This window comes from Microtus oregoni, unplaced genomic scaffold, assembly GCF_018167655.1.
Source record: "Microtus oregoni isolate MIOR12 unplaced genomic scaffold, Mior012 000016F_ref0000370, whole genome shotgun sequence".
Taxonomy (NCBI): Eukaryota; Metazoa; Chordata; class Mammalia; order Rodentia; family Cricetidae; genus Microtus; species Microtus oregoni.
This window is the reverse complement of record NW_024543075.1, coordinates 23,862,837-24,084,665: the sequence shown is the minus strand read 5'-3', so window position 1 is coordinate 24,084,665 and position 221,829 is coordinate 23,862,837. Positions and strand designations below refer to the sequence as shown.

Here is a 221,829-nt window from a genome sequence, read left to right as displayed (position 1 = left end):
CCACACACCACAACTGTCACTCTCAGGAGCAACTGGAAGGCTCCTGCTGCTGGAATGGGGCTCAGCGAAAGGAAATGTAAATTTTCACCGCTTTGAAAATTTGACAGTTTCTATTAAAGCAGAGCACATCTGTTGTTTGGCCCAACAATCTTTCTCTAGGGGAAATGAGTGTGTGGAGGCAAGAATGTGTACAATAGCTCGGTTTGTAAAAGCCCCAAATTGGAAACCACCCAGTGTCCAACCATGGTACAGTATACAAACAAATCATGACATATCTGTATATTGCCAAACTATGAATCAATGGAAAGAGCATGACATATAGTCACTACGTTCAATAAGATGTACCAAACTCATAAAGAGTGGGTAGGTAAAAGCTTAACACAAGCTGGAGGTGCGGCTCAGCTGGTAGCGAGCTTGCCAGGCATGCATGAAGTCTTGGGTTCTTGATATCCTGACCTGCATAAAAAGGAGGTAAGGAGGCAGAAGGATCAGGAATTCAATGTCATCCTTGACTACAGCAAGTTCAAGGCCAGTCTGGGCTACTGGGGAGAAGAAAAAAGAAGAAGGAGGAGGAGGAGGAGGAGGAGGAGGAGGAGGAGGAGGAGGAGAAGAAGAAGAAGAAGAAGAAGAAGAAGAAGAAGAAGAAGAAGAAGAAGAAGAAATTAAACCTAAGAGTATGTGCTTACTACTCTATGAAATTCAAGAACAGGTGTACTTGTCACTGAGACAGCAATCACAGTAATAGCTGCTGTGGGGAGTACAGAGTGAACGTCCAGGGCTCTGGGAGCTTCCAAAGCTCTGTCTTTGCCTGAGAAGTATTTCACTAGGATGCTGTTGTGGTCTAAATAAGATGTGAACATGCCCTTCAAACATTCACACGTTAAATATGCTATGGTATTCAGAGATGGAGCGTTGGGGAGGTGACTGGGGTTAGACAAGGTGATGAGGCTGTATTCTCCAAGACTGAATCCTGGTGACTTTATATAGGAAGGGTAAGAGAAGTCGAAAGAGACACACATACACGTGCCCTGTGCCCTGTGCCACTCAGAACTCTGCCAGCAAGAAGGCATCTTAACCGTGCACCCTGAGAACTTTGAGCTGGGGCTGGAGAGAAATCTCTGTGGTGAGGCGCACTTTGCTGCTCTTGCAGAGAACCTGGGTGCAGTTTCCAGCACCCACTTGGCAGCTCATCATGCCTAACTCCAGTCCCAGGGGGTCTGGTGTCCTCTTTTGGCCTCTGGAGCACCAAGCACCCACTGCACATGTAGATACATACAAGCAAAACACTCACACACATGCAATTAACATAAATAAAAGTTTTCAAAAGTTTAAGCCCAAACAAATGTCTTATTTATAAAATTACCCAGTTTCAGGAGACAGGAGAATTGCTGTCAACTAGAGCCAACCTGGCCTACGTTGAGAGTTCGAGACCAGCCTGAAACCCAAACAGACCAAAACTCTGTCTTGGAAAAAAAATAATCATTAAGTTATTTAAGGTTTTTTAAAAAGATTTTATTTTATGGTTTGAGTGTTTTGTGGGCGTGTGTATATGTATATGCACCATATGTGTGTTTAATGCCCCAGGAGGCTGTCAAATCCCCTGGAACTGGAGTTATGGATGGTCATAAGCCACGGAGTATGCTGGGAACCAACCTTGGTGTGCAAGTGTCCTTCACCACTGAGCAATCTCCCCAGCCCCCACTCCGTATAAATTTATTATCTCACAGTTTTGGAGCCTGGCGATCCAGAATCCAGGTCTTGGCAAAGCTGGCTCCCTGGAGGCCCTGAGAAGGATCTTCTCAGGCTCCTAACTTCCCACAGCTGCTATGCTTACACAGTACAGCTCCATTCTCCGCTTGATGTCTTCCGGTGGGCGTGTCTGCGCCCCGATTATGCCCTCATCAGTGGACATCGGTTGTACCGGAATGAGAGCCTTCACTACTGAACCCCGTTGGAAGTAATCTTATGTTTAATGACTCGGTCTGAAGTCCTAGGGGTTGGGGTTTCAACGTATGGTGTGGGACACAATTTGTGGCAGTTGTGAGTGGCGATGCTCCTTGAGAGTCAGCTGACACCGGCAGCTGCCTGAGGAACGTGAGCTCTGTGGTCCAGCTGGACTTGTGAATGGAGGGTTGGGGAAGACACAGGCTTGCGAAGTGGTGATGGAGAACAAATGGGCTTGCATCCAACCTTCTCAGATAGGGATAGCAGCTACTGTTGACAGCCAGCTGAGTAGCTCCGTGTTCTGGGATTTGCACATGCTCTATCACATCGGCCATAGGCTTAGAATAAACTACATATCATTCCCAGTCTGTGAATGAGTAAACGAAGCCTTGTGACTGCCCAAAAAATACAGCAAGAAAGTAGCAAAAGACCAGTAAGAGAACTCAGCAGGTAAAGGTGCCTACCACCAAGGCTGATGGCCTAAATTCAATCCCAGGAACCCACACGATGGAAGGAGAGAGCCACCTCCTGCAAGTTGTCTTCTGACTTCCACAGTGTGCACTATGGGGAAGAGAGGGGATAAAAGAATGTAAGAATATTCTTAGGGAGGTAGATGGATGGATGGAAGGAAAACGGGCGTATAAATGGATGGAAATTGGCTTTGGTAGATGGAAGGTTGGATGGACAAGTGTACCATAAGAGTGGGTTGAAGAAAAGAGGGACTAAAAGGACAGATACAGAGAAATGAAACTGACAGGAAACTAGATGGATGGACAAAGGGGTATATATCTAATCATGCTCAGGCGCGCGCGCGCGCACACACACACACACACACACACACACACACACACACACACACGATGGCTGATGAGCTGGAAGGGGGAACCGGTGGAATATGATAGAGAAAGTGGAATAAAGAACGGCGTGAAAGAACGGTGACTGGAAAGACAGGACAGGGCAGGCTCGCAGTTCCTTCGCCTCTTTTCTCTATCAGAAACGCAGCCCTGGCACCGTTTGCTCACCCTCAGGTGATGGGACTGCGGAACTCTAGGCAGGAGAGCGCAGAGCCACAGGGCAGGACAGCTGGGGCGGAGGCAGAGGGCGGGGCGGTCCCAGGACCAGCCCAACTCGAGCTGCCGTCCCGCGGGCGGTGCTGGCTTTGGCGCCGAGAACCAAGAGGCTCAAGAAGAACGCAGCGCTGCGGGAGCCCGCGCCAGGTGAGTGCGGAGTGGAGTGTGGTGGCTGGGGAAAGGGCAAAGACGCCCGGGATGAGGATCCGCCCCATGCTTTAGCTGTGTGGGACGTGCTCAGTCCGCCAGCAGGAGGCTCGGATCCCTGCCACTCCCGAGCCCTTTCATCAAACCCAGCGTTGGTGTCTCCATGGACCTGGATTAAGGACTGAGTCCTTTAACTATCTTCATTTTTGTTAGTTTTTAATATTCCTACTACTATGACAATGACAACTGCTACTACTATTACTATTACTGTGTGGTGTGTGTGTGTGTGGTGGTGTGTGTGTGCGTGTGTGGTGTGAAGGGGTGTGCGTGTGTGTGGTGTGACGTGTGTGCGTGTGTGGTGTATGTGTGGTGGGGGGGTGTGCATGTGGGGGGGTTAGGGAGAGGGAGTGTGTGTGCGTGTGGTGTGGAGGGGTGGGAGGGTGTGCATCTGTGTGAGGTGTGATGTGTGCATGCGTGTGCGCGTGCGTGGTGTGTGTATGTGATGTGTACGTGTGTAATGTGTGTGTATGTGTGTTGTGTGGGGGTGGGGGGGTGCATTGTGTGATGTGATGTATATTTACGTGTGTGTGTGTGTGATGGGGACACACTTGCCATGAGGCATGTGTGGAGGTCAGAGAACAACTGGTCAATTCTTTCTACTCTCCTCGTGGATCCGACTCACATAGTCAGGCTTACAGAGATGAGCCATCTGGTAGACCATTTTACTTTTTTTTTTTTTTTTTTTTTGAGACACAACTCACGCTGGCCTCAAACTCATAGTAATCATCCTGTGTAGGCCTTTAGATGCTATTCTGTGCATCGCCACAGCCAACCTTTAATTATAATTCGTTCACAATCCTCTGATATTTTTCTGGGCCTCGGTTTCCACTTCTGAGTAATGGGAACGGTAGTTTGTGCTTCCTGAGATTGCCAGGAGAGTTTAGCACTGCCATATCCAGCTTCAGTCCTGGCTTAGCCATAATGGTCTCCTGAGGAACAGGCCCCTGTTTATTCTCCAAGCAGTTAGCAAGGCAGTGTTCCAGGCACAGGAAATGCCAGTCTGCAGTGAGGTGATCTGCAAAGGCTTTGGTATCTGCTCTCTCAGGACCCCTGTGTAAGGACTTTGAGGCAGCCACGATGATTTGGGCCCATTTCACAGCTGTGGATACTGAGGTACTGTGAAGTTCTCAGCATTTCACTCAAGGGCACAGCCAGCCTTTGCCACCATAAAGACCCAGATACCTTTCCCAGAAGAGTCATTTCCCCCTCTGAAGCTACACCCTGCTTTCTGACTGAAGGGTGGCGGGGGGGGGAGGCAGGAGGGGGGAGTAGATATCCTCCATAACAACTCTAGTTTGGATGGCCCTCACCACCACTTATGTGGGACATGACTGCATTCCTGTCCCAAAATGAACAGGATAATGACAGAGGAGACATAGGCCTAGTTCTTATAACTGCCAGGGTCCCTGTCCTATGATCACCAGGGGCAACAGCTCAGTGGCCAAAACGCCCGCTCTTTTGTGCAGCTGTTATGCACCATGCTGGGCATAGCCTGGGACACAGAAGGCTGGCAGTACAGTCGCTGCATCTACACCGTGGTCCAGCCTGATGCTCAGGTAGACGAGGGCAAGAAAGACCATGACTGTTGACTGAGCCTGAGCAAGCGATAGGTCTAGAATGGTCCCTGGGGCCCATCCACCTGACCCAGAAGGCTGCAGGGGACGGGCAGATCATGTGGTGTCAGCCAACTGCTTCTGGGGCACCTGGTGTCAGGAGTGGCTTTAGACTTGGAGATCACAGCCAAGTTTCCAGGTGCTGAGCCCTATAAGTCCCACGTGGTTCCTTCTCTCTCTCCTCTTCCTCTTCACCCCTCTCCTTGTCCTCTCCTTCCTCATCCTTCTGCTCCTTCTCCCTTCTTCCCTTCCCCTCTATCCTCTTCCTCTTCTTTTCACCTTTCTCCTCTCCCTTTCTTTCCTCCTCTCCTTCTTCCTCCTTTCCCTCTTCCTCTCTCTTCTCTTCTCCCTCCTCCTCTCCCCCTTCCTCTCATCCTCCTCTCCTTCCTCTTACTCTTCTCTCCCTCCTATTTCTTTCTCCGCTCTCCCCCTCTTCTTCCTCCAACTTTTCTTCTCCTCCTTCTCCTTGCCCTCCTGATTCCTAGTCAGATAACACCACACCCAGTATGTGAGGCCCCCTAGGCATAACTGACTCTGCCTTCCTCTGGTATTTCATGGGGCCTGTGGGGAAATCAGGGGTGCTTAGTGTACATCTGAGTCATACAACATGCTTTTGAGCCTCAGTTTCCCCAGCTATGACGTCAAAGGACAGGCTGCCTTCTCCAACTCTCTAAGAAGCCAGCAGTCACATGGAGGTTCTTGGGGCTCTGAAAGAGTCTGGGGCTCAGAGAGAGCTATGAGGCTCCAGTTTTCCTGAAGTTTCACTTTGCTTTGGGATGACCTAGAATACTCTTCTGGTTTTTCCACAGGTGGACAGTCTCTAGGCTGCATGGCTTCATAGAGGATGAAGACCAACCCTGCCAGCTCCTCACTAGAAACCTGTCGAGTTGCAGGACAGGGAGAGAAGGGCTGCCCTGTCTGTCAGGCCTGTGGAGGGGCCTCTGGCCTGGGGTCTACTTCAGGGTCAGGATCAGGGTCAGGTTTTAGACCAGGACCTGGGGCTGTTCTGGGGCCTGGGCTGGGACCTGGAGCTGTTCCAGGACCTGGACCTGATCCTGGGACTGTTCCAGGGTCTAGGTCAGGATCTAAAGCTGTTTCTGTGACTGGTGCTACTTCAGGGCCTACTCTGGGACCCGCACTAGGAACAGAATCATTACCTGGACCAGGACCTAGGTCTGGACCCAGGCAAGGAGCTGAGACAGTACCTGGATCAGTACCTCAGTCAGGACCTGGGTCACTACCTCAGCCAGGAGCTAGGTCAGTATCTCAGCCAGTAACTGGGCCATTACCTCAGCCAGGAACCGGATCAGTACCTCAGTCAGGAGCTGCATCCGTACCTCAGCCAGGACCTGGGTCACTACCTCAGCCAGGAGCTGGGTCAGTACCTGAGCTAGTAAGTGCGTCAGTACCTAGTCAAGGAGCTGCACCATTACCTGGACTGGGGATAGGGCCTGGGACCAGACGAGGCTCTGGGACGAGTTCTAACCCCAGTGAATCAGTGGCAACCCCAGAACCAGCGCTGCAGCAGAAGACTGGGACCAAACCCACACAAGCCCCCAGACAGAAGGTTTTGGTGACTGGAGGAGGAGGCTACTTGGGGTTCAGCCTGGGCTCCAGCCTGGCCAAGAGAGGCACTTCTGTCGTCTTGCTTGATCTTCGCAGACCCCAGTGGCCGCTACCCCCAGGAACCGAGTTTGTCCAGGTACAGAGATGGGAATCACGGAGGGGCTGCTGCTGAAGGTGACAGTGCTGGCGGTGGTGGTGACGGTGGCAGAGCTCAGATGGACAAATACGGTGTGGACAGGCAGTGGGGTTTGAGATCTCGGGCTCTGGAGCCAGATTTAGCCCTCATTGTTTATTATTTTTAGAAAAACAAGTGTCCTAAAACTCACTCTATAGACCAGGCAGGCCTCGAACTCACAAAGATCCACCTGCCTCTGCCTCCCGAGTCCTGGGATTAGAGGTGTGCACCACCACCGCCTGGGTTTATTTTTAGATTTTGTTATCAGTGTGCGTGCGTGTGTGCATGCGTGTGTGTGTATTTGTGTGATGTGAGTGTGTAGGGAATAAGTGTGTGATGTGTGTGATGTGTGTGTGATTCATGTGTGATGTGCATGCGTGTGTTATGTACATGTGTGATATGTTTGTTTATATGAATGATGTGTGCGATGTATGTGTGAGCATATGTGTGATGCGTGCGGGGTGTGTGTGTGTGTGTGTGCACGTGATGTGTGTGAGAGTGCAGTAGTCATACATTTGCCAGAGGAAACCTTTCTGGAGTCCTTTCCCTCCCTCCACCATGGTGAGGCAGGCCTCTTCTGTCTCTGCTTCCATTGCCCACACTCCGGCCGGGCTAGCCTAGAGCTTCCATTGCGCACACTCCGGCCGGGCCAGCCTAGAGCTTCCAGGCACTTTTCTTGCCTCCAGCTCCCATTTCACCATAGGAGGGCTGGGATTGCAGATGCACCTCATCCAGCTTCCTGTGAATCTCGGGAGTCAAACTCGGGTCTTCTGGGTCCTCCGGGTCCTCCGGGTCCTCCGGATCTTCCGGCTTGCTGGAAAGCGCTCGCTGTCTCCTAGCCTCTTTGCTGCCCTCAGCTCCAGCTCTTGTAGATCAAGGCTGTAGTCACACCCCCTTGAGCTCCAGTCTTTACCCGCAGTAGAGACAGCGATCACATGTATTTTACAAGGGAGTCAGTAAGATAGTGCATATGGCACCCAGGCCAGCCCTGGACCCAAAAACAGAGGAATAGGGGCCGCAATTGCCGATGCTCTGTGGGGTTGATAAAGGCTGGTCCTCCGGGTGCTTGGCCTGGGTCACTGCCTTGGACCTGAGCCTCTTGCTTCTGTTTCAGGCCGATGTCCGAGATGAAGAAGCCCTGTACCAAGCCTTCCAGGGGGTGGACTGTGTTTTTCATGTGGCCTCCTACGGCATGTCTGGAGCTGAGAAGGTGAGACTCCCACACACGCCCAGAGCCGGGACAGAGTAGTGTTCAAGTCCTGCCCCACCCACCACACTCTGATGCCCAAGTATTTATTCCTCATTGTTCTTCGCCTCTTCAAAGACGCACTAGGAATCCATGACCTCAAACACCAGTTCTGGTACCTCCCACCTGGGTGACCCAGGGCAGGTCACCTCTCAGAGCTGTTCCTTCCTCGTCTGGAAAGGAAGAACGTCACTGCAATTTAGGTCACAAACTCTTTAGGGAACACTGTAGCAGTGTCTACAAAAATGCATTCCGCTTGACTCAAATTATACTTATTTATATTCTCATCGCATCGTTTTTAATAATAAAGCACCAACAATAATAATGCAGTGGTTCATTAGTTATGGAAATAGGCTAAAGCAGGTATATCATGAAACTGTGCAGCCGTACAAAAGACAGAAAAAACTCAGAAGTGTTGATAACCTGGCAGTCTCCAAAGCTCAAAATAGTGCTTGGGATCCCCTATTTACCTTTAAAAAAGTAGAGAAAAGAAAAGTTAAGATAACTCAACCAACTGCCTTTAATCCCAGCACTCAGGATGCAGAAGCAGGAATATCTCTGTGAGTTTGAGGCCAGCCTGGTCTAAATAACAAATTCTAGGACAGCCAGGGCTACAGAGAGAGATCCCCATCTCAAAAAAAGAAAAAGAAAGAAAGAAAGAAAGAAAGAAAGAAAGAAAGAAAGAAACAAACAAACAAAGACAAAGAAAGAAACAAAGAAAGAAAAAGAAAAAAGTGCCTTCTGCCAAGCTTGGTGACCTCAGTTTGACCCCCTGGACCCACACAGTGGAAGGAAAGAATTGACTCCCACAAGCTGTCCCCTGACCTCCACCTGTGTACCATGGCCCCCACACACATGGGCACACACATGCCCGTGCATAACAAACAAATAAAAACGTGATAAAAATTTTAAAGCTAGGCCAATGTTTATTAAATGCACATGGGCATATGATGATGTTAAATACAGGTTCTCTGTACAAACGTCCAGAGCCATTAACAGCAGCTCCCTCTGGAGAGGGCAGAGGAAGCCTTGGAATCAGGAATGAGAAGGAACTTTCATCTTCATTAGATAGATTTTTTTTAAGTTTTATGTGTATGAGCATTTTGCCTACTACATGCATGTGTGTGCATCACATGTGTACCTGGTGACTGAGGGAGTAAGAAGAGGACATCAGATCCCTTGGATCTGGACTTACAGACTCTTGTGAGCTGCCATGTGGGTGCTTGGAACAGAATCCAGGACTCTGGGAGAGCAGCCAGTGCTCTTGACCACTGGGCCATCTCCGCAGCCCCTGGACATACTTCTTACTTGGAATCATTTCTAACCTCATAGCTGTTTCCCCACTAAACAAAAAACTCCACAATAAGAATAAACATAGTTTCAACTGGGGATGTGGCTCAGTGGGTAGAATGCTTGCTCAAAAAGCACCCTGTCTTGGATTCCTCAGTACCCCCAAACCAGGCATGGTGACCCAGACTTATAATCCCTGCACTTGGGAGCTGGAAGCAGGAGGATCAGAAAGTTCAAGGTCATCCTTGTCTATATAGCATGTTTGGGGCCAGCCTGGATGACGTGAGATACATTGTCTCAAAGGAAAATAAATTAACGCAGTTTGAAAATACAGCCCTTCACATTTCCCAGTGGTATTGAGTGATGTCTGGATCAGTACTATTTGCTGGGTGCATGGCACGCAAGAACCTACGATTGCATACCCGTTCTTTGTTGACATTCCACTGCCCTTTCCGGGGCATGGCTGTGTCACTGCAGCTGTCTCGGCTAACAGACTTGGGGAGGCAGAAAATGAGCCAACGTGTTTGAGATCACTTATCTGTGCCAAACTCTATACCAGCCCCTGCCGCTTACACCCTTGCCACCTTCAGCAAGAACCCTGCTGACCCTGAGCCCACCCAGCCTGAGGCCTCAGCCACAGGGCAGACGGCAGCATGTGACTTCCCATTTCCCTCTTGTCTCTTAGCTACAGAAACGGCAGATAGAGTCTATAAATGTCGGAGGCACCAGACTAGTGATTAATGGTAGGCCCTCAGAGTGGAGTGTGACTGCAGTGTGATTCCTTCTCTTCTTTCTCCTGTCACTGGCCTGGCTCCGGGGTGGGAGCTGGAGGTGGGAGCAACAGAGGCAGGACCCCTCTGCCCTACCTAGACTGTACCAACCGAGGCCAGTGGGAGGCAGAGCCTCTTCTCAGGACCCTGTAGGGGCATCAGCTGTCTCAGCATGTCTGGGGACTCGGAACTAGGGGTTGAGGAAGGTCACTGAGACATCAGATAGAAAGTTCTGTTGGGCCATCCTTGACCTGCACCTTCTCCAGTTCTAGACCACCTTTTCTCCTTGTTCCAACAACTGAGCCTTCTCTTCTTGCCTGCCCCTGACGGTGTGGCTAGGGGGTCAAAGCCACACCAGAAGGAGGAATAAGAAGCCTTGGCCCCCACATCCCAAGTTGAGGATGGAGGCTTTCCCCATTCCAGGCAGCTCTGGATTCTGGGAGATCCCCAAAGCTATGGGGGGCATTAAGGCTGAGTAGAAATGGGTGGATTTGCCCACAGAGGCCTTGTCTGAGCCTGTCCTTAGCCAGCCCCTTGCTCACAGTCTGACTGTGGTGTATGTGTGTCTCCTGCAGTCTGTGTCCGCCGGCGGGTTCCAAGGCTCGTGTACACCAGCACAGTCAACGTGACATTTGGTGGGAAGCCCATAGAGCAGGGCAATGAGGACTCTGTTCCATACTTCCCCCTGGACAAGGTACCAATTTCTGGGAGGGGAGAGATGGGGCAGGGTGGCAGGCTTGGGAGTGACTGCCCAAAAAGCAAGTATGGATGGAGCCAGGTCCATCTTATAACTCAGGGTGGATCCCAGTAGGATGGACTCCCAAGCTGAGTGATACAAACTGTCTCCTATCCCAGCTTGTCTTGCCCTCGGAGGCTTTAAAATCAGATAGACCTGGCCTTGAGCCCCACCCAGCCTGACCCCTTTCACCTCTGTGATGGTGCGAGCTGTCATACACTCTGAGCCTGGTAACACCGTGGAGGGGGTTTGTAGAGAGCAGGAAATGAGATTGTGTGCAAAGATGTCACAGGAACACTGAAGGATGACCTATGACTAGATCATCCAACCTATATCTGATATCGGTGTCACGGGGCAGATGTCACAGACTGCCCCCCTGAGTCAGGACTATGCAGCCGTGGGGTAGACCAAGCCCACATGGACCAGCACTGCCATCAACATGACTGAGCTCATCTGGTGACTGTGTTCTCCTTGTCCCTTGGCAGCACATGGACCACTACTCTCGAACCAAAGCCATTGCTGACCAGCTGACTCTCATGGCCAATGGGACACCTCTCCTAGGTGAGTACCGTGGGGCCTGCTTATAACAAGAATGCCTGGCCACTGCCGCCCCTCTGCATTGTGTGTGAGTCATCCCCACACGGCCTGGGCCTTTGTTCTTTGATGTGTTCTGAGCACCAGCGTACGTCTCCCCCACCCAGGACACAGCCTGGACAGTCAGATTCCTGCCTGCAGTCTGGAGAGGAAAAGATCTGGACAGCCTGACACTTGCTCTCTTTGCTGTCTTATGGGAATGGATTTATTTTGGCAGTCTTCTTTAGCATTAGGAATATGTAAGGAGCTTTGGAAGGGACCATGCAAGTGAGAGACTTCTGTACTTAGTCTTCAATAGCTTCCCAGAAAAACCTACCTCAGCTGCCTCCCTACATCCTCTCCTCTAGCTTATAGAGAACAATAGTAAAATAGGAACTGTCCACACATATGTGGCCTTATTTTGCATGCCAACTTCATATGCAAAGGTTCATTCGGTCCATATCATTCCTGAATGGAGTGTGGGTTTTAGGTGTCCCTGGTCTTCCACACAGGAGCCAAACCCATTCAGACAATTTGCTTGCCAGAAATCATGGTTTCTCCTTATTGTCAAAATTATCTATCTAAGCCAGGTGTGGCGACACACACATCCTAGCATTGGGGAGGCAGAGGCAGGCAGATCTTGAGTACAAGGCCAGCTTTGTCTACATAGTGAGTTCCAGGCCAGCCAGGACCACATAGATAGACTCTGTCTCAAGAAAGAAAGAAAGAAAGAAAGAAAGAAAGAAAGAAAGAAAGAGAAAGAAAGAAGAAAGAGAGAAAGTGAGAAAGAGAGAAAGTGAAGAGAGAGAGAGAGAGAGACCAGCCAGGTCTACATCAAGAGACCTGTCTTCAAAAAGGAAGGAAGGAAGGAAGGAAGGAAGGAAGGAAGGAAGGAAAAATAAAAAAAGAAAGGAAGAGAAGGAGAAATTTATCTGCCTGGGTCTGGGTCTGGTAGCAAAGTCCTCACATACTAGCTACTCAGGAGGTTGAGGCAGGAAGATTACAAATTTAAGGCTTGCCTGGGCTACAGAGTGAGTTCAAAGCCAACCTGGGCTATATAGCAAGACCCTGCCTTAAAAAAAAAAAGTAAAAATAAATAAATAAATGAGTGGGTGAGTAAAGAAATAAAATTAAATTAAATTAAAAGGCCAGGATGTAGCTCAGAGGTATGGAGCCTGCTTAGCATGAAGCCCCGTGTTCAGCCCTTCTAGTAGCACTGAAGAAGACAAGCAAACGTGGGAACCAATGGGATTTGGGGAATGAGAGAGGCTTGAAATTGCAGTCTCCAGTTTACACATAAGGAAACAGAGACGGGTAGCTGGCTTTGCCCAAAGTCACACAGCACTGAGCAGTAGAGTTAGAATCAAAGCCCAGGGGAGTCTTAGCCCCGAAATCTAGGCCTTCCCCACTGTGCTACTCCAGAGGCAGCCAACCAGGTCCCTGTCTGAGGACTCCTTTCCCTACAGTACCCCTGCTCTCACTGCTTAGTCTCTCAGCCCTTGACCCCTGGCCCTGGTGGGCACAGCCGCTGTGTTCCCCCAGAGTTTGATCTGATGCAGGTGAATTCCCTTCTCTGCCAGGGCACAGCCCTCTTCACCTACTGCCAGGCCAGACACCTAATCCCCTGGCTGGGGGTTATTTAGAAGCACATCCCCACCTTTCAATGCTCCGAAGAGTCATGGATACCCTAGGCCTGCCCATCTCTGACGTGGCTACTCAGTGTCCCATTGGCCACCATTGACTGCAACTTGACCTCCCTCCACCGTGCCCCTAGGGACCTAGAGTTTAAACTTAGCTATAGGCCACAGAAAAACTCAGCTGACACCCGCCTTCCAGGAGGCTGACCATGGTGACCAGCGATGATTGCAGTAGCCTGAGATCCAGGCTAGTCTGAGACAGCCCTCACTTGAGCCGGGTGCCAGAGTCCTAATATGTAGGTCACGGTGCCTTGTCAGGTGCTGTGTCCTCTCACACCAGCAACTTCCGCAGTGGTTTAGAACAGTCTCTTACGATCTAAAAGCCAGAGCCTGGGAGCCTGGTGTTAACTGGTATTAGCAGACAGAACTCTCTCTGAAGGCTCTGGAGAAGGGGCCCTCTGTCTCCTCCAGCTTCAGGTGGCCCCAGGTGGCCCTTGGCTCATGACTGTAAAACTCCAACCCTTGCTTCTACCTCCATGTGGCTTCTTTCTCCGTTGTTGGTCTCTCTCAGACACTTGTAATTGGATTAGACCCAGCTGAAAATCTCCGGTGCCATCAGCTCACCAATATCCGTAATTACGAGCTTGAAGGCCCTTTTCCAAGCAGCCACATTGGCAGGTTCTAGAATGCAAACGTGACGTTTGGAGACCACCCTATCATCTGTGACTCTGGACTTCATTGTAACGGGAGGGGTGTTTCGTAGAGATGGAAGTCTCTGGGCTTGGCTTGTTCATGGGGAAAGGGAACATACTGCAGAGGTACCTGGAAGACAGATTTGCAGAAAAACAGCCACCTGGTTTAGGAAACACAGGCCATGAATAGTTCAAGGGCCCTGGCTGGCAGGAGCTTGTGGTCAGTGCCCTCAGTGTTTGTGGTCCTAATTCTGATGATGCTGAGAGTCACTTCCAGGTGAGAACATCTAAGGACACCATGTATAACCACCTCTATGGTGGGAGGGGGATCCCCAAAGAAATTGGGGTGCTAGCAGCACAGAGTACTATACGGGACTTTCCATGCCAGATGAGGAGCAGGAGTGTGGTGGACCTTGAGCTCCCATCCCCGCGTGCTGTGGACTCCCGAGCTTCCATGTGCCACTCTTCTGCAGGCCCCCGACCACCCTGCCACTCTTCTGCAGGCCCCCGACCACCCTGCCACTCTTCTGCAGGCCCCCGACCACCCTGCCACTCTTCTGCAGGCCCCCGACCACCCTGCCACTCTTCTGCAGGCCCCCGACCACCCTGCCACTCTTCTGCAGGCCCCCGACCACCCTGCCACTCTTCTGCAGGCCCCCGACCACCCTGCCACTCTTCTGCAGGCCCCCGACCACCCTTTCTTGTGTCCTAGGAGGAGGCACCCTGCGCACCTGTGTGCTCCGCCCCCCAGGGATCTATGGCCCTGAAGAACAGAGACACCTACCCCGGGTGGCGGTACGTCCTCCCAGCCTTCCAAGGACCAGAGGCAGAAGGAGTCAGGTTGATGTGTTGTGCATGCTGATTGGACCATGGTCCCTGTCTAGGGGCAGTGTCCCAGCCAGAGACTCTCTATGCTGGGAGGCCACCCCGACACCTCCCAGTTCATCGTCCTCAGACCTACGAGGGTCAAAGCTCTCAGTGTGCCATCCAGGCCTCTGTTCAAGACAGGGAGAAAGAGAGCTATGACCCCAGAGAGACCCCAAGGTACCCCAAGGCAGCAGTTTATACCAGGCTGCCAGTGAAGGTTCTTCATGCCAGAAAACTCTAGAAAAATCCGGGTACTGAGAAATCCAGCTGCCAGGGGCTCTAGGCCCCAGTGTCCTCACAGCCTGGTCAGGGGGACAGATCACTAAGTAGAGAGAAAGATGCAAGAAAAAATGGGCCCGACAGGGAAGACCCCGGGAGGACTTCCTGAAGGGAGGGATGCCTGGAGTGTCTGGAAGGAGAAAAAGGGGTTTCCTGATGAGCTGTGGTGATTAGAGAAAGCAGATGCCAAGTGAATGAGCCACTTGAGGTGGACCAAATGTGAGCAGGTCACAGTGCAGCAGATCTAAGCTGGAGCTATTGAGAGTACAAGGCCATGGGGCACCGCGGGAGGTCATCTGGGGAGAGCCGCTTCAAATAGCCCTTTGTCGCCTTCGTAAATGATACTGCTAAACCACAGTGGCTCTTCCCCCACTTCAACACTTAATTGAACTACTACTGTGCTTAGTACTGTTCAGAGCAGCAAACAAAGCAGACAGTCCCTGCCTCTGTGTGGCCTCTGTTCTCACACCAGGAAAGAGATTAAAATAGACTCACGTGCTGAATTATAAAAAGTGTTGGAAGGTGCCAGGCACAAAAGGAGAAAAGAAAAGGTGGGTGGGGTAAGGGGCTTGGGCTCCCAGGGAAGTTGGGTAAATCTCTTGGAGAAGGCCAGGTTTTTAAGCCTCCAGAGGGGGAAGGAGCCAAGCATGTCAAGCAGGCTTTTGGAGGAAGAGCCGCCAGACAGGGGGCAACTCTCCAAAAGCCCCAAGATTGTCCAGGAGTGCCCAGACAACCTTGGGGTCACAGCGGCACAAGCCGGAGAGGAGGGGAAGCTGTGGAGTAGCTGGGCCAGGTCTAGAAGGGCTGTGGGGCAGGTGGTGTCAACATTTCTGTGTTCATCATCACAGCCCATGTGACTCTGTAGGCACCGGAACAGGGCCAGGTATGGCTGGGTAGGTGGACCTGCTGTGGTTCCCAAGGTGAGAGAGGGGCGTGGCCCTGGGGGAGGAAAGCAGTCGAATTCTGAAGAGATGTGATAGTCGGGGCAACTGGGTTTGCAAATGTTTTGAGGGTGAGGCGTGAGAGAAGTTAGGAAGATCAAAGGTGGCCCAAGGTCATCTGTGAGACAAGCAAGCAGAGATGTCCAGAGGACTTGGGACATGGAGCTGGAGTCTAGCCCGTTGCTGATTGGAAGCTGGGAGCGTGTAGATAGAGTGTAAAGCACCCCGGTGAGCCTGCATTGTCCTCTCCCCTGCACCAGAGCCACATCAAGAAGAGACTTTTTATGTTCCGGTTTGGGGATCGCAGGACACGCATGAACTGGGTTCACGTGCAGAATCTGGTGCAGGCGCACATGCTGGCCGCTGAGGCCCTCACCATGGCTAAGGGCTACGTGGCTGTGAGTATCCTCCGACATCCCGGCCCCCACCCCTACTCCCCCCACCCCCACAGGCTGCAAGCAAGGAGAATCAGACCTCAGGAGTCCCAGGGTCACTGGGTTGGGCAGAAGCTTCAGAGAGGGTAATTAGCTCTTCACAGTGACCCGGTGACATCACAGCTTCAGATGAAAGTGTGTCACGATAATTCTCATCTTGCTGAAGAAACTGAAGTACAATGACATTGAGTTCATCAGAGTCACACAGCTTGTCAGTGTGGTGGACCTGTTACCAAACTTGAGTCCTCCACAATCTGTACCCTAAGAAGCTAAGTTCAATCACTCCGTTAGAAGCCAATTACGAGAGTCAAATTAGGCTGGGCAGTGGTGGTGCATGCCTTTAATCCCAGCTCTCAGGAGGCAAAGGCAGGTGGATCTCTGTGAGTTTGAAGCCAGCCTGCCTCCAGGACCAGGCCATGTAGAGAAACCCTGTCTTGAAAACATACAAAAGTCAAGTTAATAGTAAAAATGAAAAGAGGGACAAAAGGCCTCAGTCCATCTTGGAATCCTAAAGTGAAATTAAACTTTAATAGGGTTCCAAGAATGCGCACATCTTGGCAGTCCCGGTCAAGGAAGGTATGGTCCTGTCCACCACCGATTCATCCCCAAGCGGTCTTGGCTCTCATCCTGTAAGCTGTGGAGATAAGCACCCCTATGGCTGCAGCCCTTTGGTTTTTCCAGAGTGAGATTCCTGTAGAAATCCCCGTTTTTCCGGGGGTCTGTTGTTTCAATAGTCTGATGGTCAGATTGACAGACAACTGGCCCAGTGTCCGCATCTCTCTAGAGGTTCGTCATTTCTGCCAGGCCAGTCACAGCCCTTACTAAGGTGTACCTAGGTGTCTCCAGAACTGCTCAAGAGAACAAGAGGGCTGCGGCAACAGCTGAGAGTCAGGAGTCAGGCTGTGGGCAGGCATCTGACTGCACCCTTCTCTCCTGTCACCCTCAGAGCGGGCAGGCATACTACATCAACGACGGGGAGAGCGTCAACCTCTTTGAGTGGATGGCCCCACTGGTGAGTGTTCTAGTCCCCTAGCTCAGAGCGAGTCTCTAAAATCCCATCTTCTGTCCTTGCTTCCTTTCCTACCACCAAACCCATCTCTGAAAATCGTGTCCTCTCTCAACAACCTACAGTCTCCTTAGGACCAGGCCTATGTGGTAAGGGAGCACAGAACCCGGGTCTAATGGTGGAGGGGCTATCTTGTACGGCTGTGCCAATGGCAGTTCCGGTTTGTTCCACTCAAAGAGCACTTCCAGGGGCTGGAAAGACAGCTCAAGTGACTGTGAGCACTGGCTGCCCTTCCAGAGGACCTGGGTTCAAGTCCCAGCACCCACATGGCAGCTTACAACTGTCTGTAACTCCAGTTCCAGAGGATCTGATGCCCTCTTCCGGCATACAGAAGCACCAGTTGTACACACAAGCAAAACACTCATACGTGTTAAAAAAAAATTTAATTTTCTAAATTAAAAGGCACTTTTAAAGCCGGGCGATGGTGGGGAGCACTCGGGAGGCAGAGGCAGGTGGAGCTCTGTGAGTTCGAGACCAGTCTGGTCTACAGAGCTAGTTACAGGACAGGCTCCGACGCCACAGAGAAACCCTGTCTCGAAAAACAACAACAACAAAAAAAAAAAGGCACTTTTATTGAGATGTAACTTACAAGCTATGCAGTTGACCCTATGGAAAGGATACAATTCAGTATGGTTTTCCTTTTTACACCATATTCAGAGTTATACAACCGTCACTCTAATGAACTTTAAAGCAGGTCTTCGTCTTCAAATAAGCCAAACAAGCCTGTACCTGTTAGTAACTTGACCTCGTGTACCCCACCCCACCTCTACCCCGCCCACCCCACCCCAGACAACCAGGAGTCTTCCTCTGCTGTCATTTGCCCCTCGTGACGATTTTATATGAATGGACTCATAGGATAAGTGGCCTTTTGTATTGGCTTCTTCCCTCTTAGTTCTCAAGGTTGATCTGTGTTGTGGCATCTATCAGGTCAAAGCTTCGTTCCTTTTCTTTAATGTATGTGTGTATGTGCACACCTGTGTACACGAGTGCACACGTATGTGAGGACACAGGCTTGTGGAAGTCAGAGGACAACCCTGGATGCTGTTCCTCCAGCACTGTTTACCTGGTTTTTGAGACAGGGTCTCCCACTACCTAGAACTCACCAAGTAGGCTAGGCTGACTGGCCAGTGAGCCCCGCTGCAGGGATTATGTGATTGTGTGCTTGCATGAAGTCTCTGGGCTAACCGGTTACTCCAGGTTTAACTTTCAATTGAAGAACTGCCGGACTCTTTTCCAGAGATGTGGGATTCCTGTCTTCCCAGCAGTGGGGGAGTGCTCCAGCCTGCCAGCCTTTGTTGGTGTGGCTTTGACCTGAAGAGGTTTTACGCAGGTGGGCAGGTCCACTCATCCCCTGCCAGCCTGTTTCTTCCTGAGTCTCCCTCTGCCTTCCACCCACTCGCTGGGTTTTATCTATTTTTCTTTAATAATGCAGTCAATTCTGGAAGAAAAAAAAGCAAATTCGGGGCTGGAGAGATGGCTCAGCAGTTAAGAGCACTGGCTGTCCTTCCAAAGGACCTAGGTTCACTTCCCAGCATCCACATAGTAGCTCACAACTGTCTGTAACTCCAGTTTCAGGGGACCCAACACACTCACACAGATATACATGCAGGCAAACACCAATGCACATAAAAGTAAATAAATTATTTTAAAATATCAGATTCTACTTAAGGGCTTGGGACCATGTTCAGGTAGGGGTGGATATAGTAAAAATTAAATGATGTGAAATATTCTAAGTTTTAAAAAAACAACCTGCCCTAGAGGCTGGCAAGAGATGGTTTCGCAGGTAAGCCCACAGCCTGAGTTCAATCCCCAGAACCCACATGGTGAAAGAAGAGAACCGATTGTAGCAAGCTGTCCTCTGACCTCCAAAACACACACACCACACGCACGCACACACACGCTCGCACGCATGCATGAACACATGCACACACGCGCACAACACGCTCACATGCATGCACACACTCACGCATACGCACACACACACGTGCGCACATGCATGGAAAGAAAAAGATTTGCCTTATGTTCTCAACTAGAGTTATCCTGACCAAGGAGTGGATCTCACTTCGAGACTGGTATGCAAAATGATTATCACCATCATGTCAGGCACTGTGTGAATACCTTTGATTCCAGCACCCAGGAGATAGAGGCAGGCAGATCTCTGTGATTTGAGGCCAGCCTGGTCTATAGAGAGACCCTGTCTCAAAAAATAAGACTGGTGTGTACTTGGGGGTCCGTCTGTGCTGGTGGGGTCCCTGCACAACCCGTTCTCACCTCAGACCATGTTCCCTTGCAGTTTGAGAAGCTGGGGTACAGTCAGCCCTGGATCCAGGTACCAACTTCCTGCGTTTATCTGACAGGTAAGGGACAGCATGGTGTGCCAGGTATACACACAATATGTGTGTCTTACATTATCGGAAACCCAGGGCCTGGACTATCATGAGGCCAGGAAACACACAGGGGGTGAAGGTAATGGAATTTAATAGGTTGTACAGGTGTGCCCAGCCTGGCCCAGCACTCACAGAAGCAGGTTGTGCCCATCTGCTCACCATTGGCCCGCCTGCAAGGCTGGGAGGATTGTGACTACTGGAAAAGAAGAGGCTGGGGTTCTGAGACCTGTCTGAAGTGGTGTGGAGAGGGGAGGGGCAGCTTTGACCCCGAGACCTGTGCTGGAAGGCGTGATGCCTGGCAAGGCAGAAGAGGCTCCCCCTCTTCCAAGGTCACGCTGATGCCAGGGCTTCTTGGGGTGTGTGGAGACTTGGACTTGGATTCTCCCCCTCTCCGTGCAGGTCAGTATCTGCTCCCACTCCCTGGTCCCATCACACCAAGACAGTGTGTCCTGCTGCTGCCCTCTGCTGGCCTCCTTCCAGCAAGAATGCAAGTAGGCCTGAGGCTTGGGGCGAGCCGCCCAAGGGAACAGGTGGCCCTCAAGTCACAGAGGGCTGTGCTCCTGCCACTTCAGAGCTGGACCTGTTCTTTTAAATGCATTTGGGAGTGTTTGTTATTGAAATCATAGACTTGCAAACTCATGACCCAGGTGGGTGACTCCTGCACAGCACTGCCATGATTGACAGGCCTTACCTGTGGCCCAGGGGATGGCAGTTTGGGAGGATTGTATACAAATACGCAGTTCTCTGTAAACTGGCTGCAGCTTGGTGCGTCTTCACACCGCTGTACACTAGAACCACCCAGACATGTCAAACTCGCCAATGCTCAGCCACACCTCAAAGAAATGATGTCAGAAGGGGTAGCAGGGATGCAGCAGTGTTTTTTAGGGTGAGAAGCAACTCCTCCCCCCCCCCCCCCCAAGTCAGTATATCAAAATAGGAGAGAGAGCCAGGTGATGGTGGCACATGCCTTTAATCCCAGCACTCGGGAGGCAGAGGCAGGCAGATCCCTGTGAGTTTGGGGCCAGCCTGGTCTACAAGAGCTAGTTCCAGGACAGGCTCCAAAGCTACAGAGAAACCTGGTCTCGAAAAAAAAAAATCAAAATAGGAGAGAGATGCCAGGCGGTGGTGACATGCACCCTTTTTCTCAGCACTTGGGAGGCAGAGGCAGGCGGATCTCTGTGAGTTAGAGACTAGCCCGGTCTACTGGGCTAGTTCCAGGACACCCATGACTGCAAAAAGAAAAAGAAAAAAACCTGTTTGGAAAAAAAAAATAGGAGAAAGAGTCAGGTGTGGTGGCACACCTATGATTCCAGCATGTGGGATGCTGAGACAGGAGGATCATGAGTTCAAGACGAGCTTGAGCTTCGTAGAGGGTCCTATGCCAGTCTGGTCTACATATAAGATCCTGCCTCAAAAGAGAGGCTTGAAGACCAGCAAGATGGTTCGGTGGGTAAAGGTGCTACCACCAAGCCTGACACCTCGCCCACCCCTCCCCAAGTCCAATCCTTGAGACCCACATGGTAGAAGGGAAGACTCAGCCCCAAGTTGTCCTGCATCTTCCACACATGCACCGTGGCATATATGCACCTACCCGTATAAACACATATACAGAGTAAGTAAATGAAACGTAATTTGAAAGAGGTTGCGAGAGTAAAAACACCTTCGCATCTTCTCAGATTCGTTTGTACTCTTCGGTCCTTCAGTATTACTCGGTGCCAACTTATTGTGACAGGCCCTCAAGGAAGGGCTGCTGACCTAAAGGAATCTGGTGGCCTTTGTAAAGGGACCCCCTAGCAAAGCAAACAGTGTCCCCAACGGGTGTGTCCTGAGAGTCCCTCTCTCCTGACCTCTCCACAGCTGCAGTGATGGAGTACCTGCACCTGGCCCTGAGGCCCATCTGCACCATCCCCCCACTGCTTACCCGCAGTGAGGTAAGTGTCGGGGAGCCCCAACCCTGAACCTTCCCCTCCCTTCTACATAGCCACTGCTGCAGGACACCTGTGGACAGGATACTTCTCTGAGGTCTCAGAACCTTCCACGTGGGCCAGAGCTACAGCCTGTCCCTTTACAATGCTCCCTACCAAGTGAGGTTTTGTGTTGTAGATTAAAAACTGGACCACTCCAAGCAAGCTTCATAGCTGTTATTCCAATCATAGGTGGTTTGTTTTCTATCCAGATCTGAGGCTCCCAAAGGCAGGCTCCATAGCGGGCAATTTTTGGAGCCCCCCACTCTGAATAGACACATGTGCACACTCACAAAATCCCCAGCGGCTCTAGGTGCGTCATTCACGCTTACTTAACAGTAAGTATGTATCAAGTGTCTTCTACGTACAGAACATTAATACTGTTCCCGAAGTTATGATGCATAGTTGATTGGGGGGTTGCTGTTTGAGACAGGATCTCACTATGTAGTTTTGACTGTCCTGGAACTCACTCTGTAGACCAGGCTGGCCTCGAACCCCCAGAGCTCCGCCTGCCTCTGCCTCCCCAGCACTGGGATGGCATGTGTGCACCATCACACCCAGCCAATGCACAATTTCACATTTGCTTAGCACATATCATTCAAAAAGAGGCTGGAGAGATGGCTCATCAGTTTGGAGCGCTCACTGCTCTTCAGAGGAGCCAAGTTAGATTCCCACCCCCCACACGCTGGCTCACAACCACCATAGCTCCAGCCCGAGGGATCTGACACCCTCTTTTGGCATGTGTGTGGTGCACAAACATGCATGCAAACAAGGCATTTAATACATATTAAAAAAACAAATATTAAAAACTCTTTTCCAAAGAGGATGTCTTAAGTAGACTGTAACCAGACAGCAGGGGGTGTTTAGGAGCTCTCTCATCTGACTGCGCCTAGTGCTATATTAGGAAGGGCACAGAGCTGAGGTTCTCCGCTTTGTTTTGGGAAACTGGGCACTAGAGAACCCAGTGGCCTATCCAAGATCACACCACATTGGAACTGACGCCGGGATTTCAAGTTCAGTGCTCTTCAGGCTGAAGGGAAGTGGGAGGGTGGGGAATGTTCCAGAGAAGCCGCTGCCTACCATTGTTCCTTCGAGCACCCAGATTGATGGACGATAATGACAGTCCTCTAGGAGCATTTGATAGTCCCTGCTGCTGAAAATTATTGCCCTGCCCACGAACAGAGGAGAAAATTAGATCCATAGCGAAGTTGCCTACCCAGGATCGCTCACTCACAAGGCACTGATGGGATGCGAACCCAGACCTAAGGCTCCACCGCCAACTTGGAGAACACATTGGGAACAAAGGGCACAGCAGCTGCCAGGAGTGCTGCAGGCAAGTGAGCCACCTTTCCTCTGGTTGGCGGCTCCAGGGCTTAGCATTGCCCTCTGCTGGTCAGTCTGGGAGACAACAATTAGCGCTCTAGCTTGTTTTGTTTTGTTTTGTTTTGTTTTTTGAGACAGTGTAGCTCTGAAGCCTGTCCTGGAACTAGCTCTTGTAGACCAGGCTGGCCTAGAACTCACAAAGATCCGCCTGTCTCTGCCTCCCGAGTGCTGGGATTAAAGGCGTGCGCCGCCGCCACCACCCGGCAGTTCTCTAGCTTTTAAGGAAGATGTTTCAGAAACCGGGCAGCTCAACAAGGTGGTGAGAGCGGAGGAATTTCCCAGCATGCAGGAGAGGCACCATCACCCTGAGGTCACTGTTAAGCCTGACCTCTGAGAACACTGTGCCAGGACCTGCTAGCGTAGCTCAGCGGCTAGGTCTCCATGCAAGCGGTTAGTTTACGATATTTACTAACCTGCATTCCTCCCAGCCCTGCAGGTTCTATCTGGGGCAAGAAGTGGTCTCTCTGCTTCCCTCATTGGGGTCCCTGAGCTAGCGCTTGACTCCAAGGGCCTGTCTGTGCCACAGGAGAACCACGTAGCCAATGTCCGCTAGAGAAGAATAAAGCCAGGTGGGAGGGCATCTCCAGGCCCCAGTGTAACAAAGAATATGGCCTAGGAAGTGACTCTTCTATGTGGCCCTATGCAAGTCACTTTACCTCTGGTCTTCAATTTCCAATTATGCAAAGAGGAAATAGTGTCGTCTCAGAGGACAAAAGTATATAAAGGGCCTACACCAAGCACAGTGGGAGTTCCATAATCGATAGCTGTCATTTATTACCCTAGAAGCAGGCCAGCTGGAAGCGGGGGAAATGCAGCCTCAGATGTAGAGAGGAATCACTGTGCGTAACTGAATTCCTCTATTAGGGACACTTAGTTAAGCAGCTAGGAGGGCTAGAAGGATGCTCTGGAGGCCCTACCGGCAACAATTGGTATTGGGCTGGCAACAGGAAGCCAGCATCCTTTCTTGGAGGTGTTCTGGAGAACCGCACCCTACTGCAGGCAGGAGGCCTTAGGCCTCTCCTGGTTCAAGAATGCATCTAGGGCTGGATGGCTCATGGGCTGGAGAGATGGCTCAGAGGTTAAGAGCATTGCCTGCTCTTCCAAAGGTCCTGAGTTCAATTCCCAGCAACCACATGGTGGCTCACAACCATCTGTAATGGGGTCTGGTGCCCTCTTCTGGCCTTTGAGCATAGACACAGACAGAATATTGTATACATAATAAATAAATAAATATTAAAAAAAAAAAGAATGCAGGTCCAGAACGGCGCAGAAACAGGTATTAAACAGGATGAGAATTTAGATGAGATGCAGAAAGGGCATCCAGGAGGCGGCACCCTCCAGGAAAAATGATCTTAAAAAGGATGGTGTCCCCACCACACTCCGCCCCGGGAAGGCATCTCAGGAACGAGATGCAGCGACCAGTCTTTTTAAATCCCAGTGTTGACCAAGAAACAAGCTGCTCTCCCTCATACATTTGGTCCACAAGGCACAGGATGTTCTCCTCCCCCCGCCCCACCCCACTAGCCCGGCCTCCTCGGCTCCGCCTTTCCCACAGGTGCTCAGTGTGGCCGTGACGCACACCTTCCAGATTGCCAAGGCCCGCGCTCAGCTTGGCTACGCGCCAGACAAGTTCAGCTTCGCCGACGCAGTGGAGCGATATGTGCAGGCCACGACCCCGCAGCGCCGTGGCTTCACCGTGCTGACGCTCCTGCGGCTGCTGCTCCTGCTGCTGCTGCTGCTCAGCCTGCTGGGCCTTGCCCTGTACTTCCTAGGGCTGCAGCCTTTGCAAGGTGCAGTGCAGCTCCTCTGACCCCGCCCCCTAATCCCCGGTCACGCCCACGCAGGGCTCTCTGAGTTTGTACCTGGCTTTGACCTCCTGATTCATTCACGCCCCTGATTCTTGACCCCGCCTCTATACCTGGTCACGCCCCTGCTCCTCCCTCTATAGGCTTGTATTCGTCCTCCACTCACTTTCTCTACCCCGCTCCCTGAATCTCAGCCACGTTTCCTCGCCCTCGGCTTCCTGACAGCGTTTTACACTTCTCCGAGGCCAGGTGAGGCCGTTAATGAGGTCCCAGCCTCCCAGCCAGCGTCTTCTTCCCAGTCATTTCCAGACTCCTAACAAATCCAGCCTTCTCCTCCCTATTCCTCCTGGTTCTTTCTGCTCTGGTTTCGCCCTTCCTGCCTCCACCTGTCCGCTGAAGCTCCAACAAGCTTGCTTATTTAGGGACAGGTCCTCTTGCTCGGTCCCCTTCCAGCCCCCCCCCCCCCCCCCCCGTTGTCTAAGTGGATGAGTTCTGGTTGGTGGAGTCGGGAACTGGACCAGGCTTCTGCTGTTTCTGGGGACGGTGGGGCCTCCTCCCTGCTATGGCTTCTTTGAGTTTGTCCGATCTTGACAAAGATCTGTGTTGATTAGCTGGGGAAGTATACCCAGCCCAACTTGGTATCTTTGGGTTCTCAGTTAACTCAGCACAGTAAAAAGGTTTTTGTACCAGAAGGGGCAAGAAAAAAAAAACTTTGCAAAAGAAAATTGAATGTCTCATAAAAGTACCCATAAAATAGACAAGAGTTTGACTGATTGTATTTTATGATTTAGTTTGTGTGTACTTGTGTGTGGAATCAGAGGATGCCGTCCCTGAAGCTGTCTACCTTATTTTTGCAGAAAGCATCTCTCTCACTGATTTGGAGCTTGGAGTGGCGAGGCTGGCCAAGAAGCCCTAGGGATCCACCCTGTCTCTTCTTTCCCAGCCCTGGGATTGCAAGCATATGCCACCACACCCAGCCTTTTATGTGGGTGCAGGAAGTCAAAACACCCCCACTCCCCACCCCCCTCTGCCCTTCCTCCCCCATCACTCCTCTGTCCCTGTTCAAAACAGGGCAGGCCTCCAAGGGGCTCCAACAAAGCGTGGCACTCCAAGTTGAGGCGAGACCAAGCTCCTCCCCATGCAGGTTGAGGCAAGCCAGCATGAGGAATAGGTTCTCAATCATTTGTATTTTTTTAATATTTATTTATTATTTATTATGTATACAATAGTCTATCTGTGTGTATACCGAAGACCAGAAGAGGGCACCATACTTTATTACAGATGGTTGTGAGCCACCATGTGGTTGCTGGGAATTGAACTCAGGACCTTTGGAAGAGCAGGCAACACTCTTAACCGCTGAGCCATCTCTCCAGCCCCTCATTTGTATTTCTTGATGGGTAGTGATGCTCGTCTTTATGAGTTTAAGGCCACAGTCCTGCTCTCCACAGAAACTGCACCTCCCTGCCATCGTGTTGTGGATCCCAGAATAACATGGGTAAACAGACCCACATGTATCTGTCATCTGGTGCACACGTGGCGTTAGCTGAGCACATACTATGGACCGTAGCAGAGAGCAAAGTAACTGTAGTGGATGGAGGAGGAGGTACTAGTCAACCTTCACAGGTGGTGTCCCTCACAGCGTGTGTCCCTGTCTGGTAAATAAGGAAGACAATGTAAGAGTTCTAAAATATACAAGGCAGAATTTTATGTGTGTACAAGGTTTTTTTTAATCACTATTAGTCAGGCCATGGTAGCCCACATCTTTAGTCCCAGCCCTGTGAGTTCGAGGTCAGCCTGGTCTACAGAGCTAGGCCCAGGACAGCTAGGACTGTTACACAGAGACCCCCCTGTCTCAACCACTACCTCCCCCCCCCAAAAAAAAATTCACCAGTAATCATCTCTGTTGAGTGCCTGGCACCTGCAGGAACTTGCATTGTACGGCCTTGCTTCATTAATAGAGCCACCCCTACAGTAGGATTTGTCACTGTCAACTTAAAGATGAGGCCGTGACTAGCTTCATATCAGAGGGTAAGGGTTCCTGCCCTGTAGTGGAGTTTCCCAAGGCCCAGTGGGAAAGGTAACACATGATTATGTCCGTAGCAGTCTGACTATTCCAGGGTTTGGGATTGAACTCTGGGGTCCACCTTCCTACAAATCTCAGGCCGTTTGAGGTGGCCATCATACTTGCTCTTCCTGTTGCTATGGTAAAATACCCTGGCAACAACTTAAGGAAAGATTTATTCTGGCTCACAGTTCGAGGATCCTTGCATTGTGTCGGGAAAGTCAGTGTCAGGAACTTGAAGTGGCCAGTCACACTGTGTCTGCAGTCAGGAAAAAGAGAGACAATCGTACCTGCCCAAGCCCAGGGGTGGTGCTGCTCACTACTAGAGTGTGCCTTCCCACCTCAACCCCATTGAGAGACTCGTCACATAATCCATCATGGCATGCTCAGAGGCTAACCTAACCTAATCCCGACAGCTGTGCCTGCCGGTTGGTCTCCTAAGTGGTTCTAGACTCTGTCAAGCTGACAGCCAACGCTAACCATTGCGACTGGCAATGGTACTCCTTCCTTCTTTGTATTTATCTGTATCATCTAAATGCACAGTCTTTTCTCTACCTTCCCTTCCTGAGAAATATGCTGTTAAGTCCGGAGAAGCAGACTTTCATGTTCACATTATTGTCTAGCCAAGAATTAGTTTACTTATTTTCTGGGTTTCTCCATATTCTTCCCACCCACCCAAGACTCTAAACATAGCAAGACCAAGGCCTGAGCATGGGGGTGGGGGGCAACACAGATCTCTGTCCCAAGAATTCGTCCTTCCTCTCTTTACCATGTGGAAAGGGATGTGGCACCCCACCCAAGACACAAATTAAACCCTTGGAGGATTTAGATGCTGCCCTAATTAACCAGCCCCTGTGAGGCTATCACAGGAAGGGCTGGCTCGTTTAAAGACACTAAAGGAGGAAGCATGGGTGCAGAAGAATAACCACTGTAGACCAAGGTGGTACAGCCAGTCAGAATGGTGCAGCCAGGGAGACATGTTTATAAGCTTCCCATTACAAGCCATTCCCAACTACGGACCAATGCCAGCCATCCACGAGGCCTCCAGGCTCACCTTTATGTCTTCCCAAGGTGATGAGATGGCTCAGTGGGCAAAGGTGCTTGCCTGGTGTTCTGAGTTCAATTCCTGGGGCCCACATTGTAGGAGAGAACAGACTCCTGCAAATTGTTTTCTGAACTCCACACATACACACATTGCAGGTGGGGTGTGTGTATCTTTTCTAGGGAGAATGGTGTGGCTCAGCAGTGGAGTGTTTTCCTAAGATGTGTAGGGCCCTGGGTCCCACCTTCAGCACCGGCAATAGAAAGAGAGAGCCAGACCTGTATCTATTTTCCACTATCATTCCTAAGGCTTGCCCCTCTTCAGAATAAAAATGTGTAGTGAGTTGTCTACTCTCCTTTTCAGCTTCTTCTTCTTCTTCTTCTTCTTCTTCTTCTTCTTCTTCTTCCTCTTCCTCCTCCTCCTCCTCCTCCTCCTCCTTCCTTTTTCTTTTCCTTCCTTTTCCTTTTTCTCTTCCTTCTTCCTCTTCCTTTTTCTCTTCCTTCTTCTTCCTCTTTTTCTCCTCCTCCTTCTTCAAGACAGGATTTCCCTGTGTAGCTCTAATCCCTGGAACTCATTCTGTGGACCAGGCTGCCCTCAAACTCAGAAATCCACCTGCCTCTGCCTCCCCAAAGTACTAGGACAAAAGGCATGTGCCACCATGACCAGCTCCAGTGTGACTTTCCTTAAAGTCATCAATGACCTTGTTATTGAGTCAAATGCCCAATGGATATTTTATTTATTCTATGTTATGTATGCATGTGTGCACATGTGCACTCAGGCGTTCTCACCTGCCGCTTTGTGGGATCCTAAACTCAGACTCACGTTATCAGGCCTAGACACAAAGGCCTCTACCAGCTGAGCTGTCCTGCTGACACCGGGTGGATGTTTTCAGTCTTGATCTTGCCAAGTCTCCTAGCAGTATGCATGGCTCCCTGCCCTCGTTCTCAAATCCCCTTTGATCTCGGTGACACCACTCTGTGTTTCTTGTCTGGTCCTCCGCCCACACGTGCTTCCCTCTGCCCCCCCCCCCCCCCATCCCCATTTTAAGACTACATCCCTCAGGATACTGTCCCAGCCCCTCTCCTCCCTCTGTGCTCTTCCTAGGTGAGTTCATCCCTTCCCACCACCTCATTCTCCAAGGCTCCGTATCTGTGTCATCTGCTCCGAGTGTGTCCTTGACCTGCAGATTTCTGTGTCCACCTGCCCATTGTTTCTCTTCTTTAAAGCATTTTTATCCCTGAGTTTTGTGTTATCTACTTCCAAAACATCTCTTTCCTATGCCTTTGATTCTAACAGCCACCACCATGCTACAAACCACTGAACGCCCCTGCTGGATTTTATGAATCCCAAACTAGAATGTGCCACTCACCAGCCTGAAACCCGCTTATGGTTTCCCATTGCCCTCTGAGTTCAAAGCCTCATGGGCCCGGTGTGCCCACCTCTTCGGCCTCATCTCCTGCCCTCAATCCGCTCTTCAGCGACCCCTGATTGTCCCACATCACTTCAAGCTCTCCAGGGTCTCGTCACCTCTGGGGTTTCCATTTTTCTGGAAATCTTTCTCCCACCTTCAGTGTCCAATTTCAGGTTCAGCTGAATGCCACCTCTTTGTCCCCAGAGTCGGGTAAGGACATTGCAGTGCAGAGCACGAGATGGATGTAATTAAATGAACACACACGACTCGCGCTCTGAATCCAACGGGTTCAGCATACCTGTCTTGTTCACCCCTGAAACCTCACTGTGAGCTGGCTTTCTAGCCCAGAGTAGGACCTTCATAAATAATTGTTGAATAATAAAGCTTTGAGGGACCACTAAACCAAGCCTACAAACCACGTAGGAGAATGAATAAAGCTGAGACCTCAAAATGGGCACTTCTACGAGAATCCACCCCAGCAACCCAGCCCTCCGTAGTCACCTGACATCTTTCCACCAATAGAGGTTGATGGGTGTCAGCCAGCCCCGGGAAGGGACTTTCTCTAACTCAGGTCGTAATCGCAATCACCCACAACTGTCTTTACCCTTGGCGGAGACCCATGAAGTGTGAACAAAGACCCGGACCTCCTGTTGGCAATTCGCAAAGTGCCCCAGAACCACTGCCCTGAATGGGGGGAGGTGTTTTGTTTTGTGTCTTGTTTTTTAGGGAAGAAAATTGGTCAAGAAAGAGGTTTGTGTACAAGGCTAGAGAGAGAGATAAACTTCTTTGTACCGTTTTTCTTTTCTTCATCTTTTGCTTTTAAAAACGAGCTTCATAGGGGGTCGAAACAGAGGACAGAACCAAGACCATACTAGCAGAGAAAATAAAAAATTAGGAATGTGGCAGCGGTGGGATTCGAACCCACGCCATCGAAATGACTGGAGCCTAAATCCAGCGCCTTAGACCACTCGGCCACGCTACCTCCCGTCTGCAGCAGTCTCCATTCAGAGTATATCAGTGTGATGACGTGGTGTATTTCACTTGCAAGCCCCGCCTCTGGGTGTTTCTGAGCCTAATGTGAGTTCAATCTTTCTGCACGTAGTGACATCCGCCACTGGTTTGCCGATGCTCTGGTTTCCGGCACAGGCAGCAAACAGAAACGTACCACTAAAAAGGAAAGAACAGTCACTGCGTGCCAACCAGGAACACTTGATCGTAGCGTGGGAGAATATGAGTTTTGCATTTTCCATGGACGTGATGCTGCCTGCGGCCACCTGGGGGCAGTGCTGCGCTGCCGCGCGCCCGCTCGAGTGGGCGGGGCAGTCGCCTAGGAACCCGGTTTGAACCAAACTGATCCTGCGGCCTCCAGGCACTCCTACAGCCGCGCGGCGTTCCCGCTCAGCGTTGTCACGGATCTTTTGTTGCTGTGGGCTTCTTCGTTCTTATCACAGTTTCACAGAGTGGGGAAAAGACCTGGTCATTTGTGCCAGGCTAGCGTTCCCCCCCCCCCCTCAAGCCCCACTCGGATGCAGACTATTTTCAGTTTTTAGGAAAACGAAGTAACCAGAGAGTATCTTCTTGCAAACCTTCGTTTTCTGCAGTTCAAATTTTGAAGATCAGCTTGAAATCTTTAAAACAAAATGTAGTTTAAATTTTTCTTCTCTTCTGATATCCCCAAGTTTGATATCTCTTTTTCAGCAGTCTTAAATCCTCCAAGTTTACTTTGCAGATTTTATTTAAACAGCCATTTCTTTGCAGTGTTTATGGACGATGACAAACTTTTAAAACCACCGTAAAGACAGGTGGGTGGATATGCTAACTAAAGCCTCCCATACCACACAGCACCAACCCAGAGCGGTGTTCACACCCAAATCCCCACCGTTGTTCGTTGCTGTATGGGGCAAAAGGATTTTTTTTTTTTCCAGCTATGATTGAATTACAGAACGTCATGAGTGGAGAGTAGATTCAGCTGTGTAGATTCACAGACCTGCCATTCCCCTTCGCGGGTGGGGGCAGTTAGGATCAGGGGCTCAAGGTCATCCTTGGCTGGATCCTTAATTGAGGATACGTGACCTCTTGGAAATCCTGTTTCAAAAACATAAGGATAGGGAGACTAGCCTAGATTATCCAAGTGACCCTGAAAAGAGAGGCAAGAAACCACAGGAGATAAGGGAATGAAGACACGAGGGGACAGAGAGGCAAAGAATCAGGTAACCTTTCCTAAGCTTTGTTTATTTATTTGCTGGGGGAGGGGACACACCAGTAGACAGTAAAGGACAACTTGGAGGATTTGCTGTTTCCTTCCCTGGGTTCTAGGGACTGACCTCGGCTTGCCAGGCCTAGCAGCAGCAGCAAACTCCTTTATCTACTTGGCCATCTCCCCAGCCCCTGAGACCCTTCAAAGAGAAACAGGTGCCTGACTCCTTGGTTTTAAGAAGTCTGTTCTCCAGAATGATTTGAGCTGCTCAGTGTGAAGTGGTTTGTTAAACTAATGCAGCGTACTAACCGGATGGCTGGGAAACCACAGATTAACGAGCTATGTGACCTTGGGAGACTGACCATAACGGGGTAGCAACTATAGCAGCCACCTGAGAATTCTGCTTTTTTGATTTCACTCACCCACAGTGTGTCAGACACCCATCTGGTCCTCTCAGAATGAACCCGTGCATGTGTGGGCATCTGTGTGTGCGCTAACCAGAAGTCGGTATTGTGTGTCTTCCTCTGGCATTCTCCTGTTGAAACAAGGCCTCCCCCTGAACCTGGACAAGACTAGCCAGTGAGCGCCAGGGATCCTCCCTGCCTCCACCACTAGGCTTACACTCACCTGCCAGGGGTCAGGCTTTCTACAAGAGCCTTGTAAAACAAGCACTGGACTGATTGCCCCTGACCCTGAATCTAACCAGACCCTGAAGAAGTTTTTGTTCGTCTTGTCTTTGTTCTTGTTGTTCTTGTTGTTTGGTTGTTTGTTCTTTTGTTTGTTTAAGACCCCAGCTTTCCTGGAACTTGGTCTGTAGAGCGAGCTGGCCTTAAACTCAGAGATCCGCCTGCTAAGTGCTGGGAGTAAGGGGTGTGCCACTACTGCCCTTTAATTGCTTTTAATTATGTGTGTTTGGGTGTCTCTGTGTCGGTTTATGCGTGTGGATGAAGGTGTCTGCAGACTCCAGAAGTAGGCACCGGATTCCCCTAGAGCTGGCTGATGTGGGTCCTGGGAACCGAACTCTGGTTCTCTGCAAGACCAGTATGTGCTCCTAACCACGGCGTCATGTCTTCAGCCTCCCTGAGGATGTTTTTAAAAGCTCAAATGTGGCAACACAGGCCAAGCACTGAGGGGAATCCCCATCCCAGGAATCTGAGTCATCCTTTACCAACTGCACCTCAGATCCTTACCACAGTTCTGGGAGATTCTATGAATACCTTCTCTACTCGCTGCTCTATAAGGTATTCATAGGCCTCTCCTCCCAGGAAGAAACTGGACCCTAGTATGTCAACTTGTATGATTCTAGGATACCCATTCTAGGAAAACAAACGATAGCTTTTAGTAGCCCAATACCATATGTTCAGGACCGAGGACAGTGTTGACCAAGAGAATGTTGAGAAAAAAAAATGGTTTTGCTTTATTTTTATTTTTTTATTTTTTATTTTTTTGAGACAGTGTTTCTGTGTAGCCCTGGCTGTCCTAGAACTTGCTTTGTAGACCAGGCTGGCCTCGAACTCACAGAGATCCACCTGCCTCTGCTTCACAAGTGTTGGGATTAAAGGCATGCGCCATGCCAGGAGTTTTTTGTTTGTTTGTTTTGTTCATTTGTTTTTGGGGGGATTGCTTTTTTAAATGTGTGTGTGTGTGTGCTGGAGATCAAACCCAGGGTCTCTTATAGGTTAAACACACAATTTATCACTAAGCTACAACATCCCTACCCTGGTTTTTATTCTTGGGGAAGGCCAATCCATCTGAATCCATTGGCCTTTGAGCTCAAAGACAGAAGCAAACATTTCTACCCAGTGCTGTCTATCCTAAGCACTAACACAATCACTGCCTGGGCATGGCCAGGCCCTGGCCTTCTGGAAGATCACCCTCTTCTCAGTCACAGGAAGGCACAGAGCTTTCTTTATGTAGGCTCTCTCCCCAGAGTACATTTACTTACACACACACACACACACACACACACACACACACACACACGGAGAGTCATAATTTCGATCCAGTCAGAGTTTATTCTATACCCCTTAGACCTGATCTTAGGGAGGGGCACAGCTGTTCCTCCAGGTGTTCAGGACCTGCCTGCCTCCAACTCCAACCCCAGAGAGCCCAAGACTTCCACCTGCTCCCCGAGCCTCTCTCCAGCATCCTTGTCTTCCAGCTGGCCTCCCCCATGCCTGCTGACCATGCTTCTCTGGTGATTGGTGCCTTGGGTTTCACAGCAGCGAGGGCAGACCAAATGCAAAGCCAGCCACAGCCAAGGAAGGGTGGGGAGGCTACAGAAGTCAGAGCAACCAGGCTGTTTAGTTTTGTGGGAGTTTCTGTCTTTAAGTGACATTTAAAAATAACTGTTGGAAAGCCGGGCGGTGGTGGCGCACGCCTTTAATCCCAGCACTCAGGAGGCAGAGGCAGGCGGATCTCTGTGAGTTCGAGACCAGCCTGGTCTACAGAGCTAGTTCCAGGACAGGCTCCAAAACCACAGAGAAACCCTGTCTCGAAAACCCCCCCAAAAAAATAATAATAAATAAAAAAAATAACTGTTGGAAAAGCAATAAGTGTTCTTTAGTGAAACTGGAGCAAAGAAAGAAAAGCACAAATAAGATAAAGTTATTGTTCATTCCCCTACCTCATTTGCCTCCTCTTCCATATAAAGGAAGTTGGTTTCTTAGTTTGAACTGTACTGCAGGCGTGATCCTAAGTTTTAAAAATGTCCAATCCTTCGTGTACAGTGAAAAGAGTAAAAGAGAAAGTCTTCCTTTACTGGCGAGCCCCCCCCCCCCGGCCAAAAACAATAAACAAAACAAACACACAAAAAACTTGGTTTGGACTGGAGGTAGAGTTGTCGTCAGTCACCATGTAGTTGCTGGGAAACTGAACCTGGATCCTGTGGAGGAGCAGCCAGTGTCCTTAATGGCTGAACCATCTCTTCAGCCCCCTGCCTCAGCTTCTTGAGTTCTGGAATTACAGACAGGTGCAGTCACACCCAGCTCCATACATAGTTGGGGTTTGTTTTGATTTTTCAGACGAGCATCTATTCTAATTCCTTTTAATTACAGTAATTTGCTGTGTGTGTGTGTGTGTGTGCACGTATGTGTAGGTGCATACATGTTCCAGTGTGTCTGTTGAGGCCAGAGGATATCCGGCAGAAGCTAGTTCTCTCCTACCATGTGAGTCCCAGGATCGACCCAGGCTTATTTGTCAGGCTTGGCAAATGCCTTTGCCTCCTAAGCAGTCTGCCAACCCCCTGGTTCCTTTGGTGTGGTGCACATTCCCTTTACCCTTAGGCCTAGAATGGAGAGGGACTGCTAGGCTCTATAGTGACATTCAAATATCATCTAAGGAGCACCTGAAAACATGCTCGATTTCATCTGTTTGGAAAGTTGCAATCAAAAGTGTGAATCCAGCTCCCTGTGGCTGCAGAGACTGATCTTTGAGAAGGGGAGGCCAGACTGGGGTGGAAGTGCTGTGGCCTGTCATGCTGGGCAGCTCCAGGTAGAAGCATTTGCCTCTCTGAGTTCATGTGGCAACATGAGGTCTTAATCAAGAAAGTCAAACTCGCCCGACGTTGTGGATGGAGCATGCCTTTAGTCCCAGCATTCAGGAGGCAGAGGCCAGTCTGGTCAACACAGTGAATTCCAGAACAGTCAGAGTTATATAGAGAGACTCTGTCTCAAAAGAAGAAACAAAGAAAGAAAAGAAAAAGGTTCAACTTTTTGCAAGGAATATTCATACTGACAAAGGTGTTCATGCCTGAAGGGCTGACTTCCCCTGGAAAAAAAGGATTTACTGCTCTCCCAGACACCAAAGAGTCAAGGCTTACAGGACAAAGGGGGTCTGAAAATACCCAGCTCTTGGCCAGATCTTGCCTGACACTTACTAGCTGTGTAAGCCTGGAAAAGTCCCATTGGTAGCCTCAGTGTTCTATGTACAAAGTGGAGTCCGATAAGGTTGTGATGAGAATTCTAAGGGAGTACTTCTGCCTGTGTTTCAGGTCCCTTTCCGTTACCAGTACCGCAATACCTTAGGCTGCCCTAGGTGGGTTTCTACGGCTGTAATAAAATACTATGATCAAAAGCAACCTGGGGAGGAAAGGGTTTATTTCAGTTTACAGCAAACAGTCCATCATGAAGGGAAGTCAGGGCAGGAACCTGGAGGCAGGAACTGAAGCTGAAGCCACAGAGGAATGCAGCCCAGGGCTCTCTCTGCCAGGCTTGCTCAGCCTGCTTTCTTATTTTTTTTTTTTTTTTTTTTTTTTTTTTTTTTGGTTTTTCGAGACAGGGTTTCTCTGTGGCTTTGGAGCCTGTCCTGGAACTAGCTCTGTAGACCAGGCTGGCCTCGAACTCACAGAGATCCGCCTGCCTCTGCCTCCCGAGTGCTGGGATTAAGGACCACCTGCCTAGGGGTAACACTGCCCAAAAGGAACCGGGCCCTTCCAAATCAATCATTTAATTAAGAAAATGATCTACAGGCCATCCGGTGCAGGTATTTTCTCCGTTGCGGGCTCCTCTTTCAGAAGAAGCATGTTTGTGTTGAATAGACAAATCTAAACAGCACACACTAGGTGATTAACAAAGACATTAAGTTTATCCAGACGGCAGCTCGGCACACAGAGGCAGGAAGTTTACTGGGAGATAGAGGCCAGGGTGTCTCAAATAACAACAAAATAAGTGTACGTGGGGTGGGTGGAGAGGTGGCTCAGCAGTTAAGAGTGCTGGCTGAGCTTCCAGAGGACCTGGGTTTGATTCCCAGCATCCACACTGCAGCTCACAGCTGTCTTGTAACTCCAGTTTAGGAGGATCAGAAATTCTTAGGCACACACAGAGACAAAACAACCGCTGTCCACGGTCGTAAGAATCCCGAGTTACCTACCACACATTTGGATTCATCGTGGCATTTTTCAACAAAATTTTTGTTTCTCCCCCTTCTTCACCCCCCTCCCCCAGCCTTGTGAAGTGTCTGAAGTTTCTTCAAAGCAGAAGTAAGAAAACCTATAGATTATCTGATAAAAGTATTTTAGGTTATGCTCGGCACGCTCTGCCACAGAGCCCCGTCCTGGGCCTGAAAGACAAAAGAGACTCACACAGCTGAGTAACCGGCTTTAGACCCAGACTCTCGGGAAGCGTTTAACAGGCGGGGACACAGGAGAATAGCGGCAGCTAAAGGGAGGTGGTGGCCACCCCGAGGCGGTCACGTGAGCCCTGGCGTGCGGCCCGTGCGTCAGCCCCGCCCCTACTCGGGTCCTCGCTCCGGCTCCAGTCCCACTTCCAGCTGCAGCCCCATCCCTAGCTCCAGCTCGCGCTCCGCTCCTGAGCTTGGACGTCTCCACGCGTCCCACGGCGACTCCCGGAGCGTGGCTCTCAGTTGCCTGCGCTCGTGCCCCGGGATCATCCACAGCCCTGCACTCTGGAGCGCCCGGCCGCGAGCCTCTACTCGGGATCCTTGCGACCGTGGGCAGCGGCTGCCGCGCCTGTCCCCCTGTGGGAGGTAGGTGACGCTGTGGTGCGGGGCTGGATGGGGAGCCGGGCCTGGGCGCCCCTCTGTAGCGGCGCCCCGAAAGGCGATTGGGGAGCTTCTCTGGTTGCCAAGCTCCTTTGGGGCGCAGTGTTTGCGCCTGTAAAGTAAGGGGTGAAAGACTGGCAAGTGACGGGCGCCGTTCTGGCTGCACCAGGCAGTGCATGTGGGCCTCAACCCTGGTCTCCTCTATGTCCCGGGGAGCCTACCTGTCCCCGGCAGCACCCAAGCGGCATTCCGCTCACCCGTTTCCCTACACTGGAGGCCTGTGCAGTTCTCAATTCCCAGAACGTCCAGGTTTGTGCAGTGTATGTCCTTGCTGGTTGGAGGAGTTGGGGTGTTGGCAGGCGTTGGAGACGTGTGCCAAGGGGCTGAACGTTAATATGCAGTTGGTGGCGCGGGGGCGGGGACCTCCCGGGTAAGCCCCGCCAAGATTAGCTAGTGTTAGCCAGGGAGGTTGGGGAAAACCTGCCTAGTTGCGCCCAGAGTGTGACCGATCGCGTGTGTTGCGGAGGAGTGAGATCTGACTTGGGGATGCTGTTCCCTGGGGACGTATTTATGGTTCCTCCGTGATGGGGCACTCCCTGTCTCGGGGCCACAGAACTAAGAAAGCTTATTTTTCGGAGGAGAAAACCGAGGTCCGGAGAGGTCTCTAGACCTCCAAAGGCTAGGTGGGGAAAGTAGAGTGGGTAGACAAGGACTGTGCATGTAGGGGATTAAAAATGAAGTTTTGGGAAGACTTTCCCGAGGAGGTGGCGTTTGAGCTATGTGGAGAAAGGAGAGGGCCCAGGCTGTCTTCAAAGCTCAACTTTAAACACTGCTCTTCTTTTTCTGCAGGGCCAAGAGATCCTCAGAGAGGAAGGCAAGCGGTAGTTGTTGAGGGGGGGGGGGGGGGACGACGACGACGCTCCCATTTATCCTGGGGGTCTTTGTTCCAAAGAATGAGGCCCCACTCAGTTCTTAGAGTCTGAGCGCCTTGCCTGTGCCTTTCCTCAATGGCCCTGCCACGCCGTCCACACACAGGATTATTTTTCAACCTCTTATCTTGCCCTGGTCAGACTAAGAACCAGAAGGTCTTGACTTCACCGGGCTGGCGGCTGTTAATTTCCCACTTGGGAACTGCATGGAGGAACTTGGGGGTGTGCAGTAGGATCGAGGCTCAGGCTCCATTTCTGCTCTAATTCCTGTTGTGAAGGAGTAAAACTTCAGGATCTGGGCAGAGAAACCAAGTAGTAACAGCTGGACAGACTGACAAAGAAGGAAGGCTTCAGGTGCAGATGAGGCCTCCTGAAGAGGCAGCTGCAGGAATCAGTTGAACCCAGGAGGATCCCAGGTTACCATAGGGTCTACACCTGGGATGACCTTGGGTTTGAGCCCTAAAGCTTGTTGGAGTTGGAGAGGACCTGTGTGGGGGAGGGGAGCACGGCTGGCTCAGGTTGAGAGCACTTGCCCCTGAAATGAAGGGGGGGAGGAGCTGCTGGACCATGAGGACTAGGTCGCCTTCACCACACATCTGGTGGCTCACCCATGCCTGTGGCACCATCTCCAAGGGATCCAGTGCTCTCCTCTGGCTTCCACAGTCACCTGCACACACAACACAACACATACATACATTCATGAATTAAAGAGTATTTGATTAAACTCTTGCAGCCAGGACCTATAGGTCCAGACTACGAGGCTCCAGAGGAAGGGAAGGGTGAGTCACTAACACAGTACAGTAGTAAAACGCAGAGAAGCATTTCACAGGCTGGAGAGTCGGAGGTGAGTGTAGGCTGTGAATCTAACTGCTGGGCACATCATTGGCCCTCTGCAGGGCTCGCCTGCCTCTGATTGCAGGACCACACTGGAGTTTCATTTAGTAGGTCTGGAGTGAGGGTCCCAGTTTGCATTTTTTTTCCCAGGGGTGGCTGCTAGCCGCTGCTGGGTTTGCTAGTTGAGGAAATGAAGAGTACATCAAAAGTCCCTGAATCTGGCCAGCATTGGTTTTAAACCCAACTTCCCGGCTTTCTGGCTGTGTGATTATAGCTAAATCTCTCTATCTCTCAGCTTTCTCACCTGCCACCTGGGAGTCGGAGGCAGCGCTGAGGAGGGGCTATATTCTTAGATCTGATAGAATAGTGTATCGCTTGGCCAGGAGTCAAGTTGGTGATGGATTGCATAAGGAGAAGAGCTTGGGACAGTTGCCTGATGGAAATCAAGTGTGCTGTGCAATTGTGCAATTCTAGTGTGCTAGAATTCTGTGTGGGGAGGGAATCGGTGTCCTCCCTGAAGCTCAGAGAAGGTATACAGCAGTCGCTCTGTAATGGCACAGAAGTGAGTGAGCAGCTGAGTGGGCCTGGACGTGGTGCAAAGTTATTTAGGCTACCTTTCGTTGGCTCGAATGCTATCACATGGTCTCACCAAGGTGCAGCAGATGCTGGGAGACACGGTCACTGGCCGGGCCAATCGAGGCTGCGCTAGGCAGCACCCAGCTTGTCCATGATGTCTTGAGCACTGGGCTCATTTCTCAGTTTCTTTGGAACAGAAAAAAAAACAAACAAAATACAGGCCTAGGGAGGTAGCCCAATTGGTAGAGTGCTTGCCAAACAGGCACAAAGCCCTTAAGCCCTGATAAAACCAAGTATGGTGGTGCATGCCCATTAATCCCAGAATTCAGGAGACAGAGGCAGAAGAATCAGAAGTTCAAAGTCAGTCTCCTTCATAGGGACTGTAGGCCAGTCTCACTACGAAGGACCCTGTCTCAAAAGAAAAACAAACCACAGGCAGAGCCATAATTGGAAGCTCAAGATAGACTGCGCTGTGTATGTCTTGGCCAGGGCTTGGCAGCGGAGTTCTGCTTTTAGGAGTGGACCTTGTCCTGAACAAGGATGTAACTGGAGGAAGCTATGATGGCCTGTGCCTGGACCCACTATCCCTGTGGCACCTTTACTCTGTAGTACCTGCTGTGACTCAGACACTTTTCTGCTTTGTTCTGTGAGTGGGGGAAGGGGGTAGGATCAGGAACCAGAAGTGAAGCATCAAATGAGGGTCTCGTTAATATCCAGAGCCTTGGCATGCACTAAGGACTCAAAGACGAACTGTTAACTATTAAGAGCAACAGTGCTTTATGTCAGAGTAAAAGGACCAGGACGTCCACACTGGCTTCCTCCATTGGATTGCCAAGATGTCCACACTGGCTTCCTCCATCAGATTGCTTGTCTCCCACTTTCCAGGCCCAGATCAGTTAGCTTCCACATGAGTTTGCCTTCTCCCTGACCTCATACCTCCACAGGTTCGGCTGCTTGGAGTGCCTTGCCCACGGGGCCCAGAGCTGTCTGTCCCCTTCAGGATCGGGCTCACCACTCTCATCTCCCCCAGAGGGCCTCCTTTCCTGAAAATCAGCAGGTAACAAACAGTAGGGGTGACCAGCCCCCAGCCCCACCATGCATAGCATAGGATTGGTGCTGGGAAGTACCAGCAGCTGTTCCATCCTGACCACCCCCACTCTCCTCGTCACCCCCACCCTGCACTTCTTCCCAGGTCCCAGTACACCCAGGAGCCCAACAATAACAACCCTCTAAAAGTGTCCATACCCTCACCCTGGGAATCTGAGTATGTGTGGCCTTATACAGCAAGAGGGCCTCCTGAGAGATGAGTAGTGGGGACATTGTCCTGAGTCTTCTTTATGATACTGCAGGGTCCTTATAAAGAAGAGGTAGAAGCCAGGCATGGTCACACACACCTTTAGTCTCAGCACTTTGGAGGCAGAGGCAGGCGGACCCCTGAGTTTGAGGCCAGCCTGGTCTACAGAGCAAGTTCCAGGAAAACCAGAACTACACAGAGAAACCCTGTCTCAAAAACAACAGCAACAACAAAAATGATAGATAGATAGATAGATAAAGGGAGAAAGAAAGAAAGAAAGAAAGGGAGGGAGAGAGAGAGAGAGGAAGGAAGGAGACATGATCAAGGAAGCAGAAACATTTAGGGTTAGGTGTTAGCTCAGGGTTAGAACTCCATTCTCACCACTGGGAAGGAAGGAGGGAGGAAGAAGGATAGAAGGATGAGGAGGAGAAGGGAGGAGAGGAAAGAACTCTGGGAAGACAAGAAAGAAAGGAAGCAGGCATAGACCCTTGACGCCAGGCTGTTGGTTGTGGAGCCCTTAGGACCCTGCCCCCCAGCTATGAGACAGGAGCTTGGGTCATTTGCAGCAGCAGCTGCCAGTTGCCACGTGACTGGAACAGGCTCCAGCCTGGGCCTGTTCCAGTCCATCCTGGCTCTTGGCAACACCTGGAGTTTCAGTTGTTCTGATTCAAATGCAATTGACATTTAGTAGGTGGAGGCCACTGATGCTGCTAAACGTTTGACTTCCCACCTGACGTGTTGCCCCTGTGAGTAAGAATTGTACTAGCTCATTGTCAATAGCACAGGGGCGGAGAAGCCCGTACTTCCTGGGGAAGAGAGCGTGCTGTGTAAGCGTGAGGACTGAGTTCAGGTCCCAGCACCTACCCTGGGATGTAGCCAGGCATGACAGGAGTATTCCTGGGACTTGCTGGCAGCTGGCCCTGTTCCAGCCTCATTGAGAGACCCCATCTCAAAGGAATAAGGTGGTGTATGATAGAGCAGGAGACTCAATATATATATGTAAAAAACACAGGGGCACAGGCATCAGCTTCCTGGCAGGCAGGCACAGCAGCCTGTTTGGAAAGCCAAGGGCTAAGTTAACATTCGTTCTGCTGAAATACAAGTGCTGCAGCCTGGACCCTGCTCACACAGATTTGTCGTTGTGCAAGAGTTCTTTGTTTAAAAATCAGCAAATGACATTTTAGAGTACAAAGCAGAGAAAGATTGTCCTTATAGCTTCAATGAACAACATGCACAAGGGGGCTTTGGGTTTGGGTTTTAGTGTTTAATCATCTTCTTTGCACTGGCTTGGTGTCCCCAGGACTTGGTGTACTCCTGGCTGGTCACACCAGGGCTACAGTGAGCCTCACTTCTCAGGACATGCTCTGTGTTTACACAGGCCAGACTGTGTGAATGTTCACACAACAGGAATGGTGTCTCACTCTTCCAACTACCGCCCAGAGAGAGTGCCAAGCCTGGCACAAACCATCTGTCCAGGTCGCAGGAATGAACTACAGAAAAAGGCAGCCATCTCCGGCTGGCATATGGGACACTGAGGTGTTACCACCCGGGAAGTCAGTGGCCTGGTGACATGGGTGAAACCCCAAGAAGGAAAACCAAGTCACGAAAAAATCAAAAAAGACTATAAGGTGGCCTGACGAGACCTTTGAGACAAACAGATCTAAGTTCAAGTCCTAATTTTGCCATGGCCAGCTGAACAACCTTGGGCTAGTTACTAAATTCTTCTGATCCTCATATTCTCTGTGAAATTTATTCACTTCCTAGAGGGAAGCAGAGCAGGGTGGGGAAGGGGTGACAGTGGCTCCTGTCATCGTCACACACATGCAAACATGCTGAGTGGAGCACCTGGCATGCAGCCAGCCCTTCAAATGTCTGGTTTGTCTTGTTTCTAGAAAAATCCTCTCAGGATTTTTTTCTTTGCATCTTATCCATCTGCAACAGCAAAGTCCCATTATCCCGCTGTCTCTTGGTGTCAGGAACTCACGCTAGACTCTGAGGAAGGTGCTGACAATTCTGCTGGGCAGAAAGTTCCTGCCTGGTACCTGATGGATCAGGCAGAGCCACCAGTGGGGGTGGAGCGGGGCTAAGCCCTGATGATCATACCAAGAAACCCACGCTGAAAGATCTTAGGATGTAGAAGTCGGGTGTGATAGTACAGCCCCAAGCCCAGCACTGAGAACCCGGTAAGGCAGGGTGATACAGAGTTCGAGAAGTAGATTTAATAGGAAACAACAAGGACCGGAAAGTATGTGATTTTAACTTAGGTGGTACCCAGCAAGAGGGCCCCTGGGATAGTGGGAAACATTGTAGCAACATCTGAGTGTGGAAAGCTTCGCTCTACGCACAGTTGCAAAGGTTGTTCACAAGAGTTGAGAAATACATGATGACCTGTGGCATTACAAGTGGCCCTGACAGGAAAGGGGGTGTATTTTTTAACCATGTGCTTTCCTTTTTCCTAGTGCTGGGATGGAGCCCAGGCCTTGCATATACTAACTAGGCGAGGGTTCTGTCACTGAGCTACAGCCCCAGCACTCCCCTTTGCCACTGGTGTCAGGCCCACATTATACACAGTAGGTGGATACTATATCCCCAGCTCTGCCTTGTATGTTTAGGGATTTGTTGTTGTTTATTAGTACTTTGTTCATGCATACATATATGTATGTGTGCCATGTGAGTGTCTAGTGCCCTTGGAGGTCAGAAGAGGGTGTCAGATCCCCTGGAACTGGAGTTATAGACAGTTAACGAGTCACATGACCTCTGAAACAATCACTGTGATTGAGCCATAATGATGCTAACCAATGACGATCAATCATAGAATCCAGAAGCAAGCGCAGGTGTGCTGGAACAGCTTGGATCCCAGCTCCTCTAACCACGTGTTCCTGGGTAGAAGCGAGTACATCTTGAGAGCAGGTGTTTATAGTTGTCTGCGTACCTGGGCTGTGGGCAAAGGTTCCTGGGCATATCCTACATGGGCAGTAGTCAGACCAGGACAGTAGTAGCAGTGGCTCTGGGGTGCTGCCCCAGAACGGCAACCCCAAGCACTGAGGGTGAGCCCCAAGGAGATCCAGCCGCCACTGTGGTTTGCCCCTTGACCTGTAGGCCTTGCTTTGGGCATTCCAAGCATAGTCTCTTACGTCCACAGCTGTTTGCTGTAGACCCCTGAGGAAGCCTGGTTTTGCTGCTTCCCAGACATCCAGGTCCCCATCTGGCTGGGACCTAAGGCTCAGCCTCCCAATTTACACAGATGAAGATGATTGTTGTCCCTGCGTCTTGGCCTGTACTAGTGTGCTGACCGACGGTTACGATTCTGCACCCCAGGTTGATGGCAGTGAGAGAGGCAGGAACAAAATCTGAGCCAGCTACTTCTCTGCAGACACTTCTCCCCAGGTGTGTCAGGCTGGGAGGGGATGTTGTGAGTACCTAAGTGAGCAGCTTCTAGAAAATTCTCATGTCTTGTGAACTAGGGTCTTTCTCCTTCCTTGGATTTGGGAGCCCATAGTAGATTGAGTTTGCTACGGGACTGGGGGCCAGAACTGGAGCTGGAAGCTGAGGTCAGGCCTGCTGGAGTTTCTTAGTATCTGGAGAAATCTGACTTGCCCCAGGTGCCTGTCTTAATGTGCCGAGGGGAGATGAAGCCACCAAGTTCCAACTTTGCACTGTGGCTAGTTTTCCTCAAGTGTCCCCAGCCAGGCATCTAGGCATATGGAAGTGTGGTTGGAACCAATACAATTAGCAGCTTGTAGTAAGGGAAAAAGGAACAGCGAGTGCAATAGATTATGATCTTACAGGTTCTGATATCAAAGTATGGTGTGCATGAGCCCATGACTAGGATGCTGTCCCACGATATGAGACCTGTGTGTTGTGTCTGTCAACCTTGGGGTGTGGTTTGTACCTCATGGCCTAACAGAGCTGCCTAAACTCAAGCAACCACACCTGCATTCTAGCCAGAATTCTAGCCTTTAAACATCTTTCCCTAAGGGGCCAAGGAGAAGGCTCATAATGTAGAGGGCCTGCAGCCAAGCCTAATGGCCTATGTTTGGTCCCTGGAACCTGTGTGGTAAAGGAGACTCCCGCTAGTCTCTGACTTCCCCATGAACTTTGTAGCGTGCCCCCAACCCCAGCTAAGCAAATCAAATAAATGTTAAAAACAGCAACCAACCCTTCCCTAAAGTTGTATACGGCCTTCTGCTTCTGAGTCAGTAAGCTCAGCCTGGGTGTATGGTGTTGTGAAAACATTTCCACAGAACGGAAACTTCCCCTCTGGAGGGAGAAGCTCAGAAAGACTAATCGGGCTCCTCCTGCAGATGTATAGACAGCGAGCAGTTGCTGGGGAGCAGACACTCTGCAGCCAGGAGAGCTGCCCACAAGGTAGGCACGGAGCTCCAGGTTGTAGCTTTCTGAGTTCTCACCGTGCTGGGGCAGGCTGTAGACGATGACCTGCCTCTGAGTCACCCCTGTTCCTGGTAGTGAGTAACCCCTTTGGTCCGCTTGGAGGGACATTTCTTTTGTCTGTCATCACCGCCCTGTTAGGAGAGAAAGGACAGTTGTTCGTGTCTCCCCAGGAGAAGTCTCACAGCTCATGGTCTTGCCTGGCTGTAAAGTAGTCTGGAAAATGCAGCCCTTATCTGAGAGACTACGTGCTTAGCTCTGTAGGAGCAAACAGCTTTGACAGTTGACAGGTGCTGTCTCAGCTTCCTTAAGAGCAGATTCGTAACACATTGAAACTCAGCAACACCAGGTTCTCTCGGTTCTGGATGCGTACCAAGCGCCTGCTGGGTATAAGGCATAGTGCCAGGCAGTCACAGCTGCTGTCAGCCGCGGTTCCTGGTCCCTGGGGTCAGGAGGGTGTTTATCTGTGGTTCTGTCTCAAGGCTTCTGTGAGCTAGCTGTGGAGGCCGACAGACCACTTCCCCTCACAGCGGCTGCCGCTGTCAAGCAGTGGGGGAGGGGTGGGCAGGTAGGGGCTGGGAGCTGAGTATGACCACAGAGCCCTGATCTGTGCCAGTGGCCACGTTCTGCATCTCAGCTCCAAGCCACACTTCTTGGTGTCACAGCTGACGCTGTGGGTGTGGCACCATCCTAGCTCCCAGGGCCATTGACCTGGTTGAGTCTGTTGGCTTTATGGGCACCACACTGTCCCAGTCTGTAAGGCTGACTGGGACACAGCAGGCTCTGGGTTTAGGAGCTTCAAGCCCCAAAGAGGATCAGGTGGCTCTGGCATCTGTCCCAGGCTGGTGACTCTCCTGCTCTGAGGGTAAGAAACAAACTTGGCAGCTGACATGAAGTTTCAAACTGGGAGCAGAGAAATCAGTGTGTGGCCAGCATGCTAAGGAATCGAATAAAAAGATAAATAGAAGATCACTGAATGCATTTTATCAAGGAAGGCTAAGTACAGGGTTTTAAGATTCTAATTTCCATTTTAGGAGTTTGTACTGAGTTGTTAGAATATAAATATGTCCTGTTTCAGTAGCTGCCAAGAAAGTGCCAAGGCCTCGGAAGAAAGAGATGGCTGAAACAAAATTAAACACTACGCCGGATGTAGGGACACTAGGAACATTTGTGTAAGGTTTTAAACATTTGCTTAATTGTGCACGTACATACATAGTGTGTATGCGAGGACACACGTGCCATGGTGTGCTTGTGGCGGTCAGAGGACTCTTTGAGGAATCAGTTCTCTTTCCGTCATATGGGTTCTGATGAATTCTCATTGCCAGGCTTGTGCAGCAAGCACCTTTACCCACTAAGCCCCTTGGCAACCCCTCTCCCCTTCTGTGTGCGTGTGACAGGGTCTTCCTGTGTAACCTAGGTGGGTCTGTCTGGAACTCACTATGTAGTCCAGGCTGGACTTGAACTTGCAATCCTCTCACCTCAGCCTTCAGAATGCTGGGATTACAGACGTGAGCCACAAGCCCAGCTTGTTTGCAAGTGGCTGTAAGGACATATTTTCATTTCTTTTGAGCTGCATCCTGAGAGCAGAATTGCTGGACCATAAGGAATTGTCCGGCTTTTCTGTAGCAGGTGCACCATTTTGCAGTTTCACTAGCAACTGTGGGTTCCAGTTCCTGGACGTCCTTGCTGACTTTTATTATGGCCCAGCTTTAAAATTATATCCTAGTGGGGTGTGACTTTCACTTGCATTTTTCCCTAATGACACCTTTTCATGTGTACACCAGCTATTTGTGTGTGCGTTTAAAATTCTTTTTGCTTTCTCTCTCTCTCTCTCTCTGCATATGTGTAGGTGTATATACGTATATGTGCATGTATATACATGTGACTGTGGAGGCCAGATGAGGTCAGATCACTGAATCTGGAGTTACAGACAACTGTGAGCCACCCAAGATGGTTACTGGCTGGAAACTGAACTCAAGTCCTCCAAGAGAGATTGTTGCTTTTTTTTTTTTTTTTTTTTTTTTTTTGACGCTATCTCACTCTCTGGCCCAGCTAATCTTAAGCCTATGATCTCATTGCCTCAGTTTCTAGAGATATTTCCAGAGGCATGCCCTAGCACACCCAGCTCCAGACAAATGGGTGTCCAAATCCTTTGGCTGTTTTTATTGTGTTTATTGATTGTAAGAGTTCTTTGTTGAGTCCCTTATCATATGAGTTCATGATTTTGAAAACCTTTTTTTTTTCATTTTGTAGGTTGTTTCTTTATTTTTGTTATTTATTTATTTGTATGTGTTTGTCTCTGCCATGACAACCCAACATAGGCCAAAGAACAACGTCGGCCTTTGTGTTTCTCTCTCTCTCTCAGATTTCATTTATTTATTTATTTATTTATTTATTCAGTTTTAAGATCAGGCTTATCTAGCTCTCAGAGTCTGTCCTAGAACTCAGTGTGTAGACCAGGCTGGCCTCGAACTCACAGAGATCCGCCTGCCTCTGCCGCCCAAGTGCTGGAACTAAAGACATGTGCCCCACTGCCTGGCTACTTTTTATGAGTATTTTGCCTGCCTGTGAGTATGCATACCCCATGTGTGTCTGGCCAGAAGAGAGTGTCAGGTCCCCTGGAATTGGAATGATGAATGCTTGTGAGCTACTGTATGGGTGCTGAGAGCTGAACCCTGGTGCTCTGCAGAAGCAAGAAATGCTCTTACCCACTGAGCTGTCTCTCCAACTCCCCTCTTATATGACAGTGTCCTTCATCACACACAAGCTTTTTATTTTAACTATTTATTCTTTTGTTACTGGTACTTTGGCTGCCATGTTGAAGAAATCCTGTTGATTATGGTCACAAATTACCTATAGTCTAGGCACCTGAGAGATGGTGACAGCAGGGACATTGTGAGTTAAAGGCCAGCTCGGGTACACAGAAAGTTAAAGGACACTATATAAAATAAAACTTATGTCAAAGAAAACCGAAATACTCGAGGGCTAGGCTGGAGCGCGTGCCTAGCATTTGCAAGTCCCTGGGCGCCGTCTCCAGTACCACCCCTACTGCCTGCACCCAAGTCTCTGTTTATTATGAAGGTTCTGAAGATGTCCTGTATTTCCTGAGTTTGGCTCTTATGCCTTAGTCTGTTTCCATGGAACATTTGCATGCACTGTAAGGAAGGGATCCAAGGTCTCTCCAGCCCCATGTGTTGAAGATCATTCTTGATGAATTCAGTCATTTTAGTATCTGGCTGGAAGTCATTAGCCCTGCAAGTATAAGACTTCCTTCTTTACATTCTTGCCTCACTGTTCCCTGGCCGTGTTGGTGTGTCCCTGGGTGCTGGACCTCCCCACTTCTAGCCATCACATAGTACCTTATTTTGTAGAAAGAAATACTATAATTTATATAACAGGCCTTTGCTGATGGATATTTGGGGACACTAGCAATTTCTTCCTGTTATTGAGTTATTGGAGTTCCAGGGGACAATTGCAGGGGTGTTCATTTACTGAGGGGAAACACATCAAATGCCTTGTCTATGCCAGGCACTTATAGGCCAATCAGTGGGCATGTGGCTAACAGAAGGAAAAGGGCCTGCAAGATGGCTCAGCAGGTAAAGTCATCCACTGCAAAGGCTGATGGGAGTCTGTCAGCCTTTGCGCCTGCTCTGTGACGGGCACATAGCTGTACATGTACACATATGCACACACACAAAATAAGTAAAAGACTTATTCCATGAGGTGGAACCCCTACCCTTCACTGCTTGGGTGACCAAGAACCTGAGACTAGGTAGCCCAGGGACCTAGAGCAAAGCCAAATACTACTGTTCTTTAAAAAAAAAGACGATTCCTAATGACATTCTGCTGTACTCATGGGTCAGTGCCCTGCTCAGCCATCATCAGAGAAGCTTCCTCCAGCAGCAGATGGGAACAAATACAGAGACCCACAGCCAGACATGCAGAGAGTGAGAGACCTTGGGACACTCAGCCCTAAATGGGATGTCTCCATTGTATCCCTCCCCTCAGGGCTTGGGGAACCCCACCAGTAGCAGTAAGAGCCAGAGGATAGAGGACACCAAGAAAACAAGGCCCTCTGGATCAGCGTGAGCTCACAGAGTGAGGCAGCGTGCCCAGGGCCTGCAATGGTCTGCAAGGGCCTGCACCAGGTACTCAGTGTATAGATTATGTAATGCGCGAAACAATCCCCCATCAGTTTGGATTTAAAGAGGTATTTATTTTAGGGGTAAAATTTATAAAACACCAACCATCAGGAAAGGAGTCTAGTCACTGGAGCAAGAGCTGGAACCAAGAGAGCTAGCCAAGGCTTGCCACTCTTTTTTAAAGAACCCCCCAGTGGGCTGGTATTTCAGCCGCTATTGGCTGAAGGAGCAGAAGGCGCTCCCACAGCAATTATGGCTTCCATATTAGTGATTCTATGGGATTACTGGGTGTGCGAGTGAGTGTCTCTGATTCTTATGCCTTCTTTTGGGCCCTTTTCCTTCTGTTTGTCTTGTCCAACTTTTATGTAATAGTTTTGTTATATTGTATTTTATCTTGTTATATTTTATTATTATCCCTTAGAAACATTTTCTTTCCTAATGAGAGACAGAAAGGAAGTGAATCCACGTAGGAGGGGAGGTGGGAAGGAACTGGGCGGAGTAGAGGGAGGGGAAGCCTGTAATCAGGATATATTATGTAAAAAAAAAAAATCTATTTTCAATAGGAAAAAAAGTGTAAGAAAAGAAAGTACAGAGGACAGTTTAAACTCAGGATGATCACTGAGAAGACAACAGGGAATCTGGAGTTTTCTCTGAAGTGTCATCCTTTGGACTACAGCCCCCATAACGAGAAATGACGGGGCTGTTCCAGGCTCAGGGAAAGAGTCCAAAGGCCTTGGGGTGGGGACGCCCTTGATGTGCTCACTGAGTGGAAAGAAACCAGTGTCCCAGGAAGAGCGGCTAAGGCCTGAGGATGATGGGCTGGGTTCCAGGGGCCCAGCTGGTGTAGCTTAGAAGGATTTGAGTTCTAGTCCTTCTGTGAGGGGAGTTGCTGGAGGGTGGGTAAGAGGAGGAGAGATTCGATATGGTTTATGTCCTTAAAGGAAGATAGCTGTGACTCTTTGCGAGGCACTTCTGGTTCCCAAGCGTTCAGAGTTCTCTGAAGTGAAGGGACTGGGCCAGCAGGTGTGGACATTTGAAATGTTCCCACCTTATTGCCAGCTTGTTGCTAACAGCCTCTCCACATGATTGCTCTGGGTTTCTGCTGGCGTGGCCATCTTCAGCATCATGCAGGTACCCCGACCACCCTCATGCCCTCCACTCTGCTTTCCCCGCAGGACTGTCCTTGCTGCTCCTGCGCAGTAACTCTGGCTGCACAGCAGACCCCTCGAGTAACACAGGCTCCCCTGAAACATGGCAGACGAAGACCTCATCTTCCGCCTGGAAGGTGTTGACCGTGGCGGGTCCTACCAAGCCGTCCACAATGGGGAGTCTGACACAGACAGTGACGATGATGAGGACTACTTCATCTGCCCCATCACTGATGACCGCATGTCCAACCAGAATGTCAGCTCCAAGGCCCAGAACTACAGCAACCGAGTGAAACCAGAGTGTAGCTCCATAGGGTCACCGGCCAGTTCCTTCCACTTCAAGGTGAGTGGCCACCTGTTCTGTGCCTGTGTCCTGCTCACCTATTATGAGGGATGGGGAGCTGGGGTCTCTAACTGATGTCATAATAGTCTTCAAACCCTGGCAGTGTACCTGTGTGCATGAATCTGGTGAGCTTATTAATAGCTTAGGGACAGCATCTCAGCATTCAAGAAAGAATGGAGCAGGGTACAGTGAAAAACATGGAAGAGCGTTAGGAAGTATAAGGATCTTATATTATAGTTCATGGTTTGCTGTTGTTGCTGAGACAGGGTCTCACTAAGTAGTCAAGCTGATAATGAACTCATCATGATCTTCTTGCCTCAGCTTTAGGAGTGCTGGGATTACAGTCTGTGCTTGGCTCAAGATTATTTCTCTTCTTCCTTCCTTCCTTCCTTCCTTCCTTCCTTTCTTTTTCCTTCCTTCCTTTCTTCCTTTCTTCCTCTCTTTCTTCATTATGATTTATGGAGACAGAATCTCATGAAAATCAGCCTCATTATGTTGCCAAGGATGACTCTGAACTCCTTTTGTTGTTGTTGTTGTTGTTTTGTTTTGTTTTGTCTTTTGAGGCAGGGTTTCTTTCCTCTGTGAAACAGTCCTGACTGTCTTGGAACTCACTTTGTAGATCAGGCTGGCCGTGAACTCACAGAAATCCTGCTGGCCTCTCCCAACACTTGGGAGGGATGTACTTAAAGGCATGTACCACCACTGCCTCACGACTCTGAAGTCTTTATCCTCCCACTTCCATCTCCCAAATGCTGAGCTCACAGAGCCACCAGGCTTGGCTAAGATCTCCCTTAGAACATATGTACAGGAATCCATTCTTATCCGTGAGCGGTGTGTTCTAAGACTGCCCAGGATGTGGGAGACATGACTAGTGTCTAATCCTCTGTGTGTTATTTCCCCCTGTACACACGTGCCTATGATAAAGTTTTAACTCTTAAATTGGACACATTAAAGACTAACAGTCACGAATACTGTAACAATATAGTTTAATAAAAGCTGTGTGCTGGGAGGTGTGGCTCAGTGGTAAGTTCTTGCTACCCATGCACAAGGCCCTGGGCACCCTCTCCAGCACTGCAAAGATCCAAACCGGAACAAACAAACTGTAAAGTTGTAGAAGTGGGATCCCGCTCCTTCTCAAGATAACATACTGTGTACATGTAGATACGTCCGTGCTCTCTCTCATTGGCCACACGTAACTGAAACCACAGAATGGGAAGCCACAGATAAGGGGACCACTGGCCCCACCCTTCACAGATACAACAATACAGTGGCTTGGTTTTGGTCTGGGCTTCCAGTAAAGCACTCGTTATTTTTTTCAAGTCTGGAGAGACAGCTCTGTTGGTAGAATGCTTGCTGGCACACATCAGGCCCCGGGGGCCGTCCCTGGCATCAGGAAACATCCCAGCACCTGTGAGGTGGTGGCGGTGGGCAGCAGGATGGCCAGAAGTTCAAGGTTACCAACCTGGGATAAGAGACTCTGTCTTTAAAAAAGACAAGCAGGCTGGAAAGTAGCTCACCCGGTGAGAGCGCATACAGCTCTTGCAAACAACTCAGGTTTGAGTCCTGGCACTCTCTTCAGCTGGCTCATTACCATTACCGCCTGTAACTCCAGCTCTAAGGGATGTCGTGCTGTCTTCTGACTTCCCTGGTCACCCTTATCCACACGTGGCATACACACACATGCACACGTGCGCGTGCGCACACACACACACATACACATGTGTGTATATATATGAAATTTTTGAAAATCTTAAAAGATACATTTTTTAAGACAGAACAGAAAAACTTGTATCGAACCTCATGCTTTTATTGAGGTATTATTTAAACAGGTATGAACTTAGATACTGAATTACGTGTTTTAATTCAGTTGCACTTGTATATGGCCTACTAGCATTTCTGATAATAAGTAACCACGGAGGACAGCGAGGCAAACTGTTGTGTGCCATTCTCTTTGTGACTTCACCTGTGAGGGGCAGGCTGAGTTCTTGTTAACCATTGTTTTTGGAACAGCACCAGAGATTGTGTGCACACTGGAGGTGTTTAGTAAGTACCACTCGGCTTTGGGATGTGACAGCCACATCCCAGCATATGGCCTTAGCTGTTTACTACTGATGGAAAAATAAAGGCTTTTGTAAAAGAACTATTACATGCTGGAGGTAGAGCGCATGCTGGGCACGTCCAGGGTCCATTCCCAGCACCACCACCTACTCAGAAAAAAAATCCTTTGCAGTAATTAACGCCCCTCCCCTACGTTTGTTCTCTGCCTTGGATATTGTCGGTGTTTGAGGGTCCAGGGAGCTACACTTCCACTGTCACTCTCGGTCTCAGGGATCCCCTGATCCTTAAGGACCTTAGCTCATGAGTCATGGCTTCAACACAGAGCGGAATGTCAGGGCTAACCAGTTCATGAAGCACGGTGGTTTGTTTCCTTGTCTTTAGAGAGGGTCTCACCATATAGCTCTGGCTGGTCTAGAATTTACTGTGGAGACCAGGCTGGCCTCAAAATCACAGATCTCAGACCGCCTGTGCCTTTCCCATGTTGGGTTTAAAGGTGTGTGCCCACCATGCCAGCAAAGTTGGGGTTTAATAAAGGGTTTTTTGTGTTGTTTTGCATATATATGTGCTGTTTACATGTTCTCATGTGTGATATTTATTTATTTATTTATTTTGGGGGAGGGGTTGAGAGAGCGTAACAGCCCTGGATGTCCTGGAACTCACTCAGTAAACCAGGCTGGCTTTGAACTCGCAGAGATCTGCCTGTCTCTGCCTCCGGTGTGCTGGAATTAAAGGCACGTGTTACCACTGCCCAGCACATACGTGTGATTGTATGTGTGTGTAGTGTGTGGAAACCAGAAGTTGATGTCTTCCTCCATCACTGGCCACTTTATCTATTGAGGCAGGGTCTCTTTATGCAGTCTGCTGATTTCTGGCCAGCCTAGTGGCCCTGAGGATCCTGAGTTCTGAGATTACAGGTGGTGGCCATGCCTGCATGATCTTTGACGTGGGTGCCGGGTCCAGCTCTAGTCTCCTGCACTTAGTCTCTGAGCTGTATCCCCAGACCCAGTCAAGAGAATTGAACGTAGGCTTCAGCAGAAGGGTTGAGAGAGAGAGAGGTGCTCAGAAGGAGAGACAAGACACCACTGAGAGCATGTATGTGGGCGTGCTTCTTAGAACAGATCAGATAGACAGATGGGGGGGTGCACACCCTGCTGCAGGCATCAGCTGCTCGGCTCCCAGTTTTGGTTTTTTGTTTGTTTTGTGTATTTTTCACAACAGTCATCATATGTTGGATTTTGGTGAGGTTTGAAGGGTTGCTGAGAATTGGAGGTTCCTGGGTGTTCCCTCAGGGGTACCTGCAGGATTACAAGTGATAATGTAGAAGTGTCTCACAGGGGTACAGAAGACGGGCATCATTGTAATCAAAGTTTTCTTGGGGATCTTTAGGTGATGGTTGGGGGAGGAATGGAGGCACTAGCCAAGATTCTCTGCATTCAGGCCTAAGCTTGGGACATTGTTACTTACCATAAAATATCTATGGAGGCCGGCGATGGTGGCACACGCCTTTAATCCCAGCCAGCACTTGGGAGGCAGAGGCAGGCGGATCTCTGTGAGTTCGAGGCCAGCCTGGTCTAAAAGAGCTAGTTCCAGGACAGACACCAAAGCCTGACTCGAAAAACAAACAACAAAAATCTACGGAAGGAAAATTAACCCTGTGAGCAACTTGTATAGGAAATGTTTATTGTTGGGGTGGGCGTTCATGGCTCTCCGTTGATGAGTGGCTTTATTTTTTTGTTTTGGTTTGTGTTTTGTTTCTCTGAGACAGGGTTTCTCTGTATAACAGCCCTCATTGCCCTGGAACTCCCTCTATAGACCAGGCTGGTCTCACACTCAAAGAGATCTGCTTTCCTCTGCCTCCCAAGTGCTGGGATTAAAGGTGTGAGCCATTACCAACCGATCTGAGCGGCTTTATTTTAACCTAACTCCTGAGTGAGGGCTCCTTTCCCTTCCCATGTCCCATAGTTTCCCTGTCTTTCTAGACTGCCTCAAAATCTGTATTTGTCTAGTTTTTAAAAAGTATTTTAATAACATGTTACATGTGCGTATTTAGGTGAGGGGATTTGTTTTTTATTTTATTTTATTTTTTGAGACAGGTTTCTCTCCGTAGCCCTGGCTGTCCTTGAACTCACTCTGAACACCGGGCTGGCCTCTAACTCAGAGATCCACCTGATTCTGCCTCCTGATGCTGGCATTAAAGGCGTGTGCTACCACCCTCGGCTGGGTTAGCAGATTTGTGGTGTCAAATGTAGTTCTTTATTTGTTTTGCTCAGAAAGTCATTACCTTAGGGTTTGGCTGAGGAAGAGAGAGCGTTTGTCTTAGGGGCTCTGCACACCCTGGTGGTGCAGTTGCAAAGGAGAGGGAGGAAGGTGAGTGTTACTGGGCTTTGTCTAATAACATGGAGGGAAAGTTAAAAACACTGTTATCCTTGTTTAATTTGGTCTTTACAGACAGTGACTTAGCATTATAAACAAAATACCTGTAACTGTATCAAGATTTAATATTAAAGCCATCCTCCATGCCTTCAGAATTTGTCTTAGAAAATTAATAATTTTAGTTATTACAGACACTGGGTTAGGTTGGTTTTTTTTTTTTTTTTCCTTCCCAGGCTAGAGTTCTAGCTTATCTTGTTCTCCATCACCTAACTCCAGAAATAACTCAGTCTCCTCTGGGTCTGTGGGGACCCTGAAGGGTAGGTTCCAGTTTATCCTGCTTGCCGTGGAGAGGCAGCTTTGGAGCATACTCCCAGGACCCCGAGCTCCCTCTTTTCCCAGCTTCCATCTGCAGAGACAGCTAGGACTCAGTATGCAAACAGCTCCAAAGCCCATGCAGAGATCTCTTTAAATGGCACGTTGTGATTCTAACAAAGACATTTGTACACTAAATGAGTGATGTTGCTAGGTAATTGTACTTAAAAAATAAAAAAATAAAAAAAAAGTCAATAACTATTCCAGGGCCTGGGAATATGGCTCGAAGGAAGACTGCTTTCCTAGTACTACTCCGCCCTGGGTTTCATCTCCAGCACCACACACTGTCTCATGAGCTCGACAGGTTAGGCTAAGCCACAATCCATTCTTAATACACCAGTTAGAGAGAAAAGTAATAACAAAAAGCCAAGGAAAGATAGTCATTCTGTGTGGCCACACAGTACAGAGGAACAAATTAGAGGTCCAGCGCCCGCCAAGTCTACCTCTGAGGCACTGACACATGAGGCTGGGTTTAAACAGAAGGCTAGAGGTAGGCATAACAGCAGTCCTGGTCAGGTCAAGGGTCACCCCTCCCATCACTGGCCCACTGTGTCTCTTCAAGCTGATCTGATGTCAGAGCTGTTGGAACTCTCTTCCTGGGAAGCAGCCCCTCCCCCGGCCGGCACCTGGAATTTAACCTTTCCCTTTTCCCAGCATGGGATTCTTGGGAAATTTTAATTCTTTGGAGTTCATTGTTTAGATAATCTGAAAGCCCAGCGTCTCCCCATGAATTATCTTCCCTCCCCCAGGACAGAGCCTCAAGCTTGGCTTAGGAAGCACTCTGCAGCTGAGTTCTGGCCTCAGTCCCCAAATGCAGTGTCACCAGGTCACATACAAATCTCCAAACAGCCTAAAGCTCCTCACTTCTTCAAGGCTGAGCTCAGAGCCCTGGTAGAGGAGCTGGGAGCAGCTCCTGGCATAGGCAGCCTCCCTTCGCATGCCTCTGCCTAAAGCTTCTTCCCGTTGAAGCCTTGCTCAAGGAAACCTCCAGTCTAAACTCTGCGGGGGCTCCCTCTGTATTCCTTTGGGCTCTGAGCAGATTCCTCAGGTACCTGTCACTTGTTCAGTGTCACTCCGTGAGCCAGCTCCTCGCTGCAGGCTGGGGGCTGTCGATGACCCCACAATTCCTTAAATTACATATAAGTAAGAAGCAGTTGGTAAAATATTGAACCAGGCATGAGGTGGTTCAAGTCTTCATTGCTCACCGTCAGACCTCATTGAAAGCAGGCTCTGATATTTTTTTTTTTTAATTTACTGTTGACATGGTAACCTGGGTTGTTGAACCAAAATGGCCATCTCGCCTTCCCCCCAGCAGGTTCTGGGTATGCATTGTGAAATGTCAGCATCCAAGTCCCCAAGGAATTGGGCAGAATCACTGAGAAGGGTCTCAGTAGCTACCAGCCTTCCCCTCAGGGGAAGTTTGCCCTATGTGAGGAAAGGCCTCAGTAAAGTGTTGAAACCATGACAGGGAGAGAGATTTTGAGATGGATTGACTAAGGAAGAGTGTCACCATCAGGGATCGATTTAGGACAGGATCAGATGGGGTGACTGTTCTTTTCTTACACCTTGGACAGTTCTACAGTTTTTGGTTTGTTTGGTTGATTTGGTTTTGAACTTTTCATTCTTTGAGAATTTCATGCATATCAATAATTTTGGTCATAATTATGCCCACTCCCCCTACCATCTCCTTCCAGATAAATCTCTTCTGCCATACCTCCCCATAGTAGTTTGAGCTTTTATTTTTGTTGCTTTTTTTGAGACAGGGTTTCTCTGTGTGGCCCTAGCTGTCCTGGGTCTCACTCTGTGATCAGGCTGGCCTTGAACTCAGAGATCTGCCTGTCTCTGCCTCCTGAGTGCTGGGATTCAAGGTATGCACCGCCATCACCCAGGCTTGATTTGGGCTTATAGCTCAGGCTGGCCTCAAACTAACTCTGCAGTGAATGACCTCAAACTCCTGATCTTTCGATCTCCCTAGTGCTAGGACCGCAAGCGTGTGCCACCACACTGGGCCCTTCTACATTTTCTTCTCCCTTCCCCCATTATAAATTGTATTTATTCTTAGTTTTACATTTATTCATGTATTGTGTGTGTTGATATGTGTGTGACCTGGCACTTGCATGGAGATCAGAAGACAACTTTTTCGCAGTGGGTTCTCCTTCCACCTCTGAGATACAGGAATTATTTTTGCTTGCATGAAAAGCACAACCTTGCCCACTTGGCCGTCTCATCAGCCCTGCTCAGCCCTTTTGGAAGGACTGGTTTTTCTTGCAGTGCTCAGGATTGGAACCCAGAGACATATAGATTCCAGGGCAGTTGAGCAACAACCCCAGCCCTTTGAGAAAATTGTTGATGAATTTCTTCCCCTTTACTGCAAATAGCATACACAATGCAGTCTTTAAATATAAGTGCAAATATATTCACAAACTATATAAATATATGCAAATGTATTTTATGTATGGCAGATTCACATATGTAAATTTATTTTTTTTAATTTCATATGTGTGAGTGTCTTACCTGCACGTATTTCTGTATGTCACTTCTGTGCCTGGTGCACCCAGAGGATAGAAGAGGGTGTCGGATCCCCTAGAACTCAAGCTAGTTTTGGTTTTGTTTTGTTTTTCAAGACAGGGTTTACTCTGTAGTTCTGGAACCTGTCCTGGAACTAGCCCTTGTAGATCAGGCTGGCTTCGAACTCACAGAGATCCGCCTGCCTCTGACTCCCAAGTGCTGGGATTAAAGGCGTGCGCCACCACCGCCTGGCTTCAAGATAGGTTTTCTCTATAGCTTTGGAGCCTGTCTTGGTACTAGTTCTTACAGACCAGGCTGGCCTCAAACTCACAGAGATCCACCTGCCTCAGCCTCCGGAGTGCTGAGATTAAAGGTGTGCACCACCACTGCTGGGCTTCCAGCTAGTTTTGAGCTACCATGCGCATGCTGGGAATCGAACATGGGTCCATTGCAAGTGCAGCCAGCGATCTTAACCACTGAGCTTGTCTCTGCAGCTCCTACTATATAAACTTAAAAAGTCAATCTTTATAATATATATAATCTGTGCTTACTGTACATACAGATAAAACAAATCTGAACTGTAGACAAATGAAAATGTGTCCCCCCCCCCCCCATCTCAGCACAGAGCATGCCCTCCAGAAAGGTCTGTTGCTTAGGCCAGGCTATGTTCACACGCCCTGATTTTCTTCCCTTAGTTTTTGTGGAGACGTTACAAGCTGGTTTCCACCCTTATCCATCATCCCTTATCCCCTTAGGAGCTGACATGAACTCTAGCTTCCGTAGCTTGGCTGTGGCTGGGCAGGCTCTGCCGTACGTGGCTCATTCAGAACGGTGTACACAATGATCCCGATAGCCCCAGACAGTGGGCAGTTTGCCAGATGGTAAATTGAAGTTGTGTTCCTGCGAAGCGACAGGACTGTGTTCCCTCCCTGGAGATCCTGTCTCAGAGTGGTGGTGTTAATGCCTGCAGTTTGGATCTCACTATATTTTGTGGGTTGTTTTTTTTTTTTTTTTTCCATTGTTTGGGATCAAGCCCAGGACCTGAAGTAATAAGGGCAGCAGGGCTGCGTCCCCCACACCCGGCCGCCCACATGGCTAGCTTATGCCCCGAAATAATTACATGGACACTGTATTCTTTTAATCACTGCTTGGCCCATTCTCTTCTAGGCTAATTCTCACATATTAATTTAGCCCATTTCCAATCATCTGTGTGTAGCACCCCAAGGTGCGCTTACCGGGGAGATTCTAGCCTAGTCCATCCTGGGTCCGAGCTTCATCACGTGTGTCTGCCAGGGAGCAGGGCATGGCGTCTCTGCTGAGGCATCTGCTCCCGAGAGAGCTGTGGAGTCTCTGACCTCACTTCCTCTTCCTCCCAGCGTTCTGTCCTGTTTTCTCCTCCCACCTATCCTCTAACCAATAAAATGGGCCAGGGCAGTTCCTTTATTAGCCAATGACCTTCCTCCATCATTTCCCCTTTTTCGGTTTAAACAAAAAAAAAAAAAAGGCTTTAACTTTAACATAGCAAAATTACATATAACAAAACAGTTATCAAATAAAAGTTACAATAATCTTTATCATAACTAAGGAAAACTATAACTATAACTAACTATTCTTAACTCCATCAAAGACTCCAGAAAGATATAATATTACCTAAGTAAACAAGAACTAAGAAACTTTTAAAACTCTAGAAATGACAGAGACATCTCGCTGCCTGGACAGTCACCCAAAGTTCCTCTGTACCGTTGGGGCATCCATCTTCAGCCTTCAGGCCCATGGTATCCAGCAGACATTTCCATAAAGCAGGAAAATTCAAAGTCAGTTCAGTCACTATCTGTTGTGTCCTGCAGAATGTCTCGCAGACTCTTTCATGAATCAGGAACCCCGAAAGATCATCTCACCTTAGGCAAGTTCAGTAGTCCTCTCTCTGCGGGTTCTCTGTTTCCAGTTTATGCAATAGTCCAGGCAAGAGCAGTTTCTTGCCCAAATGGCTATCAAACCCCATAAGGTGCCTCTTCGATGCCCATCTTCCTCTTGAAGTAGATTGGTGCTGCCAGGAGCAGAGTGTCTCATTGTCATGAAAAGTCCTCAGTTATTAAAACATTAAATGTCCTATTCTGTAATCTTTGAAAGACACGAAGAATGTCTATCTAAAATATATCTCTATATATCTAGAAAATCTAACTAACATGACTACAAGCTTTACTATTATTGATGATTATCCATTAACAACCTATATTTCTCAATTATACAGTACATATTTAAATGAACTACACAATCACAATACCTTAATCAAAATCAGAAACACTTATACATATAACAAAATTGACCTTAAATTTCTATCAATAAAGCAAAATCTATACTAATGCAAATTATTCATACCTATATCATATCCCCCTTTAAATGTAAAAGAACGTTTATAAACCATATTTGGGAACATGGGCGCAGTTTTTTCTCTCCAAACTGCTTCCTGCTGAATGGGGGCGTCGTTAATTAGGTCTTTCATGGTATAACCTGTGTGCTAGTCTCATCTCAGTTGGCAGTTGAGCGAAGCAATTTTTTGAAGGCGTGCACAGGAACCATTCAGGAGGACGTGGTCCATCATACCACATCGGAATAGAAGAAATGAACAGCGTCTCATCCTCTGTGAAAACAAAAGAAGAATCTCTTTTCCAAAGTATCATATCCTTAGATCCAAATTCAAAATAACTATGTCGGATTAGTTCAGCAGCATTTATAAACAAATATCTTTTAGCAGCTGTTGCTCCTTCCTCAGCATTCAAATAATTCAAAGAGAGCATAATAGCATACAGTATCAAAATTCTCTGTGTATTTTCCATCTTTGTGCAGCTTTGTTTTAACCTCTATTTTGTTTATTTTTACTTTTAAACTTTTTGCTTTTTGAGACAGGTTCTCTGTATCTTTGACCTGAAGTAACTCTGTAAACCAGGCTGTCTTTGAACTCTCAGAGATCCACCTGTCTCTGCCTCCCAGGCATTGGGATTAAAGGTGTACACTACTACACCTTGAACTCACAGAGATCTGTTTGTCTCTGCCTTCTAGGCACTGGGATTAAAGGTGTGTGCTACCACACACAACAACTCTCTTCCTTTTTTTGTTTTTTACTTCAAGAACTTCAACTTTTAGTCTGCATATATTTTTAACACACTTTAAACCATTCAGAAATTTTCTGTCTTTGAATCTCTCTTTACTGTATATCTCTCTTTTTCTGACCACATGAGTCTTTAATTTACCAAGCGATCTCAGTAGGACTAAAGGCGTGGCTTTGCCAGCTAGATCCAGTCCATTCCTTAGCTTTCCAGCCTCATGGCTGAGGTACTGGCTGTAGCCAGCAAGCGAGCTTCAGCAGCCTGTGTTTGCAAACCGCAGGGACCGCCTGCGTAAAAGAGTCAGAGTTTGTCCTGGCAGGACAGCCCAGAAAGCCGGCATTTTTAAATGGCGCAGCTTTTTTCCTGCTACGGCTGAAAATCGAAAAGCATGCGTTCAGCTTTTCGTCAACACCATTTACGTGTTTCGTGGCAGGACCTCTTAATGAGCTGCAGGCTTTGCAGCTAAAGCTGAGTCAGGAAGCCTCTCTTAGATGAGGCGCTTGCTTGCCTCTAGCAAGCAGAGTAGAACCGAGAAATTGCTGCTACCAAGAAACCAGGCACAATGCTTTCATTTTGTTCTAGAATTACTTCCCAAGCTGTCTCAGGCTTTATGTGGAAGCAGTTGTCCATGTGGGCGCCATATGAAGTAATAAGAGTGGCGGCAGGGCTGCGTCCCCCACACCCGGCCGCCCACATGGCTAGCTTATGCCCCGAAATAATTACATGGACACTGTATTCTTTTAATCACTGCTTGGCCCATTCTCTTCTAGGCTAATTCTCACATATTAATTTAGCCCATTTCCAATCATCTGTGTGTAGCACCCCAAGGTGCGCTTACCGGGGAGATTCTAGCCTAGTCCATCCTGGGTCCGAGCTTCATCACGTGTGTCTGCCAGGGAGCAGGGCATGGCGTCTCTGCTGAGGCATCTGCTCCCGAGAGAGCTGTGGAGTCTCTGACCTCACTTCCTCTTCCTCCCAGCGTTCTGTCCTGTTTTCTCCTCCCACCTATCCTCTAACCAATAAAATGGGCCAGGGCAGTTCCTTTATTAGCCAATGACCTTCCTCCATCACAGGACCTTGTGCTTACGATCTTTCATTTGTTTGTTTGTTGTCTTTAAAAGCTGAATTTCTCTCATTGGAGGACAGTTTCCTTGTACATACGGCTTTGCCTGTGCGGGGAAACACTTGCCCAAGAATGTCCTAACTAGCAATGGAGTGGCTTGGGTAGAACCTGGAATTTAAAATCTTGTTGTATGGCTGATTGCACCAACAAACTGCCCTGCTGTATGGGGTACCTGCTGTATGGGGTACCTGCTGTATGGGGTACCTGGCTTCCCACGTCCCATATTCAGTTGCGTAAGTGCCGTTCATGCTGTTAATGTTCTAACAGCTTGGTTTAAAAACACAAAAAACTAGTCACTCCAGAATGAGACTGGAAAGCCAAGGTGTGATGACTCACTGAACAGAGACGTGTCCCTGCCTCCTGAGCCTATGAGGCTCCACCCTGGCACCTCAGGCTTCAGACCCATGACCATAGGAAGTAAGCCAGAGGCAGTTAACTGTGTTTTGTGCTTTGAGAATGCAGTCAGAAAGCAAAATTTGCAGGCTTGATCTGGCTTGATCGGTGGCTCAGTGGCTAGAGTTTTCCTAGCAAGCCTGAGGACCTAGGTTCAGTCTCTAGCATCTTAAAATAATAAAAAGAAGGATACCCTAAGACTCTTTGATCTCCTGAAAAATGAAAGCCTGTTGGCCAGTTGAAAAAGAGTCCTGCTGGCATAGGAAGGGAAGCTGTCTGGTGACGTAGGGTGCCCCACAGGAGGAGTGTAAGAAGGTTGTAACCCTGTTGCAGGGGCTCACACTACCAAGGAATGTGCTGCAATGGTGTGGTGCAGTGTGCAAGGGTGTTGATTGACAAGGGCTTCCCCCTCCCCTGCTTTCTCTTAGTCTCATTTTTTTCCTAGCAATTTTACGAAAATATAACCCACATACCGTATAGCTTACCCATTTAAATGTACCATCCAGTGTCTTCCAGTATATTCATAAAATTATACAGCCATCTCAATAGCTGGCTTTGTCGAAAGCTGTACCTCACAGGCACCGCTTCCATCTCTGCCTTTGGGACCACTAATCTACTCTCTGTCTCCGTGAATTTGCCTTTTCTAGACTGAAGAAGTTTTTGTTTGTATATCACACTATGCATACAGAAGTTGGAGGGCAGCTTGCGGAAATTGGTAGAAGGAGGGATCCTAAGATCAAACTCAGGTCGCAAATGCCTTTAGCCCCCCCCCCCCCCCCCCAGCCATCTCGTTGTCCCATAGACACTTTGTGTGCATAGACCCATTCTGAGGGGTGGCCTAAGAAGGTCTCATAGTGGCCGTGTTTAACTCCTTTTGCCAGCCAGGGCAAAGCTTCCTTTCCACTTATCCAAAGTTTTTCTGTTCTCTGAACCTGGACCTCTCCTACTTATCTCTCTGTCCTCCCAAATTGCCATGAGATGCCAGTAGAATGCAGTGTGGGCCTTGATTTTTATTATTCCCATCTTTACCTTTCTTCCTAACCAGGGCTTTGAACCCCCTAAGGTTACAGTTGTAGCTACTTCTGCAAACAGAATTTTCTTATGGATTTTTGGTTTGATTGCTTTATCCTGAGACAGGACTTCTCTATGTAGCATTGACTGGCCATGAGCTTGCTATGTAAACCAAGCTATCCTTGAACTCCCAGCCTTTTGAGTGATGGAATTAAAGGCATCTGCTACCACATTCAATTATTTTACTTTTTAAACATTGTTTATATATAAACATGCATATTTGTTTATATATATTTTTGTGTGTATATATATATATATATATATATATTTGTATGTATATATTGTGGGGGAGGGCACACACTCTGTGGCACGGGTATGAGGTCAGAGAATAACTTGACTCATTTCTTCCCTTCTACCACATGGGTCCTGGGAATGACACTCCTATTGGCAGGCTTGAGCAAGCACACAGAGAGAAGGCTAGGGAGATAGTTCAGTGGCAGGATGCTTCCCTAGCACACAGGAAGCCCCAGGTTCAATCCCCAGTACTGGAAGAAGAAAAAGTCACCTTTCTGCTCTGTGGTGGCCTGTCACATGGATGTGCTTTAATATTGTTTCTTCGGTTTCTTGGGATTTGTGTGTTGCTTTGATGGTCTCCAGTATTTCATGGAGGGCTGGAGTCCCCGGATGCACATAGAAAGCTGCTGAGTGTGTGTGTGGCAGGGTGTGAGGCGGCCACACAACACTGTGGGTCTCCTCCCAACCGTGCTTGGCTGTGATCCTTCACCTCTTCCCTGCTTTTCACGTTTTCTCACAGAGTCTGGTATGAACCCTCCGTTTCCTACAGGAAGGAAAGCCTGGGCTGACTCAAAATTGTATTTCTTGGACTCTCCAGAACAACAGAGAGACAAAACATTTATAATGGAACAGTTGGTCATGGAAGGATGGCTTGTTTGGTCCCTGGATGCTTCATAAAAGGCTACAAGAGCTGTGATCATGGAAATAATAATAATGTTAAAACAAAGGTTGTAACTCAGAAGGCAGAGTACTTGCCTAGCACCCGTGAAGTCCTGGCTTCAAGCCCTGCATTAGCTCAGTGTGGTGGTGTACACTGTAATCCCAGCACTTGGGGAGGTAGAGATGGGATGGTCAGAAGTTTAAGGTCATCCTGGACTATAACAAGTTGGATCTTAGCCTGGGTTACACGAGATTCTGTCTCAAAAACCAAACCAAAACAAGAACAAAAAACCTAACACCGTTGTCACTTGTACCAAGGGCCTCAAAGACACTTTACATTTTTTCTAGTGTTACCCCCGCATTTTCCAGGAAATGTGTTCATATTTTGAGATTCTGTTTATTTGTTTTATCTTGTATTCTTTGACTTAGAAGAATCAACCCGCTCTATTCCCTTTTTAGCTTTGCTCTGTGTGGGCTTGGGCATGCTCTGTGTGTGTATATGTGTGTAGGCTTGGGCATGCTCTGTGTGTGTATATGTGTGTGGGCTTGGGTGTTCTGTCATCACACGCATGTGGAGGCCAAAGGATAGTTTGTGGGAATCTGTTTTCCCCTTCTTCATTGTGGGTCCCAGAGATTGAACCTACATTGTCAGACTTGGGCTCAAGTACCTTCTTCACCCATTGAGCCATCTCTCCTCAGCCCTCTAAGATTTATGTTATTTATGTGTATGGGTGTTTTGTCTATTGTACATCTGCACCATATGCTTGCCTTGCCTGCAGAAGTCTAAAAATAAAGCATTGGATCCCCTTGGAACTGGAGTCACAGATGGGTGTGAGAGCTACCAATGTGGGTGCTGAGAATCGAGCCAAGACCTCGGGAAGAGCACTCAGTGCTCTTAATCTCTGAGCCTCTCTGTCCCTTTTCTGAGACAAGGACTTGCCATACCGCTAGCTGTCTTTGAACTCAGGGGTCTCCTGCTAAGGCTGGAGCTACGTTTGTCTGCCACGGTTCCTGGCTCTTTTTCTCTCGTTTAAGACAAACCTGCGGGGCTGGAGAGATGGCTCAGAGGGTAAGAGCATTGCCTGCTCTTCCAAAGGCCCTGAGTTCAATTCCCAGCAACCATATGGTGGCTCACAACCATCTGTAGTGAGGTCTGGTGCCCTCTTCTGGCCTGCAGGCATACAGACAGAAAGAATATTGTATACATAATAAATAAATAAAAATATTTAAAAAAAAAAGACAAACCTGCAAAATCAACTCACCTGCTCAGCAGCTGAGATTTAAGATCATTTGAACTAGAGACTATTAGAGCTGATTTAAGAATCCTCTAACTGCTGGGAGTGTCACTCAGTGGTAGAGCACGTGCCAGCATGTATGAGGCCCTAGCAGTATCAACAAAGACTCCTTTAATAGTGACTTTGGTTTACACTTTTCAGGGCTGAGAATATAGTTCAGTGGTAGAATACTTGCCTAGCTTGCATGAGAACCTAAGTTCAATCTCCAGCACCACACACACACACACACACACACACACACACACACACACACACAATCCTGGAGTATGTTCTCATTGTAAGACGTATGTAGGTAGTTTTCCTGACCTGATGGTAAAATATCACAGCAGTGACAGTGAGCTCAAATGGAGTCACCCCTGATGTCATCTGTCCTGTGTGCAGAGTCCCCAAAACCTTTATTCTTACTTGTCAGCAAAAGCATGAATTCCAAAAACCAGCAGTAATGGGACCAAGATTAAGGGGACCAGATGTTAGTGCTAGATCTCATTCATTCATTTGTTTGTTTTGGTTTTTCAAGACAAGGTTTCTTTTTGTTTTGTTTTTCTAAACAGGGTTTCTCTGTGTAGCTACAGTCACCCTGGAAATCACTTTGTAGACCAGGCTGGCCGGTGCCATCACCACCCAGCAGGCTTTTTTTTTTTAGTTTAATATTCATTTGGTTATTTTGTGTATACCTAGCATTTATGTGGAGGTGAGAAGACAGTTTGCCAACTTGAGGGAGCTGTTTCTCTCCTAGCAGGTGGGTCCCAGGGATCGAACTCCAGTTGTCAGAATTGGCAGTAGTTGTTCCTGCTCAACTATCACCCCAGCCCAATATTAGACTTTTTATACTGTGCTTTAAAAAGGAAAAGCCAGGGGCTGGAGAGATGGCTCAGTGGTTAAGAGCATTGCCTGCTCTTCCAAAGATCCTGAGTTCAATTCCCGGCAACCACATGGTGGCTCACAACCATCTGTAATGAAGTCTGGTGTCCTTTTCTGGCCTGCAGACATACACACAGACAGAATATTGTATACATAATAAATAAATATTTTTAAAAAAAAGGAAGCCGGGCGGTGGTGGCGCACGCCTTTAATCCCAGCACTCGGGAGGCAGAGGCAGGCGGATCGCTGTGAGTTCGAGACCATCCTGGTCTACAAGAGCTAGTTCCAGGACAGGCTCCAAAACCACAGAGAAACCCTGTCTCGAAAAACCAAAAAAAAAGGAAAAGCCAGTTGCAGCTACGTATGGTGGTGAGCAACTATAATCCCAGCCCATGAAAGGCTGAGGCAGGAGGATAGCGAGCTTGGGACCAGCTTTACGTAGCGAGACCCTGTCTTAGAAACAAGCCAGTTGTGCTAAAGCCATCTGTAGCTGGTGTGGAGTGACTCCTGAGATTGGAAAAGGTGATTTTTGTCCCCCTGCCCCCATGCCATTCCCGCACCTATAAGGTACTTTCTTCCTCGTTTGCTGTTTGTTTTTGTTCTTGGTGGTATTGGGGATAGACCTTGGGACCTCGTGTGTGCTAGGCAAGCTGTGTACTGATTATCCGCAGCCCCAACCCTTTAACTGTGGTTTTGGTTGGAGCTACTGAGTCTAGCCAGATGACTTCTGTTGATAATCCATGCCCCCGCCCCCCAGGGACAGCCCTTGTCGCTGGCACTGTAGGCAGTGGTAGAGTCATCCCTTCAAGACAGACACAGCCAGAGAACCATGTCTCCACAGGTATAGACATGTGCGGAAGGACAGGCAGCCTCCACCTCCCCAGACAGACAGATGAGCCATTCCCAGCGGCTGGAGTATAAGACAGTGATGTGCCTCTTGACATACAGGGATTGAGTTTCAGAAGCTATTTTGGATGTCCGCTTATCTGCTGGGGAGTCATTCATAAGAGGGGGAAAGATGAGCGCAAGCCAGTTCTGTAGTAATAAACTCAGTTGCAAATGTGTAAATTCTATACTTCCTTGGCATAATCTCCCACTAAAACTTGAATAACATATTTACTGCAGCTTGGAGCATAACTTACAAGAACATTCAGGGGCAATTTCTGATTTTTTTGTTTCACTGCTGAGGACTGAACCCAGGGCCGAGCCCTCTGCCACACTGACCTGTTTCCCAGGCCCCTAGACTTTAAATCTGGCTCAGCAATTACATTGAAAAAAAAAAAAAGAAAGAAACAACAATTTCTCCTACTGAGATCTTGCACAGTATGCAGAGTTGTAGAGACAAAAATACTAGAGTCAGCACTGTGTGTTCTGGAACGGACTGGAAGGCATCCAAGTACGATCTCCTGGGGGCACATGAGTAGGGTATACCTACACAGTTCTCTATCCCACGGCCCTGGGAAGGATGCGGTCTGTACACACAAGCCAGAGGGCCGTCGAAGACAGAGAGTTACGTGCAGAAAGTAGGATTCAGAAGAGAAGCAGGGCATGCCGCTTGTGAAGCACACCTTTTAACAAAGGCAAAGAAAACTTTCTCAATGTCTGCATCAAGCATCAGCCCAGGAAGGGCTGTTGGGAGGACTCCACTTTCTCGTTCAGAATTCTGCAGTGTGCGTGGTTTTTATGTGAAGCAGATGATCCTTTTGGAGTGTGGGGAGGGTGGTGCTTAGGACCACTAAAGCATGAAGTCCCAGGGATCTGCTCCCCCAAAAGGATGTAATGTGTGTTCACTGTGTGTTTCCAACCATATTTTAAAAAGTGTATGGAATGGAACTCACTGAAGGCATGCATGGTCAGTGGCTGCTGGGGTCTTTTCTGTGTTGGCCTAGTAGGTTCACTAATCATAAATTAGCTTCCATGCTGGAAGAAAAAAAAAAAACATGGGCTTTGCAGACATTGGAGAGCCTCTTGCAAGGGGAGCCCAGGCTCTTCTTTCTGTCTCTGTCTCTTTGTGTGTGTGTAAGGCGGGTGTGTGTGTGTGTGTGTGTGTGTGTGTCTTAGCTCCTTTCCCTGATGACTTCTAGCACTGGGCAGCTCTGCTGAGGCCTGGTAAGCTGGACTTTTTCTAAGGTTAGCTGGGGCACCGAAGGAACTAGTGGTACAAAGGTGATCTGAAATTGCTGTCCCTCGACTGCCCCTTCCCTGATCCAGAACTCCTCCTGGCCTGTCTCACCCAGATGGCGCCCAGTCCCCTACCAATTATCTTCCCCACAGGGGAAGATCTACAGGTCTGGAAGGGAGTTTGGATCTTGGTGATTCTGGAGCAAAGATTTAAGTTCCTTTGGGGCAAAGATTTGAGTTTCTTAGGAAGAGAGCTAAAGGGTAGTGAAGATTCAGAGTGCCATGGACTAAGGATATTGGTTCGGAAAGGGCAGGGAAGTTTCTGCTGTGGTCTCCTCAAAGCATACAACAGACTGAAGACAGCTAAAATGGGAAGCTGCTGAGTCGGTCTGTTTTCTGTTGCTGTGACAACACAAACAAGAATGGATGGTTCATGAAGAATAGTTGCTGGATGGGTGTCTTGGCATACACCTCTAATCGCAGCCCTCGGGAGGATTTTTGTGAGTTTGAGGCCAGCCTAATCTGCATAGTGAATTCTAGAACAGCCAGGACTATACTATGAAACCCTGACTCAAAAGGAAGAAAAGGGGGAGGGGAGTGATGACAAATAATTAACTGAAAAATTCTTATTAAATAGAAGCTTATTTAGTTTATAAGAACGGATCCTGTGTAGTCCAAGAGCACTATCTGGTATCTTCCTGACATCTGGTGAGAGCCTCATCCGGCTGAGTCATAGCAAGGCAGAGGGCATCACGTGATATGATACAGTGACTGTATTAACCCTGTTCTCATCTTGTAACACCACCGGGTGCCATCGTGGGGCTGGGAGGGGGCTCCATCTCCCTGGCCTCCTCTGCTCCTAGTCAGCTCCCAAGGATCCCATCTCTGAATACCATCCGCATGGGAGTCTAGGGATTGAGTTTCCAACACATGAGGCTTGAGGGACTCAGACCAAAGCACCTACCATAAAACCATTTAGCAATGTTCCTTCCTCTCCCTCCTCTTCCTCTTTCTTCCCTTCTCTTCCTCCTCCTCCTCATTCTTCCTTGCTTTGAGCCAGATCTATGTATTCCTGTCCATCCTGACACGTTCTGTGTAACCCAGACTGACCTCAAACTCTTGGTAATCCACCTGCCTCAGCCTCCCAAGGCTGGGACTACAGGTTGTACCACGATGCCTAGCTTCCTTAGCCTTCTGCATGAAGATAAGAACGTGTTTAAGCAGTCCTTGCCTTCGTGCTTAGGTTGGGTTCATTTTTGCCAGATCGTAGGATGAATCTTGAATTAGTGTGAGAGTGAACTTAGTTCTCTTTCTGTGGGGTTGGTTCCTGGATGCAGGAGCTGCTGGGTGAAGTTAAGGAATGAGGGTTTTGTTGTTGGTTTGCCCCCATTATAGCTCTTTAGCGGGTTGCTGTGTGCACAAAGTGTTTGCAGTGGTACTGCATTAGGAGGTCAGGGTCCTGGCACTCACTAAAAAACGCCTAAACTTGTTTAAATGGGAGAAAGGAGCATTTCTGGGGGCCAGAGCTAGGGCCTTGTGTATACCAGGCAAGCACCCTATCACTGAGCTATACTCCCAGTCCAATATCATGTTTTATTTTTTAATATTTTTGAGACAGGGTCTTAACTGTGTCCTGTAACTGTGATGGCCAGGCTGATGGCAAACTCACAGAAGTCTGCCTACGCAACACTCATATTTTATTAATTTTTGTTTGTTTTTCGAGACCTTGTTTCTCTGTCGCTTTGGAGCCTGTCCTGGAACTAGCTCTTGTAGACCAGGCTGGCCTTGAACTCACACAGATCCACCTGCCTCTGCTTCCCGAGCGCTGGGATTAAAGGCACGTTACACCACTGCCTGGCTCAAAAAATTGTGTGTGTGTGTGTGCGTGTGTGTATGTGCGCGCATGTGTGTGTGTACATGTGCGCATGCACATGTACACACACACAGGCTTCAGTGCCTGAAGAAGCAGGAAGAGGGCAACAGATCTCGTGGAGCTGGAGTTACAGGCAGCTGTGATCTGTGTAATGTGGATGTGGCTGTTCATCAAACCAAACTCAGGCCCTCTACAAGAACAGTACATGCTCTTGACCACTGAACCATCTCTCCATCCCTCAAAAGTCTTATTTTCACTTTCAACTTTTTGGCAGCAAGTGAAGAAATATATAATTAACATGTCAGTGACTTCTATCTTTAGGCGAAGCCCATGAGAATTCTCTGGGTCCCTCCAGGACTGTTCTTGGGAGGACAGCGGATGGGAATCCTTTCTTTTGGATGCTGTGGTCTTCCCCTGGGGATATAACTGGGGAAGAGGCAGCTGGCTGCCCCTGACCTGGGCCTAACGCTCCCTTTGCCTTCTGCAGGAAACCTGGAAACAGGCGATTCAGAAAGCCAAGGGTATGCCTGACCCCTGGGCCAAGTTCCATCTTGAGAACATCGCCACGGAACACGCTACCCGGCACAGGTTAGCAGTTTGTCCCAGGGGCTTTGAGGAGTCCTTGTGGGTTTGGGAATGGGAGGTGTCATGAGTCCTGCTTCTGGCTAAAGAAAGAGAACCAAAACAGTGTCTGGAACAGGTAGGATTGTCAGAGAGGCCCAACCAGCTAAGTCTGTACTAACATTCAAAACTGGGAACAATCTGAACCGTGGAAAACTTTTGGTCCTGGATATCTTAGATAAGGAGAGGGGGACATTTCATGCAGCAAAGGTGCGTCTGTCATCCATCTGAAGTAGGTTGAGAGTTGAGCAGCTCCTTGAGGCAGCTCAGGGACCCAGGCTCCTCCTGACTTGTGACACCATCCTCCCAACACTGTCCTTGCAAACAGTAGTAGAGGCAGACAGTATCGAGACAGAGCAGCCGGTTTGATGCATGGTCACTGGCTGTGACATTTTTCTCTGGCTAACACATTCTGCCCTCTTCTATGTTTCTACTCCTGTCCTTCAAGGAGATGGCTGCAGAGCCTCTCATGTGCCTCCTCTCCTCAGCCGGAGGTCTACCTTCCAGGGCGGGGGCAGGATAGCTCAGCATGGTCTGGATCCCAGTCTGTGAGGTCTAAGTAGGTCCTACCTCTATCTACCTGCGAGAGCACTAGGTTAGTAAGCTGATGACACAGCCCAGATCCTCGGGTTAGCCAGGGAAAGAGGGGCCCTATGCTGAGCTGGCTCTGTGTCTTGAGGCCCAGCTGGGGTCTTAGACCAGGCTGAACTATTTATTTCTAATGGCTGAGTTTATTCTACCCAGGCTGCCAGGAAGAGGATGCCAAGCATGGCTGTCTAGAACATTCTGATTGCTGGAGGCCAAGCATGGCTGTCTGAAATCTGAAACATTCTGATTCCTGGAAGCCAAGCTTGGCTGTCTGAAACATTCTGAATTTTCTAAACCTGACACTTCTTTCTCTGGCCGTCGCCTTTTAAGATTAAAAGCCTTGCTACAAGCTGGCCGTCTGTTTAGGGCAGTTTTTCCTGTCCCTCTGAACTTTCCAGGGTGGTTAAGAGCTAGATCTTTACTAGCTGCTTTAATCATGCCTGAGTTTGAATCCCGATGCTCAGGCAGGAGGCCTCACCTCTGAGCCGGTTTCTGTAAAACAGGCACAGTAATTGTCGCCATCTTAGGGTCTCTGTAAAGATTAAATGAAGCTGTCTGCTTAAGAGCCCAGCATATAGTGAACTCTGTGAACTTTGGGCACACTAGGCATTCAGTCATTTATTCATTTTCTTACCATGTTACTGGGGACTGAGCCCAGGGCTTTCTAGATACTAGACAAGTGTTCTGCCTGTGAGTTACGTTCCCAGCCTTCATATGAGATAGGGTTCCCCCCAGGTTGGCCTAGGCTGACTTTGAACTTACTATGCAGCACAGACAGACCTCCAGCTTGGCTATTCTTCTGCCTCACCTTTGAAAGTGGCTGGGGTTACAGGTCTGTGTCACCAGTTCTGGCTGGCTCTTACCTTTATGGTGTTGGTGGTTGCTAGCAGCAAGCAAGACCCTTTCAAGGCTGCACACTGACCCCCTGCCCCAGCCTCTGAGTGCCTCTCAGAATGGAGGTGAGGGAGTGGTACATCTCTCTATGTAGAACACAGTGCTTGCCTCCCACTGGCTGCAGCCAAACTGACAGCCTGGCAGAGCCCTCTTCCTCCTCTGAGCCTGGGGAGGTAACTTGCCAGGCTTCTGTTGGTTCCTGACAAACCTGTTTTCCCAGGTCTGGTGTTCTGAGAGAGAAGGCTGCTGGCCAGAGATAAGGGTTGATTCCTGCTGTAGTGACTCACTACAGGCCTGGGGCTGCGAGAGGTGCTCTGGAAAGAGGGTGGGGGGTACTCTGGGACCACCCCTCCCCCACCTCTTCTGTAATCTGTTGTTCTGTCTCTCCGTCTTTCTGTCTTTCCTTACCGTTCTCTCTTCATCTCCCTCTCTCGTGCAACCCATCTCCCCTTTTCCTCTCCCTCTCTCTCTTAGTCTCACACTCTCCCTCTCTCTCTTAGTCTTACACTCTCCCTCTCTCTTAGTCTTACACTCTCCCTCTCTCTTAGTCTTACACTCTCCCTCTCTCTCTTAGCCTTACACTCTCCCTCTCTCTCTTAGTCTTACACTCTCCCTCTCTCCATATCGCTCTCTTACACTCTCCCTCTCTCTCTTAGTCTTACACTCTCCCTCTCTCTCTTAGCCTTACACTCTCCCTCTCTCTCTTAGTCTTACACTCTCCCTCTCTCTCTTAGTCTTACACTCTCCCTCTCTCTCTTAGTCTTACACTCTCCCTCTCTCTCTTAGCCTTACACTCTCCCTCTCTCTCTTAGTCTTACACTCTCCCTCTCTCTCTTAGCCTTACACTCTCCCTCTCTCTCTTAGCCTCTCTCCACCCCATCACTTCCTCCACGTTTCCTCCACACTCTTTCTTATCTCACCTCAGAGGCAGCTCTTCCCTTCCCTGCCCCCTACGTGCACTGTGACAGTCCTTACCTCTTGGGAGCTGTGTATCCACCTGTGTGGGCTGTGCCTGGTCCAAGTACTTGGCAAAGTTGAGACTGCTACCTCCCTCCCTCCCTCGCTCTCTGGGACCTGCTGTTTGCTACTGTTAGGTCTCAGGCAGCCCATATATCCAGAGATCCTGCTATAGCTCTATAGGGTATATGGACTGCCTGAGACTTAAGTTATAGATCAATTATAAGGATATATATATCTTCAGTCACCCACTCACTGTGTGTTTATTAAGCATCCACACACACTAGGCCCTGTGGTGAACAAGACAGACACGGGCCTGCTTTGTGGAGCTGTGGCCTGATAACAGAGCAGAGCAAGTCAGACAAGAGTCCAGTAGGGAGTGCTGGTCTTGGCAAGACCACACAGAAGGAATAAGTGTATCTGAGGAAAACCAAGTCCCCATCATGCGTGGGTAGAGCCTGGGAGGGAGGGAGGGAGGGAGGAAGGGAGGGAGGAAGGGAGGGAGGAAGGGAGGGAGGAAGGAAGATGTCCACAGCCCACCCCAAGACTCAGCAAGCTGTTGGCCCAGGTGCTGAACAGGTGGGTCCTGAGGCCTATAAAGAGCCCAGGAGCATTTGAGCTAGTGAGGGGCAGGACCAAGATGCTCTAGGTGGGCTCTGCTCTCTGTAGGTACAACGCTATCACCCGGGAATGGCTGCAAGATGAGGTTTTCATCAAGATGGCACCTGAGGTAAGCAGAAGCTCTGAGGGGCCAGGGCCAAGTAGGGACTTTCCCAAACCACTCTTACTGCCCTCTTCCCATTTCTGTTTTATTTAATTTTGTCTTTTATTTTCACTCATTTATTTGTTTGTTTGTTTGTTTGTTTGTTTATTGTGTGTTTGAAAGACAGTCAGACAGACAGATAGAGTCATCCTTTGCAGGCCAGGCTAAGCAGCATCATGCTCACTGTGGCTGGCCTCCAACTTACAACTTCTTGCCCCGGCCTCCTGCATGCTGTGAATCCACTTTAATTGTGTGTGTGTGTGTGTGTGTGTGTGTGTGTGTGTGTGTGTAGGTCAGAAGACAACTTGTTTTCTTTCTTTTCATCATGTGGATCCCAGGGGTCAAATTCATGTTGTTAGGCTAGGTGACAAGCACTTTTCCTTGCAGAGCCATCCACTGGCCCTATATTATATTTTTAAATTATTATTATTATTGCATTTATTTATGTTTTTTATTTGTGAGGACATGCATGCTGCAATGCACCTGATGGGTCTGAGGACAACTTGTGGTATTTGGTTTTGTTTTCGCCACATGGGTCCTGGATGCTCAGTTTTCAGGCTCGGCGGCAAGCTGTGTTGCTCACTGAGCCATCTCACCAGCCCATGTTTTGTATTTTTAAATACTCACTTATTAACATGTATCTCACATAGCATACACATTGCTCACTGCATTTACATAGACCAAGCTTGGGATGCAGGTCAGTGGTAGCATGCTTGCCTAGCAGGCACAAGACCTTGGGATGCAGGTCTGTGGTAGCATGCTCGCCCAGCATGCACAAGACCTTAGTATCCACCCTCAGCACAGCAAAAGGAAAGAAAAACGCATACAATGCAGTGACTTTTAGCTGTTTAACAGTCACCATTCAGTTCCCCCATTCAGAACTCCCCCACCCCCGGTTTAAAGTTTGTTTTAGAATTTCATATATGCACATACATGTTTTGGTCATCACCCCCGCATACAGTCACAGCTTCATACCCTCTGTTTAAATCCCTGGAGTCCACTAGGGTTCTGTCCTGCGGTGTGCTAACACCCTCACAGTCCTCACGTCCTGCTCAAGGTCAAGCCAACCCAGATCCCAGCCTGGGCTGGGGACAGCCCAGGAAGACCCATCCCTGGCTGTTGTCAGAACATTCCTTCATCACCCTAACTCCTGGAAACCCCTGACCCACTTTTTTTTTTTTTTTTTTTTTTTTTTTTTTTTTATTTTTCGAGACAGGGTTTCTCTGTGGCTTTGGAGCCTATCCAGGAACTAGCTCTTGTAGACCAGGCTGGTCTCGAACTCACAGAAATCCGCCTGCCTCTGCCTCCCAAGTGCTGGGATTAAAGGCGTGCGCCACCACTTTCTATAATGTAGATTGCTCACCTCTAGGCATGTCCTACACAAAGAGGTCATGAAGACTTCTCAGTGGGTCACCACCAATGGCCTGATTGACTTGGCACTACCCTCTGGGTTTTGTTTGTTTTCTTTTTGCTACTAAACACATTCAGTGTCCGCAACCAGCATCCTGCAAACAAAAAAGAGAGCAGGAGTGGAAAAGGGGACTCTTCCCGCAGAGTGAGGGGACCTTTTACAATGTAACACACTCACAGAAGAACAGGAAAGGAGCTGTTCCTTACTGGTGTGTAAATCCTCAGCGTGTGGGAGACGCTGAGTTCCATCCCCACACCAGGCAGCAAGCAAAGCATACATCTTGATGAGTGTCCCCAAGGTGGGCACACGGGCATGGACCCAGAGAGGCAAAACATAGCCAGTGTTCCCACAGACTCTCACTGCTCACCCACCACAGTGCGACGCTGTCCCAGACCCTTCCTAAGACTTTCATTCATCTGTCATTGTGTCCTTTGAGTTTGGCTTCTTTTACTTGACATTTTTCATTTTTTTAAATAAGTTAAAAAATTATTTTATGTGCATTAGTGTTTTGACATGGATTTGGGGTCCCTTGGAACTAGAGTTATACACAGTTAGGAGCAGCCATGTGGGTGCTGGGAATTGAGTCCATCTAGAAAAACAGACAGTGTTCTTAACCTCTGAGCCATCTCTCCAGCCCCAACATTTTTCCCTCCTTTTGCTGTGTAAATACTTCATTGAACAAATAGACCTTGTGCTTTGTGTGGCAAATTACTGATGGATGTTTAGGTGGCCTCCTCTCTCCTCCCTTCTTTCAGTTTTTACTGTTTTTCTTTTTCCTTTCTTTATCTTCGTTTTTGAGGTTTTTTGTTTTGTTCTATCTTTTTGGTTTTTTGAGACAGGGTTTTTCTGTGTAGTCTTGTCTGTCCTGGAAACACTCTGTAGACCAGGCTGGCCTCAAACTTACGGAGCTCCATCTGCCTCTGCCTCCTGAGTGCTGGGATTAAAGGTCACCACTGTCTGGCTTATCTTCATATTTTTAGTGTGAGTACAGTGCCTTCAGAGGCCCAAAGAGGGCCCTGGAGCTGGAGCTCCAGGTGGTTGTGAGCCCGACATGTATGATGCAAGCTGAACTCAGGTTCTCTCAAGGCAGAAAGTGTTCTTAAGTAACTGCTGAGCCATTTTTTCCTTTCTTCTGTTTTGAGACAGCATTATTCAGCTTTTCATACCTGTGACACAATTCCCTATACAGTCATCTTTTTGTTGTTTTGAGACAGAGTCTTTCTAGCCCTAGCTGTCCTGAAGCTCGGTGTATACACTGGGCTGGCCTTGAACTCACAGAGATCCTCCTGCCTTTGTCCTAGGGCCTAGACAGTGCTGGGATCAAAGGCAGGGGTTACCACACCCACCTTTCATAGTCACCTTAAGAAGAAAAGGTTTATTTTGGCTCATGGTTTCGAAACTTTGAGTTGGTGGTCTGTTAGCCCTGTTGCTTTGGGCCTGTGTGGGTGGAGCACATCCCAGCAGGAGCATGTGGCAGAGGAGGCCTGTTAACCTGATGGTGACCAGGAAGCAGAGACTGAAAAACAACCTTTGCCGTGCACTGCCCCTCCCAGCATCATGTCCCCACAATGGCTCGTCCATGGGTTTGAGATGAGGTATGGAGTCCCCCTCATCCCAGCAGTCTCCAGGCTGAAAAGTCTGTCTGACTTTGGTGCTGAGGCCCAGGAGGGACAGCCTAGGGCTGTTAGGATTGAGGTGTAATGTATGGGACACCTTGCTGGGTGGGCAGCAACAGAGGGGCTTATGGGTTGCAGGTACTGATGACTCTGTCCTTTCTTTCAGCCCTTCGGCCGCGGAGCAATGAGGGAGTGCTTCAGGACGTAAGTGACTTGGCCGGCCCGAGGCTTCTGCCAAGACTCCTAACAGCTAGGACTTAGGGGTATTTTCAACTAAAGGCTCATGACAAGTAATCTGTGCCTCCATGTAGCCAGGTTCTTCACCCAATGCTGGACCCCAGCTGACCCAGTTGTAGGGGTCTGAAAGGAAAGGGAATGGCCACTCACCTGCTTGAATAGGATGGGAGGCCACGGACATCGATCCTTAACCCTTCTGGCTCTGGCTGGAGGAGTGGGCTTGTTGCCTTTCCTCCAGCTCCTGTACCCTGCTCCTTCTCCATCTAGCCGTCCGTGCCAGACAGGCGTGGTTGTTCTGAGATCTCACAGTTGTGTCTGCCATGAACCTGCTGAGTTATAGACGGGCTCCCCCTTGTCTTTCTCCCCAGGAAGAAACTCTCCAACTTTTTGCACGCCCAGCAATGGAAGGGCGCCTCCAACTACGTGGCCAAGCGCTACCTCGAGCCTGTGGACAGGAGCGTGTACTTTGAGGATGTCCAGCTCCAGATGGAGGCGAAGCTCTGGGGGGAGGAGTACAATCGGCACAAGCCCCCCAAGCAGGTGTGTGTGCCTCCTTCCTGCACCACTGGCCAGCTGTGAGAGGGATGGGGAAACATGGAGTCCTGTCTCCACCTCTTCTTTGCAGTACCGGGGACTAAAACCAGAGCTTTGCCTATGCCGGGCAAGTGCTGGACCATGGAGCACACCTCAAGCCCCTGATGTTTTGAGACAGGGTCTTTCTTGCTCTGACATTGAACTTATGCTCCTCCTCCCCCAGGCTCTGGAATTTGGGGATTAAAGGTTTGCACCACTATGTCTAGCCCTTTACCGTCTTACCAGTTGCCAGTAAGGATCACTTTTTTTTTTTTTTTTGACATGGTAAGCCGTATACTTCATATGCAGTGAATTTATTTCTAAAAACCAGGAGCTCTGTGATTGGCGTGTTCTTCTGTTGATAAATGGGATCTGTTGTTATGATCTTTATGGCGTGGCTGGTACACACACGCCGTATCACATGTATGGAGGTCAGATGACAGCCTTGGAGAGCTGGTGCTCTCCCTTTGCCATGCAGGGCCCAGGGACTGAACTCAAGTCATCAGCTTGGTGGCAAGCTCCTTCATCTGCCGAGCCATCTCATTGTCCCCTTCATGAGTTTTGTTTGCAGGTGATAGAATCCCATCTAGACTGGCTTGATCCAAAAAGGGAAGTCCTTGTTCCGTGCACTTGACAGCTAGATCCTGCTCTAGGCACGCTGGCACTGGCCATGCTGCGGTTATTAGGAATCGTCTACTCTGGCCTGAGTATCTGGGTTGGTACCACTCTTCCGGGTGCCCTTTTAGTCCCAGTAGATACAGACTCATTTCTCACCAGCCTTATTGGGACGACCACGCCTTGTTTCTTTTCTTTTTGTTTGTTTGTTTTTGGATATATGGTTTCTCATCGTAGTAGCCCTGGATATCCTGGAACTCACTCTGTAGACCAGGCTGTCCTCAAACTCACAGAGATCTGCCTGCCTCTGCCTCCTGGGTGCTGGGATTAAAGGTGTGTGCCACCACTGCCCAGCTAACAGTTCTGATGAAAGTGTCAGAACTAGGTGTCATTGGCTCTGATTATCAAGTGCATATGTCTGAACCAAAGTATTCGGGGGCAGGAGGAGTATGTGGATGGAGGAGCCTGAGCCCTGTGCTGGCCTTTGCAGTCAGGATTGAAAGGCCTTCCACCCAGGCCATATGGACTAGGACTGGGGACACGATAGCTCCAAACAGTAACAGTAGGTGTGGGGATGGATGTGGGCTTCCAGGGTTCTGGGCTCAGTGAGGTTAACCAGCCTGACCACCCAGGCAGGGATGGAGCCTGTCCTCCACCAAACTGCCTCCTCCTCTTGACCTCTGTGTTATTATATGACCTGGTGCTAGCCAAAACCTCTTGTTATCTGTGAGCATTTGAGCAAATTGGCTCTCTGTCTCTGTCCCAAATCCCTGATTCCTCAGGAAAGCCGTCCTTCCAGGCCGCCAAAGAATTTGTCAGTCGTCTGCTCATAAGGCCCTTGGTTACAACACGCTCAAGAGACCAGAGTCTGCTGGATGTGGTGGCACACACCTTTCATCCCAGCACTCAGGAGGCAGAGGCAGGTGAATCTGTAAAAGTTTTAGGCCAGACTGGTCTACATAGCAAGTTCCAGACCAGCCTCAAAGACAACAACAAAAGAGGCTCCAGCCCCCAGAGCCTCAGCAATTTAACTCACTCTGGTCTGGCTTCCCTTCTCTTGCTTCCTGGCTTATTTCCTGCCCCAGGACCTTTGTTCCGGCTGTGCCCTCAAATCTTTATCATTTCCATAATCTTTATATGGCGAGCTTCTTCTCGCAGTCCAGGGCTCAGCTTACACATCACCTCCAGAGCAAGGCCATCATCCCATCGGACATCAGATCTCCCTTCTACCCATTCAACCTTTGTCGTGTTATTCTGTGCTGTTTTCCCTTCTTTGAAGTGATGTGATCTAATAAGGACCTATCCACTTAGTTAATATTTTAATGCACCCACCCCCACCCCAGGGATTTTGTGTCTTGCCTGTTTCTGTCCCCTAGTTCCTGGGTATCAAGTAAGTAATGACAAAGCTAAATTGAAGACAGCAAATGAATATGGTTATCTGAGCAGGTGTTGGTGGCCCGCTCAACTGTGCACTGTCCCTTACCCAGCAAGCCTTCTAGCTAGCCCTGCCAGCCACACTGTCTGTGTAGAGACATGACTTTTCCCGGGACTGTCCGCTCTTCCCCCCAAGTTCGTTCTCAGAACTGCAGCTGTCTTTGCTAAAGGTCTCAGCTGTCACCTTTGGGCTCAGGTTGCTTCTGCAGTTGCTGCCTGCCTGTCTGGTGACCCTCTTCCCTAGAGGGTCATTGCTTTTGAAGTTCAAACCTGGTTCTTTCCATGTTTTGGGTCATACTGAGAGAGACAGGTGCTATGCAGAACCCTCGGGAGTTAAAAGCCACACAGGTCTGTTATTGCAGTTTAGAAACCATACATAGTATTTATATTAGCACCTGAGTATAACATGCCATACATAGGGCCTATATTAGCTCCTGAGTATAACATGCCATACATAGGGCCTATATTAGCACCTGAGTATAACATGTTATACATAGGGCCTATATTATTAGCACCTGTGTATAACATGCCATACATAGAGCCTATATTAGACCTGTGTATAACATGCCATACATAGGGCCTATATTAGCACCTGTGTATAACATGCCATACATAGAGCCTATATTAGACCTGTGTATAACATGCCATACATAGGGCCTATATTAGCACCTGAGTATAACATGCCATACATAGGGCCTATATTAGACCTGTGTATAACATGCCATACATAGGGCCTATATTAGCACCTGTGTATAACATGCCATACATAGGGCCTGTTATACCACCTGTGTATTACACACCATACATAGGGCCTGTTATACCACCTGTGTATTACACACCATACATAGGGCCTGTTATACCACCTGTGTATTACACACCATACATAGGGCCTGTTATACCACCTGTGTATTACACACCATACATAGGGCCTGTTATACCACCTGTGTATTACACACCATACATAGGGCCTGTTATACCACCTGTGTATTACACACCATACATAGGGCCTGTTATACCACCTGTATATTACACACCATACATAGGGCCTGTTATACCACCTGTGTATTACACACCATACATAGGGCCTGTTATACCACCTGTATATTACACACCATACATAGGGCCTGTTATACCACCTGTGTATTACACACCATACATAGGGCCTGTTATACCACCTGTATATTACACACCATACATAGGGCCTGTTATACCACCTGTATATTACACACCATACATAGGGCCTGTTATACCACCTGTGTATTACACACCATACATAGGGCCTGTTATACCACCTGTGTATTACACACCATACATAGGGCCTATATTAGCACCTGTGTATAACATGTCATACATACACTATAAAAATCTAGCCAGGCACAGTAGCATGCGCCTTTAATTCCAGCACTCAGGAGACAGAGGCAGGCGGATCTCTGTAAGTTTGAGGCCAACCTGGTCTACATAGTTCCGGGACAGTCAGAACTACATAGTAAGACCCTATCTCGAAATCCCCCAACCAAAATAAATTAATTTTTAAGAAATTCAAAAAATGTTGGCATTTCTTGTAATTCCCCATTGCAAAGAAAAAAAATACTTTTCTTGTCCAGGCCAAACTTAGAGAAAAGGGTTAATTTTTGTTCACAGTTCATAGGAAAGCCCTGTCAGTAGGAACATAAGGCAGATGGTCAAGCAGACAGATAGTGGACCAGGCTATAAAACCCCAAGGGCTGCCTCAGTGACTCACTTCCTTTGGTGAGACTTCACTTCCTAAAGGTTCATCAGCATCACCAGTTTAGGACACATGTCTAACCACAACTTAATAATAGCATGAACAATGACTCCTTTGTGTATCAATAAATTTTATCTTGGTGCCGAGCCCGACATCCCTCTATTTGCATCAAGAAAACTAAAACACAGTGACATGAAATAACTTGCTCAAACTTACAATATTAGTGCCAGGCCCAGTCTGAGTTGGTAGCAAAGAGATCCATAAGTTTACACAGACGTAAAATGGTCCCTTTCTGATTTATATAAAGATTGCTCTGAGCAGGCTGATAATCAGTGTCTTTGAAGACATCCAGAGACCTGGTTCCTTCTGTCCTGTAACTCTCTCACCTCCTAGGATCACAATGACCATGGTTCCAGTGAGGGTTCTCAAGCCATCCACCTCACAGGGCAGGCTGCAGTAATGGCATTGCTGGTGGTCATTTCCCATTGGCTAGGTGTGGTCACATGGTCACACCTAGCTGCAAGAGAGTCCAATCAGTGTGATTCCCTTTGTAATCCTGCCTATGTATCCTGCCACAATCCAGAGATGGGGATCTTCATATTTAAAGGAAAGGAGGAGAGTGAATTCCAGGTTCAGTTAGCAGTTCTACTGGCTGGTGAGAGCCAGGTCTGTGCCCTGAGAACAGTGTGCGCCCAGCCCAGCCCTTCCTCTTGACCATGCTCCCTGCTCTTCCACCAGGTGGATATCATGCAGATGTGCATCATTGAGCTGAAGGACAGACAAGGCCAGCCCCTCTTCCACCTGGAGCACTACATTGAGGGCAAGTACATCAAGTATAATTCCAACTCAGGCTTTGTCCGTGATGACAACATTCGACTAACACCACAGGTGAGATGCTGAGCTTGCTCTGCTCACATTTTCGTCCTCCACCCACTTGGGAAGGCTCAACCCTAGACAGGGAGATTCCTGTGGGTGGAGTCTTACCTCCTCACATCCCTGGGAACATGTGTGAACCCAGGGCTCCAACACGCTAGGCACCTGTCCCACCACACAGCAGTATCCCCAGTCCCCCACCCCTTTCCATGTGTTTCCGTGTCTGCAGTGTGTAAGTGTGTGTGTGTACCTTTGTGTGTCTGCACCTGTGTGTGTCCCTATACGATGTTGGGGATCATCTTTGACCATTCTTCTGCCTTACTCAGAGTCTCTCATTCAAACCCAGGGCTCACTGATAAGGCTAGTCTTTCTAGCCAGCTTGCTCTGAGAACCCCATCTCCACCTTCTAAAACTGGACTTAGAAGCAGACCTACATCTGCACCCAACATTTACATGAGTTCTGTGGAATCCAAGTTCTGGTTCTCATGTTTGCATAGTAAAAGGTTTAACCACCAAGTCATCTCCCAAGATTTTTTTTTTTTTTTAAAGCAATACACCTGCCACCCTGTGCTGGTTTCTTTCAGCAGCCCTAAGATGACAATAAGCTGTAACCCTAAGGGCTTTGCAGAGCTGAGCATACCCTTCTTTTGTCTTTTACTCTACAAAACTCTGCTTGAAGAGACTGCCGTTATTGGGGCGACCCGAGTCTTACAGCCTCCTGCCCAGCATCAGGCCAGCATCTGCCTAGTCCACAATCTGGCCTGCTACAACTTCTTCTCTTCCTGCCCCGACACAGGCCTTCAGCCACTTCACATTTGAGCGTTCTGGTCATCAGCTGATTGTGGTGGACATCCAGGGTGTGGGGGACCTTTACACTGACCCACAGATCCACACTGAGAAAGGCACCGACTTTGGAGACGGCAATCTCGGTAAGTGGGGAGAGCCAGCCCATGTCCACAGAGACCATCCGTGCTCCCCTGAAATCTTAGGGAACACACTGAGACACTGTTGGGCCTTCCCTGAGGTGATGGGGTAGGAACCTGGTTTGTCTGATCTACCACCCCTCCAGTTGAGCATCCTTCGTCACTAGGCAGAAATAAGACCCCAGACACCCTTGTTCTGCCTGCAGGTGTCCGGGGAATGGCTCTCTTCTTCTATTCTCATGCCTGCAACCGGATTTGCCAGAGCATGGGCCTTGCGCCCTTTGACCTCTCACCACGGGAGCAGGCTGTGGTAAATCAGAGCACCAAGCTGTTGGTGAGTACCCAGCGCTGATCAGGCTCTGCTTCCTGTGGGATGGCGTTTGCTTGGCTTTGGCCTGTTTGTGACCAGTGTGAAGAAAATGGAGAGAAAACAGAACTGACAGGAATCATGTGTGCCCAGGTACACGAACAGGCCTCTGGGCCTGCCAAGTGTGGACAGTGGGACCAGCCAGCTCACTCTTTTTAGGAACCAATTCAGGAGACAATTGGCAAAAACAAATTTTGGCCTCTGGGTGTGCATTGGGGTGTACTTCCAGCTCAAACTGGAAATACAGACTAGCAGCCCCTTTGAGCTCCATCCATGTACCCCTTCTTGGACACCATAGGGTTAATCCTGAACTGATTTTTCAATAAGATTCTGTCTTAGGCGTGTATGAAAGCCATGGATGGAGAGGTTTCAGGGTTCAAAGGAACCCTCCATTCCCTACAGAGTGCTTGCGTGACGTGACTATTCCCATTAATGTCCCCAGCAATCAGCCAAGACCACCCTGAGGGGGACAGAGGAGAAGTGTGGGAGTCCCCGCATAAGGACGTTCTCTGGCAGCCGGCCTCCCTTGCCCCTTCGCCTTTCAGAGAACTCCGGGGATGAGAACATGAGCGATGTGACTTTTGACTCTCTGCCTTCCTCCCCGTCTTCAGCCACACCACACAGCCAGAAATTGGACCCCCTCCGTAAGTCCTGGATATAGAGATCACGGGGGCAGGCACCAGGTAGAGCAGAGCTAAACCAGTTTCATTCGTGGTAGAAAATGAGACAGTTTTGCCCGGGTGGCGTTCCTGGTGAATTCATAGGACAGACTTCCAAGATGCAGCCAACCAGTATATGAAAATAGCCTCTGTGGTAGAAAACGAGACAACGCACCTCGGTGTGGTCTGTGACGCTAGCAAAGCTGGCATCTGACAGAACACAAAAGAGGACATTCCATCTCAGCGTCCTTAGTCCTTATAGTCATAGTTTACAAACTGTGAATAAGTCAGTGATGGTGGTCCATGCAGAGGCAGGGAGAGCTCTAAATTGGAGGCCAGCCAGGGCTACCTAGTCAGCCTCTTTCTCTCTCTCTCTCTCTCTCTCTCTCTCTCTCTCTCTAAAACTAAAACAAAACAATTACACCTCCCATAAGACAATCTTTTTTTTAAAAAAAAAAAAAAAAGTACTAGCAAATAAAAACTACCGGCCCATTTTGGTCGAATCTGAGACTCATTCAGCATTAGAAAACCTGTCAATATCATAGCAATAAGTCAAAAGAGCAAAGCTGAGGCTGGCAGGATGGCTCACTGGATAGAGGCACTTGCCATAAAATAACTTCATTTTTTTGAGAGAGGGTTTCTTTGTGTACCTTTGGAGCCTGTCCTGGGACTCGCTCTGTAGACCAGGCTGGCCTCGAACTCACAGAGATCACCTACCTCTGCCTCCTGAGTGCTGGGATTAAAGGTGTGTGCCACCACAACCCAGCAAACCATGAAATACTTTTTAAAAATATTAAAAGCTATTTAAAAATGTGAAAGCCGTTTTTCTGAACTGTGTTGATGTGGATGTATGCTGGGGTTGAACACAGGCTTCGTTCTTGCTCAGCTTATTCTCTGCCACTGAGATCTCCCCGGCCCGCACTATTACAGACTTAACAAAGCTGGTCAGGCTGTTGAGTGGGTGGGTCCACCTGTTTATTTCAGCGCCCAGGAGACTGAAGCAGGTAGATCTCTGTGAGTTCAAGACCAGCCTGGTCTACAGAGTGAGTTCCACAGCAGCCAGGGCTACATAATGAGATCTTTTTTTTTTTTTTTGGTTTTTCGAGACAGGGTTTCTCTGTGGTTTTGGAGCCTGTCCTGGAACTAGCTCTTGTAGACCAGGCTGGTACATAATGAGATCTTATCTGAAATAGCAGCAACAAAAGGTCAGCCAGATGGGTCAGGCTGCAGCTTGCTTAGGACAGGAGAGAGATGAGTGCCAGGAAACAGCTGGCTTGGAAGCCACATTATGGCCCACACTGTGGGCCCCCCATGGACAGGTGGCTTCTCTTCCGTCATATCTGCACTTTCTTCAGAGCTACTCAGGCCGTTAATTACATGTACTGCTCACGTTAATTACATGTACTGCTATCTGTGTATGTGATAGACACATCCATGGCTATCAAGTGGCGGACTTGGAAAGAATTGAGAAAGAAGTGTAGCTCTTCAGGGTGACAGTATCTTTTCCCCATGTGGTGCTTCTCTTTAAGAATTAGAAGTAACCAGGTAGTGGTGGCGCACACCTTTAATCCCAGCACTCGGGAGGCAGAGGCAGGCGGATCTCTGTGAGTTCAAGGCCAGCCTGGTCTATAGCGCTAGTTCCAGGACAGCCAAGGCTTTATAGTCAACCCCTACCTCAAAATAAATAAATATTTAATTAATAATTTATAGTATATATTAAATAATATATATTTTTAGTGGTGAATATATATATATTTAAAAGTAAGATGCTGGGCATGATAGTACACAACTGTAACCCTGGCTCTTGGGAGCCTGAGGCAGCAGGATTGCCAGCAGTTGGGCTGCAGAGTGAGGTTTGGTGTGGGTTCCGTGTGCTGTAGGCAGGGTATGTGTGGCTCTTTGATATGTCCTACATCAATCACCTTTGCTTGTCCCTGCTCAGATTGGCCAGTGTTTGGTGATCTTGATAACATGGGCCCTAGAGACCATGACCACATGGACAATCACCGGGTGAGTGGAAAGGAGGGAGGTTGCCGGCTGCCATCCCCCAGGGTGTGAAAGAGGGTGTTAGGTTGAGGGAGGCAGGCAGCCCAGCCCAGGTCTGCTTGGAGCACCTCTCAGATTGTCCCGCAGGTTCAAGTTCACTTTTGGCTGCTGTTTGGAATCATCATCTTGGCCAGATGATATTTTAAAGAGCTTTACTTTCTCACTTAACTCTCAAGATATACGAGGTAGACTTTTTCTTACAATAGATTTTATTCTAGAGCTTGATGGGGGCTAGGGATGGTAGAGTGCTTGCCTAGCATCCATGAAGCCCTGAGTTCAGTTCCCAGAACCACAGAAACTGGGTATAGCAGTGCACACCTGAAATCCTAACACTTGTGGATGCAAGAGGATCAAGATCATCCCTGGGAATACAGTGAGTGTGAGGCCAGCCTGGGCTACATGAACCCTTGTCTCAAAACAAGAGCAGACTATCTAAATACGTGAGGGAAGACGTATTACACTCACTGTTTCCTAAGTTTCAGCCCTGTGTTATTTGGCTTCTTTAGTAATGTGTGATGAGGCAGAACCTAATAGCAGAAAGGTGTGTTCAGCAAACGGGGCAGCAAGGAGACCAGAGGGTCTGGGGATAAAAGCTATTCAAAGATGTGCTCCAGTAACCTGCTTCCTCCAGCCAGGCCCCACGTCCTGATAACCCCGTCAGCTATGAACTCATTGCTGGGTTACCGCATAGATGAAGTTAGCACTCTCGTGATACACTCACCTCTCATAAGTACAACTGACTGGGAACCTTTGGGGGCGCATTTTGTACCAAACTGTAACAGTCCTTCAGGTACCAGAATGGCTCCCACAGCCAAGAGAAGCTCAGATAAGTTGAGTAGTTATCTAATAACTGATACTCAGCAGATGAGTATAAAGCCAGGGGTTGTGTCCGGGCATCTGGTTCCAGGGCCTAAGTTCTTTGCCACTACTTTGTACTGCTTTCTGGTCTCTCGACCAGCAGGAGGCAGGAAGACTGTTGAGTAAGGTGATAAATCAAAGGAGAGAACAGATGGCTAGGATGTCCAGATGTCATCACCACCATACTGGGAGCACCACTAGAACTATTGTCCTCTCTCTTCAGGACTCCGAGAACAGTGGGGACAGCGGATACCCAAGTGAGAAGCGAAGTGACCTGGATGATCCTGAGCCCCGAGAACGCGTGAGCACCCCCAGACCCTAAGACTGGAGACCTTTGTTCCTTCATCTGTTATCCGTTGGGATAGGAAGCTAATAGACAAATAAGAACTGGTCCTGAAAACAAGAAAGATTAAGACAACAAACTAGACTTCAGATAGCGGCAAATGCAGGAGAGACGGTGAAGCAGACAGGGATGAGGAAGGGGAAGAGAGAGAGGATTGGCTGTAAGGTTGAACATAACAAGCAGGCTGGATGTGGTGACACACTTGAGAGGGTTATGTTCAGGGCCAGCCTGGGCTAAGGATACCCTGTCTCTAAGAGAACAACCACCATAGAACAAAGACAAGAAAATGGCAGGGAAACCTTTGAAGCTGGAACCTTTGGCTGCTGAGCAGGAGGATGCTGAATAATGGGTTTCGCTGATGTGGCTGGGAGGGCTCAGGGTACAACCCTGGTAGCCCTGGGAGGGTCTCAAGCCTGCTTCCTCAGTCTCCCTCCCAGCACTCTCTGGGTGGAGGTGACTTCCATGCTCTCAGCCCTTCAGAAACTTCCCCGTGCACAGAAATAGAACCAGCGCAGTAAGGCCTGTTACACAGAAGGCCCTGGTCTCATCGTATAATTATGAATATGAAGCATAAAGGAGGAAGCTAGGCCAGAGGAAGAACTAACCACCGTTTCTCCAGTGGCTTCATGCCAACTCTGGTACCCTGAGGTCAGTTCAATCTGTTCACACAGGTTTCTGTGTGACTGTGAACTCATCAGCTCTGCAGACGATGGTTCCAGCTTCACCTGGGGCGTGGTAAACTGGTATCCCTAAAGCAGGGACCCCGGGAGGCCTGGTCCTGCTCCCTGGGAATTGGTTTCTGGAAGGAAAGTCTCCCCTTACAATACATTTTCTGTTCCCTCGCAGGGCCACTCCAATGGCAACCGAATGCCTGAATCTGATGAGGACAGCCTGGGCAGCTATGGACGGGTATGTGTCCATGGGAACAGGCAGGCAGCTATGGACGGGTATGTGCCCATGGGAACAGGCGGGCAGCTATGGACGGGTATGTGCCCATAGGAACAGGCAGGCAGCTATGGACGGGTATGCGCCCATGGGAATAGGCGGGCAGCTATGGACGGGTATGTGCCCATAGGAATAGGTGGGCAGCTATGGACGGGTATGTGCCCATAAGAACAGGCCTGCCTCTTTTGGCTCTTGTGTTCTGCCCTCCTCCTGGCACACAGCCCACCCCTCCACCTTCTGCATGTCCATTTTGCAAAGGGCAGGTTGGAGGTGATGTCCTGGGCAGGGTGCCAAGAGATTCCTGGGGAAAGGGAAAGAGATGGTCCTGGATAAAGGTCACCAGGACAGCCTCATGTTAGAGAGTTTGACCAGAAGGTCACAGCATCGGCCGCTTCTCCTTGCCACCACCCAGTGAGACATTTGCTAAGTTGCTCATCACCGCTTTTATGTGAGAAAACTGGAATCCTGGGCAACTTTTCCCACTTACCTGGCTACTCCAGGGTGTGTGTGTTCCTTATTTGAAATGCTTGGGCTCAGAAATACTTTGAATTTCAGATTATTTCTCCATTTTTTTTTTCTGTGGGTGTGCATGCAAGTGTGTGGGTACGCGTGTTTGGCCATGCACATGGAACCCAAGGTTGATAATGGGATCATCCTTTATTGTTCTTATACCTTAGTCTTCAAGGCAGGGCCTCTCAATCAAACCCAGAGCACACTGATATGGCTTATTTTACTGGTCAGCTTGCTCTGGGGATCACGCCTCTGCCTTCTAGGGCTGTAATTACGGATTGGCTGCCATTCCTATCAGGCTTCTAGGGATAGGAACTTCACCCTCATGCTTGTATAGCAGATGTTTTAACCACTAAGCCAGCATCCCAGTCTCACAGTTAGATTGAAAGAAAAAAATGGGGGGATACTCTTGGCATATACACAATTAGACAATTTGAGAGGGACCCAAAGTCTAACCGTGAGATTCATCATGTATGTTTCATATACACTTAACATGAGCCTAGGGTAATTTTACCTGCTGCTTTGAGTGCGCTTGTCCTTTGGCCGCCGTGTGAATGACAAGTGTCTGAGTGGTGGCAGCTGTCAGGCATGCTTAGGAAAGGCTCACCCTACTGCCTCATTATTCTCCGATTCTCAAACACAGTATGAACGCCACACCTCTCACTGTTTGCTAAGTGGGTCCCTCCTGCCTGCAGAGTCCCCCCCCCCAAGCCTGGTGCCCATATCTGGAGCCCAGAGGCACTTTCTAACCCAGCCACCCCAGCTGGCTGGATTCTTTTTCCTCAGCTGGTGGTCAGATGAAGGCTTCTCAGCCTGGAGCAGGACAGAGTTGCCAGGCTGAGTCACTGCTGGCGCTCTGGGCTGGGTCCTTCTTGCTCCAGGGCTGCAGAGAGTTTAGCTGCCTGTGCTCCTGAAATACCTCCTGGCGTTGCTCACTTTATCTTGGTTGAGTCACAGAGAAAGCCAGCGTGTTTGTGGGAGTCAGTCTTTGCTGGGGCCTGGCGTGAAGAAGCTAGGAGAGAAGGCTTAGCGTCGAACCTCTGCAGCTTCAGGCGATAAATGAGGGGAAGTGTTTCTCAGGGCCACTGTGGTCTGTTCCGCGGGTCATTGTGTCCTGTGGCTGCCCTCTGTCAGTACCCATGAGCTGGTGGCAACTGAGTATGAGTTTAAGGCCAGACTGATAGTCAAGGCTACACAGATAAACTGTATCTTAAAAACAAAAACAAGGGGGCTGTAGAGATGGCTCAGAGGTTAAGAGCATTGCCTGCTCTTCCAAAGGTCCTGAGTTCAATTCCCGGCAACCACATGGTGGCTCACAACCATCTGTAATGAAGTCTGGTGCCCTCTTCTGGCCTGCAGACATACACGCAGACAGAATATTGTACACATAATAAATAAATATTTTTTTAAAAAAAACAAAACAACCGGGCGGTGGTGGCGCAAGCCTTTAATCCCAGCACTCGGGAGGCAAAGGCAGGCGGATCTCTGTGAGTTCGAGACCAGCCTGGTCTACAGAGCTAGTTCCAGGACAGGCTCCAAAGCCACAGAGAAACCCTGTCTCGAAAAACCAAAAAAAATAAAAAATAAAAAAAAAAATAAAAAAAAACAAAAACAAAAGCTAAAAAAAAAGAAAAAAAAGAAAAAGAAAGAATTGGAGCCCTGGGGATGGGGCCAGAGGATGGGGGGGGGGGTGCTTCATTGTAATCCTAGCACTTGATAGTCTGAGGAAGGGAGTTTGGGAGATCATGGTGCAAAGCAGCCTAAGTACATAGTGAGTTCAGAGTCTTTCTGGACTACATAACAAGGCTCTTGTTCAAATTGTCAGGAACAAATCAAAAGAATTGGGGGCCACTCTTATCCAGTAAAGTTAGATGCCACTGGGGTTCCTTCCCCTCGCCTGCCAGCCTGCCTCCCGTTTTTATGATGACTTCTTTGACAGCACACCCAGCCCCAGCCCCTCACTTCTCTGGCCTTTAAACTCCATCCACCTGGTCTCTTCCATCAGGTCTCTGTGGAGACGTGGAACCTGCTCAATTCCTCCCGTCTGCATCTGCCAAGGCCCTCAGCTGTGGCCCTCGAAGTGCAAAGGCTAAATGCTTTGGACCTCGAAAGGAAAATCGGGAAGTCTGTCTTGGGGAAGGTATGGGGAGTGCCCGTTCCAGAGCCCGCGCAGGGCTCGCTCCACTCCTCCACTAATTGCTTCTTCTTGCAGGCTGGCTGGGCTGCCCTTAGGCATGGCTTTGGCCTCCTAGGCAGCCAGAACAACAATGCCGTCTCTGTGGCAGGTCCATCTGGCCATGGTACGATACCACGAGGGTGGGCGCTTCTGTGAGAAGGATGAGGAATGGGACCGAGAGTCAGCCATCTTCCACCTGGAGCATGCAGCTGACCTGGGAGAACTGGAGGCCATCGTGGGCCTGGGACTTATGTACTCTCAGCTGCCCCACCACATCCTGGCTGATGTCTCTCTGAAGGTGAGGGGATGTGTGGCCCCGACCTAAAGTGGAACTCAGCCAGTCCATCACTTACTACCCCCATTCCGGTGGTCAGCTCCTGGAGGATTCGTTTTGTTTGCTTTTTTCAAAACAGGGCCTGACTATGTAGCTCTGGCTGCCCTGGAACTCACTCTTGTAGACTAGGCTGGTCTCAAACTCAGAGATCCACCTGCCTCTGCCTCCCAAATGCTGGCATTAAAGGCGTGCACCACCACCACCTCGCTCTCATTTTCTAAATAGTAAGTTAACTATTTTGAATGGCTACCCAGATGTAGTTTCAGAAATGTACCAGTTACCTGAGACCCTCATAACAAATTCCCACATCCTGGTAAATTACCACGGTTGTCTTTTGGAGGCCCTGGGGAGATTCCTTCTTTGTCTCTTACAGTCTCCACGAAACAAACAAAACATCTAAAGCCAGACATGGTGATGTCCCTGTCATCCTGGTGCTCAGAAGGCTGTGGCAGGATTGTGAATTCCAGGCCAGCCTGAGCTACAGGCTACGATCCTATCTGAAACAGCCAGCTGGTATCCGCATGTATGTGTGCGTGTGTGCACATGAACGCCACAGCAGCAGTCCCTCTCTCGGGTGTGAATAGAGACAGGTGGAGCAGTGTTTGATCAGGAGAATGAAGCACAGGCATGTGCTCCAACCTGTGTGACAGAGCCAGACAAAAATGCCACATGTTAAATCACTCTAGTCCATGTATATGACACATTCAGAGCCCACAGAGGCAGAGAGTGGACGGGTCATTGCCTCTAGACGGGGTAGGCCGGAGAGATAAGTGTATAGAGAAAATCTGTGGTTTGTGGAGTCTGGTGTTTCTTTTTTGGATTGTTTAAGATATTTTGAAATTGGGCCAGCATGATGTCTTGGTGGGTAAGAGCCCCTGCTGCAAAGTCTGAGATCCTGAGTTCAATCCCTGGGTCCCACATGGTGGAAGGAAAGGGCCAACTCCCACCTTCATACATAGACTGTGGCACATGCAAGCTGACACACACAATAAATGAATAAGTAAACACAATACAAACGTAGGGTTTTGTTTTGTTGAGACCAGGTTTCTCTGTGTAGCCCTGGCTGTCTTAGAACTAGCTCCAGACTGGCCTCAAACTACCTCTGCCTCTTCCTGAGTGCTGGAATTAAAGGTGCCTGCCACAAAACCTGGCAAGCATTTAGTTTCCTAAACCCATGGTGGGGTAGCTAAACAAGCTCATCGATATACTGACAGCCGTGGACGTGAACTTCCCAGCCCAGAACTCTCACAACGACTTAAGAAACTGGAGGTTGACAAAGGAGCCCTTGCGGTCTCCCTCAGACACTCATGTGCTGTTTGTGTCCTTTCCCTTTGACAGGACACAGAGGAGAACAAGACAAAAGGCTTTGATTACTTACTGAAGGCGGCAGAAGCTGGTGATAGGCAGTCCATGATCCTAGTGGCCCGAGCTTTTGACACCGGCCTGAACCTCAGCCCAGACAGGTACTATGGCTGTCGTGTGGTTGATGTTGGGATAATCTGGGCCATGCAGGTTGCTTTTTCTTTTTCTTTTTTTTTTTTAAATAATTCATTTTGTATAGTGTACTGCCTGTGTGTATGCTTGGACACCAGAAGAGGGCACCGGATCTCATAACAGATGGTTGTGAGCCACCTTGTAGTTGCTTGGAATTAAACTCAGGACCTCTGGAAGAGAAGCCAGTGCTCCCAACCTCTGAGTCCACCCCCTGTTGGCAGGTCACTTTTCTTTGGTTCAGGACAGCCTTAGCTCTGCTTAGCTCTGAGTCCACCTCAGTGACTTTCAGCAAGTTACTTTACCTCTCTGGCCTCAGTTTCTTCTTTTGGTGAAATAGGAATAATGATGATAGTAATCTCTAATGGCGCACCCATGAAGATCAAATACCTTTCCCACAGTGCCTCACACATAAAATATACAATAAATGGAAGTCTTTACAGCATTTATAAAGATTTGATTGGAGCAGGGGGGAACCAGAAAAGGTTATGCAGTTCAGTATGATTGTCTATCGAAAATAGAATTTTGGGTGATTGTGACTGCTTTTCCCTACTCTTGTTTTAATTTGTATTCTTATGATGATGCAGTGTTTAAACTTAAGATTAAACCTTAGGACCTCAGTCTGGTCTACAGAGCTAGTTCCAGTACAGCCAGTGCTACACAGAGAAACCCTGTCCCAAAAAACCAAGGGAAGCTGGGAGATACATTCTTCAGCAGGCACCTTCTCTTTAGTATCAAGAATTCATCTCCTTTGCTGGGGAGATAGCTTGGTCAATAAATTATTTGCCTGGCGCATGAAGACTTGACTTTGGTTCCCAGAACTCATTTAGAAAAAGTTGAACAGAAATCAGCGGGGCCCTGGGGTGGTTGGCAAGTTTCAGATGAGTGAGAGACCCTGTCTCAAGAAGAAAAAAACCAAAGTGGCTGGCACCTAAGGAACGACGCTCATTTGTCCTCTGCCATTTGACTCTCCTCCCACCTTCCCCAAGGAATTCTCCTTCCACTGGTGAAGGTTTTTTCACACTGTGCCAATTTCGGTTTTTTTTTTTTTGTTTTTGAGACAGGGTTTTTTTATGGCTTTGGAGCCTGTCCTGGAACTAGTTCTATAGACCAGGCTGGTCTCGAACTCACAGAGATCCGCCTGCCTCTGCCTCCCGAGTGCTGGGATTAAAGGCATGCGCCACCATCGCCCGGCTACTGTGCCAATTTTGTTAAGGAGAGATCCCTTCGAAATAAAATTAGAAACTGAGCCAAGCGGTGGCGACACACGCCTTTAATCCCAGCACTCGGGAGGCAGAGGCAGACAGCTTTCTGAGTTTGAAGCCAGAACAGCCAGGATGACACAGAGGAACCCTGTCTTGGTTTGGGTGGGAAGAAATTATCTATCTAGGGGCTGGAGAGATCACTCGGAGGTGAAGCACTCTTGCTGCTCTTCCAAAGGACCTGAGTTCAGTTCCCAGCACCCGCAACAGGGAATTCACAACCACTTGTAGCTCCAGCTCCGTGGATCCCTTTCCTCCTCTGGCCTCCTTGTACATCTGCACACATGCAGCATACACACTCACGGACACATAAATTCAATTTTTCAGAAATGAAACAGAAACATAGAAAGTGTCCCTTAGATGATGTGGCCATTGGTGCTGTAGTTTGGGGACCAGAGGTGGTGGTCCCACTGGAGTCCCAGGCTTGCCTCTCCAACTCAGTGGTCCTCTGCCTCCCCACACCTTGCCATAGTAACATCCTTCTCCCCTCCGTGTCGCCTGGCAAGGTGCCGAGACTGGTCAGAGGCTCTACACTGGTACAACACGGCCCTGGAGACAACGGACTGCGACGAGAGTGGGGAGTACGACGGAGTACAGGACGAGCCCCAGTACGCGCTGCTGGCCAGGCAGGCTGAGATGCTGCTCACCGGAGGGTTCGGGCTGGACAAGAACCCCCAAAGATCAGGTGAGGCCCACAGACCTTCCCTGGGGTAGGATGGGGCTGGGGAAGGTCTATAGTTCCCTAGACTTCTCCTAATCTGGAATTAGGAGAAGTCTCCAGATGAGCCGCTTTCACCAATAGGGGTCTTTATAGAGATGGTACGCAGACAAATATTTTATTTTTACTTTATCACATGTTATTTTATATGTATGAGTGTTTACCTACATGCGTGTATACCGTGTGTGCCTGGTACTCTCAGAGGCCAGAAGAGAGTTGGATCTCGTGGAACTGCAGTTACAGTGGTCGTGAGCTGCTATGAAGGTGCTGGGGATTTACTTTATTATTAGTTGTGTGTGTGTGAAAGAGAGAGAGAGCGAGAACACTGAGGAAGCCAGAAGAGTATGTCGGATCCCTGGAGCTGAGGTTACAGGAGGAGGTTGGGAGCTGCCCAGCATGGCTGCTGGGAACTGAACTCTAGTCCTTTACTGTTAACCCCTGAATCATTTTCCAGTCCCTCACATTCCCATCCCATCACATCTTGGGATGGCAAAGACAGTGACTCCTAAGGGCTTGCTGGTCGGCCAGTCCAGCTGAAATAACAATTTCTAGGTTCAGTGGGAGAGACCCTGCCTCAGAAAATAAGGGGACAACAAAAAGGGGGTTCTTAGGCCACCCTGATAAGCTAAGTTTGATTATCAGAACCCATGTAAAGGTAGAAGAGACCCCACAGTGTTGAAATAGGAGCGATGGGCTGCGTCCCCGGCACCCGGCCGCCCCCAAGGCTAGCTTTACCCAAAATAATTACACGGAAACTGTATTCATTTAAACACTGCTTGGCCCTTTAGCTCTGGCCCTTACTGGCTAATTCTGATATACCGATCAACCCATCTGTAATAATCTGTGAGCACTGGTCTTACTGGGAAGATTCTAGCCTACGTCCATCCTAGGTCGGAGCTTCATCGCCTGTGTCTGCCCGGGAGCGGGGCATGGCCTCTCTCTCTGAGGCATCTGCTCCCTAGTCTGAGCTCACTTCCTCTTCCTCCCAGCATTCTGTTCTGTTTTCTCCACCCACCTGTGTTCTAACCTATGAGGGCCAGCCAAGCAGTTTCTTTATTTTTTTTAACCAATGACCTTCCTCCATCACCACAGAGTTGCCCTCTGACTTCCACACCTCTGCCCTGGCACATGCACCCCCTCCCAGTACTTTAAAAAAATAAGGGGGGGGGCAGGGAGACAGAAGAAGACATCAAAATTTATGTATATAAATCAAATAAGGATACAGCCAGTCTTCCCAATTTACGAGTTTTGTGTCCATACACAAGAAGGCTTACTATCTTTACTTATGTTGTGTGTTTGTGAATGCGTGCACACACCATTGCTATGTGGGATTCGGTTCTTTCTTCTACCACGTGGAACCCAGCCATCAGGCTCGGGTCAGCAGATTTGGCAGCAAATGCCTCTACCTGCTGAGCCCTCTCACCAGACTCCCCCATTGCACCTGTAAAGCTGTTGTGATGGTGTACACCTGTGACCCCAGCATTGAGGAGGCTGATAAGGAAATTCCAAGTTTCAGGCTAGTCTGGGCTACATAGACCCTGTCTCAAAAAAGGAAACGTATTTGCCTCTGTCACTGGGTAGTCTTCTCCATGTTTGTTACTTTTCTGTTGCTGTGATAAGAGTTCCCCAACAAAAGATAACTTGAAGGAAGAATTGATTTTGGTTTACTCATCCAGAAAGGATTTGGGATTAAGAGTCCGTTATGGTGGGAAAGCTTGGCATCAAGAGCCAGAGCCTGATGCAGCAGGGATGCAAGAGGACCAGATTTCACCCCCACACAGTGTCTTGGTCAGGGTTTCTACTGCTGTGAGGAGACACCATGACCACGGCAACTCTTACAAAGGAAAACATTTAATTGGGGCTGACTCTCAGTTTCAGAGGTTTAGTCCATTACTGATGGTGTAAGACTTTAAGACAATCCTGAAGCCATTTTTGACAATTCTGAATCCTCTCAGCCTCTGTGTCATAGTGCTTCCCCTCCTCCCCTGGGAACCAAGGACCTAACAGCTACACTCGCACGTACTCAGTTCCTGAACAATTACCCATATACGTATGCTTTGGTTCGGTCCCCTGGGAAACGGGGTCAAAATGACCTCTTGCCTCATCTGATCTGGCAACAGCTCTCCAGTCAATTATTGGTAATAGTCCTTTCAAATAAGCCAATCAGAATAGTCAAAGAACAACCCCCCTTGCTTCTGTGGCCCCTTTAAAAGTAGATTGTACTCTCTATTCGGGGTCCCTCAGCTTCCCGAATGCTGGGGGACCCTGTCATGACAGAATTAATAAAATCCTCATGCTTTTACATCGGCTGTGGTGTGTGAGATGGTCTCTGGGGGCGACTCCTTCTCGGTGTTTGGACGCTAGAGTCCAACAATGGCAGGAAACATGGCAGCCTGCAGGCAGAGATGGTGCTGGCCTGCCTCCCGAGTGCTGGTTTAAAGATGTGCACCCCTGCGCCCAGCTAAAAGAAAATATTTTTATCATCTATGTATGCGTGCATGTGGAGATTAGAGGACAACCTTTGAGGATTGGTTCTCTTGTTCCACCATGTCACTCCTAGGGATGGAACTTATGTCATCAGTGTCTTTACACACTGGGCCTCTTAATTTCTTTTATTATTAAATAATATGTCACTGAGTGAATATATCACTTTTTTCTTTTTTTTTTCTTTTTCTTTTTTTTTTTTTTTTTTTGATTTTTCGAGACAGGGTTTCTCCGTAGCTTTTGGTTCCTGTCCTGGAACTAGCTCTTGTAGACCAGGCTGGCCTCGAACTCACAGAGATCCGCCTGCCTCTGCCTCCTGAGTGCTGGGATTAAAGGCGTGCGCCACCACCGCCCGGCTATATCACTTTTTTCTACTGTAATCTGATGGATATGGAAGATTTCTTTTCTTTTCTTTTTTTTTTTCGAGACAGGGTTTCTCTGGTTCTGGAGCCTGTCCTGGAACTAGCTCTTGTAGACCAGGGTGGCCTCGAACTCACAGAGATCCGCCTGCCTCTGCCTCCCAAGTGCTGGGATTAAAGGCGTGCGCCACCACCTCCCGGCCTGAAAGATTTCTCAAAACTTTAAAAATGTTATTATTGCCAGGTGGTGGTGGCGGCGCACGCCTTTAATCCCAGCACTTGGGAGGCAGAGGCAGGCGGATCTCTGTGAGTTCGAGGCCAGCCTGGTCTGGAAGAGCTAGTTCCAGGACAGGAACAGGAACCAAAAGCTACAGAGAAACCCTGTCTCGAAAATCAAAAAAAAAAAGTTATTATTTCTTATGTATGTATATGTATGTATGCATGCTGTGTGTATATATCCCTGTGGAGGCCAGAAGAGGGTGCTGGATCCCCAGGTGTTACAGGCAGTTGTGAGCTGCCCAGTGTGGATATTGGGAACTGAGCTAGGATCCTCTTGAAAAGGATCACTTTTTCTTTTTTTAAAGAATAATTTATTATGTATATAATGTTCTACCTACATGTATGCCTGCACACTAGAATAGGGCACCAGATCTCATTACAAATGATTGTGAGCCACCATGCGGTTGCTGGGAATTGAACTCAGGACCTCTAGAAGAGCAGCCAGTGCTCTTAACCTCTGAGCCATCTCTCTAGCCCCCAATTTAGATACTTCTTATCAGTTTTGAGTCTGTCATATAGACTGGTTGCCTTGGACTTCAGGGTGGGGGTGTGGCTCAGCGGTAGAACTCTTGCCTGGCATGCAAGCTCTTGAGTTCCACAGCAATACCAGAGAATCGAAGAGCACTCTTGACTGGCCAGGTTTAACCATACGCTACCCCGAGCGACTTGAATCATACCATACAGGCCAGGTTGCTATAGAAACCTCAGATGCTCTTTTGAGTGAGATGAAATTTGCTTGCTTGATGAAGACAAATGGCTCACCTCCTTGTGCCCGCTTTGCTGTCTTTCAGGAGACTTGTACACCCAAGCTGCTGAAGCCGCGATGGAAGCCATGAAGGGCCGGCTAGCCAACCAGTACTATGAAAAGGCAGAAGAGGCCTGGGCCCAGATGGAGGAATAACTGTCCCATAAGATCACTGCCGGCTGGTCCCAAGCAAAAAGGCTGGGAGAATGGGCTGATTTTTTTTTTGGAAGGGGAAAAGCAGTTTTAACTATGCTATAAATTCACTTTTGTATTTGTCTCTTGACAAAGTCTTTGCACCTGGCAGAGACACTTTAACTGCCCTTTAGGGGTGATACCTTGAGGGAGTGGGGGTTGACTATGCAGCCAAATGAATCACCTTAATTTTTTGAGGTTCCGTTTTCTTTCTTTTTGTCCCCCATTTTTTGTCATGAGATCTAAGAACATGTCTTTCTGTTGGAATGAACAGACAGTATCAGGGCTGAGCCTGTGCAGTCTGGACTCACCCCAGTGTCTCCAGGCCCTGCGTTAGGAATCTGCATAGAGAACATTCTGTTAACTTCCCACGGATGTCTGTCTTTAGGTTTTGAGAAGTGTATAGACTTTTTTTTTTTCAGCAGGTTCCTCCGCACCCTAGGGAGATTATAAGGTTTTTCATTTGATGGCCTCCCACAGCGTACCTGATTTCTTGGCGTCCACCAAATTCCGTTTTTTAAAAGCATGCTTCCTACTGTAGACTTTACAAAACAGGTTTGTTTTTTTGTACACACATATTTGCTACCTCTGAGTCTTGCATTGGTGGATGCGGAAGCAGATGAACCTCAGAGCTTTCACAGGAAGACCTTGGCTTAGGAGCTGGGCAGCTTTCCTCCCAACAGAAGTGCCTCTGTGCCCCCCCATGGCCACATCCATGACGGGACTGAAGCATCCTTGTGCAGATTCCACGGTCATTTCTTGATGTGGTGACGTTTTATAAACTCTGCCCTCAGCCTACTGTCCTTGGCATTTTCTGCCTGAAGCTGGCCTTCAGCTACAGCCCTTTAGGAAATGTCTAAGATGTCTGAGAACAAGAAGGCAAGAGTGTAAACACTCATTAGTTTTGGGTGTTTCCCCAGGGCCGGGTTGTGACTTAATGAGCTTTTTCTATAAAAGGAGTTCCAATTTAATGTGTGTATGATTTCTGTTGGGGTTCCAAATCGCCAAGGGAACAGCCTGCTGTGGTCCACCACAGATGTTAGAGCGCCCTCTATCTTTGCTTTAAAGAACAGAAAAGCAGGGCACAACATACAAGTCATTCTCACCTGCCCTTAAAAACAGGCCTTTTTAGCCCGGTGGTGGTGGTGGTGCTCACCTTTAATCCCAGCACTCGGGAGGGGGAGGAGGCAGAGGCAGGTGGATCTCTGAAGTTCCAACTGCTCTACAAAGCGAGTTCCAGGACAGCTGGGGCTACACAGAGAAACAGGCGGGGGGGGGGGGGGGGGGGGGGGGCACGACAAAACAATAACAGCAACCCAGGCCTTTTTAGGATTTCCTCATTGAGCCTGCCCAGTGAGGAGCTTGTAGAAGCACTAGTTTCTAAAGTCAAGAGTGTAGGTACTTTGAGGGAGGGATAAGCAGAACCAATTTAACCCTGTGAGCTCAGACTGATGGTGCACATCTGTAGTCCCAGCATCCAGGTGGTAGAGGCAGAGGTGATCCAGGTTTGAGGTTAGCCTGGGTTGTATAGTGAGACCTTGACCCAAAACAAAAAAACAAACAAAAATGGAAAACCAAACAAAAGAACCAAAACAGAGCTGGTGCTGGTGTGGTACTAGCATGGCTCAGTGGGTAAAGGTTCCTGCCCAGCCTAGCCTAATAACCGAAGGCCAGTTTCCAGGGAGCCAACTCCTGTAAGTTATCGTCTGCTCTTCGCTTGTGTGGTGTGGCACGGGCGAGCTCACAAACACTGCACGCGCGCGCGCACGCAAACATCGATGAAAGTGTAAAAGAAATGAAAAAGCAAAAACTATCCTCGACAGCTCCTTTTCACCCAGGTTGTGAAGCCCTGGGGTTTGCATTTGACGCCATCACAGCTGGTTTTCTCTGAGAGGCTGGTGTTCATCAGTTTCTTGTCAATACCAGAACAGTCTCTGGCTTGCCCCGTCCTGCGGATGTTTTAAACTGGTGCATTTGTTAGCTAGGAGAAGCAGTTTACTGTGACAGTCTCTCAGGGTAACTGTCCTTTAAGTCTGGAGTGTGTGCCTTGGTTAGCAGACAACCTTGGAGTTGTCCCTCAGATGCTAGCCACCTTTTTCTTTTGGGATGGCCTAGAACTTGTCAAATAGGCTATGCTGGCTGGCCAGTGAACTCCAGGTATCTATCTGTCTTACCCTTCCTAATTCTGGGATTTCAAACTGACATCCTCTATCCATTGATTGGTCCCTGTTTGGACACTTACAGCCTCAGGCCTGCACGTTGCTCCACCCACGTGGCCTTAATGCCTGGAAGTGGTCTCTCCTGGAGGCTGAGCTAGCCTGGAGCACAGCTGAGCAAATGCTCTAAGGCCTTGCGAATGGAAAGTGAGCTGTAAGAGCCTGGTGTGTAATACGTGCACTTGGAGACTGCGGCCAGAAGATTATGAGTTTGAGACCAGCCTGAACTATGTACTAAGACTCTTGTCTCTTAAAAAAAAAAAAAAAAAAAAAAAAAAAAAAAAAAAAAAAAAAAAAAAACAAGGCCTGGAGAGATGGCTCAGTTGCGAGCACTGGCTGCTCTTCCAGAAAACTGGGGTTCAATTCCAAGCACCCACATGACAGTTTGCAGCTATCTGTGACTCCAGTTCTAGGGGATCCAACACCCTCACACACAAACATGCAAACACCAATGCAAATAAAAATAAATTGTTTACAGGTTTGAGCCACCTTTTTTTTTTTTTTTTTTAATCATAGCACAGCTTAGGAGGTTGAGGTGGAAGGACCGGTCACTGTGAGTCTCATGCCAGCTTGGGCTACATGATGACTTCCAGTCCAGCCTGGGTTACAGAATAAATTTAAAAAAAAAATAATAATAAAGTGATAGCTAGTGCCTTTAACTGTAGGCCCATATTTCTGTATGGCACAAGAGCCATGAGCCTGGTCTGAGGTGGTCACGAACTCTGCAGACAAGCTGTCTGTTTAACAATAGCCAGAACATGCTGCTCCTAATTTCTTTTGTTATAAATGTAGATCATCTGAGAAGAGGTGTTGGCTGAAGCTGATGACTTAAGAGGAGGTTTGGTGCTTCCTTCCTTTGTAATTTGGAGGATGTCTTATAGAGATGCTAATTCATGGCCTACCTGACTGGACTGCTAGCAGACAGATGCGGAGGTGACTAAGGCCCATTCACCTGGTTGCCTAGGAGACAGCCTGATGTGTCCCCCCCCCCCCACACACACACACACTCAGTTTATGTGAGGATATATAAACTGCTTGAATAATAAACGAGGGAGAGAGCCGGGCAGTGGTGGCGCACGCCTTTAATCCCAGCAGATTAAAGGCGTGTGCCAAGATCCGAGGTGGAGGCAGAGGCAGGCGGATCTCTGGGAGTTCAAGGCCAGCCTGGTCTACAAGAGCTAGTTCCGGGACAGGCACCAAAGCTACGGAGAAATCCTGTCTCGAAAAAAAAAAAAAAGAAAGAAAAAATAAACGAGGGAGATCTTGCCCTTGAAGGATGACCGCGTAAACTGCGTCTGATTATTCCTCGCAACTCCGTTCCAGTCCAGTTAGGGAATCTGTGTTGGACCCACATGGGCTTCAACATTTAACCCAAGCACTCGTGAGGCAGAAGCAGGTGGTGGATCTCTGTGGGTTCGAAGCCAACCTGACCTACAGAGGAAGTTCCAGGAAGGTTCTAAAGCTACACAGAGAAACCCTGTCTTGAAAAACCAAAATAAAATAATAAAAATAAAAGACAACTTGCAGAAATGGTTATTTCTCCTCCCAAGCCCACTCTTATGTCTTCAAAAGCTGGTAAGGGTATCTTCTCTCTCCATGTGCTGGGTCCAGCTCAGGGAGGGTAACAGCAGTGCCTGGCACTTGTAGTCAGTTCTGTCTAGATCAACTGAACATGTGGTACCTTCATCTCAAAGACAGAAACAAGGGCTTCAGAAGATTCCAGTGGCACTGCTAGCTAGAGGCTCAGCTGGAGCTAGGGCCCAGAGAGCTGCTGTTTTCCAGAGGGTCCTGGGAATAAAAGCATTTAACTTATGTGACAGTCCAGTCTTACTACAGGTGACAGAGACGTAAATCAAACAGGGTTGGGGTGAGTATGAATATAGCATGTAGTTGAGGTCTTGGGTTTGGGCCCCAGCACTGCAAATCATACATAATGCAGGCTTCATGGATGTAAGAAAGAACATCCTCAGGCTTCAGTGCTTCAAAATAATCCCACTCCCTGCCCTCTGGACCAGCACACCCACTGAGCTAATTTTCCTCCAATCCTTGTTGTCCCTCATCCCAGCACCTTTGAATCACTAAGTGTAGTGTGAAAATTCACAAGTGTTTACACAAGTGTGTGCAGCTTGAGATGAATGGGAAGCAGGGAAGCAAGACCACGCCATTCCCTGCTTGGATTTGCGCCTCCTACTTCATCTCTGACCATCTCAAGGCAACTGGCCGGAGCTACAGGTGCAGTTTGGGGTACACTCCAGGTTCCAGCTCGCCTCTCTCAATATTTTTTTCCCTACTATGTCAAATTCACACTCACTCTCAAATTTTCCCTCCCTATAAAAAAAAACATACAAATCAAAAATTAGCCACACAGAGGCTGAAGCAAGCCACAGGCTTACTGAAGGAAGGGCAGTGCTACTCCACCTTCAACATGAGCTGCATCGCCTGGAATGTGGGCCCAATGTGACCCCGGGCCGGCTTTTCACACAGCGGAAAAAAATGTGATCGATCCTGATTTTTAACTTTTGTAATAAATTCTAATAAAACAAGCTTTCCCGGATCTGGCCCTTACACTGTCAGTTTGTTTTAGATAAAATCTATGAATGCTTTTGATTTGCCCATCTGTCAAACAATGATCATTGCCCCTCAGAGTTGACTGAGAAGACCGTGTGAATTGGGGGCTCTTTTATGTAGGGCTTTAGAAGTGTCTGGTGTAAGCATTTGGACTCGAGATCATAGTGTTTTGGTTTTAAAATTTTTGAATGTTAGCTGGGCAGTGGTGGCACATGCCTTTAACCCCAGCACTTGGCAAGCAGAGGCAGGTATATCTCTGTGAGTTCAAGGCCACCCTGATCTACAAAGCAAGTTTCAGGACAGTCACGGTTGTTACACAGAGAAACCCTGTCTCAAAAAAACAATATTTTGAACTTTATCCTAACACTGCATTGGCAGTAGGTTGATCAGGTATATGTAAGTCATCCTGACTCTTCATCTACAATGATAGGGAACTTTTAAAAGTTTTATTGTATGTTTTTGCGACGAGCTCATAAGGACAGTGACAAAGGAGTCAACAGCAAGAAGTCTGGAGATTGGGAAATGTATGGATTGCCACCAAGTCAGCAGACCCAAGGAGCCTGGATCCCAAATCCACAGGCTGGATATGGTGGTTCATGTATGTAACCCCAGCACTTGAGAAGCTGGGGCAAGAGGATTCTGAGTTTAAAGCCAACCTCAACCACACAGAATTTGTCACAAAAGCCCTTTAAAAATGACTAAGCCGGACGATGGTGGTGCAAGCCTTTAATCTGAGCCATGCCTTCTGTTGGAAGTGTCTCACTGTGGGGGACAGGCTTTGAAGTATTTTTCTCAAGCTTCTCTCCATGCAACAGTTGACTTCTTGTTGCTTTGGAGTCAAGGTGTGGTGCTCTCCACCCCAGCACCACGTCTGCCTGCTTGCTGCTGTGCTCCCCATCATGATCATACTGGACTGAACCCCTGATTGTAAACGAGTTCCCCTCAATCCTCAATTACAAGTTTTCTTTATAAGAGTTGCTGTGGTCATGATGTCTCTTCACAGCAATAAAAACCTAAGACAGAAATTAATAGAAATTTCCAGAGTTAATATAAAAAATGCTCTACCAGCCTTTTCTGCATGCTAGGCATTGTGTAATGTCCAACTTAATGACAGAAAGCAACTGTAAGAACCTGTAAGGGTATCTGACTAATTAAAATTAATGAATGTCCTGACCCCTAAGGAAGGCCACAGCCACAACCCTCCCACACTCAGAACTCCCCAGACAATTTAGAACCCCATTCTCAATCTCTCTCTGTGTGTGTTTTTGTTTTTGTTTTGCTTTTTGAGACAGGTTTCTCTGTAGTTTTGGAGCCTGTCCTGGAACTAGCTCTTGTAGACCAGGCTGGCCATCAACTCACAGAGATCCGCCTGCCTCTGCCTCCCAAGTGCTGGGATTAAAAGCGTGCACCACCACCAACTGGCGAAAGCCCCATTCTCAACCTGAGCAGATAGCTAAAGACCAACATGTGAAACTCTCACTGAAGAGCTGTGAAGGCCTAAGTCACAAACAATGCCACACCAGTTTGGAATTATGATTAATAGGGTGGTATTTATTTAAAGGGGAAAAAACTTACAGATCACCGTCCCAGACAACAGCCCTCTGTGCAACCAGGAAGGGAGTCTAGTCGCCGGCGGAGCAGGAAGTGAAGAGAGAGAGGAGAGGGAAGTGGCTGCTTTTTTAAAGGGAGAGAGACCACGCCCCAATGGGCTGGTATCTCAGCGGCTATCGGCTGGAGGAGCGGAAGGACCTCCCGCAACAGAGCTGGACAGTGGCTCCTCAGCCAAGAGCATCTGTTGTTTTTGCAGAGGACCCAGATTCAATACCCAGCGCTCACATGATGGCTCACAAGTATCTATAACTCTAATTCCACAGAATTCAAGGCCGCTTGGGCACCAGGCACACGTGTGATGCACATGCTTGGAAAACACTCAAACATATAAAATACATCTTCAAAAAGTGTTTTTTAGGGCAGATGGCAACACGATCCGGGCTGGGGTGCGAATATTATGGAGCTATGGCCATGGCTGTCAGCGGCGCTGCTGCTGTTGTTGTTGCTGCTTGTGCAGCTGAGCCACACCGCCAGGTTCTATGCCAAGGTCAGCCTCTACTGTGTCCACGCGTCATCATTTCTAATCACCAGAATATCCTGTGTTGGACTCAGGAGTCCAAGCTTCAGGGGCGAGTTGTTCCAGACACCACTCACACAACCACAATTGATGCAAAAGCAAGAGGATTTTTATTCTGTCATGACAGAGCTCTTCAGGTTCAGGATATGAAGGACCTCGATAGCTGTTATAGCCCATCTTTTAAAGCAAAAGAGCCACAGAAACAAGGGGGGAGCCTGAGGGTTGTTTTTCAACTCATTGGATTGACTTATTCAAAGGGCTACTAGCAGTGATTGGTCTGTGCCAGGGCAGGAGAATAGCTGCGTGATCTGATCCGGTGAGGTAAGGGGGAGCATTGGTGGGTCATCCTGACCTTGCTCCAGTGACTGAATCAATACATCAGGAACTGAGTCAACCTCCATGGTTTGTCTTGCCTCAATAGAGTTATGTTTGGAGAACATCCACGAGAACACAGGGAGATGGAAAGTCCAACATTCGTGTGTGGGCGACTGTCACATCTGTGTAATGCTCAGAGGCCTCAGAAATGCATTTAGAGTCTTTCACCTGGACATGATGGGCATCATGGAGATACTCCCTAAACGCTGTGAGCAGATCATCAAGCGTAAGCTGCTATTCACGGGGGCCTAATCAGTAAGTACCACTGGGGTGTCTACTTTATCAACCGCCAACATGCCAGAACTGCCACGATCCTGGTGGTTGACCTGGGTGACCTCATGGTCAAGGACAATCTCAAAGTGTGGATCTACCCAGAGGGTACACGTAACGACAATGGGGACCTGTAGCCCTTTTAAAAAGGTGCCTTCCTGCCGGGCGGTGGTGGCGCACGCCTTTAATCCCAGCACTCGGGAGGCAGAGGCAGGCGGATCTCTGTGAGTTCGAGGCCAGCCTGGTCTACAAGAGCTAGTTCCAGGACAGGAACCAAAAGCTACGGAGAAACCCTGTCTCGAAAAATCAAAAAAAAAAAAAAAAAAGGATTAAAAAGGTGCCTTCCACTTGGCCATCCAGGCCCAGGTGCCCACCATCCCCGGTGTGTACTCATCCTTTTCTTCCTCCTACAATGTCAAGGCGAAACTTTTCACCTCAGGAACAATCAGGGTACAAGTGCTAGATGCTGTCCCTACCAGCGGCCTTCCGGAAGCTTATGTCACCATGCTTGTGAACGCTTGCTACCAGTCCATGAGGGACACCTTTCTACAAAATGCCCAGATGCCTCAGAACTCTGCCATTAAGGAGCTTGGGGTTGTGCCAGCCTAGTAGCCCAGTCCACAGAGGCAGGGGAGCTGGGGGAAGGCGGGTGGGAAGCCGAGGCTGGAGGATGGACAGAAGGCCATACCCTCTCACCTACCAAACATCATCTTGTCGTATTCCCCTGCTGGCCTGGCTCTCATTGGGGCCTGGGAACAGGAAGCCCTTTCTGTCACAGGCCTTAGACCCCATGCAACATCCCACCTCATGCCTGTGTCTCCAGAATGTGGCCATTTGGCAGGTGGGCTGACCTGCAAGACCAGGAGGCAGCTAAGCGTGGGCAACACAGTGCAGGATCAACACTCAGGAACCCCGTCATGGCCTGCATCAGGCCATCAGGAAGAGGAGGAACTTGGTCCCCAGTCTCAAGGAAACCTGGATCCCACAGCACCGGAGGGCAGAGCCTGCCATTCTCACTGACCGATAGTCTCAGGCACAAATCACTGCTATACTTGGCTCTTTTTTTTTTTTAAATAAATAAGCTCTGAGAAGTGAAAAGACGATATTTTTAAAAGAAGCATTGAATGTGAAAGAGCAGACAGCATTGGAGAGCATTTCAGAGGAAAGTGCATTAGGAATGAAGTACGGGGCTCGCACATTTAATACAGGCTAAAGCAGTGAACCTCAACCTTCCTAATGCTGTGACCCTTTCATACAGTTCCTCATCCCTGGTGACTCCAACCATAAAATTTATTATTATTATTAGTATTATTATTTGGTTTTTCAAGACAGGGTTTGTCTGTGTAACAGCTCTAGCTGTCCTGGAACTCACTCTTGTAAACCAGGCTGGCCTCAAACTCACGGAGCTCGGCCTGCCTCTGCCTCCAAGTGCTGGGATTAAAGACGTGCGCCACCACCTCCTGCTACAAAATTATTTTTGTTGCTACTTCATAACTGTGTAAATTTTCTCCTATTATGAATTATAATGTAAATATCTGGGTCTTAGGTAACCCCTATGAAAGGTTCATTTGATCCTGCAAGGAGTCAAGACTCATAGGTTAAGAACCACTGGACTAAATGATTAATTTAGGGAGGGCAGGTTTAGCTTTTTAACTTTGTTTTATTATCTGAGATTATAATGATATAATTGTGTTGTAATCTTAAATGACCAATTTTAAAACTGGTTGTGTCCATGGAAAAAACTCACTTTAAAGGTAAGAGTTATTTTTTATTATTTAAGCAAAGTTATTGCTATTGTCGTAGACAATTTTTTGTCACACCCTTTGGTGTAAGGCAAAAGATTGTTTAATCTGGAGCTAAATATGAGTGACCATGAACACAGGTGTAGGTGTAGGCCATCCCAAATCCCAGCACTCGGGAGGCAGAGGCAAGCAGGTCTCTGTGAGTTCGAAATCAGCCTGGTCTACATAGTGAATTCCAGGCCAGCCAGGACAAGAGGGGGGAGGAGGGAAGGAGGGAAGGAGGGAAGAAGGGAGGGAGGGAAGGAGGGAGGGAGGGAGAGAGGGAGGGAGGGAAGGAGGGAGGGAGGGAAATAAAGAGGGAGAGAAAGAAAGAGGGAGAGAGAGAAAGAAAAAGAGATTATAAAATTTAAGGGCTGGGCTGGAAAAATGGCTCAGAGGTTAAGAATAAGAACACTTGTTCTTCCAAAAACAAAAGAAGCAAAAACTTAGCTGAGTTGATGGAGTATTTGTTTTTTTTTATATATATATTTATTTATTAATTTATTATGTATACAATATTCTGTCTGTGTGTATGCCTGCAGGCCATTAGAGGGCACCAGATCTCGTTACTGATGGTTGTGAGCCACCATGTGGTTGCTGGGAATTGAACTCAGGACCTTTGGAAGAGCAGGCAATGCTCTTAACCGCTGAGCCATCTCTCCAGCCCTGATGGAGTATTTGTATAGCACAAATCAAGCCCATAATTTGATTCCTAGCAACAAAGAGGTGGGTGAAGTGACACATGTCTTTAATCCCAGCACTCGGGAGACAGTTGCAGGAGGATCTCTGTGAGTTCAAGAACAGTTTGGTCTATGTAGAGAGTTCCAGAACATCCAGGACTTCATAGAGAGACCCTGTCTCAACCACCCCTCACAAAAGAAAACAGGTGCCGGGCGATGGTGGCACACGCCTTTAATCCCAGCACTCGGGAGGCAGAGGCAGGCGGATCTCTTTGAGTTTGAGGCCAGCCTGGTCTACAAGAGCTAGTTCCAGGACAGGAACCAAAAGCTACGGAGAAACCCTGTCTCGAAAAATCCAAAAAAACAAAAAATTCTATTACAGTTTTGCTGCAAGTGAGAAAACAATTCAATGAGCACCACTGAAGAGACCAACCTCTGGGCTTGTCTGTGAGCGGCGAGAGCCTAGATAGGTATTGTAGAACTTGGTCCTCCAAGCAAAGCGGCCGCCATCATCCTCAGATCAGCTGTACTTGCTTCCAAGAGGGACTATTGACTGACGTCCCTTCCCTCGGAAGATGGAGCAGATGGAGAAGGTCTTGAACCCTGGCATAAGATTCCAGGCTCTCAACCCAGCAATTTATATGCAATTCTGTCCTCATTGCTGGTGGTCTTGGGGTCTGGGGAGGTGCTAGAGCTTACAGACTGGAGGTTAGCGGAGGAGGCAGTTATGAGAAAGCCATCATCTCTTTGGGGTGAAGACTTTCTGCCGTGGCAACCCCAGACTTACCAAAGCTCTTCAGAGCAATCCCTCACCCTTGCTCTGTAAGTTATGCCCAACAAACTCCCTGATTCCAATGTGAGCTTTGGTGAAATTATACTTCGGTTTGTTCTTCTAAGAGTTGGGAGATTGAGGCGGGAATATTCCTCCTAACTGTGGGCAGCACCCTCCCATGGGCTGGGGTCCTGGGCTGAATAACAACTCCTTCACCTGCCTCCAGCCAAGAAAAGAAAATGTACATATGATTCAACAATTTCAATTCTGGGAGAAAACATGGAGGAAAGTCCGTGCATAGACTAGAAGCCATGTACAGAGATAGTTCCCATAATACTGCCCAGAAAACTTAAAAACAAATATTGCATATTTATAGTATGAGATAAGTTAGTATAATAGATCTCAAAAACACAGTAATGGGGTGGAAAAGGCAAAGGCGTTGGTATCCTTTGAGAACACAGAAGAGCACTCTGTATATTGCTCATGGATTTACATATGTAAAAGCTTGAGATGTTATTGGAAGGATACATATTAAATTTATATTAATTATAAGCTGGAGTGATATTTGTGAGAGGACACCCAGTGTAACAGATCTGGTTGTCCTGGAAGTTGATTTGTGCACCAGGCTGGCCTCGAACTCACAGAGATCCAGATCTGCCTGCCTCTGCCTCCCGAGTGCTAGGATTAAAGGTGTGCGCCATGACACCTGCCTGAGAGGGCCTTCTAAATGTAGTGTTTTTAACTTCTCATAGTCCAATATATTTTTTAATATTTTAATCATTTTGTTTTGAGACAGAGTATCCCTATGTAGTCCAGGCTGTCCTGAAACATGCTCTGTCACCGTGTAGGCCAGGCTGGCCTTCAAGCTGTGAATATTCCTGCATTTGCCTCCTGAGTACTGGGGCCACGAATGTGCACCATTATGCTCAGCCCATATTTTAAGATATAGTTTTACACTTGGGAGGCAGAAGCAGGTGGATCTTTGTGAGTTCAAGGCCAGCCTGGTCTACATAGTGAGTTCCAGGACCCACAGGATTATTACACAGAGAAACCCTCTTGAAAAACAAACAAAAAGTATATTAAATTATATTAACTTAAATTTATTCATTTATTTATTGTATGGGTATGTGTGTCAGAGGACAACTTGTGGGATTATTTTCTTCTACCTTGTGGGTTCCAGGGATTGAACTCAGGTTCTCAGACTTAGCGACAAGCACCCCTACCCGCTGAGGCATCTAAGAGACCTTACCTGTTTAACTTTTAATAAAAATTATATACATGAGAAAATAATTAGAAGCAAAACGCCATATTAACAGTAATTAGCCAGAATCAGATGGGACCAGTAGAATCAGAAGTTCAAACACATCTTTAGCAAGATAGCATGTTCAAAACCAGCCTGAGCCCAGTGAGCCTTGACTCAAAACAACAAATACATGTGTATGTGGGTACAAATGTATATGCAGAAATGAGTTTAATTCTAGACGGAAATATGGGTCTTTTTCACTGTGCTTTTTTCAGTCTTTTACAGTATCTGGGCTGGTGAGATGTTTCAGTGGGTAAAGACTACTTGCCTTCAAGGCTGACAATCTAAGCTGCCCCCACGTGGTGGAAAGAGAGAATAGACTCCAGTAAATTGTCCTCTGACCCCCGCGATGTGCCGCCCCATAAACAAATAAACAAAATAAATGTAAAAGTCTATATGTATTCATTAGCGTACACAGATACTTAAAAAACAAAGTCTGGTAAAAGCAAAAGAAAAATAAAAAGTCTGGTGAAGCTAGCCAGCTGTGTATACGTTAGCATGTTAATAAATATTTATATACCAACCCATACACAATATGAACGAAATTCTTTTTCTTTTTTTTCTTTTCTTTTTCTTTTCTTTTTTTTTTTTTTTTTTTTGATTTTTCGAGACAGGGTTTCTCCGTAGCTTTTGGTTCCTGTCCTGGAACTAGCTCTTGTAGACCAGGCTGGCCTTGAACGAAAATTATTTTTCATGGAGATAAACATCCGTAGAAATTGACAGCAAAAGATCTGAAAGGATGTATAATCAGCCGATAACAGTGGTTACGAGGAGACTAGTGCGAGTGAAAGCTTAAAGAACATTATTTTAAATATTACAAAGATTTTATTGTTTTATCTGCAAAGTTTTTATAGGAGTTGTGTACTAAAAATTTAAGCATGTGACTTTTCAGCTAGACCTGGGCAGACCTGGGGCCATGGTTCAGCTCTCGGAGCTCGGGTGAGAGCTACTTTTAGGATCAGTCACCTAATTCGGGTTATGTGGGTGACGGAGAGGCTTAACAGAACGCCTTAACCCTCTTGACTCTGAACGCAAATTAAACTGTTTGTTGCTTTAAAACTTATTTGGAACAAGCTTGGATTTAAATAATTTTATTTCAATAGTTGGCGTTTTAACAATATTGTTTAAGACGATCTCCGTTAGGGGTAAAGGAGATACAAATCCGACTCCAGAAAAAATTCTAAGGACGATATACATATGTAACAGCATTAAGTAGCTTCTTAGAAAGCCACGCCGACATCTGGGTAGCGTGGCCGAGCGGTCTAAGGCGCTGGATTAAGGCTCCAGTCTCTTCGGGGGCGTGGGTTCGAATCCCACCGCTGCCAGGATCAGTGTTCCTTTTAGCCTTCGCTCTCGGTTCCCTTTTGCGACCCCTGCAGTCCGTCTCCGCTCTCTGCACCACGAGCAGCGAAGGGGCGGGCCTGCGCGCGCCGGGGCGGGGCATTGTGGGTAAGAGGAAGCGCGAGGCGAGGGCCGGCCCCGCTTCCCCCACGTGTCCGCCGGAGTTTCTCCAGGAGCAACATGGCTGCTGCCTAATAGAAGACCCGGCTGCCACCGTCTCCGCAGCCCACCGGTCCCCGGGCCGTTGCTGCCGCTCGCGCGCGGCCCTGGCGGAGAGGTGAGTGCCGACTCTGCAGCCCCTGGATTCCGGCCGCGGCCGTCGCCCTCGCGCGGGTGTCTGGGCCGCTCTGCCGAGTAGGCCGGAGAGGCCCGCGCCGCTGCGTGCCGGGGGGCCGCAGCTTCCCGGGACCCGGGCGGGGCGTACGGGCTGCCGCCCGGCTTTCCCAGCCTCTCCCCGGGCCCGGGACGCTCCGCACGGCTGGTCATCGGGGAGGCGACGGCCGTGGGGCCCACGCTGACTCAGGCCTCGGCCGCGCTGCCCCGCCCGGGCCTGGCTCCGGAGTCGCACCTGCGAGGGCACTGGTGCCCGGTGGCGAGGCGGCTCTCGGAGGTGCGGGAAGGGCGCCTGAGCACCGGCGACGCCGGGGCTGCCCTCGTGGCGGGCCCTAACTGTGCCCTAGCCGAACCGGATCAATTCTTCCTGGTCCTGCCGAGCCGGGGGTACCTCATTCATTGATCTGTGCTTGACCAGGGTCTGCGTCTCTTGCGCGAACCCTGGGACCCTTTAGTCACGGGAGCGGCGGTACATAGCCCAGGTGGTCCTGGAATTCTACCTTTAGGGTTGCTGGGTTTTGGAGCGAAAAGATAAGATTTTCTTCCCCTTATCCATGAAATAAGGATAATAGGATTCCTGTTACTAGGTTTAAAGAGCTTCTTTCATTTGTGGTTGTCATCGTCCCATCTTATGTTGGAAGAAAACATGTTGCCACGTAGCAACAGCCCTTCCTATAGGTTCCACTTACCCCCTTTGAAGTCAGTGCTTTTTTTTTTTTTTAATTGTCGGTTTAGGGATGAAAATAGGAAAGGACACAAGGTTATGCAATTCATGCTTCTAATCATGGTACATTGCAGAGGTGGGATTTGAACCTGTAAGGTTTCGCACGGGAGTCCAACCTCTTACCCACTATACCATACTGCCTTTTATCAAGGATGTGTGCAGCATAGTGGTTAAGAATAAAAATGAAGGTTCTTTGACATCAACTAGACAGATTTCTTGATTATACGCTTCCCTGGGGCTGTGCCCTTGGGCAAATCATTTCTAAGTTGGGCGCTAAATTTTGACTTGCAGAGCTAACGAGAAGGTTAAATATTTTTTTGTACTATATTGGTGCCAGGCGGCATTAGGGGTTAGAAGAGCCGTGAAGTTTTTAATTTTAAAAGCAATGCTCCTAGAACATCGATGAAGTATAATTACCATGCCCACTTTATGGTTGAGGACTCTGAACCATAGAGAAGCCTTCCTGGAGTTTAAAGTCTGGTGCAGAGGACCGCCAACACCTGAGCCGCAGATGGAGAAGTTCCAGGTTAGGAGCATTTGGGAAACAAGGACTTGTGCTAATGATGGAAGGCGGTGGAAGCAGCTGCTCATGTTGGGTTTTTGGGGAAGCTTGTCTAGTCCTGGAGGAAGTGGCAATGGTTATGTCTAAGGAAAATGAGCATCCCAGGAATGACCTGGGGTTCTTGTGCAGAGGTTCAAGGTGCTAGTGGCTTGGCCTGTTGGAGGCTCAGTGATAGATTCCTAGGCTCCGTGGAGTTGGTTATGTAGAGGCAGGGGCAAGATCATGTGAGGTCTTAGAGGCCAATGGAAGGGAGTTTGGATTTTGTTTTATGGGGCAGTTGAAGGGTTGGGCGAAGGCAACATTGTGAGTAGTTGTCTCTGGAGAATTGGAGATGAAAGAGTGACCCTGGAGAAGCATTTTTGTTTGCTTTGTGTCTGTTAGTTTTTTCAGATGAGGCCTTGCTATATAATAGCCAGGGATGGCCTCAAACTTACCTTACTCCCTCATCCTTACTAGAGCTGGTATTACAGGCATGGGCCTCTATAGCTGCCTCAGGAAGCTTCTTGGATTGTTGACTATGAAGATCGCAGGTCAAGATTTATTAGTGAATGATGGATTGGCTTGGGAGGGGGGTCTTGTCAGCAGCGTTTTTATTTTGCACCGGTTAGGGTGGAAAGCATGACCGTGTGGCATGTAACAATATGTCACACAAAGAACTGCTTCAGTTGTGGCATTTCATGTGTCTCTGCATCATTGATGGGAAGAGCTTATTGTTGGGCATAGGCCTTTGAAAGCCACTGAATTGCATCCTGTTGGCTGGGAGGTAACCCAGTCAGGTGTGGTGGCCAGAGGGAGGAGCCTCTGTCATTCCCCAGAGAGAGCCTGATTCCAGGACTGGGCAGAATCTCAGCCATGAAAGAGTAACTAGGACTTGAGACTCTCTTAGGCCATAGCCTCCTTTTGCATGCGCTGTGAAGTCCTGTTTCAGTTGGTCACCAAGTAGGGCAGGTACTTGATGGACACATAGACCTGTGACACTTGACAGCCAGTGCAGGTGCATGGTGGCAGCTGCTGGGAACTTAAATGGTTCAGACCGACTGTCCTCCATGGCCTCCATTATGTTGTGATGGCCCATTTCCTACCAGCCTGTCTTTCTCTCCACCTCAGCTCTTTGCTCAGAACCCTTCCGGAGCCCCCTGTTCCACAGAATCCTTGCAGTGCACATGTTTAGGTGCCAAGAGGCTAAACTGTACCTTCTGAGTTCTAGGGGGCAGGGGTACAACAAGGCACAAAGTAGTAGCTTTGTGTGTAACTTACTGTTTAATGGCAGGAAGGACAGGTACAGCATAAACTTTCCCATAAACTGTGATAATGTGCTGTGGAGGCCAGAGAAAGGAAAGGAGTTGGGGGCGGGGCTTTTCAACTTTGAAAAGTAGGAAGAGAGTCCGTTTTAGAAATGAGGTAACATTTGAACAAAACCCTGAAAAGGGCACAGGGCGGAACCTGAAGTTAGGTAGAACAGTCCCAGATGGATTGGGAAGAGACAGGAAGGTCAGAGGTGGTGGGGAATGGGGCCAAAGGTTAAGAGTTGGGTCTGATTATGTTCACTGGAAGGCTGAAGACTCTCTGAAGAAGATGAAGTATCACTTAGCGTGGTGTCATCTGAGGTTTGAACAGTGATTGTGGGGCAGGAAGGACCCAGAAAATCAGCCTGGAGACTGAGCTGACCCAGAAGGTCAGGTTCTGGCTTCTTTTGAAGGCAGAACCAACAGGATTAGAGGTAAGAAGTAAGAAGAGAGATACCAGATGCCAAGGATAGGGCATGTGTTGGTACCCAGACAGTTCAAGTGTGGGCTGTGTCTGCAGCAAGCAATGGGGCCTGGGCTGAAGGAACTGTTATGTACCTTAAAATCTTTGTGATTTTTTTGTTTAATTAAAAACAAAAAAACCCAGAGTTTCACTGTATTGCCCTAGCTGGCCTAGAATTTGCTTTATAGGCCAGGCTGGCCTTGAACTCATTGAGTTCTTCCTGCCTCTGCTCCCAAATGCTCACATTAAAGGCACCACCATGCCCAGCTAAGTCTTTTTTTTTTTTTTTTTGAGACAGGGTATCCAGACTTGCCACCAACTCTGTGAAGCTGAGGTTGGCCTTGAACTAATGATTCTCCTGCTTCTACCTCCCAAGTGCTAGGATCACAGTCATTCTAGAATCTTTTTAAATCTTAAGTCATTCAGATATGAGATGGATTGGTATGGGACAATGGTCTGTATTCTGTCAATTATATTTTAAATAAATGCTGATTGGCCATTAGCCAGGCAGGAAGTATAGACAGGACAACCAGGTGGGAAGTAGAGGCAGGGTGACGAGAACAGGAGAATTCTGGGAAGAGGAAAGCTTATTCTGCAGTCCTGATCCAGTCACAGAGCAAGCAAGATGTGACTGCCTTGCCAAAAAAGGTACCAAGCCACATGGCTAGCATAGACAAGAATAATGGGCTAATATAAGTTAAAATAGTTAATAAGAAGCCTGAGCTAAAGGCCAGTCAGGGGACCAGGTGGGACAGAAACCTCAGTCAACAATGGATAAAGTTGGGGTGCTCTTACCCAGGAGTAGAGGAGTGGGAACAGCTGGAGTCTGGGTGCTCAGCTCTTTTCTTAGCCAGGAGCACCTCTGCCCTTGGGTGCAGAAGAGCTGGAAGACTGCAGGTATTCCTCTCAATCTCCCCCCCCCCACACGTTGTCAGGTTTCTGTTCTTTCCATCCTTTAACCACACCCACACAACTGGGGGGGTCTCACCCTCCATTGAGCTTCCCCAGTCATAACTGTCACCCAAATCCCAAGGCCTGGGTTTGAAGTCCAGTGTTTCTCGATGTGGTGTGACTTTCGGTAAGGCCCTATAACCTGTCTCTGAATTCTGTCTCTTTTTGTAAGATGGGGACAGTCATATCACTCAGAGCCTAGTGCCTTGTAAACCCGAGGGAAAAATACTCAAATAGGGTCATTTTGTCACCAGAGCACAGAAAATGAGCTCACGGGATTAGGATGAGAGCCTGACAATCTGAAGAGACTCCTGGGAAGTCTTTGGATCATGTGACAGCTGGCTTTCATCTTATTGCAAGACCCTCAGGACGCCAGTGTTTTACCTGTGGCTGGGATTTTTTTTTTTTTTTTTGCTTTTTCGAGACAGGGTTTCTCTGTGGTTTTGGAGCCTGTCCTGGAACTATCTCTTGTAGACTAGGCTGGTCTCAAACTCACAGAGATCCACCTGTCTCTGCTTACCAGGTGCTGGGATTAAAGGCATGTGCCACCACCGCCTGGCTGCTGGGAGTTCTTTTTGAGTGGGCAAGAAGTCTATAAAACTGCTCACTAACTTTCCCCCAGCGATGCAGTTGACATGTGTTGGCTTGGGTCGCTTGCTTGGCACCCTTTGCCGGCTTTGCCTCCCCGTTCACTGCTGCCTTCACCACAGACACAGAAAGCAGGTTATGTCTTCCTCTTGGGCTCCCCTTCCTCGCACCTGTGGAGGAATAGGTGCCTCAGAAAGGTTGATTGAATGGCTTGCTGATTGCCCAGGTCTCTTGCTGTCTTTGCAGATCGAGTTGAGGACTGTGAGAGGCTCTCCCTAGTATGGCCAATGAAGAAGATGACCCAGTCATACAGGAGGTAACTGTCGCTGTCAACTCTCTGTTGCACCACAAGCCACAGGTCTTTGTACAAGACCAAGACCCTTCTATGTGTCTGTAGGCCAGTCTAGGGCCTGTCGATGATCTAGGGACTCTAGACCTTGCCTCTGTTGTCCCCCAGATACCTGTGCGGCTGACTTTCTTCTTCAGGGCTGTGACCTAGCGGCCCCTGATTTTGAGACCTTACCCAATGTTCCTAGATTTCAGCTGTTTGTTCTCTCTCTGTCCCACTCTCTGTAAAGCCAACTGCAGGGCTGGACACTGAACAGATGCGAGTGACTGAAAGGAGATTGATGGCTCCCCTGTGTGGGCTTACCAGATTGTGTCATTCAGCAGTTCTTCACTCCATTCACTGCACCAGGGGCAATGGCATAGTAGCAACCAGGCTGTGTCCTTGTCTCTAGACAGCCTCTGGCCTATGGAGGAGATGGACTAGGAGCCTCAAAATATAAACTGTGAGCAGAAAGGTTTCCAGACTCCTCACAGGAAGACAAAATTGTTCATTATTATAATTACTCCTCAGGAGCCTTCCAGTCCAGGCCCTAGAACTTTTGGAAAGCAAATGGTGAAACCTGACTGTTTTGGCCCCTGGCCTTCTTAGGTGTATTTGGAACCCACCCTAAGTCTGAAGGGCATGGGCCACGAGACTATCCCTAGACAGGCAGAGTAGTTCCTGTTTTGTGGGATACTGAGTTATTTAAATATACTTAAGCTATAGCTGTACCAGAGATACTAAGTTACCACAGAGGGGATTGGAGACAGCACAGAGGGAGCCCCCCTCTGCAGCCAGGAAGCCCCAGCCAGCTTCTGCTCAAGTGGTGAGTCCCCTGAGTCCCTAAGGCTGAGTTTGTTGTCAGATGCATATGTGAAGGACATTCCAGGTAGAAGAAAGCACCTGTGCAAAGGCCCATGGGCAGGAGGGAGCACAGTTTGTGTGCAGAGTAGTCAGCATCAGGAGGGAAAAAGGAGACAGGTAGGTCACACAGAGCCTTGCAGATCTTAAAATAGGGTGACATGTAGGTGCCAGAGTGGCAAGGTGGAAGAAAGCACAGAGAAGAAACGTAAGTAGGTAGAGGGAATCCTCCCTCCCCTCTCTCCCAGAGAGCACTTTCCCTAGCTTTGGGAGGCATCCCAATCTCAGTGCCCAGGCACCACATGTGCTCTTTCCAGGTTAGAGTGACCTTAGGGGCCAAGCAGGTTCCCTGTCTTGGTTCCCTGGTATCTGTTGAGAGGGAGTACTAGATGTGCCTGACTTGGAGGCCTGCCCTGCTTACCTCTGTTCTTAGTATAAGCTGAGCTTTTCTTCTTCCCTAAGCTGCCTCTGTGACCTACTGATCCTATCTGAGTGCCTGGGCCTAGTTTAAGTGTATTGTGTCCTGGTTAAGTCTTCTCCCCTTGTTCCCAGATCGACGTATACTTGGCCAAAAGTCTGGCAGAGAAGCTGTATCTGTTTCAGGTAATGACGGGACTTGCAGGTAAAGGGGAAAGCCAATGTTGAGGGAGTGGTGGAACTGGGTAGGAGGCAGGCAGAGCTTACCTACTAAGATGAACAAGCAGGACAACATGTGGGATGCAGAGTGAGCAGCTGGAGTGCTGGACCAGACCAGCCAGTTCAGCTCCATCAAACTCAGCTTCCAGCCCCTGAGTACTTCATGTCTATGCCTCAGTTTTCTGATAGCCATACTGCCTGCCTCATAAGAGATTCCGTGAAGGTTGAATGGTCCACATTGAAAGGCCTAGATCACTGCCTAGGGAAGAGTTAGTGCTGGCAGGGGCCACTGCTGCTGCGTGGAACTCAAGGATGCTTCCAGAACATCCTTGTGGCCATGTGCAAGCCTGGGCCTGTTCCTTTGCGCTCCAAGTTGTTAGCCTTTCACTGCCCTCCTTGCTATGACTAGCATGAATTGAGCACTTCCTGTGTTCCAGCACTGCTCTCCTAAGTTAGCAATCCTGTAACAATACTGCACTGTACTGTACTATACTTCTACATCAGATTTACTGAAGTACAGTTCATACACTTTTAAGTGAACCCTGCTCAAGACTTTAACCTATTTAGGGGCTGTACAGCCAGCGCCACAATCTATTTTAGTATGTTTTTGTCCCTCTGAAAGAAATCTTATGTTTAGTCACTCAGCACTGACTCTATTCTCATAGAGCCTTAGGCAACCATTACTTTTGTTTCTATGGATTTCCCTATTTGGGATCTCTCATGTAGATAAAATAGCTTGTGTGGGCATTAGTACTGCTCTTTTTTTTTTTTTATGTAGATCCCATTCATGTTTTAGCCTGGATCAGTGTTTCATTTTTATGGCTAATGAATATCTCTGTGGGGCTAGAGAGAGCTCAGTCAGTAAAGTGATTGCCTGTGTAGGTTGAAGACCTAAGTTTGGTCCCCAGAACCCACCTCAAAAGCTGAATGTGATGATGTGTGCTTGTAAGTGGTTGTAATCCCAGTACTGGGGAGGCAGAGACAAGTGGATAACCTGGGCCAGCCTAATCTACTTAGTGAGTGTCTTAGTTTGAGTTTTTATTGCTGCAAAGAAACACCATGACCATAGCAACTTTTTTTTTTTTTTTTTTTTGCTTTTTCAAGACAGGGTTTCTCTGTGGCTTTGGAGCCTGTCCTGGAACTAGCTCTGTAGACCAGGCTGGTCTCGAACTCATAGAGATCCACCTGTCTCTGCCTCCCGAGTGCTGGGATTAAAGGCGTGCGCCACCATTGCCCTGCCACAGCAACTCTTATAAAGGAAAAACATTTAATTGGGGTGGTGGCTTACAGTTCAGAGGTTTAGTCCATTATCATCGTGGTGTGAAGCTTGGTGACCGACCTGCAGGCAGATGTGGTACCAGAGTTGAGAGTGCTATATCTTGCAGGCAACAGGAAGTCAACCGAAAGTCAAACCTAAGGGAGGCTTGAGCAAAAGAGACCTCAAAGCCAGCCCCCACTATGACACAGTTCCTCCAGTGATACCACACCTCCTAATAGTGCCACTCCCTTTTGGAGGCCATTTTCTTTGAGCTCCAGGCCAGTGAGAGACCCTGTTTCAAAAAACGAAGTGGACGGCTCCTGAGGATGACATTGAGGTTGTTCTCTGGCTGGCATAGGCACATACAGCCGTACATACAAAAGTACCCATGGTGGATGCAGTACACTTTGTTCACCCATTCATCAGTTGATGGCATTTAGGTTGTCTACACTTTGGTTATTGTACTGGATAATGCTCTTTAGACATCTATGTTTGTGTTTGTATGAACCTGTGTTTTCACCTCTTGGATGTACATTTAGGAATAGATTGGCTGGATCATACTGCATTTAACTTTTTGAGGACAACTGGACTGTTTTATACCACTCTACGTTCTCAATAGAAGGTGGTTATTAGAAGCACTTTAATTTTGTGTTGCACATAAGAAAGTGAGTTGGAGACTTCTGAGCTCTCCAGGGCCTGGGGTTAGTGGAGGGGCAGCAGCAGTGTTCCACACTTTTGCAGAGAAGAGGCTGTCCGCAGGGTTACCTGCATCCTTGACTGACTACAGAGTCTCTCTGACAGTGGATCCGTGTGTGCCCCTTGTGTGCTAGGCTCTGCTGGTGCCCATTCTGTCTGCTTTGTTGACAGTGTTGGTGGCTTTGGAAGGAAGTGACAGAGTCAGTACTATTGCCCAGATCTGTAGCTCACTGCCAACCCTCTCGGCCTGGAGTAGGGCAAGTTCAGAGCTCTGGGTCTTAGCACAGGCACCTCAGTGCTTTGTGAGCTATTGCAGGACAGTCTCACCTAGTAGAGCAGTTGTGTTCCAGGCTGGTTCACTGCTACTACGGAGGAGTTTTTAGAAAGTGACTACTTACTCCCTGGGCTAATTGTAGCTGACCTGAAGCGGTTCCAGAAGTTGAACTTCAGCCCAAGCTGCTGCACCCTGCAAGTACACTGTAGAGGCTGTTGGATACTAGGCATTTATGGCTTGAGCTGAGGATTCGGGGGACCAATTTGGGGTTTATTCATCAGCAGTTTTCATGGAAGACGAGAGAAAAGGCTTTTCTGTAGGAACTCTAAGGAAAGGTGCTGTGTGTTGAGAGCCAGGACTAGGCTTTCAAAAGAGGCCTATAGTTAAAGTAGCATATCCAGGAGGGACCTACCTCCCTGGCCCCTCTCCAGAGGATGTGTGGAAAGAACAGACACATTGCTAATGAGAAAGAATGGAGTCACACATTTCTGTATCTGATGTCCAGATCAGCCTCTAGCATTCTTAGGCCAGCCCTGTTTCCCTCTTGGCCTCCTCTTGTCTTATTTCTCACCTCAGTGACCTTCAGAGCCTCAGTGTGTCTTGGACCCCCACTGCTCTAAATTCCCATAGCCCTGCTTTAGAGCTTCAGGGTGCTAAGGGACTTAGCCATCCCTCCTCGAAAGGGAAGACATCCTAAAGTGGTCCAACAGCATGAGGCTCAAGAGGACCCAGGGTGAAACAGACTAGAGATGAAAGCTGTGGGGTACCTCTTGGTAGAGTAGATTGGGGCCTGGGTACTCTGCTCTCTGGTGGGGTGGGAACAGTATGAATGGGCTGAGTCTTTCAATGGAACCCTTGATGCCTGCTCCAGCTTGTGTTGGGCACGGTGGACTGATGGATGCCTTTCTGTCTCTAGTACCCTGTGCGTCCAGCTTCGATGACCTATGATGACATTCCACATCTCTCAGCCAAGATCAAGCCCAAGCAGCAGAAGGTGGGGCTATCCTCCAAGGTGGAAGTGGGGTACAGAGGGTAAATGGGGGTTGAGGGAAACAAGAAGACAGATACTTTTGGGAGCAGAAGCCCCGAGAAGGAGCATACAGGGATTAGGATAAGAGCAGCACATGGGTCTTGAAAGTCAAGGAAAGAAAGCATTTCCAGGTTCAGGGTTGCTTGAAAGGTAGGTTGGGGAAGCCTGGGTACTGAGGTGTGGGCAGGGGTGAACTTAAAGCAGGGTTAGATAGAGGAAGATCTAGTACCTATACAGGATGGGGTGGTAGGATAAGGAGAAACCAAGACAAATTTCCCATCTGTCTTGATCTCTGTAATCACAGGGAGATGCTGAAGTTGGAGATAACATTTTAGTTTCAAGATTTCTCGTTTTGATTTTGGGATGTGGAGGAGTAGGGGACAAATATGACTGTGTCTGTACCTAAAACACATTGTGACTTTTCTGTTGGAAATTTCATTGGTGACCTCAGTGTGGCCTTAAACCCAGGGTCCCATAGGGAGGGACACTGATCAGTCTTGCTGCTGGGTAGGGACCTGGCTGGGAGTGTTCCTGGGAGTGTGCCATGGCACCTTCTGAGTTGGGTGGTACTTTGTACCTCCAGGTAGAGCTTGAGATGGCCATCGACACTCTGAATCCCAACTACTGCCGCAGCAAAGGGGAACAGATTGCATTGAACGTGGACGGTGCCTGTGCTGATGAGACTAGCACATATTCCTCGTGAGTCCCTGCCCCTAAGTTTCCACTGCAGGTAAAGGTTAAGAGGATCTCCAGAGGCCTCAGGGGCACTGGCCCTCTCTGTTCTGTTACTGGGATCCCCATCATGTCAGGTCTCTACCTTAAACCAAGAGTGTTGTAGACCTTTCCTCCCAAGTTGGCCTCTCATGCCAGGTACTTCTGGGCTGCAGGGGAAACAGGCCTCTGGAGCCCCTTGTCCATTATTCATTTCCTCTTGCACAGACAAAGCTATGAATATTTTTATCCCTTAACCCTAGCTAGTGTAGTTTGAGGATGTTGGGATGGGATGGGGTTGGCTAGCTTCTCTGGAGCTTCCTAGCCCTTTACACGAGCTCTCCTTGTGCACCTAGGAAGCTGATGGACAAGCAGACCTTCTGCTCCTCCCAGACCACCAGCAACACGGCCCGTTATGCAGCTGCACTCTACAGGCAAGGTACCTGGGTCTGGTCTGGCTATACCCTGGGGAGAGCACAAGGTGGGCTGGGCCTGGGGATCTCACCCAGCCTAGGTCTCCTCAGCTTTATGTGTGGTTTTGGCCTCTACTGAACACCAAACCATGCAGCATCAAGGCAGTGTGGAAATGACAGAGTATGGAGACACAGCACCACAACGGGGACTTTGTTGGGCACTCCCAAGTTAGAGTTGGACCTTCAAGTCAGTTTGCTCCTGGGAGCACATATACCACATAGCATAGTACTGGGGACAGGTGGCAGAATTTTGTCCTTTAAAGTACAGGATACTTAGAGTCCAGCAATCCTATTCATAGGCAGCACCTATTGAGGACAGATGAGAATATGTCCACATAAAATTTTGGGCACAGATGTCCATAGGGCCTTTATTTATGAGAGCTAAAGAATGTCAACAATCCACAGCCCATTAAGTGATGTTGCATAAACAAAATGTGACATATCCATGCAACAACCTCACCTGGTTGTATGGAGGAGTGTGCTTCTGCAAGGATGACCCTTATAAGATCATGGAAGAAACCAGGCTCAAAAGACTACAAATGGCCAGGCATGGTGCACACTTTTAATCTCAGCACACCTTTAATCCCAGTGCTTGGGAGCAGATAAAGGTGGATCTCTGAGTTGTGGGTTAGCTTGGTCTACATAGTAAGTTCCAGGGTCATCAGGGCTATTTAGAGAGAGACCTTGACTCGAAAAATAAATAAAAAGACTGCAAGCTTCCATGTTGTAGTTGTCTTTCTGTTGCTGTGATAAAACACCCCAGCAAAAGCAACCGAGAGGAGAAAAGGTTTATTTGGTTCCAGACCATCATTTTGGGGGTTCGCAGCAGCCGGAAGTAATCCCTTTACATCCACAGTCAAGATGAGAACAGAGAATGATGTACACATGCCAGTGCTCAGCTTGCTTTTGCCAGTCCAGGATCCCTGGCTCGCAGTGGGTGGGTCTCCCCATAGTCAAGACAAAACCCCACAGCCGCTCCCACTGATAACTTAATCTAGACAGTCCCTCACTGAGACTTTTTCTAGGTGTTTCCAAACTGTGTCAGATTGACAGAACTAACCATTGTACCACATGATCCCATTTTATGAGCTTCAGAATAAGCACATCTGTAGAGGCATAGAGCTGTGTCATGTTCTCAAGGCTGTATCTCTTTGAAGCTACATTTCTTTTTCTTTGTTTCTTTGTTTTGTTTTTTTTTTGTTTTGTTTTGTTTTGTTTAGTGACAGATTTCTCTGTAGTTTTGGTGCCTGTCCTGGAACTAGCTCTTATAGACCAGGCTGGCCTTGAACTCACAGAGATCTGCCTGCCTCTTTCTCTTGAGTGCTGGGATTAAAGGTGTGCACTGCCACCACCTGGCTCAAAGCTACATTTCTTTTACACTTTTTTTTTAGATTTATAAGTCTGAATGTTTTGTCTGCATGTGTTTATGTGCATTGTGTGTATGTCTGGTGCCTGAGGAGGTCAGAAGAGGGCATTGAATCCCCTGAAGCTAGAGTTACAGATGGTTGGCTGGCTACCATGTGGATGCTGGGGATCAGACTGGGGTCCTCTTCGATAGCAACAAGTGCTCTTAACCACTGAGCTTGCTCTCCAGCCCTAGAGCTATAATTCTTAGAGCCAGAGGCAGGTCACAGAGATTGTCTTCTGATGAACTCAGTGGGGCTTCTGGCAACAGCAGTGTGGCAGAGGGGAAGAGGGTGAGCTGTTGATTGTGGCTGGAGGAACAGTAGCCGTGAGGAGAGGAGACCTGACTTGGGTGCTGGGGGAGTGTAGGGAGGTGAGTCTGAAGTGTCTGAGCAGAGTTAGGCTCCTGTTCTGGGGTGTGCTTGCAGTGCCTGGCAGGATCAGATAAGAGGTTAAGAGTGTTGCCTGCTCTTCCAAAGGTCCTGAGTTCAATTCCCAGCAACCACATGGTGGCTCACAACCATCTGTAATGGGGTCTGGTGTCCTCTTCTGGCCTGCAGACATTCACACAGACAGAATATTGTATACATAATAAATAAATAAATAAATATTTTAAAAAAAAGAGTTAGAAATAACTCATGGCCTGATATTCCTGAAGCATCTAGATTGGGACTGGAGTAGAATTGGTGGTTTGTCGGGGGATTTGGGGATTCCTTTGAGTAAGCTGGCTGTGGCAGCTTTGGCTCATAGGGGCAGGATCAAGCCCTTCTTCCTTTGCCAGGTGAACTCCACCTGACACCTTTACATGGCATCCTACAGCTTCGACCCAGCTTCTCCTACCTGGACAAGGCAGATGCCAAGCATCGAGAGAGGGAGGCAGCCAATGAGGGTGAGCCTGCTGACTGACTGACTGTCTGGGTGTGGTCTGGGTGGGTCATCCTGAGAAAATGGTCAGATTATGGCATGATTATGGGATGATTACTGGCATCCTAGGCTCCCTCCTACCTACTAAATGCTCCTAACTTCACATTTGGGACAACCGGAAAATGTCCTCACGGATTGCTAGGCATTGCCTGAGGGTTAAATTGGCCCAGTTGGTACCACTGTCCTTAAGTCACAGGCCCCATGTTGGCCTTCCTGAGGAGAGGGTGGTGTTGGGGCGGAATGAGCAGTCCCAGCAGAGGCTGTACTGACAGTTTGCTTTGCAGCAGGCGATTCTTCGCAGGATGAGGCAGAAGAGGACGTTAAGCAGATCACGGTGAGCTCTGGCCCTGGGCAGGAGGGAGCAGCATGGATGGCAAAAGACAGCAAGGGCTGCAGGGTCTGAGCAGAAAGGGCTTTTCCATATTTAAGAGTAACAGATGCAGAGTATGGTTGAGCATCCCCCCCCCCCCCACATCCAGCCTGACTCCTGTTGTAAATGGAATAGCCGTGTTCTGTGTAACAGCTGGGATCCTGGGGTGTGGCAGGTGGTGCCTGGGAACAGGGAGGTGCAGCCCAGGAGCCCCATGAAGCCACACAGGCTCACAAAGTTCCTTGTTAATTACCTGTGTGATTCTGCCTTTTTGATGCGTACAGAAGAGTGGTTAGCATGCTAGTCTTGATTTTGAAAGATTTAGAAGAATGTTACCTTTCCACTCCTGATTATGCATTATTTATGCATATGTAGTTAACAATGAACAGGGAAAGAAAAAGGCTACAGTGTCACAGCAGGCATGGAAATGGCTGTAGTCTGTACATCCTAGTGGACTGTCCTCTCCTCAAGTGATGTGGCAGACTTTAAGTCTCAGAGACTTGTCCTCTCCTCTGCAGCTTGTTGGGTAGCCTTTAAAACTTCCCGGGTAAATACTCTTGTCTGAAAAGGTGTGCTTTGTTATCCTTGGGCCCAGGTGGAAGCCTTGGCCAGAGTTGACCAAAGCAAGAAAACACCACTTTCAGCTTGCATTGGCAGCTCACAGACTGAAGACTGAATTTCAGAAGTGGAGAGGGAGGTGGAGTGCAAGTGCTGTCCCGCATGCACGCACACACGCAAGCTGTTGATCTGGCAAAAACTGTGGGGTCACAGGCCTGAGGGTATGACCTTTCCCCTCTCCACAGGTGCGGTTCTCACGGCCAGAGTCGGAGCAGGCCCGCCAGCGCCGCGTGCAGTCCTATGAGTTCCTGCAGAAGAAGCATGCAGAGGAACCCTGGGTCCACCTGCACTACTATGGCGTGAGGGTGAGCCAGGGCAGGATTTGGGAAGAGCCCTGAGGCCTGGAAGCTGCTCGCCTCACCTCTAGCTTCACAGTGATACTGTAGAGAGCATGAAGGCCTTGTGAGCAGAGCTCCACTGTTAGAATTTAGGGGTCTTAGTCCACTAAGCTGTGCGTGCAGTGGGGCTGGTGTTTGGTAGTTTTGCACACTTCATGAATGTTGATTGCAGACTAGACTCTTCGTCTGGGGTTGCACTGGAGAATCCACTGTCATGCTCTGCCTCGCCAGGCTGGTTTTTAGGGCTTTGCAGCCTAGTACCTGATGATACACCGAATAAAGGAAACAGTTGGACATTAACTCCCTGGTGCCTGGACTAGAATTCCCTGGTGTTTGCAGGAAGGACCAGCTGAAACCTTCCAGGAAGAGATTAGTACTGGGGAGCCTTAGATTCAGGGTCAGACTTACAGATACACTACAGCTTCTTCCCATGTGACCTTGGGTTGAAAATTGCCTTTCCTTTCTGAGTCTCAGTTTTCTTGTCTATGAAACAAGAATAGTAAGAGCCCTATAGACTTAGTTACTGTGTAGATAAGCATTGGTACAGAGCCTGGCACATGGCGGGTGCTTGGTGAATGCTAGCTCACTTCTCGTCCTGGCTGGTGTTTCTGCACCATAGACAGCACGAGGGCCGGGGTCCTAAAGCCAGGGGGTAGGTGGTTGAGACCACAATGCAGAGGCTTTGTGTGTGCTGTTTTCAAGACACTGCAAGTGAGCCTGTGGCTGGAGTGGGGGTCATCTGTCCTGCCTTTTCCCCACAGGATAGCCGCTCAGAGCACGAACGCCAGTACCTGCTGTGCCAGGGATCCGGTGGGGTGGAGAACACAGAGCTCGTCAAGTCACCCAGGTGGGACTGGCTGGTGCTGACTTAGAGGCTCCGGGAAAGTGCCTGTTAAGACTGTGGACAGGGTGAAGGAGGGACACTGCCCCTGCCCCTGGAGAGGGATAGGTGACTCATGTTCTATAGGGCTGTTGTCTGGGAGCTGGGGACTATTGGGGATGGGGAGGGTGGGGCCCCTGCTTATACCTCCCCAAGTTTCAATCTGGTTGTGGTCTGAGCTCACATGCAGGAGTGAGGCAGAGCCCACAGAGCCTCTGATACCCCTCCACCCCTACCTCTTACAGCGAATACCTCATGATGCTCATGCCACCCAGCCCGGAGGAGGAGAAGTGAGTAAGGGCTGTCCCCCACAGTACCTCCCACTATCTCCCACTGGCTTCCTCTAACTACTCACCCCCTGCTTCCAACAGAGACAAGCCTGTGGCTCCCAGCAATGTCCTGTCCATGGCTCAGCTGCGTACGTTGCCCCTGGCTGATCAGATTAAGGTCCTCATGAAGAATGGTGAGTGCTGCTCTCTGTCTCCAGGACCAAAGGCAGCAGCCACTACTCCCCAGAGTCTGCTCAGCTCCGTAGCTCCATTCTTGTCTGGGCAGATCAGATAATGCACGGCTGTGTCAGGTCACCCAGGTGGTACTGCCCCTTCAGGTGGACTTTTGCAGCCCTCTGCCGCAGGAGCCTGAGCAGGTTGGCCTATCTTTGGTCTGTCTTTAAAAGACTAGTGGGGTTCCTGGACACTGATGGGGCTGAGCAGTCTTGTATGGGATGTGAAGTAGGACTTGCTCTTGATGCCTTACTGGGCTACATACAGTAAGGACTAGCTCCTTTTTCTCTTAGGCAGAGGTAGAGAGCCTTTGAAGACTAATCGAGTCCCAAGCTCTGGGCTTCTCTGAGAAGTTAATGTTAAAGCCTTAGGCCTGGATTGGGTGGGAGCTCTCTGCTGTGCCGTACTTGCCTTGTTCCTGAACTTCTATTGGGGACTCTGGGCCTTCCCTAGGCTTCACCCTGGGCTCCCTGATGTATCACAGGTGGTCTAGGTTCAAATCCTGACTCTACCTTTTGTAACCAGCTGAAAGTGAGGAATTTTCAACTCTTTTTGGACCTAGTGACAGAATTTTCTCCATGCTCCTTGGATATGTACTTCCTCATGTTCAGTGAGAGACACAGGTCTGATATATAGTCTGCTACCAGCTAAACTACAGCAGGCGCTGTTGTTACTACTCCCATTCGAGGAGCTGGGAGCTTGATGCTGTGCGAGTACGTGGTGGGGAAGATAGAAAAGTCAGGCCTCTTCACTTGACCAGTGAGTTGTGTCCTTTGTGCCCCTCAGTGAAAGTCATGCCTTTTGCCAATCTCATGAGCCTCCTGGGCCCCTCCGTGGACTCTGTGGCTGTTCTGCGTGGAATCCAGAAGGTGGCGATGTTAGTTCAAGGGAACTGGGTGGTGAAAAGGTAAGCAGCTTGAGTCTGTAAATTTAATTACATTATTGATGTTGTTCTGCCTAGTTGCATTTTACATTTTCCAGGACTCTGTTTCTCTTTTTTCATACTTATTTGGAGGTTAGTGTCTTGACTCTGCCGGTTCCCCACGGTTTGGGCGTGCACCTGTGACAGCTCAGCTGCGCATGGATTGTCTTTTATTCCCTTCAGAGACAGTTCAAAGTCTTAGAATCTTAGAATATTTTAGTTATTTCCTCCCATGTGTATATTTTAATTCTGTCTATATTTTCAGGCCCACAAGACTTTGTTCAGTGTTCTTAGACTTATTCACATGTCTGCCTTTTGTATCATGCTTTCTTTCCTGTGTGTATCTGAGTTCCCATCTGGGGTAACTTCAGTCTTCCTAATGAGTGCGTTTAATGCAGATCTGCAAGGAATAGTTTTTAAGTTGGTGATTATTCTCCCTTCATACATTGGTATGATTCTCTGATTATCTGTTATACATGCATGTATGTGTTCTTGTGTGGGTACAGGCCCAATGTTGATGTCAAGTGTCTTTCTTGATTGGTCTTCACTTTACTTATTGAGGCAGGATCTCCGCTGAACCTGGAGTTCCCCATTCTTGTTAATTTAGCTAGCCACCTTGCCATGGGGGTCTCTTATCTGTCTCCCAAGTGCTGGGATTATATATGGTTGTCCGTGTGTGTGTGTGTGTGTAGTTGTAGGTGAGAGTGCAGGTACCTCGGAGGCCAGAGGCTGGGAAACAAACTCAGATCCTCCTCTACAACAGTGCATGCTTTGACTTTTCATTTACTTATTTTAGTTTTGGGGGTTTTTTTTGACAGGGTTTCTCTGTAGATTTGGAGCATGTCCTGGAACTCTATCAGACTGGCCTCAAACTCACAGAGATCAGCCTGCCTCTACCTCCCTGCTTTTTTTGTGTGTGAGCTGTAAGGATCTGAATTCTGGTGCACTGCTTGTGCGGCAGGGGCTTTATTCTATGACCATCTCCCTAGCCTGACTTGGCTGTGTTCTGACGTTAGTTGTGATTGAAGAGTTGCCTGTCAGCCTGGTTCTTATTCCTCGATTGTATTCTTTGTTTTCCTCTGGTTGCTCTGAAGCACTTCTCTTTGTTTTGGCTTTCCTCTGTAGCAGTAAGAAATGTCTAAGTGGGGTTTTCTTTGTACATTGCCTGTTGGGGTTCACAGGTCATGGCTTTGCGACTCAGTGTGTTCAGTAGCTTCTTTTCTCCTGATTCTTCTGCCAGACTCCTCACTGTCAGTTCTGAGGGAGGAAAGAACAGACTTGTTCTTTTATCCCATAAGTTCCTAGCTCTCAGTGCAATGCCTGGAACATGTCAAGCCAACTCTGGTAATGCATACTTTAATTAGAATAAGATGGTGTAGATACATTAGCAAAACCCACCCTGTGAGCAGTGTAGTGTGAAGTGAATAATATGAAATGTGAATAGCTCTAAAACTCAAAATGTTTTTTTTTTTGCATTAATGTCATTACTTAATTGCTGGACCTGATGGTAAAGTATTTTCCTTTTACTGCCACCTGGTGGCGCCCTTCGCTGGATAATAGACCTTGCTGTTGGGTTATCCAGTTTTATTTTCAAAACAATCTTATTTTACATACTAATCTCAGTTCCCTCTCCCTCCTGTCCTCCCCCTCCTCCCACCTTCTACCCACCCCACCCCCCATCCATTCCTCAGAGAGGGTGAGACCTCCCATGGGAGTCAACAAAGTGTCATAACACTTAAGCCAGAACCAATCCCTCCCCCCTGCCCCCCCCCCTCCATCTAGGCCGAGTAAGGTATCCCTCCACAGGGAATGGGCTCCAAAGAGCCAGATCATATGCACTAGGGAATAAATACTGGTTTCACTGCCAGTGGCCCCACAAACTGTCCATGCCACACAACTGTCACCCACATTCAGAGGGCCTAGTTTGGTCTTAAGCAGGTTCCCCAGCTGTCAGTTTGGGGTCAGTGAGCCCCCACTAGCTCGAGTCAGCTGTTTCTGTGGGTGTCCCCACCATGGTCTTGGCCCCCTGGCTCATGATATCACTCCTTCCTCTCTGACTGGACTCCAGCCCAGTTTTCTTTATGGAAGAGTTGATCACAGCACATTGCTTGTTCAGTGTGAGCATGAGTACTGTGTGTATTTGGACTGTGAACACGCAGGAGCCAGGAGGGGCTGTCGAATCACACACACACCTGAAGACACTAAGAGTCTGAGAGCTGTTTTGAATGGGAACTTTGACTCAGCCTGGCTTCTGCCTCTTCTGTTGTGGCCTTGGGAGGCCTAGCTGTGGTATGGCCTGTCTTGGGCTTTTTAAAAGCCTTCTCTCGGGTTTTGAGGCCTCTATGGGGTTATGATTCTTCCATCCAGGTCTGTCTTTTGTGTCTGTGTAAGATTAAAAAAACTCACTGTGATTCGAACATGTCTTATTTGTGTGTTGTGTGCTGTGTGCTCCACCATTCAGTGTCTCTCTCTGTTCTCAAAGCACAGGGGTCCATAGCATGTGCCTGACAAGGTTCAGTTCACAGTGGGACCTTTCTCTGTGTGGCAGCCAAGAACACTTTGCCAGGTCTATGCCCATGGAGCCTAACCTTGGAGCATGAGTTGCTCAGGACTAGCAGATATGAAGAGAGGGCCTCCAGCAGGGGAGCCGTAAAACTGGCCTGGGGCTGTGGCAGGAGGTAGGGTGGGAGTCACGTTGTGGGAACTACATTGTATGCCTAGGTAGTACTCCGGTCTCTTAAAACCATAGACATCTAACCTGTGGAATACTGGTCTTCTCAAGAGACTTGGGCTCCGTGAGGTCCCAAGCTTATGTGCCTTTGAGACCCTAACTCCTCCTTGGGTTAGGTTAGTATGGGATAAGGTGATTTGGGAAGGGTTGCTCTTTTCCACACGTCTTCCTAGGCCTGGGAGGAGGGCTGCAGACTCAGGCCTATTGCCTTGAAAGGTGACCTGGCCTGGCTCGACTGAGCGCGGGGCTCCCAGAGTCGGGTGTGGTGGTGATAGGACTACAGGCAGGGACTGACCAGTTGTCTCTGCTTGACTTGTCAGTGATATCCTGTATCCCAAGGATTCTTCCAGTCCTCACAGTGGCATGCCTGCCGAGGTGCTCTGCAGGGGCCGGGACTTTGTTGTAAGTATCTAGGCTCTGGCCACTGCTGGGGGTGGAGGGATGGGATCCAGAGCAGGTGTTGACTTTGGGCAGGGCAGTCTTTGTGAGCAGGCCGCCAGGGGTTCCACATAGTCATCGTTCTCTGGGCATTCTGGGCTGATAACATCCTGCTGTGTCTCCAGAGTGCTCTGCTGATCCCATGGGTGGTGCTCATGTGGTTGAGTGATGTATTGCAAAGCTCATGGTGGTTACAGACTTAAATCAGGATTTTCAGTTGTCGTGAATGACTGACAGTCCTTAGCCCTGCCCAGCGCCTACTTTGGATGGGCCCAGTAGTTCCCTTTTACCATAGTCTGGCATTTATTACATATTTAGAGTTTGTGACTTCTGAGCTAGCTCATCCCTCCTTCCTCTCACCCTGTTTATATCCAGAGCTTAAGTCTCTCCCATGTCTCTGGAGTCTGCACTGCCCCATAAACCTTGGCATTTACACTTTAAATTGCTTAATGTGGCTGCTTAGATCTGTCCATGATGGCCCATTGTGCTTGCGCACAGGTTTGTCATGAAAAGACCGGGCCTTAGATTGAAGACAGCTGTGTTTGCTCGTCTGATTAGTCAGTCTTAGCTTTTTGGGGAAGTTAGTGTTGAGGGGCCTCAGCAGTATGTTTGATCTGGGGCATCAGAATGTTGCTCCCACCTGGCCGCACCAGGTGCTGACATCTAGGTCTGTGTTGGATGTACCATGTGTTGGTGTCTGCTGGATCTGTGTAAGGCGTGTTGCTATAGATGACAGCCAGTCATCCTTTCTTCTTGGCTCTCAGTCATTCACTCTCTTCTTTTGAGTACTCCTGTGGAGTAGTTCAGGGCAACGAGAGACTTGGAGCCCTGCCAACTATTGGCAGTCACCACAGTGGAGCGTTGCCATCCGTAGAGCAGCACCCTGTTGCTGAATCCTCGTAGCACTCTTAGGAGGCCCTGGGGATGCAATAGTAAACCACAGGAGAAAGGCTCTGTCCGTTGAACACTTTCCTTTGGATAGAATGGTGTCGCCCAGCCATTCTGAAGGAGAGAACACGTCTGTAAAGGCTAAAAGAGGCTGCCCAGTGCACATACTAAGAGTAGAGCAGGAGCCCCATTTTGGCCTGTTGCCCAGGCTCTGTGCCCCCTTTTGTACCTTCGCCCAGGCCTCTTAGAGGCCCGTTGCTGCCTCCCAGAACATGGCGCTTTTCTTCCTCAGATGTGGAAGTTCACACAGAGCCGATGGGTGGTAAGGAAGGAGGTGGCAGCAGTGACCAAAGTAAGTGGTGTTCTTCATGACCCTTGCCCAGGGCTTACTACAGGAGGGAGCTTGGGGTTGGTGAGGCCTTACCCCCCTCCTCCCTTCAGCTCTGTGCAGAGGATGTGAAGGACTTTCTGGAGCACATGGCTGTAGTGAGGATCAACAAAGGCTGGGAGTTCTTACTCCCCTACGACCTGGAGTTTATCAAGAAGCATCCAGATGTGGTCCAGCGGCAACACATGCTGTGGTCAGGCATTCAGGCCAAGTAAGGGCTTGTTGGGTGAAGGGTATAGTAGGTGGCCCTGGACCTACCTACCTACCTCCTGGGAGCAGCACAGTTGGGCTGGATCTGGGCACTGAGGAACACTTGGGGTGGGGCTGTGTGCACTTCTGTACTGCTTTTCACCAAGATGGGTATCCCTAAATGACTCCAAGTCCTCCACAGGTCTTGATGGCAGCGACACCCACTGCTTGTCAGAGCTACTCTGTTGAGGGGCTAGAGAGGAGAAAGGCACATAGTCTAGCAAGAAAGACAGGATGGTCGCTCTCCTCACACGGCCTCTCTGGTCTCTGGCTGGGGGCATGTGTGCAACCAGAGGGCTCAGAGGGGAGAAGGCCTGGCTAAACCCTGTGTGCATGGTGTTTCAGTGACCCAGTGTCCTGTCCTTGGGGGCTTGTTCCTATGGCGAGGTAGGCGGTACAGCATATAGGTCAGAGTTTAAAGGGTTTGTTCTTTTTTTCAGATTAGAAAAAGTCTATAATCTCGTAAAAGAAACTATGCCAAAGAAGCCGGATGGACAATCAGGTGTGTGACTTCAGCCTGGTCCCTGGCCCAAGAGGGGTCCTTTTCAGGAATCAAGCCCAGAGAAGGAAGGACCATGTGTTTCTTCCAGTTCACGTTTTCTGTGGTGTCCTTCCTTCCACCCCACCCGTCCCTCAGGCCCCCAAGTTTGCCTAATGCTTGTGCAGCAGGACAGCATCAGAGCCCCCCACACCCACCAGGGGAGGGGCTGTGTCTTTCAGGGCGGAGTGGATTCTGAGACCTGATGGCTCAGCAATGATGTGAGAGGAGTTGCTAGCAGGTACTCAGCAGGGCTTAAATTCTGTTGTGCCCAGTTTGATGTCTTCCCTCAGTATTTGGTAGCCAAGCTCCACTGCAGCCAGGAAGGGTGGAAGACTGCACTTGTTTCTTGCTTCAGGAGCTGTCTTGGTCTCCTCTGCTTGGCCTCTGTTTTCATGCTTTCTGCCTGGGACCTCTGCCGTTCTGAGCCATACTGCCTCTCCACACAGGGTCTGTTGGACTGCTCTCTGGGGAACAGCGGGTCCAGACAGCCAAAACCAAGGCCCAGCAGAACCATGCTTTCCTGGAGCGGGAGCTGCAGCGACGGAAGGAACAGATGCGGGCAGCTACAGTCCTGCCCAGTGTGCAGATCAAGGAGGAACCCCTGAGCGAGGAGGAAGCAGATGGGGAAGAGCTGGAGGCTGAGGAGGAGCCCATGGACACTGCACCCAGCAGCTGCCTCAGCACCAAGTTGGCCAATGGGCTGCCTGCTGGGCGGGCAGTGGGTGGGGACAACCTAAATGGGCACCCAATACCAGGCTGTGCCAGCAGCCCTGCGGCCCGAGAACTGAAGGCTTTCGTGGAAGCCACCTTTCAGAGACAGTTTGTGCTCACGCTGAGCGAACTCAAGCGCCTCTTCAACCTGCACCTGGCAGGCCTGCCCCCCGGCCACACACTCTTCAGCGGCATCTCAGACCGCATGCTACAGGATACGGTGCTGGCCGCTGGCTGCAAGCAGATACTGGTGCCTGTAAGTAAAGCCTGTGCCTGCCAGAACAAGCAGAGTCCCTCAGAACCCTTCAGGAGGGCTTCTCAGAAATCAAGAAGCATGAGACTCCGTGTGCCTTTGCAACCGCCCCAGCTGACTGCATGTGGATAGGAGTATGTTACATCGGATGGCTGTGAGCCCTCGGGCTCCCTGTCATCATCTCAAGTGGATGTATTGAGTTTTCTACCACAGGAAAGAAAGATACCTAAGGGCTCTAACCAATATACCAAGGCCTCAGTAAACACAAACCCTCTACTTGGTTAATATTTAGTTCCTATGACATAAATGGTACAGCTGGAATTTGAACCTTAGTATAGAGACTATCAGGTCTGCTTTCACAGAGATCAGCTGAGCACTTCCCCACAGTTTGGGGATTGGTGACTTCCCTGGCTTTTGGGCCAGTTGACTGTATACTCTCTGGCCTCTGCACATTTCTGGCACTAGGCGTGCTGGTGGAATGAGCCTCTTCTACCTCAGTTCTTTCCTACTCGTGGAGTAGGCTCCACAGTGGGAGCAGACTGTTGCCCTCTTCTGGGAAGGGGTACCTGGCTGTGGCCTGAGAGAAGCGGTTAGGGCTCTTTCCTAGACTCTGCCCAGCCTGGGAAGCAAAATGGGGTGGGAGAGGCTGCAGCTGTGCTGGCTCTTAACTAGGGAGTATGCTATGTGCATTGCCAAGCTCATCACCTGTGGCCTAGGGTGATGCCAGGGCCCTTGCCTCTGTATGTAAGGAACAGGACAGGAAGCCCTGTGTTCTCTGCTGGCAGAGCCTACTTTCTGAGGTCTGCTTTAGAAGGTGCTGGGATTAGGTCCCTGGCCACTCAGCAAGTGGGGCCAGTTTTCTGCAAGCCTGCTTTTCTGTGTACGTACAGGTGGTAGTGAGATTGCTTAGGCCATCTGCATGGACAGGGCTGAGGGGTCTACTGGATGCCCATGCTCCTTTCTCATGGAAGTGCTGGCATCTAGAGGACACCCGAAGCCCTGTCTGGAGCACTTTGACTCAGGGACCATATTCATAGCATGTCCAAGACAAAAAAAGGCCTTGAGTCATCCCGCTGTCTGTGTCTTCATACAAAGGAGATGAGGCTTAGGAACAGCAAGTAGATTTATAGTCTCAAGTTCAACTTGTGGCTTGCTGCTATGAGCTGAGTAGCTGTAAACCATGAGTGAACAGCTCTGAACGTGCTTTTCCTTTTGGCAAATGGGCAGAGCAATACCTCAGTGTTGCTCAGTTTCCCATGATCAGGTGACATCAAGTCCCATTTCAGATGTAGGATAGATGGACGCTTCCCTGATCTCCTTTCCAGCTATCAGGGTTGTGTCATCTCTTCTGGCTGACCTCTGAAGCTAGTGGCTTGGAAAGCTTGGGAATCTGGCAAGGTCTGGCTTGAGCCACAGTTTATATGCTGTCCTTGTGGGAAGCTCTAAAGAGAGCCTGGGGCGGGGAGCTTTAGAACATAAGCCCCGGTGGACACCTCAGGGCAGCAGTCCACTAAATGCTCTCCCAAACACCTGTTTAACAGGCGTCTTGGAGCCCTCTCCAGAGCTGCTGAGTGGGAGGAACTAGGCTTGGACCACATTTTCCTAGGGACTGGGCTACAGGCAAGGTGGGGTGAAGTGGGCAGGGCAATGGGTTTACAAGACAGAAAATGACCAACTCATGCTTGGGCCAGTTTCCCCCACAGACTGCTGCTTCTCCGGATGAGCAGAAGGTGTTTGCCCTCTGGGAGTCTGGTGACATAAGCGACCAGGTGAGGTCCTTGTTCTGTTTGTGTCTTTCTCAGGAGGGGAGTCCTGGAGGGTTGAGGCCATTAGTAGCTGGGCACTGGAGTATATACTTGGACACCTCAGGTTCCAACTACTCCACACCCACCAAGACAGACAGGGTGTGTCAGGTTTGAGCCTGAACTTGGGGGTTTGCTTGCATCAAACAGAGTCATCATTGAAAAGATGACTGGTTTCCAGAGTATAGTGGCGTCACTATGCGGTTTCTGTCGAGTTTCCATAGGGATAGACATGCCAGGCAGGCTTACTGACCGTGTAGAGTCGATTCTCAGTGTCCCTGACAGCAGGAATCAAAAGGTTTTCTTACTAGCTGTCTCAGCCCTGGATTTTGGGTTATTTTGTCCAGTCACCCTCTGGCAGACAGGGTACCAGGTCTCCTGTGTTTGTGTAGTTACGGTAGCTGAGATCCAGATGCTTTTAAATCATGAACTTGCCTGAACTCCAAAGTTGTGTTTTATTTGTTTTTTTTTTGTTTGTTTGTTTTGTTTTGTTTTTCTAAGCAGAAGTGACAGTTAGGCTCAGACAAGGAATAGACCCTACTGAAGTCTCCCTTTTCCCTGCAGAGGGGACAGGAAGGCTGAGAGCAAGAGTGGGTGTGGAACCTAGCTTCCACCAGGACTCCTGAGTGACCCTGTTCTCTCGGCTAGGAAAGGTGCTTCAGGCTTTCCTACTTAGCTTCTTTGATTACTGAGGAGAAAAAGGTAGTATGTTCAATTTAAAATCAAAATAAAATTCAAGAACAAAAACCTTTGTGGGGCATTTGACTCCACTCTGCTAGACCCACTTGTCCTCCTTGGAGGTGATGGCTTACAGCGTTGATCTGTTGAGTTCCATCACTAAGGCACAGGTGTGCCCATCCTGGAGTCGATTCTGTCCTCTCCTTCCCCCAACTCAGGTTCTCAGGTGCTGAGCCATCTCAGTGGCTCTCTTCCTCTTTGCACTAGTATGTTCTGAACTTAGACGCTAAATGGGACCCTCCTGAAGCCTGTGCCACTGCTTCTCCAGATGACTGGCTCTTCCCTGTGTCTAGAATCTTGTCATTTTAGCCTTTAGTGGGACGGAGTTGTCTCCATCTGTTCATATTTGGAAATGGTTTGTTTTCCACCAGGGCAGATCATTTCCCCTGTAGGTGGAGGGTATCTTAACTATTTCAGAGCTGAAATTGAGTGACTTTCTTCTTGTGAGGTCTTTAAGACATATTCTTCCCTTCAGTGCAACTGGAGAGTTTTATATTATCCTGTACATAGTGGACTGACGGTGCATCCTCAAGTCTTCATTCACTAGACAGTGGGTTCTCAAAGTCCTGTAGGCTGACACATTCCTTTACCTTTTCCTATCCGTAGAGGTGTGAGAGAGTAAATATCCTGGATGCTCTCTTTCCGTTTTTTGAGACAAGTGGTTTTCTCTCTAGCCCAGGCTGGCCTTTTAAAACTTTATATTTGGGGAAGATCTCATCTATCCTTCATGCTGTTTAATTTCTCTTTAAGAATATAATGCGCCGGGAGGTGGTGGCGCACTCCTTTAATCCCAGCACTCGGGAGGCAGAGGCAGGCGGATCTCTGTGAGTTCGAGGCCAGCCTGGTCTACAAGAGCTAGTTCCAGGACAGGCTCCAAAGCTACAGAGAAACCCTGTCTCAAGAAAAAAAAGATTTTGAACCAATTTGGACACTTTCCCCCACCTACTTTAAACTGCTGCTTAATTCCGGTATGTCCAAACTGCTCATCCTGAGATCCTTCCTTGCAGTCTGAAACACTGAAGGTGGGGTGAGGCCATCATTTTGGGTCTTTTGTTTGGGGATAGTTCACATTTGGATACTATTTCTCATAGTAATGCATTGTTTTTCTATTAAAGCATCGGCAAGTTTTGCTTGAAATATTTTCCAAAAATTACCGAGTACGCCGGAACATGATCCAGTCTCGGCTGACTCAGGAATGTGGAGAAGAGCTAAGCAAACAGGATGTAGACAAAGTGCTAAAGGTATGTCCATTATGCACAGGACCCCACCCAGAGCATGCATTTAGGATGTGCTTCTGACCTGTCTTATTAAGGATGCTCGTGTGTGTGGAAAGGACTTGGGTCTGGTACCTTTATTCTTGCTCCATAAATGCATAGCAGTAAATCACCAGTCCTGATGGGCACTGTCTGGTAATGACTAGCATTGGTATATTGGCAAGAGAGTGAACCTTTTCACACACTAGAGTTTGGGTGGAGTGGTTGTGGGGAGGTGTGCATCATCTTCACCTAATAAAAGACAGGCTTAAACTAGATCCTGCCTCAGGTGAATCTTGTGCCACTTATGCAACTTTCAGTACAATCCATTTTTTAATTTAAAAAGGAGTACTATTTGCTTAATGTGAAAATACTTTAAATGCTTTTCTAAACTGTGGTACATCTGTAGAATTGAGCACAGAAAGCCACCGACATGTTCCCTGTTATCTTAGTCATGTAGGTGAAGGCCTTATTAATCCCTTTGTCTTGGTCAACTTGAAAAATATTTATGTTTTCTGTTTATGCAACACATCTATTTTATAATACCTCTTAAACGACCAGGCGGTGGTGGCGTACGCCTTTAATCCCAGCACTTGGGAGACAGAGGCAGGTGGATCTCTGTGAGTTCAAGGCCAGCCTGGTCTACAAGAGCTAGTTCCTGGAAAGGCTCCCAAGCCACAGAGAAATCCCGTCTCGAAAAAACCAAAAATAATAATACCTCTTAAACTGTTCTAGAGGGATTGTGGCTCAACCCTTTAGGGACCAACAGCTACTCAGTAGCATACTCAGTTTCTGATGGACTATTTGTATTTTCTTGTAAACCCAATTGTGATAACAGTTATCTTTCCTGTTTTCTTAATTTCTAGGACTGTTGTGTAAGCTATGGTGGCATGTGGTACCTTAAGGGGACAGTACAATCTTGACAATAGTAGCAAACCACTAATTCAGCGAATCTAAGCCCAGGGAAGGATGGCAGAGCCAGTAGTCTCGACTTGCCTCAAGACAGAGCAAGAGGATCTGCCCACCTCGTGGCCTGCAGCACTGCCTGGCCCAGAGGACAGAGGGGCTCATACTCGGCCAGTGACAGGGTCAGCGTAAGTGAGATCGCTCCCAGCAGAGACCAGCCGGGCCTTCTTTGAAGTACAATTTGAAATTCCTGATGTATTTTGCTTATTTGGTTTCATTCTCATAATAAAGAGAGTGTACACTGACATGGGCAGGATTATGAAAATCATGGTTTAATATTTTCCTTTTTAAAAAGAATGCCAACAAAGTTATGTTTACATGATGAAGAGAACCTTACGGTTTTTAATATTTTAAATGCCTACAAGCCAATAACTAGTCTTAGAGTCTCTCTATGCTAAGACTTCTGCCAATTTTACTAAACCAAATTGAATTCTTTTACTGTTGGGTTTCTGAGGCCACTTTACCTTTTACAACAGCCTACTTTCTACAGTGGTCTCAACTGTTTACACGAACCATAACAAAACATTAGATCAACTCCATCTTCTCCTAATGTTCGCATAAAGGTGCAAACTGAACCAGGTAAGTGTGGAACAGTGTGAAAGCGAGGTTATCACTGTTTGATGAATTGATGTAAAAAAATTATATTTTGTGTATTTTTAAAATAAATGCTAACACTAAACTGGCATCATGGTGCTACTGTCCTCAAATAGTTGCAGCAAGAAAATGTCATCTGTGCTCTCAAAATGTTAAGTACTAAAGAGAGAAGGAAGTCCATGACGCCGTCACGGCAGCTCATGAACTCACCTTGACGTGTGAGGCTGGTCTCACAGAGTTCCTGCAGGTCCTGAAGACTGGGCTTCCGCTCATACTCCTCAGGCTGCCAAGCTAATAGGTACAGCCACTGAATGGTCTTAGCTGAAGACATGGAAGCAAAAGGAAAGAAGGATGGAGAGTGAACACAGCTTTTTAAGGAGGGAAGGGGGCTGGGGGGGGGGCAAACTCCTTCCATGGGATGTGAGCACTTAAGGTTTTAGTGGCGACTTTAAAATAGTTTTGAAAATATGTACTTCAGACCCAAATATTTAAAATCAAAATGTAATAAAAGTATTTTTTTTTGTACTAAGTCTTCAGAATGTGGTACTTTACACCTCACCTACCCGCTGGAGCTAGGATTTACATGCTGAGTTGCAGCATGTAGCTTGTGAACATGGCAGGCACTATCGCCCCAGAAGATGGGGAAAGGTGATCTAGGCTGGGTGAGATGTGACTTTTGCTGTCTGGTTGAGACTTGTTGCTGTAGTGCATCTTCTGCTGCATAAGGTTGAAATGATGCTCTGTGCTGTCCTCTCTTCAGGAAATGAAGTATTAAATACTTCAGTGTGCTCAGTAAGGGATCAATCAGGGATGTTTATAACACTGTTTAACGGGGTGGCTCATGCTCTTGGTAATCATTGACACATGTGAGGGGTTAACAGATCAGATAAAGTTTTCGGGAGGCAGAGATGGGCGGATTCTGTGAATTCGAGGCTAGCCTAGTTTACAGAACAGCTAGGGCTACATAGAGAAATCCTGTGTTGAAAAACAACACAAAAGTTAACAGAACTGATGAGGAATATGTCCTTATCATTGTATACCAGGATCTCTTTGCCCTGTGGAAAGGGGAAGCCTTCATATGGGTTGGCACAGAGCTATGACAGATCCCCATTTAGAAAGAATTTACTCAGTCCCATCTCAGGAAGGCCATGCTTTAAATTATTTAAAAAAAAAAAAGAAGAAGAGGAGGAGGAGAAGAAGAGAAAAAAGGATGGAATGCTAAAGAAAAGCAGCAATTGGGACATGAGGGAGATCTTAGCACCTATATGTAGCCAACATAAGGCACTTAATAAAGAGGAAGTCAGCTTTATAACACTCTTCCTCAAACCCAGTCTGTGTTGAGAGACAGTGTTGCAGGAAGAACTGGGAAATGAGCACCGGCCTCTGCTTTGGCCCCCATTCCACACACTGTAGGAAGAGTACCCATGGCCTGACTCTTTGGGCCTACTCATTTTATGACTTAACCCCAGAATTTGACTGATTCCTAAGGACTTAGGATTCAAGCCCACCTCAAGGTTATAGTGAACCAGGGTTTTAGACCACCTCCGGCGTCACTTGGCCCCCGTTGCCTAAGGCTTCACATGTGTATCCAATGCATGCTCCTATTACCTTACCCATTCCTCTGCAGCTCCAGGCCTAAGCAGACCCAAGGTTTAGTTATATCCCAGTAAATCCTAGCAGTAGAGTGACCTCAGTTAATCCAGGCCAACCCTATGAGCATAGTATCTCGACTATCCCCTGTAACTCTATGGTCTATGCCTACTCCAGGGCACCTAGCCAGATGGATGTCCGATCATAGGGACACGGACTTCAGCCATTAACTGGTATACTCGAGCAGATCTTCAGGTTCCAGAGAAGCCTAATCCTAGGTGTGCGGCTCATGTACCTGCTGACTCGGTACAGAATCAGTCTGCTGAGGACTCTGGCAACAAGCTTGCTTAAACAGATGGCTTAATTAGAACTTCTGGATAGGCTGATGGGTGAAGTATTTTGCCAGATATTCAATCTGATAAACCTGAATCAAGTTTCTACTTCAAACATACATTAACACACAGCTGCAAGGGTCAAATATAATTATGGGAACATAAAACTAAGCACCAGTAACAGACCATAAAAAGATGTCAATTTAAACTCCGTAAAACAATAAAATACCAAGTTCCATCAAGTCAGGAAACTAAATGGTCAAAGTGGAAAAGTAAAAGAACCCGATCTCCCGCCCCTGTTGCCAAAAAAGGGGGGAAGGGTTAGGTGTGTGGTCACACGACTTTAATTCCAGTACTCAGGAGGCAGAGGTCAGCCTGATCTACAGAGTGAGTTCCTGGAAAGCCAGAGTTACAGGAAGTTTGGGGGGGGGGGTGTCAGTTCTGAAGGCGAAAGACACATAAAGAATGTAGCTGTGTCAACTGCAGAACCAACCAAGAGAGAGCAAAGGAAAATGGATGAAGAAAGTTTATAGGGTTTGCAGAACAAACACAGTTTCCAGCCCAAACAAGATTATATCAGGGTCTATCAGTAACTCAAAATTCAGGGCCATGGAGCCTAGAAAGATGGTACAGTGGTTAAGAGCACGTACAGCTCCTGCCAAGGACCTGAGCTACGTTTCCAGTGCCAGTTTTGGATACTGCTCAATTGCCTGTAACTCCAGATCCAAGGGGTTTCTGTGCCTCTGGCCTCCTCAGACACTTAAGTGTACACACACAGGCAGGTAAAGGTACCTGTCACCCTTGATGGCCTGATACCATGTAGATTGAATGAAGGCCCAAACTCCAGAACCACAGGGTTGACAGAACCAACTCCTGCTAAGTTTTCCTCTGATATCCACCCTAGCACCTTGCTTCCTACTCCCAAATAAATGAATTTTTTTAAAATTTAAAGCTGGCGACAAAAGAATCTACAACATCAATTAATGAATAAAGCATAGATAGATATTATGCTTATATCTCATCTTTAAAACACTATTAGGGTTAAATGTCAGCACCCCAATTTCTTACCAAGCAGTGATTGAACTTACAAGTTCCTCTGACACTAGTAGACTAGCAACATATCAAATTACCATAGTTAGGCACAGAGGCTGTAAAACAAGGACCATGATAGGAATGTAAGCCTTAAAATCATAAAATCAAAACTAGCTTGATGTAGCAAGAACCTGGGAGGGAGGGAAGAAATGAAGCAAGGCAGAGAGATTGAGATTATTTATAGGGCACCTATTTAATCCAGTTTATGTTATATGAATAGGTCAAATGTGGAAAGTCGCCATCTCCAATCAAGATGTGCAACTCAACACACGGAGAAGATCTCAAGTGAGATTTGACGGTGGAATTTAAGAATGTTGAAGCAAACATAAATCAACAAGTGTGATGTAACATCTTAGCAGAATGAAGGACAGAGTGACTATCTCAATAGATGCAGAAAAAAGCAATGGACAAAATTAAGGCTGTTTTTATACTGAAAACTCTTAAAACATTAGGTGAAGCAGAGCTCCCATAAGCTGTGTACAACAAAGGCCACAAGTACTGCATGCAGTGATGTGAACTGAAAGCTTCCTAAGTTCAAGGACAGTGAGACCCATTCATCACTTTAATTCAGTAGTATTCGAAGTCTTGGCCAGAGCAATTAGACAAGAAAAATAAAAGCATCTGGAATGCAAAGAAGTCAAATTGTCTTGTTTGCAGATGACATGGCTTTAGATATAGGGAACTCTGAAGAATGCAACAAAAGGAAGAAACCTGTTCTAGTATATATTCAGTAAAGTTACAGCAAAAACAGATTAGTACAGTGGAATTTCTCCAAAAAACCCACATGACGGCATCATAGTAAACTTAGCTAAGGAAGTGAACAACGTTGGTAAGAATTCAAGATAAATCAAAAGTGGAGGGAGACTGTATTCACAGGCTGAACACTGTTAAAATCTATACCATTCAAAGTAGTTTATGGGTTAAAAGCACCCCTACCAAAATTTCAGTGGCATTTTTCACAGGCGCACAGAAGGTAATCCTGAAACTCAGAAGACCCTAAGTAGCCAAAGCAAAGTTGAACAAAAATAACAATGTGAGGAATGGTAGTACCTGGTTTTAAAGTCTATAATAAACAGCTTGGTGCTGGCATAAAAAGACACATCATTGAGAAGGGTTATATGTTCAATGAGTTGTAATGGGAAAAATGTGTAACCAGCTGTCACTGTAATAACCACCTGGAACAACTTGGAAAGTTATTTCAACATAGAGCTCTTACAGATCTTAATTCATGATCTGTTGGCCCCATTGTTTTTGGCCAGAGATAACACAGCATATCATGGTAGAAGTGCCTGGTGGAACAAAATGACTTACTTCAGGACCAGAAGCATCCTCACCCCCACCACACATACCGAGATAGCATGGTGGGCGAGAGAAGGGATCCCCCTGTTCTTCAAGGGTACATGCTTAATGACATAAAACCATCCCCAAGCTTCCCACCACCTCTTCCCCCCATAGCACCAGGCAGTGACTAAGCCTTTAAACTGTGGATTTGGAATTCAGATCCAAACTACAGCAACATCTACCTGGAGGAAAATGAAACTGGACCTTCATCTAATGTGTATGCACATATCAACTTAAGGGCCTGGAGAGATTACTTAATCACTGTTAAGTGCTGGCTACTCTTCTAGAGGACCTGGGTTTAATTCCCAGTTCATATGGTAACTCACAACCATCTGTAACCCCAGTCCCAGAGGATCCAACACTCTCTGGCCTCCATGAGCATGGATGTTGACAGAAATTTCTCTCCTGCCTGGTCCCGCAGTGGTTCAGTCCCAAAGAAACACACAGAGGTCTACATTAATTATAAACTGACTGGCCTATTAGCTCAGGCTTCTTGTTAACTTACTTTAGCCCATAATTCTTGTCTGTGTTAGCTACATGGCTTGGTACCTTTATCAGCAAGGCAGTCTCATCTTGCTTCTTCTGTGTCTGGATGATGACTGCAGACTCAGCCTTTCCTTTTCCCAGAATTCTTCTATTCTGGTTGCCCTGTCTATACTTCCTGCCTGGCTACTGGCCAATCAGCATTTTATTAAAGCAGTACAAGTGATAAGTCTTCACAAAGTAGAAGACCATTGTCCCACAGCACATAGACAGGCAGATAAAACACTCACGTGCTTAAAATACTTAAAAATCAAAATAGATTAAAGATCTAAACATAAGACCTGTATGGCCATAAAACACAAAACTGAAAAACAACTTGACCTTGGTCTTGATAATGGATTTTTGGTCAAAACACAGGCAACAAAACATAAATGGGACTACTTATCAGACTCCAGAGCTCCTTTACAGGAAGGAAAACAGAACAAGAAGGGAACCTGTGGATTGGGAGAAAATATTTGCAAGCCACACACCTGGCAAGGGATTACTGCCAAACATAAGGAACTTAACCGAGAAAGCCAAGCAACCAACCAAACAGGAACCTACCACAAAAAAAAAAAAAAAACAAAAACCTGATTTTAACCAGGGCTACACAGGGAAACCAAACAAAAACAAAAGAACCTAGTTGTAGCCGGGTGGTGGTGCATGCCTTTAATCCCAGCACTCTGGAGGCAGAGGCAGGTGGATCTTTGTGAGTTCAAGGCCAGCCTGGTCTACAAGAGCTAGTTCCAGGACAAGCTACAGAGCTACAGAGAAACCCTGTCTCAAAAAATGACAAAAAACAAAACAAAACAAAAAACCAACACCTGAATGACACTTCTACAAAGATACCAAATATCAGCAGGTACATGTAGACGCCACTAAAAAGATGCAAATCCCAATGATGAGAGATGTCTTCTCATTTGCTCACATGGTAATTGTCAAAAAGAAATGCTGAAGGTATGCAGAAATGATATTCTGATATCCTTATACATGATTAGCGGGAATAGAGACTGGTGATGCTACCATGGAAAACTATGGTTGTTAAATAAAGATGGACTTACTGTAGGATCCAGCAGTCCTCTTCCAGGCATATCCAAAGGAAAAAACCCAGCTATGAAAGGTACTTGCACTTCTTTATTCATTAAAGCATTGTTCATGATATCCAAGATATGGAAACAGTCAAAGCACTCATCAACATGGATAGATTGTAGTATATAAACACATTCACATTGGGAATAGTATTTAGCATGAGAAAAAGGTTGGCACACACAGAAATATGTGATCTTACTTGTAGGTGCAATAGAAAAATAAAGTGCAGAGAAGTAATAATGTTATCAGGGGTAAGAGAAATATGTAAATATAGATCAGAGCACAAAACTGCAGTTATGTAGGGTGAGATAACCTGTTATAGAATATTATTTTAAGGTGTGTTACTTTTGTCTATGCTCTGGAACATATGTTTAATGATACAAAGATGTGTTTGATTAAATAAAATTTACCTATGAACCCAGAGGCTGCGTCAGCAACCAGCTGACAGGAAGTAGTAGGGAGGAGCCAGGTGGAGAAGGGTTTATAAAGAGGGGTGAGCGAAAACACAAAGACTTCTTGGGAGACATGAGGAGGCAAGCTGGGTGAGCCGTTTGCTATTCAACCTCTCTGGGAAGCAGGATTCTACCACAGCCTTTGAATCTTGAATTCTTTAGCGGGACAGAGATAAGCTCTCTTAGTAGTTTTGAAAGAGGTTGGTACCTGAGGGAACAGAATCTCTTCAGGCTGCGGCTCTTGCAGCCTAGCTGCTGCTAGTAACAGTGGAGTTGAAGTTGCTGACTAGAATAGCCATAGTTTAAAAGACAGATGATTAAAAAAAGAGGGCAATAATTGGTACCCCATGTTGGGTACCAAAATGTGGTATGATGTTTTACTCTTGGCTTTTTGAGGGGCCCACTACCCAGCTCCCAAATAAATCAGAGGCTTATTTTTACTTATGAATGTTTGGCCTTGGCATGGCTTGTTTCTTTCCAGCTTTTCTTATGTTAATCCAACTACCTTTTTTCTCTGGGCTTTTATCTTTCCCTATTTCTGTATACCTTCTTCTCCATTTGGCTTGCTGTGTAGCTGGGTGGCTGGTCCCTGACATCCTCCCCTCCTTGCTTTGTTGTTCTTCCTTCTCTCCTCCTAGATTTCTCCTATTTATACTCTCTAGCCCTGCCAATCCTTGCTCCTGCCTTACTACTGGCCATTCAGCTCTTTATTAGACCTTCAGGTGTTTTAGACAGGCAAAGAATCAGAGCTTCATAAAGTTAAACAAATGCATTATAAACTAAAGTCACACACCTGAAAATTAATTATTCCCCAGCAGTAACCTACAGCATCAGGACTGCTGAGAATGTAGTATGCTGAGAGTTTGCCAAGAGACATTTTAGGTATTATCATACAAAGTATAAGACAGTATGTTACTTTCTGTGACTAAAAGGGAAGGAAAGGGTATATACATATACACATTAAATGGAAATAAATGTTGCCTAATTAGATACAAATTTACTTGATATAAATTAAGATATAATTTCTTAAACAAATTCTTGAATGAGTAAAATCCCAGCATCATAACTGATGGAATAGTATACATATCCTTTAGTTGAAACTGAGAAATATGTTTACTGTCATCATAATTATGGTATTCTAGATAAACCAGTTAGTGAAACAAGAATTAGATAGAAGTTGAAAAATTAATTAGTTAAAATTATTTTATCAGGGGCTGAAGAGATAGCTCAGAGGTTAAGAGCATTGGCTGCTCTCACAGAGGTCTTGAGTTCAATTCCCAGCAACCACATGGTGGCTCACAACCATCTATAATGAGATCTGGTGCTCTCTTCTGGCGTGCAGGCATACATGGAGGCAGAATGTTGTATACATAATAAGTAAAGCTTTAAAAATTATTTTTTCAGAACTCTCACGTAAAACTACTCCTAATTTTTCAACACATGGCCAGAATCACTAGCTTCTTCATATGCAGCAGCTACAAAGCCTACTGGAGAAACCTTCCAAGATGTGCAGAATCTGAGACAGGTGCCTGGGGTCAGGAGGATCTTCAAGTTCAAGAACAGCCAGGGCTATACAGAGGAACCTTGTCTCAACAAACAAACAGTAAAACTGACCTCAGGCTGGAGAGATGGCTTAGCAGTTAAAAGCACCAGCTGCTCTCCAGAGGACTGGGGTTCAATTCCCAGCACATTTGTTACCCAGTTCTGGTGGATGACACCATCTTGTGGTCTCCTTGGGCATCAAGCACACATGTCGTACAGACATATATACAGGCAAAATACACAAAATAGGCAAAACACACAAAATGATTTTTAAAACTGACTTCAGATCTGATGGGTTTTCCACATGCTTGTAATCCGCAGCACTCAGGAGGTAGAGTAAGGTGGACCTCTGAGTTTGAGGCCAGCCTGTCCACAAAGTGAGTTCCAGAACAGCCAGAGCTGTTACAGACAAACCCAGTTGGGGTGTGGGGTGGGATGTGGGAGACAAAACAAAACTGACTTCAAGGGTCTGGAGAGATGGATCAGAACACGTGTTGCTCTTGTAGAGGACCCAGGTTCTTTTCCCAGCACCCACATGGTGGCGCACAGCAATGGGCAACAAGTTCTAGGACAGCCAGTCTCCTTGTGACCTCTGTGGACACTGTGCACATTGCAGATGGAATACCCATACAGGTAAAATAAATATTTAATTGGGCATGGGTGGCAGACATGTCTTTAATCCCAGCACTCAGGAGGCAGAGACAGGCGGATCTCTGAATTGAGATCTTGATCTACATATGAAGTTCCAGAACCGCCAGGGCTACAAACAACAAAAAACCCCAAAATTTTAAAACAAACAAACAAACAAACAAACAAAATTGGGGCTGGAGAGATGACTCAGAGGTTAAGAGCACGGCTGCTTTTCCAGAGGTCCTGAGTTCATTTCCCAGCAGCCATATAGTGGCTCACAATCATCTATAATGGGGTCTGGTGCCCTCTTCTGGCCTGCAGGCATATGTGCAGGCAGAACACTGTATGTAATAAATCTTTAAAACAAAAACTCCCCAAAAACCTGAGTCAAATAAATAAATAAATAAATAAAATACTTCTATCCAAGAACTAGACAAGTTTAGAGATAAACATGCCCCCCCCAGCCAAATCTGGGAAAATTCTATGAAAGAAATTTCATTTTCCTTTTCAGTTGTAAAAATATAAATATCTGGACTGGAGAGATGGCTCAGAGGTTAAGAGTATTGCCTGTTCTTCCAAAGGTCCTGAGTTCAATTCCCAGCAACCACATGGTGGCTCACAACCATCTGTAATGGGGTTTGGTGCCCCCTTCTGTCCTGCAGGCTTACACACAGACAGAATATTGTATATATAATAAATAAATGAATAAATAAACATTTAAAAATATATATCTAAATATAGCCATTAGGATTGATCAACACACATGGAAATCAGATCCCAGAGTATAAAATTGGTTCAAATTCATGAGTGGCATTTCACTTGGTGGGGACTAGTTCAGATGGATGGATCTATCAAACAAAAGGGACAAATTGTTCAAGACACTAGTCCAAAAACATGGTTATAAACTTGTTTGGCAAACTGCCATTAAAAGTAAAATAAGATATTCAAGGAAAATATTTGCAATCTTCCACTGCAAAAGTATACTTCCTAAGTGCTAATGCTCTTTACCAGGCAAAGGAGAATACAAACAGCTAACAGTAGGAACAGTCAACTCTTCAAGCAGTGGCATACATCCTAGGAATCATAGTACAGCAGAGAGGCCAGCCTGGTCTGCAGGCTAGCAAGGGCTACATGAGGAAGACCTGTCTCAAAAACAAACAAAGAAGCACAAATAAAAGCAAAAAAGTAAAGCCAAAGAATATACTTTATTAGTAAGATGAATATGTTATTAGGAAAACATCCTCCTCCTATTAGTTTAATGTGAAGTTTATTGAACAGCCTCAGCAACATCATGAGATCCTTTCTCAAAAAAGCAAAAGCTCACTGGCATGGGTGTGAGAAACCAGGCAGCCTTATATGGAGTTAGCTGAAGTACGACAGTTCAGTGATGCCACAGTGTGCCCATCTTTTCACCTTCACTTCTAAGTCATGTTCAAATGTGCGTACATATGTGGTCATTACATTTTCAGTAACTGAAGGCTAGAAACCATCTCCTCGAGGCTGTGACACTGTATAGCTGCTTTAAGATACAGTAGTTACAATACAGTATTGTTTTTAAATGTGGGTGGCAATCATTCCTGTGCTAGTGTATGCCTGTCTGGGAAGAATATGTAGGGAACTGGTTGGCTGGTTTGGGCATAGAACAGGTTGGCAGGAAAGAAAGCTGGAGGTAGCAGTACAAACATACCTGTAATCCCAGCACTTGAAAGGCTAAAGTAGCAAGATCACCAATTTGAGGTCAAATCCCACCTCAGGGGGCTGAAGATATGGCTCAGGGGTTAAGAGCATTGCCTGCACTTCCAAAGGTCCTGAGTTCAATTCCCAGCAACCACATGGTGGCTCACAACCATCTGTAATGAGGTCTGGTGCCCTCTTCTGGCCTGCAGGCATACAGAACACTGTATACATAATGAGTAAATAAATAAATATATATATATATAAAAAAACCCACCTCAAAAAAAAAAATCTAAAAATAAAAAACCCTGGAGCTGGTGTGGGTACTCAGATCCTAATACTTGACAGGTAGAAGGGCTGCAAACTCAGGGCCAGTCTTATCTATAGTGAGTTTTAGGTTAGCCACAGCTATATAGTAAAACCTCATCTCAAACCAAGACAAAAATTGAAACTAAATTTTTTGCTTTTTACATTTTGTTTGTGTGTGTATATGTAGGGGCATGTAAATGCCACGAGTGTGGAGATCAGAGGGCAATTTATGGCACTTGGTTCTCTTCCACCATGTAGATTCTGGAGATTGGAGACTGAACTCGGTTTTTTTTTTTTTTTTTTTTTTTTGGTTTTTTGAGACAGGGTCTCTCTGTAGCTTGGGAGTCTATTCTGGAACTAGCTCTTGTAGACCAGGCTAGCCTTGAACTCACAGAGATCTGCCTGTACTGTCTCTGCCTCCCAAGTGCTGGGACTAAAGGTGTCTGCCACAACTGCAGGTCATTTATCCATCTTTAAGATGCTAAACGTTAAGAGCTAATTCAAAGGCGGCTGGGTGGTGGTGGTGCATGCCTTTAATCCCAGCACTCGGGAGGCAGAGGTAGGCGGATCTCTGTGAGTTTGAAGCCAGCCTGGTCTACAAGAGCTAGTTCCAGGACAGCCTCTAAAGCTACAGAGAAACCCTGTCTCGAAAAACCGAAAAAAAAAAAAGGAGCTAATTCAAAGGCACATGTAATTTAGCATCAATACTCATCATATCTGACTAATTTATGGGCCAGAGATTGACATCAAATGTCTTCCTTTATCATCACTCTTTTAAGAAAAAATATTCTGCCTGTTCTGGACTCACTCTGTAGACCAGGCTGGCCTCGAACTGACAGAGATCCGCCTGCCTCTGCCTTCCGAGTGCTGGGATTAAAAGCATGCGCCACCACCGCTGGGTAAGCAGTGTGTTCTTAACCAATGAACCACTGAGACATTGCTCTAGCCCTTGCTCTCATTTTGTGAAACAGTTTCTCACTTAACTTGGACTTTACTGATTGGCTAGGGCCAGTGAGTCCTGGGGATCTGCTGGTGTCTGTCTGCACAGTGGTAGGCATTGCATGTGCATGCTGCCATGCTCATATTTTACACGGCTGCTGTGGTGTGCACTCAAGTCTTAGTGCTTGCACAAGTGCTATACTCAACTGAGCCTTTGCTCCAGCCCAACAGTCACACATTAAAGTTTTTAACCATTAGCTGATCAGATGTTTTAACAACCAACTAGTTAAGTGCTATGAATTCAGAACTAAGCCAGAACTTCCGAAATAGTGAAAAATGCTTTCAATCATAATATTTAACAACATGTACAGAATTTGTGTTAAGTAATACAATCCCTAGGATTTCCTGCTTAAAAGAAAATGAGTGGAAATCATTGTCAAATTCCCTAGAGTTATCTACTGGGAAAAGGCCAGTTGGCTTCATCTGTAAAAAGGCATTAAGCTTAAAACAACAGGCAGTAGATCTGTTTGTTCACATTCATAGATAGCTTTATTCAGCTTCTAGAAAAATATATACAACAATCAGAACCATGGTTCTCTTAAATATTTTTAAATTAAAAGTATACAAGTGAGAGAAAGTTTCCACAGTCAGAACATCAATACTGTGTAATGAAGTAGACAGGAACGTCTGCAAGTCTAGGGATTAGGAACTGAGTAGGAGCAGCTTGTGGCTGCCAAGTGGTCAGCGCTGATCACATCTAAGAGATTTGAAAACAAAATACTACATGCCTGCCTCTGAGTAAAACAGCCGAATGCTGGGCACATACCAACAGGCATTCGTCAAACCAAAACTTGCCACTTCAACTGGTATTCATTTAAATTTTTAAGTATTAGGATTACCTGTCAGTCATTGTTCAACTGGTAGCAGACGCAACAAAACTCAGGGGTTTAAGAAGCTTGTTAATGCCATCTGCTTCAGATTAATTTCTGCTTTTCCAACATTCTTTGGAATGTCTGTGCAAAGCATTTTTACTTAAACAGACCTTGGAGTCCCAAGTAGTTTGAAAGCTGAGTATGGAAGCTATAGGAACAGCCTTAGTTTTGTTCCAATTCTGTCCTTTGCCCCACACTGTAGGTACTGTAGCCTACCCCATTTACATGGATCCCCCTCCACTGGTTCCAGGGCTTTTCCTGGAAATCAGATAATCAGTGCACCAACCAAAGGCCAGTTTATCATGAGATAAACACTGCCAGCCACCTCGCTTCCTGCTTTTGCCGATTAAGCAAAGCAATGAGGCAGATACCTTTAGCAACATCAAGCTTTTGAAATTGCGCTTATGTGTCTGAATGGGAGGTGGGAGAGAAAACAAGCAGATCAGAACTGGAGGTCTCGTTAAGAGTAAGAGGAGAGAGATGGGTATTTTGTTCTTTGTTCATCTATTTCCTGCTTTGTTTTCTTGATGCAACTAAATATCTCCTTAAATAGTGCTTTGTATTCTGGAGGTGTAGTGGTGGGGGAAGTGGTGGGCTCTGGGGTGACAGGGGTGGGTTCCCAGCCACTGGCTCCAGCCTCACACGGGGTTACCAGTCCTGTCGGGTCCCTGGCCAGCAGCCTAGAGGTCTGGACGGCCTTGTGTGACAGTGAGTCCTGCTCCTGCTGGCACTTCTTCAGCAGCTCTTCATACTTCACTTTCAGGGCACTGTACTGAGTGTCCACTTCATGCAGAAGGGAGATGCCCCTCTGCTTCACAGCCTTAGCTCTCCTGATGCAAGTCTCCTCGTGGCCCTTCACAATGTCACCCCCTGCCATGCTGCTGAGCACTGTCTCACTGCTGCTGCGCTTGAGCGGTTTCCTTTGTGCTTCTGGAGCAGCTAGGAACATCTCCTCCAGCAGGCTCTGGCTGGGCTCCTTGAAAGTAACAAACAAAGAGTCGGACACCAGCTTCTCAACCCCATTCACAAAAGGGTGCTCTGCCTGCAGCATCTGCCGCATCTCGGCCACCTCAGCCTCCAACTCCAGTGCCCGGGCTCGGAAGGCACCTGTGGCACCCAGCTGCTGCTCCAGCTCACTGTTCTCTTTCAGTACCACCTTATACTCGGCCTCCACGCTCACTCGCTTCTTCCTCTCTAGGCTCAGCTGGGCCTGCAACATCGTCACTGTCTTTTTCAGGTGCTTGTTTTCTTCTTCTTCGGGGCTTTGTTGGTTTTCCAAGGAAGTGATCTTCTCAGCAAACACGTGGTCATATACAAAGTGTCTATGAGGAAACATGGAAATATTTAAAGGTCAACTTATGGTGCGAAGGAGGCTGCTGGGGTTTTTCAACTAAATTTTTGTTTGTTTGTTTTGTTTTTTTGAGACAGGGTTTCTCTGTGTAACAGCCATAGCTGTCCTGGAACTAGCTCTTGTAGACCAGACCGGCCTCTAACTCACAGAGATTCACCTGCTTCTGCCTCCCGAGTGCTGGGATTAAAAGTGTGCGCCACCACTGCCCAGCTCAACCAAATCTTTTAAAGGAGCAGTGACACCAATTTTTAGCCCATTCAATATTACAAGCAGTGGCTAAAATGAAGCTATATAAGACTGGAAAATTCTTGAAAGCAGGGCTGGAGAGATGGCTCAGAGGTTAAGAGCACTGACTGCTCTTCCAGAGGTCCTGAGTTCAATTCCCAGCAACCACATGGTGGCTTACAGCCATCTATAATGAGACCTGGCGCCCCCTTCTGGGCTTGCAGGTACACGTGGAAGGAATGCTATACATATAATATATATTAAGTGAATATTTTTAAAAAAATTCTTGAAAGCAAACACAGTTTTTGTGACCGATTTTTCCTCCCAATAGTAAAAGTAGTGTAGAAAACTCACTGGCAGATCAGTGGCTTACTAGGAAATATAATGGACCAGAGAGTCTCATCTCTAGCTGCAGATCACGACCAGTGGGTGGTCTTAAAAACCTGGAGCTCACACCATTGAACCTCATTGGTCTGCTATCTGGACCTACAGGGTTTTAAATGTTCTCCATAATGTCAGACCAAGGTTATGGAACATGATGTTTGGACTTTTAACTTAGGATACACATCAGAACTACCAGAACAGCTTTAGGTTCATGCTAAGAAATTCTGACCTGAGAGAGACTTAGTATCCGTCTTTGGAAAGCATTCATAGTGCTGGTGCACACACATAATCTCAGTTCTTGGGAAGTGGAGGCAGGCGGATCAGGAGTTTGCGGCCAGATGGACTGTATGAGACCTTACTTCAGACCCTCAAATCTCCACAGGTAATGTTGACACAGAGTAAAGGACGGGAACCTTAGCCGCCTCTCCTACTCAGGCTCAGACAGCCTGTGTATTTATTTCTTGGCTGTGGAGCATCTGAATTTATGAAAGGTCATGAGACTCAAACTTATAACTACAAATTATATAGGCATTTCTTTAGGTGAAAATACTTGTTTGCCTCAATTTTTGTGCTATCAAAAACATTTTTTTTTGGTGACAGGTCTCTCTCTGTAGTGCTGGCTGTCCCAGAACTCGCTATGTTCTGGCCTGGAATTCACAGAGCATGCCCCTGCTTTCTGAGTGCTGGGAGTAGAGACATGCACCATCACACCCAGCCTCTAAAATTTCCATTTTTCTTTCATTCTAATGTGAAATATATCCCCCAAATCTGTACTGTAGCAGAAGTATTACTAATTTTAAACTAATATTTTTTATTATTATTTTTTTCATGTTTTAAAAATTATTATTTAATATATATAGATCTTTAGTTTTTAAACTAATATTTAACAAATTAAAATGAAAAGAATGACTGATACCCATAAGCTTTCACTGTTATATTTAAGTTCAGTGGCTTTGGGTTTAGCAGGCAAAGGGCACATCCTGAAATGGAGCTTTTCATCTCCTGTAATCCAGAATGTGTCACGCCATGGGATGTCCCCAGCTTGCAAACCCACAGAAAGGTAGGCTCTTACTGGCGGAGGTCATACAGCTCTTTCAGATAGGAGAAACTGGGTGCTGGTTTCTCCTGGTCACATGTCTTCTGCCTCTCTCTTTCTTGGCTGGAAGATTTCAGCTCCTTCACTTGGTTCTGGAGGTGATCAATGTTGTTTTGTAGGCATTCAATTGTTTCCGTCAGGCTGTAAATAAGACACAAGCTGGTTGCTGCTTGTCACATTAAATTAAGATCAAAACCAACCAAAGAGGATTAGGTGTGAGCCACTCAAACTTGGCTTTCTTAATTGGAAAAGACTTACAGTTAATCCTCAGTCCCCTAAAATAATGAACCCTTATCCTATATGGCTCAATCCCTCTACAGACACATTCTTCTTCAAATTATACTAACAACTCCTTTGTAGATTTCCCTCAGTAACAGATTTTACCTTAGGATTTTCTGTTGCGAGGCTTTGCTCTCAGCCACAAGCTTCTGGTTGGTCTCTTCCAGTTCTCTTGCTGTGACATCTAACTGCTCGTAAACTTTTGCGTGCTGCTCATTCATTTGCCGCAGGAGCTCCACCTGTCTGGTCAGGTACTGTGAAGGAAGAGTGACAGCAGGTCACACACAGATAAGATAGCCCGCGGGCTTCAACACGACACCAACTAATGCCAGGTGAGGGCTTAGGGCTTCCACTTGTGGGCTCAGCATGCGCCTGGCATGGTGATGTTTGCCCAGTCCAGAGGCTCCCATAGCCTTGATGGTCTGCAGGGCCCTCTTGGGGCCAGCCACTGCAGCCCTCTAGTGCCATTCCTCATCCTAGCATTCAGGACAGTAGGGGTTTTGAAAAGAGGAGTTTTATATCAGAATGAGGGACAGAGACCAAATGTGAACTTTATATTATACCACAATGTCATTGGTTTATTTAATGAAAAAGAGAAATTAAATTCCAATAAAAACTATCTTTTAATAAGAAACAGGCACAAGCTATCCTTAATGTGCTTAGCTCCATTACTGCTTGACAATGCTCCTACATACACAAGGTTAGTCTAATTTTACAAAACATATGCTTAACATTCAAAAGCAAAACCCAAAGTGAAATATGATAATCCCACAAGAAGAAAAGTTTGGGAAAACACAATAAAAATGTAAACAAAATATGTCTAATAGGGGCTGAAGAGATGCATTGGTGGTCAAGAGAACTTGTTCTTGCAGAGAACATGGGTTCGGTTCCCAGCACCCACTCAGCACCCAGGGACCCTGGTCTTTCTGACCTCTGCAGGTTATCAGGAATACATACAGTGCCTGATATATTCAGTGCCATATATATTCAGGCATAAGATTCACACATATAAAAAATATAAATATTTAAAGAACAGAAAAGTTTTAAAAAATGTTTAACTGAAAGGAAAAGAAAAGCTTAATGTGAAAAAATTTTTTGATGGCTTTCACTTGGGAAAAAAAATCAGTCTTTTTTTCCTGGGTGAGATGTTTCAGACAAACACGAGTGAAAATACATTAATTTTACCAGATACTTTAATAGATATCAAATCCTTGTTATTTCTACTCTATAAGAGTGCCACCTCCACCATCTTTCTCAACTTACTTACCAGGTTATTTATTTTGATCCTACTAAGACTGCTTTCTGAAGACCAAGGCTAAAGGGAATAAGCACAATCTCAATGCCAGAGTTAGGTCACCTGGATTCCCTCCCTACTCAGTTCCACTCAACATACTGAAGTATAGCAGATATTCCAAACTGAACATTCCCACTGGATATGACCCGAAGAGGGGAAAAAAAGAGGTTTTAAATATAATCCTATGGTAACAGACTTGACTTTAAAAACCCTTCCTAGCCGGGCGGTGGTGGTGCACGCCTTTAATTCCAGCACTTGGGAGTCAAAGACAGGCAGATCTCTATGAGTTTGAGGCCAGCCTGGTCTACAAGAGCTAGTTCCAGGACAGGCACCAGAGCTACAGAGAAATCCTGTCTTGAAAAAAACAAAAACCAAACCAAACCAAAACCCTTCCTGAGGTATTTTACAGAACTATTCAAGTATCACCAGAGCCAAATGACTCCCCCCCCCCTCCCAGGGGCTGTTGAACTCAAGAGATCTATCTGCCTCTGCCTCCTGAGTGCTGGAACTAAAGGTGTGGACCACCACACCACCACTGCTGGGTGACCTTTGCTTTTTTGAGATAAAGTCTATTATATACCTCCAGAGAGGCCAGCTCTGGTCTTTGGCCCTCCTGACTTGCCTTCTAGTCCTGGGATTACATGTGTGTATCACTGTGGCTGTCTTTCAACAATCTTCTTTCGAATAAACAGAGCTCAGTGATATTCAGTGGTATGACATGCAACTTTTGGGATGCTTACATACCATATGCACAGAACAAACAACCCCTCTTTGGCTTCAACTTTCTCCTATGAATCTCTCGGGGTCAAAAATGTTCTGAAAATTCTTTGAACTAACACTACCATCACCATTCCCAAACAAACCATAGTACTTATAACTTATGCTTTATTAACACTCCTGTGTCGTTCGGGCAGGACTCTGTAATTAAACATTGGCACTTTCACATCAAAAAGTATAAAGATTACAAACAGCCTCAGATCAGTTCAAGATTTGCTAGCACTTAAATTGCTGTAAACTTAAGGGATTAAGACCTCAAAACTTCTGGGGTTCGGCAGTGGTAAGGGGTTGTAGATGTTAGTAGCTGCTAGAATTGACATGATTAAAGTGAGCTAAGTTAGCACGAAGCAAGGTATCTATGAAAGTCCATTTATTCTTCACTGTCTACATCTCCACAAGTTTCTCTAGGTCCCTTGTAAAACAACCACTCAACTACTTACAGGAAGCCTTTTCAGACTTGTAGGAGAAAGCTCTGGGTTCTGCCCTTGGCTATTAATGACACAGTGGTTTCCTGTCATCTGCAGGAATGTGTTTCATTTCTTAGGAATACTCGAGTGGATAAAGGGCTTAGGGTCAAAAGAGTGTATGTGATCGTGGTGGAAGATGGCTCAGGGGTAAAGGCACTTGCTACCAAGCCTGGCGACCAGATTTCAATGCCCAGAACTCGTATGGTAGAAGACGAGTGCTGCTGTGACCTCTGCTGTGTGTGGTGGCACATCTGCACACACACATGTGCATGAGTGTACTTAGTAGAGAAATGCAGATCTTCAACATGGAAAATCTTGGAAGTTCCCTTCTGACCCAGTGGTGTGGAGCTGAGGAAGCCCTGAATGACTGTGCAAGGAGCAAAATAAGTCCTGAGTAAATGTATGTGGTTGACATGGGCACAGCCATGTCAAGAATTCCTGATGCCTCAGACCCACAGAAATGGCTAAGACTTCCTCATAGTCAGTCTTAAGTATGAGTATATATGAACTGATCAGTAAATATGGAAACTACCAAACACCACAGCTTTCTCCTGACGAAACTGCTCCCCTGCAGATACCTCCCACCATGATTAGCTAAACCTGTCTCCTTGTTCATCTATAGACCATAAACTCACCTTATCAGCTGTATACAGAAACCTGTCCCTTCCATCCAGGTGTACAAAATAAACACTTAAGTTCCCGGCTGCTGCTGCTACATTTGGTGCCTCCATCAGAGCGAGCACGGCCCACCTAATCCCAGCTTTTCTGACATGTGTCTGTGTATCTTCCTTTCTACATTGTCCTGTCACCTCAGTCAGGTGTACAGCATCAGGGCACACAGGAAACAGCTCAGTGGCTTTTTCTCTGTGGTCTAGCATGTACCACGACAAACTCTGACATGTGCATGTACATGCATGTTTTGAAGCTAGGCAAGTGCCCTACCTGTAAGCTGTAACTCTAGTACCAAGCTAGGTTAATGGCTACTGTTCCCCTTCACATCACACAGCTGCTGTCACTCACTAGAATCAGTTATAGTTTGTCTGACACATCATGTTTACCACAGCATTACATTCCCATATATTCTTACAACCATTAATTCCTCAGCATTACAAGCTAGTCATCTTAACTTTGTATTACTTTACGACTTCTCAATCCACTCAAATTCTCACTTTTTACAGATAACTAAATTCTTCCCAAAATGTTTTTAAACTATTATAATTTTAAACATACAAATAATAAAATTTCAACCATTACAATACAGAGAAAAACTTTTCACCTCTACTGCCGTCACCCTTGGTCATCACAGGACAGATTCACAGCACTGTCACCCAGTGCTTTAGAGTAGTCACAGTGACGAAAGGGAAATCTCACATTCTTAGTGTCTACCAGGCTTCACCATTTCCCCAGCAACCTCAGTATTCCCGTCAGCTTCAGGTGTTAGCTATGGAGTCTCTGGGTTTTTTTTAATTTTTATTTATTTATTTATTTATTTTTGGTTTTTTTTTTTGTTTTGTTTTGTTTTTTTGAGACAGGGTTTCTCTGTGGCTTTGGAGCCTGTCCTGGAACTAGCTCTGTAGACCAGGCTGGTCTTGAACTCACAGAGATCTGCCTGCCTCTGGCTCCCGAGTGCTGGGATTAAAGGCGTGCGCCACCAACGCCCGGCTTATTTTTGGTTTTTCAAGACTGGGTTTTATTTATTTATTTATATTTATTTATTATGTATACAGTATTCTGTCTGTGTGTATGCCTGCAGGCCAGAAAAGGGCACCAGACTCCATTACAGATGGTTGTGAGCCACCATGTGGTTGCTGGGAATTGAACTCAGGAAGAGCAGACAATGCTCTTAACCTCTGAGCCATCTCTCCAGCCCCCAAGACTGGGTTTTATAGAGCCAGTCCTGGAACTCGCTCTGTAGACCAGGCTGCCCTTGAACTCACAGAGATCCGCCTGCCTCTGCCTCCCAAGTACTGGGATTAAAGGCGGGTGCTTTTTTTTTTTTTGTATCTCTTTTATTTTGTATAGGGCCAGAGAGATTGTTCAGCAGTTATGAGCACTGGCTGTTCTTCCAAATGACCTGGTGTTCAATTTCTAGTACCCATATGCCTGCTCACAACTGTCTGTAACTCCAGTCTGATGCCCTCTTCTGGCATCTCTGGGCACTGCATACATGTGGTGCACAGATAAACCCATACACATAAAAAAGATTTTTTAAAAACTTACTTTTATTATGTTTAATTGTGTGTGTGTGCAAACACATACCATATGGACACACAGATGCAGGAGTTTGTGGAGGCCAGAGGTGTCAGATTCCTCCTAGAGCCAGAGTTATAGTCAGCTGTAAGTTGCCTGATGTGGGAGCTGGGAGCCAAACTCCAGCCCTCTGCCAGGGCATCATACACTGTTAAACTCTCAACAGCTGAGCCCTCTCCGTGCTACTTCTGGATGGTTCCATCTAACCCAGCAGCTATTCACCTGGGGCTCACAGACAGCCTTTAGAAAGGGTCTGTGAACACTGATGGGGAAGACAGCTATTTGAAAAGTTCTAACTGAAAACTGGAAGGCATTCCTTTAATTATGAATGAAAGTCACAAACCACAGCAGTACCAGGGGCATTTGCCACCAATAGAAATCACAAGTATTGCCGGGCGGTGGTGGCGCACGCCTTTAATCCCAGCACTCGGGAGGCAGAGGCAGGCGGATCTCTGTGAGTTCGAGACCAGCCTGGTTTACAAGAGCTAGTTCCAGGACAGGCTCCAAAACCACAGAGAAACCCTGTCTCGAAAAACCAAAAAAAAAAAAAAAAAGAAATCACAAGTATTTCATATCATACTGTAGGGTTTACAGAAATGTTGACATTTTACTTAGATATGTCACTATTTGAAATTACGATAGTTCTCAGAATGCCTATATATTCTATATTAGTATATCGTGAATTTGTTTCTACAATATTTTCTGGCTATCTAAATATGACATTTCATTTATAATTCAGTGTTTAGTTGAGATGGTGAAGTCTGGCTATGTAGGTTGGCCTTAAACTGACAATCCTCCTGCCTCAGCCCCTAAATGCTGAGATTCTGAAACTGAACCACTTTTGGTGCTATAGTGCATTTGAAAAGGCTCACCACAGACTTTGACAGACAGCTCACAGGATCTGTGGCATAAACGTGGCCAAGCACTTTAGTTATCCTTAGGCCTCATTTTCAGCATAAGCTCTTTGCAACCTGCGCCTGGGCTGAAGCTGTTTAGCAATTAGCACCTGCCACTCTTGCACAGGACCCAGCTTTAGTTCCCAGCCCCCATGTGGTGGCTCCCAACTGTCTAGGCCCTCCAGCACCCTCTCCTGACCTCTGCAGGCAAAGCATCCATACACATGAAATGCTTTGCCAGAATACTTGCGCTCATCCACAGCAGCACCGAGGACCCGCATTCCTCTCAAGACAACACAGCAATCAACTCAACCGCTTGACTCTTCCTGTCCCTCTCTTTCTGGGATATTGTTCTCTAGCTAACTCATTTCTTACATATTTAGTAGGAATTACAATTTATTAACTAAATATTCATTTCTAGACCTCTGTTTACAATAGCTGTGTTCAGTACCACAATTCAGAGTACACATGTCAATTAGAAAGGTCTAATTTGAAAGCTTCTGTGATGGGCTTGGCTCTAGACCTGGGAAAAGCCTATTAACCACCAATTAACATTTTGACGCTCTCTTCTCATGACCCCAACATCACTCAGAGGCTCAGAAACCTAAAGGGGAAATATTTATAATACATACCACATATTGCACAGAGCCCAAGTTAAGCCTTTTTTTAAAAAAAAAAATTGACAACTTAGGCTTGTGACCAACATACAAGAAATAAGTCAACATGCAAATAAGTACAAAATGGCTACTAAAACCTACAAAAAGTGCCTCTTGTTTGCTATATGAAAATCTGTGATTAAAAACACAAAGAAGCCATTGAAGAACTTTAGCCTTAGACGGTTTGGCTTTGAGGATAACCCAAGTACACCAAGAAGCTTGTTTTCATGTGGTAGGAGTTTAATTATATTAAACACCAATAATCAGAAAAGCCATTCATTCTTCAAGACGCAGTCACAGACAACCAACAAGGGAGTCTCATTTGTTCAGCAACTGCAAAGAAAAACTACTGACTCCCTAAGTAAGTGCTGTGTATGGCAGACACCAAACTATGAGCTGTTAGCCTAGATCTCTAAATTAGTTTTTTTTCTTCACTTCATACAGAAGGAAATAGGTTATCTTTCCCACTGTTCACCTCAAAGTCCATACATACTTCTAATATTCTCATTTTCTCAATTGAGAATCTGGGACATTACTTCAGGTCTGACTGCCACATTGGGGGGGACACGAGAGTGGCAGCAAAGTAGACAAAAATGCCAACAAGAACATCAGGCTTGGGAAGACGCTTCAGCTGGTAAAGTGCTCACTTTGCAAACATGAGGACTTGAGTTCAATCCCCAGAACTCACGTTTAAAAAAGCCAGGAGCCAGGCATAGCGGGACACGCCTTTATTCCCAGCCCCGGGAGACATAAACAAGTGGATCTCTGTGAGTCCCTGCCAGCCAGGTCTACACAGGGAGTTCCAGACCAGTCAGTACTACATAGAACGACCCTGTCTCAAAACAACAACAAAGGAAATTTAGCTGCCCAGCAGTGTGAGCATTAACCTTTAATCAAGGACTACAGCCAAATCTTTTAAATTTAATATAAAAATAATTTTTAGTAATAGTGAAGAAATAATTCCTATTAAATGCTGAAAGTCCATTTTCCCTGATTATAGTAATATGTTTCTGCCATAGGACGTACAGGGGTGGAGAAGGAGGAATATGAAACTAAAGGTCACATATCATCACACTATTAAAAGCTTACCAAGTTGGTTTATGTTTATTATGGGTAGTACATGTATGTGTGGAGGCCAGAGGCTGACATTAGGTGTCTCCCTTTTATTGTGACAGGGTCTCTCTCTGAATCTGGAGTTCACCCATAGCTCTACAGACAGGTAGTCAGGGACCCAGCTGTCTCTGCTCCCACTGCATCACAGACGTACACCATCATGATTGGCTTTCACGTGGGTGGGTTCTGGGGATACAAACTCAGGTTTTTGTGTTGTATGGTAGTCACTTTACCAACACAGCCATTTCCCAGCCCTAGCTTGCCAAGTCTTTAAGATTTACTGTCCACTAAATAGACAGGATTTTTTTTTTCCAGAATTAAGACTGTTGCCCTATAAATATTCTGAAATGAGTAGATAATGATGTAGTAATTACAGAAATCCAAAACATATTCTTATGATCTCATCATCCCCTCAGAGCACTCTGTACCAATGTAGTGCCAACATTCGTCACCATTCCATGACGGAGCAGACAGTCTAAGAGATGATTTACATGGCTGAACTCTCTATTTGCAAATCTAATCAAGGGCTGATGCCCAAAGTCTCTGAAGACAAAGGCCAGTGCTCCCTCCTTACCTTCAAAAATACTAACCAGTAACTGACTACGTGTGAAAGACCATGAATAAACATAGCAACAGTCACTATGGAAATTGAGAAAGTAGAAAAAAGTCAACTAAAAAATAAGTACAATATAAAATATAACATCAATAAATGTAGTAAAAATACAAAATACTTTAAAATTCCCAGGGAATGGGGGCTGAAGAAATGGCTCAATGGACAAAGTGCTTCCTATACCGCATGCAGAAAAAGACATCCACATGCATTAGAAAAAAAAAAAAGAATGAAAGAAAAACTTTAAAAATGTACTTATTTTTGAGACAAAGTCTCTCTCAACTATGTAGCCCTGGCTGGCCTGGCACTCACTATGCCAACACCCCCTTCTCCGTGTTTTAATTACTTATCTAATGAGGAGCACTGTCAGTAAACACTGCGCAAAGCTTAGCACTGAGGAGTTGTAATTCAGCGGTAGAATGTGTAATCAGCATGTGCAATGCACAGCACCAAATGACGCTGAAGAAAAAAAATTACAGTTTGTTCAAGTTATTCCACTCCTGTTAAGGTCCAACTGAGGCTTATCTAGGCCTCCGGGTGAGAACGGGCTCCTGCGGATGGGTGGATAACACTTTCACACCTTATCTGAGTGTTGGCTGCAGGGGTATGTTTACTTCATAAAAATTCACAGGGGCTGAGGCAGGGGGACTGCAAGTCTGAAACCCACCCAGATCACAGAACAAACAAGTTCCCAAACAAACAAGAATTTAAATTCTTTGAGTGGCACAGGAGTTTAAATACACTATAAAATCAGATACTGCATCAAAACAAAACAAAACAAAACAAAACTTCTTACCTAACTCTAAATTGGAATGATGCTTGATAGCTGGAGGGAGGGAGGTGCCACAAGGAACAAACAGTACAGGGCGGCAGTGTGGGTGGCTCTCTTCATTGAGCGTGGGCGTATGCAGGGGTCTTTGTATGTGCAGTTCTGCCACTGCTTTTCTGTATACCTGACATACTGCATAACTCATTTTTGAAAGAAAAAAGCTTAAGAAGCTAAGTATAGCTTCATTTTGCTTTTCATACTGACAAATACTAGATTGGTTTCTTCTTCTTTTCTTTTTTTTTTTTTTTGTTTTTTTGAGACAGGGTTTCTCTATGGCTTTGGAGCCTGTCCTGGAACTAGCTCTTGTAGACCAGGCTGGACTTGAACTCACTGAGATCCACCTGCCTCTGCCTCAGATTTAAAGGCACGCAGGATATGACTGGTTTAACATTAAAGTGCCACCCATCGGGGAGGATGTAACTCGCTCACTGAGTCAATTACCTCAATTTCCTGTAGCTGCTCCTGATTGGTTGTGTACATCTGCTGAAGAGACTCCTCCAACTCTGTGTTCCGATCCAGCAGCGTCTTTCCAAGTTCAGCAGCAAGCTGGAGATCTAGCGCAACAAATATCTTAGAATGCGGCAAGTATGAGCTCACGTCAACGTTTTACATAACCCAGCTCTTAAAATAAACAAAGCAAGTCCCAACACGTGCAAGTCAGATCCTAATGGAATGCAGAATGGCCTAGAAAAAAATGTGAGTGCTATTTAAAATTCAGTTGAATTGGGGTCTGCTAGCAGGTGAAGTATTCGCTCATGCACCCTAGTCAGACATGAGAGAAAGCAGTCTACTTAGAGAGAAAGATGTGGGCATTAGTTTGGGAATGATCATTTAGTACTATAGCTCTACAACAGCATTTGATAACAGACTGATTCAAACCCCGACACTAAGATGGATCCTTGAGCCAAAGCACAGGCAGGTCTCTCAGCAGCCTCTAAAATTCCCATCAAGCTACTGGGAATGCAACTGACAAAGCAGTTTGTTGTTTGTTCCCCCCACTCAAGACAGGGTTTCTCTGTCTAGTCCAGGCTGTCCTGGAACTCACTAAGTAGACCAGGATGGACTCGAATTCACAGAGAACCACCTGCCTCCCAGCCATGTCTGGACTTTTTTTTTTTTTTTTAAATTTATGTGTATGTGTGTGTGCCTATGAGAGTTTGTGCAGCAGTGAAGTTCAGAAGCAGGCACTGGATCCTCTGGAACTGAAGTTACAAGCAGCTGTGAGCTGCTTGGTATAGGTGCTAAGAACCTAATCCAGGTCCTCCACAAAAGCAATATATGTTCTTAATGGCTGACCCATCTCTCCAGCACCCCTAACCTTAAAGCAACTAAATATTAATGCAAGAAATGGAGAGTACACAGCAAGACACTTGCTTCACAAGTCTGTCTTTTGCTCTCATTCCCCCTAACCGAATTGCCATCACATCTTTTAAGCAAAGCAGCAATATGGTTTAATTCACATGTCCCTTAAACATAGAGCCAGGAGCCAGATAGTGGTGGTGCATGCCTTTAATCCCAGCACTCAGGAGGCAGAGGCAGGCAGATCTCTGTGAGTTTGAGGCCATCCTGGTCTACAAGACCTAGTTCCAGCACAGCTAAGGCTGTTAAACAGAGAAACTTTGTCTAGAAGAAAAACAAAACAAAACAAAACAAAAAACATAAAGCCAGATAATTCTTTCTTTTGAATCAGGGCTTTACTCCATTGCTTTGGCTGTCCTGGGCAGTCACAGCAATTTTTCTGCCTCAGCTTCCCAAATACTAGGATTACAAATATGAGTCACCACATCTGGCTTCCTGCTTTAAAGCTTACTTGTTAACTATCTTCTTAGGCATATGTGCAAATAAGACAGGTTTTGTTTATATTATATTATAATCACAGGATTAAAAGCTTAGTAATAACATAAAACCAAACCAAACCAAAAACCAAAAGAAAAAAATGCTGGCAATGTAAATACCCTGTCAGAAGAGGTATTCTCAGGAGACACCTGTGCCCATTTCTCAAATAATTAAACTCTCCCCAGGAACCCTCCACCAGGGAAAAGGAAAGGCTGTTTCACACAGTTCTGACAACTTATGAGCCCACCCTTCAGGACAGATCTGAGCCGAGACCATGGTAGGCAGGACCACATCATGACCAGCATTGCTTAACTATATACCTCTTGTGCTCTATTTCACCCACATCTCATGCTCATACCACTCCCTTAAATGGACATGGGTGTAGTCATTAGCCCCTCATTTGTGTTCCTCTTCCCAGTGTAGCCACACTGAAGATATCTCTTGCTTTTCACTATTACCAGTTCCCACCATCACTTTTCTCTTTAGGGTGTACTGGAGATAGGTAGCTGAGCTTAGCTTGCAGGTGTTGCCAGAGCACAAGTTTTTCCTTTAAAAATTCCAACATTTACAGTGACACAAGTAACTGACAATGGCCCAGCCCTATGTCGAGTCTGGGCAGGAGGGTACAAGGTCCAGTTCTGATTAACGTTTTCTAGGACAGTGATTTTAAATGCTTTCATTTTGGTTTTGTATTGTGTGTCTCTGTCTCTGTGCGGAGGTATGTGAAAGGAGTGTGGCTGCCCACAGAAGCCAGAGTTGGAATTACAGGCGGTTTAAGCTGTCTCATCTGGTGCTGGGAACTAACTTTGACTCTCTGCAAGAGCAGTACATCCTCTTAACTCCTGAGCCATCTTTCCAGTCCCCAAATAGCGATTTTAAAGGTCCCTACAGCTAACTGTCTCATCTGGAGAAGTGACTATTTTGTTACTATCACAGTGTAACAATAAAACTTTCCAAACTAAGTTGCAATACACAAAGCATGTCTAGCAGGTATTGGTTTAGATGCCTTTAGATATCTGTTGCTACAAAATACTACCCGAAACAGGTGAAGGTCTTGCTTTGTTGACTTCCCTAGGCTATTAGAGAAGCTAGACAGCACCTAACACTACCCAGATTCTGCTTTGACGATTGTATTCACAGACACTCACATATATATTCAGTAGTATTGGATTATGTTTTAGGCACCAGGGATTATAGGGAATTCAGATTTTTTAAAATGGGGAGAAAGCAGCATGATAAAATATATAATAGAGGCTGGGCAGTGGTAGGACTAAACTACAGACATCGAAGTAGGTGGAGAGACCAGGGAGGCTTGGCAGGATCATTCTGGCTGCCTGCTGTGCAAACACACTGAATGGGACAAAGACAAAGCACAGTGGTAAGACACAGTAATTGTCTAGGAGAAAGAATAGTGGCTTGGACCAGATACTGGAAATGGAGAAAAGGAACAGACTTAAACATGACTTGAAAGGAAAAGCTGTAAGGATTTGTTGATTAATTTGATACTGACTATAAGAGGGGAAAAGTTAAATTATGTAAGGAGGAATCTAATTTTAGCTATGGCTTGAAAGATGGGAAGTCATCATGGGAGAGCCAGGAAATAACTCATCATATTCTACAATCTGGCAAGTAGCCGGTAAAAAGAAAGCAAGAAAAGAGAATGAATTGAGTTGAAATGGGAGAAGCTGGGAAAGAGCAATCATATTAAGACGTTACAGCCATGGTAGAGAAATTTTAAATTGTATTCTTTGTGTTGGCAAGTCACTTCAGCTACTAAAATACAAATAATGTACCATAAAAAAGCCCCACAAGATTCTAAGCTTAATTTTTAAAGGTTGACAAATAAGATTTAATATCAGTCTATTAAACATTTACGCATCACTACTGGCAGTAAAAGTCAACCTAGAATAAATGATAATAGAAAAACAACAACTTTGTTATATAGTAATGCCCACCAAACAACATAATTAGTATTGTGCTTGGTTGATTTTTTTCCTCACCAAGGAAAACAAAAACAAAACACCAAAAGCAACAAAACCCACTACACACAGCTCAAAACTACAGTCAGCAGGTTCTAACTCACATGTACATGTGCAAACATATATGCTTTTTTTCATACAATATTGCTTGATAATGTTTCTTTCCTTCCCCAGCTTCTCCCCAGGATTGGAAAGAAGGGGAAAGGAGGAAACATGGGGAGGGACAACTAACACAAAGGCCATTTGAAAAACCATATGGAAATCAACTGTAGAAGCTTTTATACACAAACACATACAGACACATATACAAATATATATATGTAAATAAGTATATACAAAAATAAAAGGCATCTAAATGAATTCACCAAATAATAGGGGAAACAATTCCCCAACTAGACATCTTATGCCATTAAGTAAAACTTCCAGTGCAGAGCTTGGGTTGCATCTTGAGTCATGGCCAAAAAGGGGTTCCTCAGAAGCCCCAAAACCTCACAGCCTATTGGCTGCTCTCCACAACCTAATGGTAAGGCACTATTGCTGAAGATAGTTATGTCATTGAACCCGAAATAAGAGCTGGTGCTTGAGGGGCTGGAGAGATGGCTCAGTGGTTAAGAGCATTGCCTGCTCTTCCAAAGGTCCTGAGTTCAGTTCCCAGCAACCACATGGTGGCTCACAACCTTCCGTAATGGGGTCTGGTGCCCTCTTCTGGCCTGCAGGCATACACACAGACAGAACACTGTATACATAATTAATAAATAAATAAATAAATAAAATATTTTTTTAAAAAAAAGAGCTGGTGCTTTGACTAGACCATCCACCCCTACTGACTCATGTCCATGGTAACGGAGGGTACTTTGAACATTACTTATTATCATCTAGCTATAAACTCTGTGACCTACAAAAATGACCTGTCTGCAAGATAAACTGGTACAATAGTGGCACAAATGTTAAGGGGATAGCCAGTCACTTTTTTAAAAAATTGGATTTAAGGCCCATTTCATGAGCTGGAATCTATATCTGACACTGTTAAAGTGGCCAAGAACCTGACACTGGATGGGCCATGGACCTAACTAAGGGAAACTTGATGAAGGTCCCACTGTTGACCTGGCTGACCTCTGATTCACAACCCTCTTACTCATCCTGCCAAGCAGTCAAGATTATTAAAATGAAGCAGTATTGATAGATGCCAAAATATATTCTTTGATGATTTCAATTCTAACAATATTAAACGTATATATTACTATTACTACATTAAGGCTAATAAAGAAGCCAATCAAATGCTATCTTGTATTCATAGGCTAGAGCCTTTACCAACAACTCAAAGCATTTAAGAGACATCAATTTTGATGTTTTTATAGGATACCAAACCTAGTTTTTCAGATGAGACACCCTGAAGCACAAAACTATTAATATCATCAACAAACTATACATGGTGAATCACAGGCAAGGCAGAAACTACAGTCAGCAGGTTCTAACTCACATCACTAGGACTCTCAATCACCTACATCTACATAATGTTTTCTTCCCATTGCTAGAGCCTTGCACACACAAGGCAAGTGTCCTAAGCAACATCCCTAACCACCTCCCCTCTCTTCCCCTCACATAGAGTCTCATCACATAACTCAGGCTGGTCTTAAACTCGATCTTTCTGCCTTATATTGTCAGTGGTAGAACAACAGGCACGTGCCCCCATGCCTGGCTGTGAAGTAAGTTGTTTTTCTCCCTTCTTCGGTGCTGGGGCTCAAAAACCCAGTGCTCTGTACATTCTAAACAAGCACTCAACCACTGAACTAAATCCTCAACCCATGCCTGTATAGGCTGAAGAAAGTGATGTCCATACACTAAGGAGGAGATCACAAAGCTCCCTAATATAAGACTTTTAATCACTTGCAAGTGACAGCAAGGAGAAATGAAGGGAATCTGTGGCCAGTTCGGCCAACTGCAAGAACATCCACACTCAGCCAAGTTACCATCTTTTTTCACAGAATGAAAAAGAATTAAAACTGGACATGGTGAAGGACACCTGTAATTCCAGCACTCTGGAGACAGAGACAGGAGGATTGCCACAAGTTTAAAGCTAGCCTTAGTCTACAAAGCAAGTTCCAGGCCAGCCAGGATTATGTGTGTACAAAGCAAGATCCCATTTCATCAAAAGCAAAACAAGAACAAAAAGAACAACATTCACTGTGCATGAGTGGCAATGTATGACTTTAATCCCAACATGGAGGCAGAAGCAAGTGGTGGATCTTGGTGAGTTTGAGGACAGACTGGTCTACATGTGTTCCAATCCAGCTAGGCCTACATAGTGAGGCTTGCTTCAAAATAAATAAGTAAATAAATAGAATAGAATAAAAAAGTATAGATCTCTGTGAGTTCAAGACAGCCTAGTCTACCTAGTGAGTTTGAGGACAGACTGGTCTACATGTGTTCCAATCCAGCTGGGCCTACATGGTGAGGCTTGCCCCAAAATAAGTAAATAAATAGAATAAAAAATTAAAAAGGGCAGATCTCTTTGAGTTCAAGGCAGCCTGGTTTACCTAGTGAGTTCCAGGACAGACAGGGCTATTTAGAGAGACCCTGTCTCAAAAAATCAAAACAACAACAACAAAAAAAAAACCAAACAAACAACCAAAAAAACTACATATGGTTAACAGTGCAATAGTTCTTTTCTTTTCTTTGTTCATTTGGTTTTTGATACAGGGTTTCTCTGTGTAACAGTCTTGGTTGTCCTGGAACTCAGACCTCCTGAGTACTAGGATTAAAGGCATCGCCACCACCGCCCAACACAATAATCATTTTCTACTCACAGCATATGTACTGTATGTGTACAGCCCACATAGAAACCATCACACTATGAAAGACATCAGGAGGCTGGAAGATGGCTTCAGTGGTTTAAAGCACATGCTGCTCTTGTTGGGGACCCAGATTCAATTCCCAGGACCCACACTGTGGCCGGTAGCCATCCATAATTCCATTCCAGGGAATCCAAATACCTCTTCTGGCCTCCATAGGCACTAGGCACACACATAGTGCATATACATGCAAGCAAAACATCCATACATAGAAAATAAAATAAATAAATCTAAAACACACAAATAACAAAAACAAAACTGAAAACACCCCAGCAAAGATATAGCATGAAAGATCAGCATCTCCTAAAAAGTCCCTAAGCCTTTCCTCTGGCCTGCTGTAGAACAGCAATACCTCATTGGGATGGCCAGAAACTTAACCAACTCTTGAGCTGACACAGATACATAAAACCAGTATGTATGTATGTATGTATATCATAAAGTAGTAAGCAAAACTGTCTAAGGGAACAAAAAGGACTAACTGGGGGAGGGGACCAAAGGGTAGCTAGGAGATATGGAGGGAATATTCTCATCATGCATTATATACTTATATGAGGCTGTCTGTATATAGCATAGCACCATATGCAATGAATATACATAATGGAAAATATATAAAACAGAAAATAAAAATCCATTCTCACTAGGTGGTGGCAGCGATGCCTTTAATCCCAGCACTCGGGAGGCAGAGGCAGGTGGATCTCTGTGAGTTCGAGGCCAGCCTGGTCTACAAGAGCTAGTTCCAGGACAGCTAGGACTGTTACAAAGAGAAATCCTGTCTCAAAAAACCAAAAGCAAAACAAACAAACAAGAAAACCAATTCTCACAAAATAAAGGCGAATTCTTACTAACTTCAAACAATCAAACAATCAAACTGAACTAAGCCAACTGAAGCCACAAAACCATCCGTGCTGAAATGTCTTCAGGAATCAAGGCTTTATCCTTGAGGGCTTCGTGCTCTCCCATGCAGCTTTGCACTGTGTAAGCCAGTCAACAGCCAGCAGCAAGTTTCCTGCTTCAGCAGAGGTCAAATATAGCCTCTGTTTGTTCCCCATCAGCCAACAGCAAATAACAAGAACTTGAGACTCGTCTTTATCTCAATCCTTAGTTTCAATTAAACAGAGTCCCCACCAGGCTCAGCAACCTGAAGCTTCAGTCTTTTGAATATTTCATGAAATATTTAAAATTCTAGTGAGTCAAAGCTTAACTACAAGAAAGCACCTGTGAAGTCACACTGTATAAAAGGGACATTACTTCATCTGATAGTGTAAAGACAACAGACTGCTTCAGTCTTTTAAAAAGCGTCATTTCCTGTTGTGTAGCATCTCGCCTCTATAACCAAAAAGAGCCAAAAGCTGGCAGGAAGCCCAAGAAACATTTCTAAGTAATTGGTAGAGGGAAACAGGAGAATGCTGAATGTCCTTTAATTTTATTTTTTAATTAAGGCACAAAAGGAAAGGAAACCATATAGTTCCAAGGCCTTGCACACCTGCTTATCTCGCTATTACAGTAAGGATTTCCATTGTCTTTTCTAAATCCTACCCAATTGGTCTGGCTTAGGCAGTCACTATAAATATCATAGATTTACAATGTATCGGTGCTCTATATGTTTGATATTTTTTCATTGATCAGTTTTGTCAGCCAAATTTTTTTCTTAATTCTGGGATCAAACCCAGAACCTCATACAATAAGCAAGTGCTCTACCACTGAGTTATTTCCTTAGCCCTAATATGCTCTGCTTTCACAGGGTAGGTTGCTAGCTATAAATAGATATTCACTCAGCCCTGTACTTGGGCAAAAACATGAGCAATAGTACCTGAGTGATACTTTCTTACAGAATTTATTACATTCTTCTCATTTTACTTGTTTCTAAACACGAACTAACAAAAAAAGTTGAGGATAGCATTTTATTAGTTGCAGTCTGCAACAGTAATTCAGTAACATGAAGGCTGAAAGCTTTTCCTGTTACAAAGTCAAGTGTGTCATCTGGTGACGTTTCTATGCAGTATCTGTTGCCAACATTGCTATAATAGAGAACACACAGACACACACTACCTCAACATAAACATCAAAAAAAGGATGGTGTCAATTTTAATGACTCTCTAAACAGTGATTCAGTAATTAAGTGCACATTAGGAATCCAGAGATGAGCTCATACTGAAATTTAGAAAGATGCTCATCTTGCAATGAAATTTCAGGATTCCTTTCAACTACGACTTCATTTGGTGATCTATACACCGTAACTCTGAACACTTATTCTAAACCTTGTGTCGCTCCACAAATGACAACTGTCACAACAGCTGGTCTAAAGGAAAACCAGTCTTTGAAGCCTTTCCACCTTGTTCTTGGGGGCACACATTTCAAAGCAAGCACCATCATTACCTACACAGAAGGCTCCTGCTGTCCCAGAAAAGACCGTGCCCAGGGATTACTGTCAGTATTCTTAGCGTGCCAACTCAGTCCTCTAACAAAAGTCTACTCGTCAAAGCATTTCTGTGTCTCCTCAGCTCTACACGTAACAAGAGCAGAGTTGATGGAGGTTAGAATGTTTTCATTATTTTAATTTGAATAGAAAGGAAGGCTCTAACAAACACTGACACAGCCTACTTTGATAGTGGCATACATTTATAAATAAAAAAATGTAATAGTCCTAATGCTTTAGAAAATGTTAGAAAACTAGACACGGTGATCTAACTGATTATTCAGCAGGCTTAGGCATGAAGTCTGTCATGAGTTTGAGGTCAGTCTGGATTACACACCGAAATCCTGTCTCAAAAAGTAAGAACTGGTAAGATGGCTCAGTGGGTAAGAGCACCAGCCATTAAGCCTGATAACCTGAGTCAAATTCCCAGGACCTACACGGTGGAACGAGAACTGACATCTTCTGACCTCCATATACACACCATGGTATGTCCCATCCCGCGCTACAAAAAAAAAGTTAGGCTCTATGGCTTACACATTTGAGCTCAATGGGAGGTTGAGTGTGCTGGCTAGTTTTTTGTCAATTTGACATAGGGTAGAGACATCAGAGTGGAGGAAGCCTCTCGGCCTCAGTATCAGCTCCTGACTCCAGGTTCCAGCCCTGCCTGAGTTCCTGTCCTGAATTCCTTCAGTGATGGGCTATAATTATCAAAGTGCAAGCCAAACAAACCCTCTCCTCCCTAACTTGCTTTTGGTCATGGTGTTTCAGCATAGCAATCATAACCATAACTAGTATTCTGAGGTAAAAGGACTGCCATGAGTTCAAAGCTAGCTTGGGCTACAGAGCAAGAACTTACCTTAAACAAGTCTCAATTTTTTTGTAAAGTGTTTTAGGCCATCTATTCAATACAAATCTACCTAAGTTAACAACAAAGATGATAAAAATCTGACGAGAGCTCCTTAATCTACTCAAAGAGACAGTGCTGGTCCCAAACTACTTAGCATCAAATGCTGAGTGTCTCCATTTACTAGCATCTCCAGATGCCTCTAATGAACGGATTCATGAACAGCACCCCATGAGGGGAGTCCTGCCTTCCTAACAGATAGCTGGCTAGGGCAGTGGGCTGCTGCCTACATGAATACTTAGTATAGAGAAAGCAATATGTTCTTGAGAAACAGTTGTAAACTCTGTTCCAAGTTTAGTTCTTGGCTGGCTGAGGGGTACATTGCTTTGAGGTCCTGGGATCAACCCCAGCACACCAAATACACAAAGCTGTTTATAACATGCAAGTCAGCAAACTGAAGAAAATATGCTCAAAAGAGCTGCCACCATTTTTTCAGGGACACACTGACAAGTGAACAGTTGGGATTTCACATCTTCCATTTGTACTCTACATGACTATTTATGATAGAAGCTATGGCAAAGTCTATTGTGATAACAGACGTAAAAGTCTTCGGAAAGCCAGGCGGTGGTGGTGCATGCCTCTCAGGAGGCAGAGGCAGGCGACTCTCTGTGAGTCTGAGGCCAGCCTGGGCCACAAGAGCTAGTTCCAGAACAGGCTCCAAAGCTACAGAGAAACCCTGTCTTGAAAAACAAAACAACAAAAGTCTTTAGAAAATATAGAAGACATTCCAAGTGGAATTTGACAGTAAGTTCAGAGGTTAGGATTTGTTAAACTTGAAAATGTGACAACTTCATTTTGATCAGAAGAATCTCACACACAGCCCCAAATGTGCTTTGTGTACTGCTCAGCAGATCGAGATATTACAATTGGTTGTCCTGATAAGCTCCAGGGGAGGTGGGTTTGGTTGTTAGGTGGACTAGGGCTCTGGAGAGAGGAGAGCTGTGAAAACTGTAATGAGAGAGAGAGAGAGGGAGGGAGGGAGGGAAGGAGGGAGGGAGGGAGGGAGGAGAGAGCTTCAGATCAATCAACAAAAATGAAATCAAACTTTTATTATGAAGTGTTAAATATGAAGTTAGATACGGGAGACCAGGCTGCCCTTGAAGATTTTGGATGTTTCTTAAATATGGCAAAGAAAAATATCTTGCTTGGATAACATGAATTGCTTTCATATAGTAAAATGTTGACTCGCATGGCGATTGCTTCAGTCCTGAACTATCAAAGTAGGTCATCAGTCCTTATGGGACAAATCTGAAATAGGCTAATGTATGACAAACGTGTCTTCTGGACACGGGGAAATGTGATGGCCAACAGGCTCTGTAACTGCTAGGTAGCTTCGATTATAAAAGGACAGATAGCCATTTGGGCTTAAGTCATTGCACATTAAGGGATTAAGACTGACAGAAATAAATAACAAATTACCACCTCTCCAAAGAGGTATTTGTTTTCTTGTTCTCTTTTCTAAGTATGGGTCATTCAAGTCCACATTTTCTTTTTTCTTTCAAATTCAGTCGAATTGTGTTTAATAGCCAACTCAGATATTTTCACTGCAAGTTTAGAGTGAAAAAATTCTATAGAATAGCACAAACAGGATGCTTGAAAGAATTCCTGAAGATCACTCTGCATGGTGGTTAAGAATGCTTGCTTTGAAGTCTGCAGTGAAAACCGTTTCCCCAACAGTATCTACTTGAGTCAGAGGTAACCTATGGCAACATTTGATGTTACTGGGAGAATAAAAGGGGCCTATCAGTGTCCTTAAGCGCAAAACCTTGCTACGAATGTGAAAGAAAATGTGCCACTGGCTTCTGACTGAGGGCACTCTGAGACTGTTCTCTGGAGATGCCGCAATCAATCAAGAAAACCAAGGCAGGGATAATTTTTAATTGAAAACCCAAAATGCAAAAAAAAAAAAAAAAAGAAAAAGAAAGAAAGAAAGAGAAAGAAAGAAAGAAAGAGAAAAAAGAAAGAAGGGCATGCTAGAACTCTTCTCAAATAATTTCACCTGGCACCCGATGAACGATGCCTAAGTAATAAAACAGTTTGACACCCAACTGAGTAAGTTGTAAACCGGGATGCTAAGGTCTCAACAGTGTCTACAGGCTCCTCATCCCGAGTGTGTAGGATCAGAATTACTCGCTCCTATATTCGGCTTTAGGGAGTCCACTTAACTCTTTTAGCATCTGCTTTCTGGAAAACGGGATAACAAAACGCTACTCTCACAGAGTGATGGCGCGGGTACCGTACCGCAGTACTGCTCCCCCACCACCTGCAGCGGCTTGCAGACTATGCGGGCCGTGAAAAGCGAGCGGATGAAGGCGGGCAGGGCAGCAGGACCCGGAGCCCACTCAGCAGCCTGCTTCTAGAGCGGGACACGCTGGTTCACCCCTGCCCACCTCAGAGGTCCCCGAAGGAGACAGATCCGCTCATCCTCCGAGGAAGCGCTTTCTTAAAGCGCCGACCATCATCAGCCCGTGTTGCGCATCCGCAGGGCCGTGGGCCGCGCGCTCGCTCCCGGACGCCGGGATGGGCTGATCTGCAGCCAGGTGAGCGTGAGGAGCCCCCGGCTGCGCGTTCCAGACCACCACCCTAAGGAACTTTCTAGCACTTTCCACACCAGCCGCCTCCCGGGCCTCCCACCCCCCACCCCTGGCGACCTCGCCCTCACCTTGCTGGAGGTCCCGGTGGTCGTACCACGGCTCATCCTCTATCTCAAACTCCTCCACCAGGTTATCTGCCAGCATGTCGCCGGGGGCGTCCGGGGGCAGCGGGCTCTGCTGCCGCCGTGCCGTCTCGGCCGCTGCCCCGGGCTGTCCCCCGGCCCCTCCGCCCTCAGCCAGAGCCGCCCTCGGGCGGGACGCACCGGCCCCGCCGCAGCTCCCGCTGCCGGCCCGCGGCCACCCCGCGCCGCCCAACGGCCAGCGCCCTAGCGAGCGCACCCCGGGGTGGCGCCCGGAGCCGGCTCCTCAAGCCCGCTGCCCGGCCCAACGTGGCACTTTGGCAGAGCCCTCCCAGGCCGGGGAGACGATTCAAACCCGGGCGGCGACTTGACCAATTGCGAATGGGCCCCCGGCAGAGCGGCAGCGACTTCATCCAATAGCGTCTCAAAGAAGGTCGCGGGCCCGGGTATCATTAGCCAATAGAGGCCCAGGAAGGAACAAAGGAGGCGGGTGAAGGCGGAGAGGGTGCGGCCGGCAGCCCCGCCCCTTTGTCAGCGTCGCGGCTCCTCAGTGAGTGCACTCCAGTTCCGGAGTGTGGAGTCGGCTTCGGCGACCAGGTCGGCTCCCTGGCGTGTCTTGCATCTAACTGCGCACCCAACTGCGAAAGACTCCCGGCTCCGGGCAGTGGGCGTCATTTTCCCTCCCGAAGGTTTCGGAAGCAGGCCAGCCGTCGTTGGCTTTGCCCTCGGTGATGCGCGGAGGGAGATTCGGCGTCCGTCGCGAGGTTAAGGCCGGGAGAACTCTATTGAGCCCAATCTGCTCCTGAATGTCTGAGCCCTGGCCTCCCGGGGAAAGGAAATCAACTCCTAAAACGGCGGTCGCTAGCCCCACTTGACGTTCGGAGGCTGGGACTGGCCCGTGGGAGCCGCCTCCCTTGGGAAAAGTTGCCATCAGCTTTTCGTAGAATTTTGTTTATAAAGGTTCGTAGAGCCCAAGATAAACACCTGGGAGCTGGCGTTGCACTTGAGGCCAGTAGGGCAGGGCCCTGTTGACACCGACTGCTGTTTCTTGGCTTGAGCTTTTAGCACCATCGGGTACCTTACCTCACACGTGAAAACTCTCAGACGGGGAAAGGTCGGCGCAACTGTTAGGATGTTTGAGCTGATAAATACGGAGGACAGGAGAATTTTAACAAATGAGGAGAGAAAAGTACATGTTCAGCTTTGGCAGTAGTGCTAGAGATCTCCTGAAGTTAGTAATGCCTTCGTACAGATCTGGAGTGTCACCAGAACTAAAATGGAAAGCAGTCAAAAAAAAAAAAAGAAAGAAAGAAAGAAAGAAAGAAAGAAAGTCTTATGTGGCCTTAAAAAATGTACATAAATTATTATGGTTAAAAATAGGAAAAATTACCAGGAAGAAGTTACAGATCCTCAGTTACTTTAGTTTCTCCATATAAACGAATAAGACCTTGGGTAATTTAGAGGAAGGAAAACGTCACCCTAATTTCTTTTTTCAGTTCTATGGATGAACCTAGTGCCTTGCTCCAGCTCCAGCCGTCTGGAGTTATAAAATGCACCTTGCTCTACTCAGTTTCACTTTAAGCACCTGCTCCTGGGATAGTGGTCTGGTGAAGGACAAGAAAGCCTCCCCAGTGTAAGGTTTGTTTTTGTTATTTGCACAGCATCTCACTGTGTAGCCCCAGCTGGCCTGGCACTTGCTATGTAGAACTCACAGAGATCCACCTGACTCAGTCTCTTGCTGGGATAAAAGTGACATATCACCACACCCTTTCCCCACAGTGTGGTGGTTCTGCAAGGTTTTCCTCTTCGTTCCTTAAGGAAGTCTTCTTAATAGACTAGAAATACCAAGGACCTAGTGTTAGAAATCTGAGCGCCTAGCTCAGTCTGTACTAGCAAAGAAGGCTTTAGCGCACCACCTAGGGGAGAGATGACTTTTTTGCTCAACCGAGTTGTGAGAATCAAAGAAACCATTCCCAAAAAAAGCTGTATTATTTCTAACACGTATTGTGAAGGTATTGTTAAGAACAACAGTTATCTTCAAAATACTCTTTCTTCTCTCTTTGCCTCCTCCTTCCTTCCTTTTCTTGTTTTTCCCCTCATGGTACTGATAGGCCACCCACATGCAAGGAAGGTACTGAGCCACAGTCCTAGCCCACTAGTATCTAAATAACTAGTAATAATAACAGATTGCAACCTGTTAATGATGAGTCCATGGTGATATAAAGAAACGAGAAAGTTTTCTTTTTTTTTTTTAGATTTTTTTTAAATTTATTATGTATACAACATTCTGCCTCGATTTATGCCCACACGCCAGAGGAGGGCGCCAGATTTTAGTACAGATGGTTGTGAGCCACCATGTGGTTGCTGGGAATTGAACTCAGGACCTCTTGAAGAGCAGCCAGTGCTCTTAACCTCTGAGCCATCTCTCCAGAACCGAGAAAGTTTTTCTTGTAGGGGAATGCCAACTAAAAGTATAAAAGTAATAACAGAGTAATATTAGCTGGGTAGGGCGGCACCCTCAGCAATGGGAATGTATAGACAGGAGGGTTGTAAGTTTGATACCAGCCTTACTACATAACAAGACCCTGTCTCAGAAAACAAAACAGAGTAGGCAGATAGCTCAGTGGGTAAAGGTGCCTGCTTCCCTGCCTGACAAGCTGAGTCTGATACCAGGAGCCCACACGGTGCAAGGTAAGAACTGACTCCTACAAGTTGTCTTCTGACCTCCACATGAATATTGTGACACATACACATCCTTAACACAATAAGTAGATGAGTATAATCTTAAGCAAGTAGTAATATTAACAAAAATGGTAGACTCACAAGTCCCTTCTCAATACAAGCACACTAAAAGGCAAGATGTCACTGGTCTGCTTTTCGTTGCTATGTTTTTTGTTTTTTTTTAAATATTTATTTATTTATTATGTATACAATATATGCCTGCAGGCCAGAAGAGGGCACCAGACCTCATTACAGATGGTTGTGAGCCACCATGTGGTTGCTGGGAATTGAACTCAGGACCTTTGGAATAGCAAGCAATGCTCTTAACCACTGAGCCATCTCTCCAGCCCCTTGTTGCTATGTTTTTTAACCAGAAAACTAGGTCTCCTGTAAATCCTCTGCTTCCAGAAATGTCAGTATATCAGTCCAGACACAAAATGAGACAGTGTAGAACCAATTATCATAATCAGACAGAACCCTGTGGAAAGAAAGAAAATTCAATTTAGGGCTTGCAGATCTGTGGAAGCTGAAGGCCTGGAGTTATGCATATGACCTCGGTCACTGATCTGGAAGACCATGTGGTGGCTGTTTCCTCCAGGACAAACCCATACCATTTCCAAATTTGGGGGTGTATTAGAATGTTCTTTAACAATTTTTAGAAGAGAAGAAGAAGAAGAAAAAGAAGAAGAAGAAGGAACAAACCCTATGGACTTTATTTAGGGGTGGGTCTGTGGGTTCACTTTTAAGGGTGCTGTTCTCAGAGACCACCTTAGTGTATGTTCTGCAAAATCCTGAACAAAAAGTGTATTGAGAAAAGCCCTTGGAGCTAAAAACTCTGTCTTACAAGGGTTTCCACGAGGCAATCATAAATAGCATCTGCAGTTATAACACTTAGCCTACAAGAGGGTTAGTGAATAACTACGCAAGTTGATGCTAAACAGAGGGTTTCGGAGTTTACTTAATAATTCGCCAGTGTACAGTGTGCTCGTCCAACCTTATCATGACTGCATCCTGCTGCTTTTAATCTCTTCTGTAGAAACACTTTGTAGTAAAGACAAGCTGGCTTCTGGACTCCTTTGTTCTTGGCTGTAAAGATGAAGCACTCTCCATCATACGGTAAAATCACATTAGGGGAGTGTTAGAAAGTAATAGCAGCTTCTAAAAGATGAGAAGTGATTTCCAGTTTGATACTGAAATAAAGCATGACTAGATATAATTGAAAGGGAAATATTGATGTGATTTGTGTGTGTGTGTGAATTAAAGATGATGTTTTCTCTCAGTATTTATAAGTAAAGAGTTCAGAGTTTTTCTATATTGCTATTCAAACTTTGTACTCTTCACTTCAGACAGGCTGGATGTTCTTTGGAAAGTTCTTTTGATACTTATGATACTTTACCGTGAATGTCTCCCTTCTGGCTTAATGGTAGAAGAACAGTTCAGAAAGGCACAGAGTGCTTGTACTAGAGAGCCTGGAATAAGAAAAAAAATGCTTAGAATTCCGTGGGCTAAATTTGTCTCTTGGCTTTGGGCTCTCCCAACTCCGCCCACCTTTTTTTTTTTTTTTGACTAAGTAACAAGGTGACCTCTATCCTCAGTTTTCATTTGAGCTTACACCAAAAGTAAATCCCTAGGGTGAAGCCTTCACCAGTTCTTCCAGATTTTCTAGTTTGAAAATTACCTTTTAAAGCCAAAAATGTTGGCCGACCTCATGACACTGTAGTACTTGGACTCCTTAAGCCTTGAGAACTGCATAATGATGAAATGAAAAACACATTTGTATATTTTATCATTAAGAAAGAACTTAGTGTATTTAAAAGATACAATTACGTTGGCTAACTGCTACTCCAGTTGATCTGACAGCTAAGTCCTCCACAGGCACCTATGCTCATATGCACATACCAGCCCCACCCACCCCAGTATTTAAAAACAAAAACACACAACCAGGAGGTGGTGGCACAAGTCTTTAATCCCAGCAGTTGGCTGGCAGAGACCAGCAGATCTCCAGGTTCAAGGCCAGCCTGGTCTACAGAGTGAGTTCCAAGATGGCTAGGGCTACACAGGGAAACCCAGTCTCGAAAAAAACAAAAACCAAACCAAACAAACAAACAAAAATCCTAAATACACACTGATAAACAATGTCATTGCTGTTATTGCAGTACTGGAGATTGTACCCAGGATCATCCTCATGTTATACAGGTGCTCTTCCAATGAGATGTAGGCTGAGCAAAACATTATTAATCAACTGATAGTGTTTCATATGGATTTATCAGTGCTTTTTGTTAGTTTCTATCTGTGAGACAGGGCCTCAAGGTTTAGCCCAGGCTGGCTCTAAGCTCATGATCTTCCTTCTTCAGCCCCAGAGTGCTAGGATTACAGGTATGCACTAGCATGCCCGGTTTAATAGCCCTATGAAGCTCAATGGTGCACATAATTAAATTACTTCTTGGGTCTAGGTCTACCAGAATGTAAAGATTGGAAAACAACCATTGAAGGGGCAGATTGACACAAATTTTTACAGAACCTAGTCTGGTCTTAAATTCACTTCTTTGAACCTTCTACCTCAGCCCTCCAGAGTGATGGGGGTTACAAGTCTGCACCACCACGCCCAACTTTTATCAGTTTTGGTTTTCTCTGTAATTGTGGGGGACCAATAATTTCGTCATCTGTGATGCCAGTTCCCTTCCAAATTTGCTTTTTGTCTTCTAACAAATTGGGCACTGTAGACTGAGTTGTCTACTGTTGTTCCTGATCCTCTAAGGTTAAAATAGAAGCCCAAAGACTATTCAGTCAAGTCACATCCTCAGGTTATGCAGAAATCCATCTCTTCCCCAGGTCCATAAGTCTATAGAGAGCTGGTGAAATTGCCTAGTAAGCCAAAGATATGAAGATCGGTAGGGTGCGATAGGACATCCCTCTAACTCTAGCATGCAGGAAGATGAGGCAGGAAGATTTACAATTCCAAGCCAGCCTGAGCTACATTATCTTAAATATATAATCAATAAATCAAGTTTTAAAAAGTTAATCTGGAGCCGGGCGGTGGTGGCGCACGCCTTTAATCCCAGCACTCGGGAGGCAGAGGCAGGCGGATCTCTGTGAGTTCGAGGCCAGCCTGGTCTACAAGAGCTAGTTCCAGGACAGGAACCAAAAGCTACGGAGAAACCCTGTCTCGAAAAATCAAAAAAAAAAAAAAAAAAAAAGTTAATCTGGGCTGGAGATGTAGCTCAGTTGGCCCTATGCTTGCCTAGCAGACATGAGACCCTGGACTTGATCCCCAGCGCCACACAATCTGAGCATGGTGGTGCAAACCTGTAACTCTAGCACCTGGAAGGCAGAGGCAGTTCAGGGCCAGCCTCTGCTAAACAGCAAGTCTGAGCCAGCAAGGTGGTGGCGCACGCCTTTAATCCCAGCACTTGGGAGGCAGAGGCAGGCGGATCTCTGTGAGTTCGAGACCAGCCTGGTCTACAAGAGCTAGTTCCAGGACAGGCTCCAAAACCACAGAGAAACCCTGTCTCGAAAAACAAAAAAAAAAAAAAAAAAGAAAAAAAAAAGAAAAAGAAAAACAGCAAGTCTGAGGTCAGCCTGTGAGCTAATGAGACCTTGTCTAGGAAAACAAAACAAAAACAAGCTAAATTTCCCAATTTTCCAGTTGTACAGATCAAAAGAGAAGTTGATAGGCTATATTTAAGAGCAGCATCTAAATTAGAACAAGAACAGGTTATTTCCTTCATTTTTTTTTTTTTTATTTTGAGACAGGGTTTCTATGTGAAACAGTCCTGGCTGTCCTTGAATTCACTTTTTATACCAGGCTAACCTTGAACTCAAAGAATCCACCTCTCTCAGCCTCCTAAATGCTGGAATTAAAGGTATGTGCCACCACCACCCAGATTAGAATATGTTATTTCTGGTTCCTTTTAGGTATGGTTTTGGATCAAAGTCTTAGATAGATTTTTCTTTGGGCCGCCAGCTCACAAATAATGACATGGAAGCTTATTAATTATGAAAGCCCGGCCTTACCTGAGGCTTGTTCCTAACTAGTTCTTATAACTTAAATTAGCCCATATCTTTTAATCTACATTCTTTTACAAGGCTTTATTACCTTTACTCTGTCCTGCCTATCCTGCTTCCTCCGTGTCTGACTGGTGACTCTGCCTTTCTCTCCTCATTTTCTGTCTGGAAGTCAGGCTTATCTCTCCTGCCTAGCCATTGGCCGATCAACTTTTTATTACACCAGTCACAGCAACACATCTTTACAACGTACAAATATCCCATAACACAAAGCTACATAGTCCATCAAGAGAACGTCACATAATGATTGCACTACAAGTGTGTGCTGGGGAATGAGCAGCTTATCACAGGGCCTGCTGTTCCTCCTCTGATTCTAGCACAGGACCTGCTATTCCTCCTCTGATTCTAGCACAGGACCTGCTATTCCTCCTCTGATTCTAGCACAGGACCTGCTATTCCTCCTTTGATTCTAGCACAGGACCTGCTATTCCTCCTCTGATTCTAGCACAGGACCTGCTTTTCCTCCTCTGATTCTAGCACAGGACCTGCTGTTCCTCCTTTTCAACTAGGGAGGTTGATGCAGAACTCTATCTCTTTGACCACCAGCTAAGCATGTCTAAATCCTTGCCTAAATCAAACTTTATAATTTAGAAGACACATGAAAGTCTAAGTAGAGACCGGGGAGATGGCTCAGTTGCTAAAGTGCCATCTGTGCAAGCATGAGGAGCTGAGTTCAAGCCTTAGCGTCCATGTGAGAAAACAAGAGTGGGGTGTGGCGGCGCATGCCTGTGATCCTAGCTCTGGGGATGCAGAGACAGGAGGATCCGATCCCTGCCTGGGTCTTTTCTAGTCACTAGCCTTGCTTGAGTAGGCGAGATCCTGGTTCAGTGAAAGACTCTGTCTCAGAAAAATAAGGCGAAAAGCAATAGCAGAAGATCCTCGATGTTGACATATGGTCTCTGCGTATGTGCACACACACAAATATAACTAGAGTTGTAATTTATGCAACATCTCAAAATGTTGAGTAAGAATAAAATAAAGAAATCTGGTGATGTTTACAGCAAGTATTTTTGAATTTTAACTAAAATTACTAATGTTAATGGAATTTTAGTGCCCATCTACTTAAATTAACTAATGAATTCTAAATTCTAACCTCTATTTTTTTTTTTAAACAGGGAGGCAAACTTCCTCTGCATGGAAAATGACACTCTGGAATATCAATTCCACAGCCTGGGCATACTCTCTGATTACACTAGGGACTGAAATGTTAAGTTCTTTTTTCCGTTTCTACTGTGTGAAACTTTTCTTGGAACTGTACAAGATTTCAGAGTTGGCCTTCTATCAATCCCAGGTGGGATACAATTTTTATTCCTTAAATGTAGGACAGAATTTCCTTCCTTATAGAGGTATCCTACTGTTTTTTTTTTTTTTATCAAAGAGTAGATTCTGCACATACCTGCAAGAGTTATCAAGAAAAATGTGTGTGTTAGGGTATGCAAACCTGTAATCTCAATACTTAAGAAACTGAGGCAGGAAGATTGTTGAGAATTCAAGATTGGTCCAGGCTATACAGAAGGATCCTATCTCAAAAAGAAAGAGAGGGAGGGAGGGAAAGAGAGAGAAAGGCAAAGGGAATGGGTTGGGAGAGGAGAGAGGGAAGGAGGAGAAACTGTCTTAATCATGGTTTCTATTGCTTGTGATAAAACACCATGACCAAATGCATAGTAAGTCAGAGCAGGAACTCAAACAGGGCAGGAACCTGGAACAGGAACTGATACAGAGGCTATATAGGAGTGCCACTAACTGGCTTGCTCAGCCTGCCTTTTTATAGGACCACTTGCTCAGGGGTATCCCTACCAATAGGGACAGGGTCTTTCCACATCAATCCTAATTTAAAAATGCCCTACAGTCTTGCCTGCAACCCAGTCTTATGAGGGCATTTTCCCAATTGAGGTTTCTTCCTCTCAGATGACCCCAACTTATACCAAGTTAACATAAAATTACCTAACACAGCAAAACTACCTAGTATAGCGAGCTTTGCCTTGAAAAGCTTGATGATATAGACATGATATCATACATGAACTGAATGAATAGATACAATGTTTTTACATTTTACCTTGTGCTTTATGATGTTGTTTATTACAGAACTACATATTTAGTATATTGATTTTGAGTTGATTTATTATTATTATTATTATTATTATTATTATTATTGTTATCTTAACTTTTTAAATGTAGATATGCAAAATGATGTCTTGGAAGAGTAGAGAAATGACTCATTGGTTTAGAACACTTTTTGCTCCTCTAGAAAACCTGGGTTCAGTTCTCAGCATCTACACGGTGGCTCACAACCATCCGTGACTCCAGTTCCAAGGGATCTGATGCCCTCTTCTGGCCTCCATGGGTACTAGACAAGCACATGGTACACATATACACATGTAGACAAAACATTCATAGACATAAAATAAAATAAATAGATAAAAATTTTTAACAAGAAGAAGGGCCTGAATTTCATGAGGAAATATGGCCCTGTGTGCCACAAGGGAAGACATTCTCTGTGTTCACTGCTTTGGTTCCAACGTTGCTCTATTTAGTTAGCTAGATGAATCGCTTATCTTCTCTATCCAAGCATCTAATTTTGTAATTAGAAGGGAGGAATAACAATGCCTATCTCAGAAGGTTATGATTTTTTTTAAAGGATTTGATAAAATACATGCCACCACTTGCACTATACCTGAATGCATGGGCTTTTGAGCGGCATGCTGCCCCTATCCTTGATGCCAATGACTGTTTCCAAAATGGAGACTTTTCAGCTTTAGATACTTCTTATTAGTAGAAATAAACAAAAAGATTGGGATTTATTCCTTCTTGTTTCCTGCCTCCCCTCTTCTTCCCTCGCTTCCTTCTGCTCTCTAGGTCACCCTGTAGCACAGGCTGGTCTGACTCAATGATCCTCCTTCTTCAGCCTCCCATGTGCTGAAATTATAGGCCCCTGCCACCATGCTCAGCCTCGGGAGTCCTTCTCCTCTTGAATGTAGTAGTCTTCACTACTGACAACTGTACAAAATAATCCTATGTTTTTTTTCTCCTTAGGTAATTTTAATGATCTGGAATGTTCTGAATGACCTAAGTGGGTACTTTCGGATGAACTCTCAGTATGATTGCTGTCTAAGTTACCACTGTTCCCTGTTTGGAGCCTTTTTGCATGTAGTGGCCTTCCTGCTCCCTTGGTTCCCTTGGAAGCACTATCATGATGGTGACTGGCTTAATGGACTTCATTTGGTGGTCTCCCTGTGTGCATTTGACAGCACCCTCGCCTGGGTGCAGCAAGCCCAGTGCCGCTTGTTTGCAGAGACTTTCCCCAGGCATGAGAGCAGGCTGAAGCTGATGAAAATTAACCAGGTAGCATCCCTGCTGGGCTCCACCAGCGTCCTCTTCTGTGGCCTCATCTCTCACAACATGGAAATCCTGCCCAATTTTCAGGTCGTTGCCGTCATCACTGCCTCCCTGGCACTTACCAGCCTTTACAGTGGCATGCTCCGTATGAGACCTCTTGAACATAAAAGAAACCCAGCGGAAACCTTCCTCGCAGAGAGTGAGCAGGAACTGCCGTGGACCTCCACCCTCTTACCGATGAGACAAATCTTGTCTCAGAGGAACTTCCACCTTTTCCTCATCATGAATTTCTTTCAAGTCTTTCACTTGACCTTCTTCAGTAACTTCATGATGATCTTTGCAGATAACCTCATTCCCGCCAAGGTTTTGTCTTCTTCCGCAAGGAGCATCATGTACGGGGCTGCCTTCATCTGCCCTCAGGTATGTGAAGATTCTGCATGCGTCTACCTAGCGGGACTAAAGATTAACAATCAATTGTCTGAGGAGAGGAAAAATGTGACTAAACAGGGAGTGTTTCTAACTGACACATATTTACAAACAAACTCTAAATAAGAGCAAGCAAGTGCTCAGATGCTGTACAGGATCCCATAGAAAGGACGGGAAAGCAAATTAAAAGCAAGCAAGGGCCAAACATAGTGAGGCCCAAGCAGCATGATTTAAAAGGCCACTATTTTTAAAATTATGTTTATCTGTCTATTGTGTTTGTTTTGAGACAGGGTCTCATTGTACAGTCCTGGCTGGCCTGGAACTTTCTAAGTACACCACGCTAGCTTTGAACTTAGAGAGTCACCAAGCCTAGACAATTGTGTGCGTGTTTATATTTGTGTGTCAGGGTGGTCTGTGGAGGTCAGAAGACAGCTTGGAGGCGTGGTTTCTCTCTCTACAGCTGTGGGTGCCAGGGATTGGACTCAGGTGGCTAAGCTTTGTGTCAAGTCATCTCTATGGCCAGGAATTTCAAATGCTTGGCTTTGAATCTAAGCATCAGCAAAGCTGTGGAAGAAGCAAATGGCTTCCTGTAAGTGTGTGTTTTTGCTTGGTTCAGGCAGTTAAAATTTTGTCTTCATGGAAGAAATCTTAGAAGGGGCAGGAAAATGATATGGGAAAATCAAGACATGGGAAATGTCCGCTGGCTGAGAATCAACGACCCTGTGAACAAGATTATGAGTCACACCTGGAGTCAAGAGTTTAGGCCTAGATTTCCTTATGACCCATGTAGCCTGAGGATCCCTTTAACCTTTGACCTATGTTTCTTTTCTACCATCCTCTCAATAACTATCCTATAATCTCATTTAGTAAACACACTAAAACAGTTTGTACTTCTTTTTCTTTTTTCTTTCTTTCTTTTTTTTTAAAGACATTATCACTCTGTAGCCTGGGATGGCCTAAATAAAACTCACGACAGTCCTACTTTAGCCTTGGTAAAGTCCTAGGATTACAGGTATGAGCTGACACACCCAGCATGCTTAATCTTTAACCCCTTTATCAACATAACTGCAGAAACCATCAAAACCATCTATAGGTAGCTATTATTAGGACTCTTCTCTGTAGCTGGGCATGATGGCTCATGCCTGGAATCCTAGTACATAGGGAGGCTAAAATAGGGGGACTGTTACATGTTTGGGAGGCTAAAATAGGGGGACTGTTACATGTTTGAGGCAAACCTTGGCTACAAAGAAAGACCAAAACCCAAAACAAAATAAAGCGAAACAAAGTACACAACAACAAAAAGACACTTAAGTGGGACTCTTTTGAGAGGCCCCCTGCTGTACTACCCTTTTCTCCACACTTTCCCCATCTCCTCTTAGAAAACACTGACTCTGATTAAAACAAACAAAACAGAAAACCCCGACAAGAGTCAATTTGACCAAGAATTCATGGAGCAGGGTTTCAGAACACTTGTCTAAAAGCCTGAGTTCTGGAGCCTCAGAGCAGTATTAAAATTCCATGGTCATGACCCTTATGGATGATGGCATGTTCCTTCTTAACTATTTGGAGCGCGGACATATTGCTACCGTAAGCTAACGGTGTCTTCTAAATCTATGACTTAACCTAGCCTATGATACAGATTTCTTCTAATTTTGCAATTAAATAATAGTTAAAACATGGTACTTAGACTCTTCCAGGATTAAGGAAAAAGCTATTCCGCATAGTTTATTCTGCATATGTTTCTTAGTACCATGACAGAATGTCTGACATAGACAACATCAAGGTTTCTTTTCTTTTATAGTTTCAGAGGGTTCAGGCTGTTTTTGCCTGTCCACATGTACTTGGGCCAAGTAAATCACTGCCTGGTAGTGGAAACAGGTGGTGGAGGCTGACTTTTACCTCACTGGATGGGATGCAGATGGAGGGCATGGCTGTGCTCTGTTCTCTGTTGGCTTTCCTCTTTCCCCGTTTTGGTCTAGTCAGGTGTTCAGCCCATGGTCTCATTGCTGACCACAGTTAGGATGAGTCTTCTCTCAAGCCCCAAGGTACACCCAGAGGTGTGTGGCATCAATATCACTACAATTCTTCTGACTCCCAAAAACTGGGATTATAGGTACGGACTACTGGCCCAGCCAGGTTTTTTTTTTTTTTTTTTTTTTTTTTGGCATTTGTCAACAGTGCAGCAGATATATTTTAAAGAAAGAGATCTTAGGACTGAGGATACAGCTCTATGATAGCGTGCCTGCCTAGCATATGGAAGGCTGTGGGCCCATCCCCAGCCCTGAAAAGAGAAGAAGGAAAGGTTTATTTTGCTCAAGATTCAAGGTGAAGAAGAGCTGTATTTTGTGATGCTCTTGCTAGTGCAACCTTACGGTCACGCAGATCATTGCAAGGCAAGAGACAGCAGGCCTGGGCATGAATTCTGCTCTGTGCTCTGTTCTTTTTCTTTCTTTCTTTTTTTTTTTTTGTTCTTTTTTTTCTTTTGGTTTTTCGAGACAGAGTTTCTCTGTAGCTTTGGAGCCTGTCCTGGAACTAGCTCTTGTACACCAGGCTGGCCTCAAACTCACAGAGATCCGCCTGCCACTACCTCCTAAGTGCTGGGATTAAAGGTTAAAGGCATGTACCACCACCACCTGGCTTCTTCTCTGTTCTTATAAAGCCACAAGGAGTCAATCATGGAGGCTCCAGCCTCAAGTCTTTTCCATCATTCTTGTTTCTATAGTTGAACAGTTTCCACACTAAACTCTGAGTTTTTGACAGGAAGAAACTATAGCGCATTTCTTCCTTATGACTGGGTGATACTCCATTGTATCATGTTGTTCACCTATTCATTAGTTGATGGATATTTGATATATTTACACATTTGTTCATGCACATGTGTCTGAGTGCACCATATGTGTGCATGGGCCTGCAGAGGTCAGTAGGACATCAGATCCCCTAGAACTGGAGTTATCGGTAGCTGTGAGCTGCCATGTGGGTGTGAAGAACTGAACCCAGCTTCTCTGAAAGAGCAGTAACTACGGAGACATCTCTTTAGCCCCTCATTTCTACTAAAATGAGTATTGTGTGTATAGACATGGACTTGCCACTGTGGGCGTATGGAAGTTAGAAGACAGCGTGCAGGAAACGATTCTCTCTTTCCACTATATGGGTTTTGGGGACTGAATTCATGTCATCAGCCTTGACATCAAGTACCTTTACCCTATGGACCATCTCGCTGCCCCCATTCCTACTTAGTAATAGTGCCGTAAATAGGAATGTTAGGTTTTTGCATGAATATCTCTTTTCATCTCTTTTGGTATGTATCTAGGGATAGAAAAACTACCCGGTATGGTGGTGATTCTGTGCTTCGCATTCTGAGATAGTGGAGGATTTCCAAAGTTGGTACACAAGTTATGTTTGTAATAGTGCAAAGTGTCTCCAGTTCCTCCAGACTTTACCTACATGTGCTGTTATCTGCCTTCTTTCCTACAGGAGTCTTTGAGAATGGCTAACATTCTGTCATGCTTGGGCTTGATTTCCCTGATGGTTGTGAAATTAATGTTGTGTTTTTGGAAAAATTTCTAGCTACCTTATTTACCCCATTTTAAAGTAAGTTGTTATCTAATTTTTGTTTATTATATATTTTAAAGCCATACTTTGTCCATCTTTTATTTTGTGTGTGTATTTGTGTTTGTGTATGTGTGCAAGAGCCTGTGAAGGCCAGAGAACAACCTTGAATGTCTTTTCTCAGGTACATACCCCTTTTTTTTTTTTTTTTTTTTTTTTTTGAAACAGCGTTTCTCACCGGCCTGGAACTTGCCAAGTAGACTGGCTGGTCAACAACCCCCATTGGCCTGTGTCTCCTCCAGTACTAAGTTTGGTTTTTATTGAGTTGGAGTCTGGCTACATTGCCCAGACTGACTTCATGCTCAAGATTGTCTTGCTCTGCATCCCAAGTACAGGATTAATACATGTACCCCACACCCAGGTCTTCTATTCTTATTACTTAGTTATATTGGCAATTTTTAAAAATTTTAGGTATAATCTGTTATCAGATAGATAATTTCTATTTTCCCAGTTTTTTGATGGCATAGAAAGGGTGAGTCAAAATTGTTTCAGTTACTCTGGTCCCTTGAGCATTTCTATAAATTGTAGGGTTGGTCTGTCCATTTCTATACAGACATTAGCTGGGATGAAACACAGTCTCTGCAGTATTATTTGTAATTTTGGGTAGATAATATGATGTCTTTTGGCTTCTTCAGGAATCCTGTTACTTTGCCCTCCTCCCTCTTCTGTGTTCATCTCCTTTCCCTTCCCTAATTTAAGTCCCTCCTTTCCCCCATTTCCTCCCGTAAGTTCCCCTTTGTACCCTGTTACTCCTTTTCTGTTGCTCATACCCCACTTCATGGTCCCTTCTGCTTTCCTGGTTTCTGTAGTTACTCCAGGTTACATAGGCACATCTGAAGACTCGGAGCTAGGAACCTCAGATGAGACAGAACATGTCATGTTTGTCTTTCTGGGACTGGGTTACCTCACTCAATATGAGTTATTCTAGTTCCATCCATTTATTTGCAAATTTCATGATTTCCTTTTTCTTTACTGCTGAATAATATTCCATAGTACATATGTACCTCCTTAGTTGGAGGACATTGAGGATGTCTCCATTTCTTAGCTATTGTGAATACAATGGCAATGGACATGGCTGAGCAAACTGTGGGATGGAAAGTCCAATCCTTTGGGCATATGCTGAATGGGTGGATATTTTTTAAACTTTATTTAACTTTATTTTATATCCATTGGTATAACGATGTCAGATTCTCTGGAACTGGAGTTACAGACAGCTGTGAGCTGCCATGTGGGTGCTGGGAATTGAACCTAGGTCCTCTGGAGGAGCAGTCAGTGCTCCTAACACTGAGCCATCTTGCCAGCCCAGATGGATTTCTTTTCTTTTTTTCTTTTTTTTTGATTTTTCGAGACAGGGTTTCTCCGTGGCTTTTGGTTCCTGTCCTGGAACTAGCTCTTCTAGACCAGGCTGGCCTCGAACACACAGAGATCCGCCTGCCTCTGCCTCCCGAGTGCTGGGATTAAAGGCGTGCGCCACCACCGCCCGGCAGATGGATTTTTTTAAAGAATTATTTTTGCATGTATGAATTTTTGCCTGCATGTCTATATGTATATCACATGCATGTCTAATGCTTGTGGAGGCTAGAAGACGGTATCAGATCACTTGTAACTGGAGTTACAGATGATTATGAGCCAACATGTAAGTGCTAGGACCCAAACTCGGCTCCTCTGCAAGAGCAGCAAGTGCTCTTGCCCTCTGAGACAGCTCTCCAGTCCCCCAGTTAGATTTTTTTAAAGATTTAACACTGTTTTGTAGTCTCCTCTTCCATTTAAATATATGTGTGTGTGTGTGTGTGTATGTGTGTGTTTAATGACACGGTTTCCAGCCCAGGTTTCTCAGGTCCCAAGTTTTAGTTAAATTTCTTTCTAAGTGTTTACATAGATGTTTATTTAGTGAGGACCTAAAGAGCTTCAATGAGTAAAGTACATGAGCTTTGCTAAACACGATGAAGTGATTTTATTTTGGTAATTCCCATTATACTTTTACTTCCTCTTAGTTTTTATCTATATCCTGGATAGAGAGCACTAGGCAGTTGAAATCTGAAGGGGACAGAGATTGCCATGCTTCAGGGCGAGGTGTAACCTTTTCCCTACATACACTTAAAAAAAACCTCTTTAGATGGGGTGGTGACACACACCTTTAATCCCGGCACTTGGGAGGCAGAGGCAGATGAATCTCTGTGAATTTAAGGCCAACGTGGTCTACATAGTGAGTTTCAGGACAGCCAGGACTACACAGAGAAACCCTATCTTGAAAACGAAAACAAAGCCAAGCCACAAACAAAGAAACCTCTTTAAATTAAAAATTATTTATTTATAGTGTATATTTGTATGCACTACAGCATATTGTGGAGATCTGCTGTCTGAAAATTGTTGTTTTACTTTTGCTTACTATATTCATTTGAATCCTGCTCCCCCATAGAAAAGTTAACTACCTAAATTGTGGTGGCAATTTCCTGGTGCATACACACATCAAAATGTATAATTTAGATATTTGGTGTGGACATAAGCTTTTCTTTCTTTTTTAAAATACCTTTGGTTAGAATAGTTGGCTCTGAGTGCTAGGATTTTAAGCATGTACCATTATGACCAGCTCTTAACCTTTTTACTGTCTCTAGTGACTGCTACACTCCTGGAATTTAGGATTGGACCAGATGTGCATGGGTCTGCAAACTTTTGCTTTCTCCTCCTCTTTCTTCCTCTCTGTCTCTCTCTCTCTGTCTCTCTCTCTCTGTCTCTCTCTCTCTCTCTCTCTCTCTCATATTTAAGAATATGCTTATTTTACAAAGATACTGCCAAAAGGTTTTCCAAAGTGGTTGTACCATCTTACATTTCGTGTGTGTGTGTGTCTAAGTGTGCATGGAGTCTAGAGTCTGACTTCAGGTATTTCCCTCTGTTGCTCTTCCCTTTATATTTTGAGGTGAGGTTTCTTTCTTTTTTTCTTACTTTATTTTTTCCATTCAATCATTTACACTTCCCTCCTCCCAATCCCCTCCCGCTCCCCCACATCTCCTCCTCCCTCTCCCACCCTGCTTGAGAGAGGGCAGGGAATCCTGCCCTGTGGGAAGTTCAAGGCCCTCCCCTCTACATCCAGGCCTAGGGAGCTGTGCATCCATATAGACTAGGGTCCCAAAAAGCCAGAACATGCTGTAAAAACAAGTCCCGAGGTGAGGTTTCTTACCAGACTAGAGTTTGCCATTTTGGCCAGACTGAGTGGCCAGCGAGCCTCCAAGATCTGTCTCTTTTTGCCTATGTCCAGTGCTGGGGTTTCTGATGTTTAGCTTTTGTGTGGGTACAGGGGATGTAAATTCTAAATTCATGTCCTCATGCATGTGTAACCAGGCACTTTACTCATTCATCCACCTTTTATATTATGTCAGTGGTGTGTAAATGTTCTGGTCGCCTGGTATTCTCACTGACACTTCATATAATGAATCTTCTTCACTTTAACTATGCTAGAAGACATGCTATGGCATATTATATTTTTTATTTTCTGTGTGATTAATAATGATGTTGAACGTCTTCTCAAGTGCTTACTTTTCAATTTTTTGTTTGTTTTTCATTTTTTTTGAGTCTCACATGATAATCCTGATCAGTCCTGAACTTTCTATGTAGTCCAGACTGCCCTCAGGCTCGTGGCAATCCTCCTGCCTTAGCCTACAGAGTTCTGAAATTACAAGTGTGAGCTACCGTACCTTGGCAACTATTTTGTCAAAATTTTAATTGGTGTATTATTTAATTTTCACATTATTGAGTTGCAGAAATTCTTTGTATGTTCTGGATATATGTTCTTTGTCAAATATATGTTCAATAAATGACTCTTTCTGTCTCTCATAGTACTGTGGATTGAACCTGGGCCTTGTATAGTCAAGTGCTCTACCACTAAGCTATATATTTATCTAGTAGATAGTTCTTTTAGTCTTATCCTCGTTGTTAGATGTTGAAAGAAATGTGTCCAAAAGATTTCAATGGCCCTCTTCCTTAAGCCCTCACAAGAACATATGAAATACAAAGCTGCTTTAATGTATTTTTCATTTCTAGGTAAATGACACTTGCATAAAATACGATATTAAAAATGATAGCCCATGAGAATTGTCATTGTTCGGCTAAATGACTTTAACCCCTTTAAATCATTGGGCACAGTCATGAGGTGACACTGTGTTTGCCCTTTCTGAGCTGACTGCTCAATGACATTCATTTCAAAAGGATGAATAAATGAAGGAGAAAAGAAGGAACAATCCAGGTTTGGTGGCTCATGTGATTACTCATGAGGCTGAGGCAGGAGGATTGGCATGAATTCCAGGACAGCCTGGGTTATAGATTGAGAATTAATCTAAACAAACAAACAAACAAAAAAACCATGTGAGTAGTCTTCCTCCCATCCAAGTCCTCACCAGGCCCAACCCAGCTTAGCTTCTGAAATCAGGTGTGTGCATGGTGGTGTGGCTAAGGATGCCAAGTGGTCTTTCTCTCCAGTAGCTGTTCCTTCTCTCCTAAGAGAATCCTATTTGTTAACTGTATGATCTTCAGCAAGTTACTTAGTTTCTCTATATCTCCTTATCATCATTTACAAAATGAAAATAAAAATGGAACCTGTCTAATGCAGTCACTATGCGGACTGACCAAAGGAGGACACCCCAATGACTCCTAGCATAAAGGTAACCCTCGGGAGATGCTGGCTCTTGCTAGCACACAAGAACAGCTCAGACAAGACACCAAGACCACAACACTGCCTTCCCAGCTCTGGTTTGCTTTAGGCTTCTGTGGGTGACTTTGCCAACACGTAGGTGGGACAAGCTATGTGAAGTTTCCTACTCAGGTGGACATGTGAAAGAGAAGCCAAATTCTGTCTTCTGGAAGGCTTTAATTTTAGACAAAGTCTTTCTCTTTTCTGTTACTATGAGCTTTTGAAATAATATCACTGGCCCATGTCTTTCTACATATTGCACACTAGAATAATAGCTAGAAATTATTGAATGTCTTATACATTGACTATAAAACCTAAATGAGGGAAAGGGGAATGATAAGGATATTGCTCTGTGGTAGACTGCAATAAAGCAGAGTAAAAAGTCGAGAGGGGAGAGGAGTTAGACATTAGAAAATGTGTCTTGGGTGAAGTAATTTGTCTTTGAACACACAGGAAATTAAAAGTGGCAAAGCTGGGATTCAGATGTAGGCTCTGATTTCCAAATACTCCATTTGCACTCTGTCCTATTTCTTGCGCTACTGACTTCTTGCATGTTTCTGTATTAGAGACTAGTACAAGGTAGCTTCACTTCAGTAACTGGACACGAGTGACTCTAATTGCACAGAGGAGCGTCCCGGAGCCTGCTGGGTGCTTTATGTACATCCCCTCTGAGAAATGCCTTGGACCTTGTCAGCCACGGGGCCACTGTCTTCAGTCTCTAGAAAATGAGCTCTTGTTCCTTGAAAGTAGAGGAGGAAGCCAAAGAGTGGGCCGGAGGGGAAGCCTTCTGTTTATTAAAGGACATTTGTATTCGTCTTACATTGTTCGAAATTCTCTTCTACTGCAATGTACGTACGTTCGGTTAGTGGGAGCTTCTCGGGGCTAAACAATGCACTTTTCATGTTGAAAACAAAGAGTGTCTTCTGATCTTTACGAATGCACAAGCGTGTACATGTAGCAGACTTTTCAGTCTAGAACAACGAACAGCTTCAGAACCGGGAGAGGAAAAAAAACCCCAAGTTCCTAGTGTGAATCTGTTGGAATGATTCAAATACATAACACTTAACCAGAAGAAATGGGAGGATTCCTGGATATTGTGTCCTAGACTTCTGATTTCAGAATGAGGGACATTTCAGATTCACCTCACAGTGTGGACGATGAGATGCGTAGTAAGGACCTATCTTGAGTCAATGCTGGGCTTTAACTAACTCCACCTGTAAACTTTGCAGTTGTTTTAGTTTTGGTTGAGCCTTTCACTTTCTGGGAAGTTGTATGTTTTATGGAAACCGTTGCATTTTCTTCAATATTCATACAGCATTAATGCCTATGGTTGTTTTCCTCTTCTTTTCCCGTTTCTGGCAGTGCTGAGGGTGGAACTTACAGATTCATGTGTACTTTTGAGCACCCAGATACATCCCTAGCCCTTCAATTTTTTTTATGTATATGGATTAACCACTGATTGTAGTGACTTGTCTATAATCCCAGCATTTGGGATGCTGAGGCAAGAGGATTACTGAGAGTTCAAGGCTAGCCTGGGCTACACAGTAAACTCCAGGCCAGAGGGGGCCACATAGAGAGACTCCATCTCAAAATCAAACTAAACCCACAAACACCTCCCCAGTCAAGACAGTCTAAGCTGTGATGGAACAGATGTTGTAGTTCAGAACAACTTACTTTCATAAGGAGAGGCAGGTTTTGTCATCACAGGTTAGCAGAATTAACGGGTGGGGTGGGTTCCTTCTTAACGTGGTGTCAATCTCTTTCCCTTGCAGTGCCTGGTACTTCTAGGTCAGTCCTGGCTGAAGAAATATGGCTACTATAAGATTATCTTAATTTCTTTCTACCTAGAAGGAGCAGCTGCCATTGTCATGTTACTTTTGGGACAGGAATACTATTACTGTCTGGCTGTTTATCTCACTATTATCATGTAAGTAAATGCCAGCACCATTTCAGCATTATATCACGCTTTTCCAGAACCTTCTAAACATTGAGATATCTTTAATCTGAGTAGCTGGAGTTATAAACATGAGCCACCACGCCAGGCTTAACATATTTAATCTGAATGAAGTTTAGTCCCATTTGTAGGCTGGGGCGCTGTACCTGCCAGTGAAATTGTTTGAATATTAACAGCTTGTGTTTTGAAAGCATTTTATATAGTAGATTTGTAGCAAAGACAAACTGTGTTTAATAGCTAGGTGGCTCACCTCTGTAATCTGGCATGCCAGAGGCTGAGGCAGGAGGATTGCCATAAATTCTGGATGAACCTGGACTATGAGTAAGACGTTGTCTCAAAAAGAAAATAAAACCAAAAGAAAAAAAACCCAACTAACCAACAAACAAAACACAACAACAACAAAGCAAACAAGCAAGCAAACAACCCCCCTCCCCAACCAAAAAGCCCCAATGAGGGACTATGAGATGACTCAGTTGGTAAACTGCTCTTCTCAGAGGTGTGAGAGTCAGCCAGACTCAACAGCATGTGTCTGTAACCCCAGAGCTTGGGAGTGGGGTATGGGGCATGGAGAAGGGATAACAAGATCCCTGGAGCTCATTGATTCCTGGCCAGTCAACCTAGCTGAATTGGTGAGCCCTAGGTTCAACAAAAGAGACTTTGTCTCAAAAATAAGATGGAGGGCTGGAGAGATGACTCAGCAATAAGAGAGCTTACTGTTCTTGCAGAGGACCCAGGTTCAGTTCCTTTCAGTTCCTATCACCCACATGGTGACTCACAACAGACCATAACTCCAGTCCCGGGGGATTTGATGTCCTTTTCTGACTTCTGTGGGCTCCTACACACACACACACACACACACACACACACACACACACACACACACACGCCACACATACAAATACTCAGGCATACACACATACACACTAACTAACCAAATAAAATAATTTTTTAAAGAAAGATGAAGAGCTGGGTGGTGGTGGCGCACACATAAATCCCAGCACTCGGGAGGCAGAGGCAGGAGAGTCTCTGTGAGTTCAAGGCCACTCTGGTCTACACAAGAGTTCTAAGACAGGCTCCAAAGCTACACAGAGAAACCATGTCTTGAAAAAAAAAACAAAGGAAAAAAAAGATGGAGAGTGGCCAGGCAGTCACATACGCATTTAATTCCAGCATTCAGGGAGGCAGAGGCAGGCAGATCTCTGTGAGTTTGAGGCCAGCCTGGTCTACAGAGAGAGTTCCAGGACAGCCAGAGAAACACAGAGAAGCCCTGTCTGGAAACAAACAAACCAAACATGGAGAGTGTTTGAGGAAGACACTTTCGTGCATACAACATGCTTATTCACGCATACCTACATGAACATATACTACTCACATATAATACATAAATTAATGTAAAAAGAAAAGTAAAACAAGACAACGACAAAAATCCAGGCATCCAAAAACAAAACAAAATAAGCCGGGCAGTGGTGTGCATGCTTTTAATCCCAGCACTTGGGAGGCAGAGGTAGGTGGATCTCTGTGAGTTCCAGGACAGCTAGAGCAGTTACACAAAGAAAACTTGCCTCAAAAAAAACCAAACCAAAACAAACCAAAACAAAACAACAACAATCAAACAAACAAATATAAAATCTAGGTGTATGCACACTTGTAATTTCAGTACTTCAGAGGTGGAGGCAGGATGATCAGAAGTTCAAGCTCTTCCTTGGCTACACAGTAAGTTCAAGACCAGCCTGGGCTGTCTGAGACCCTCTCAGAAGCAAGTAAACCAAGAGATGTTTCATGTATTGCAGGAGTTGAGTGTGATATCCCGGGACATCTGCATGTATACTTACCATGTCTCGTCTCTTTTTAGCTATTTCTCACTGTTCTACATTCAGGCTTCTTCAAACAAACACACTAACTAACTAACTAACTAACTAACTAACTAACTAACTAACCCTTCTATGTGAGAGAGAACAAGTATGTAGTACTTGTCTTTCTGAGTCTGGGCTTTTTCCCCTGAACCAAGTGCTCTGCAGTTCTGTCCACTTTGCTATTTAGGTCAGGATTTCATTCTTCTTTATGATTAAATAATATTCTATTATATACATATCATAGTTCCCTTCTTTGTTCATTCATTAATTCAGGCCTTGGAGGAGTCTTCAGGCCTCCTCCTCCACAGTGGCTTCTCTAATGTACATGCCCATCTGCAGTATATGGGAGCCTTCTCTATATCACCCACACTTGACTTTTGGGTTTTGTGTTTTTGACAATAGTCATTCCCTGTTTTAAAGATAGGGTCTCACTGTGTAGACCTGGCTGGTTTGGAACTCAGAGATCTGCCTGCTTCTACCTTCTGAGTGCTGGGATTAAAGCTATGAGACACTATACCCAACTGATAATAACTATTTTAACTGGAGTGAAATAATATCTGCTACTTCCCAACTTATGCCATTTGTATACATTTTTAAAAATTTTATTTTATGTGTGTGGGTGGTTTGCCTGCATATAATATCTGCACACCACATGTGTACTTGTGGCAGTGGAGGCCAGAAAAAGGCAACAGATCCCCTGGAACTATAGTTAAGATGATTGTGAGCCAAGTTGGGCAGTGGTAGCACATGCCTTTAATCCCAGTACTCAGGAGGCAGAGGCAGGCGGATCTCTGTGAGTTTGAGGCCAGCCTGGTCTACAGACAAGTTCCAGGATAGGCTCCAAAGCTACAGAGAAACTGTTTCAAAAAACCAATAAGTAAATAAATACATAAATTCATTTACTTAACAACTTAAAATCTTCCTATTGCTCTTAGACTTATCCAATCTCTTGAAGTGTTTTGCCTATGCCTTCTTCTATTTTAGTTTTTGTTTGTTTGAAACAGGGTCTTACATAACCCAGACTGGCCTTGAACTCACTGTGTGACTAAAGTTGATTTGCACAGTCGATTCCACTGCTTCAACCCCCCATGTGCTGGGACTGCATGCATGTACTATTGTGTCCAGCTTTGATTAATGTTTTAAGATTATTTTATGTATATGAATGTTTCACTTGTATGTGTGTGTGTACCTGGTGTTCACAGAGGCCAGAAGAGGGTGTAACCCTGGAACTGATAGTTCTGAACCACTGTGTGGGTGCTGGGAATCGAAATCGAACTTGGGTCTTCTTAAAGGGCAGTCAATTGTCTTAACTGCTGAGTCATCTCTCCAGACCCTGTTTTGTTTTGTTTAAATAGTAAGATCTGTGCTTTGTAAATGTAGAATGTTCATATGTATTCAGTATTTTAACTTTTTTTGTAGGGTGATTGTACAAGCCTCTTTTTGCTTATTTAACTTGCCACTGGCTGACATGGTTGATGCAGATTTACTGAAGTTTAACAGGCAGTAAGTATATTTATATTTATTCTTTTTTCCCTTCCTTCCTTCTTTCCTTCCTTCCTTCCTTCCTTCCTTTCTTTTTCTGGTTTTTTGAGACAGGATTTCTCCATGTAACAGTCCTGGCTGTCCTGGAACTGTTTGGTAGACCAGACTGGCCTCAAATTCACTGAGATCCACCTGCCTCTGCCTCCCAAGTGCTGGGATTAAAGGTGTGCGCCACCACCCCATGGCATTAAATTCAGATCTCAAGTACAAAATGTCACACAGACAGGACTTACGAGAGTCTCTATAGCTTAGTTATGTTGATACCATAAATATATACCAGAGTGTAGTTTTTTTTTTAATCTTTGGGGGCTCACCACCCAACTCCCAAATAAATACATGAAGACTTATTCTTATAAATGCCCAGTCTTAGCTTGGCTTGTTTCTATCCAACTTTTCTAACTTAAATTATCCCATTTCTCTTTAACAACATTTTGCCTCTGAGCTTTTTACCTTTCTTTATTCTATATATCTTTCTTTCCTCATTACTCCATGGCTAGGTGTATGGCTGGGTGGCTGGTCCATAGTATCTTCCTCTCCATCTCCTTTTCTTGCTCCTTGCTCCTTCCTAGATTTCTCCTCCTATTTATTCTCTCTGCCTGCCAGCCCTGCCTGTTTCTCTCTCTTGCCTAGCTATTGGCCATTCAGCTCTTTATCAGACCAGTCAGGTGTTTTAGGCAGGCAAAGTAACACAGCTTTACAGAGTTAAACAAATGCAACATAAAAGAATGCAACACATCTTTGCATCATTAAACACATATTCCACAGCATAAACAAGTGTAACGCACCTGAAACTAATATTCTACAACACCAAGGTGATGATCTTAATGACTGTCTCTGGGACCAAGGGAGCAGAATATCATAGGGTGTTCATGCTTATTCATCCTGGGCAGCCTTTTCTTTTCCTGGTTTCCAATACTGTGGTTTGACCCTCAGGGCTTTGCACATGCTAGACAAGTGCTCTACCCTTTCCACCGCTCACCCCTGGCAATATTTTCATATTTTTGAAAGAACATCATAATTTTTACTGCTTAGGTTCCCACAGCCATTGCTACATCAGGGTTAAAGCTGAGGAACCAAAGTGAAATCTCAGTTTGTTTTATGTTGTATGAATTGTAATGCATCAACATTTACCAAATGCCAACATGTATAAGTACCATATGGCTGCCTACTGTCAGGTAAGCATAGTGGCACCTTCCTGAAGACTCAGTCACTCAGTAGATTACGGCAGGATGATCACTTGAGCTCTAGGCCAGCCATATAGCAAGACCTTGTCTCAGTAAATAGCTGTGTGTTGTGACTCACACCAGTAATCCTAGCAATGTGGAGGCTGATGCAGAAGCATCACCTCAAGTTCAGGATCCGACTGTGCTACGTAGTGAGTTGAAGTTCAGCCTGGGCTACATAGTCTGTTTCAAACAAATAAAAACAACAAAAGAACAACAATAAAGTAGTTGAATTCTATTACCCCTTAAACTAAGGAATTAATATTTATTTTATAATCACTAAGCTATTTCTACAGTTGTTTACTTAAGTCAAAGGGAACTTCATACATGAAGAGGCCCTTCACATATAGATATGCATACATACTTGAGTACAGAATACAATAGATGTGCTGGCCAGTGGAGCACACCTTTATTCCCAGTACTTGGGAGGCAGAGCAGGTGGGTCTCTGTGAGTTCAAGGCTAGCCTGGTTTACTGAATGAATTCTAGACAACATGCCAGAGCTACATAGTGAGACACACTGTCTCAAAGATGAAGAAGAAATGCAACGAATGTGATTTACATCAAGACCGATGCTATTTTTGTCTGTTTCAGGTCTCCCCTTTCCTTGATGGTTTTCGGCATCGGTGCTTTGTTTACCAGACCTGCCCAGTCTTTAGCTCCTATGTTGATATTGTCAAAGCTAAACCAGTATGGGTATGGAGATCCAAACAGCAGGTAGTGAAAAACAAAACAAAAAAACCCAAAACATTTGCTGCCATGCAAGTAAATTCACCCTTTCTTATTAGCTATTAGTCTTGGCCCGCAGGGTGGTGGCGCATACCTTTAATCCCAGCACTCGGGAGGCAGACGCAGGTAGATCTCTGTGAGTTCGAGCCCAGCCTGGTCTACAAGAGCTAGTTCCAGTACAGGCTCCAAAGCTACAGAGAAACCCTGTCTCAAAACAAAACAAAACAAAACAAAAAACAAACAAACAAAAAAACCAAAAAAAAGAAATTGTCTTGGACTTTGGATATTGTTTGCTATTAACTCATACATCTCAAATGAACTATGATAAAAAGCATTGTGTTAAAGAGCTATGGGATAGCTTTTATAAAAAAATTTCAAACAATGCTCTATGATTTATTTTTATTTTATGTTCACTGGCATTTTGTCTGCATGTGGATCTGGTAAGGCTGTCAAATTCCCTGGAGATGGAGTTACAGACAGTTGTGAGCCGTCATGTGGGTCCTGGGACCTGAACCCAGATCCTCCGGAAAAACAGCCAGTGCTTTTCACCATTGAGCCATCCCTCAGTCCATAGCTTTTGTATTATTATTGAAATCACATATATTGCATATGTTTGTATAATTCACACAAAGCTATATAGTGATTATGTATTTTGCGTTGTCTACTAATTCATTGTTGTTTGTTTCTGAGGCCTTGCTTACAGGATAGATAAAACAGTACTAGAATAAAATACAAATAAGGAGTGTCCATAGGGCTCTAGGGAAGATAGCTGAGTGGTAGAGCACTTACCTAGCAGCCTGAAAGCTCTGGGTTTGATCTTCAGTACCACAGAAATAAAAAGGATCCTACCAGAAATATACTGGTACTACGATTATGTGGAAGAGAGCTCCCTACCCCAGTCTGCCTAAGGTCAGGGAACACTCATGGGAGAGTGAATCCACAGATCCAAGTGGGAAGAATTGACACATACCAAGACTGCAGCTCCCTGTTATGAGCAGGGATCATTTCTTCCTTCTGTGATGTCTTCTGTCAGAGTTTTGTAGTTTTCCTTCTGTAGATCTTGCTTATTTTTTCAGGCTTCTATCTAAATATTTTATATTTATGGGGCGCTAATATAAGTAACATTCCATTTGTAATTATTGCTTGTAGATAAGAAAGACATTGACTTTGGCATGTTAGAGTATTTTTCAGTCTTTTTATAGTACTTTTTAGTCCCCGTAGTTTTTTTTTTTATGTCATTTTTATGGTTTTTCTAAGTTTTGTCACAACTTCTCCCTCCAACACCTTATTATGAACATCTTCAAATACATGAAAATATAAAATTTGGCTGGGCAGTAGTGGTGTACACCTTTAATCCCAGCACTTGGGAAGTAGAGGCAGGCGGATCTCTGTGAGTTTGAGGTCAGCCTGGTCTACAGAGCGAGTTCCAGGACTGGCTCCATAGCTACTCAGAAGCCAAGAAACCCTGTCTTGAAAAACAAACAAACAAACAGAAAAAAAGATAAAGTTTGGCCATGATCACACAGAGTCAGCTCTCCGCATCTGAATGCATTAGCTTCAGCACATATTGATAGTGTTTCTATTTTCTGCTTGTCAATCCAGACATATTTTTTCTCACAACTTTTTGTTATGAAAAAATTTAAAGACACAAAATAGTAATTAAAATACAGAGAAAATTTATAAAGTCACCTCTTAGATTAAATAATCAATATTGTACATATTTATTTATAAAAACTTTGTACATTTGATTATTCAATGAGTGTGTGTGTGTGTGTGTGTGTGTGTGTGTAACAGCAACCATACGTACACATTCTACGACAAGAGTTTGTTCTTTCTTTATGTGGGTACCAGGAATTGAACTTGTCAGTCTTAGCAACAAGCACCTTTACCTACCGAGCCATCTTTCTGGCCTCTGACCAGGACCTCTTAATCTTCTTGCCTCGGCTTCCCAAGTGCTGGGCTTTCTGAGATGAACACACACTTCTATACAGTACTTTTTCTGTGGTGTTGGTATAATCTGGTAGCTTTTGTTTTTGTGGTACCGGGGATTGAACTCAGGACTTCGAGTAGCATCCCTATCTTTTCTGTAGAATGTACAGGAATACTTGCATAATTCTCAGCTTCTCCATGTACTAGGTGACTGTTTTTCTTACTGGAAGAGTTTCTGTAAAGGTAGGTAGCATTAAAAGCCTCAAGCAAGTTCATGGTGGGAAGCTACGGTAACTGTAGTAGGAGAAGACAGACTGTGTTGATGAGTCTCATGGCCATGTATCTCCTATATTAGCTTATTCTTAGAGAGTTGTGACAGCAAGGGAAGGGAGGAAGAATAGGTGTGTTTAACTTGCTCTGAATTATCTGTGTTCTCAAAAACCACAAAGGCCCCACAAACTTCTCAAGCCCATGTGTAGAAGCACAAGTTCCAACGGCCAGGTCACACCCCAGACCAAGTCAGCCAGGAATTCAGAAGGTGTAATACAGCCACCAGCACCTTATAAAGCTCCCCACCTTTCCCCTTGAGCAGTCAAGGTGAGGAATCTGGAGATTTATAGCCTTGGGAACAGCAGCTCTGAACACTAATTCTTGTTGGCTCAGCAACTGACACGCTGGCAGCCTGACATGTTGGCAAACCAGTTTTGTGATACTGTAAGCTTTCCCAGAGATACAAGCTCATACAGGCACTTGAATATCTTTTATCTTTTACGCGATAACAAAACCTTGGCCTCTCGTGGCCTCATGAGGCTCATGCAACCTCAAAGTCCAGAAACTAACTGTAGCACTTAGCAGGTGTACTTTGCTGAGTTGCATGATCCAGAAAGCCCCATTTTCTGTCTCTCTCTCTCTCCAAATCCTGCCTATTCATAGAGTCTCTGAACAAAGGCAAGGTGCCAGAAAGTCCAGTTCTGCATTCTTGGGGTCTACTGCAGTTTCCTCTCCTGAGGTTGCCAGTCGCCCAAGTGTTCAGATTTTGACTGTACTTGGACACAAACCCAGCTTATGGCAGACATGTCATTGTGCTGCACCTACAATCTAGAAAGTCTCCTTGCTTTCATTTGTGGGTGTAGTGTCTCTGGTCTCGATCTCTGGGACTGGAGAACCCGCCTGAGAATTGCTTTGATCAAATAAACCTGTTGCTTACTTTTTCAAATCAGCTTGATCTGACTTACTGCCTCGGCAGAGAAACCTATGAGTGTGTGTGTGGGGCGGGGGGACATACAAAACCCATTAAGCTCCACCAGTGTGAAGAACTGAGCAAATATGTCTGTTGAAATAAATGTCACTCTAGCAGATAAGCTTCCTAGCATTTGATTCTTTTCTCCTTCCTTCCTTCCTTCCTTCCTTCCTTTGTTCATTCTTTTGTCTTCTCCCCCTTTTTTTGGAGACAGGGTCCCTCTTTGTAGTGCTACCTGTCTTAGAGTTTACTAGTAGACCAGGCTGGTTTTGAACTCAGAGATTCATCTGTCTCCTAAGTGCTGGGATTAAAGGTGTATGCCACTACACCCACCCAAAATAGCATCTAATTCTTTGCCAACTGCTCCAGTGTATAGAACCAGTTTACTTAGGACTAGTACGTTTCCCTTGACCCCCTTTAAAAGATATTCTGAATTCCTCAATGGAATTAAAGAAGTGTTATTTCTGAGCTAAATGTAGTGGTAATGCCAGTACTTTAGAAGCTGAGGCAGGAGATTGTATGGGCTTTAGGCCAGGTTGGGCTACATAGTGAGTTCCAGGCCAGCCTAGACTACAGTAAGACCTTTCAAAGAAAAAGAAAATAAAAATACTTTCTGCCAGACAAATTATTTTACTATATGTTTAATGTATATATTTACTTCTTTTTTTAAATTACATTTGTGTGTGTGTGCACGCGTGAGTGTGCGAGCATGTGTAACTGCTACTAAAAAAATTATGTGAACTCTGGGAATGTGGTTCAGTGGTAAATTACTTGCCAAGTGTGTGTGAGAGACAATCCCTAGCATTGCAAACATAAAGAGATAGTTTTGAAATTATAGCATAAGTCACCCTCGTATTACCCAAGAGATTGCTCAATACAATAGGATTTTGTAGAAAAGACCGTCTCCTTCCATTTGCTCAACTAAGTAGATTTGTGTTCTTTCTTGGCAGGCATTTATGGAATTTCTGCCGTGTTAATACTGAGCTAGGAGCTAGAGTCCTAAGGTTTGATCCCTCTCTGCTTACATGGCATTAGGAAGGTAGAAGGGCAAGTCTAGTACACTCAGCCAAGTCCAGAGGTTAGAAAAGCCGCAACTGGGGGCTGGAGAGATGGCTCAGTGGTTAAGAGCATCGCCTGCTCTTCCAAAGGTCCTGAGTTCAATTCCCAGCAACCACATGGTGGCTCACAACCATCTGTAATGAGGTCTGGTGCCCTCTTCTGGCCTGGAGACATACACGCAAAACAGAATATTGTATACATAATAAATAAATATTTAAAAAAAAAAAGCCGCAACTGCAAAGGAACACGGGCTTGTGATTGGCTACTTGCACTGGATGTGTAACCATGCCTGTAACCATGTGCCAGCAGTGCCCTGCAGTCCTGGCTGAGCTCCTGATGCTCCACGGGACATTAGGAATTCAAAGGTTCATTTTCACCACGGGTCATAGGCTCCCAGTTCTGTTCACTGGATTACACTGTCATCTACTGGCATGTTGTAGATAATTTGTTAATAAAATTTATTATTTAAGAAAGAGCTTTTGCTAGGTATGATGGCTCATACCTATAATATTAACTCACAGGAGGTGGAAGCAGGAGGGTTGCCATGAGTTTGAAGCCAGCCTGTACTACATAGTGAGTTCCAGGCACGTCTGAGCTATAGTGTAAGAACCTATCTAAAGATGCAAACCAAACCAAGACAAAAAGGGATAGTGGCTTTTTGTGATCAATCTGGTTTATATACAAGCATATTTCTGTTGTGAGACAATGGTCTTGTACACTATCACTTGTATTAATTTAGTAAAAGGCTGATTGGCCAGTAGCCAGGCAGAAAGTATAGGCAGGGTGACCAGGCAAGAAGTAGAGATGGGGCGACAAGAACAGGAGAATTCTGGGAAGAGAAAACGGTCAGTCTGCAGTCTTAATCCAGACGCAGAGGAAGCAAGATGAGAATGCCTCACTGATAAAAGATACCAAGCCACGTGGCTAACACAGACCAGAATTATGGGCTAATATAAGTTATAAGAACTAATAAGAAGCCTGAGCTAACAGGTCAGCCAGTTTATAATTTACATAGACCTCTGTGTGTTTCTTTGGGACTGAATGTCTGTGGGACCGGGTGGGACAGAAACCTCTTTCTTCCTTTTCTTCTCAATGCTATAAATGTGACCCAGAGCTTGGGACACGCTGGGTAAATGCTCTACCATTGAGGTTCACCCCAAGTCATACAAGTGTGTTGTTAAAAATTATAAATGAGTCAGGCAATGCAGGGGCATGCCTTTAATTACAGCAGAGGCAGGTGGATCTCTGTGAGTTCAAGGCCATCCTGGTTTACAGAGTGAGTTCCAGGACAGTCAGAGCTACACAGAGAAACCCTGTCTCAACAAACAAAACAAAACAAAACAAAACAAACAAACAAACAAAAAAGGTTACATATGCAACATTCCTTGTGAACTATATATCCTACCATAGAGATATTTGCATATCCACAGTTATTGCTGCTCTCTTTACTATATATAGCAATGAGTTAGAACCAACTTGTATTTCTTTTTACAAATAAATGGATAATGAAAGTCTGATACATATATAAAATAATATAAATATCATTTGGTTCTAAAGAGAAATGAAATAACCAGGTGTAGTAGAACATGCCTTTGACCCTACACATGCTTTATTCCTAGTACTTGGAAGGCAGAGACGAGATTTTGATGAATTTAAGGCTAGCCTTGTCTACATAGAGAGTGCTAGGCCATATAAGGCTACCCTTCCTCAGCATTGTGCATTGGAAAGACAGCATTGAAAGCTGGCAAAATACATATGAAGTACATATGAGCACATGGAAGGTTAGGAACATAGAGATAAGCACTTAATTTGAGCCAGTGTCGTTTAAGTCTAGGCTCTAACTATAGTAGATACAAGTGTTTGCATCGTTTTAAATTAAGAACATCTGGTCAAGAAGATTACAGTCAAGGCTGCATTTGTTTACTGATACCATGTCAGAGAAATTTTGGGGGGAGGAGAGAATTCTAGAACCATAGAAATATATATACTTTGTTTTTTTTTTCTGTAGAATCATGGTCAATATTTTTCACCCATAGCATTTCCTATTTACTTCTGTAAATTGACCTAGTGTTCCATTGCAAAGGGAAATTATTTAATCCAAAGGAGGGAGTATCAACCTTAGGGTGTTTTCTGGAGAAATACTAAGTTATTTCATCCATCTCCTATCGTCTTCATAGATGGAAGCATGAACAAAATCTTTCAACCTCTGGGAAAGGAAAAGTAGGTGTGCAGTGCATCATATATTTTCTCTTTTTTCCTTCCCTCCCTTCTTCCTTCCTTTTTTCTTTTCTTTCTTTCTATTTTCTTTTTTTGGTTTTTCAAGACAGGGTTTCTCTGTAGCTTCGAAGCCTGTCCTGGAACTAGCTCTTGTAGACTAGGCTGGCCTCGAACTCACAGAGATCCGCCTGCCTTTGCCTCCCGAGTGCTGGGATTACCGTCTGGCTCAGTTCCACTTTCAAGACTGTACTATGATCATAACCAGTTGTGAGATCCTTGGTACTCAAGAATATCTCAACTCATTTCCACAGAAAAAGCACAACCGTCTTAAAAACTGGTTAATTTGTTCTTTTCCTTAAAAATAGAGAAGAGGTACCATTCCTTTTCTTGGAGAGACTTTTTAGTTGAGATAAATTTTCATAGGTAGAAATTTCAGTTCCAGGTCCAAACTCACTAGCTATGTAACTTTGTCATGGCTGTGCCTTGGTGTATACTGTTAAGGAAATTAGTAGCGATGCAAGAAAGCATGTTAAACAGGATACTGTGTACTGAACTGAGTCTGCTCAAAGCTCATATTCTAAAGTCCCAACTCACAATGGTCAATATCAGGTGATAGGGACTCTGGAAAGTGAATAAGTTTAGAGAAGGTCATGAATGTGGGGCCTACATGAGAGGATAAATGCCCTGGAAAGAAGAGAGGTAAGGGTTCTGGACATTGCTCATTGATAAACAGCATGTGCATTGTCAGCATATGTGAAGGCCTAGGTTTGATTCCTAGTTAGCACACATGTGCACACACACACACACACACACACAGGGGAAGGGAGAAAGAAGATATAAATATATGTTCTCTGTCTGCTGTACATCTCTACCATGCAAGGACATGGATTCCAGGGGCTGTCAATGCAAGATTCTAAGTCCAATATTCACAGGACAATACTCAATATTCACTTTCTGTCTGCAAGCAAGTAGAAAACTTCTTCTAAAGTCTAACCAAGCTGACTCTTTCGTCTTGGACTTCTACCTTCTAGAACTGTGGGGGAAAAAATCTGCGATATTGGTTCCTTCCCTATTCTTTTTTTTTTTTTTTTTTTTTTTTTTTTGGATTTTTCGAGACAGGGTTTCTCCGTAGCTTTTGGTTCCTGTCCTGGAACTAGCTCTTGTAGTCCAGGCTGGCCTCGAACTCACAGAGATCCGCCTGTCTCTGCCTCCCGAGTGCTGGGATTAAAGGCGTGCGCCACCACCGCCTGGCCCTTCCCTATTCTTATCTCTGCTTTTGATGTAGGTCTTGCTATGTGATGTAGACCAGCCTTCAATTTGTGATTTCCTGCCTAAACCTCCCATGTATTGAGATTACAGGCCTGTACTTCCACGCCCACCCTTAAGACAACTATTCTTCTTGGAAAATTGACCTAGTGAAAGGGGATATTTCCTCTCTGATCCTACGGTAGCAACAGTCTGTATATCAGTGAGTTTTCCTGACTCTAAGTCTAAACAGACTATCTTGCCTGGTAGACCTGATGTCTCTTTGGCCCTTTCCAACCTGAGCATGCCTTTCCTTAGCAGGGATGAGCACTGATACTGACTCAACTTACAGCTCCATTGATAGGGTTGCCTGTTTTTAATGACTGGCAATAAAAGTTATTTCATGGATGCAGCCCCAGTAATTTCATGCCTTTTAGAGATGATATAAACAGGGAAAAGGAGAGCAGAGAGGAGGCAGGCTTCACTTAAGCTTTGTGATTAGGAAGAGTCTAATTGTAACTGAATTTGAGGTGCCAGCATGATAGCTTGGATTATGCCCCCTTTACTTCATAAAGCTGACTCTGCAAATGACTCAGCAGGCGTAAGTTAAAAGAGCAAGGCGTACCAGATGGTAATGTTTTGGAATGTTATTAGCTACAGTTAGGTAGTTATTTTCTCTTGAAAGGAGAAAATTATGAGAGAAAATGGGGCACATGAAATTTTCTCATATGGAGAAATGCCATTATAATTACACACTAAAATTAAATACATTTGTTTATGGTTTCTCTGATTCTGCTAGAAGGTAAGGCCTGTTGTGTGCCAAGATTATTATTTGCTCTGTATTCCAAGAACCTAATGCAGCAAATGTGTATAAATATTTGATGAAAAAAGCATAAACACAGCTTATGAATGAATGAATGAGCGCATGCCATGGTGGAACTGGGGAGGGTGGAGGACAACTTGTGGGAGTCAGTTCTGTCTTTCCACTGTGTGTCCCCAGGATCAAATGTGACTCCCTGAGCCATGTTGCTTTCCTTAAGAAATGTTTTATTTTATTTTGTTTTTCGAGACAGAGTTTCTCTGTAGCTTTGGAGCCTGTCCTGGAACTAGCTCTTGTAGACCAGGTTGGCCTCGAACTCACAGAGATCCACCTGCCTCTGCCTCCCGAGTGCTGGGATTAAAGGCGTGCGCCACCACCGCTCCGCTAACCAAGGCAACTTATAAAAGGAAACATTTAATTGGGGGGCTTGTTTACAGTTCAGAGGGTGAGTCCATGATCAACATGGTAAGGAATATAGCAGCAGGCAGGCAGGCATATTGCTGGAGCAGTAGCCAAGAGCTTACATCTGATCTCCAAAATGGAGGCAGAGAGAGAGAGAGAGAGAGAGAGAGAGAGAGAGAGAGGAGAGAGAGAGAGAGTGCACTGGACCTGGCATGTTTTTTTGAAATTTCAGAGCACCCCCAGTGACATACCTCCTCCAACAAACCCACCTCCCAGTCCTTCCTGACAGTCCACCAACTAACTGGAAACCAGGTGTATGAGCCTGTGGGGGCCACTTTCATTCAGAGCACCACAGTTAGTAAGGTGGAAAGGAGAGGTGAAGTCATCGTGACGGTACACTAGCCTAATTAGTCGATGGCTTCATCCATATTCCAGTAGAGAGAGCTGAATAAATTCTCTAAAATCATGTCCTTGACTTGGAATAAAATTTTAGGAGAAGAAATCTTGAGAGAGAAAAAGCTAGGCATGGTGGATGCCTGTTATCTCAGGACTGCCTCAAGTTTGAGGCAGTTTGATGTATGTAGCAAGCTCCAAGCCAGCTGCAGTAAAACCCCATTTTGAGAAAATAAAAGAACCTGAAAGACAAATCTTTGAAGAGCTTCAAGAGAGCCTGTGAAGTAATGGGGAACTCACAGGTACTTTGGAAAGTGTGAAGCCATTTAGTGACTGCAACAAAAGCTTAAGTGTTCCTCACAGACCACCTACCACCACCACCACCACCAGCAGCAGCAGCAGCAGCAGCAGCAGCAGCAGCAGCAGCAGCAGCAGCAGCAGCCCAGCAGGATAGTTGTCAGGTTGTAAGATTCACTGGAATGATTGTTCCTCTGCTGCCTTTGAGCATGTAGTCTAAGATATTCTCTCTCTCTCTCTCTCTCTCTCTCTCTCTCTCTCTCTCCCTCCCCCTCCCTCCCCCCCCCTCTGTGTTATATGCATGTGTATGCAGGTACACAGGCACAAAGGCCAGAGGAGGCTATTGGCTGTCCTTCTGTATCACGCTATACTCTTTGAGACAGAGCCTCTCATTAAACCTGGCAGCCAGAAAGCCCCATCCATCCTTCTCACTGCCAAACCTCAGCACTGGGTTACAGGTGTGAGTGCCTATGCCCAGCTTTTTTGTTTCTTTTTACATGGTACTGGCATGCAAACTTAGGTCCCCGTGTTTGAGCAGCATGTGCTCACTGCCTGCAAAGCCATCTCTCTAGCGTCTCTGAGCCCAAGTCAGCATGTGCACGAGAGGCTGTGACTGTGCAAACCACTGCAGGTGTTCTCCAGACCCTTCTCCCCAGGGAAAAAAGACGTCCTTCGCAGAAGTGGAAAATCTCCCAGAGAGAGGCCCTGGCAGCTGGAGTCCAATTTCTTGATAATTCTGAAGCTGGAATCTGTTATAACCAGAGAATGCTGAAGGATAATGGGCTCCTGTTGCTAATGAAAGACTGAGATCAGAACACAGAGGTGCCTCTGCCAAGCAGAAACCGGCCTTTTCATAAAGCACATATTGTAATAATTCTGTGACTAGCAAGCAGCTCTTAGCTGCGCCCCCCTCTGTAAAGGCTTGATTAGGGCCACTTCCTTTCTCTCTTTTATTAGAGACGTGATTCTGTTTCAAAGCGGAGCTTAGGTTTCCATTACCTCTTGGCATTTTGTTCCCATTGTCTCCCGTCTAGTGTGTCATGTGGTTCAGATCAATTAACAGCCAAGGCTGGTAAGCGATGCCTCACGTTTATGAGCACCTACAGCCTCAAGTTCAAAAGCGCAGTCATGACCTCATGCTCCCATTCTGGAAATCTGTGCTCAGCTACTTCAAACCTCTTTGTCTTAATCGGCTGTGGCCAATTACATAGCACCTTCACCCAGCCTGATCGAAGTAGCTAATCTATAGTAACATGGGCACAAGTGCCAGCTGGAAAGCCATGGTTTTCAGGCCACGGTGGCTACAGGGGCAGAGATGTAGTGCAGGCTAGCCTCACAGAACAGACCCAGATGTAGTGCAGGCTAGCCCCAATAGAACAGGACCAGATGTAGTGCAGGCTAGCCTCAATAGAACAGGGTCCTCCTGGTTATGTGGGAAAAGTCCAGCAGAACTGGATCTCAGTTAATGTCAGGATCCTTTGACCTCTCTGTTTTGGCTTCAAGCTCTTACCACTCGGTGGCAATGTAGCTCCGGGTTTACTGACTATGCAGCTTCAGGCTGTGCAAAAATGAACACCTTTGATAGAGCAGCACATCCAGAGTCCTCAAGCAGATCCTGAGAGGCGCAAGGGAGTCACACGCCTATCACCGAGGCTGGAGGTGGTCGCAAAAGCACGACTTCCTCTGATGAGGCCAGAATAATATCTGGCTGTTGGGGCTGGAGTGGAGCAGTTAGGCCCCACCAAGTCTTGAGGACAGAGACAGGTCTCCTGTGAAAGAGGGGAGAAGATTTTTCTTATGTTTTTGGTTGTAAGCCTAGCGTTTAAATCGCTGAACAAGCTCTCCAGCCTGAGAGAATTTTTCTTTTCTTTTCTTTTTTCTTTTCTCTCTTTCTTTTTTGATTTGTCAATCATGTTTTATTTTGGCATTTATTATACCTGGATATAGGGTATTCTTTAATTTCTATATTTTTGTTGGTTTGAAATGTAATCATTATAAAATTAAGTTACATCACTTAAAGTTAAAGTCTGTGAAACTGGGAGAATGGTCTTGAGTTTCTGCATTTAGTTCTTGGTTTTTGACTCCACAGAGAATTTTTCCTTCCTTCCTTTCTTCCTTTCTTCTTCTTTTTTTTTTGTTTTTGTTTTTTCGAGACAGGGTTTCTCTATGTAGCTTTGGAGCCTGTCCTGAAACTCACTCTGTAGACCAGGCTGGCCTCAAATTCACAGAGATCCACCTGCCTCTGCCTCCCAAGTGCTGGGATTAAAGGCATGTGCCACCACCACCCAGCTCACAGAGGATTTTTCTTAAATGAGGGAATTCTGAGACAACAAAATACTACATGGTTCTAGAAATGAAGTTTTCCCCAGAGCGTTTGGGCAGAATAGCAATGAGCCCTCTACCTGGATACTGTAAGCAGTCTAGCTGCTGACCTTGGCCCTGGTGGTTGTCTCAGTACGCTAGGAGAAGCACAGGAAAAGTGGAAGTCGGTGGGTAGCAATCAGTGTTTGGATCAGGTGGAGTCGAGGTGAAGAGCAGGGTTAATGATGAGGGCTCAGAGGGACAGCCACACCCAACAAGTGTAACCAGACCAGAGAACCAAGAACATCTTATGACAGGGCTCTCAGAGGGGAGGCAGATACGGCTGCAGTGTTTGCATATGCTAGTCTAGACAGAAGCCTTCTCGCCAACATGTTGCGTTTTCCAGAACTGTTTATATACTTTCTCTGAGAAGCCTTTTCTAGACTCCCCTTGCCAAAAACAGGTAAACCTTCTGAAAAAGAGGGCTCTTGTCTGTCACCCTGAGAAATTCCATCATACCACTTTTATAGCCATCATACGTTCTATAAATGAATGTCCAAACTCACCCACTTTTTATAAAGCTTGGCAGATATTTCAAGACTGAAGGCATTCGAGGATGCTTGTGTCTCTGAAGCTCAGACAGTCCCTGAACTTTCAGTCCTCTTGCCCCAGCTTTCCAGTAGCTCTGAGCTACTGGACCATCAGGCCCAGGAATATAATTCTCCACTGTTTTTCTTTCAGACAAGGTCTTGCTTGCTGTGCAGTCCTAGATTGGCCTAGAACTTCCTATGTAGTCCACACTAGCTTCAAACCCACACACAGACTTCCTACCTCAGCTTCCTGAGGGCTGGGATTGCAAGCATATACTACCAGGCCTAGCCTGAGGGTACACTCAAAGTCTCTGCTGTGTCCTGGACTCTGTCCTCTATCCACCCATGCATGGCAGGTGATTCTGTATAGTAGAGGCATTACTTGTCAGCAGGGACCAATCACAAGTTCACATGTCACCTTCCTTTCCTATGTGCAACTAGGAGGAAGAAATTACTCAGGGACTTGAAAGAACCAAAACTATACAACACAATGTCTCTTTCTTGTTAAATGAGCTACTAGAGAAAAATGTTACTGAATACCATGTGTTAACTAGCTTTGAATTAATAAGAAAAGAAGCTTCTGGAGAAAAATTAACTGATGTATATCTTTTCCCCTAGAATACTTTTAGATCTTCAAGACACCATGTTTAGTTTGGTGTGTGTGGTCCCGCTGGGCATCGCAACAGTGCAGATTCTGACTTGGAGCTCCTTCTCCATCAGGAACAGAGCAGACTACTCAGGCACTGTGTAAGCACAGCGGCCCTGCTGGGCGGCGGTTGCAGCGCTCCTTCAAGGGCTTGTCAGTTCTTAGACGTTGTGCTGCGCTCAAGGGCAGAAGTGATCTTTACACCCTCCCATTTGTTTAACAACCAAAGCAAATAAAACAGCGTGTTTTGGGAGCTTTTTACTCTCTGAGTTATGGCCTCTCCGTAGGCTGTTTCCTGGCATTCAGAAGCCTCGGTCCTGCAACTCTTCACCGCCAAACCATCGCCTTGTGTTCCTCGAGTGGGCTGGTCAGTACACACCACCCTTAAAAGTTCTTCAAACCTCATATTGCTTCTTTGGCAAATTTTGTGAAAGCCAGCATTCTTTCCTCCTCCTTTCTAGGACTCTTTCGCGTGGAGGCAAACGTTCTACTGCTGAGCCTCATTGTAAAAATGTTTTTTTATTTTGTGTCAGCGTTTCATTAAGTTGTCCCGGCTTGCTTTGAACTCACACTGTAACTCTGGCAGCCTCCCAAGCAGCTGGGATTACAGGTCTGTGTCACCTGGAACAGGCCTCCTCCACACCTTTCCCCAGCAGCCCCCTATCACCATTGCCTGCATACTTTCCTGCGATGAAAAGCAAGGAAGGTCACTACACTCTTTGATTTGGAAATGTGTTGCAAAACCATTAGCGTGAAAGCAAGCATAGTGCTGGTGCAGAAGCAGATACACCAACCATTAGGACAGCACCAAGAGCCCAGAAATAACCGCCACATTCACAGCGAACTGATTTCTCAACAAGGGGCCCAAAAAACATACAGTGGGAAAAAAGTCAGTGTCTTCAATGAGAGATGCTGAGAATAGCTACATGCAGAAGAATGGAATTTGACCCTCATCACACACCACATATAGAAATCAGGCAAAAATAAAGACTCAAATACAAGTAAAACCACTGAAGGAAAAAAAAAACATGGAGGATAAAGGAATGGGATTATATAAAACTACAAAGTTTCTGCACACCCAAGGGAACAGAGTGAAAAAACATCACATACTTTGGGAGAAAATATTTGCAGACATACACCCAAGAAGGGGCTGATATCTAAAATATGTAGCAAATTCAACCTAATGGACAAAACCAAACATACTGATTTAAAAATGGACAAAGGATCTGGATGTAATGGTGCACACCTCTGATCCCAGCACTCAGAGACAGAAGCAGGCTGAGCTCTGTGTGTTCGAGGCTAGCCTGCTCTACAAAACAAGTTCTAGGCCAGCCAGGGCCACACACACACACACACACACACACACACACACACACAGAGAGAGAGAGAGAGAGAGAGAGAGAGAGAGAGAGAGAGAGAGACAGGAGAGAGAGAGAGAGAAATTCATATTTAATATGAACATGCGATGGTTAGCTTCACTGTCATCTTGATTGGATTAGGAGTCACCTAGGAGACAAGCCTCTCAGTGGCTCTGTGAGGGTGTTTCTGGAGGGGTGTAGCTCGGGGAGGAAGAACCACCTTGACTGTGGGCACAGCACCATCCCAGTCCGGATTCCCCGCCTGAGGACAAAGGGAAAAATAAGGGTTACTGCAGCGCCATTCATCTCTGCTCCCTGAGGTGGCACAGTGTGACCAGCTGCGTCACAGCCCCTCTCTGTCGGGACTCTGCCCTCTCAAACTGTGAGTCAATAGAACTTTTCAGCCTGTAAGCTGCTTCCTGTTAGATATTTGGTCACAGCATCAGGAAAAGAAACCATCAGTGAAACATAGTGAAGATTTTGCAACATGCTTTATAACAAATAATAAAATTTATCAGGGGTTGTGAGGGAGGGGTCTAGGTCAGTGCTAGACTTGGTATATATGAGGTCCTCCTGACTTCTCCAACACACGGATTAATTCAGTTGGATGTAACTTTTTTTTTGAGACAGGGTTTTCTTTTCTTTTTTTTTAAAATTTATTTATTTATTAAGGATTTCTGCCTCCTCCCCGCAACCGCTTCCCATTTCCCTCCCCCTCCCCCAATCAAGTCCCCCTCCCTCATCTGCTCGAAGAGCAATCAGGGTTCCCTGACCTGTGGGAAGCCCAAGGACCGCCCACCTCTATCCAGGTCTTGTAAGGTGAGCATCCAAACTGCCTAGGCTCCTACAAAGCCAGTACATGCAGTAGGATCAAAAACCCACTGCGATTGTTCTTGAGTTCTCAGTATTCCTCATTGTCCGCTATGTTCAGCTAGTCCAGATTTATCCCATGCTTTTTCAGACCTAGGCCAGCTGGCCTTGGTGAGTTCCCGATAGAACATCCCCATTGTCTCAGTGTGCGGGTGCACCCCTCGTGGTCCTGAGTTCCTTGCTCGTGCTCTCTCTCCTTCTGCTCCTGATGAGACAGGGTTTTCATTCATATTCCAGACTGGCCTGGAACTTGCTGTGTAGTAAATCTGTCCTCAGACTAACAGCAGTCCTCCAGCCACAGCCTATTGAGTGCTGGGATGGAGGCATGAGCCATTGCACCTGGACGACTGTATCATTTGTTGTAAATTGCATACACAGAAACTTTTACTATCAATTGCTTTTTCTTACAGCTTTTCTTTCTTTGCTCTAAATGTCTTAAAGAATACCCTGACTGCTCTTCAGATTTTTTAAGGTTCGGGATATTTTGTATCTTAATTTTGATGGTGGTCACACAATTGTACCTATTTGCGAAAATTCATGAATTATACACAAAAGACGACAGCAAGTTGATGGTGACACTTGTTCTCATTGTATTCTTAGAAGGTTACAGAGCCATCAGGAAATGTCCCTTTTTCTTCTGGATTACGGCAGCAGGCTGTATAAAATATCCCATGACTCTCAAAGATGTTTTGTTAGGTGCATCATTGCTTCTGTTGGAGACCCTCCCTCTGCCTTCTCTGTGAAGCATATTGGAAGCTCCATGTGTATGGAACTCTGAAGTAGAATGCCTGGGAGAGTTCTGCAAAGCTGCCTTTTAGCCAACACGAGGGTGGTGCTAGTGTGTGGAGGAGGCCGGTCTACAAGCACTAGGAGGCAGCAGAGCATGAGGCAGGGAAGGTATTCAGTAAGACTGCCAGGTTTAACAACTTGCTTCACCCCGCTTGCAGTGGAAACCCCGGGCGCCTTGCAGGTCGAGGCAGGAAAAAGGTGGGAATAAGAAACAGTTTCACCAGAGTCATGAGGATTAAAAGAAAGGACACACGTAAGACACTCAGCACAGTGCCAGGCACCAAGTCCACGCTGCCATTGTCTTAAGTGACAGGTGGTACCCACGCAGCGATGTGGGAAGGAACTCTCTGCATGAGTAGGCTGTGACCTAGATCTAAAATTCTGTGAGGCAGAAATATATCTTTTCCCACGTTCATGTCTTGAGTTCCTCCAGGATGCTTCACAATGGACTGGGCAAACTTCAGACTATGAAACAGCGGGTGGAGTATGCACACATGTGTCCCTGCCTGCATGTGGCACTCA

At 46.4% G+C, this 221,829-nt stretch overlaps 5 protein-coding genes and 2 non-coding genes across 9 annotated transcripts; 5 read left to right on the top strand and 2 right to left on the bottom strand.

Annotated features, from left to right (window-relative positions):
* Positions 1 to 5,678: 5,678 nt before the first annotated feature.
* On the top strand, positions 5,679 to 24,650 carry Sdr42e2 (short chain dehydrogenase/reductase family 42E, member 2). Of its 2 annotated transcripts, XM_041667271.1 has the most exons (12): positions 5,679 to 5,742; positions 6,352 to 6,536; positions 7,690 to 7,785; positions 9,797 to 9,854; positions 10,457 to 10,575; positions 11,103 to 11,178; positions 14,232 to 14,314; positions 15,867 to 16,004; positions 16,987 to 17,052; positions 19,400 to 19,463; positions 21,351 to 21,424; positions 24,396 to 24,650. In XM_041667271.1, exons 1-12 carry the CDS (start codon positions 5,679 to 5,681, stop codon positions 24,648 to 24,650), a joined length of 1,278 nt encoding a protein of 425 aa, XP_041523205.1. The 2 variants fall into 2 exon arrangements, with proteins under 2 accessions (XP_041523205.1, XP_041523204.1); XM_041667270.1 differs by having other exon boundaries at positions 5,679 to 6,536.
* A 5,410-nt stretch (positions 24,651 to 30,060) lies between these two features.
* Positions 30,061 to 30,142, bottom strand: Trnal-uag. The gene has a single exon. It is a non-coding gene; the product is annotated as a tRNA-Leu (tRNA).
* Positions 30,143 to 36,588: 6,446 nt separating this feature from the next.
* Eef2k (eukaryotic elongation factor 2 kinase) lies at positions 36,589 to 99,978 on the top strand. Its single transcript, XM_041667244.1, has 18 exons — positions 36,589 to 36,841; positions 50,196 to 50,511; positions 71,048 to 71,148; positions 74,290 to 74,350; positions 77,577 to 77,614; positions 78,016 to 78,187; positions 82,734 to 82,883; positions 83,665 to 83,797; positions 83,998 to 84,125; positions 84,601 to 84,802; positions 86,760 to 86,827; positions 87,945 to 88,022; positions 88,911 to 88,973; positions 91,525 to 91,659; positions 91,805 to 91,993; positions 93,368 to 93,492; positions 95,289 to 95,467; positions 99,414 to 99,978. Exons 2-18 carry the CDS (start codon positions 50,272 to 50,274, stop codon positions 99,521 to 99,523), a joined length of 2,172 nt encoding a protein of 723 aa, XP_041523178.1. The 5' UTR covers positions 36,589 to 36,841; positions 50,196 to 50,271; the 3' UTR covers positions 99,524 to 99,978.
* Positions 99,979 to 112,895: 12,917 nt separating this feature from the next.
* Positions 112,896 to 112,977, top strand: Trnal-aag. Its single transcript has one exon. It is a non-coding gene; the product is annotated as a tRNA-Leu (tRNA).
* Positions 112,978 to 113,026: 49 nt separating this feature from the next.
* On the top strand, positions 113,027 to 141,329 carry Polr3e (RNA polymerase III subunit E). Its single transcript, XM_041667035.1, has 21 exons — positions 113,027 to 113,270; positions 118,147 to 118,216; positions 119,642 to 119,692; positions 122,870 to 122,947; positions 123,567 to 123,682; positions 124,051 to 124,133; positions 126,353 to 126,460; positions 126,780 to 126,829; positions 127,669 to 127,788; positions 128,583 to 128,668; positions 128,947 to 128,991; positions 129,073 to 129,164; positions 129,991 to 130,111; positions 133,178 to 133,259; positions 134,476 to 134,535; positions 134,625 to 134,782; positions 135,261 to 135,322; positions 135,808 to 136,328; positions 138,017 to 138,094; positions 139,981 to 140,106; positions 140,985 to 141,329. Exons 2-21 carry the CDS (start codon positions 118,181 to 118,183, stop codon positions 141,039 to 141,041), a joined length of 2,130 nt encoding a protein of 709 aa, XP_041522969.1. The 5' UTR covers positions 113,027 to 113,270; positions 118,147 to 118,180; the 3' UTR covers positions 141,042 to 141,329.
* A 12,300-nt stretch (positions 141,330 to 153,629) lies between these two features.
* Cdr2 (cerebellar degeneration related protein 2) lies at positions 153,630 to 179,333 on the bottom strand. Of its 2 annotated transcripts, none has more exons than XM_041665944.1 (5): positions 178,999 to 179,333; positions 166,791 to 166,919; positions 157,563 to 157,711; positions 157,155 to 157,319; positions 153,630 to 155,444 (listed from the first exon to the last, which is right to left on the bottom strand). In XM_041665944.1, exons 1-5 carry the CDS (start codon positions 179,032 to 179,034, stop codon positions 154,583 to 154,585), a joined length of 1,341 nt encoding a protein of 446 aa, XP_041521878.1. In that variant the 5' UTR covers positions 179,035 to 179,333; the 3' UTR covers positions 153,630 to 154,582. The 2 variants fall into 2 exon arrangements, with proteins under 2 accessions (XP_041521878.1, XP_041521879.1); XM_041665945.1 differs by having other exon boundaries at positions 153,633 to 155,444; positions 166,791 to 166,903; positions 178,999 to 179,293.
* A 7,604-nt stretch (positions 179,334 to 186,937) lies between these two features.
* On the top strand, positions 186,938 to 218,395 carry LOC121457449 (transmembrane protein 180-like). The gene is made up of 6 exons (XM_041666114.1): positions 186,938 to 187,087; positions 188,830 to 189,552; positions 199,624 to 199,778; positions 203,078 to 203,161; positions 205,017 to 205,139; positions 218,263 to 218,395. Exons 1-6 carry the CDS (start codon positions 186,938 to 186,940, stop codon positions 218,393 to 218,395), a joined length of 1,368 nt encoding a protein of 455 aa, XP_041522048.1.
* The last annotated feature ends 3,434 nt before the right edge of the window (positions 218,396 to 221,829 follow it).

Bases quoted from the DNA above. Each gene is read 5' to 3' on its own strand.
- Sdr42e2 (XM_041667270.1), top strand. From the start codon at position 5,679: ATGAAGACCAACCCTGCCAGCTCCTCACTAGAAACCTGTCGAGTTGCA. The intron at 7,786-9,796 runs GTGAGACTCCCA...CTTGTCTCTTAG, and splicing joins GCATGTCTGGAGCTGAGAAG to CTACAGAAACGGCAGATAGA. The intron at 17,053-19,399 runs GTGAGTGTTCTA...GTTCCCTTGCAG, and splicing joins TTGAGTGGATGGCCCCACTG to TTTGAGAAGCTGGGGTACAG.
- Eef2k (XM_041667244.1), top strand. From the start codon at position 50,272: ATGGCAGACGAAGACCTCATCTTCCGCCTGGAAGGTGTTGACCGTGGC. The intron at 50,512-71,047 runs GTGAGTGGCCAC...TGCCTTCTGCAG, and splicing joins CCAGTTCCTTCCACTTCAAG to GAAACCTGGAAACAGGCGAT. The intron at 78,188-82,733 runs GTGTGTGTGCCT...CTCTTCCACCAG, and splicing joins GGCACAAGCCCCCCAAGCAG to GTGGATATCATGCAGATGTG.
- Polr3e (XM_041667035.1), top strand. From the start codon at position 118,181: ATGGCCAATGAAGAAGATGACCCAGTCATACAGGAG. The intron at 118,217-119,641 runs GTAACTGTCGCT...CCTTGTTCCCAG, and splicing joins ATGACCCAGTCATACAGGAG to ATCGACGTATACTTGGCCAA. The intron at 140,107-140,984 runs GTATGTCCATTA...CTTAATTTCTAG, and splicing joins ATGTAGACAAAGTGCTAAAG to GACTGTTGTGTAAGCTATGG.
- Cdr2 (XM_041665945.1), bottom strand. From the start codon at position 179,074: ATGCTGGCAGATAACCTGGTGGAGGAGTTTGAGATAGAGGATGAGCCG. The intron at 166,904-178,998 runs GTGAGGGCGAGG...TTGTTGCGCTAG, and splicing joins CCACCGGGACCTCCAGCAAG to ATCTCCAGCTTGCTGCTGAA. The intron at 157,712-166,790 runs GTAATTGACTCA...CTTCCTTCACAG, and splicing joins AGCAGCTACAGGAAATTGAG to TACCTGACCAGACAGGTGGA.
- LOC121457449 (XM_041666114.1), top strand. From the start codon at position 186,938: ATGACACTCTGGAATATCAATTCCACAGCCTGGGCATACTCTCTGATT. The intron at 189,553-199,623 runs GTATGTGAAGAT...TTTCCCTTGCAG, and splicing joins CTGCCTTCATCTGCCCTCAG to TGCCTGGTACTTCTAGGTCA. The intron at 205,140-218,262 runs GTAGTGAAAAAC...CTTTTCCCCTAG, and splicing joins TATGGAGATCCAAACAGCAG to AATACTTTTAGATCTTCAAG.